Source organism: Toxotes jaculatrix, chromosome 10 (genome assembly GCF_017976425.1).
Source record: "Toxotes jaculatrix isolate fToxJac2 chromosome 10, fToxJac2.pri, whole genome shotgun sequence".
In the NCBI taxonomy this organism is placed as follows: Eukaryota; Metazoa; Chordata; class Actinopteri; family Toxotidae; genus Toxotes; species Toxotes jaculatrix.
Window position 1 is genome coordinate 16,773,130 of NC_054403.1, and position 264,618 is coordinate 17,037,747.

The 264,618-nt window shown below is 40.6% G+C and overlaps 5 protein-coding genes across 14 annotated transcripts; 4 read left to right on the plus strand and 1 right to left on the minus strand.

The window, feature by feature from the left end:
- Positions 1–3,793: 3,793 nt before the first annotated feature.
- Positions 3,794–38,657, minus strand: tsc22d3 (TSC22 domain family, member 3). Of its 2 annotated transcripts, none has more exons than XM_041047962.1 (3): positions 37,856–38,657; positions 6,229–6,280; positions 3,794–5,517 (listed from the first exon to the last, which is right to left on the minus strand). In XM_041047962.1, exons 1-3 carry the CDS (start codon positions 38,194–38,196, stop codon positions 5,236–5,238), a joined length of 675 nt encoding a protein of 224 aa, XP_040903896.1. In that variant the 5' UTR covers positions 38,197–38,657; the 3' UTR covers positions 3,794–5,235. The 2 variants fall into 2 exon arrangements, with proteins under 2 accessions (XP_040903896.1, XP_040903897.1); XM_041047963.1 differs by lacking the exon at positions 37,856–38,657 and adding an exon at positions 6,848–7,163.
- Positions 38,658–58,780: 20,123 nt separating this feature from the next.
- mid2 (midline 2) lies at positions 58,781–193,906 on the plus strand. 5 transcript variants are annotated; one of them, XM_041047940.1, is made up of 12 exons: positions 58,781–59,147; positions 90,046–90,104; positions 126,331–127,208; positions 152,065–152,130; positions 154,123–154,218; positions 163,838–163,945; positions 168,062–168,210; positions 169,622–169,749; positions 170,195–170,338; positions 176,390–176,551; positions 189,763–189,970; positions 190,312–193,906. In XM_041047940.1, exons 3-12 carry the CDS (start codon positions 126,387–126,389, stop codon positions 190,733–190,735), a joined length of 2,307 nt encoding a protein of 768 aa, XP_040903874.1. In that variant the 5' UTR covers positions 58,781–59,147; positions 90,046–90,104; positions 126,331–126,386; the 3' UTR covers positions 190,736–193,906. The 5 variants fall into 5 exon arrangements, with proteins under 5 accessions (XP_040903874.1, XP_040903876.1, XP_040903879.1 ...); XM_041047942.1 differs by lacking the exon at positions 90,046–90,104; XM_041047945.1 differs by lacking the exon at positions 152,065–152,130 and having other exon boundaries at positions 58,782–59,147.
- A 27,461-nt stretch (positions 193,907–221,367) lies between these two features.
- Positions 221,368–227,422, plus strand: pmt (phosphoethanolamine methyltransferase). 3 transcript variants are annotated; one of them, XM_041048209.1, is made up of 12 exons: positions 221,368–221,452; positions 223,314–223,485; positions 224,081–224,236; positions 224,476–224,612; positions 224,926–225,077; positions 225,261–225,449; positions 225,700–225,789; positions 225,872–225,961; positions 226,071–226,193; positions 226,295–226,426; positions 227,021–227,137; positions 227,266–227,422. In XM_041048209.1, the coding sequence occupies exons 2-12, from the start codon at positions 223,325–223,327 to the stop codon at positions 227,374–227,376; spliced, it is 1,458 nt and encodes a 485-aa protein (XP_040904143.1). In that variant the 5' UTR covers positions 221,368–221,452; positions 223,314–223,324; the 3' UTR covers positions 227,377–227,422. The 3 variants fall into 3 exon arrangements, with proteins under 3 accessions (XP_040904143.1, XP_040904141.1, XP_040904142.1); XM_041048207.1 differs by lacking the exon at positions 221,368–221,452 and adding an exon at positions 221,718–221,842; XM_041048208.1 differs by lacking the exon at positions 221,368–221,452 and adding an exon at positions 222,031–222,203.
- Positions 227,423–228,693: 1,271 nt separating this feature from the next.
- On the plus strand, positions 228,694–241,285 carry zgc:152774 (uncharacterized protein LOC553526 homolog). Its single transcript, XM_041048042.1, has 17 exons — positions 228,694–228,756; positions 228,913–228,985; positions 231,875–232,007; positions 232,414–232,634; positions 232,931–233,078; positions 233,827–233,980; positions 235,166–235,294; positions 235,862–235,981; positions 236,103–236,206; positions 236,562–236,690; positions 237,209–237,325; positions 237,546–237,623; positions 238,356–238,395; positions 238,522–238,934; positions 239,396–239,906; positions 240,027–240,190; positions 240,912–241,285. Exons 1-17 carry the CDS (start codon positions 228,718–228,720, stop codon positions 241,066–241,068), a joined length of 2,730 nt encoding a protein of 909 aa, XP_040903976.1. The 5' UTR covers positions 228,694–228,717; the 3' UTR covers positions 241,069–241,285.
- A 1,467-nt stretch (positions 241,286–242,752) lies between these two features.
- On the plus strand, positions 242,753–258,313 carry f8 (coagulation factor VIII, procoagulant component). 3 transcript variants are annotated; one of them, XM_041048039.1, is made up of 27 exons: positions 242,753–242,952; positions 243,235–243,335; positions 243,429–243,551; positions 244,830–245,042; positions 245,773–245,955; positions 246,181–246,284; positions 246,775–246,895; positions 246,998–247,304; positions 247,424–247,595; positions 247,771–247,858; positions 248,102–248,319; positions 248,461–248,605; positions 248,730–248,939; positions 249,075–249,937; positions 250,075–250,217; positions 250,814–250,979; positions 251,236–251,475; positions 251,879–252,107; positions 252,228–252,410; positions 252,728–252,844; positions 253,712–253,783; positions 254,023–254,108; positions 254,266–254,433; positions 255,159–255,303; positions 255,418–255,566; positions 256,941–257,123; positions 257,573–258,313. In XM_041048039.1, the coding sequence occupies exons 1-27, from the start codon at positions 242,798–242,800 to the stop codon at positions 257,726–257,728; spliced, it is 5,040 nt and encodes a 1,679-aa protein (XP_040903973.1). In that variant the 5' UTR covers positions 242,753–242,797; the 3' UTR covers positions 257,729–258,313. The 3 variants fall into 3 exon arrangements, with proteins under 3 accessions (XP_040903973.1, XP_040903974.1, XP_040903975.1); XM_041048040.1 differs by having other exon boundaries at positions 243,238–243,335; XM_041048041.1 differs by having other exon boundaries at positions 243,241–243,335.
- Positions 258,314–264,618: the final 6,305 nt, after the last annotated feature.

Below are 264,618 nucleotides of genomic sequence, written 5' to 3' on the forward strand. Positions count from 1 at the left end.
TTGTTTCCATAAACAAGACAAACTCCAGACACTTGAATCACAGACTCCCTTGTGTATACTTAAAATCCACATGGGTTCATTAGGTTCATCCTCCAAACAGCATTAGTTATGCTGCTTATGTGGTGTCCAGGCAGGATGTCTCAAAATATTCATCATTTGAGACCTTTGAATGTATTTCAACAGCTAATTCCCTGCCATTTTAGCATGCAAGTTAGCTAATTTTGTCAACAAACAATGGCAGAGGGATTGTTGTGTCAGAAAAGAATGATTTTTTTTTGTTTTGTTTGTTTGTTTTTTTACAGAGAGACACAGAGAGTCATGGGTGCTGGTAAAAAAGCAGAGAAAACTCTGAGCCAAAAACCCACTCACGTCAGTCCTCTGACCTCATTGTTTGCAATTTAGAGACTTTTTTTTGGTCATTACTTCAAGTGTGGACAAAAATAGAATAGTGCGTGTATGAGGACAAACATAGCTTCATCAGATATACAAAGGCTTAGTCAAGGATTGACTTGATTATACACAATACAACTACAACATAACCAGGGTCTGTGTGTGGTGCAACAACTCAGTCTGTGTTGTTAGACTTTGTACAGTTGAGAAGGACAGTTCAAGAGCTAAGACTACTGTTGCCTTTACAGTTGCCATAAAGACAAGACTCTTTATCATAAAGTGTCCAGTCTAGACCTGCTCTATATGGAACATCGCCTGAGATAACGTCTGTCATCATTTGTTGCTGTGTAAATATAACTGATTTGAAGAATTATGTCCACTCAGCATCATTTGGGTGAAGCATACTGACACGCAGTCACATGCAGACAGCAAATAAAAAACTAGATTAATCCGGTCATGTGTTTTGTATAATAGTTCTGCAAATGGAATAAAATGGAATAAAATGCACACATTCTGCAACCCCCTGTTCTTTGGCCCACCCAATTTTAAAGAGGTCACATTACACTGTCAACAAAATAAGTGAAAAACAAGTGGTGTAAAGGAACATATCAATGAAGTCATGTTTTTTAAGCTGGGTAAAGTGTGGTGTCTCTGAAGCTAGTAAACAGTTTTCTTCTATTTGAGAGAAATAATAGCACGTTTTTTATATTACATAACCATCCGTCATCAACTATTTGCAACTCTTTTGAACTGCTTTTTTGGAAAAAAAAAAAAAAAAGAGTGACGCCTTATTCATATTACAGGAAATATGCAGTGAATGAGATGGCATAACAGAATGACATGAAGCAAAAGTCTGACATGTTTTTCATTCGGCTTTGACTTTAATGTTGACATGATGAATAAGCTGGCATTTAGAGGTTGTAAAGAAGTTGTATATGTCTGCATGAAAAACAGTCAGACCAAATTATTCCCCTGCATGCGAACCCAACCACACTGAGGCAGGGCTCGCTTATCCCAGCACAACCCCTGAATTTCCATCTGAAACAGATGTTCTTTTTTTTCATTGCATAACACTGGTAATCCAACACAAACTCTCCTCTTGTCTGCCTGGTTTCAAGCAAGCTCCAATCTAAAGTTTAATTCCACACCTAAGACTCTTCCCACGCTATTAATATTTAACTGTACTTTAAGGGAAGTGAGGTTGAATCACTGGAGCTTTGACTCAGATTTTCTGTGTTTTTTCCTTTTTTGAAAGCCTGGTTGAACCCAAAATTGGGTACAAGTCTTTAGTCACTAACAAATGAATGAATGTGAACACGTCCTACACATAGGCTAGTGAGATTTTAACTGGGGTGAGATCAATGTTTGATATATGATTCCAACACAGACAACAAGCTCAGAATTGAGTTTTGTCATTTAGAGCGTCATGGTTAAAAGTGTTGCAATGGATGACATATTTTATGCTTTAATTCATACACTTTTTACATCCACACAGATATTTTACCATGATGTAACAACAATATAACCAAATCATGTACACTATATGACCAGCCACAGTGCAATGGAGTCCCAGCTTCACATTTTAGTTCACCAATAGTACAAAAACTCAACCTTCATTTTGTGATTTTTTTTTTTCCGGCGGTAACTGGAAGGAACAAATAAACAAAAAGCAAATGGAAAAAGCCTAAACAGCAAACATTATGTTGGCAAAGAGACAAATATGTCCTCAGGAGGTATTTTCCTGATTTGGCTTCATTTATGACCTGTAGATTTATGGTGAATCATTTTCAAATAAAGAGCCACATGCACCAAAGTAATTCTAGAACATAGTGTTACTAAACCAGTCCCAAAATAGAATGACAGAAAGAGTCTTAAATGAAAATAGTAAATCAAGTCAAAGCCCTAATTGTCTTCAGACATTTTGTGTGCCTCTAGAATCTTTGGCATGCTAGCTGTACTGCCAGATGTTTTTTGTTCTTTTTCCACTGTGTTTGAGGCTGCATTAGCCATTAGCACAAGTATAATTAAACTACAGTAGCCGACCCTGTAGCCTCTTTTCATTGACATGCACGGCATGCATGTTCAGGTATCTGGATAGGAAGTATAAAGACTGTCTCTAATTATCTTGTGCAAAAGACCCAATAAACACCTGTCCCACTCCTCTTTGCTACATCAAACAAATGTCCTCTTCAGTCAATACACTGCACATCACTCCCACCACTAATTAAATGCAGAATGCCTCTCAGAGAAGCAGTATTGATCAGGACTGTCAGTTGTTTTGACAAAAAAAAAGAAAAAAAAACACCATGAGAGACCATAGTGTCATGTGTAAAAGAGAGCAATGGAGAAGACACTGTGTTTACTCTAGTGCTATTTGATCTGTGGTGGTGGTGGTTTTGGGCCTGTGCTGAGTCTCTCTCCTCTTAACGATAGATGGATGTGAGCCTGGTCTACGCACCAGGGAAGCCACAACATATCTAGTTACACACAGGCTGCACTGACTGGCTGCCAATCTGTCTGAAGGGAAATGCTACTAGGACAAACTGTTTTTTTCTCTGGCAGATTCCAATTCTTTTGCAACCATTATTACTTCACTATCATTAGTGGTCACCCTGTTTTTTGACTTTGGGAAAAAACCTTCTAATATTGAACTTTTTTTCATAAAAGTCTCAATGAGTAAGACAATTATATTTGTTTTCCCTAAGTCTGAGGAGCCAGAATGCTAAATTAAAGGCACCTTTGTCTGAAGTAGGAATCTTGTGGCTTCACTGCAGCATTGTGCTGACTTTTACAAATCACATGCTCATCACACTGACCTTGTAAACATAAACAAGGCTTCCCTAAGCTAAATAGAAATCAGCATACATTCAAAGATGTAGTGGTGGAGTTGTTCCAGCTTCTAAGAATGCACGGTTACTTTCTTCAACAGACACTATGTTGTTTTCTCTGAAATTCATATGAGAGAATTTTCACAGTAATTCTCTTATTTCATCTTCCTGGGTGTTGTCACAGATGTCTCATCTGTCTGTTCTGAGTTGGCAGTGAAAAAAAATAGTAGAAAAAGAAAGTAAATGGTAACTTTGGCCTGCTCTGATGTCTGTGGTATTCTCTTTTAACTCCAGTGTATTAGAGTATTAGGCACTGGGAAAATTAAGCTGCAACAGTTTGTAATAGTGACACATTACATATGGTTGTTTTGAATGAACTCAAATGCTTCTAAGTGTCCATAAAAGTAAATGTAACTACATTCTCATTCTAGAATAAACTGTAGGTTTATTGTTTAGTTCAGTTTTTCAGTTCTTGCAGTAGTTTGTCTCTGATGGATGTCCATAGTGTAGTGTTTTTTTATGTATATCTGAGTTGTGCATAGAATGAACAAAAAAAAGCATGTCAGCCTATTGTATTATGTAAACATAAGGTTTATTGCAAATGTGCAGTCGTATCCAAACACCATAGTGAACAACCATTTCAAGGATACTGTACAGCAACAATACCGTTATCTTTACAAAACATATAGAAACTTTAGCACTAGCTACAAACAAGACTTCTCCCTGTGAAGTTTTACACATGGTCCTGGTTTGCTCAGCTTCTGTTGTTGTTGGAAAAAAAAAGGCAAACAAGTCTTTGGTAGCTAGAAAACAACAACAACAACAGAGTTCAACGTGGAAAAGTGTTCCACTCTTACAACGGACAGGCACTGTTGTCATGCCATCGTTTTCAAGTTGGCATCTGAGCTTTGAATGGACCACATACTGGACGACGCTGCTAAAATCAGGAGTGCATCTGCAGCGAGAAATGCAGGGGTCTGCTTGCTCACCGTTTGCCTCTGGACGTTTCAACTTTATGTACACTGTAGTTATCCTTTACTGTGAAGAGCTAGGCAAACAAGGTGGGCAGATATGCCTATCGCCCTAGTATACCAAAAAAAAAAAAAAAACTTTTAAGACCACTGAACAATGCTCCTATTTTACAACAACTGATTTTTGTTCAGAATCACAAACAAAAACAGAAGATATAGCAGGATTAATTTCCCCCATAAGCAGCAAGCCCCAACTGCAGACAATACAAGATTACATTATCTGACTCATTACAGTATACTGATCAGTCTACTGCAGCAGTCCACCAGCTCTATTAGGCTATACTGCATTAACCTCCACCTCTCTTGCCTTAGCTTATCCTGTTGATTATTCTTGTTAGGCATGAACAAATGTACATGAACACGTGAGTAATACATCGTAGGTACAGGAAAAGTCCTTGTCATGTGGCTGAAATGTGTGGCTGGGAGTCCTTGAAACTTGTATTTTGAGACCGGACAAATCTGCATGATGGGGCTCTTCTCGTCGAGACTTGGAGGACCGTCTCAGATGGGTCTCCTCTGGGTGATCAGGTGGCAAACTCCCCTCACACTTTCCAAGTTTGCACCTGCAGGGCCAGCCCGATCAACACCTCCTCACCCCTTCCCTCTCCAGAGCAAAGGGTGTTTGTTGGAAGGGTTCAGTTAGGCAGGGAAAGCCCCCCCCCCTCTGTCTGAAAGCAAGCGCTCGTCAGTGACTAGTCAGCCCTCTCTCTATTTTAGCGCTTTTGTCTACAAAGAGAGACTACGACAAAGAGTTGGACGGTATCAGAGGACGGGCCGGACACCGCACCAGTCAGAGCATCTTAAGTTCTGTTTTGTGCTTATCAGTGTCAGCAGTTCTTTTGTGTCCCATCGATCATTTTCAGCCCTGATGCTTCACCTTCACTGTTTCGAAGGGTTCTCAGTGGCGATTCTGTAATACTTTCATTCAAATGGAGGTCCATTACTGTAAGGAGACAGTGGCTCTGCCCGCCCCAAGGCAGAGCCACTTATACAGCAGAGCCAGAACTGTGGTTGCAGGTCTGCTGTTGCTGCTGCTGCTGTTGCTGCTGGTCCTGGGTCACCTGGACACTCTGATTATCCAGGGGTAAGAGCACATCTGTAGGGATGCGAGACTGGAACTTCTCCAGCTGTTCTGGACTGGCCAAGTTCTTCAGCAGGTAGTTCTCCCTCTCGAGCTGGTTGTTCTTCTCTGCCAGCTCTTTAATCTGCTCTTTGAGGATCTCCACCTCCTCACGCACGGCATACATCAGGTGGTTCTTGACAAGATCCTGTCATAACAAAGAAGAAGCGATGGATCAGTTTAGATATAAAAACAGAGCAAGCTTAAGGCTCATAAGGATTATCTGCTTGATTTCACATCTGATACATGTGCTGAAACAAAGCTTTATCTAGGATATCTAGAGCATATCTACTATTTTGTCTCTTTACTTGCATGGATCTCTTGTGAGTTGACACAAGGGCGTTCTCGATAATTTGGAACTGCAAAATTTTATCAGTCTCTGTTTTTTTGGACTTCCTGCCGCCAACTCTTGCAGTTGTTTTCTACTTTGTCACGTGGATAAAGCACACAGTAGCCTGTGCTCTGCCTTCACATAACAGGGACTTCCCAGTGCATTCATGGAAAGCTGGTTTTGTGCAGAGTGCATTGGGGAAATTGTGTTTTGGGGAGGTCAGCTGGTTATAACTGTTCTATAGATGCGGATGCACCAACCACTTCCTGTCAGGACAAAATCTAGTGGTCAAAGAGACTAGTAGTTGCTAGTAGATCCTCAGTGTTCATTACAAGCATTCATTCTAGATAATAACATATTATAAATCTATTTGAATACAAGCATCATCAGCTCATTGTTAAACACTGTGCATTGTGTAGTTGTAGTCGGTGGGGATTTGAGAACACTTTGTCTCAAAAGATATGTACTGTACAGCGTAACCTATATTCATGTGTTTGTCTAGTGTTTGTGCGTGTCATCTCAGCTTACCATTGCCTGTTCAATCTTGTTGTCGATGGCCACAACGCTAGCACCAGAGGCACTGCAGAAGACAAGAAAAGGAAGCCATAAATGAACAGTTCATTGCCACAACTTATGCCAACTCATTTCCACACTATTATCAAAATGAACATGTTGGTGCTTCCCGAATTCACCTGTATACCACAGTGAAACAGAAAGCTTGAAAAACTGAAAGGGAAACTGTTTTCCCCGCTTACTTTCTATAAAGTATAAACTGCATGTCGAAGGTTAGATTAGGCTTTTATTTAGGTGACAGTTCAAAGAGCCTTGCGTGCATGCAAGTGCTGGCCAAGTGATAGCCTATACTGAGCTGCGCAAATATCTGTCCAAAGTCCAAGTAAACAGCAACACAAAGACGCACAGATGGGCAGAAAGCATATCGGGGCATCTGGTAATTGCAAACAATGCCAGACATTGCACACGCATTGCACGCATTTATTTCGAACCGCTATTATGAAACTACAGTGTCTGAAGGCCTGCAGTAGAACGACAATAGGCCCGATTGGACTGATCCGATTTCTTAACAAATCAAACAGATTTGTAATAACCTACAGCATTCAGGCATGCGGTGACTGTATCGCATAATTACCTGTTGTCAAGTTTGACCGATACAACGTCTCCTCCGAGTAGCGAGGAGAAGAAGGAGATGGAGAAGTTATGCAACTGGTAGACGGCCACCTCCATTGGTGTTTTAGCGAACATCTCCGTGCTCATGTTGAGTACCAGACTCGTTTGGATTATACTTCTCGCCACGTTTGCGACTGGTTGGTCACCTAACTGTATATATCCGGATTTGTTTTCGTCTTTAGTAGCGATGCACTAACTCGCTGCCGTCGGCTGAGCTCAGTGCTGTGTCGGTGTGTAAAGCTTCGCCGGTTTTTACAAGCGACTGTCTGATGCTATTTCTGCCACCGGCCTGTATTTGTATGTCTGGCTTGCTGACGTCAGCTGACGCGCGCATATATTAGTCAAACGACTTGGCGGGTCGGGTTTTATGGTGCCTTCCCGTGCCATAGGAAAAACCTGTAGTTAGCAACTGGACCCTTGGAGGAGTGTGCAAAGTACACCCCCACATCAACTTAACATAGTCAGCCCAGGGGGGGAAAAACAAGGTACGTTTGGTCACGTACTAATATTAGTATTTACGATGCCCACTTGCTGTTTTGGGAAACTTTTATCTGTTACTCTGGGGGATGTTTTTTTTTCTCCCTCTGGCTTGATGCTAATGTACAGAATCAAATATGAGTCACTCAAGTGTACAAAGTAGATGCATTAATGCATTATTTTCATAAAAGCTGATCTCTTTTGCATAAAGAATAATAGTTACTTGATCATTACATTTTTATTTTACTTTCATTTTAAATCAAACTTTTGTCAGTTATGATATTATAATAAACATGAATTGCATGAGAATGCCCACCTCTAAACAAACAGATTATAAATACAAAAGTGGTGTAGGTGTTGGATGGGCTCTGAAAGTAATCCATGCGTGTTTGATGATATACATTTTTTTTTAATTCTGATTTTTGGTTGTTATTCTATGATTATTACAATATGAGGGATACTCTCAGCAACCAAACAAACTGAAAACAACTCTGTGTCATCAGTCAACCAAAACAATTAATTTGTCATCTTTATTCTCCAATACTGTGCAAAGTACACCTCACAACCAGCTGAAACACAAATGTCATTACATCAATTCATTTTAGGTTACATTTTAGCTTATTGTTAGTAAACAAAACAGCTACTCAAAATACCGAGCCTAAGAGGAGCACTTGAATGCAGCATTACATGCGCCCTGCTTGTGAACTTCTCGTCCCCTGCTGCTGTTGCAGCAGTAAACCCACAGACCCCACAGAAAAATCGTCTTTCGTAGTCATTGTAACAAACAGTATCATAACAACCTACAGGCCGCACGAGGTCTACACAAATAAGTCACTCGTGTTGCTAATAAATAAAATTTGGTCATCCAAAAATGTCGCTTACAAGCACGAGGTTTTGTCTCATCTGATTTTCACATGAATCACTGAATTTATTTAGCCTGACAAACCATTATAGAGTATGATGTTTTAAACGTTTTTATTATTTATTGAGTTTTGATTTTTCCAGATGAAAACTTTTGTAACCTAAAATCAGTTTGCACGCTGTCCCATATTTCGCACACTGTTAATGACAACAATCACATTTCGTTCCCATTGTTATATTGTTGTTTGTTACAGTACAAGCTATAACGGAACGTCCTGCACCATCCGCACATATGCATAGGCTGCATAGGTACTTTTCCATCTGCTCTCCCGGTAAATTTCCTCTCACTGTCTATCTGAACTCTATCGGCCTCTAGTGGTGAAACAGTATAATACACCAGCCTGCAATGGACAATATTCAGTTCTGTTCCTGGACACTGTTTACCGAGGAATTTTCCATAAACCTTTTCCTGGCTGTGTAATTTCACAGTTCCGGCAATTTCAGGTATTTTTCCCTGCTTAGAAAACATATGGAAAATTCTCAAAGGACACTCAAGGGTATTTATTTATACAATATTGTTCATTGCCATTCTTTTTTTTTCTTTGAGTTATGGCACTGCAGTTCACTCTAATGTGTGGAGTAAACAACAGTGTGACTAAGGATAGTTTAAGGTAACATAGATATGTATTTGTTGTCTATACAGCACCACAGCTATATTTAGTATCAATATCCTTTCACTGAACGTTCATTCAGGAACCAGTCTGGCTCCAAAACTGAGGTTTCAGAACTGTTCTCTGTTGACCTCTTGCACTTCAGATGGTCTTTTGAATTTACATGTTACCACCTGTGCCACAATGCAAGTGCGCTGAGCCTCATGCAAAGTGTAATAAACAATCTGTAGCAGAAGTCGACCAGAGAAGACAAAGAGGAAAAACATACCCGCTGTCATCTGTTTTTTTTTCCACAGCATTTTCTACTGAGTACTGACAGCGGCTGTTATTGAGCAAGAGACCTTGTTTACACTGAAGCATCGGTGCAGGTTTTAATAGCTTGAATGTAATTGCCCAGCGCCTCTCGGCTGTCACATTATGTTCCCATTTGTTGTTACAATTATCTGATCCAATACTGATAATACTGATAATAAACCACTTAAATTTCTATTAGAGAACCTCTGTTGCAAAATAATTTTTCTTCGAAAACACCAGTGCCCTACAGAACATTATCAGTCGAAAAAAAAGTAGTCGAAAAAAAAACTTATTTTATGGTACTTCCCTGCTGAGTGGTATGAATAAAAAGTTCAAACATTTTTAACTCTAACATAGAGGGAAATTTGTATTCCATACAAATTTTCTGTAAGATGTCACCACATAGTTTAAGTAGACGTGCATTTAAAATGAGAACAAATGACCCAAGGCCCTTTCTGATCTCTGAGTAGCAAACTAAATTCCTTGGTGCACGGACAAGGTCTGTCACATCTTTCAGGAGAAAAAGGAGTTCTGTTGCGTAACAAAACAATTAGAGCCGAAAGGCTGACTTTTGGTAGGCCTAACAAGGCTAAGCAGAAAGCACATTGACTGGGTATTAGGGCCCATAGTGCTTGTCGTCTCAGATTTCGTGCTGTGACAGTACAGCTGCCAGGTTTAATATCAGGCCCTGTTCTGGTGATGAGGGGCTGAGTTACCTTGCCCCGCTGTGATAGTCCCATTTAGGAGGGGGGTAGTCACAGCGATTACCTGCGGCTCAGCTGAGGTGCACACATAGAAACTGCAGACGGTGGGGGGCCTTTCTGCACTGTTCAAGTAAAATACACCTCATGAGCCGCAGGCAGTAAGATGATGGCAGTGTAAACTAGGATGCTCATAACCTTCCTGCTTTGCCTGCTGTATTCAGAGTTTATCAACGGCTTCAACACAAATCCTAACAAGTGAAAGACATTTACGCACTACATTTTAGTTTAAATTGTGTCTGCATGTTTGTAAATATTTAAATGCCGCAGATATTGACCTAATCTACTGTTTCAAGAAATGAAGTCCACCACATTTCTGTGGAACACTTACTGCATGACCATGTTTGGCGTGTGCCAAATCCAGTGAGTCACTCTAAAGCTAGGCGATGGGCCACGGTTTCCATCAGATGTCCCCTGCGTAAGAGCCAACCGCATTATATAATACCGTGATTCATCTGCACCAAAGGCTGAAGAAGAATAAGGCTGAGACATGCCGCCAGCCTCCCAGCTTTTGTTATGAGCAGCCTTCTGGGGTTTTGACGCACCAAATTTAAGATGTAAACAACACAGACCAATAAGACACAGTGGAAAAGAAAAACAATTATGCTGGTTTGAGATCACTTCTTGGTAAAAATTGTGCTTTTTCTCATCTTTTTTTGTGTGCTTCCCATCTGCATCTCAGGGTTAGGAATGCATGGTGTGTATAAGAGCGTGGCCCTAAAAGACAGACCTGCCATAGGCTGCAGCCATAGGGTGTCTCAGAGGACGCTGTCAGGGCAACAGGACTGGTTACAGGAAATGAATACTGAGCACTCTACATACATTAGGACAACCAATGGTCAGTCATTATCACATCATGTGTGAGATGTGTTACTATGGCATAAAAACATACAAACAAACACTAAAATATCGGATAAGTTGCAGCTTCACCTTTTGTTCTGTTTTGCTCTCTATTTGGCAAAATTGAACGTTATGAAAACTATAACAGTTCACTGCTTCAGAGCAAATACTCCATTTGAATGGAATCGTAGTACAAGCCATTTCATGACAAATACTGCACCCACAGTCCTACATCATTCAGACACTGACACACAGCCGTTATCATCCGTCTTTTCCTGAATTATCTTTAATGTGCACATAAGTCACTGTCACGTGTCACTGTCATGCCAAACATCCACTAACGCGCAAGATAAACTGTCTGACTACCCTCTTCCTGCTCCCCACTTACCGCCGATCTGGCCTCTTGAACAGACTCGGTGAGTAAGGGGGCGAGTAGCTCATAGCTCTCTCGGGATAGCTGAAGTGCTGGTAATGACAGCAGAACCTCTGGGACGGTTCGGCCAGGCGCAGGGCACATACTGTCCTGGGAGAAGGCGGCTTAGCCCCAGCAGAGAAGACTTCAGTGGGACGCGTTTGAGATTGTCCCATCTTGGCTTCCAAATGAAAGGGCTGTTCGAGAGGCAGGAGCCCTTTGACTGTTTGCTCACTGGTCTGCTGTTGTTTGTTCTCAACAACTGTGTTCTCACAGCACAAAGGGACAATTGAGCACTAGCGATACCTCTGGATACGCAGCCATAACTGTGAGTGCCATGCTCAGACTGGCACTTGTATGATGTGTCTCCAATTCAGTGGAACACAATGGCCCCAGAGTCACAGTGAAAATGACAGTTTTCTGCAATGGCGCCAAATGTTTCATCTCTCTGCTGCTGGAGTGTCTGTTTCAGGCAGACAAAGAAAAAACATCTTTCTCTCACTTAACCTGAAGGGACCAGTCATCATGCTCATCTGTACACCTTATTTAATCAGTGGTAATATGTGTAATAAAATCTTATCCAGCACCAGAGAAACTGTCACACAGCTACTCATCATTCGTATGTAAGGTCAAGCAGGTAAATTAGTTTTGTGGTATCTTACGAAACATTTCAGATTAAGCATGTGGCATTCACAATCCTCTTAACACTTTTAAATTCTGATTAAGTGGGTTTATCAGTTTCAGTAAGTCTCCTTTGTCATAATAGGTGTAATTAATGTACTAATGATGGGAGTGCTGTTGTTGCTGGTAAAGGTGTAACAGCAACAGAAAGCCTCTCTTGAAACGAATAATTACATGCTGTGTTTTAGATTGACAGTTCTGTGTGAATGTCTCACAGTTCTGTCTCCACTTAAATCCATTTGGTTGGCAAGTGGAAGATTCTGATATTTGATACAGATTCTCATGCACAAATGTGGTATTACTTGGCAGTCACGTAAAAACCAGTTTCTACATGTTGCCTTTGGTTTGTAACATTTGCATATGGGTGTTTATCGCTAGATAGGACTTAATGTTGTAATCATTTTTTTCATTATGGTATAAATTCAGAAGACAAAAGTATAATGAAATGCACGCAAGTATCTGTCTGAAATATTAGTCCATTGTACACTTTAGAAAATGCAATCAATAGCGATGTACAATTTAACAGTTGTAATTTGGTCAGGTGAGTTCTTACAACACTGCTTCTCAACAAAAAAAGTCAACAAAACGTCATTTGCATGCTCATGTATTTAGCTCTGGAATTTCAGGTTCACTCAGTTCAGTTTCTAACAATCACTGATCACAATCAGGGTTGTTTGCATGGGACAACAGTTCAGCCGCCTCCAAATGTTCTTGCACAGAATCAGCAGAGGGAATAGAGGACTTGTAATGGGCATGTTTATACCCATCAGGTCAGGAGCAATTCATTTAAAATCAAGAACATTTAATCCTTTTGTGTTCAGCTTAGTCAGTCAAACACAGATGTTTTTTCTTTTTCACTGTCTACAATTTCATGTGGTGTCACATTGCCAAAAACACTAAAAGACATCAAGCCATTTATTCTTATTAAAGTACTGCTTAGCTTTAGTTATCCATTGTATGCATGTATTTTCACAATTTTTTGAATCCAGCAAGGGATAAAATAGAAGTGAGCTGAAACCTTCTCTCTGATGAAACCACTGGGTAACATCATAGATGCTGTATATCAACCTTTCCTTATGGTCTATTTCACACCATAGAGAGCAACTTGTTTTTGTTTTTCTGCCACACAGGTGGTGCCATATAATTACATGTCTCCTGACAAAGATCTTCTCGCACACATGACCAATACTGTCTGTACAAATATGGGTAGACACGTACAGAAGAGCAGTAAGACTGATTGACACGGTGATTCATCATGTTATCATGTGATTTTTAGTAACACCAATTTATTTCCCTGAATCTCTGAAGAACAGGAACCAACGAATGAGGGTTAAAGAGAAAAAAAAAAACCCTCACCGTTACATAATAGCATGGGGGGGGGGGGGGGGGTTGAAGGAGAGAAGACACACTGTGATTGTGTTTTTGATTTATTGAAATTTAATTTAAATTGTGTTCACCTGTGTCCTTTGTTGGGCTGGAGTGGTCCATTTGGTTAAATAGGGGGTTCACAGGGGAAGAAACCAAGTGTGATAGACTGGGAGGGGTGTTTTGTCTTTTGTGGTGAAATAACCAGTATAAGTATCTTGTTTAAAAAGAAATATGTGTTTATAAAGTAAGTTTAAGTGGACTTCTCTTTGATAACATGTTATTTTATATTGTTATTATTGTAAGTGTGCTGGAAGAGATAATTGATATTGATTTCTTGACAAGGTGCAGTCCACCAGTATAAAAGTGAGGAGGCTGGGGTAGTCGCGGGCTAGAGAGGAAAGAGACACAGCTGCAGATCGTAGCTCCAGATTGCAGCTCCTGCTTTGGGCCCAAACTCCAGCGGCACAGCCAGAAGGGCAGTTTAGAGTGAAATTCTTTTGTTCTGTGTTATTTTGATTTTTCTTGAGAAGCAAGGTTGTTTTTGTCAAATAAAAAGGAATTGCTCCAGACTGCCACAACTCATTGCTGGATACCGGGTTTCTCGGCCACCCTCACACACTTGCCTTGATTTTGTTTCTTAAGACAACACAACAGCCACTTTAATGCTTTGATAACCAGGAATGACTGTACTTAATTTGAGTTAATATAAAACAATATACAGTTCATTTACAATAGCCTTCACTGGAACTAATAGCAGTTTAAAACAGGATGAGCAGTATTGAAGCAAACGGTGCTGTGACGTATATTGCAGTTAACAAGCTTGAGGACTTCGCAGCATCTGGCACAAGCCTGTGATTCAGCAGAAGTCAGACAGCTTCCGGCCATAATGTAAAGATTTACCTTATGTTCTAACGTGGAGAATGTTCTGGCTTAATTTACTGTGAAAATACTCAAATAGAGCAGCGTCCCAGAGGAGTGTGTAGAGGGAGTATCGCAGTATGGTGAACTCTTGTCAGGCCAAATTCAACCCCCCCAAAAATAACAGCATGTTCTAGTCCATAGCCCACAGGATTCCCATCTGTGTTTTAGTACAAACATGTGTACACACACATATACAACTGTCTGCTCTAAAAGATAAGGGATTAAACTCTCAGGGTTTGGATGCAGTTAAGTGATCTCACTAATAGCTCTGTGGATGCTCTGCAAAAGGTCAAAGGTTGTGGACTCAATTGGCCATGCAGCGTTAAATAGCAGTGAACTTTGATATTAGCTATGCCAAAGCCCTTTGACTTATCACGGGTCACCTAGTTTACCACAAACTTTTATGAGGGAGTTGTTGGGCTGTTCATTATTTTCTGTTCTGGTTTCTGCTCTTAAGCATACACCACTAAAAATCAATTTTAGTTTCTAATCTACAACATCTATGAGAGTATATTTCTGAAATAAAAACATAAGATGAAGCTAATTTTACTAATACAAGGTGCTGCCCTTACTTAATACAAAGCATGAATACTCAAAGAGTAGATCCAAAACACACTGCCACCTTGCATGGTATCTACGCTGCTGAGTGGATCATATCCCGGAGCAAACGGTCACAGAGTTCACTGCCATCTGTCTATATTCATCTGCCTATGTTACTTAAGTGTACTGTATACCTCAGCTGTCTGAGATGGTGTGGTTGTGTGTATCTATGTCTAATGTGAGTTTAGCCATGGAATGCAGACATTGAACTAATGGGTACACGCTGCACTGAAAACCATCACAAGACTGCTGTGACACTGAGACACTGAAATCGTTCCAAGGTAAAGCAATGCCTCCACCACACTGCTCTAAATTAGTAGTTTTTATTTTTGTTGCAAACTGCGTCATCTGTTGGACCAAAATGTGCTACATGTGGAATTTTAACATCAAGAAGTCATTATAAAAATTGTTTTGAAACTGTATGTTTATCATAAGCAAAAATGCTACCACCGAGAAGATAGGCAGCATCTGTTGGATCTGCTAAATGATGGCTGCGAATCTTTAGGCATGCCCACTTAATTGCTGCTACATTGCTAAAGTTTTTCAAAAGGGCAAATGTCAGAGGAAATCAAAAACGTATGAAAAAGTGACTTTGAGAATATCTTTCAGTGAAAAACAGCAGAGTGAGGGATGACAAGGAGCAACAGCATCTTCATGTCAAATATTAAATAATTCCACTGATTTGTTTAACCTTGAAAAATATAGTAAAATCAGCTGGCACAGCTTATGTGAGAGAAAACAGGATGATTAAATTCTTGTCCTCTCCTTTCTTAGGTGCACATAAAATATCTTCATTCCACTTTTCATTTTCGTTAAAGCATCCCACACTCTAATTTTCTCCCTGCCATCTCCCTCTTCCCATCTCCCCACTTTCCTCTTCTTTTTCCAGTCATGTATCTGGCTGAGCTTGCAGCTGTGTGACCCAAGTCACCATCATCTGGGACAACACTGGAGGGAGCTAGGTCCTCGATGAGCCATCCCCTGGTGTGTGTTTGCGTGTGTTTTTGTTTGCCTGTGTGTATGTTGATGCGTGTGGTTGGCCACACGCTTGCATACGTGCGTGCTCATGCACGTCTGGCCTCGTCAGCACGGTCTGGATTTAACTGGATGACAGGCACCCTGCTAACTCTCGCTGTCAGTGTCATCCAAACACTGAATCGTTCCCACAGTCTCCAGCAGGCTTCTCCGCTGAGCATTAAAGCTAATCCTCTGTCACCTGCGAGATGACGATGGAGCAATGACTAAGTTCCCAGGGATAATTTGAGACAAGTCATCAGCGGTCATTGCTGAAGGAAAGTGCAACAGCTTAAATATATCAGCAGAGCTTTTTTGTTTTACTGATATATTGTGATTGTGATTACAATAGCTATTGTTTGATAAATCATCACAATGGACTTTCTTGTGCAATCACTTGCAAAATCCTAGCATTTTTTTTTCTTTTTTTTTTTTAGCTAACAGTGTCTATGGCCTCCAAGTCATAGATAGAAGTGACCAAGGCTGTATTTCTACCACGTTACTCAGATTAGCCTGAGGAAGTTTCATCAGCCTGCCTTCCACCGATCCCTTCAAGCCAAATAAATCACATTATTTTTCTCCAACAAGACCACAGGGATGACTCAGATAATAATTCAATCAGCTTTCCTCTTTCCACACAGCACGTTCTGACTGTGCTGTAAGGCTAAATGGTGATGATAGAATAACCTGCCATTGATCTGCTGGGGTTACAGACACACACACACACACACACACACACACACACACATATATATATATATCAATTACATTCATAAAACAAGGCTGAAATATCTGCAGATACTGAGCTGGTGAGACCATGTAAGATTTATATGTTATCTTCCTTTAATCAAAATGGAAACCGTACCATTTATACACAGCACATGGTAAAGTATCTATGGGTGCACATACAGGCTACTTATGTGCGCCTGTAGATGCTCAAATGTTCAAAGAATGAGTAGGATTATGAATAGAAACAGGATACAGACCACTTCTCCTTGGTATTGAATGTACCCTCCAACTCTTTAAGGTTCACTCCAGGGATCTTACCCCGTTTGTGTTTTAACTCGAGGCAGCACTATTGAAAACTTGGATTGATTGCTACAGACTCAGCATCTGCAGTCGGCCATTAAGCTATGCTGTGTTCATATGTAAATATGCACATAAATTTAACCAAGCCTTACAGTTGTATTAAAACCATTCACAGGCCACTTTTACTTTCTTTCAAAGGGGAAGCTGATATAACTCAAAGTGCAGCTGTGAAGTGGTGCAACAGGGATCTCATGTATATTCAGCACCTCCCATAACTCTCCCTTCTAAATAACATCACGTATTAAAACCATTAAACTTTGGAGTCTGAAAAAGTGCAGGGGCAAGAGGTCTGTGCAGTCCCACAGAGGTGTAGTGTGGATCACATGCAAACAGAGAGGAGGGCTGAAGCCTGAGAGAACACAGTGTACACAATGTTTCCTCCGCCTGTCAGCGTGATGAGGATCCCCTACCGACAGAGGACAGGCCGAGACAGACCAGGACAGGGCCAGATGTGTGGGCCCCGTTCAACTGAGTCTTAAAAGGAAACACGTTGCAGTTTAATAGAAGAAAGCTTCAAGAAACACTAATGAGAAAGTGCAATTAAAGCAGCCACATCTCCTTCAGGAGAAAAACTGAAATGTATATCCAGATGTCGGCCACCCGCATGAAAACTGTAAAACAAATACGTTCAGGCTATAAACACACATATTACATCACTGTTCTAGTTGCTGAATTCTGGAAAGTTAATGAGGACTTATTAGTGTTAATTACAATGCACTTTAAAAAAAAAAGTAAGAGCAGTAATTGCAGCCTTGAGGATGCTTTATCTGTTTTGTTAAATCCCTGATAAGGTCTTGAACTGTCTAAGTATTTAAAGTATTAAATGGTTGAATAATGTAATACCATTACATTACATTACATCACTTGGTTGATATATTAACTGATGGAATGACTATCAGAAAGTTTTTATAATCTCCTTATACTTTACCTACATCGAAAAGTATTACTACACTATGCCCCACTATGTGGTAATCAGTGGTGCTCATGTTTGTATGGATGCATGTATGTACGTCATCGTCAGCAATATTTTACACTGCATGGCTGTTCATTCCTCACATGGTACATTTTCTGTTTTTATATGGCTTATTCCCACATCTGTTCTGGATCTATGTATTTTACACATGTCTAAAAAAATCAACTGTTCAATTGATTCAACTGTAGAGATGTCTACATGGTTATTGATTAACTGAAAATCATTCACTCGCCTCCTCTCTGCTGTGCTGTTGAACTGTAGTTGTAGAAAGTACATCTTGTACAGGCCTTTTGAAAAGCAGGTGATCAAACTGGGCTCAGCCTGTATCCTAAGGCTCAAGCTTGTTGTACACCACACTGTATGTTACATTTATTAGGTCAGGTTAGAATTATGTCTCCACCAGTGCAACAATTTTTTTTAGCATGATTCAAGCTTTTCCTACATTTTGAAGTTAATTCTTCAGCTCATTTTTTTTAAATGACTGATGTCAGTCCAACAGGATTTGTAGTGTAACACAAGAGCACTATTTCAGGATGTGACTCAGCCAGGGGAAGGATCAGCATCAAATGCTGCTGTGTGATCCAAATAAACTGGGAACACAGTGATATCCAGCACTGCGCAGTGCTGGGAGAGGTTGTTTGGGAGCGTACAGGAACCCCAGCCTATCCTGCCTTCAAAAAGCTAAAAAGCCCGTCCTTCAGACAAAGACGCAAGTCTTGTAAGCTTCACTGATTGGTCATTTAAAGGCTTTTTTTTTTTCTTTTGGTCACACTCCATTTATAGATATGCAGCAGGGTAGAGCAGAAAGGAACAGGTTACTTGACCTGCGATACTTTGTGATATGCTGAATTCAGAAAATCTGGCAAATGCATGTGGGGTGACACCTTCCCTTGCAGAGACAATAAAATAATGTGAATAACCTACACTTACAATATCACAGTCACACATTGCATTCACTGGGTTTGGGGGTGTCATTTCCTCCAGTGCGGTTTTCAGACTATTTTGAGCCGTGAGTGTTACTGTGACAAAACAAATGAGGGGAGCTTGTCATTTTCTGATGGGATCCTTCTGGAGAACACCTCTCAGCAACAGCTCATTGAGCTTTGTAATGAATGCAAATGTTTGAACAACTATGTCACACTGTAGTTGCTGAAAATCACACTAATGGTGCGACTACCTTGCATTTTTCAAACTCAAAACGATTTTGAGTAACTGCAAAATTGTTATGAGGCTGGGGCAGGTTTGTTTGTCATTGAAAATAAGCTTAAATCCAGCGTCTATTTCACCTCAATTTGATTTTAGAGCAGATGATTGTCTGACAGCAGAGTTAAGGTTCAAGCTCTCCTCGCAGAAACAAACAGGAAATACTTCCATTTGAAGTGCCTCTTGAACTTGGAGTTGGTCAGAGTATACAACACAAACTGTCTTTTCGAGATGTCATTTTCCTGGTCTCGAAGCAGCACAGAAGAGTGAGTAAACACGCTCTGCCATACCAGTCATTGTATAAAGGCTAGGGTAAACAATGTCGGATAAAATGGCTTGCTTCCAGCATGTACCCAAGGGGTCCAAAGTTCACTTATGAAACCAAAGAACACTCCCGTATCTGTTTTGCACGCACGCACCACACAGGTACACAATCACACTCCCATGCAAGCAAAGGTGTGCATTCAAGCATGGATACTAACAACACTGAAAGATTCATACCGATGTATGCATGCAAAAAGGACAAATGCGCAAGACACGTAGATACTCACTTGCAGAAATGGACTGGGGCGTGCACCTAAATTTGAGCTCAGACACACACAAATGAATACAAGCAAGCACACACAAGTACTACACACTTTGTTTTTGTCTGTCTGGACGTGTAGATTTACAGTGTTTGGCAGGCGACCGCTCACGTTCTTAACACACTGAAATGGAGAGATTCTTTACCAACTTGACACCTTTTGTAGGAGTGGGCTACAAAAAAAAAGTGTTAAATACACTTTAAAAAGAAATGCTCTAGGAGATTTGAGGATTAAGACTCCTGAGAAGCTGAGATCTAGGAAAAATGGCAAACCCAATTCTGAACTTGTCATCCTAAGGCATCAATCAAAATGAATAACATTTTCAAAGTGCATGACAAAAGAACAAGAAGATAATGATGGCAATGTTTGAGATCTGCTGGAATGAAATCTGAGGCTGACGTAAAATCTCTAATCAGATCTGGCCTCTCCGCAAGGAGAAGTGCGTAAGAGCCCTTTATTGTTTTGAAGATGGACAGATTCGCCCACGTAAGCACTGTTTGGGAGCCAGTAAGCTGTCACCTTATCTTCGTGCCCAAATCATAGAGTTCAGGCATTGATTGACGAGGTTCCCACCAGCACCGCAGTGTCTCAGCTTTATATCAGCACAGCAAGGTAATGAGGGAGAAAGTGAAAAGTGAAAGTTTAAAATGCAGTTACTTGTTAATAAGGATGGTTTTCTATACTGTACAGCACAAAGTATTCAGATGTGTTGCTTCGAAAGCAATAGCAATTATCCAGAAAAGAAGAGAGAGGAAGAGACTGGGAGAGGTCAGGGAGGTCAAAAGCTCAGGCACTGCTCTCCAGAGCGGCGCACTGATCCAGGGTTGTCTTTGGCTTCAACCCTGTAATAACACAAGAGCAGGCTGCAGCGCATCATGAAATAGGAGAAATATGCCAGGGTTCGCCTTGTTGTTGCAGTATTTTTGCACAGAAGAGCAGGTATGTTCCAGCACGTTTATCAGAGACAGCGATATCTCAGTCTATTTTCTGCAGTTAAAACATATATCTATCATTCAGACCATCCAACAGTGTCGCAACAATGTGTTTAAAGAATGTGGCCAATTAAATTTTTACTGTCACATCCCTGGAATGACCATTGCTCCATGCCAAGTAAATACTGCACAGATCTTGTGGCTTTTCATTGTATTGGTTTGACATTTCTTGTAGTTTCGATGGATTTTCTTGAAGTGAAAACTTTATTATTTCAGCATCTGGCCTCCTCTGTTAGTATGGTAAATTAACATAAGACTTGTAAATGAAACTAATGTCAGTTAAGCTAGACACAATATTTTGAGGAACTATTTCAGCTTTTGCAGAACTGAAACAAAATCGGGTATTTCACAGTTTCCCACACCCACTGGATAACACCTGACCTGTACGCACATACACCAAGTACATGCATGCAGTCAAAAACAGCAAGTCATTATCTTTGTTTTTCAGCCTATGAGACTGATTGTCTTCTTCACACCAGTTTAATGACTGCGGTGTTCTCTCTTGGTAAGACTATAATTATAGTCCAACCGCAAAGGAAGAAGCACAGTGTGGCGCCTGCAAGTTAGCTGCCAACCTTTTCAACCATGGACACCCCCTCATAAAAATCACAATAGCAGTATGTGCCCCTTGATTTTACTGGAAATATTGTTTATTAGAATGGCCTAAATTTCTGGCCAGTGATGTTGATTTGGATGTGTAACTTTTGTGTCTTGTCTGCCACCTTGTGCACAGTCGCTTGTCCTGCTGTCTGGGACATCTAGCTGTTTTGTTTGGATTCTCTCGCTCTCTCTCTCTATTCATCTTCTCTGTCTGCTCTGCACGCCTCCTTTTCAAACATCTATTGTTATTCATGTCCTTTCACACTCTCTCTGAGCTGTAAATCCTATCTGACTGGTATGCTTCAGGACAGCCTAACCCTGACTCTTCCCTAGGGTAATTATCCTGTCTCTGACCTGTCTTGTCATAGTTCGAGTTGTTGTCTGGTACATGCTCACCTATTTTTGGCACAGGTGTTGATATGGCGCCATGCATGTCCATATGACAGGGGCAATAGAGTATGAGACTGCACTCTGCTCATGTAATTGTGAACTGGGTCTGGATGCATGGTAGGAGAGGTCAAAGTGAATAACAGCCTTGCGCACAATGAACTTAGATACTTGTGTTTACTCTGGAAGTGTACTATGTCTGGGCTGTGTTCCCGTGTAAAGGTGAACATACAGCGATGCTGCCTGGTCATGCCCTTCCTGTTCTTAAAAGCACAAAGCAAAAAAAAAAAAAAAAAACATTTAGAAACCAATCACTGCAACTATCTGTTGCAGTGCTGAAAGCAAAACACAAATTAGTCAGTCACACACACATCATGCAGCAACTTGCAGGTGTTTTGTTATTTAGATTACTTAGAAGAAACTGTAGAGGATGGCCTATTGTGTGACACAGCCCATGTACAGTATGTCAAATTATACATATACATGCGTGTTTGTGTGTCAGTATATATCATGAATGACCTCTGTTCAGAAAGATTAAACTCTTTTTGACACCTTGGGAGTGAAGGAGGTGATGCAAGATATGCACATTTCCTTTAACACTGACATACAGCAAACCACATTCTGACGCAATGTTCCTTCTGTTAAGCTAAAAGGACACTGTGTAATTGTCTAACTACAAAACATTACCCACAATTTTTCTTGTTGTTTGAATTTCTACTCCTCTATCAACGCGGTCTGCCTGTATGAAAAAGAAAACTAACAATCAAGACAATGTTGCAGATCCATCAAGCAGACAGACGCAAATTAGCACAATAACAAGAATCCGTAGTATCGTCTATCATCAGAGCACAGTTCACCAGATACTCTGTCTGCGCTCTACAGCCCGAGGACAGCCCCTTGTTTTGTATCAGAGACTGAGCAGAGAGCTACCAAACACCAAAACAGGAAAATGCAAAAATGAGGAAGAGAAAAGGAGAGGAGGAGAAAGAGGGAGGGAGGGAGGAGAGGGCTTTCACAGCTGTTGTTAGGCAGCGTTTCCTCTGATAGGAAGCTTTGGCTGTACTCCCAGTTCTTTAGGTAAACTGTCAAAAAACATGATTACCTTGAGATATGGGGGGGGGGGGGGGGGCGGGGCATGCTGATGTGTTTGCGAAAGAGAAGGTAAGATAAAGTCTTAATATGAGAAAAACGCAAAATCTAAATGCTAAAATGATGCACTTTTTGCTTCATGCATGTTTCGGCAATCGGCAAAAAATGTTACCTAAAACTTTGGATGAAACCACAGAGACGTGCAACTTTAAAGGTACAAAATATTATTTCATAACAACAATATACAGAACACCAACAACTCATTACACATTGTATTATAACTCTATAAAAGATAAATAATAGCCACGCACGCCAGATCACACCACCTGTGTTTATAAGATGACACACACTAAAACTTGTTCAGTAGGATGTTGTGCAGACGTAACTGTGCAGACATCTGCAAAACTTCTTAGCCTCTTATCATGGGATCAAGATGATAAGCAGAATCTAAGTCTTTAATCTGTTCTACAGCACGTCTCATTGTGTTTGTGACAGCAGGTGCCACGGACTGTTTAGACTATCACTGCAGGCCAAGAGTTTTCACAATTGATATACATTACTGTTTTTACCATTTTTGGCCACTTGGACAATATGGAAATTTGTTATGAGTTTGGTTCCAGACTCACAGGGACAATTTTAAAGAAAAGCAGAACAATCATTGCTGTTGCAAATTAGTAAATTAATTTATCTGCCACAGCATATTGGAGCTGCTCTTTTCACAATCTTAAAATGGGAATTCCCAAAGCATATCCTTGGATAAATTCTAAATGCTTGCCGCTTATTGACCACCAAACCGAACCATTACATTTGTTTCCATCTGTTTCAATAAAACGCAACTGCCAGTTTAAATGCCAACATGAGAAGGAAAATGAGAGACTCTCCCAAATAGACAGGCCCTGGCAGAGGTGCTTAGCGATGCTGTTTTCACTGCGATGGCCTAGATTTTATTGCCAGTTAATATTGCAGCAAAAAGAAAACACTCACGGGACAAGTACTGCTGTGCCTGAATCTGATATCTCCTTCTAGAAAGCTTATTTGAATATGAAAAGGAGGAAGTATCATGCTTGTCTTTCAGTTTTTTTTTTGTTTTTTTTTATATCCACCCCTTGCTGGCTGTCACAGAATAACATCGAGGGACTTTGTTTTTTATCAGGGTGTTTCCTTGAATTTCCCACTGATATGAGCTACAATAGCATCCTTTCCCCCCAGAGAGTTAGGAAGTGGACCTATGAATAAAAAGAAATAAACCACTCACTCAAACCACTAAATGGATCATGTAGCAACACATACATTCCAATCCCAACAGATGATTCTATTGACAAAATCCTGGAAAAAGGCATGGACGGATTGCCACTATTTTGCCAACATTTCCACACTGTTGTGTCTGTCTGTTTGTTATGTAACCTCTGGTGAGAACAGGACACTGTCTTGGAATCGGGAGGAGCATTCGGCCATTGTAAACCTACAGATTATGCATGGTTGGGGTGTCTAGCGTTCCAACCAAAAGGCAACCCACATCCCAATATGTAAACTGCAAACTGGATTTACCCTCATGCACATATGTGCGATATGGTGGCATGGTTTGTTCCATTTTTAGCTTTCATTTCATGTCAAATCAAAAATACTGTGATGGAAATAACTGGGTAACATTGTCTTAGTCGCTGTGTGTTTCATGTATGTAAGAAAGTCCACTTTAGAAATTGAAAACGAAGCCCTGAATTTGTTGTAAATTGGCTTAATTGGATAGATTTCTTGTGTGCAGTTTTACAATTTTTTTTCAGATGCCTATACTGAATCTCAGTATAGGCATCTGTATGCTAAATAAGCTACAACAGTTGTTTTAACTTCACATTCTGGCCCTAGAAACCTGTCAACTCATAAATATTCTAAAGAAAAAACAAAGTTTTTTGACAGCTTTACTCTGAGCACTGTTTCCCTCCCACACATCATGACCTGGCATATGAGGATAGCCTACAGCAAAGCAAAGTCATGCACCTCACAGATGACTATGATTTCCTGTCGAATTCCTGTAGATGTGAGCCTCTACTTTGGCAGCAAGGAAAAAGGATTTATAAGTAAACTGTTCCGTAAAAGCACTCAAAATTAAAAAGGTCGTTTTTAATTTATTTTTTTAATGGCTCCAACATATGACCAGTATATCCATGTTTTTTTGTTTTTTTTTCTCCCTTAGGAATCCGTTAAATTTGTCCAGCTAGAAACTGTATTGACCTTTGTTGAGCACTGAGCTGTGACTTTATAGGTGAAGAACGGGTCAACTATCAGTCTTCCTGCTCAGCTCAAGCTCTTCCCCAGCAAAAGATGTTCCTACAAAGAAACAAACAAAAAAAACAAAAACCTCCTGACCCCAAGTAACTTCCTCACCGTTGGCTCACAAGTACTGAAAGGTTGTGACCTCCATATGTTACATAAATCCCCCTCTTTTTTCTCTCTCTGCCAGAGCAGTGCAGGCTCCACTTCCCCTTATATGATACCTTGCATTCAGGCTAGCAATAAATAGGTCTTTGTGTGCATTGCAGCCCTCTGAAAGCCTTGTGTCAGAGACTTGGATGGCAGTCTGGATGGAATCTGTGTGTGTCCGTGGTGTGCACAAGAGAGAGATGAGAGATAGTTCTGGAGGAACAGATGAAGAATGGGAGGGAAAAGTTTCAGCATTCCTCCCAGAGTCCCACACTCTCTTGGCAATGGCCTCACTGATTCCTCAGCCCAGCATCAGCGCTGTGTTACTTTGTTGCAGAGACATCTATGTTTTCACATGGCTGTTGTTTAGCCTAATCCCAGACTGTGTAAACACCACAGCGTGCAAACATAATGATGAATCTGTGACTCGCTCCTCTCCATGACACCATACTGGAAGGAATGCAAAAAGAGGTCATTTAATGTCACTGCTGCTAATTGCTCCTCATGATGGCACAGTAAGATGGCTGGGGAGAGAGGCATAATGCCCCATCAGTTACAACCAGCTCAGGCTTCCCCATGGTACGACTGCCTCTTTCAAACAGAGTGACACAAAGACAGAAGTGAGGTCTTGGACAGGATAGATCTTGTTATTTTCGCTCATTTGTGTCTGCTGGCGCCTCCATCTCTTTCTCTCTCTCTGTTTCTCTGAACAGCCAGCAAGAATCACAGACTCAATGAAACTTGGCACATATGTTCATTTTTCTCCTTTCTCGCTCGCAGGGTCTTGTCTGCCAGAGAGAAAAAGAGCCTGGTAGAACAGGTCCACCTTTTTATTCCACTACTGCCGCCTGCCAGTGGACCCAAACATGTCCTCAGCCTGGAATGCCTCTCCTTTCTTTTGTTGAAGTTAAAGTTAAGAGAACTGGCTTCAATTTAAGAGCCACCGTCGTATGCAATAAAATGCTGATATAATCAGCTTTTTCTTTTCATGGTACGTGATTTGCTGTAATAACTGCATTGTCATCACTGAAGAAATATTGCACATTTGGAGGTTTCTCCTGAATCACATTTCTGTGTTTTCCTCTTTCTTTTTTGGTTTGTTTGGTTCTATCTTTCAGTTTCCTCTTTTTTTTCTTTGTCCAGTTTCTTCCAGTCTTTCTCTGCTTCTCGTAGATCCCCTCTCCAATAGTGCAGGAACACTTGAGGCCAATGAGAGTTTGGAAATTTGGAAGCACCAGTAACAAACAGGAAACCATATTCATTATACTAGAGTCAGAGTTTGATTATGGTTCATGGGGATTTGCCAGTCATTTGGCCTTTTTAGAGCATGTATACTGTAAACTGTAATTCAGAGTGGCAGTTATATTACATTCAGTTTCTGCCAGGCTCTGCTTGTGCCTTCGGAAAAAAAAAATAAATAAAATGTTTTCTTGATTTAGTAATGAAGTTTATTGCACATCCCAATTCATCTGGTGAAACAAATGCATTGCATCAAAGCATGAGCAGGTTGCCCAACATGTTTCCCTGCTTGACAGTTCTCTGAAGTCTCTCGCTTGTTTATTTTTTCTTATCCTCTCACTGTTGTGCAAAGGCCCAATTTAATGATGCAATTACAGATGACAGCAGAACACAGGAGTTCCCAGACAAGGGGTGGGTGCTACTGGGGTGACACATCTTTCAAAATGCGGTAAACACTTTGGAAAACTTTAATTGAACTAAATGTTAAAAAGCCACTTAGATACTGTAGCTTAATTTAAGGATATGATTGTGTGATGGTAAGCAGATGTCACTCACTCCAGTATAAATCCACTCATACATTTACTTTTAAACACCCACATTACATAATTTTTTAATGGGCCAAAACAACAGAATGGTGCTTAACTGAGTTTGACATAAGCTCTCTGACCAAAATTGTGTTCTTTTATGCTTCTTAATACCAAACCCATAACCATTTTCCCATTGCATGGCAGGAAAGTCATGTTTGGGAAACTCTGGGCTCTTAAATTACACATCCACCCCAAGAGTTCAAAATTGTTTACAAGTGAACACAGAAGTTCAGTCAGAAAAGAAAAACACAGCATGTTGCCAAACTCCAGATGTCCATTTACTTCAAAAATAGTGTGTGATTGGTCCTGGTGTTGCCACCTTTCCTGTGTTCTGGAAAGAGCGATTTCATGACCTGCAGAAGTTTGGTGAAGTAATTGTTTTCTTTCCCAGACACTCTAGGAACACTTCTCAGTAATGGGCTGTGGCAACACCGTTGCTAAAGTATGCCTAATATAAGTGCCATGCCCTGCAGGGTAAAAGACATCTTAAGAGTGTTTGTGTAAGTGTGTGTGTGGCTGTGTGAGTACACTAGGATTTTTGATTAGGCTTTACACATTCATGTCTGTTTTGAGCTGAGGAAAGGTGAGTTCTGATGTGCTTCCTCATTTCCGTGCATTTTAGTTTTTCCTCCCTTCTCTGTGCGTGTGTGTGCGTGTATGTGCACTCAGGGTACATCATGTACCCAACCTGCGTGCGAATAGTGCCCATGGAGAATAAGATAGGCTAATGATAGGCCTTGCTCAGGCCCCACTCCACAAAAGCTCTGTCTGGCTGCATTGTGTAGCAGACTATTGTGGTAAGAAAAAACTGACTCACTGTGGGATAACAGCACTTGGGATTATGAAACAGGCGTCCAGAGAGAAACAGATGCAGCAGAAGCAGCAGAGAACCAGCAGAATGAATGTGAAATGAAGTCTGGATATGCCAGGCCTTTTAAGAGATGCTGCCAGGCAGAAAAGTGAAATTTCTCACAGAATTTCATCTGAGTTTTTTATACAAACTCTTTCAATTTGGATACATGAAGAGGCAGTCAAGCTTCTACATATTCAGTCAGCAGAATCCCTGGTTCCCCAAGGATCTGGAGGAAGATACAGAAAGCTCACAAAAAGAGTTTGTTTCCACTCCAGATCTACTGTTCCTCACCTCAGCCAAACTTTAACTTGGCCCTCAGTATGCAGGGTGGGTTACCACATTCTCACTTCTCATGCAGAGTTAGAAAAAGAGTAGGAATCCCATGGTAATGAAAATAGGACAGAATGAAATTTTTACTGCCCTCCAGCCAGCAGCCTCTGCCGCTCTGCCTGGGTGGTGCAAGTCTAATAACTCCATCATTTCAGCTTCCCTCCATCTACAGTATGAACTCGACTCTAGACAATACACATATTTTCCATTGCCTGACCTGAACAATGGTACAGCAGGTTGTGAGCAGGTTGCGAGCTGCAGTCTGATGAAAAGAGCAAACCAGAGTAGACTAACCCCTAATATCAAGTGTTATGCAAGCTGTATTAGTGTCTAATGCCTCTTTAAAGAGTGTAATTATAATATATTAACTGTTTGTGATATGATTACTCACTGTCAAGTACAAGGCTGCGTGTGTGTGTGGGGAGGAGAATGTGTGTGATGGCAAGTGTTGACAGGCTGCCTTATTATCTAAATAGGCGCCACAGCCGTGGTCCAAACAGATAAGGCAGTGAGCGCAAGCCATGGTCACTCCAACCCCCCGCCTTCCCTCAGACTTACATAAGTCCAACGGCTGCCAACTAGAACAAATGAGATGGAGAGATGGAGAAAGTGAGAATGAAGAAAGAAAAAGGGAGGAAAAAACAAGGATAGAGAGAGGGGGAAGAGATGTGGCAAATAGCAGAGGGAAGGACAACAACAATTGCAAAAACATGAAGCATGAAAGGATTTTAATGGATGGGTGGTACTACTTCCCTCTTTTGAAGTATTTGTGGACTCATTTTTCTTTTTTAAGAACGCTTCCTTCTTTTCGTAGTTGTACAAGTAGGAGTTCCACAACCATTTTACAGGTGTCTGCACTCAGCTGTGATGTGGTGGGGTGGAAATCCATGTTATTTTGACTTCAAATTTATTTTTCATGGCCTTGTTTCAGGAATACTTCACCATTTTTTTTAAAAGTCATGTTTATGTGGCAACGCTGAGCCTCATGAGCCTCAGTACAAAGAGTTTTCAACAGAAACCACAACATTATCCTCTGCACATTTTGCTCCATGATCATGACACAAAAAAATCCCAGTATTTCCTTGACACTTTGATTCTGGATATTTATGATTTATGACCATAGCATAATAATAGCCTTGACACTTTAAGCATTAAGCAACAAGAAAATTGCCCTTCGATGCTTCACTAAATGTGGGTTTCGTTTTTCACTTTCGGTTAATTAGTTTGTTTCAAGTTTGTTTTGTTTTTTTTAACTCACAAATAAATTCTATTTTCACGGTCTATTAAGCATAAATTTAGTGCAAAGCAGATTCATACAGATAGTAACTGTAAAATTAGTAGCTGTTGGTGCTTTCAAAGCCCTTTAACAAACACGTTTCTTTTTCATGTGTTTAATATAATTTACAGTATAAAGTCAGTCCCTTGTCATTTTCCAGCACACTCTGATCTTGAGGATTTGATTTAGATTGCAAACCTGATGCGTTACTTATAGATGTCTAATCCACCTCTGGTACATACTGTATCACCACTCTCAGTCACTCAGGACAAAAGAGCTTAGGTGGATTCTGCTGTGGTGATATGTCAACAACAGCATAATGCTGTGGGTCACCTTTGTGTACTATGTACTGCAAACGTGTTGTGTGTGAGTGTTTGTGATGCCAAGGTCTGAGTCTTATGTCTTCCAGACTGACAGATAGACTAATCCCTGACCCTTGCAGCTGTCACTGAAGAATACAATACTGACTGATTAAAAGATTACAAGAATTATTTAGAAAAACAAAACAGAAAAAAATTACATTTGCGCAAGATCATCCTGGAGTCTGGGCTGTATTCATTACTGTCAGCAATTCTCATGAAAAGACCAAAACCAACAATCCATTAGTCCATCTTTCAGTGTGTTCAGACTTCCCAAACCTGTCTGTGCTGTCAGCCTTGTTGCCCTTCGTTGCTCTTGAAGACATAAATCTATAAAAACAGGCCATGAATATACAATTACATTTTCAAGAAAGGTTAAAAAATTTCTTAAAACAGGTGCACACGGAAACAAAGTTTCTCAAACTCGGGTAAATAGAATATGTTTGGGGACTTTTTTTTTCAAAATAAGTATTTGTGTCATTAGGATGGGGTATATGATCATCTCAAAATAAACCGCGGATGCCCACGTTCATCATTAAGTCAGTCGGTGGTGTGGTGTCATTGTTGAGTTTCAACAGTTTAGTGGAAAATGTCAGAATTTCTGAGTCATAGAAACATCGAAGGTTCTCTGTATGGAGAGAAACTTTTGCAGCCATCGAAACAAAACGCACAGTAATTGAGACACTGTAACAGCGGTCTGATTAGCATGTTATGTTTATCATGTTGCTAGGGGCAACTAAACATGGAACCACAGCGGTGTTGGTAAAGACGGGGCTGTACACAGGAGGTTGCACCAACCTATGGTACAGGGCGTGTCTACAGATTTCAGTGTTGATACACACTGTCTGCAGAAGAGAATGGTAATGAAGGCCTTCATTGTGTGTGTGTCTCTGAGTGTTTTTGTGGTACATGCATGCATTCTCCTCGAGGATCACTGACAACCTGATCACCGCTTAGACAGCAGACAGTGTCTTGCCAATAGAAAAGCACTGAAAGGTACCACATACATTTCATACACGCAAACAAACTCATGTACATACACAAATATACATACACTGGCACACAAAACATTCAGCAGTGGTTCCACTGCTGGCACAGCACTAAGGACGACCTATTCACACAGTCACAACACAGCAAGGCAGTAACTCAAGAGGTCCATTAAAAAGCCATTATTGTTCATCCCTCTTTAAATTGGTCCCTCAGTGATAAAATCAGGCACAGGGCTACTTGTGGTGCCAACACACCAAATAAATGCCAACGTGTGTTAGAAAATCCAATGTTTTCCAATACCTGTTGATCAGTTTCTTGCTCTCTGAATGTCTATTTTCAACACAGAAGTGGTCAAAGTCTGTGTTATTGAGGAAACTCATAAAAACAGCCGTAAAACAAACTCTTTTCATGGCTTTTTTACTTCCTCCCGCCACAAAAGAATGACTTCCTTTAGCTTTAGAAAGCGGTTGTGACTTTTATCACAAATGTCTGCAGTCCACCTATATCTTAGAGTTCGACTAAGTGTCAACAACCCACTATTTTTAGCAGGTCCTGTCTATGTTTTGTCTTTGCGCCGGCCTCCTGTCTGGCTGTTTGTCTACCTCTGACTTTTTCTCTGGCTGTCTCTCCCTCTAGTTCTCCCTCTCTCTCCCCTGACATTGCTCAGACCTCGCCTTCATGGCCTTTGTTTGTTAGGGATTGGCTCCAACAACTTGCCCGGCCATGAATCCATTCTTCCACCCCGACATCCTTCCCTTTGCCTTCTAGCTAATCCCCAAGTTTTGTTTACATCCGTCTCCCCTGCCACCTGCAACCCATGAGATTATGTAACTCTCTTTAAACTTCTGTAGGACACGTAGTTTCTTTCTTTTTTACAGAAGACACAAAATTACTCTGTTTAGTTTTGTGGCAAAATAAGAGCTTAGATATAACAAAAAAAAAAAAAAAAGAAACTGGATACAGGTTCTGTCGTCAGCAAGGATGTGTCAGCCTTTTATGTGGCCAAATCTGGGAGAAACAACAACAGCGAGTAGAAGAAGTTTCAAACTCAGCATATTTCTCCTCCCTGATAATGTATTGTGTTGCATCTATGCAGGACTTGAAATTACACTGCTTTCTCCCAGGACATTTCTTTGTAGCAGTGGAAGGGAGGTGAATTTGAATTTCAGCACTGATGCAGCAGTTAGTTTCACTCTAATCCCTCTGCCAGTTACAGCTTGTAGCCGCTTACACATGATAATTCTCAGACAATGATGTTTTAATTGCGCTGTATGTTTGTGTTGAGTGTGCCCTCTGCATAGCATAGGGCATATGTAGCACTGGTCTGGAAAATGGGATCTATTTACAGAAGCAGGGGCCACAGAGGAAGTACTGTTTTGTTTACCTTCTCCTGCATCTTTACATTCCTGACTGATTTGTGTACTTCTATAAAGACACACTGTTATCTGCAGAACAAGCCTTTTCAATAGTAAGACATAAAGCCCATAAACCATTCATACATAACACAAACATCCAGAGGTATCCAGAGACAAGGAGCACTATGAACCCTGTGTGGGATCCTCCAAAAGTGTGTATCGCCGTTTTAACGAGTCTTCTATGCAAATCATAAGTCCTCAAAGTCTAAACAGGCAGAACTGCCCTGTGTTCAGCTCTGCTTTGACTGATAGCAGATCATTTTTCAGATGTGACCTACATGTAAATTAACAAAACAGGTCAATCTCTGGGCATGTCCAATATAAAGAAAGTGTTTACTGTAAAGAATTGAGCCACTGTCATGTACTAAAACTATAACACTGACTTAATAAGTAATGATGCAGACCGACATGGAAACCTTCCCTGGGTTACAAAAGCCCTTCCAATAGTTTGATAGACACGCCTTGGAATGTTAAAGGATGCCTAAATATACATTTGTATGGATTTCTGGATGGCTTACACATGGCAAAGACACTTTCCATAACCTTTCCACTAAATATACTGTAGGTCTCCACTCCGAAAACATTGACGTCTTGTAGCAAAGCTATTTTGTGGTTTATATTTGGATCCCAGAGTGGAGTTTTAAAACCCAGCAGGGTCTCTGACACAGCTGGATGCTGTCTCCACTCCATTGTAGGGGGGCTTGGTCATGTACAGTAGTCAGCTGGACCAAAGCCAATGACCAGTGGTCATCTCAGGCCAAAGTGAGGAACTTTTACCACTGTAATGAGGCCTATGACTAAAGCCTAGTTTCCCAGGGAACAAAGTGTCACAAGGATAAACAGCTATGTCAAAGCAGAAAATCCAACCAATCAGAGGTGTAACTCTTCTGTTGGAAACCTTTTACTGCCAGTTTTTGGACAGTTGTTCATGCAAAGCACAGACTCACCTCCAGTCCCGTCTTACACACACGGACACATTCAGTCGTATTCAGACGTAGCAATCACTGTGTTTCCCAACCAGGCTGGAGAATTCCTTCACCTTTTTTTAGTCAACAGACCTGAACCAAGAGATGGAGTTTATTCTGTCCTTACGCATGCCATGAAACTTCTTGCATACACTGGTCTGGCAGCTTCTTGTCATTTTAAACACTTTAAACAGCTGTGGGCTACAGACAGGTACATGAAAGAATGCACACATTTGAATTACTTAAAACAAACATTTTCTCTCCTCAAAGTTTTAACAGATGACTGGCCTTGTCTATAAAAATGGAATGAAGTTCTGCAGGCTGAAGGGTGTAAACTCCTCTTTGGCCCTGGCCCTCGGTTACATTAGTGGCTGCGGCAGAGAGAACCTCTTTTATGAGGTCTTTGACACTTTGAGACATCTTTTGTGCCATCGCTGGTTTTTATGTTCTTCTTCCTTTGTGTTTTGACTGCTTACTGACTGACTGACTGGTCACAGACCAGAAGTCCTGTGATAAATGTTTGTGTCATCGCTGCAGGCTCTTCACCCCTCTTAACCCTGGCATATGATGGTGTTTAGTGGCTGCTAAGTACTGACTGACTGCCTGGGGTGAAGGTGTGCAAGAGTACCTCGCTCACTCCAGCCAAGTGTAGCTCTCTAAGCCTCAAAGTAAATCAGCACATTTCCTCTGGTTTTATCCAGTGGAAATCACAGATCCTGTCCCCCTCAGGGCTCTCTGGCTCTGCCTCAAACACCAGACAGGACTTATGAGTTCAAATTCTCCTCTCAGCACATTTCTGTGACCCTTGAATCATTTACATAACACGTTTGCTGGCCACTGCCACTGCCTCATACTGATATTCAACAAGTCCAAAAGAGTGTCTTGGCATGCCTCCACGAGCTATGCTGAACATTTTATTCTGTTAACAAGTGGCAAATGAGAATGATGACTGCTTGGCTGATTGACCACCCAGGGTGAGGTCACAGTAAAATCTTCAGCCAGGCTTTCATCAGAAGCCTGGCCCTCCCGAAGCGAGCACTTGAAAAATGCATGAACTTCTGCAAACCTCAGCTCAGCAAGGCAGCTTTCTTGTTTCAACTGACAGGATTAGACCATGTGTGTGTACATGTGTGAATGAAAGAGTGCATTTGTCTTTCTGCGTGAAAAACCATAAGGGTCGATGTTTTAATCCTGCAAGAAAGCCTGTCCGTGAAAGCCACATGATCTGTGTCTACGATTCCCACTTGAGAAGGGAAGGTTCAGGAACAAAGTGTTCTGGCTAAAGACTGTTTGTCAGGCAAACAGTTGAGCTGGCACAGACAGCTGCACAGTCACACTGGCCAATGGCACGAGGAAACACACTGCTTCTGAGCCAGAAACGTCAAATATATTGACACTTATAACCTGATTTTTCTCTCCTCCTGGGACATGCCAGTCCTGTATGTAATTCAATCATCTACACTGTAGATACATTTTTCACATAAATGGACAAGAAGATCAAAATTATAAAACCATAAGGCATTATATGAATATCTTAGAAATTTCACAACCATCAAAGTTTAACCCCTTGCTTAGTGAACAAATGCACGAACCAGAGCAGAAAAACTTTTGTATAAAACTTTCAAGACATGGTACAGTAAACACTGAATACAGTGAATAATAACTCATCTGAGCATATCCAAGAAGTCTAAGAACAAATTGAATGTACTGTCCTGAAATTAAAAAAAAGTTTTGTTTGAAAAGCACTGATTGTTCACTGATTTCGTTAGCTCTCGTTGCCAGAAGGGAGTACCAGCTGGAGATGATGCTGCAGTCCTCAACCCAAACTTTCTTCACCCACTGCTCTTCCTACAGTATCATGATGACACACCCTTGCTATCATAAATAAATCAAGAGCAGATTATTCCTTCATTGAATAATGCAGCTCCACAGCATGAACAATATCACCTAAATGGTGTCAAATTAATGAGCATTGAAACAGCTGTTATGTAACTTAACAGATGGAAAAATAAAGTGAGTGTATGGAGGTTCTCCAAATAGCCTATAAGAGATGTTTTAGTCAGGGAGAAGTCAGCCCTGCTGTATAGTGTGTCAGGTATTAACCCAAGTAATAAAAAAAATGTTACTCTTTCAAACAGCCTGAGAGTTGGGCACTGATAAGCTTTCACAGCCAAAAGCGACAAAATTAAGTTAAACCTAGTTACGGTCTAATCGTCGCTGCCATCAGCCACATCACTTGCAGTGCGCTATAAATGGGTTTACTTCTAATGTGCTATCTGTAGTCATGCAATATCTATCAATGCCACTGGAGATAAGAACAGTCTTTAACAGCTGTAGCATATAGCAAAGTTAATACAAGTTAAATTTTAACTTATTTTGGTATGTTGTGGCAGCTTGGCTTCTGGAAAAGTTTGATAAAATACTGATAATACTTCTTGGCCAGAGAACATTACTGATATCATATCATCTGCAAACAACTAAATCTATGATAACAATTACCATACTATGTTCATTCCAGGCAACTTTTTTATCAGGATAGACAATATTACAGATTTTTTATCTGGCTAGGAAGGAGGAAAAACTGGTTTTACCTGAAATTAATTAATTCATGTATCTCAAAGTAAGGATTATTTTTAAGGATTCACATGCCCGGAGTTGTATATGTGCTGCTTGAAGTTTCACTTTAAGTTTTATGTTTTTTTCTTTATTTTTAGTTTGGAAAACCACAGCAACCACATACATTTGAACATACTGTGACTTGAAGAAACCAGCCCATAGACAAAAAGGCAAAGAAGTAGTAAAATTGGGGGCAAAGGTCAATTTTGAAAAAGATTCCTTTCTTACGCAACCACAAACAAGATAGAAAAACCCTCTTTAGTTGCCTGATTATCAGATTAGTGTTATCATATTTCATACATATGTCTGACAAATATGTCATGATCCTGTAACACATAACTCTGTTTTACAGACACAAATGACGGCAACTTCACAGTATGTGGCATCCAAAGCTGGCTTTTGCGATGATAATACTTTTGTGTTGTTTTAGTGCTTACTGTCATATACCCATAGATCTCCACATTTTACTGCTCCGATAACCACACGGACCATATGCAATGACAGCTTTTCTAAGGAAGCCCTGTACAGTAACTGCTGGCTCAGGTTCAGGAGTTCAGTGATGGTCAAAACTGTAGCCGACGACAACGATGGTAACTGTTAATTTGAGGCTGAAGTCATCCGACAGTAGCTGCCAAACAAACTATCCAACTGGCAACAACTTTATAGCAGGACATTTTCTTCCTCACAAACACTGCGAGGTGAGCTGCCAAACACCGTTTTATAGTAGCGCTGGTAGAGACAGAGAAGGAGTCAGGCCAGTTTTAATTGACCTTTCGCAATAAAAGATCATTTTAATTGAATCAATATGACAATAAACTGATGTTTTCGAGTAACCTTGTGTTTCAAAAGATGTGCTTTCTAGGTTAGATTTTGTTTACCTCCGTCTCCATATAGTGTTTTGTTGTTTTGAAGTAAAGATCTCTCAATTACAAGCATGACTTTGTCTTTGACTCTAAGTCTAGGAAAAACTTTTTTTTCAGAGATAAAGATGTTTTACAAATATTAAGGGGGGATTTGCAAGTACTTTAGTTTAAAACATTCAAAAAAATAACTAAAAATATCAACAGAATATGAAAGAAATCACAGTTTTGTTTAAGTTGTTAGCGTGCTAACTAGCTAACCCCAACATATTCCATCTCGTAATACCATTTTGTACTGCAAGAGGCGATAGTGAGTCCAACGTCCCAACGTCCTAACTCGCATTCCTCAACCTCACTATATCTTCCCTGTGTCTCTGACTGGACAGACTGGGTGTGAACTCATTATGAGTCCAACAATAACTGAAGAAAACAGCCTACCAGTTACATAATCAGACAGCAAGGTAAACCTGTGCGGAATATGTTCCCCAGTTCATACATGCCAACAACTATTGCCCTATGCTAAAGTTAAGGCTAAGGTTTTTGATGCCAACCAATGTGGCAGCCAACCAAGGTTAGCTGGACACCCCCATCTTTCTGGTAATATGCTGCCTCCATTTGTTTGGATTATGACTTAGCCAATTCTTACACATTGCCCCTTTAATGAGTGCCTTAAACTGAATAGCCTCATTCAAGGAAAACACATTATATTGTTAATTCTTTTCAGCGCATGCACAAATCATTGTCAATGTCATGTTATGCAACATGTCAAATATGCTGCATGAAAGACACGGACGGTGTAGATATAAATAAACACGATGAGTAACAAAGCAATGCTGAACGTTTTGGATCTATGTCCCAATTACTTTAGATGTCAAAGAAAGACAGAAAAACACAAAGCACTTCATTTATCAGACACAGTCTTTTCTGAGATTAATTTCTTAAACAGAATCAAAATGAATGTCCTCTTCCTAGTCTATACTTAATCCATAACAGTAAATACTTGTGTCAGCCTTTTTAGAAGAAGTGCTGATCCAAGAAACCTGATTAGTCTCCAAAACCATCTGGTTCATTTAAGTAAAATATGATTCCTAAGCAGCACTGTTATTACGGATTACGGAAAGGTATACTGAATGTCTCTAGCAGGAGTAAAGACTGACTTTCAGCTGAAGTTCAAAATTTGTTTACTAATGAAAACCCTTTTACATTCAGATGTTCCCTAACCAGATAAGCAAATAAGAGACATACCTGTGAAAGAAGAGCAGTATAGACAGCATGGTTTGGTCAATGTTGCTGTTGCAGATTCCTTCATTTAGAAGGAAGCAGGGGTCCCTCACCACTGACTCCAGGGAGTCCTGCCTCATGATGTTGTTCAGCTTGTCCGTGTTCAGGTTCTGGTACATCAGCTGGTTGCGGAGCTGGCGAAAGTGATTGACACTGGGGCTGGTGGGGCTCCCTGGGAGGCCCCCTGTGGTACTGAGGCCCTGAGCTGGACTGCTGGACATGGAGTCATCACAGCCATTGGCCAGGTCCAGGCAGCAACTGCAACAGTCCAGGCCGATAGGCGAGCGGCAGTCATCGTCTGACATCTCGGAGAACAGGTGGATGACAAGGAAGGAAGCCCAGGTGAAGAAGGGCAGGTGCAGGAGTCTCAGTAAAGGATGACAGAGACTGAGGTGTGTGAATGAAAGACAAGTGAAAGACAAAACTGTCAGTAACAGGGTGTGTTCCTCAGTTCTTCTAGAGAGACAGACAGGCAGCCTGGGCTGGTCTAGTGTACCGTCCTGTCTCCACTCCAGGGCCAGGAGGGCTAAATGGCAGGTTGAGTTCCTCCCTGAGAAGTGCAGTCACGCTGGGCCACTCTACCCGCTTCTATCCCTGAGTTTCCCCTCCTGTGGCTCTGCTGCGTTTAGCCTTTTGTTCGGGGCCGACGCTGCTGCAAATGTGTTGCTACTGTGGCAGGAGAAAGAGTGAACGCCCCACACACACACACACACACACACATACACACTCACTCACACCGATTCAGCAGGAGTGCGCTTGAAAGCAAAACCCAGAAGCTGCTTGCTGCTTATCACTTTTTTTCCCTGCACTTTTTTTTCTTTGGTTGGCGTGCCTAGAGACAGAGGGAGGGAGCAAAAAAAGGAGGGAGGGAGGGAGAGTGTCAGAGAGGGTGGGGAAACCCACATGATTGGTAAACAACATAGCTGGTTACACGTATTGGACCCTCCTCTTTACTTTTTCAGCTTAGCTGTGCAGGCACTAGGGGAAGGGAAATAGAAAGGGAAGGAGAGAAGCATCAGAGCATGCTTGAAACATGTGCAGTTCCGTCAGCTCCACCCTGCCGTTCTGACAGCACAAGGAGTGGCTGAGCGAGGGAGGCTGCAGGAACACACACAAAGCAGCGATAGCATGTCTGTCTTGCTAATTAGTGAAAAGAAGAAAAAACGCAACTGTTTCCTTGCAGTAGATGTGAGGTACCGGTGCAACATTTTACATGCTTTTCAAATTAAAGCAAATGTTTATTTTGTTGAGCTTGTGCGCTTTTATCCATTTTGCCTGACTCTGTTTATATTGGTCCACTGAATAGCAATGCAACCTTATAGCAAGAAAGTCATGGGAGTGAATTCACTGGCTGGCAGGGACCTTTCTTTATGTTACTTGAATGCTCTCTCCATGTCTGTGCGGGCTTCTTCTGGGTGCTCTTGTTCCCTACCACAGTCCAAACATAAGTGAAACAGACACTCTAAAAGCCTGTATGTAAGTATGTGAAAGGAAATGGCTGTCTCTATGTGTTAGTCCTGTAATAGACTGACCACCTGTCCTGGGTGTACACTCACTTCTCGCCCAGTGAGAGCTGAGGTACACCTCAGCCACAAGTAAGCATGTACAGACTGGCTAATTATGGTTTTTATTTACCAAGTAAAACTTTTTAATGAATTTCATGAAATAACTCACAATGGTGTCATTTGTGTCATTGTGAATGTGCATGTGTGAGAGTGCGTTTGTGTGTGAGTGAGAGCAAGAGAGACTGTGCTGTTGATTTGTGTAGTAAACATAAACATTATCTTATCAGGCCTCCCCTGCATTTGTTTACGATTTTATCGATTTCCATATCTGTTCCCAAACAGTTTTGGATTGGGCAAGAGTGGCCCGTGTTCTTGTCCTCCAGATGAGTGTTTCACAAGCTCTGGTTAATACAAGGACAATGTCATTACAGCCATACAGACGGCTCCAGGAGGAACGCACTGCCGAGCACCTGACCTCGGCTGCTGACCAACAAGTGTACTGCATGTTGTACGCAGATGGTCGGTCACGCAAGAGCACGACAACAAGATAATTACAAATAGCATGTCTTACTCTGAGGCATGCTGCTGTTTCTGCTGCAGTAAAAAATGTCACACCACGCATTGTTGGGTAGCAGTGGGATCAATTAAGCAGAGAAAATGACTGACTATTGCTTTATTGAGTGTGTAATGATGTCCTCAGGCAGCGGGGATTCTCCACTTTCGTTGGTGGAAGGATGGGATTGCAGACTGATTCGGGTAGAGGCTGCCCTCTAGTGGGGAAATGTTAGTACAGTCAGTTCATGTAGATGTTTTAAGTCACACTGAACCACCTTTAAAAAACAAATGCTTTCTACAAAAAAAAAAACCCCAAAATTACTGAAACTTGTGTATTTATGTGTGTGTTAATATATCTAAGGTTAAAAGTTTCTGGTGGAGATGAAGGGGGAATCTCTGCAATCAGAAAGTAAGAGGAAAATTAAGCAGTGGAATACTTTAACATGGTTGCTGACTGTATTCAAATGTTGAAATTCTGAATTCAAGACATTTTATTCACTCTGAATCTTTTGTAGCTTTGATAATCATTCCTATTGATTAATGTGGCACTGTGGGACTGGCTGTATAACTATGCAGCCAGCCAAACACACTTCCAGTAAAGGTTGAAGATAGGCGCTGGCTTTTCCCTGGAAGCAATTGTGAAACTATAAAACAATACATTCCGTGATAGGGATTACAAATCAGAAAAACCAAGATACCACAAACAAGAGTCAGACCAAAGAAATGAAATACTACAGCAGAAACGGAAATTCAGTTTATTCATTAAAGTTTATACTGTCAAATTAGCTTTCAGTTGTTTCTCATGCAAGGAAGAAAACAAAGTATTACCAGTGAAAGTATAGATCGGAAATACACTGGGATAAACTGGGTAGAATTCTGCTACTTGCACTGCTCTCTATCAGCTGAGACTTTCATTGACATCTCAGCAGGTGTTTTGACAACTGATGGAAAACACCTGCTTTAACATCACTGATTGAGGTGTGACCTCGGTTGGGGGGGGGGGGGGGGGGGGGGGGGAGCTAAATGCTTGGAGTTTTCACAGTAGAGAACTGTCTAGCAGCATAACTGTGTAGATTTCTAATTGTAATTCTAAAAGATATAAAAACTAAGTTGAGCGGATTTCACGAATACATATTTGCATTCAGACTTAATGGCAGAAGTAAATGTGTTTATGTCTTGGCTCTCTGGTAGCTTGTTTTGGGTGAAAATTTCGCTTCCAGTGTGGACTGCAGTGAGCTAAATGATGTGGACACACTATATAAATTATTAATTTCAGGAGAACTGCCTTTTACAGACTGACTCCCACAGCTGTCTAAACTAGGTCAGTGAAACTAGGATAGTGGAAGCTTATTGCTATCAGTGGCTATCGGTTCAATCAGGCCACAAGGCACATGAGCACCTTTTGTTCTCGCCTTCAGTTTGCAGGCGGGCAAGTGATAAGGGGCATGTGTTGTTGATACTGCAATAATTAGCATTTTATTTTTACATCTGAATGATCATTCTGAAGAAAAAGAAAAATAATGAACAATTGCAGCACAAAGTCATACAAGTAGCATGAGCAGTAAAAATGTGCAGTCTCTGAAGAATTCTCACTGAAGCCCAACTAAAGCATTGTGAAGGCTAACATGGAAATAAAGATCTGGGGTTAGTTTGCTGTCAGGCATCTTGGTTTCATTTTTATGAACACTGAAATTAATCTTGTCAATTGGTGAATCAAGATTAATTACTTTGCCACCTTTTTACAGTATTTAAATCTTACTTATTCTTGCATAAGTAAGGTTAAAATGACATTTAAACACAAGGCTATATTAACAACAATACTCACCAGAAAAACAACAGCATGGTTCTTAGAATTAGCCATGAAACATAACCGCAGTTTCAGATAGTCATTTTGGAATGCATTGAAAATTCCCTATTTGGAAAGTTTGAGTATTTGTTATATTAAAGTCTTTTTACGCATCCATGCAAAACATGCTTCTTTAGTGAGTGTGTACGGGTTGGCACTAAAGTAATACAGGTGAACTCACACCTTCAGTCTGCAGCACCACTGAGGCAGAGTTGTATTTATTTCATTTCTTGATGCCCAATAACTCATGAGAAGTGGAGTTGTTGGTGGCTTGTTTATTTTAATGAGTTTTTATAGGCTGCCAAGTCCGGCATCAGCCTGAGTAAAAGCAAATCTGATTTCTGTCCATCCCCATAACTTTAGCTTGACATAATGGATTTCTCTGTGCCTCTTTTTTTTTGCTTGTGTCCCTACATGTGCTGTAAGAACACATTATACAACAGTGATAAGGGCATCGGTCCAGATTTCACTGTTTTATGTAAGGCTTTCCTGGCATTAGAATTGTTGTCTTGTCACTATGTCAAGATAAAGATTTCATTCTCATTTCTAACCAGAAGAAAAGGAAGTTCTAAACTGCAATAGCTCATATGTCGGGTTCTAGTTTGAGAATGAGATATACTGAGATCTGCAAAGAAAACACTGGTTTTCAGGCAAAAAAAAAAAGTGCCGCTTACTGGCTGATAATAACATACTCATTCTAGAATTGCAGATTTCAGAGGATTCAGCCATATATAAAATGACTGGCCAAAGGTAGTAGAACAGCAGGTTATCAAATCCAGCAGCAGATATACCCTGCTATGAGCAGTATGGGAGTTCAAATTCTCTCACATTGTTGTGACATGGTTGTGTGGACTAATGACATCCATCTGTCACTGAAAGAACACTAGATAAAGAGGATGTGTGAGTAGGAGTAGGTGGAAATGTCTTGAGGACAGCGCTAAGTGGGTCATCTGCCTTAAATGGTCCCACAAGGTTCAGCTTAAAAATCTAAGACTTTGTATCCTGGACTGGGTCATTCACGTTCTGCAGCTGAAGCAAAGCTGTACTTCAAAATAGAAATAAGAATGTTTTTTTTAAAGATTCCTTTCTCCTGTTGGAAATTTTCAACCCAACTTATCTGGATTTAAGATCTTTCAGTTGTCTGTGCACAGCCCTGATTTCTAAGATTCTATCTCAAAACAAGCGCCCTTTAAAGAAAAACCTCTCTGCTAACCAGTGAAAAACATGCCAAGTTTAAAATATATAAATTCATAAAAGTTTGCTCTGCTGGAAATCAAAAAAGGTGACCCAGGTAACAGCTGAGTCCACCTGAGGCCATGGTGCACAGAACAGAGTATTCCCAATGAAATGAAATGAACTTCGATTTGTTTGCATTAGTGTTATCTTATCACAAGTACTGCAAACAAACTGATATGATTTCCTTTATCAGTTCAGCTTTAGAGTAATTATGATTGTACACAAATCTTCCAGCCAAAGTTGCAAGGCATCTCTCTTATACTGCCCCTTTTTGGCAAGCCACTGAAACAACATTAATATTCCCTGTGGGTATACATCATGGTGTGCTCCGGACATGTAGGTTATATAGGTAAAACTGCTGCATTTTGGAAAGTATTAGACATAAACATTAATATTGCCACACAAAGTATAAAGCAGGAGAATAGGGTTCTTAGTCTATGAATGGACTCAGAAAGGTTTCCATTAGTGTATGCACAATACACATAATTTTTTCTTACTGGGTCATCATATGGCATTCAGTCAGAGCAGCACACAGCTAACAAAACTTGTAATTAAGTGATAATAATCTATGTTCAGTGAACTTTTTTGTTTGAGCAACACCAATGTCCTGACACTAGAGAGCAGCAAAAGCAAACAGAAGATTCTTACACCTCAGTATAGTCTGGGGTAAGTGGGGGTTCCTCAGTACTGTTGTTTGTACCATATACTGTTGTGTTTGTGGTGTAAGTATGGGTGAGGATGCTACAACTTGATTACAACTGGTAATGGAGCAATGTTTGCACAACGATTGCAGTCAATGAAGATACACTGCAAAATGAGAAACTGAAATAAAAAGGAAAGGAAGAGAAACAATAAAAAGACTGAGAAAAATATTTTTGAGGTTTTCATAGCTTCCTGAAATATGTATTTTATTTATTTAATTGATATTTGTCTTTCAAGTGTTAGAACAAGCCTAACAGATGAAAGCCATTATGCATTCATGCCCAGCATTGATTTGACAGACGCTGACATGCTGGGGAAATAAATCCAAACAAGCACAAAATGTTCTCAATAAGGCATAAATATTTGATCAAAATTCATGTCAACAGCTTTGAAAACTGACATTTGAACAGCTGAACAGGTTGTTGTATAAATATCTACGTCAAAATCATTGCAGGGTGTTTCAATAAAACAGAAGTACACCTATCATTTAACAATGAGTCAGCCAAATAACATAATTAACATTTTCTCCTCAGCCACATTTTGTAATTCAGTATTCTGTAGTTGAGTAAAGAGCCACTCCTTTACACTATGGCTATCATAGTGCATCATTTTTTCACTGCTGCCTTTTTTCCTTTGTGCATTTGATCCTCTGCCTCAGGCTGTGATTGGCCAAGACATCAGGGCCAGACAGTCTCAAATCCTCTCATTGGTTGGTGAGATAGGGCATATAATCCTAAGCTCCTCTCACCCTCTGAGGATTAAATTTGCTGTCCAGTCATCTTTAAGAAATGTGCCCCACTGGTTAGGCTTGGATTGAAGAAAAGTAAAGCACAAACTCTTTACAGGCAATCTCTCATCACAGGGACATACAGCACCGAACCCAAGTGATGAGCATTAGTTGGCTGTGAAGGAGATTCAGGCCATGAGTTAAGCCAGGGAAGTAATTACCGTTGTCAGGAAACTGAGGTCCGAACTCTCTTCCCTCCAACTGTCAGGGCTCGATCTCACACACTCCAGTCCTCTTCCCTGCCATCTCTCGCGCTGTTCAGCTTTAATTGTATGCTTTCACCCTTTTCTTTTTTTTCACCTTGAACACATCTTCCGTCTTCTTGGCTAAGGAAACCTGTATTGACTCAGTGTCAGTCCCTACCACCATTGACCTTCAGCTTTATTTTAGCTTGCTTTCTATCAGAACCCAGGATTTACTCATGACATATCTCTCATTTGTTTCCATTGAGAAGACAATATTCTTCTATCACTTCAGTTTTCATGGAAATTCAGAGGAATTGCCTCAGAAAAAAAAATTATCTGCCGCAGTCCCCTAATTAGACTTGGGGTGATTAAAGTTGGATAAAATAACTGCACTACTTGATGCTTTCTGACAAGCTCTAGATCTGGATAAAGTTTTGTACTCCTTTCAGTTATAGATGCCTAGAGAAATGTTTGAGCTCAGGCTATTCTAGCGTTAAGACCAGGCGGACATGTAGAGAATTGCTGACGAAACAGACTGATTGTTGCGAGCGAACCATGATCTTCATTAATCCATAATGTAGATGTCAAATATATTTCATATTCAGGCCTCAGCATGAATAAAGTATGATAGGATGTGATAAATGGGAACAAAGGAAATAGAGAATCTGATATTTAAAAAACAACAACACTGCTATAGCATGTAAGTATTTAAGTGTTCTCATTTGTGACTGACTTGTCCCTGCAGTCAGTGTTTGAAGTGCTGCTGCTTTGATTTATATGCTTGATCTCTCCACTACGTTTGTCTCCAGCTTATTTGAAGTTCAAACGGATATCTGCTTAGCAGCTGACGCACTTTCAAGAGCAGCGTTTAGATATTGCCTCTAACAATCTCAGTGAGTTTTTTAATAATGGTCTTGCTGTCTTTCGGGAAGCATTACAACTAAATGGAAATTTGGGTTGCAGCCTACATAATGGTAATTGGTAATTGGTAACATGTACAGCATCAGCTGTAGCTGCAGACAGATATTTTTGTTTGGAAAGTGGAAAAGAGCTCAGAAGCATTCTGAAATTGCAATATGCGTGGGAGGAAAGAAATTACCAAAGAATCTTGAAGCCGCTGATGCTTCTAAACTTCTAATTCTGTGCCAGTGGAGCTTCTTAAAATCAAGCCTACACACTCAAAGCACTGCTCTCACCTTGTCCCTATAAATAACATTCCTGTTATTTAAAACGGCCTGTAATTCCAATTATGAAATTATATTTTCATGCCTCACCATGTTTTGCATAAAAACATTGGAAGGCACACCGTGATCGTATGGGGCTTCTAGGCATTTCTGAAAATAAAATCTGAGGTGTTGATTAATGTGAAAATGGTTTAACCGCAGTCATTTTGACATATGCTCATCATCGCCCAGCTGTGCCTGTGCTTCCACTACGATCGTGTGCGTGTGCAGGAACATGTCACGAAATGGAGCAAAATGGTAATAGCAATCAATAAAGTATTGATTATCTTTAATGGAGGGAGGGTAAATGAAACAGCCGCAGCTAAAAGCATGTAATAAAAAGAAATCTGCCACATTTTAAATCTGTCTAATCTCATACAGTTTAGAGAGCTGTGCTCTAAACCATGGGTAAGGCATTTTAGACCTGGCATCTAATCCCCTTTGTTGTCTGGTGCTTACCCATGCACGCAGACACACAAGAAACACAGATACACACAAAATTCAAAGTGTGGTCTGAAATACAGTTGTGGATATAAATCATGTATGTACCTGTATTACGTTTCCTCTGTATGAAAGGGATGACAAGACACTAGCATAAATTAGACAAGCTGTTTTGGAGTTTGTTGTCAGATGGAAAGGTCATCAGTCAGATGGAAGTTTAAGCATAGGAAGAAAGACGTGATCATGAGGTAAGATTAGTTTTAGGCAGCTCAATCTTTGGTTGAGGTTAGATTACACTGGGAAATGTATGAGACTCAGAATGAAAGTTTTTCATGGTTAGATAAGAGAATTTTTACCAAAAAAACACCCACTCGCAGAAGAAAATATCTGTGACGAGCTGGGGATTTAGAACTTGGCGCCTAGAATTAAGGAGAAATGTATCCTCCCCCATCCACTCCAACCTTTTTAAGCTCAACTGAATATAAACTGGAAATGGCAGGAGCACTCTCCCTGATTGACCAGCCTCAGTGCCCTGTGTTTAAGAGTACTCTGTTGCTCACTGTCCTGTGGATCAGCAATGATTGGCCTTGTCTGGCTTTTTAAAGCCCACCTCCCCTTGGTTAATTACAGCACAGCCCTCAGTAGAGCATTAGAACAATGGATATGTTTATTTACAACTTTCCAATTTCATTTGTTCCCTACACGAGTGATGAGGGAGATGTGGGTAAAAATGGATTTAAAAACAATCTGGACTAGGGTGAAACGGCCGCTCGTGCGTCTGAAAGCTGCCGTGTTGTGAGAGTTTAGTGACTGATTGACCCTGCTGATGAATGCATGTTTGTTTGCTCCTGAGGCTCGTTGTAGCACTCAGCATTTGTTTGGCCAGTCAGAGAGGATGTGTGTCCTCAGTGGCAGGTTGAGGGTAAACACGCCAGCAATCCATGTCCGAAGCTCAGACAAACCCAAGATGACTCTTACTTTATAGGTCATTAAGATGCCGACACATCCACTTTTGAGAGTAATTAAGGCACAAAGTATTTGGTGTCACTGATTAAGCCCCTCACAGTGGAAGTACTAATCCAGGGTTGGAGGCAATGTCTACTTGGCCACATTCTCTGACCCAATAACACTTAGAACACTGTTTTTTGTGTCTTATTCTTTATATTTGTATTTTGCACAACAGAATTTTTTAAAAAAAAAGAAAAGAATAGCTGGAGAACATAACGCTGCAGCTACCGGGTCCTGTCACTCACTGTTAATTAAATCCCATCTGTTGTTCTTTGAAAAGGTCCTTATCTTTTTTGGACAAATACAAGTAGACCAAGCGCACAGGCAACAGTAGGTGGCCTGAAGTCAATCCACTTGCGTAGTCACTCTGTATTGTAGGAAATCTTCACAGTTTCACATTTTCTCTCATGTGCTTTGTTTTCTGTAACGAATTCTCAGGCCATTGAAAGAAGAGAAACAACCTGCCTACAGCTGTTTTTAATAAAAGGTTTTGTACAATTTCTCTGCATTTTAAACAGTATTGGAAGAATGCAATTAATTGCAATGTGCTTTTGTACTGTGTGTGTGTGTGTGTGTGTTGCATGTGTGGGTTCATGTGTGATAATAGACAAATGAGTTTTAATATTACAAAGAAGCTTCTTTACAACACTATCAGAGCACCTTAGTTTTTAGGAATGATCAGACATTAAAACTTGGAAGTAAATAGCCAGTTACTGGAAGGGTTTCTGTAATGAAATGCTAAATGAGTATCAGTCTGTTTGGTCTCTTTTGTGTCTGTAGGACTCCCTTGAGTCTAACTGCCAAAATGATTGGCTTTCCTAATCAAATCCAGTCCTGGATAATTCGCTTCAATTTGGAATTCAGTGAGTGAATTTGGAGAAAAAAGACCAGTCTTAGCAGTATCTCTAGGGTAATTCAGTTTGTAGTAGCTATTGGTTTTAGTGTCTCAAGTGCAACACACTTTGACTTTTTAAGTCAAGGTTATTCATCAAACGTGCAATCAAACTGTCTTAGTTTTAGATTTTCAGTGTGAGTTTTTCAGTAAAGTCGTGCATCATATCAGAGTATGATGCATCCTGATAGGTGTCAGAAACAAATTACACACTTCACTGGAATAAGGTTTGAATTTAAATGCATTGAAGGCATTATGAGCTTTTTCTATTTTTTTTCTTCTCAGCTTTCAATTTCTTATGGGTTGATGCAAGGACATCTGACATTTTTAGCTATGATTATCAGCCAATTTTAAAGCAGCTCTGTCTACTTTGTTTTTTACTCCACACATAATGCAGAATTAGCTGCGATTTCCATATGCTGTAAGTTAGACCCAGCACTGAAATATTATATGTCCTCAGAGAGGCCGAAGTCCCTTTGAAAGACAGAGAACAGCATCCCAAGACTCTAAAAGTGTGAAAACACCCTCACGTCTCACCTCTCTCCCTGTGTGGCTCAGCTTCTACCACGCTAACTTTAGCAACAAACACACTGGTGTGCATTACCACAGATGTCACACAGGGGGGGGCGGTGGTGCCGGTGGGATAGAGTGACCAGGTTTCAAAGACTTAGAGATCAAAGGTCAAGACAACTGTGACAGATTCCCAACTGTGATACTATGTCTCAGTGCAAGGTTAGTTGACTTGTGAAGCAAATAAAATGCCACTTCTTAGAAAGCAGGACAATACTACATAGTTTAGGTAGTGAAGGAGTGTGCATGCTTAGTGCACAGAGTGTGCAATGTGTATGTGTTTGTGTGTGAGTGTGTGGCTTAGTGCGCATGGGTTTTATGGTTATCGACTTGTCTTCGTACATATGGAGGAAGTGAAGTACTGCTGGGTTACCCAGTGTGACCGAGAAACTATCTGAGGCCTCTGCCTTTGATGCCTGTCCAACAACACAGCATGATCTTCGTCTGTGAGCTGCCGGGTTGCTGGTGGTGGTGGTAGCAAACAACATTTCTGTGCAGCATCTCATTTCCCATCACATTCAAAACGAAGCTAGCTGTGAATTCCTGCTCTTTTTGCTTCATTTTCTCTGCCAGTGACTAACTGGCACTCAAGATGAATGCTCATTTAAGTCACACTTCATTTACTGTAAATTGATGAGAAACCTACAAAAGCAGAACATTTATAAATATGTAACTGACTCCACTTTTACTTTTTTCTTATGAGCCAAATGAGCTTTTCAGAAGTTTGAAGGTCGTCTTCCATAAAATGCTAAATAGACATGTCTGCAGAACATTTTCATTATGTCTGCTTGCAGGATTGTGGATTCTTTTATTTGTTTATGTGTTTTACAGTACGTTTATCTACTTGTCTCTTATGATAATGATGTAAATCTTCTCCCTTCCCTTTTCCCTCCATCTCTCCCTGAGTTATGTTTTCCAGTCATGCCCCAAACCAGCAGATTCTGTGACCAGCTGAAGGCCAGCAGTCCTTCCTCCTGGTGGACTGACATTTTGGGACATTGTTTGGGAACCATGACAACAAGTGGTCATAACCCTTGGGTTTGGACAGAGATGGACAGTCTCCTCCGGAGGGCGACATCAAGAGTCCATGGGTCTGCAAAGTGGGAACAGCACAAAGGAGAGTGGGGACAGTGCAGAGCTGTGGGGGCAAGCCGCCAGAGAGTTCAAGTTAATGTGCTGTCACTTTGTACCTGCCACTCTGATGTCTCACAATCAGACCACTAAAAGCCAGGGCCCTTTTCCAGCACCCTGCTGCAGCTGCGACTGCTTTAGTCCATGTACACTGCATCTTTTTCATCTTTCTGGATGTATTGATATCCTATAAACTCTAGGCTTCACCGAATAGAGGTGTAGCACAACTGAGTACATGCTGCTCTTTCTCCACTCTGTATACTCAGTCGGCACGACACACAAAAGCACTGATGACACACTGGCCAATGCTTTCTCTCCCCTGATGTCCACTCCATTGTGCAGCGCCTGCAGAGCTGCCATGCACTCAGAAAACTGACACGGCTTTGACATGGCATTTTTGAACTAAATCAAATTGTTTTTCCAGCTTTTTCTCAGGCATATATAGCATTTTTGGAGAATAGACTGGGTTTGATTCAGAACAAAGAGCAGGATCAAACAGACACATACCGCTGATGTCAAAGCTGATTATGAATCAAGCAGCCAAATACTGTCACTCATGCTTTTCTTTTCAGATTAAGTTGGAAGAAGTGGCAAGTGGGCCATCTAAAATGCAAACACAATTTGAAGTCAATACTATGGAGTCACAGGGAACCTGACGTGAGTTTTTTTTGTTTGCTTCTTGCTGCTTTGTTTCAAAACTGATGCATTACATTTCCGAGGCTGGGACTCCTTTTCCTCCTAAATTTGAAGACAGTGCTTCGTCACACTTACCCTTAAAGTAATTTCCCTTAAAGCACCATAATCATTTCACATATTAGCAGTCACTCATTTTCCTTTCCCCTGTGAGTCAGACGTGCAGCAGAATAGCAAAACTGCTTATTCAATGGTTGAAATGTTAATGTTTCTTTGGACAAAAAAAAAAAGTGTTATAATATTAATGGACCCTCATGTTGAAATTCAGCATAAAAAATTGAATTCCATTCACATGTTAACAGAATAATAGGATAAAAAAAATTCCTATTCACGGTCTTTGGCGTCACTGGAGCTTCTTACATTCTCATTGTCTGCTATAATGGAAGCAGTGTGAATAGTTTCAGGCTCTTCTATCTGCTGTGTAACAGTATGTCCTATCATCAGTTCGGCAGATGTTTTATTATCAGTTTATATGGTTAATGAATGTAATCGTTGTTTACATAATTACCTCCTGACGGCAATAATATGTTATGTGAGGCATTTCAAATAAATGAGAGATGAAGCCACAGAGACGCTAACCTAAAACGACCTTTACTTAGTCAAGAAAATCACTTCCTTTCCATCAGTTCGCCTTGAGTGTGTCCAGTTCTTTATCTCTTTCTCCCTCCCTCTCTTTCAATCTGTGTTCCACTGTCAAGCCGTCTGTCCGTCACAACTTCCTGGCATTTTCACCCCTATCTGATACCATCACACTGAGAGCCAAAGCCTTTAAACCCATTAAATCCTTCCCAATTCAATTTCAGGATGGCAACACTGCCTTGTGGGCTGCTGCCAACCAAGACTCTGTCATAGACAAGACCCCAAGACAATCAGATACCCCTCCAGGTACTCTAATCTGGCGATGCTTCCTGGGTAAGCAGGAGCAGATGCTTGGACATTCTGTGCAACTCTGCTGTGACATGACGCAGCCCCCTCAGGCCTCTGCGGTTGGGCAAAGTTTTGTCCTGCCCATATGAGGCTGTCGTCAGGTGTCTTCATGAATCAGTTTGAGAATTAAATGGGACCACAGAAGCCTGGTTACAACTACTGCTACACCCAGCTGGCCTTCATTTGTCAGATGTGAACAAAACACTCAGTGCTTACTTTTGGAATCTGGTAAAGAGAGATTTAGCACCCTGCAACCCTGAAAAAGCCACTCAACCACTTTAACTTTAGTCACTGTATGTCTCCTATATGTCATATAGTTGAAAATAAAATAAAAAACTGGCCACTCTAAACACTCTCATGTTTTAACAGCTTTTGAAGAAAGCACTTAAAACTGTTTATTTATTAAGAACTGAGTTCATTTTTTTGTTTTATATGTTTGCTTCCAAGTTCAGAGAAATAAATGCCAAAGCTACCACAAGCCAGTGGGTTGATCAACTCTTTCACCAGCTTGTTTCATCCACACCCACACTTGCATGCCAAGCTGGCTCTCCTTCTCTAATTCTTTCTTTTTGTCTTCATCTTTCAACGGTGAGAAGACTTGACAGATTACTTCGCCCCCCTGAGCTGTGCTAAGTATGCCAAAGTGTGCACAGGTTTTAGAGCTCAGTGCCCCCTGCTGAACACTACCTTTATCTTTACCTTACTATCTCCATCTAAATTGTCAGACACATCCATATTCCTGTCTGTGTCTTCACTGTGGTGTATCAGTTTGCAGTGGAAAAGTGGTAAAAAGCAAGATAACCTTTTTCCCAGCTGACGAGCCCCTGGGCTAATCCGATTGCAATCAGTTACCAAACAGTCCATTTTTCTAACTTCACTGTTTTTTCTGATTTTGAGATTGAGGATTCCCTCCAGTAACATGCATGATAAGGCAGTTACAGCCCATCTGACCCAAATCTGAATCAATTATACAAGAAATTTTATAAATAACTTGTATACCTACTGGCAGAGTAGACAATTTCATGCTGAAAAAACTCTCTGACAAGGTTTAAGGTAGGCAAGGTCAAACATTTGTCCACCTGAGCTTTTCACTCAGAACAACATTTTTTCAGCTGCTACAGCAGCGTGATTTCTTAAATGCAATGTACTTTGTGAGACTAATATGTTTAATTTAGCATTTTATTTGAAAGGTTGAAATCCAAACAGTACAGATACAAAGTACAGGTACACACTACAGCTCTGCAGTTCCTGCAGGCTCAAAGATTATTTTTTAGAATAAAACTCTTCTGGACTTCAATCTTTTTCTCACTGGCTTTGTGTTTTTGAGGCACTTTTCTGAGCACACTTGCCACTTATATGAATGAGTATGGAACTTACACCTGAAACTTTTTCATTAAATGCGCTTGATCATGGACATAAAAGTGAAAACTCGTTGAAACAGTATTGGGAGGCTGGGCTTGCAAAACCTTAGCAGAGTGTACAATGATTGAAATTTGGGATTTTATAAAATTCCAGAAAGTATTGTGCATTGAAACCGTGTGAAGGTGTGAACAATGTATTTGATGGATTACACACGGATTTCATCGGCAAGCTATAGAGGCCTCCTGATCACCCGAGGTGGTATTCAATTGTTCCTGCTTTTCAGTGACCTGCAGAGTTTCACAGCTGAGGTGTCGAAACAGATAAAAACAGTCCCTGCAGTGTGATAGCTCAGCCTACAACCACCTGCAAGCAGACGTCTTCTTGTTCAGGCATTTATGAGCCAGCGTGATTGCAGGATTTTATTTGTGGCTGGCTCACAGACTGAGAGACCCGACTGGACAGTGAGCGGAAGGACAGCAGCTGGCAGCTACTTACATCAACACTGATCCTCAGAAACCCAAGACATACAGACAGACGGACAACAAACACAGCCAAATCCTCAGAGCTGCTTAACAAAGGAATGTTTTTAAAACTTCGAATGTTGGAACATGCACAGTTGGAGAGCAGAGATTCATCCGTCTGAGATATTTACATTATGTATAATGTACAGTAAGATTGTGCATGATGATGTTTCTTTGGCCTCCAGGCATGCAGCTGAGCACCTATCAGAAGCTGATTTTTAAGTGTATTTGTTTCATTACAGTTACTTTTTAAAACCGTAGCTAACAGCTGTTCTAATTTCATGGCAAACATGTTAACAATTCCCAAGATTAAAAATATCAGCTAGAAATACATACAAATTTTGTTTTACACACACAAAAAAGGAAAGAAAAAAAATGATTTGAAGGAGTCAAATTTGAATTTTGAAAGTTAGATTTCTTTGAGCTGACTTTAAATTTACTCCCATGCTCCAAAAAACTTCAAAAATGGGTCACATCTCAGTGCCAAAATTTAATTAGATATCCCATACTGTCCCATCTGCACCCAGCCTCATTAATTATTACTTTTCCCCAGCCTCAGTTATCCCTCTCCAATTAACTATTCATAAGTCCTGTAATGATTAACAATTTGTTTTGGGATAATCTCTATGTAAATTATTGAAGCTTTGTAAGAGATAATGAAATTTGCCACTTATCTGCACACATTACTAAATACTCTTTATTGACCACCAAGGGGTCAAGATTGGTGGGGGTTGATGTTTCATGATACCAAGGTCCAGATTTACAAATGCATCGGCATTTCTCTAACTTTGTCTTTTCTTCATTGCATGATTTACCTGGTGGTAAAGCTCCTCTGGAATAAGGTCAAGAAGTCTCAAAACAAACAACCTGAATATCTGATCCTGTAGTCACAACAGCAATAACCTAAATAGAAATAGAAAGGTATTTTGTGTATCCTTGAGCTCTGATAAAAGTGTTTGCAGTGTTTCTGAATATTTTAAATCCTGCATTGTTCACATCCATGTTTACTGGCCAGCAGTCTTCTTCTATGCCTTTGCAGGCTAATTGCTGCTCTCCTTACCACCACCAACTGTCAGTAAACACAATAGCTGAAAATGGCGACAGGAAGCTCAAGCTCATGAGCATGTGTGGGCAAACAAGAGGGGGACCAACTCAAAGAAGCATTGCTCCATTTTTCTACTTGTGGTCAAAAACCCCATGGGGTACCTTTAAAGCCTTTTCTGTATGTATGTATGTATGTATAGATTTTAACATTTCCTGACCTTGGCAGTGTCAAAAAGACCCTTTGGCTGTGGGCCCAATTGCTTGTTAAAAACCTTGGGCATTGTCAGTTTGGTGCTGTTACCTAAGATAATGTTGTTGAATGTTGTTGATGATTTTGACAACCATGAGCTGCAGGAGATGGCTGATCTTGCATGAGAAGAAAAGCAGGAGGCTGACAGCTGTGCCACACTATGTGATGGCCATGGGTTTGTCAGCATGGGGGAAAAAAAAGGAGCACTGCATTTTCCATCACTGGGGCCTTGAGAATAATAAGATGTTCAGTGTTCAGCCAGGTATAGAAATATTAATTTGATTTTATTCAATTTTCTGTAATCAAATCAGATGGTATGGTATATTTATATATTGATATAAAAGAGCCATCCTCCCATCGTATGATACAAGGTGAGTGAACCTGTGGAGAACCGTATGTAAGAGAGAGTAAATAATCCAAGTTTAGGTTTTAATTAGGCTTTACTCATTGTTTTTACTGTTTTGTATCAGCAAGAGAAACTGTCTCAATTCTTTGTTTAGGCCAGAAGACATGAATTATAAAATAGTATTCATTTCTACATTCACACAAGCAAAGATAAAGAAGGAGAGTCTTACAAATGTAGACAATGTGTCATTGAACGATCCAGAGATACCCCTGCAACTCATAGTTAAAAAAGAGTAAAGTGACATTGTAAGTCAATGTGACATAAAAAAATTTAAAATGTGTACTCTGGAAAGCGCACATTTAACTTACATATGATTTGTGTATAGAAATACCGGTACATGGATTGTTTTGAAATTTAGTAACAATATCACAAAACTCCACAACAGCTATGTTTGGAAAATGCCATCATTAGGTCAGTTGTGGTTTCTGGATTTGTGAGTGTGTTCTAACATGACTCCTGAAACCTGCCTAGCTAGAAATGACATGTCCTCGATGGAACAACCAGTTTTGCAGTCTTCTCACACCACCGCAAAGTCCCACCTGCCAACTGTGATATTCAGTCCTGTGGACACACTGAACCCCAAGGATCCAGTTTATCAACCTCCTGCATAAACATAAATGCAAGGGTGGAAAGAGTCACAATACCCCTATGCCCTCATCATCTGCCTTACCACACCTAAACAGTACTATTTCACAGATTATGTGTAAATATTCACATTTGCTCTCCAGGCAAGCTGCGAGGAATATTTCTGAGTTTCCTTTCAGCCCTGTTTAAATGCTGTTTCCCAGTATGGATCTACTGATCATGTCCTTTGTATGCCACCTTTCCTCTAGGGTGTGCATTTACAGGCCAAATGGATACTGATCTTTGAAGGCTGAATTGAAAAGGCATGTTGGGAAACACTGTGATTGGCACTGCACATTCGCTGTGTAACAAAACACAATCAATACTGATCTGTGTTAGGGAAATGGCGAGTGGCAGCATGTGTGGGAGGGGAGTGAGTGAATGTGACAGAGAGAGAGAGAGAGACAGACAGAGACAAAGACCACCTATCAGTTTCCCCTCCAGCATTAAGCTGTCCTTCTTGTCTCTACTGAAGGAGCAGCTTGTCACAGAGGAACTAATTAAGATGGCAACTGGTACGACTGTACGGCTCTGCCACTATTCGACATCTGTCCCATTTGTATTTTCGAGCTGTTTGAAGGCAGTAATTCAGCAGACGAATCCAGCAGCACACCCACGTAAGCTCACATGGCACCAGGGGTGGATTGAGACAATACTTCAGGCTGGGAATCTGACTCCATCCCATGCTTCCCTGTTCAGGCAAACCACCAGACCACAAATTTTCATGGTTGCATTACTGTAGTCTGTTTCACTGTACAGCATGTGCGCTTTCTTTCTCATGTTGCATGACAGAGTACTGGCAAGTCCATAGTCTAGGATTAAAGTTTTTTTTACTCCTTGAAACACATTGCCTTCAGCGTCATTTTATTGCTATCTCTCTCATTACTATGATATAATTCCTCCATGGAGACATAAGACCTGCAAACTGTGTAACCTTCAAGCAACTATATCACACTGTTATTAGCTACTTAGCTAGCCATGCAGGGTATGCTGTGTGTGTGTTTTAGCTAATGTTTTTCACTGACCTGGTCCCTTACCGGTGAATATGTTGCTTTATTCTCCAGCATTTAGCTGCATCTGTGTTCTTAGTCATTTGTGTAGAAGCAGGTATACGATTGCTACGTGCGTCTCCCTAGAGATGTGATGACATCATTTTTTACCCTGCGGCGAGGGTGAGAGTCGAGCCCGATGAGTGGACTCTGAGAGGACTGTCAACTCATTCCTGCTTTGCTATATTATTGCTGGTTGAGTTGACTGCTCACGGCAGGTGAAAATGACCCTCAGGCCACTGGGAAATGTCCCGATGCTCCTGACGGGCTGTATGCATGTGCATCCCACTTAACCATAGGTCTGTCTGATCGTTTCTGCCTGAAAAACTAATCACTTAATCCCCATGCAAACACCATAATGTTCTGGAAGGAAACACCAAAAATGCAAGCATCCAGTCCAGACCTATTCCAGGATAATCTTTGTCTTATTAGACCACAAATCCAAGGTTTCCATTGCAGCAGCAACTTGTTTCCATTGTGCATGCAGAGCAGACAGACAGACAGAAGTAATGATGTGACATTCCCCCGCCTGAATGAGCACAGCAGGCTAATGATCGTAGAGGCAAAGTTGTTTCCATTCGCCCACCTTTAAAACATGACCACAGGGAGCTGAAGAGGTGGGTTTAGCCTGAAAGGCCTTGAGTTGTTGCTCTACTTCATTTGCATTAACTTGCATCTTGTTTGATAAATGGGTGTGAAAATTGGGTGCATTTCATGCACTGTCAAGCATGGACAAAATTCTAAGTTGATTAGAGATTAACACTGATAATGCTAAAAAAAAAAAATGTACAACAAAGTGACAATATGTTTTGTTTTGTTTTGTTTGCTGGTGGGACTAAAGCTGGCTCAACACATCAGCTCATCTTTTCATAGATGTATAAAGTTGACTTGGTGACTTTGCTGTCAAAATCACATTTTTGAGTCATTAATTTTTTTTGATGCTCCAGTTTAACGCAGGTCTTGACTAAAGCTGGGAACCTTCTTCAGTGTATGAGTGTGTGAACATGCACACATGTATTCTGCACAGAGGTTCAGAAAAAAAGAAAATTATTTCTTTGTTTGGTGTCAGCCCAACTGCAGCACAGCCAGTATCCTGCCTTTCTCTCAACCAATCAGGATTTGTGTGACTCTAGTTTTTTTTTTCTTGCATTTCTAGCGTTCTCCCTCTTCCCTGAATTTCCTGTCCTCCCCTGTCTGTCTTTTCTCTGGTACATGAGATCAGAATGTGGACAGTTTTTTTTGTTAATAGTTACTCTAAAAAATAAAATAACATTAGAAGAAAAAAATAACAAACAGACTGCAGGTTCAGTCGGTATTACTATGGTCATATTAGTATGATCTTGAAATGCTGACAATCTCTTGTTTTACAGCGTGAGCCCGTTAGGTTAAGAGTGTTGCATTATGGGTTGTTTGTAGCCATAATATTGCTAGACTAGCAAGTTTCTCCCTGTGAGTTGGTCTTCAGAGTTAGTCAACCCCAAATATGTCTAGTCAGCCCACTTTAACCTACAGAATGTGCTCCATATTTTCAGAGGAAACCTCCGTCTGCCTACCAGAGCTCTCCTGTTCCAGTAGGACATGAATGAATGAAAGGGTGTGTCCTTGATACAAAAACAGGTGTTTCAAATGCTCTTTAATGATCATTGTGACAGGGTCAAAATGAGCTCAGTTTTAACGCTACAAACTATCTGGGCAAATTTTCTAAATCACTGACAGATTAAGACGGAGACAGGTGTATTTTCAAATTAAGATGTTTCCTACGATGCTTTTCAAGATAAAGACAAATGACAGCGACACCCTGAGGCCACAGGGGGATGGAGGGGCGGGGGGAGGAGGAGTATGGGTGCGCACAGCCCGGGTTTGGTGCACGGGCAGTGGAGCAGAGGTGTAACCGATCCCAGCTGCTGCCGTGAGGAAATGAGAGCTATTCCCGTCCCCCCCACCCCCCCTCCAGTGGGTTGGTCACGTGTCCTTGGGGAGCCTTTAGTTTGGGGACCACGTCGGTAGGGAGAGGGAGCGCGCCGCTGAGCACAGCCGAGTTGGACAGCAACATCCTTAACAAGCGTTAATGATCCGGCGGCGGCGGATCAACCAGATCAGTTTTGTTCCGGGGCGTTGTCATATACACTCCACAGCGGTGTGTGATACACAGATCCGTAAGGCGCTGACACAGTGTATGTGATCCCTCAGTCACTCGTCAAAACTTCTGCGCTTACCAACTGTGATCTTTACTGCGAGCGTCACGTTGTTGCCATCCACTGCTACAAGTCGACACAAGGAGCTGTCAAGGCGGACCGAGGTAGGCTGAGCTTCTTTCCTGTGGTTTTAAAGGGAATGCACAGAGTAAGGCGCACACGCTGGCTAAATAATCACGCTGTTAGTTTGGGCAATGTGCGAGGCAAACGCTGTGCAGTGAAGTGCCCGGGATACTGGGCTGCTGTAATTTAATGATCCATATCAGCTGTTTGACAGTGTAGAAAGCTTTTTTTTTTTCTCCGTGCACAGAAACGTGCAAGATGAAAACAAATAGTGTGACTGATCTGGTGTTTTCAAGAGCACATCGAGGGAGCGAAGGTTCCCTCGATGTGGTGCGTCAACATCACATAATTGACTTGATGTTCATACATTTATCTTTATTTAAAAAGCGCCTGAAAACACGGTAAAAACTGTTAGAGAATGCTGAAAGTACAGTACACTCTCATTGAAATCACTGTTATAATGATTTGCTGAATGAGATTGTGTTACGGCTGTTTAAGCGCACTGGATCTGGATGATTTTAAGGTTTGTTGCATCCATTGCTTCCGTCATAGTATTCTACTATAGGATCCCAGAGACTGACCTCAGGTGACTCTCAGCCACGCCCCTGGTAGGCTACCCACCAGAGCAACAGTCAGATATAAAGTTGATAATGATGTAGGTGTCAAGAATTTTTCTGAAGCATGACCAGAAACTTACTAGAAATAGTCTTTTATTTTTGTCTTTGTCACAGTCGTCAGATCATTGGTGTTATCAAAGTTGTGAATGCATGCTGAATGCAGAAGTCTGAAGAAAGTGGTCTCAGACCTTTGGACCTCACTTTACATAATAAAAAATATTAGAGAAACAGATTATGAATGCTATAGTAGTACGATTGTAGACACAATAGAGTGAGGTAAACTCATTAACAGCAGGAATCCTTCAGTCCCCATTGGGCTGTGGCAGTATGTCAGTATAGTGATTGTGGAGACAGTTCTGCAGGTAACAGTGGAGACACTGTGGCTTTGGCTTCAGAAAAGCAGAGTGTAAAATGTCAGCTCTACATCAATAATGCAGGATACCAAAACAATGAGGAGCAAGAAATTGGGGTCCAGTGTTGGGAAGTGCTGACCCCTGCCTGTTTCTTCCCCTAAATTTATATTTAGAGACTATTAAGTGATATATTATTTATCTGAATTTTCTTAAAGTAATTACTAAAATCCAAATAATTATATTCTAATGCTGCTGGAGCCCGACAACCGAACTCATATGACAATACATGGTGTGCAGTATGATATGATGTGAGAGTCATGCTGAGTAGCAGTGATACCGTGTTTAATCCACTGAGACGGTCATTATACTTTCAAAAGCGGGTGGTACACCCTCTTATAGAAAATGATTTATTTTCCTTCTCTCACTTTCTGTCTTGTTAATGCATGATCACTGTGGTTAATGAGACAGGTCTCAGCTCATGGGGCCCGACCCTCTCAGAGACAGCGCTGCTAGTTGGGTGAATACAGCTGACACCCTCATTCATCATGTATCTACAGGGTGCTGCCTGCTCTCTCAGTCTATCTATGCCTGCCTCTCTCTCTCTCTCTGTCTTTCCCTCACTCTCTCCCTCTCTCTCTTTCTCCCCCCAGTTGTACCCTTAGATGATAATTATTAAGACATTATAATGATGACAAGAGCAGTGCCTTTTTCTTTGGGAAAGACAGGGCGTCAGCTTCTACATGCTGGGATGATTATAGCTGTGACAGAAGGTTGGCATTCTGTGTTGATGCTGCAGCTGCAATGATTTCCAGGAATAGATGTAAACACCTACAGTACAATGGCGTGCTGTACCTGGTTCACTCTTTGCTGCCTTGAAATCAATTTTACGTCTCTGCTCCCTGATTGTGAAACGACCTGCCCTTGCCAACCAAAAACTGGCCAGCTAAATGTTTTTTTATATAAAAGAAGTGAAGTTGGAGCTATTTGCAGAGTGGCCGGTCTGTTAAATGCATTCATAGTTTGTTATTGGGCTCGCCATAGCAAAGCCACCATGCAATATTAAAATGTTAGAGATGTAACTGACCCACATATAGTGAAACGTAACACCCGTACATAATTAGTTCACTCTTCTCTTGGTTCAGATTTGTTAGCTCAGTCATAATATTACTGTATCGCTCACTCTCCTTTTAGCTTTACTCTATTAAACATTGATGAGTAGGAGAGATTCTAAAAGTTGCAGAGATCATTTACTCTGTGATGAAAACAGGAAACATCTCAATTCCAGTTTTGTTGTTCCTGCCTGTCACAACAGTTCATCTTTGAAAGCTATTGGTCACGTTTTTTGTTTGCTCAGGGAGGTTCTATGCACGATTTAATCGCTTTATCCCCATAGATCAGTTAGCCAGAGAGGACACACATCATGAGGATGTTTTTATTCTGGGCTGTCTGTCAGCAGCTGATGCTAGTTTGAGTTTGAATGAGGCATTTCTCTAAGAGTCAGCCTCTTGGCCAGGCTTTTCACAGGGAGCCTCTCAAAACAGCAGGGGGCCTGGCATGTTGTTTTGGTGGAAGTTTTTTAGAGGACAGAACTCCAGCTTCCTGTGAAAAAAAAAAAAAAAACAACAACTTTGTTGTGCAACTTGGATGTGGTGCTCTGCTTGGTTTTCCTTGCATATTTTTAAAACTCATTTAACAGAGTACTTAGGTAGTGCATTGATGCATCAGCAGTTAATGGTAACTTTGAAAAACAGCATAAAGATTGTGTCAGATCATTAGGGAAACGTGATAAAAGTTATTGTTCTAAGCAAAAAAAAAAAAAAAAAAAAAAAGGATTTCACTGTTCTGCCATATCAGTATGCACAGATATGAAAACCCAGTTTGCATCTCCAGGAACACTGTGGTTTCATCTCAGTTGCTGAACGTGTTTTTGCTTTTGAAGAATCCAAATTTGTAACAGTACACAAAGCCTCCTTTGAACTTTTGAAAAGTACCTCCCCATGTCATGTTCTGCTGCGACATCCATTTCTTACATCAGATTGTGTGGGCATGACACCAGAAAAATAGAATGTCCTTGTGTCTCAACTGCTTACAACATCCTTCATTATTTTCGCTTTTAAAATCCTATGAGAAATACAATCATATTTCTGTTGCAGAGTCACAGGTTTCTCCTTAATCTTTAGCCTGATCTTTTGCTGTGTACTGATTCCTCCCTCCCTGTTTTCCTCCAGCATGCTGCATTAAACAGGGAGCAAAACAAAAATACCAAAAGCCAAATTCATTTCTTGAACAAAGGGCAATTTTTACAGCGCTCCTGCTTTGCCACCATGCATTTAAAGCCGGCTGTGTTAATGTATATGCGTGCCAAGTACATTCATGCCAGCTTACATCTGTGGACCCCTGTGTGAGTGTGTGACTGCAGATACGTTTCTCACCGTTTCAGTAGATTGAAATTATGACAGTGTGACAGATTAACCTGAGGGTAGGCAGGATGTGACCGACACTGCACTGAACAGCACCGCATGTATCTCTACCATCACAACGACAGCAACACATAATAGCCTCCAGTCAGCATCACAGTAGTTCGCCTTGCCACTCGTCAGGGGTTTAATATTCAATTATGAGGGTCCTCTGGTTCAAGCTGAGTTGGATGGCTTGTGGAACAGCCCCACTGATTGATGAGTGGGCATTTTAGCTCCTGAAGGAGGAAGAAACAAGGCAGATGGCTTGTGGGGGTGTTTTTACTGACGTGGCAGGACTTTCTGGTAGTTTTGCTTTACTAGTGATGTGCATAGTAACAGGAGCATGACAGAGAATCAGTGTTCAGTCAGATCAAGCTTGAAGAGAAATTATGAACTTGTTTCCCTTGAAACATGGGTTTTAGTTCACCCTTTCTTAAGAGCAAAGGATGTGCAACAACACAGAGGAAATGCAAAAAAGACAAGTATTTCAGTGTGTATCTACAAGAATGAAGCATGAAGGGTGAAAGTTTAAAGGTGCTCTTTCAAAATGCCTGCAGAAAGGTACTGTGACAGTGTCATCCCACTGCCTTTTAGTTTGCTGCTGTTACAGTCTGTCAAACTGTCACATCCGTGAGTGTAGGTCTCACAGTGTTGTGCTGACAAACAGCAAGTAGACAGATAAAGAGGCAGAGAGTGAGACAGGCGGTTCAGCATTTGCTCGGGCACAGTGTGTGTGTGGGGGGGGAGAGCAGCTTCTCCTCTGTCATCTCATGGCAGATAAGATTCTTCAGCAGTCAGGTATTTGGACCTTGCTGGTGGGCTGTTTCTTTGCTGAAAGCTGCACCAAGCTGTCAGTCAGATTAGCGCTATGAGCCATTGGTGGGAGTGCAGTCCTGTCTTCAGGGGCACAGCCGTTAGAAAGATGGGCGTGCACACACACACACACACACACACACACATGCATACACATGCATACACAACCCCCACTGAAGAATGAAGGGACGAGATCAAGCCAGGTCATGGGAGGCTCTTCTCAAATAAATTCCTCCTTCGGGAGACTGCTGCCTCCTCCATGCCCTTCATGCACATGTGCATGCGTTTACCCTCAAACACACACACACACACACACACACATTCAGACATCCTGTCCCCTCCTCCAAAGAGGGACAGCAAAAACTCTTGGTTGGTTAGTCAGTGTTTATGGGTGACTGATTCTAACCGCAGTTGGTGTGTACTGTACTAGTCAGTATGTTATTTCCTCTATAGAAAAATATATGAAATTGTAATGCGAGCTGTCAAAGATTCTGCCATGCTTCATATCTTAAGGAACAATCTCTGACCCCAGCACAGAAATTTACAAAACAAGTGAGACATGGGTCTTCCCATCCCAACTCACCCAGAATTCAGAACTTTTACCCAGGTTGTGAATTATCTTGAAGAAATGAAAAACTTCTATTATATTCACGGGACTTTGCAAAATCCCATAGCTCGAGCTAAATGTGATCATTTTTGTGATTCTTTGTATTTGTATTCTTTGACTCACCACCTGCTTATTTTTCTCTGGATTGGGTTGAAATTTGTCCTGAACATCTAATTTAGACCCGGGAAACCCACTGTTTAAGATATGTTTTCCCAATGAGGATTATTTTTTAACTTTTTTTAACAAGAAAGTTCTAATATTCAATGCAGATTTTTAAAAAATGTTATTTCCCTCCATCATCATTTAACAACCTTTCAAAAATAGCTACTTTTTTGTACTGTGTTGACGTCAAGGTTTTCTGTATGTGTGTGACACCTACTGAGTCTGTTTTTCATTGGGTTTTTCGAGTCACAGCTGGTAATGGTTTGTTGCACACTAGATTATGTCATCTTGTTCCTCGTGTCTGGACAAAACATTAATCTTAGTTCCTTAGCTCGATGACATAAACTCTGAGGTCCTAGGTGAGTTGGTATGGAACGCCCCCCATACTTTGACTACAACTAATAATTATTTTCATAAGTGATTAATAGGCCAGTTATTTTCTCAAGTGCAGTCACAACCAAAGGGGCATCATCAACAGTACAAACACCAAAGATTTTCAATTTACTGTAATGTTAAGACAAGGAAAAGCAGCAAATGTGACAACATCTCAACATCTGATGCTGAATTTTTAAGATTTTTGCTTGGAACATGACTTAGATTAATAAGTTATTCAAATAGATGCTGATTAATTTTTGTTGAATAATTGTGGCAGCTCTGGATCATACTACTAGTTGCAAACTGATTGATAGTCTTTACATATAACAAAGAAGGTCATTTATAGTTTCTGAAGGTTGTTTATACTTCTAGCTTTTGTAAACACAGCAGTAAGAAAGGTCTTTATTTTCAATTATCACCCAATATATTAAGAAAAGAAAAGTCAGAGAAAGAAAGAAATGTCATTGCATAATTTTATAGAAATATTAAAAAGTCCTGTATGTGAAATGCTTGTATGATGTATTTCACTAGGGTACTTTTCTCATTGTCTTGATTATTATTGTCTCTGCCCTCACTGAGCTAGCTGAATGACACAAAATCAAGCCCCATGATGTTATCGCCCACCTCCCCTGGGGTAATTTTATGAGAGGCAGATTGTATGACTGAGGCGACATGTCCTGCATTTAGAACAGGGAGGGTGAAGCTGTGCATAACTGAGTGATCCAGCACAAGGGGCAGCGATGTTGACTAATGTTGTGATTCTCAGCGGGGACCTGCTTGAAATAATCCTAAACTATCCAAATTGTGTTTACCCACGGGAGGAAAACAGCTGCCAGCCAGTCTAACCATAAATTCTCTGTGGCCTTTAGCTGTATATTAAGAAATGAAAAGGTTTCACCCTCGACTGCTTCTGTGCCTGATGATTGCTTTATTTATTTCTACAATAATGCAGCTTATCCCTTCCTGAGAGACACCAGGGGTTTTATGGGCAAATGTGCTTTCATAGCTTTAGATTGATGTTCTATAGAGAGTTTAGACATTATTTTGCGCTAGGTGTTTTTCTTCTGACAGTGCACAGATTTGGAACAAACCTCCAATACATCCAGGTTGGATTAAGCTTAATCCAATTTTTTACAGCCTTGCCTTTTCTTAAACCTGTCTTCAGTGCAAGTTGAATCTGTTTGGGAAATCATCACCTATGTCGGGCATGATGTGTCTGCAGATATGTGAAAGGCTGGCTCTGGTTCTTAATCCATGCTGCTGATCATGGTACATAAAATCTGTTTATTTAAACCTGTCCTTGATCTGAGTAGTCCTCTCATCCTTTTGTTAGGCAATGATATATAAACACCCAGTGATTGCATACTGTATTAATGGCTTTCAGTAGAGGGTTTAGAGGCAATAAGGGTTCTGAGTGGAAGTTGAATCGACGATGACGCCGACCTCTGGTTGTCCTCTGACCGGTAATATAGTTATTATACTTGTTCAATGTATAATCACAGCAGGGGAGGAGGCAGTGCCACAGTGACATCTCCTTTACTTAATTCACCATGATAAATTACTTCTAACCTCTCACTGTCTTCTTGACCTCCGCTGCCAAACTGGAATGTAAGGATTTCCAAATACATGTATGCATGAGCATACTCAACTCTCTTTCCTGCTCCTCTCTCTTTCTCTCTCTCTCTCTCTCTCTCTCTCTCTCTCTCTCTCTCTCTCTCTCTCTCCCTCAAATCTCCTCCTCCTCCTCTCTGCCTTTCCTGCTTATTGTGTATCCCTCTTTCTCATTCAGATTCATTCGACACACATACACACACCCCGCCTACAAACATGATCTAAATCTTTCCTTTGTAGTTTCTAATCATCTCCCTAGCAGGCCCTATCCCTTCTCCGCGCACTACTGCCAGTTTCCGGCCAGATTATCCGTTACGTGTCCTCTGCTGTGTTGACAGGAATGTTAATTATTAGGTTTATAGAGAGGAGAGACTATTTGTCGCAAGCATACGGCGCTAAATTAAAAAGTCACGTACATGTTTTTTTCAGTGACCCCTCACTAATTGCTTAACCTCCTAGTCAGCCAATTCAGCTGCCAGAGCAGCAAACCGCCCAATCATTCTCATTTAACCGAGACTCCTCTGAATCTTCAGAGGCTGGGGTGGCTCTAATCAACATGTCACATGAATTTACATTAATGAATAATGGCCTGTGTTGTATGGTTTCGGAGAATATTGAGCCATAAGTACAGTGATAACCCGGGCTGTTATGTGCCATGTAATTGCAATCTGCCCTCTGAGTTCTCTGTATGATCTGCATTCCACGTAATCAAATGATTATACTTGCATAATTATAGTTGCATAAATGTAGTTGGAGGGAGTCTAATTTGACATTCCATGTTCACCGCTTTGTAATTTCCCTCCTCATTTTGAGACAAAAAGATCCTTGGTTAGTGAATTTGGTTCATCAACATCATAAATCAGTGAGTTATATTCTTACATGGATGATTTGCTGGACCAAAGACAGACAGAAAGACATTTTGTGCCTAATCTCAGTGGAATATTACCTCACATGGACTTTGAATGGGGAGTGATTTGGCGTCACTTGGTGACAAAAATAGAACTTTTACTTTAAAATACAGGGCGAGAGAGTCTCCCTCCCTGAAATGATGTGACACAGTGATTGCCAGGCTAAACCTAAGAGTGCTGAAAGCTTTAATGCTAAGCTGTGGGATCATATGATCAAGTCAGATACAGTAACTCCATAAAACTCAATAGGACTCGAGGGATGTTCCAGTGAGATTATCACTTGTATTTTAGGAATTCTCTGACCTTGGAATAAAGAAGTTGACCTCTTGAGTGAGACTAAGGCAGGTGAAAAAAGTAAATGGAAAAATGTTGTTTCTTTCATGTTACGGAATATAAAACTTTGATCCGGGCTTAAAACTTTAAATCTGTGATTGAATGTTATAAATCAAAGATGACGGTAGTTCATGATAAGAAGCTTTGGAGGATCTAGTGGATTCACTGTCCATTTCATAGGACAGGTCAGGTCAGGTCAGGTCTGATCATACAAGCAGGCTTAAAAAATGATCTCGAATCAGCCCTCCTGCTCTGAGAGGCTGGACAAGCTCCAGCATTCTGGCCCCTCTGCCTCCTCCTCCACCACCGCTGGGTTTTTCACACAGAAAATAAAGGCTCTTACTGTAGCATCATGGCATTTTCAGATCCCATGGTTAAATTCCTCGACCAGTGAGAGAGGAAACCTATCCTCAAAAAACCCCAACAAAAGCAAACTCACAGAACTCGTCCTGGGAAAATGCCAGCAGCCCACTCCCCCCGACCCATTACCACCACCAACCCCCCCGGCATTCTGCAGCTGTGTTGAGGATGTGATCTAAGATTTACAAAAAAAAAAAACACTTTCATTCTAGCAGTATGTTTGTGTGTTTGCTTATCAGAAAAATGCCATACAACACTCTGAATGCAGCTGGGTGTTGTCTTCATATGTGCTGAGATATAAAACTATGGGCATGGTGATTGTGTTTGAATGGGTTGAGATAATGAAGTGAAGCCTTTATGTAAAAATTTTTATCACTGGACTGCTGACTGTGTGACTACATAATCTCACCCTTTAGACATTCACTTCTTAGAAGGCGATTTTCCTTGTGATATTCTTTGATATTCCAGTAGATTTTAAGCATTCCTGTTCATCTCATCTCCTGCGGGCAACAGGATGAAAAAGGTTCCCTCTGCCCCCCCCCCCCGCCCCCCCCGGATCTTAAATATTTTTTACTGTTCAAAAAGACATTTGTGATGGAAAACAGCACGAGCACTCATTCACTTACTCGTCGTAGTGAGTTTGTAGGGACTGTCCTCATAAATTTGTCTTGGTTTGTCTCTGACAGTTTAATTGAATCCCTGAATTACTTTTTCATTGAATGGTTTAGCCAATACAATGTCATAAAATGAAGGAAATTGCCCATCACATTTATTCAGAGCCCAAGATGATGTCTTCAAATTGCTTGTGTTGTCCAATCAATTGTCCAACACTCCAAAATATTCAATGTACAATCTAAAAAATACAAAAAGCAGTAAATTGTAATGTCTGAGTAGCTGGAACTAGCATATGTTTTTGCTTGATAAATGACTTCAGTGATTAATCAAACATCAAATTTGTTTTGGCAGTTGAAAAATCAATCAAGTATTTCAGCTCAGAAAGAACAGAACCTATTACTACTGCTGCTTTGAGAAAAGGACAACTATAAAGCATGGCGGCATTCTTTCCCATATGAACAGCTTTTTTTCTCAATAATGTGTAGAACAAATACTACTAATACTGCACTACTTTTGTATTGATAGCATAATTCTTCTCAATTGTTTTTGATTTTCTGTTCCTTTCATGAGGAAATGAAAATGACTCTTTGTGTTGTATTTTCTCTTCTGGATCACCACAAATAAGAAAACCCAAATGTGCCAAACAATATTCAAGTTCCAAATAGAAATTAAGCAGAAGAGCATCAGCAAGATTGCAAGCAGCTCCTCTCACGTTGTATCAAGCCATCAGTTCTTCTGAACAGGGAGTCTCTTCAGAGTGACAGCCGTTGAAAGAGAAGTGGACAGTGTATCGAGGCTGAGTTTCTCTTGTCTTTCCCTGGGGATCTTGTCTGTGCCTCCAAATGGAGCCTGGCATACAGTATCAGGCCCCTGCTCTGCCTTGTAATTAGATCCTTACTGCTTTGCATGTAAACTGTGGGCCAGAGGCAGTATGATGTCTCTGCCCCTCAAAGACTGATGGTGGTACATTTCTCACAGAATGATGAAGCTTCACTTGTGAGCCTCGTCTTCAAAGACGTGTGCCCAGTCTTTTATCACTGCTCGTGGTGTGGTGTTGTGTATGCAGTTTGCTTACACTTGCTCTGTGGGAGCATTTTAAAGACTTTCTTTGTCCAGTATTTCTAACACTCAAGCTGCTGTCACCATCCCAAGAGCAGAACAGTGTGAAAACATTGGTTGAGAACATGCGATGACTGCCTCAGCATGACATTCTGACATTCTGACCAGTAAATATGATGCTACCAGCAGCAGGTATTTAGCGTAGCTTTGCACAAAGGCTGGAAATAGATGGAAACAGCCCTGCTCTGACTAAAGGTAACAAGAGTGGTATCAGTCCAAGAAAACAAATAACCATGGATCCCTCATTGTTGAATTACTACTTTAAGAGACCATATATAGTGAATCTGATTTTCTCTGGACAAGAGATATTTTTGGATTTTGATCATAAGCCTAATCTAATCAGTGACTAAGGAGGATTTTGTATCAGTAACCACATCTGGCACTGAAATTTGCCTAAATGAAATAATTATGAAAAAATAATCATCTAAAGAGTTAATCATTAAGAGAGCAGGATCTCAAATGGTGAACGAGTGTTAATTCCCTTTGCTAGGCAGCTATCCAGTGGTTTTAGCTAGCTGACCTTAGGAAACAATTTGGGATAATGCTGCTGAAAAAAAAAATTAGCTGAAGAGTACCAGCAGCTGCTCTACCAGATGATGAGTAAGTGTGACCTTGACAGTCCTGAGTATGTGTATTTGTGTGGTTTTATTTTGAAATTCAGCATATCTTTCTTGGGAACAAAGTGGTGAAATGGGTCCCCTTATTTAAAAGGACTTAATGGACTTTGAAGTTTTGATACTTATCAAATTGAATCAACCTGAATGGATCAAAACAGATAGCTTGCAGTTGTTCACAGGCTCCCATGGCATATGAAATTTAGCTGTGACACATTTCCTCACCAGCCTCATTTTGAAGCATGTTTTTGCTTCAGTTTTTTATTTTTTTTTTTTTTTTGCAATGACAGAAAAATCCTCTAGTGTGCTGAGTTACTTTTATTCTTGAATTAGGGTAGCGTTTTTATGTTTACCAATCACTGGCATCCCACAAGAGATGCAGGCCTATTCTCTGTCTCTCACGCTGAACTCCGCTGACAAGGGAGATGCTAATAATTAATGACATTTTTGAAATCTCTTTCAAGATGCTCTACGAAAACTGCGCAAGGGGAAAAGGGAAGAACATAAAATGGCTTGAAGCTTGCGGCAAAAAACAAAAATTCAGCCAGAGAATCAGATGGGAGTTTTTTTAGCTAGAGAATCAAAGTGGAGCATTTTTTTTTTCTCTCACTGATATCCACCAAAAACATTTCTGTGTCCCATTTTGTGATCCAGCTCATGATTGAAGAGACACCAGTATAAAGAGGGGCTTTGTCTCCAAAAAAACATCATGAAGGATGTTATTAAGTGAAAAGGTAGTGATCCAAAATAATTTAAATATCTCACTCAAAGCAAAAACAGACAAATTCACCAAACCTTGTATCTAACCCTAACCCTAACCCTGTCAATTACCTCTCCGTGACCTTTTTCCACATCTTTATGTAGATATTTAAAGCCAAATATTATAATTCATTGTGATCAAAGTTAATTCTGCCGGATAAAGAAGTGAGAGGTTTTATACCGGAAAAGATCAAGATAACTAACCATAGACAGTATGTGCAAGAAGCGTTTAATTTTGCTGAAAACAATCCAGCCATTAAAGTCATTTAAATCCTGAAGGGACTGATGAAGTAGAGTGGAGTAGACACAAGAGAGTGATCCTGCCTGGAGGACAGCAGAGAGGTGAAACAGATGGAGGGAGAAGTAAACGAGCAGGGACGGCACAGATAGGAAGGCAGAGGGTGAGGGGAGGGGAGGGGGACTCAGGAGTAGGGAAAGTTTAATACTCAGTGGGTACCCCCATAAGCCCAGTGTCCTCAGCAGCAATTACACTGAACACACACACAGAGGCATGCAGAGCTGTGGCCTTTGTACTCTTAAGAAGAGGCCTGTTTGATGATGGATTTCGAAGGACATGGTTTGCCAGCCCGAGTATATTGAATTTCACCGGCAACAGCAACAACAGTTCCTATACCCCTGCTATTCAATACTGCAGTGGAACAGAGCAGAAAGTGGCCCACTTCAGCCCTTTCCCTGCTCTATCAGGACTATGCATTTTCTTTTACTGCCATAGGTGACATGTTTATGTTAAGCTTCTGTTTAGGTTGTACTGTAGTTTGTAACAAGCCCTCCTTTTTTAAACCTGTGTGGGCAAGTATGCATGCATTTGTGTGTGTTTGCTCAGAGTGTGCGAGCGCGGCACCAGAGGAAGTGTTGTATTTTGATGCATGACTCTAAAATGTAGGTTGACAGGAATATTCCTGTCATGGTGAGAAAAATATTTAAAGGATTAGGTATATTTGACAGTACCATGTCCAAATGTAATTGGAAATGAATTTTTCATGGACTCTCGTGTAGCTAGAAACCTCTCCTCGGGCTCAAAATGTTTTAATTAATGTGTAACAGTGAGTGATTTGAATTTATTTCTGTACACGTGTGGATAGTTAATTCTCTGTAATGACTACACAGTCACCAGAAGAAAACACATTAACCTGCAAAAGATCACGCAACAACTTACACATACAAAATATAGAAAATGCTTTTGCAATTTAATGCCACCATCTAACCTTAAACTAGGTAATGAAATCGTTTACATTTACAGGTCCTATTGATGTATCTGTCTTTCATGGGACCAATTTATTTTCATTCAATGTTTAATGTGATTATACATTTTTATCTACTTTTGCTAGGATTCCATGTAAAGGCAGACAGCTGTAAAATATTTAAACAATACCCATAACTAATCATAATACATTATCAGTATAATCATCATTACTAGGCACAGATCAATTAATAAGACATAATTACTGATGTAATGAGTCAGTTTATGATTTGATTCATAAGCTATTAGGTTTTGAATGGTTTTACTAATATGTTGTTGTTAATTATTTATGTTAATACGTAGTTAATCTGTTAGGAGAACTGTCCATGCTCTCCCACTTTTAAGTCATTATAGCTGCTCTCTACAGAACCTAGATTCTGGTCTTTCTCCACTCCTTTCATTTGAACCTTGAATTTATTCAATTTGTTCACATTTTAGTGGAATTTTAGCATATAATGTGTACACTTGTTCCATAATTTAAAAGTTGTCAGCCATCATAAAGCCTTAGTACAGTTCTTGTGTAGGAATAGGGAAATATGAAAGAACACCGTATATGAAGACTTTAAAAGGAAATAGGTACTATTAAAATGATTTTATGTCAACTTCTGTAATGACGCATGAAAACGCTTTACTTTAGAAACACAGCAGGAATCTCATGTGTGTTTGTGTGTATTTTTCCTAGAAACACTAGATGGCACTATGGATATATAATCCCTGAAAAATCTTTCTACCTCTCTCACCCTCTCTCTCTCTCTCTCTTTCTCACTCTCACTCTCACTCATACACAAAAAATCACAAACATGATTTTGTTGTTTCATATAAAGAGGACAATTAGAAAGCATTTTTATATGTTGTATATAGGGAGATTACAGTGTAATCTGTAACCATCTGTCTGTGTCCATCTGTCTGTGTTTGTTTGTGTAGTCATATGTGTGCATGTCCATGTTTTTGGTTCCAGTAGCACCTGATTTCTGTATTTGCTTTGGGAAAACAAAAGTCATCATGTAGTAATTTTGTAGTTGTTTTATACACTCTCTGTGAAATGTCGACACTTTTATTAAATGTTTCATTTCAGCAGTGCCAACAAGAGCTGTGGACTTTTTATGAATGCTTTGCATGTTTTACCTGGGTATGATATAAAAAAAGGTAGGGTTGTTTGTGTGCGTGTGCATGTGTGTGTTTGCTCTCGATCCCTATAAGCAGATTGTTACTCAGCTAAAGGCTCTGCTTCATAAACATGCATTTTATATCATGCACTTAATCTGCTCCATGTTTGGGATTAGCCTCCCTGTCGACAGAACTCTCTCCTCTCCTCTCCTCTTACATATAAATCTCACTTTCATCCCTAGTGCTCTCCTCATCGGTTTCCCCTTCTCCTCCTCTATTTTCTCTTTCTTCTTTCACAGTCTCTACTCCTCTCTCCCCTATGGTTCCCAGTTGTAATCAATGCAATCTACCAGGCTTTGCTTAGATGCAGTTGTAACCATTTTGAGCCTGGCCAAAAAAAGGTGCCTGGCCAAATTGTTGAATGCACTGAAGAATCTTTTCTCTCTCAAATCACATCTTGGTCCAGCGTAACTTGCCTGCAGTGTATTTCAGTCACATCTCATACAGTATAGCTTTTACATACTGGTAGTGGTAGAGCAATCAGACAGCAAAGACCAAGCAGGCACACTTTAAAGGAAGCTTCGATCAAGGCCGCAACACAAGGGAAAGCATTGGATCCTTTTGCTAAAGATCCAATAGCTATCCTCTTTCTTATCCACTTGTGATGTATGCAGGGAATGTATGTTTTCATTCTCACAGCACAGAAAACCATGTGGCTTAGTGGACTTGATGAGGTACACGGGTAATGGTGTATAGTCTATCTCAACCACAGTAATTCTGTTTTGGCAGGATCTTATTTGTTTTTGCACCCCAAGAGATCATTACAATACCTATAACTAGGGACGCGCCAGGCTGATAATCAGTATCTGCATCTGTCTTGCCAGAAAAAATGGGATATCAGAAAAAAAAGTACAATTTGATATGAACTGTTTGCAAATACTGAAATGTGGTGTGGCGGGATTTTATGTTAAATAAGTAATAAAGCAGAATTGCTATTTTGGATTGTTGGAATTTAGGAGCATTGGAAGCTCCAACACCACAAACTTGATAAAAGACTTGCAGAAATATCATGCCAAGGACTATGACAAACTTGTTTCAGCAACAAGCGTAATGTTTATGCAGAAGCAGCAAACATTGTTGGAGCCATTGAAGAAGTGAGAGAAATTCCTCCCAAACAAAACTGATAACAGAGAAAACTGTGAAATTTATTAGAGATAACAAACTCTTTTCTGCAGTTGAAAATGTTGTGTTTCAACTGAACATCTCAAGCTTCGCTACATGCTGCCAAACCACCAGGAAACGGCTGGCCCACATCTGTACACTGTAGCTAATGACTGCCTCTAAAAAACACTTGGAAGATGTTGGAATTTATCAGTTAGCATTTGGATCTCAGACACATTACTGGTGACATTACTACATCTGACAGCACGCTGCCTGTGAATTGCAAAAAGTAGCTCCACAGTCTGAAGATGTTTTGAATTTAACAACAGAGTAAGTTTTAGCCAGCAGTGAGGCTGTAGGCAGTGTGGGTCAGCTGATTTGTCAGTGCACCACTTTGATCCACACTCAATTTAACTTTTGGATATATTACCGTGAAAGTTTGTACAGACATCCATTGCAAATTTGTTGGTTCCCCTGACCTTTTCTTTAGCAACATGAAGATGGCATTTTTGTCTTTTAGTGAAATGTCTTGACATCTGTTGAATGGTTTGCCATGTTTGTATTTCCTTCCAGCTGTACAATTTACCAGGGCTATTAGCTGTGTACTATGCACAATACAACTGATTAGAAATGACAACATGTAGTTCTATTGTCTGGAGGAACATGCTCAAGCAGTTAGTTGCTGTAGTGTTTGGATGCAATGAATGCCAAAACTGTTCTCGCCCTCTATCACACACAGCTGGGAACTGCAGCCAAAAAGTTGCCTAATATTATGTCGTGCACACTTTGTGATTGACCTGTTGCTGCTTTGTATAGATATCATCGTGTCATTTCACATCTTGCCAAAGCTGTTGGGTTTCGCCTCTGTGACCTTTTCTCAAACAAAACTAACAGATCAATCGCGGAGGAAGCTCTATTGGCTTTAAACAAGTACACTGTTATCAACTCCAGTGTTTATCCGCACTAATTAGAACACTTCATAGTCAAGAGAGTTGTCTGGCAGCGTGTGTGTGTCTGCATGTTTGTGTAGACTGATGATGCTCGGAAATTCCACAAAAAGGCCACTAAAACTGGCACGACAACAACAGGACAGCTTATCCACTCTCCACAGGAAGAAGAAAATCTAAAATCTAATAGATTGTATTTCAGTCAGTGATGTCCCGCAACAAGAAACTTTATAGTGAAATATTACTAACTTTATTAGTGATAGAGCGAGCTGTTGGTTAAGTGGTTTATAAAATCTCATACAGATGGCTATTAGAAGACTGCCTAAGGCAGCTGCACTCTTCAAGGTGTTGGAGTAAAGTTGCCAGCTCAGCGATATTGTAAAGATGAGAGTATTGGGAAAAGACCTTGGAGGAAAACTATGACATGGCAATTTCTCCCCTTTTAACAAGGAATGAAAATAGCACCTAGTGTAATGCTTCACCAGGAGTGATTTTTAATACAAACATGAAATTCAATTCCCCCAACAGAAAAGCAGCAGATTATATGTGGTTAGCTGAAACTTAAAAGTGAATTTAAAAAAGCAGAGAATGTTCTGCGCTAACAGTGGCTAAACCTTTTCACCACATTCACCCTCTCCAGAGAGCGAAGCGAGTAAATGTAGGTGCAAGAAGTGTGCTGTTAAATGATGTTACACAACATGGTTTTCTGTGATAGAAAGTCCTTCAAACTTTACAGCTGGAAATAATTCAAATGTTTACTCAGCTTTTAGAATCCACATCGTTCCTCTGATGGTTGAAGGCAGTCTGATCAATGCTGGTGATCATGAACAAATCTCTCTAAAATCCAGACACTAGAGAACCAAGATTATAGATCATGTGATTCAGTTCTTCTGTCTTTGAGATAGACAAATGGAATACAAATGGAATTAGACCGGACTAGAAAAATCGAAAAAGGAATGAAATCACACTTCAGGTATTCCTAACTGATATCATTTTGTATATTCATAGTCACAGAAGTTTTTTTTTTTTTTGGGGGGGGGGGGTAATTTTAAGCAAAGTGAATGAGGTTCTAATTTTAATTTACTTTTAACTCACTTAAAGATGTATTTGAGTGCTGTTTCTTTGCAAAGTTCAGCCAGTTAGCACCGGTGGGATTTAGTGTAGTACCCTTGATTAAAGTAGCTTAATCACAGTTTCGTGGCACCCAAGAGGCACTATTTCGGCGACATCCCTCCTAAGATGGTTGTAACTTGAAGAAAGCCAGAACTGTTGTACCTGCAGAAGAGCTCTGCTGTCCCATTGCGTGATGTGGATTGCCTGGACACATCAGTAGTAATGGGGATTAATGGCTTCAGCATTTCAGACATGTTAGTCTGCGACATTGGCATGTTAAGATTAACAGCCCACTTCAAGTCACTGCTGTGGAAAAAGCAGGTCGTCTCCGGAAATGAATGAGGACATGTTCTTATATTCTTTCATCTTTTTTGTAGCCTATACACAACTTAGTCTTTCACTTTAAGCATTTATCTTTAAGAGGGCAGATGGTTCTAGTGATATATTCATTTCTAGGCATACAAGACAGCACTCTCTAAAAAGCAGCAGTATTTGAATCAAATATTAATTTCCTGCTCTGAAAACCCTGTTTTCAATAAACTGTATCTCTATGGCCTGTGTCTTTGCTACTGTCCAGTTGGTTTGCTGTAACTTGGATGGAGGGAAGAGACTTTTTTGTTGGATCTGACACATAGAGGAATGTGAATTTGTGTGAATGTTTAATAGTGGACGATGCATTTCTGTGCATGCATTCAAAGCATGATTGCTGCAAATACGTGTGCGTTGACATGCGTGTGTGTAACTCTTCACTTCAAACTTGTCGTAGTTGTAGCTACAGCTTTTTCAAAAGACCCTTTGATAATGGATGTAAGGTCTCCTGCTTGGGGTGTTTGGCTGCTCTCCTCATTGCTGCTATGAAGGACAGTCCATTTATTCATGTCCGTTCCCAGAGCCCCAGAAACCTGGCTCCCCAACGCTCCCTCAAAGAACATGAACAAAGAGCATATTCTGTCACAAGGGAGTGGAGGGGAAGAGGAAAAAGTGTGTGTGTGTGTGTGTGCGTGCATGTGTGTGAGTGAGAGTACATTAAACTTGCAATGTAGAGAATCTCTGTGCGTGCATCCGTTTGAATGGTCCTTGTGTGAGACTGTCTTTTTGTCCATCTGTATGTGTGTGCGTCCTGTGCATATGTGACATCGTCTGACTCAAGGGGAATACCCACCAGATATTATGCCACTGTTCTCTGTAAAACTTTGTTCTGCACAAAGGGCCCGTTTCATGCCCGGCTCTTTAGAAGCTTATACATCAAAAATGCGCCTGGGTGGGTAATGGGTTACATTGTGACAGATTCGCTTGGGGCTTTTTGTCCTTGGTTTGACTCATGGGAACCAGGTACTGTTGTGACTTGTGAGTGTCATGTTTCTGGTTTCAGTCATATCATGGTGTTAACTCCCACATTATGAACTATGTGTGAAGTCATTGCAGGTCATTTTAGCATCAGTTTTTTGATTGTTGCATGTCCCAAAGGGGAGATTTCTTTACGCCTCAGTACTGACACTTCAGCTGAAACTATAGCCATTCCCCTCACATTCAGTAGATACTCTGACATAATCCCAGGCCACTTTGATGCCTTTTTGAAATCGTACCTTCAAGTTTTCAAGTAGTCCTAAGAACAATAACCTCCCTCTATAAGAGCATCAGTAGTATGAATTTTCCCAAATGTAGTAAGCAATGTTATTTTTAGTGGCTTCCCAATCTCTGTGTATTCCATTCTTTTAAGATTACTGGAACAAAAGTTACCAATGCAAGACTCCAACCTTGACTGAAGTCATTGCAAAAGCCACCATCTTTGATCATATGAAACACTAAGAAATGTCTAACACTCTGACTTTCATCTCTGTAGCTACACCCCGGGCTACACCAAAGGTGGTGTGCACCTCCTCAACAATGACTGATGAAAAAAACTACACATCTGGGCTAACTCGGCTACAAAGTGCATGAACTTTGATCGATCAGCTTAGGCTTACATGCCTTCTCCAAAGATTGTTAATATAAAAACACAAAGCCAAAAAAGGGTCAATAATCAGTGAGTAAGGCTCAGTAAGTAACACAGTTATATTCTGGGATTTTGCAAAGCACTGTCTGCTGTAAACCTCTGGCTCACTGCGGTCGATATCACAAAGTGAATAAAATAATGCAAACATGAGTATTTCAGCTGCAGTATTAATGATTATGCAGCGTAGATTTTTTTTTTTCAGAAGCTATGTAGATCAGGCAAACTTTGATGTCATTGTTCTGCGTCAAAAAAATGTTATGATTACTTTGCGGTGTGTAATATGTCTGATCATTTACAATACGGTGTTGCTTTTGTTCTAAGATAATCAACATGTGAAATCCTACACTGAGCTTTAAATCAGTTTTTATGCTGCAGACATCTTCAGTAGAACCTATTAAACACCTTGACGCAGAAGCAAAAATCCAAATTTAATCCCTGCAGAATCAGCCTCAGTAATACCACATCACCCTAAAAGTTGGTCTCCATCTATTATTAATAGAACAACTCTGGGTTTTACCTCTTGAGGACGCCAAAGAAGAGAGGCTAAGCGCTGCTTGTGGCCTCTTGAGAGACTTGTTCATGTTCAGAAATCTAGACTTGAACTTCAGAATTGCAGTGAAAACATGAAATCTGTTTAAAAGCAGGGGATTGTATCCTTAAATTTCTGTCTAACCTCGTACTACCCTGCCGGGATCTCAAATCTCCTGGGCCAATTTCAAATGCACATTTGTTAACACGTTTGAAGAAATGGAGCACTAGTTAAAAATAGTATGTCCCCACAATTTATGCCCGTTTTGAAGGCAACGTTACACTAACACTTTCCCATTTCTCAGTCCATTTAATTTTTAAAAATATAATTTTAGTATGCGCTTTGCTTTTTGGCACACCAGAATCCTCTCTGTCTGCGCCATGGCCGGATTTTAAATTTAAGCTTGTACTAGGTTCATGTAAGAAATCCTGAAACTATTACTCATTACAGCTGATGTAAGAGTACAATGCTTGTCAATCTAGTAGAGAAGTTTTGCTTGTATTCACAGTTGAGATGAAATTATCCAAAGCATAGTGGTGTGCATCACTGTCTGTGCAGGCATGCATGCTCCAGCAAACTCTCTCTCTCTCTCTCTCTCTCTCTCTCTCTCTCTCTCTCTCTCTCTCTCTCTCTCTCGCTCTCTCTTCCCCTTTGTGCCAGGGATTAGCAGTAGCCTTTCCAGAACCCCATCACGTCTCCTTTCTGCCTACATGTCCGCACTGCTTGGCCTTTCTCTCTAAACGAGGCTCCATGCCTCATTCTGACCCTTCACAGGCTGCGTGCCCATGGATAAAGGGAAAAAATTACACTGAAATGAGCCTGAAAACATGCTCAAGCACCCCTCCACAAAGCCAGCCATCTGTAATCTTCTACTTGGCATTGTTAGACACTGTAGCACCCACTCTATTCATCTCTCTCTCTTTTTTTTTTTGTCTCCCTCGTGTTGTTTTCACAACACCACACTGAGTGCATTTAAATGCATTCCACTCGTGGCTCGGTTTCACACTGGTCTTTTTGCTGGAGGTTGGAGTAAGTTGTTTGAATAGCTGTCATCCTCCAAGAGAAGTGCAGAAAATGTTCACATCAGTCTCTCTCTACACCAGCGAGTGTCTGTAAGTTGGGGGATTTTTCAAGGACACGCAGAGCAGTATTCATATTCATGCGTGGTGATCAAATGTAAACGATTACCCATAGGATTATGGCAGCAGCAACATTTCCTCTCACTCCCAGATTTTAGGTCCCGTTTTTAGAACACTTTTTTCCTGGCTGTGCAGGACCACAGTTTGAACATCAAAGCCAGAGCGTCAGTGGGTTTTGGCTCAGTAATGCAGCAAGAGCCGTTATGATTTTGTAGAATACAGCTCATCTTCCCTGACTCAGAACTGTCCTTCTGTAATTACTGCTGCATTTGCTATTTGATTTTTAGCATTTCCGAAGAATGCCTTCAAGTGTACAATATAGGACACTGAACTTGACTGTAAAAGCAACATACAATGATATTTTTGCTATATTGTAGACATATAGTACACATCTTCCAAGGAACATAAAAAAAGCTATTTAGAGCAACACAACTTCCAAGCTGCTTTGACCCTGGAACACAAATGCATATACACACAGACTGGAACAACATTCATGTCACTGGTGGCAGGAATATATAATGATGGGACTGCACTGTATTTGGGGCTTTAATGATTGATAAAACAGCTGAATACAAGCTGACGATTCATTATTTATTGATTTGTCCTTGTTCAGTGAGCCTGTCTTGATTGCCTCTTCCTCTGTGACAAAACAGTCAATGCCTTACTCTGCTCCAGCAACAAATCAATGACAATCTCCCTGATCAAAGAGTGGGACACATCCCTAAAACAACATCAGGCTACGTATAAAATATTTAGATGGCGCAGAGGAAGACAGTAGAGCAAGAACAGAGCAAAACGAGAGCTGCAGGAAGCACTGCAGGAAGAACATAGAGGGAGAGGAACGAGATGACTCCCACTCAGCAACCTTCTCTTCTTGGTGGTGTTTGATGTGGGCTCCTATATGCTTTTTTAAATAGGTTTCTCTTACTGTCTGTTACGCTCTACTTTTTCTCCACTGTTCCATTTGATCATATTTCCCTCCTCCTCATCTCTCTCACAAATGTTAGACATCTGTCCATCCCATAAGTCATCCTGGCCCAAATATGACTCTCATGCTCAGTGTCTGGTGTGATGGCTCACAAAACTCAACGTTCTTTTTCTTTTTTTTCCTCTTTTAGATTTAGTCCTGTGCTTTTTTTTTTTAATAGCACACTCAAATTAGAGTTTTCAGAGGATGATAAGCTGGTGATTTATTTTTCTGCACAAAGTCTGGTTTGCACATCAAAAAAGGAATGCTATTAGATGTTCTTTACAAATAAGAAGCTTATTAATAATGTAGCAGAGCTGAGCCAGTGTTAGCATGTTGCATTCAGGCTATGCTTTCATCTGTGATGAGACACTGTTACACTAGAGCTGTTTGCTCCCTGACTGTGGAAAACAATGAATCATTTCAAACACATATGTAATTAACATGAAATTAATTCCATTGTGAAAAAGAACGAGTTAGAAGTGTTAATCCTGAGTATTATCTACTTTAACTTCAACACAGTGACATGTGGAAACTTGATTGTGAGAAAAATAGCATCTCACATATTTGAACTGCACTAGAAGAAGCGAAACTTAAACCATTTTGTTTAAAAGATAATCCAGCAGTTGAAGGTAAGCCAGTGGCATGCCTTTTGAGAAAGATGCCATTTAAAATAAAGCTTAGCCCAGTGGCTAACAAAGGCTGTTATTCAGCTCCGACACAGCGGTAGAGGAAGAACAGCCAGTGACTCAAAGATGCCGATCCAGCTGGGTTACCTGCTAAATAAAACATCGGCTGACCCAGCAAGATTATCTGCTAAACACTTGTTGCACTGCCATTTTAACTATACTTATTCAGTCTACCCCAGAACTGGTGCTGTGTTTCCAGAATACCACTGACCCAATTATTAAAGTTTAGTTTGGTAAGAGAGCATGAAGATGAATTGTCTGAGGTTTTTATTTTTCCAATGTGCAGTGGAGCCATAAAATGCCATTTTTGAGGAGACTACATTCTCCCCACAACCTCCCAAAATGACAGCGCTGGTTTTGGAAACAGGACGAGAGAAATGCTGGGCTTGGAGTCATGAGGACTGTACGGTTAAAAGCATTGTGGTTATTAAAGTGAATGGGTTTTTTGCAAGTTATGTAAGGAAATGTTAACTTACTGAAGCAGGCTGCAGACAAAAAGTGACTTAGCAACCAAATTGTTACCAGAGTAGATATACTTTTTATGTTGTTTATGCTGGAATCAGTTAGACTTAGGGAAAGTAAACTACAACATAGTTAAATTACGCAGAAATAAATATTAAAGACCATCAGCTACTGCCAACATGTACCACCATGAGTAACTGTTAGCAGCTGGTATGCTAGGTATTGGCACAGGAATTGTCTTGTTAGTGTTTGCATTCATCTTAATTTCAGTGATTGTCAACTTGAATGTTGTACTGGAATTGTGAAACCCACCTCAGACAATGGAAAATAAAACACAGAGCAGCACTTACAGCACATGAATACACTGAACAGTTGTTGCTAGAAAAAGAGGGATCAAATAATGTATTTTATGATATTCTTAACGATTAACAATCTGAATTTATAATTGTTTACAAACGTATTTAAACAAGATGTAAAATGTAGCGTGACAGTTGAAATGAATCTCATTTGAGAAGCACTTCTATGAACCGATGCATCACTCAGAAGCTGATGAATGAAAATGTGCTCCACAATAATGATGTCCCAGTGAGAGTTTCAGCGGGGAGAGAGAAACAGCTGCTTGGTTGAAAGCCATTGTTGCTGCCTCTGACTGTCTGGGTGAACCACAGAAATAGGCGAGATGTGCACATTCTGCAGCGTGGGTAAATACAGCAACACTCTGTTTGTGCAGCCTGATTAGGCTGCTGTTTGTTTCAAGGAAGTCCTCAGCACATGACTGACACATCAGATTGTCGAAAGGAACATAGTAGGACAGAGGAACTTTATGCTTTCAGGGTGTGTTTTTAGAAGTTCCCATGCAGTACGTGCTAAATTCCAAAGTGTGGATACATAGTATTTGAGTGGGTGATGCTGAAATGATTTGTGATTTTAAAAGCCAGTTTAGCTTTAAATCTGCTCTCCCACCCGACTCCTCAAGGTCATCCTGTTCTATGACAGACTAACAAATAAGGCAGTGGATTTTTTCAGCACTATTAAAAATGTTGATACTGAAAGCTAAAGTCGGAATAATTCTCCACATATCTAGATCAATGCTGTCACTGCTTGTTGTATGTCATAGTTGTTTGCTTTGTCAGTACACTGACAAAAAATGAAGGCCAGCTCGGCAGCAGAGTGGGTTATTAGTGTAGCAGCCAGGCCAAAGATGACACTATCATGAAAGGGTTACCGCAGTTCTGCTGCTGTGTGGCTGAATTCAGCAGAGTTAACAGATTTTGAGCCTGACTTTGAGCCAACTCTCTAAAGTTGGAGGTTCTTAGTTAAAAGGCGAGCCCTGTCCTCTGAGTACAGATGCTACAGAGAGCCTTGGAGCTGATAATTAAAAGTGCATCAGACTGAGGAAAAAAAAGTCGACAGTCATTAAGGTGAGAGGTTTGGCCTTATTGAGCAGTCTACATAGGGACTGAGACCCGGCCGTAGCTGGCGCCGCATTACAGAGACAGTTGGTTATGAGCCACAAGTGCACAGCACAGTCCAAGTTCATTAAATCACTGAGTCCCTCTCATTAATTTCACAATGCTAAACTTGTAATGTAATTTAGTGCAAATGTCAAATTTAAGTGCCATGTGCGGCCACAGCTCACTCATACATATGGTGCAGGTTGATTCACCTACTACTCTAAGACAGCTCTGTTTTTCCTTTTTTCTCTTACATTTTCTGTTTCTTATGATTTGTATCATTTTGTTACTGTTTTTATGTACAGTTTTTTTCAAAAACTCTCATAAACTAATCTTCATTTCCAATGAAAAGAAAGCTGTGGGGGTCTTGTGATTTAGTCCCTAAAGGTTATTCATCATGTGAAGTAGTACCAAAAAAACTGATGTCACAACATTGCATCCTGTAAATATATGCCCATAAATTTGGTCACTATTTCTCTCATTTCTTACTGTGTATTAGAACCCACAGTTATTTTCAAGACAAGACTGGGGGAAAGGCATGTATCTCCTTTTTCTTCCTCTTGGATTTCAGCATTTTCTCTACAAATAAAACCTTAAACAAACCGTTCTCTGTGATTAAATTGGGACCCACCTAATGTCAGTCTTAATCCTGTCAGACCAGCTCAACAGCACAGGATGATTCAACCTGCTAAATGAAGTCTGCTATAGTCTCCGTTCCTGGAATGAGATAATAGCACAGAAAATAAATGTTGTAAAAGAGAAAAGGGAATGCAGGAAATTAATGAAATTTCTAATCAAGAGAAAATTGCCCTCTTAGAATGAATGGAAACAACATACATTTAGTGCAGGTCCTTTCTTTTAAAAACAGTGTGCCTTGTGTTGCAGGCATGCTGAAGTACAAAATATAGTGGTGTTTAGAAAAAAAAAAAAGAAGACCTGGTGCTTGCCTCATGCTGGGAAAAATGCTGATGGTTGACGTACAATGTTTGTATTCTGTTGCAAGTGAGGTCATACCAGGAAACGGGGCGAGGATGTGTGAGAGTTTCCCTGGGAATACAAAGTGGCTCCTGTGTGTTGTGGCGTAGCTGATAATAAGCTAAGATGTATGTGTGCTGAGCTAATTGTGGAAGAGGCAACGCCCTTTCCCATAAAACGGTCGCCTCAAGACTTAAAAAGTTTTGTTTCCCAAGAACTTCTCTCCTAAATAAATTCTAGCTGAACTCTTCTGACACTCTGACATCCAAAACAAAGATGGAGAATATTTATTATCTGATATCAACCATATTTTATGTCGGTGGTGAAGAAAATAATTCACAAAAGTGCTTATCTTGAGGAATATTGATAATGCTTGTAGCTTTTGGTCTGTGCTGTTCCATCAAAGCCCTGACAGTTAATTTACTCTCTTTATTTGTGAAATGCAAGATACCCCACCGGCAGCTGAGTTGACCGAGCACAGCGACAGCCTCTGTTCAGGCAGGATAATTGAATATAGTGAACCAGTCATCACTCTTGTCCTTTGTGTTTTATTTGAGCCAAACAGTGTCAGCGGTGTTCAAAACTCATTAGCCTGTGTACATTGCACTGCTGACATTTATCTGTGCGTGATACTCCCCATTTGGCATATTAATAGTTGATTCATGACGGCCAAGAAATGGGAGCCATTTTGAGTTGATCAAGGCAGATAAGGTGTTGGTGGAATATTTAATAGCATTTGTCATGTATTAAGTGGGTTTGTAACCAGAAAGCAGTCACCTGCAGCCCCTAGGCCAGTGAAAACACTGTGGTAGGGCAAAGTGAAGGACAGCTAATGTCAACATGCATTTGAGCAATTTGTTCTGTTGTTCTGTAGCCAACAGTAGAGGACTGTGTCTGTTCTGCACGGATCCCATTGACCACCTGCAGGAAACTGTGGTTGGGAGTATACTGTCAAAGAAACAGGGGGCTCAGCTGACTTTTCTTGAACATGTTAAGGTAAAAATGAAAATATATCACAGATCTGGGGTTATAAATCAATAAAAATGACACTGGGTTGGTTTGTTAACTAGTTTCTCCTGATTGAGCTGGGCTTCTCTGTGCTTAGTCCTTTAAAACAAGACTAGGTCAAAACCTCATAAATGGCTGCACCACATATGGTCAGTGGGAGAAATTGAGGATGTAGTTCAAATACTGAAAATCACCATAAACTTAAAGACAACGGCTATGCTCAGATTTTAGCTATATTTACTTGTAAAATGATCACTCGGAGAGAAAGTTAGAAGCTCATTCATGTCTACGTCAGCTGCTGTGTGGTCAGTTGAATGAGATGTGAGATTAAGAGAGAGGTGTGTCTGCAGAGGGAAAGCCCGACTTTGCACTCATGGGGCAATATTGGCAACTCTCTTCAACGGAAAGTAGCTAAGGTTTGTACAAAATGTTGCTAGATGTCGCTAGGTGCTTTCATGAAAGTTGCTAAAGGGGTCTGAAATGGCATCACTGTCTGTTAGTACTCCCTGATGATGTAGTAGAAACAATTTTCTCCAATTCGTTCTGAAAGAGCAGTGGCCAATGGGGAAACTCCAAGATTCAGCCAGCCAACCAGTGATATAACCTCATCATTCAGTCAGTCATTCAGTCAGGGGCTGGCCCCTCTGTTGCAGTCCAGCCAAAAATACTTTAATCATGAACTGTATAAATAAACTTGACTTGATGTGATAAAAATGTTGACATGCACACTTATCAGGGACATAGAGAGACACACTCTTGAAATTTTATGGTAACGTCTGATCTATTTGCCAAACCAATTTGTGGACAGAAAGGCCCTTCATCAAAGGCTTGTTGCTGCTCAACACATGTTGCTCACACAAGGTTAGCTTTATCTCCTCGCAATAATAACCTGCATCCAACATCCATCTTCTGACACTAGTTTTATTTTTGAAGCAGTATCTCTGCCAGACTGCAAGTGAAGTTGGAGAAATTCAGATATAACCTGTGAGCAAATGACAGGAAACACAAAATGTGTTATTTTTATCAGCTCACTTATTGCATTTAGTACCATTTGTATTACTGTTCTGTATATCTGCTCTTTTAACCTCATGAATCCCTTCACTTTTTGTCTCATGCTACGTTCCCAATTATCCCAATCATCTACTTTTTTCTGTTAGATTTTTCTCAGCAGGAAAATGACAGAAGTAAATAAATCAACAAGCCGAGCTGGGTGTTCTCATCAAAGCAAAATCACTGTCTGTCTCTTACCAGAGTACATTTCCTCCCTGCAAGGGAGCAACAAAATTCCTGAGTTATTTTTATTCACAGGTTGGGGTATTTTTTTTTTTCCTCTGGGTGTCCTCCTGATTATCTTCCTTTTCTGGCTCCCACAGGAAAAAATGGTGGGTTGATTCCATATTTTTTCTCAGCAGCAGTTGAAAACTAAAGTGAAAGGGGAAGTGAAAAGAAAGAAGGAAAAGGGAGAGGTGAGCAAGCGAGGAAGGCATTTTGTTATGCTGTTCACAGGTGGATGACAAACCTGTTTCCAAGTTACACACAGTATTTTCCTATGAAGTGAGAGGGACCTCTGTGGCATTATCCGGCCCTATCGATGGATGAATGTGCTGACCTCTGCTTTTCACTGCCACACCTGTTTCTATTCAGAGAAGCCAAATGTTCCACTCAGAGTAAAGAGTTTCCTCTAGTAAAAACATTGTGAAGATTAAAGGATAGTAAACCCAACACTGAAATTGTTAGTTAAATGTCATTAATCCACCCAGACAATATGTTTTGTGGCTAACGTCTTTGTGTCCCCCAGTTGTTTGTGGGGGAAAAAATGTATCTAGGAATTCAAGGTGCATTACCAGAATCTGTTAATAAGAGTGTCCAGTGTTTGAATGTCAGTTGACCCCAGGGCTTTATTTTGACATCAGACCCTTTTATGGGTTTCTTATTAGAGATGAAGCTGTGTACTATAATTTGTAATTTAGTTGTAAAAAAGGTTCAGTCATAATACTCAGAAGCAAAACTAAAGCTATGAACTGTTTGATTTGTAGGAAAACATGTTCTTCTAGTCCATGTTGTCTGTTGTAACATATCTTGTACATTACTGAGTTGTCACATTTTCTGTTTACGACAGAAAATTACAATAATCAAATAGACCATTCTCAGTTGTCATTATGTAGCAGTAGCAGATGGTTAATATCTCCTGGTACAGACACTAATCTCACATTTACATTTAGAAATGAGGCATTAACTGACACAAACATCCAAAGCGAGTGAAAATGAGTGCGGTGCCAGTGATTACTTTTTATCAGAAGAATGTTTATCTGAAATCTAGAGCTCTGGATAGAAAATCAATGAAAAAAACATTATTAATAAAAGCCAGTAATTGTGTACAGTTTGAATACTTAAAACCATCATATCTTTCATATCCATTAGTAGAAGTATTGAAAAATGTGCATTTTTCATGGTTTCTACATACCGAGTATTTGAATAAGGGGCTTGAGTATCCTGCATTACTACAATATTCAGATTGGCTTGGTTTCACAATAAGAGTGTTTCTGTAGATGGTTAAGAAAACTAAAAGTGCTTGAAATGGATTTGAATGAAAATGTTTTGGCTCTCTTTCTACTTCTCTCTTTTGTATGTGATAAGGTGACTACTTACTTACTTGGCATTCAGAGGAGATGAAACTGGTTGCAGTCCATTGACAGGCCTGTTCTCCTTTTATTGTCTCTTATTAGACAATCATTATGGTGAGTCATGGCACATTGATGTGCATCAGTGATTAAGAGACAGTGATGGTGGACGACAGAGAGAGGAGAGAGTGGTAGCAAGCAACAACTTTGTTCATAATTAACCACGGTTTTGTCAACGCACCTCATGTTAATTAGTTAATATGCTAAATAATGAGCTGTATTGAAAATTAATGAATGCTTTCAGAGTGATTGATGTTTAACCATAATTCATTATTCAATGTGCAGCAAATAAACCTAATTGAAAAACGTGAATGAAGTGATCACGCAAATGTACCCTGTTTATTGTCAGAAAAACCTCCGGCTCTGACTCTCATTGTTTTAGTGCCACAAAGACCATGAAACGAATTCAAAACGCAGCATAACATTTAAATCACAATCTTTAAAATCATAAATAACAGTAAATCGTATAATTTACCAAAGCAGACGTATTTTAATAAAGCCAACTGTTTTTGGTTTTATCATGTTAACTTTGTGTGTTTTACTGAATTCAGTCCATTGAGGGTTTTTTTTTTCCCATTCCAAGCAACATTAAAGCACAGCATGCACAAGCATTAAAAAGCACAAGCGAAGCAAACATTTTCTTAGTTTTTCCTAAATACTACAAAATCCACAGTATCCAGGCACTAAGCTTTGAAGTCTGGAGGTATTTTCAATACAGCTGCTCGGCACAGTCTTTCTTGCCAAGTCTTCGTCTCTGTCAGTTGTGGATGACTCACTGGAATCCCTCCTGAACCGGCTGGGAACAATAGCTTATTAGGAACCAAATGATGGGCCATGTGTTCTGTTTTCTCAGATTACTTCACACTGACAAAAAAGTAACACTGCACCTGGCTGGCCCTCAAGTAAACAATGCACTGATTGTCCATAGTGGCACTTCTCCTGTCGACTGCCTCCTGTTGCCTCTGTTTGGCTGCCTTCGTTATTTAACTTTAGGCTCTCTGAGGCCTGATCTCACTTGAGATGCTGTTATTCCTAATATAAAATTTGAGACATTCTGTGAAGAGTGACGTACCAGAACTGGTGAATAATCAGTTCAGGGTTGTTAATAAATTTCTCATAAAGTTGCGTCAAGTGCACACATTATTAAAACTAAGACCACAGCAGAAAAGAACCTATGGATATGGAAGTGACTGGCTGTGACATCACATTTTTCAGGATCACGGTTTTATCCCAAATTAAGTTGAACAAAACTATAGTTTTTTAAATGTATTTTTAATTATGAATGACTTGTTCTTAGATCGTAAGCAACATGACAGTTATTATACGTTACTCCATATGGCTGTATTGGCTTAGCTGTTGGAGGGATTATTTATGGAATCCCGACTTCACCTACAATGTAACACCCGGTGTGTGCGTGTGAGTGTATGCGTGCATGTGCCATCACGTGCATGTTCATCATGTGCATCTGTCTCGGACTATTACTAGTCATTGCGGCCATCTGCAGCCTGCTGTGAAATTATTGTTTTGACTCAAACACGGAGTTTCATGCTAATCTGACTTGTTTTCTCATTGTCTTCTCTCCACCCCCTCCCCTTCTCTCCTCTTTTTGCTGATTTGCCCCTTACTTCATCCTCATCTTCTTCTTTCAGATCCCTCCCTTTCTCTCATCACCTCTCTCGGCCTCCTCTTCTCTCTCTCTCTCTCTCTCTCTCTCTCTCTCTCTCTCTCACTGTCTCCCTCTCCAGTCCATCAACGTCCACAGTGGTGCTGCTCTTTGCTAACTAGGCTGCCTCCAAGCCCACAGGTACGTCCCCTCCCCCTCCTCCACTTCATGCTCTATTTTTAACTCCACTCTGCAGGATCCTTCCCCATGATTCTCCCTCTCCAACCCCATCTCGCATCTCTGTCAGCACCTCTTTGCCATTCCAGCCAAGTGGTAGGAGACTGTAGACCAATACCTGTTCATTAATTTATGCCCATGCTTGCTTTTTTCCTTTTTTTTTTGTTGATGCTTCCTCGACTTCATTTTGAACATCTACAAGAAGTGAGGCAGCACACTCTTAGTATCCTTAACTGCATTAGATGCTTCTGTGCGCTGGAGACCTATCATACACTTCTTTTTTTTTTTTTTTACATCATATTAAATCTATGAAATAAGTGTATTAGATAGGAATCGTGTAAAATGACACGAGGAATTAGTGGGGTGAGAGGAGGTAGAGAACAAGAAGGACATGATCAAGCTCTTGATCAGGACTCAAACGCCCAATATTACAAGTACATGTAGTGAAGCAAACCCTGCTGAGAGCCGCATTGACTTAAAATACTGGTTAACACGTGTTTTATCAGCGGATACGTTCATTCATGTCTAAAATGGTTTGCTTTGTTAAGCTGCCACCTTGCCTTGCATGGAGCCTGGCAGCCATCTAAGCCCTCCTGCTGAGTGGGAACATAATGCACTTGTTGGATTGTATAGCTGAAGTCCAGGGCCTCATCAGCTCCCCTCCTCAACCTCTTGTCTTTTAGGACCACGAGATTGGCTTTTCCCATTGCATATCCTCCTGACAAGAGCTTACAGCACGTAACCTCTCACGGATGAGTACCACGCTGTAGAAGCTCTGTGTATGTGTGTGTGTGTGTGTGGAAGAAGCATGTTGACTTTATTATATACAGGTTGAGTGGGTTTGCAGGTCTCTCATGTAAACAGTTGCTGGAGTTCTCTACTCTCCTGTTGTGGTAAAGAATAGCCTTAAATGGATTGATCTGTTTGCACTGATAGCCAGGCATTTGTCTTGTGACTTTTTCTCTCTTCCTGTAGAGACTGTTTAAAACCATTTATTTTAAGAAAATTTGATTTTTTTTTTTGCAAAAATGTCTCAAAATATCTTTATTATAGAGGATCTCTTTATTCTCATTGCAAACAAAATGTCTCATTTGCATAACGGAGCTAATAGTTGCACAGCTCTATCTGTAATAAGAAGGCTTCCAGATTTTTTTAATCTTATCCCGTCAGAGGGTAATAGACATAGTGTTCGTTATGCTTTGCAATACTGATTCTCAGTGATATACTGTCTGTTTATTAGTTTATACCTTAAGGCTTGTAAGGCTTAATGGAGGACTACAAAAACAATATATTATTCTTATGAACTAGTGGTTTGGTTCCCATGGCTACACTGTTTGTCTTTGATGTGAAGCATTTACGTTTAATTTGTACTTGATCAGGCTTGTTTTTGATACAAAAGGGAGGAGGGACACACAGGAAAAAAAAAGAGTATAAAAAAGGCCAGATTGAGGATCATTTAAAAATCGTTGAAGCCAGCCTTTTGCCTATTGGTATGCATTGTTTGGTTTTAATGATGGCCTCTTAAGTAGAGATTACACTTTAAATACCCGCTGACTTAAAAGACGAATCTCCACCAGACAATTGAGAGGGCCGGCCTTTTCTGAGGTAAACAACATTTTGTCAGTCTTAACCACACAGTCTGACTCGTTAATGATCCTTGTCTGTAGTCCCAGACATGGCATTAAGGACTAAGGACAGACCTGCCTTGCAGCATTCCTGCCTGATTTTCCCATGCAGAACCTGCACAGGTAGACAGCTGTGAGAGAATCCATTTGTCAAACTCACAGTCCTTCACGGCTATAGACAGCCGCTGTCAATGAGAGGCTTTTTGAGTTATTGCATGCCTTACGAAAAAAGCATGCAGCCTGTTTTTAGCGAGAGGTTTTCAGAAGGCTTTAATGCACATAGGCACTCAAAAAATACATACATGCAAACACAAACACACACACTTCTCCCTGCCTGCCTCCTGTAGAGGCACATCACACACTCCAAGTACTCAGTCTTTGCCTGTCAAGGCAGCGCACTCTACAGCAGATGCAATAGGCCAAGCAGAGGCAAGCTGAGATAATGTAGACACTAATGCTGCCAAAGTTGTGATGTTCCATGCAGCACTGAGTCTAGGCTTTGAATGAACAGCAGTCATTTCAGTTCACTCCTATTCTTTGGCATAGTGTTTACAGTCATTTCAAACAGAAAGTTGAAATGACTGCTCCTTTCTCAGTTGGCTAAGAAAGGAGCATGTCACATCACCAAGTCCTTACCTAATAATCTGGTGCAGGATGTTTGTACTACCAATCAGGTAGAAATGTCACTCTTAAACAGATTTAAGCATTTTTTAATGATGTTTGACCAAAATGGTCTTGAACAGTGATATTTTTGGCAAAGCCGGAGACCCAAGTAGTTGTATTAGCAGGAGCTTTGTAAATTGGCTCTCTCCTATGAGCCACAAGGGTCTCTCTGTGTGTCTCATCATTCTGCTCTAATTTAGCTTCCCCCTTCCCTGCTCTCCCTCTTTTTCCTCTGATGTCGGTTTTCTCACTCATCTTCATTTCCTCCTTCTTTTCTGGGCCTGGCAAAAGCATAAATAGATTATCAATACTAGATAGGCATTTTTTTTTTTGCCCCTTTGTCTTTCCCGCTCTTTGCATTTCATTTCCATTCCTCTCTTGTTGTTTCATCCATCCTCCCTCCTCTGGTGTATGCCTTCTGACAGCCGAGGTACCCTGCAGCCTGCCTTGGCCAGGTATAGCACTAGATGAAAGGTTTGCAGCCAGAGCTCTCTTTCAAAGATGCCTTCTGCTGCATCTCTGCTCTCCATGGGCACTCTGTTGTCCCTGCCAGGCAGATGGAGAGAAAGAGGGAAAGGGAGGAAATGGGGGGGGGGGAGTGAAGGAAGGGTAACCAGAGACAAACAGCAACAGGAAGTAGAGACAGAGTGAGATCTATAAACTTGCCCTTACTCCAGATGCAAAAGTTGCACCTGGCCTCTGTAGATGATCAAAGAAGCTTGGCATCCAGGTGAGTGCAGCGAGGGGAAGCAATGTGCCCGTTCTTTCACTCTGCCTCCAGCTTGAAGCTCCGCTTATATATCCTTACTCAGTCTGGAGGCCGCCACGGGACATGAAGAAGTTTTTTGAATGTGTTCCTGACATGTTTTCATCATCCGATGTCTTGGAGTCACACTAAGGTCTGAGTGTAGCTAAAGAAGTAACATCTTGTGCCCTCAACAAAATCCATTGGACTTTATCCCTAAAGGTGAAATTTAAATGTCGTGTTCAGCTTCAGCCTCCAATCAAGTCAGGTTTGATGTACTCATATTTTCAGTCTGGATTTTTTTTATCAGTTTGCTGTAATGTGAGCAAGCACTGAAACATATGGATCAAAGAGCAGAATAAGTAACATCTTTGTCTGTTTAAAAAAAAAAAATTCTGATCTTGAGGACACTTTCTCTCAAAATACCATGTGGAGACAACATTCACTTGTTACAGCATTTTGTTTTGGGATAAAACTAATTAATTAGATGTGCCGAAGTGTCTCTAGTAAAAAATAAAGAGACTGGTTTGCTGCACAGGAAATATGTCTTGCCCGTCCTCCATAATGTAACAGAGTATGTCATTCTACTCTAGATAGTCTCAGGCCTCAGCTTCCAAACTGTTTTACAAACCGTTAGCAGACCATATCAAAACAGCAAATCCAAACAGACATTTATTAGCTTCTGTCAGAAAACTCATTGCCTGGGAATAATTGAAAACTTTAAGCGTAAAAGAGATATTGCATTTGCCATCAGAATGCAAACGAACTGTTTCTTTAAAATAACTATCCCTGAAAACCTTCTCCTTTGTGATTGCAGGAAAGACAGGCTGGCTATATGGTTTACTCACATAAATCCTATCTGAAGACAAGCTAGATAATGCACTGTAGGTCTGAGCTCAGAGATTTAGCCTCTGGATGCTGCAGTGACAGAGGGGAGGCAGTGCAGGCAGTAAAAAAATTGACAGTTGGTCATTACGAAAGACGCAGGTGGGCCAAAAATCAATCACGCCGAGACTGGCCTGGACTCTGACAGATGCCTGACATCTGCTTGATGAAGAGCTCTGCTGTTCCTCTGAGTGAGGAGGAGGAGGAGGTGGAGGAGGAGGAGAGGGGGGGGTGATTGGGGAAAGAGGAGCGAGGGAATTAGGATGAGCCGAGCGATAAGCAAGAGGCATGGGGGAAGAGCTGCAGAGGAGGAGGTGTGAGGACCATAATGAACAAATGAATCGGAGAATCAGCAGGAAAGAACCCAATGGTTGAGATACTGTATAAATAGATATTGGATAAAAGTTAGGGAGGAGAACATTATTTCGCGGAGTAGAGGGAGAAAAGGAGATCAAGACAAAAGGGGAAGAAAAGATAAAGGAGGGCAGGCCAGGAGAACAAGGCTTGAGAAATCTTTGCCAACACCTGAAGTCATTTGATGTGGCTACAGCTACCTTAACAGCACCTTAACATCACTGCGTGTGCTTTTTAGGGCAGGTCAGAGTCTGTGTTTTGACAACACCTTTACTTTATAGACTATTTCATGGTGTCTGCTCTAACAGTATGAGAAAGTATTTCAAGTGTGAAATGCCACTGCATTATTGGCCCACACTCAATAACTGGGGGGCACTTGATTTCATTTTTTTTTTTTTGGTCAATTTTGTACTTATTTAAAAAATGTATATATCGAGGGAAATTCTCTACTCCTGAATCACGTCTGGGTTGTAAATGCAGTCTTAAAGGTCGGCCAAAGTCCAATGAGATTCATTTCAAACACGCTCTGCTGCTGTAACAGTTTCTAGTGAATTTACTGAGAAATAAAAGGCATTTTGTTTTGTCCTAGCTTTGTCTGCTGTGGCTTATGTGTGAAATTAAGGCTCTGCAATTGGTAGCATACGCATGTATTTGTAGTCTTTCTGTCATTTTAACTAGTACCTGTGTCTGGAGTCTTGGTAGCACAGTACAAAACATGTCCCTGCAGATGCTAATATCCTCTGTTGCACTCTGTATCTCAGCAGATTGAGAATCAGATTGCATTGTTGAGCTTGTGTCTGTGTGGCGCCCCTTTCTTTTCTGTACTACAATGAAATGAAATTGCAGCCAAAGACAGAAATGGAGGGGAACGAAGTGTCACAACAAGCAACAATCCTGTGGCAAATGAGTAAACATGTTTATGGCGCATTAGGAGTTCTTATCCATTGCAGCAATGTCAGATGGAATATAGCACAGGAAGGCCGTCAAACAACATATGAGCAAACAACGAGAGGTGTTAAATTAGTGTTTGGGCTATCAGAGTAGAACAGAAAAGGATTTACCTACTGTAGCCTTGCTACTTCTGCACAGTCATGGTGCCTGTGTCCTGGCACAACATCATACCAAACAGCTTCTTCTTCTGTGCTTTCTCAGGGATCTCTGATTAGCAGTTAAAGTGCAAAATTTTTAATTCTGACAGTCATCTAAATGACTTGTCTGCACACATTCCGTACTGTCTTCCAAAGAGCCCCCAGTCATTTCAGCACACCCTCCTCTCAAAGCTCCTTATGCTCAAATGATAGAAACCACACCCTTACCTGGTAGATACTCAGTATAGCCAAAAACGAGGTGTTCGGGTCAAGCTGAATTATTTTTGGCTTCACACATACAGCTTAATGTGCATGTCAAGAGAAGAATGTCTCAAACCCAAAGTTGCCTGACATCTCTTTAAAAAGTCGTGAGGTCATTTGCTGCTGAACCAAGAATTATGCAATTTAAAGAAGGCGAGTAGAACATGCAATCAGTGCTGAATATGAATAATAAATTGAGTGAAAGATTGTGCAGATTTTCAGTTGCTTATCCCTGTGGTCTAACATATGCATAAATCATGCTTCCACGACTACTACTGCTACTACTACTATATGTTGCTGTAGATACTTTCTTGTTGGCTCTTCTCTTCTCAAATCCACTCGACGTGAGCATCACTTTGATTTTTACGATGTGTATTAATGGTCATCATGTACTAGATAGTTCTTCGCTGAATGAAGGACAGGAAAGGCCAGAGAGAAGAGGGTATTGATCAAATACAGTTTCCACTGTGATCAGGATACAACCATTGTGTTGTGGGCACATGTTCTATAGCCAATGATGATAAATATGTTTAAGAAGTATAAGTTGCTCTTTCACAGAAATCCATCAGATGATATGATATCATCTTCATGTGCCATACGGTGTAACATAAGTTGTTGCTGTTTGTTGTAATATGCTGCTACTTTTTCATTTTGCCATCCCCCTGTGTATGTTATTGCACAATGTGTGTGAGTGCTGCATACCTAGTGCACAGTACACTGTAGGGTCTTTACTACACATGTTGCTTGTTCCATACTGTCTCTTAATCTCTATTTCTCCTCTATAGGATACTTAGTTTATCTTTTGAGGCATTCTGTATCTCCTGTTCTTCCTTCTACCAACATCTCTGTCCTCTACCTCTCTCCTTTCATCTCCTGCTTTAATCAAGCATCTGATCATAGGCCCAGGAGAGCGAGGGATAATGAGATTAGGCCTGTACATGTTTACACATTCTGATTTACATTGAGCTTTCCCTGTCTTTCTCTGTCTGACCCATATTTCTCCATATCCCTCCTCCGTATTTTTGCTTTTTATGTCTCCGGTCTCCCTCTCAGGCTCTCTACCTTTCCCACTTCTATTTCCTGCCTTTTGCTGCAGTTTGCAGCATGGATGCACACACATTGTTAACCAATATCCAGTAACGTTATCCACTCTACGCTAGTGAGGCTTTAATTCGAAGACTGTGGTGCCAGATCTAATTCTTTCAGTTCAGCTGATGTCAGTCTCATTGTTTGGCCTGTTTTGCATGGGACTGCAGTTGTATTGTGGGTTATGTAATAAACATTCACTGTGAGACTACGTGGTAAAAGCAGTGCCATTAGGAAAGTGTGCGTGTGACTGTAGGTGCATGTGATCCTGTGTGAACACTTGCTCTATGTACAGTGACTGATCGCCACATAGAGTGCTTCTCCTCCAGTCATCCGTCATTGAAACTGGCCTCGGTGCAGCCTCCCTTCATGTCACCTGATAGTCTGAGAATCAGAGAACCGCTCAGTTTCAACGTAGCAGAGCAATGTGTTATTGAGGCTACTAATACAATGTGCAGAATCCCAGGTTTTAAGCGGCCAAGCCTTGAGAGAAAGCATAAGGTCTTTGCCATAGGGGAAATGAAATTAAGTGCTTAGCAGGAGGGTCCTATTGATCCACTGTGACAGAGATAAGGTGAGTGAGCCAATTCCAAACATCTGTAATCCTAAACGACATCCGTGGTACCCAGGGGATGTGAGATACTCATTTTACATAATTGACCATATCTGCATAATTGACCAATACTAAGTACCACTCTAATTTGGAATGTCTTTTAAAGGCCCGATCCGTGATTCAAATGTAATCGCAAATGTAGTACCAATACCACAAACCAAAACACTAAAATCTGATATCACTCTCAATTCGACTAGACTTTTACATGTTTTTTTCTCATTTGGTTTTCTCATACAAGTTTCAATATACTAGTAATTGTAAACATAGAAGTTAAGTTAAAATTATGATCAGCTGAATAATAAAAATATGTTTTGATATCTGTTAAATGTCAATCATTTCTATTTCAATCTCCTTTTTTCTTTGCCAGTTCTGTTTTCTTATAGATAACAAGTCTGTGCTTGTAGTCTGGTTTGAATTTTTGTATGTTAGATCAAGGAATGGATGTAAGTAATTTGTGGGCTGCCATCAGATAATGTATCCTTGTACTAATTAACTCCCACATCTTGCCCTCTGCCTCTTCTGTGAAGTCTGGCTCAGACAAGCAAATGCATTGTTTTCTGTATATCTCTTGCCTCTTGCTACTCTTTTAGTGAGCCTTTTTAAATCCACCTACGCAGTTCACTAGGTCACTATAAAATAAAATACAGATATTAATGACTTTGTCACAGACATCAGCACCAAAGTAAATTAAGAGCAGGGTGGAACAGTTAAGAACTAATGTCTGTGTGTCCCCATTAGGCTATAATTGAAACTAACTGCAACACATTCACACAAGTCATCACCACGCATGTGGAAACAAACCACTCCACTAAACTGTGATACAGTCTGGTGCCAGCAGGCCACCAGTACTATGGAAAACCAAAACTCAACTTGTTGCATCTTTAGAGGAAAAAAAATAAAGCAGCTCCCGTGATCCTACAGATTGTGACAGCTGACAACGAGCTGCGTGTTCCCAAGCCAGGCAGCTACTCAAGCAGAAAACATGAACGTGGCGTTATGGAAACAAGTTTTTAAAGCTGGATTTCACTCCAGATTCCTTTTAAAGGTTTCAGACGGCCATGTTAATATCAAAGCTTGTCAGATGAAGTCACGAAAGTGTTACAGAGCTGTCATGAAACATTGGTCAGAGGTTGCTTGTTGTTGGGTAGCGCTGCTGCTGTGTTATTTTCATTTTTTAAATTTCTCTTTTATGGCTCTGTTGATCACTTCTTTCTTTGGCTGTTTCTCTTGATAAGGCAAGATCATTGCAATAACTCAAAGTTCTATGTCATGTCAGTGACACATTATAGCCTATTTCAGCAGTTTACCATAAAATATATGTACTGTACAATAAGATCCTCCCAAAATGAACAAAATGACTTTATGGTCTAAGCTTTAGTCTCTGTCAGACATCGAGCTTGTTGTGACAAATTGGTTGTGCTTGCTTTTAGTCTGCTAATCCTAATGAGCAGCCCCAAAGCCCCTAAATGCATCTAAATTCTATAATGTCATAGTATTATCTAATATAAATTATGGTGTAGACACGTTGCTGAATAGATAAGCACTGTAATTATGGCAAATAGTGTTATTTTTTTTTTAAATTATCACTATTAAAATCTCTATTTATACCTGTTAAGGTATATTCTAAAGTTAATACAGTTAGAATGATCATGCTGAATATGTTTTAGTGGAAAATGGAAAATGCATATTTTTTTTTTTTTTGTTGTTTTTTTTTTTTTTCTTACTCTCATTGGGAACAAATAAACACAGTAGTAGTCACTCCTTGGATTTGGCTCTGTGTCCATGGACAGCCTGTGCTCGGCTCCATCCTGTCTTGGTGTAGAGCCAGAGGGTGAAGAAGGCGAATGTGACTATGATAAGAAAGTGTGGGCATTTCCCCTGCTGAACACACATTCACACTCACACATACATGCGTGTGCCCACACACACACACACACAAAGAACACAGTGTTATTTCATCAGACAGGGGTCACCATGTCTTCAGTTTGATTAACACTGCCAGCTCCAATCTAGTTTTCTCATACCAGCTATAGATCAGATCCTGCCACCAATGTGACACTGAACTGACCTGTTCACTGTCTAAATACATGCACCACTACACAGCATCCGTTCTATATCTATGTCCAACTAAGTCCTGGAGGACTCCGAAATTTATGGATTCAGCCTTTTTACTCAAAGCAATATGTCTACAGTAACATAGCTGACACTTTGGACACTTAGCTCTACACACTAATGTCCAGATAACTGTTCAGTTAGAATTGTACAGAGTTTAACTGGGACTTTATGACCTTCAGAAGTTCAGGCTCACCCTCTCAGATCTATAAAGGTTAAAATGCCAGCATTCAACAGCCCACAGTGGCCACAATTCTCCACACGAAGAAGTTTTGGAGATCTGAACCAGTCTGTTTTAAAATTCGAAATACAGAACATATGAATTGTTTGTCTATGTAGGTGAATGTGAAAAAAAAACTGTCTGTCAGCCTGACTCTCTTGGCAAGAAAATATCAGATTTGAGGTGGCGAGACTAATGGAAAGCTGATGGAGCGATGTCACAGCCAACAACTTGCTTGTTTATGCCTTCTGAGTGTTTTATTGATCTGTTTGTGATGATCAATTTTAAGAGGATGCCTTTAAACTAAATTAAAAATGTTTGTTACTATGGTCCTGTGGCATTTTATCACACTGATATAATGGAGACACATACATAAGTTATTTCAGTTACAAAGCTATTATTGTTCTGCTCTGTGAAGCACTGTTAGATTACTCGTACATTTGTTGCCAAATGAAAGCGAGATAGCTCAAACTGTTCACAGTACCGTATTACATTTCCCAGCTATCTCGCTAGGTTAACAATGGGTGATTGTAATCAAAGAAATAATGATTACAGTTCAGTAAAACTGGGGTGAAATAAAATGGTCGCCACGGCTACTGAGCAGTGTATATATTAACGCACCACAATAATACGAAACGCATGCAGGCGCAGAATACTAACAACACCGGATTACTCTCTTGAGGGTTATGCACTCAGCCAAAAAAAAATGTCCTATGTTCTGAAGGGAACAAAGGTTTTTGTTGTTGTTGTTGTTGTTTTTTGTGCAGTGAGTGTTCCCAGTCACTTCATGTTGCTGCGGCACACAGACAGACTGGTGCTGTACAATAAGTCCCTGATGAGCTGTGGGCTGAGGGCTGGGAGAGGAAAGAGGAAAAGAGGAGCTGATGCATTTCCTCTGGACACATACTGTTTGGTGGTGTTGGTGATTTGTCATGCAAGTGTGCACTTCTAAGTGTGTGAGTGTGTCTGTGTTAGACACACACACATACACAGAGAAACATTGTTAAGCGCCGGCGCTGATGGTAATTTGATATGTAATATGCCCCATGCCTGGGCCACACTAGCACAATAGAGAGGCCAAGTCTCGAGTGACCAGTGTGTTTACTGTCCACAGCAGACTCAGTCCTCCAGCCTGTCCTCATTCTGTCACTGGCCCTTTGTCTTTCAGTATTCATCAAACTTTTCATCATGTCTGTTGTCTTCCAAAGCAATTCTTTTTAATTAAATAAATAAGTAAATAAAATGAATGCTGCATTAGTATAGTTTTACAGTACAAATACAGTAATATTTGTGTAATATCTTAACCAACGCTGAATTCACTCCAACTGTGAAATAATGTATTAGTCAATATGATATTAGGCGTCTAGGCTCTGACCTTGTCCCTTCCCACAAAGAAGCGGCAAACTCAGCACAGCAGGGAGCGGGGAGTAATGATAACAACTTCCCTCAAGTAGAGCATGGATTAAAAGCCTACAGGTGGTGAGCCTTTAAAATACCATATGAAAAGGAGAAGCAGCCCTGGCAGGAAGTGACAGCAAGTAGCAAAGCTCTCAGGTGAGCGACAGCAGGCATAGAAGCCAAAAGAGCTGGGAAAGCACTGACTTAATAAGCACACATCCAAAATCAAAAGGGTGCATTGTATGCAGTAAAGAGACTATGTCATGTGAATGTAACAGCAGACTTAAGTTGACTGTCTGAAGTAGTTCACAAACTTTGCTTTATCAGTGAAATTCTAAGACTGTAATCCATTTTTATCAGTCATATATTTGCTCTTTTAGTTGCTGTAATCACATGGGAGTATGATATAATAACCAGCTAGCGCCACAATAGAAAGTGAGTCTCAAAGCTAGACTAGAGAAACTATAGTGTCTGAAAAAACGTGAAATGGGCTTCCATCCAAATGTCAGTAGCACACACTCTGAGTAAACATACATTAGTACTGCCCTGCCCACAAATTGCTGAGTTCATTTAGAGTTCTGGACACTGAAGCTGACTTCAGAGGAGATGACAGCTAGTCACAAAAATCAAATGTCCACGTGGTCGGTGAGTAGAATGTGAGTGAAGACGGCACTGATGGATGCCTGGGGGTGGATCTAGGCTATGTATGTGTAGTCAATAAACCAACCATTCTGTCAGGCTCAAAAGGCAAAATACCTGTTATTCAAAATACCTCCGCTGGGAATTACAACTAGTGACATGCAGAAAATATGCAAGAAAATATGCAAGAATTCACTTTAGAGAGTGTAGTTGAGAAAAAATCTATACTATAGTCTACAGCATATAAAAATAATCTTCTGATCGACTGATCCTATGTATTTATGACCAGATCTAACCATACCAAATTACCGCTATTTGTAAAATCCAGTCTTTTTTTCCCAGAGTAAAGTGTACTGTTTGAAAGCTGCAGTTAAAATCCATGCTTTTTGACTTGGCACACAATTTATGATGAGTGTTATTTCTGTGATTAGACTGAAAAAAAAAAATGTTCTACCCGTTTGTCTGGTAGAACCACCTTGGCGTCAGAGAAACAAGATTTTTCCAGTATCTCCGTGGAAAAATAAACGCGGCAGATAGACAGATGACAAATAGACTCCACCTTACGGGGCAGAACAGATCAGTAGAACGATTTGCACACTGGGAGGCTGACACTGCTGCAGACAGGAAGACGGGGTTTGGAAAAGAGGGGGCCCACAATCAGTTATCAGGACAAGAAAAGGCATTACATCTTCGTTTGTAGATATAGTCACCGTAAACATACAGGTAAATATAGTAAACAGGAAGCTTAAATAAACAGGCAGGCTCTCGGGTGATTTGTGGTGCCTCTTGTTGACAGTTTTAGAGCACACCTGCTTGTCAGGCCACACCTTGTCTGGCGCTGTTTACCCACAGAAGCCTACCTGCTGTGTTATACCTTCATGCTGCTGATTGTGTCTACACTGTAGGTTCATGTTTTTCATATTTCACAAATCTGAATGTATGACCTCAGTGTCAGCCAATAATCCTAACTACTTTCGATCTCTTAAAACTATCAGTGATGCCTCAAAACTGACCTCAGTGAACACTGGTTTATTGGAACCTTTCTAAACCCTGTAGCAACCTAAAGGAGTATATGACCAGTTCTGAGTAACATTTCCATCAATATTACATTATGTTTTGCAACTGTCTTTTATTATGAGGCACCCACAGCACATGTGGCTCTAATGCAGAGAGCAGAGCTCTGGGAAGAAATGGTATTACAAACAGTGTTGGGTCAAGCAGGTGTGGGACAGGCTGGCAGAGAGCAGCAACAACACGCTAGAGCAGTCTGCTGGAAATCTCTGCTAAACCTCTTAACCTCTGTACTGCTTCCAAGAACACACACACACTAAAGCAGCAGAACTCACACCTGCAGACACAGGCAGTAGGCTACCTCCTCAGGACAAAGTTACAGTCTTTTTTGTATTTATCTACTTTATGTCTTCAGTATGTGCAATATCCTGTAGATATATGAGTGGTATATTAAACCACACTTAGCCTAAGTGACAGACAGACTGTGTCACATAGGAGTGTTACACACACAGTAAAAACACACAAGCATTACTTGGCTCACACACACACATAAAATCGTGTAATTAATCCAAGAAATTAAAGTGTGATATCACCATTATTATAAACCACTTTTGCTCAAGTTTAAATCTATGAATATTCTAATCGCCGCCTTTGGGCCTTTTTGCAGTTGAACATGGTATTACCTCCCTGTTTTACTTATTGATACTAATGAACTTTTAATATCTGAAGCCAGTCTTATTACCCAGGGTTGCATCAGTTTCCAGAATAGGAAAATGAAGAGCGATTATGGTCATTAATTCATTCATCATCCAGGCTGGAAAACTGCTGTCATCTACTCTAACAGTCACTGTCAAAGGTGAATTAAACCGTTTGTGACCTCAGCTTCTGACCCTTGTTACTGGGCAGTGGCTCTGGTTGCTACGGTGAAGAGTTCACTTCCTTAAAGATGGGTGATGGTTGTTGTCACCCAGTTTGCCCAAAGATTGAACAGTGGGCACTGCAAATGTTTTTGTACAAGTAAAATATGGGAAGGAGTGTGTTTCCTCCTCTCATCTGGGTACTTCCAGATCAGCCAACAAGCCATGAGCGCACAAGGCCTTGTCCCGTGCGCGGTGCTCCTCTGAGAAACACTTCATGTGCACTCATACATTAGAAATTAAGGACAAGTGGGTGCCGACTCGGAAGGAACATTCTGGCTCCTGTTGATACAGACCCTTGTGTTTTTCACTCTGAGAACTAATCAACCAACCAGTAAATGAGGGGGTTCAAAATAGAATCAAAGTTCATTAGTCAAATCATCATGGCAGCAGCAGTGTCAGGTTTAGCCCCATATAGGTTTATCTGTGTCCAATTCATCAGTCAGGTCGTTGTGGGTGTGCAGGAAAAGGAGGTAGTTCAGCCTTCTCTCTGTCACTGTAGATAAAACGAGCGAGACTTGAGAAACTGAGCTGTGACACTGGACATGGGCACAGTGAGACGCGGGAGGTTTACCGCTTTATTACCATAAAGCCTGAAATTGGGAAGATGGGGGCAAAAAGTGTCGTTGTATCCCCTTTTCCGCGGCGCCAGTGGGATTGTCCAATAAACTGTATGAAGTGCTGTGGCCTGTAGTCTTGCCGCTAAACGTTAATTGAGTTATTGGACTACAATAACACTGCGTTACAATTTGGAGTAACGTGCCCAGCTCTGTTCAGTTGGACGCACTGAAGCCTCTCCATCTGCTGGTCTTTGCTTTTTTGTATTGTATGGGTAGGAGGAGCCGCTTTCCTGTGATTGTCTGGCTGCGCTCTCTCTCTCTCCCTCTCCCTCGCTCTCAGTGTGTCTCTTCCCTCTCTCATTTTTCCAAAGTTGAATATTCCGCTTGCCTGGGAGCCGTCGCCAGCGGAGCGGTGCAGCCCACTAACTGAACGCACCGGGCTGGTATTTCGCGTTGCGCCGCGCTGCGCCGTGTGGAACACACTTAGGGAGAAGGAGTCCTCTACAGTATCCCGGCTCAGTTCAACCCACACTCTGTCCACCCCGCTTGTGTTTCTTCCAACTTCCTCTCGGGCTACTTTCAAGATGACAGAAGAAAAGAGTGTTCGGCATGTAAAGCTGGTAGGTGTCTGAAACCCCTCCCCTCCGCGCTGAGAGGTGTCTGGCTCGGTCTGGCTGTGTGGGGTTCAGGTCTGTGGCAGCGCTCTGACACGCCGGGGGTGAGAGAAACACCCGGGAATAGAAACGGGAACCGGTGGTTGTTTGATTTTTTTTTCTTTTCCCACAGTCAGTTTGGGATTTTCTTGACGTGTTTGCCTTTAGCTTTCACTTGAATGGACCCGAGTCAAACGCGCATGAACATGTCTGAGGTAGGCTGCTGGTACAATGCTTAAACTTACACACTTGGGTCCTTTATGGGCAGCGTTTGTCATGTGTTTTTATGTCTGTGAAAACAACGAGGACACGCGGACCCTATCTGACGTTATGCCATATATGGACAGACTTTTGTTGTTGTTGTATTAGACTACCAAATTTGATCACAGCCTCATGCGGAGATACTCGTTTTGGGAGTGAAATATTACGTTAAAACTGTATGATTAAATTACCGGGATCATTTCCAGTGAAAAGCCAGAGATATTAAACGTCTTCTGTATTTTGCTTCTAAGACCCCTCCAACTCCTATAAGAGCACAGATTGGCCATGGACCCTAGTCTGGGAACCCCTGCTGCGCAGAGGATCGCTGATTCTTATTAGAATGATTCAGCAGAGAGATTCATGTGTTGCTGTGTTGCACATGCAAAACATGTGGAACAGTTTTAACATGCACGTCTATCCCTCTGCTAATTATTGTTTTTTTTACAGGCTCAGATGTGGATCTGTGGCTCTTTTTGTCTGTGCCATGAAACACAGACACTGTGTTCATTACATTTTATCTCGTTTTTGATAGGTCTCTGTGGCATCTTCATACTGATCGGTCAGATTCTAACAAAAAAAAAAAACAGCAGTTAATTTGAGGTCTGTCTTTGTTGATATATAGTGAACTTGTGACCGTCTTTATTTTCTGCTAAAGTATCACGATAACATTCCTGTAAAGCTCTTTTAACATGATTGTTGCACAATATCTTTTTAACATTAATTCAGTGTTCATTTCTTTTTCAAATTTAACATTTTAGGACTTATGAAGAAATGACAGTCTCAATGAATAATTTATACATTGATAAAAATGCATATTTCATTTTCATATGGATGAAGCCAGAGTCTTTCCTCTCTAATTTCAGCTCATCGGAAGCAATAAACACTGACTTCAAAATCAAAGTCAAATCTGCCACTGTGTAAGTCAGTGCCCCAGAATTAATACCCTGTCAAATTGTGATGAGATGCACAAAGTTGTCAGGAGAGTGTTGAAGTGTCACCACACATAATTCATCTCATGCGGTGCTGAATGCCAAACGTTGAACTCAACCGAGTTCTGATGATCCTGCTGAGCTCAGCTGACAGTATGAGGGAGCATGCTTGCTGAATAGCTCTGCATGCTGGAGGGTTTGGGTAGCATAAACAGGGAAGATCAACACTTTTGTTAAGAGAAAAACGTCTGCCAGGCTTAAGTAAATCTTGAGGTGCGTTCTGCTTTTCATTTGGCTCTAACCTTTACTTAAATTATTGGTTCTTTGCTGAATCTTAAGTCCTGTTCCCAGACGGATACTCTCTGCCTCTCTATTTCTTGTGCCAGCCTGTGCCAGTTGTTGGAGTGAAGCAAAACCACGATAAGGTGGACTAAAAGCGTACAACTCCAATCAGCCCCTGTGCATGTCCTATAAGTGCACTGTAGCAGTAGTTTACCTGCAGCTGCCCTGTCTCATACCATTACACAACATGGCTCATCAGGCCGATTACACTCATGTATGCTTCCATCTCAAACAGACAGAGTCGAAGCTCTAGGCTGCCACTGAACTTATACCTTCAAAAGCCATACGTCCTCTTCCCTGACTGTCGCCTTCTATCTTTAGGGTTGTTTTCCTGTGGTCTCCCTCTCTCTCATCCTCCTTCATTCCCTCCTTCCCTCTCATTCCTAGTGCCTCTCGTTTTTCTCTTACTTGGTTTATCCATGCATCAATCATTTGTCTCTTTCCTCTCCTCCTTCTGAGGAATGGTGGGCGCTGTGCCCTGTGCTTCAAGGTACAATACATAGCTCACTGTTTTGTGTCTGCTTTACCTGCTATTAACCTATTTTGTTTGACCTTTTGTGGCTTAAAGTGCTTTCTATTCACCGAGGACAGCAAGGGAATCAAGAGAAAGTGGTAGCTTTAAAGAACCATTGTTTGTCTGATGATGTATGGTGTAAGACTGAATGGATCAAGGGAGCTCAGGTATAATTGTCCATCAAAACAAGGTTTTGATGTATGATGTCTTTTAAAAGTTAGTGTTTGGACTGCAAAAGGATTGACGTTGTTGGTGTCACGTAATGCAGCTTAGTGGAAAAGAGTTGCTACTAAAGTCTTTCCCCTTAATTCAGAATTGTTAAAAGGGAACTGGAAAATAATTATTACTTTTAATCCTCTGACATTTTTTTGCAGTGAGTGCAACGATCTGACCATAAGAAGTTGTTAATAACGCAGCACAGCAGGTCACTAAATAGCAAGAAAACAGCAGCAGACATTTAATTGGTCTCATTTTGTCCTTACACACCACAGTGCTGATTGTCTAAAAATATCTGTGATTGCCCACTGGACATTTTTTTCATTAAGTGACTTGTGACATTTATCTGATTTATCGAGGTGTCTGCGAGAACTTATCAGATCACAAATTATATTGTTTTCCCTGCCCGTATTCAAAGTCCTCAAAAGTCCTTGAAGACTTAAATAAAGCCCAATGTTCAGCAGCTTAGACAAAAGCCTAGTCAGGCAGATCTGTAATCTGAGTGGACTTTCTTTCATTTTCATTTCAGAGGTGAAATAAGTCGTACACTTAATTCCAAGCGGCATTAAAAGTTCTTGAAAGTCTTCCATTTACCTCGATGAAAATTTAAAACAGACAAGCTGACAATCTGAAGTTGGTGCCACAGCCAGTAATGTACTTATTAGCACATAACTTCATCTGACCCTGATGAAAGGGGGAGCCGCCAAAGACCATAGTGTGTGTGTGTGTGTGTGTGTGCACTGAGCTGGTCAGTTTCATGCAGCTGAAGCACATACCAAGAGAAGCCATGAATCTACACCCCTGATGTTTTAAAATCCCTGCCCTCTGCTTCCAGCCTTTACCATTCGTCACAGTGTTCCAGCTTCCTGCAACAAATCTAGACCACAGCAATTCCACTCAACAGTTCAACGGTTAGCAGAAACGGTCCCTTTAATAAACCGCCTGCTCCCTAGGTTTTTTTTTACCCTCGGCCATATTGTTTGTGCACATATGGATGGTAAATGAGCTGAGAAAACTGGTCTGAATTGGCAAATGTTGGGTCTGAGTCAGTGGAAGAGGACTTGACTTTAAATATGCTGTTTTCTGTGTTTGTGCTATTGTGATAGGATGATATGCAATTATTTTTCTTTTTTCTTTCTTTTTTTTGTTTTATAATAGAAATAATACCCAAGAGGTAATGCCTTTTTGGTGGGTACACAGATATGTTGTAAGCAGTGAAGTGAGTATACTCAAAGTATCAGTATTAAATACTCTTCAGGGTGGCGTGAGCTATGTAGAGCAGCTGCCAGTGTGCATGCACTGACATAAATCTGCATATCAAAGTATAAAAAGTGAAGCAAAACCACAGGGATCTGTAACAATCATTAACCACAAGACTTGGCACAGCAAAGACAAAGGTATGGCTAGTAGCTATGTTAAATGGGAAGTGTCAAAACAGGTGGAACAGCATTTGCATTCTTGAGCCCCAACCAGCCTCTGCTTTAGACACATCCTGTTGACAGTCATATATTAAGAATGAAACCCCAGCCCAGCCCACACGCCCCCAAGATTTACACTTAAATCATCTAATAGATTCATGTGCATCACAAATTAAATGGAAATAATTAGCAACCCAGTCCAGCCTGAATGGCAGACAACAGTATGTCGGTAAATGTCTCTAAATTTGATTTTTATTGGTCAAAGAAAGATCAGAAACATTTTCTCTGCAGCGAAAAAATCTTTTATAACTACAGTTATGATGACTGCAATGTATGTGAAATTATTAATGAAATTTGTGTGGAAACAGTGGAAGTCAGTTGTGGAATACACAGAAACTGAATGAAACTAACAGATTGCCAAGTCCTGCTGGGGATCTTTCATTAGAGGAAATGGTTTTCTGTGTGGTATAGAACTGATCAAGGGAATGATTGTAGGAGTTGAGGTAGACATGGCATGGATAAATGCATGGTGTGAAAGATTGCCTCCTGTTTTTTGTCTCCAGAGTCCTTTGATCTCTTCATTGCACTGAGTGCAATGAAGATCCCTGCCAAGAGAGGAATAGCTTGTCTCCCAGATACATTCACGCTGCATGTAGATCAGTAAAAAATAGTCGCAGTCGTAGGCATGGCACCACATTGCTTAACCGTCTCCTTCTGGCCAAAAAAAATATTAATGTGATTTTATGCTTATGCTGAGTTGGTGTTAAACATCTGTTAGTGCCATGGTGAGACATACAGAAGGCCTTACTGCTGTTTGAACTTGGTTTCAGACTGGGGCTGAGCAGTTGTACCCTGCTGGTCCACTGGCACGCAACGCTATCTGAGCAGAACAGAGCATACAGAAATAAGGAATGGTGAATACATTTTGAGGAAACGCTGAAGAAAAGCTTATGCTCTCTGCTCTTAAACCAAAGACTGGCTGTATGTTTTTATATTAAGCTTTTATAGCTGTCCTCAATTGTAAAGGCTCATGTACCAAACTATTAGTCTTCCAAAGCCAGCCTGAAGTTCAGTTTGCTTACTGTGGTCTGGCAAGGATCAAGAGACATTTGCTTTAGCTAAATGCATCGTAGTCCAAAATTACTTTGCATCCAGTTTGGTCAGTATTTAACCAGTCAGGGCTGCAAACCAAATGCTGCTCTCATCATCATCTAAATCCACTTCCCATAGTTTGCTTATTGATCTGGCTTCCAGCTGTTTCTCTCAATTGATCGTCAGCGGATGTTTTCCAGACTAATACCTTAGGGCAAAAACTGAGCTGGCAAGATTTTGGCTGGCTTCTGCAAGGTAACAAAGCCTTATGTATGTGGGAGTACTGGGAGCAAAATGGACTTCGGGCCTATATTAAAAAGAACCTGGGACCAGAGGTTAACAGAACCACTGCAGTACACTAAAAGGACATAGACCTCATGTTGCTTACTAATGAGAAATATATTTTAGGCCAAATTCTATATGTTGTCTGCTGTAATGTGGATTGCTAGGAATGGACTGCATGATATGAACCACTGCTTATTAGGTTATAATTTTTAAATATGTGGAGGCCAGGGTGGATCGAATGAAAAACTGGGGGTGGCAGACTACATGTCTTGGTCCCTAAAAAGTGAACCAGTGGAAGCCAGTAAGTTGAAAGCAGAACTCTGGGCTTCAGTTTCAAGCTCCAGTTCCCACTGAGTCCAGATTCAGCAACCCACTGACCTAAGAAAGATAAATAGAGTTGGGAAACCGGTGATCTGAAACACATGATGACAGGAATACTAAAAAAAATGAAGGAGGACAAGTGTGGCTATAACTTATTGCAGTCCCGTCTTTGCATCTCTCCATCTGCTGGCAGTCCCTGTCCTTGTCTCGCTTTTTTTTTCCCATCTCACTGTCTCATCTCAGTGTCATCTAACAGAAGTGCAAACCTTCACAGTTGACATTAATGACAGTGTGATGTACACAAGTGATGTATACATGGATAACAGATTACATACTCAGCTCCAGTTCCATAAATAAACGATCGTGTGGAGCACACATGCGACCGATTACAAACATCCAAAAATCTGTCACAACAACAGGTGAAATGTTTACACTTTTTTACTTCATTAAAGCTTTGTTGGCTGCACCCCTGTGAGGTAAAAGCTATAACACTACAGAGCATCAGTTTGCATTTGAATCTCGTGAGGCAAAAACCTAATACCCTGCCATTGCCTCTTCTGCAGCCTAAATCTATTGGCTTGAGAGTATAGTTGCCATTTGAAACTTAATTAACCAGTGGCCTCTCCAGATTGAACCTTATTAAACAGATATACTGTTCACATGAATAATCTTTTATTTTAAAGCAATTTTCACACCAAGGAGATTAGAAGATGTTGATTCAAATTGTGAGGCCTTTCCTCCATTGTGTCAGTTTGTTGTGAGGAAATTGGTATTAGTATTTACAATGTATTAGAATAATACAGATGTGATTGTGGTCTTAGCTCGTCCTGTTCGTGTGAAGTGTGCAAAACACAAAAACTCCAAACACTGTCACGGGTCTAAATCCAAAGAATCCACCAAGGAAGAAAGAAAGGGAGAGTTGTGGCTTTTCCATTCCAGCCCAAGAGCAGCAGCTGAGCTGTGGAGGCAGCCAGCCTCCCACCACGCTAGTTAACAGCCAGCTGCCTGCGTATACTCCTACAGCGACGCACGTGTTTCCCATGATCTCACCTGATGGCACCAGGAGCCTGGGATCAGGCCCAGCTCTGCCGTCATGCTGCTCACCCCAGAAGCCTCTCTGTTGTTTAGAGTGAACCGCACCTCCTCTCTCAGGGATGCAGGAGGTTGGGGGGGGGGGGGGGGGGGGTTCTGGGAGTGATGTGATCCAGAGGCAAATACTTTACATTTATAGTTAAACATAATGGCACGTGAGTGTGGTGTTGTAGTTTGTTTTTCAACATTTAATGGATTATCTGTGGATGCAATGGAAGATTCTGCAAAATACATAACGTATATTATACAAGAATAAAATTCCCAACTTGTTTCACACATTGCTGCATTAGAAGATTGTTTCATAAAGATTTCTGTTGTAGAGACCTGTTAGTAACTCTCATTCTCTTTATTTCTTGTCCATTTAACTTAGGCACTTACTTTTATGAACATCACTTCTTGCCATACTAATGCCAGCACAGGCCAGGATGCAGTTGTGATGAAAATAAACGAATTGGGCATGGAAAATGGAGGCAGTGTGAGAGAAATAAGTATAAAGAGACAGATCGAGAGGGTAGGTGTAAACAGGAGGAGGCGTGAAAAAAGATTTTTGAGCTTCAAGGATGTTTGTCGGATTCTGGGGAGGGTTAATAGCTACGCAGAGCAGAGAGCAAAGACAAAAAGTCATGGGGGTAGAGGAGGAAAAAAAAAAGGTTTATTCCTCGACTGACTCATGCACAGACACACTTTTCATCATACACACTCATCTGCTCAGCAGGTATATTTAAGGAACACCTCTCTAAAAGCAGCTCTTTTCCTCTCTTGCAAGTTGATAGTGAGTTACATCTAATATCTCTGATATTCTCCCAAGACCCTCAGCTAAACATAGCTCATCTGTCAGTGCCTGCTGGAGGTTATATTGTATGACTATTGATTCCTTAAAATATGAAATTGCTCTACTGAAGTTGACCATTTTATTCAGACGTGCCATTAATACGAGTAGGAGTTCTTGTGAACCTGCTTCTAGCCCTTTTGCTGAGCTCTTTTTTGCAGTCTCCAGGCCATCGGCTCAGTTCAATATTGATATAGCAGTAGGCATTGTTAACCTTCACAATTATTCTCTTTCGTTTTGCAGGGCCCTGGGGACTGGCTATTTTTAAAATGCCGGCAATGCTGGGCAGCTATTGTTTAACTAACAACCTATTGATTTGTGTCGGCTTCAGTTGCAGGGCTGCAGCGGGGGGGGTTATGTTTTTGTTTTCTCAATTCACATCACTTTTTTTTGTGTCCCCTGGAAACACCTCCGTTGTCATCTGTGCTACTTATAGTGCGTTCGTCTGTTTGTTTGTGTTGGGTGTATTTGCTGTGCATGTGTCAAGTGGATGAAGATGCTTTCTTAATTTGCTCGTGTTTTGTCTATTTGCATGTGTTTTCTTAAGGTGCAGCACATTGAGCTCTTTCAGCCACAGTACATTGTTCCTAATGAAACGCTAGCCAGTTGATCAGTCTTTGTGATAGCCATCCATGACCCAACAATGAACCCTCTTTCAAAGTCACTTAGATCTTTTCCTCTTGTCAACTTGATACAGAATCAAAATCAGCTGGGCCTGCTCAGCATTTTTAAACACGCCACAGAGCATGACTGGATGCTAATTGCTTAACAGTACCATGCAGTGCACCTGTATGGAGGTATCTACAGTCATTATGTTTCTCTGTTCATTTATTCAGGTTTTTCCTTTAATTTGACACCTGTTAAAATATACAATATATATTTCTCTAATATAGAGAAATATATTATATATATTATTATATATATATATTATATAATATATATATTAACATCACAAAATTCATCCATGGAAGTATGTTTCATTTTCTGTGATTTCAGAAAAGAATCCCGTTATTACACTACATTGCCTGTGTTTTCCTCTTTGTCAGTGCAGTCGCCTGCTTCTTAAGTTTAGAGTGACTCCCAAATGACTGCGTTTGCAATGATTATGTGTTGCGTATCATTGCAACATCATCGTTGCTGCAGCAGCAAACAGCAAGCTCGGGTCTGCCTTTAGACCGTTGTGTTGTTCTGCGGTGGCCTCTCCCAGAATGCACACACCAGCAACTTACTACATGTCTCATATCAATATTTCACAGGATAAAGGAAAAAAAAAAAACTCCATCCATCAAATCTCTATATGTCTCATGATAATAAGATTTCCCATCTCGAGAAGGGACAAATGATTGTTTATCAGTGATACATAAAGCAAATCGAACAAATGGAGCTACAAACTGCTGACATTTCGACGCACAGAGCCTGCTGAGCCAATCGAACAGCAGCCAAGAAAAACAATAGCTCATAGTCTCCCCCCTCGAAGGAAATGCCAAACATTACAGTGCTGTATAAATAGAAGGCTTTGACTTTGTAGAGCGAGGGAACGAGATAGAGGACAGGAACCCCCTCCCTGGGGTCACAGCGATGGCAAGGTCTCCAACTTCTCCTCCCCCTCCACTCTCTTTCTCTGTCTTTATTGCTGTCTTTGTTTTTCTGTCTGGGTGTGTGATCTATTTTTGAGCGGATTTCTCTTGACCTCTCTGTGTTTTTTTCATCTCCTTTGGTTTACCTTTGTGTTTTTTATATAGATAAATCTCTCTCTCTCTGTCTGTCTCCCTGACACTGGGTCATCATGAATAACTGAACAGCCTAGTAACACATCACAAACACCTCCTGCTTTATTAATGGCACCATCTACTACAGCTAAAGTAGAAAATGACCCTCCTGGATGCATTTAGTTGGGGAGGTGGGTGCAGACTTTGACCCACATTGAATTCAGTACTTATAGCAAGTTATCTGGTATTTAATAGCTTTTGGTCAAGCAGCCTCCTTGCACTGCTGACAGCTCGTTGAAGTTCAGTATAATTTAATGGTAATTGCATCTGGATAAATGCAACCTGAGTATGTCTGGGCACACGTGGTCCTACAACATGCAGCATGAGGAGTGGAAGGAAGGCCTTTTACACTGAGGGCACCAGCGCCGGATTGAAGAATCCATCTGGGGTTCAAAATATTAAATCATCGATTTCATTTGATCATTTCACGCCGTTTTTTTTTTCTCCCTCCACCTCTGCTGAGAAAAGGAGGGAGGGAGACAGAGTGGTCCCCAAAACGAGGTTGTTTGCTCTGACTGTGTAATGGGGTTACTGATGATTCGGCCGAGACAACTCCAACAAGTCTTTCATCTGTGCTATCTTTTGTACCAGTCGTATAAATGTAGTTCCCTCGGCTGGCAGGCTGTGCTGACAGTTTGGAAGATTGAACCCCAGCTGCCATGTAGGCAGATTTCGGAAACAGCATGCACATGGGTTAGTATGCACGCTGGTACACAAGGACACCCGCATTTGCCACCGAGAGATTCTCTCTTTGACTCTTTGTCTTCCTTTTTCTCAATCTTATCGCCACATACATTTCTAAAACCTGTAGCTGCAAGAGTGGAGTTTTTCTCCTCCTGAAACATTTTGGTTTTTATCTCACGAAATGATCTCACATTGAGGAGGAAAAATGTTCAAACTCCTGTCATTTTCAAGTTGACAAATCCGTTGTAGTTGAGTAGCACAGTGGGCTATTTTTTCTCGGAGATGTTTCTTAATAAGGACAGCTGTCATAGGATCAGTCAGACCTTAGTATTGTCCTGGGTATCTGCTTCCTCTAGAATCAATAACACCAGCTTGGACAACATTATCTGCTTATGCAGTTTGGCAAGCTATTGATGAAGTGGCTGGCACCTCATGGATCAGTTAGCCTGCTTGTTTAGAGCACAAATATGATGCATGTAAAGTTGTCAGCTGTTTTTTTGCAATAGGCATACTTTTCAGGAATATATCATCAATCTATTGTTTTCTTGACAGTCCTTTCAGTCTAATATAGATGTACAGGGGGCAAGACTGCAATTTCCCGCTGAAAAGATCCTTCCTTCCTCTTTCGGAAGCTGCAAGTGCTGTTTAGGTGGTGCGTAGATTGCTTTTTCACACGATGTGGAGTAAATTTACATATTTATAGAAAATTCCAGTAAAAGGTAAGCCATTAACTTGGCTCTGTGCTTTTACACACAGATAGATATGCACATATACAGATGAAAATATAGAAAAATTGAAGCTGAATTGGTGTCAACTGTCAACACAACCAATTTTTTTTTCTGCAGGCAAGACAATAGATTTCTTACATTTAACAGTGTTCACTTTTTCATTCTATCATCTTATTTTATGTCATTTTAGTTTTGTCAGTGCAACTATGGGGATCGTTTTGTTCCAAAATAATAGTTATTGCAGAGTTCTGTGGAGCTTAGTCATAGAACATAAAACAGAGTCAATGTTGTAGTTCTTGGACAATGTTCAAGGTGAGCCAGCTTTAAAAATGTCAATATTCTTGGTGTGTGCGAGTCTTAATACACTTGAAAACTCTAACTGAGGCTTAAGAAAGTATCTCTCACTGGAATCTTACATTATGGGGGAAAACATATATATATACTTGCTCTCAAACTAGTCTAAGTCCTGTACTTGTGCTACAGAAAAGAAAGGAATGGCATGGTGCTGCCTACTTGACTAGCTAGATTTCCAGGTTCAGCAGTTTACAACCTTAACACTAGCCACTGGGCTTGAACCCACTTATCGATTTATATTTTTGCCTTTGTTGACAGCGGTACCTCTGTTCTCCTTCTCTCTTCATCCTTTCCTCCCTCCAGCATGCTCAGCCGCGTCTAAATATCTAATAAGCTGTTCTGCCAACTTCTGATCCTGGGTTTGTTCTCACCTGGGCAAATGCACATGAATAATGGAAGCGGCTTGAAGTGAGACAGGGGCATCGTTGCTACACAGTGTTGTGTTGAGGCCTGATAAGGCTCTCCACCGCTCCTATAGAGCCTCAGAGAGCTGATGAGACGACGTCTGACAGTATTAACTTTATTACCCACTGGCTGCCAAGCTGTAACAGGCAGAAGTATTAAGTGGAGGGTAACGGAGAGGAGGTGTACTCTCTGTCGCAACAATGTGAAAATCTCATTTCATTTTGCTTTCATGTATAAATGTATTAAATCAATTGGCAGGTCTGGCTTGGTCTTACGCTTGACAAGGACTGATTGTTTTTTTTTCTGTTATTTGCATCATCATCAGAGCCCTCATCAGAACAGCTGACAGTCAGCAGAAAGAATACAGGAAACAAATATGGCCTTTGAAAGTGAAGAGCGTGGGTGTGTGCAACTGTACACACAGCTATATCCACAGTGACAAGTCAGGGGAGTTGTAGTGGTCTGACACCACCTGCATTTTAACATATAGGCAAAACAAACATGGAAAGTCATGTGAAGAAGAAAAAAAAACACATACCCAGTAGCACACAGCACTGCACATACCAATACTTGCTTTTTTTAAAATGCACTATGTATAAGTGACGGAGAGATGTAAGCCAAGCGAACACATTATCCCAAATGCACCAGCACAGCTAATTTTATGTAGAATTGGGGCATGGTGGCAGCGCTCAAAATCCCATTTAAATATATGTAGGCAGAAGAATATGCGAGTCCGCATACAGATAAGATTCGAGCAATGCACATACACCCACACTTTCCTCTCTTTCATAGTTGAGTGATAATTTTCAAATCCTGATAAAATGCAAGCATTTTTTTCCTATTCATGTATAATGACAAAGTGTAAGACACATTTGAAAAACAAGGGTTAAATCAATTAACAGTATGTCAGTGCCAAGCCTTAGTTTGTATGAAATCCAATATGTCAATAGCTAGACCTGCTGTGTCAGTATCATTCAGAATTTCTTGTGCTGTTACATGTTACATAATAATCCGTTAGATCAACTAAGGCATAGTGAAGTGAACTGAGATAACTTGTCCCCAGAGAACCGGCCCATGTTTTCCCCATCAAGATTTAACACTGGTGACCAGGGAATGGGAAAGTTAACTGTTACAGTGAGTCAGGCTCTGCCGGCTGCCTTTTTCATACTCCACTGATGTGTTAGAAGAGAGCAGGCTGACCTTGAAGCTTGTCAGATGCTTGCAAGGCAGTTGAAAAAGTGGATTTTGTTTAAAATCTTTGAAAAATGTGAAATGTTTCCCAAATGCAGATAGCTTGTGTCTAAATAATTTGAAACAGATATATAAATTGATTGCAGAATCAATATGCAGTACAGTGTTAGCAGATGGACATTTTTAATGAAAACATTTTCCTTAAAAATACCAATCCGAAATCGATAAGACGAGCATGACATAGGTTGTAAGCAATATAATATCTCGAGACGGGTCAAAATGCAACATATTCCAGATTGATTTTGTAATAGGAACTGTCTCCAGTGTGGCAGTGAGAGGGTTAAGCGTAAACCAGCCTGCTCAACTGCACCAAATGTGAAATGGAAACACCAGCTTGGCTGCATTACTGTTTACATTCTATGAATAGGAATCACATGTTTGATGAAACCAGCCTGCACTGAGGTCTGCTGCAGAGAGAGAGAGAGAGAGGGAAAAAGACTGGAAAAGACAGAGTGAGAGTGGGAGAGAGAGAGAGAGAGAGAGAGAGAGAGAGGAAAAACTGGGCAAGTGGAGGTGGGAGGAAGAGTGAGAGTAGAGGAAGAAGAGAGGAAAAAAAGATGAAGGGAAGCAGCGAGAGCGAAGGGGGTGGCCAAAGGAGCCTTGACCAGTTCCTCATATGCTAAAGCATTCCCTTTTATCCCATGAACCAGCTGCATTAAGAGCCATGGCTCCTGTCAAAGACTGAACGGAAATGTAACACAACAAGTTTAATGTGCTGCTTGATCCCACTTGTATAATCACATGTACAGTTTTGGTGTGTTCTGGTCAACCGGAGGGCTGTCTTTTTTGGAGCTGCCCAATTTTCTTTTTCCAAAACCATAGCGGTGAATAACTGTAGCTTCTTGATGTCTGGCAAAACTCAGCAGTGCCTGGTCCTGACATGTGTGTTATGCTTGTGGGTATTTTTAACCCCAAATGCTAAAATGAATTGCCTTCCAAAGAATGTCAGCATTTCACTACACTAATGCAGCTGAATTCCACTGAATCCACTCAAACAATGTCCTGTTTCTTTTTGGTTTAAATGATCAGCTGAGGTGATTAGGGTAAATGCCATGTTTAGGAGCAGGGCATTAGAGTTTGCCAGCACGGTCACTAATGAAAGTACTCATACAGCAGGGCTATGTTAGGCTGTGTTTGTTTGTTGTTGTTGTTTTACATTTTAATGTATGCACCTTTGATTAGAACCTGGGCCACGCCAAAATGTGTGAAAGTCTGTGATTTACCAGCATCTCACAGACAGACCTTCCATTCTCTGTGGAAAGACGTGTTGGGTCCAGGTGTGGTGTTTGGTTACCTCATAAAGTAATGAATGAAAGGGTCTTTTTTTTTTCAGAAAGACAGAGTTCAAGGCAGAGAGAGAAATCAAACCACCAGCCTGTGGTGCCATGTTTAAACATCTTCTCTGCTAAATTTCAAGCTTCATTTTTCTGTTTTCTTCCAGGCAGCTTTTTAATTAGTAATGTGTTACTGTTTCACATGAACAAGCTGGGGAAGAAATACTCTAATTTGTTATTAACATCTTTAAGCTTTTGCCTATTTGGAGATATTTGTGAAATGCTCACCGCATAAAAACAGGTCCACAGTAGATTGAGGTCACAGACTAAAGACTGGGCTTGTCAGTTGAATAGCATCTGTCTCTGTTTAGCCCCAAACCACTGTGGAGAATCAACCTGATGTCTACCACGAATGCAGCTGGTCTCTAACAGACCCCCAGGAAGCAACTAGTGTAGTGCATCAGAGTTTAAAACATTAAAGCAGCTATTTAACCCAAACATTTTATGTTATCACTCGTATATATGTTGAAACGCCAATGAAGTTTAACTAGCTTTCTCCAGAAAAAGTGGTTGGCAGATGGGTTGTTGGAATTCTATTACTTTAAAGAAGTAGTGAGATATTTGGGGGAAAACACTTGCCTTCTTGTCAAGTGTTAAATTAGAGGCAACCATTTGAAGCTACCCACTGCGGCCAACTAGCCTAACTTAACATTAAGACTGGAAAAGGGAAAACAACTACTATGGCTCTGTCCAGAGGAAACAAAATCCTCCTGCCAGTACCTTTGAAGCAAACTAATTAACTCTTTATATAAGAATAAAAACAATTAATTTTGGAGTCTTGTTGTCACCTTGTTGTCATTCTTTCTGCTAAGCTAACTGTCTCCAAGAACTTATTCATTTATTCATCTTTTAATAAAGTACTCCAAATATCCATTGTTAAAGCCGAGACATTGTGTGTCAATGTGACGTGCAGTACAAGCATGGAGTTAGCTAGCACTGCTTTATTTCAGCTTTCTCCACATCAGTGTAAATGTTTGGGAAATGGGGTGTTTGAGTTCTTACTATTCCTTCAATCTGCAGGGACGTTTTGTACTCTTCCATCACCTACAGGATATTAAAGACAATGAGAATTGTAAATTTACCTCACTGCCAGTGGCTTCAATTAACTATGCTTGAAACTCTTTAAACTATTAGCTTGGCAAATAATGTCTCAATTATTTTTAACCTGCTCCCATTCACCAAGAAGCACTTTGCTACAAAAAAAAAACAAAGTTCAGTCATGACAAGTGATAGCATTTTTCCATAATGAGGGTATAAATGTTTTTTTCCCCAGCTTCAGGGTGTGTTTTCCAAAGCCCCTGTGAAAAAGGAAGACCGGCAACCCCCTGCTGCTGTTGTTTACTGTCGTCTTACTCTCTGGAGCCTTTAAACCTCAACTATGTGATTTTCTGCTCCTCTTCCTTTACTGTGATAAGCCTTTGATTGACAGCCTCCAGTCAGATAGATTCCAGGTGCACTAAGGGTTGTGAGAGTAGTGGGAGTGCAGATGGAGGGATTGGATCCGGGTCTGGTAGGCTGAGCGGTGGGAGATACAGTGTCAGCCTATAAAAAAGTGGTGATTCACTGCGGATTGCCACACTGTTGAGATTGAGTCCGTTGCCACTGATGAAGTCTGGTACTGGAGTAGTGACTACGGGCTCAAGGTCTATTTCATTGTGTGTACTTGTGTGTCTGTTTGGATGCATCTGTCATTAGCTGGCACCATGTCAGAGTGTTTTTAAGCATTAGAAATACACATATGGATGTGGATGCACAGATGCACGTATGCTCCTTGTTAATACCCGTATAATCTACCTTGCACTGAAGCATTGCTTTTCCTGGAAGTAATCTTTTATTCTGCTCTCCTCTTAGGGAACGAGTGTCTTTGATAGATGTCTAACACCTGGCTCTGGTTACACCTCAGCACGTCATTCGTATCTTTGAAGTAAAAAGCTTTTGGGCGAACAAAAGGGAATTTATTGCTTCTGTCCACTCAGTTTTAGCACATTATTTTCAACTTCTCAAGGTTTGAAGTAGAAATGTTTTGTTTTGTTTTTTTGTATTTGTGTTGTTTGAATTAGATTAGATGTAGTAGTGAGTGTTAATGAAATTCATTACCAAAGTTCATGTAAATGATATGGTTTATTCAATAAATGTAATCCAAAATTTTAAATACTTTTGACATATGAAACACGTAAAATATAGGTTTCTGTTACTTACCAGAATTGTGTGAATTGGAGCTTTCCTGCATTTGACAGTACTTCTGTAAAAGGCAAATATAACTGCTGCACAATGCACTTATGTCTTTAGTTCAGAGGTCTAGGTGTGGTGATTTGTTTTGACTGTCGCCCCTTCATCTCAGCATCATCAAGTGTCCATTAAGTTCCCGTTTTGGCTCTGCAGCTGTGCGAGTACAACTCAGGAGGGAGCAATTTAATTTTTACAAGTGGATTGTTTATACAAGGATAATCATCTTTGTTCCACAAATGCCTTTTCTCTAGACTGATGCATGCGTCAGCATAGTGAATTCATACACATGCAATCACACACCCAGGGGACCGTGACTGTGCTTTTAAAAACAAACAGCCTCTTTTATTGTTTCTGTGTTTGCAAAATTATGAAATGACAGAAACTGTGACATCAGTGTTTTCTATTTTTGGGGCACTCCTTAAGATTGTGTCGTTTACAGTACCAGTGGAATTCATTACTACTGCCACATTTATTGAATCTAACTGAAGCATGAAAATGTGTCTGTACACATCCTGAGTAGATACAAATGCAGACACACGCAAATACAGCTGCAAAGTACACACTCCTTGCACTGGAATTGAATTGTATTTGTAAAATTCAACAATTTGGAAATTCTATAAATTTAGTTTATTAATTGTGCTTTGTTATTTATAGAAAACACTTTAACTATAGATATTTACAACTTATAAAATGTTTTTTGTGGACAACAGTTTATCAACATCCTTAATGAGCTTTAAACTTTTAACCTCCACAGTGCCAAGGGAACTGCTTAAATGCTATTAAACTCTCCTATCGAACCACTCCTCTAGTTGATGTGATGACGACCTAGGCGTCAAAAGCATTATTGTTCAGTACACTACTACATAAAGCTCATACAGGTCTCTGTTTGTTCCCTGTTGGCAGGATTTAGACTATTCAGACAATCAAGTTTCTTTTATGAGATAAACCATAGCATCTCTATGCTTTACTTTTTGGGTGTAACCCATGTTTCACTTGCTTAGAGTGGAATGAATTATTGTCTGAGTCATCAAAGTAATGATGCCCTGCACCTGACAGCTGTCTTAGTTTTCTTATGGCTACTGGTCCACATCCCCACACTGCATTCTGAAGAGAGCAACAAGGCCTAAATGGCTTTCTCTTTATGAATGTGGCCTTGCATGTGTTTGTAAGGATGTCAGAAGTATAAGCAAATTAGAATTCAGAGTCTGAGTGTGTGTATGTGTGCTGAAGAAAATTATTTATGTAGCCTTGCCTCTTCAGAAAAAAATAATGAATCATCAGTGATGTCCCTGTTTTTTTTTTTTTTTCTTCTTCTTCTTCTTTTTTTCATCTGTTCCACTAAAAGCTCGGTGTGAGACCGAAAACTCTTGCTACGGTAATCAGTACAACAAAAGATGAGAGTTAGTGCCTTACAGCTTTATATCTGCATGTATGTGTGTGTCCGCCTCGGTTGGTGTGTGATTGTGTGCCTGTGATGTGTGTGTCTTTCCTCAAGCACCAGCTCAAGCTGTTCTCCTTCCAGATGGGACACTTCACCTTAACAAGAATGGCAGATGAAGAGAGACGACAAGACAGAAAGAGTTTGTGCTTGTAAATGTGCAGCTCTGGCTGTGCGTGGGTATGCTTTTGTGGATAACTGTGTGTGTGTGTGCCAGCCTGTGTGCACAACAAACACCTTTACCATGAAGCTAGAGATTCGCTCCCTAAGTGGCTCCCATCATAGCCGACACAGTTTCCCCAGAGTGACATAGCTAAAGTGTAATGGGCCTGTTGATGGTGAGTTAAAGCTTGGTGTTAATTATAACACTATGCTCCATTAAACACAGTCACATTAACATCAGCATAAGCAGCACTGTTGAGCTCTGTCCTGGGGAATAAAATGAGAATGCTGATTCAGTCAGCACTTGAATTAGACAATTGTAAAAATCCAGGATAACAGTTGTGGACTCTCTATTGGTGTAATGAGCTTAATAATTTAGGGTTCAGATTCTGTTTCCTTGTTGTGATACAGCTTTCTTGACAGTTGTACAGTCCCTCAGCATATTTGTTGTGATGTGATATGGTTTATTTCTGTGAGTGAAAAGGAAGCTGCAGGATTTGTGTGACTTTTCATCAGTTTTATTTGTCAAATACTGATTATACAGAGAAAGAGGATTTGTAGAGAATCATTTTCTGATTGAAGTATTGATTGACTTTTCTTCTTGGTGACTGTGTGTGGTATTGCAGTGAAAATACATTGCTGTTCTTTGTTGCATCAGTTTAACCTGATTCCAGAGTAATACTCACATGGTCATGCAATGACCTGGTGATCTTGACCATGTATCCTGAGCAGCTTAATGAATGTGTGCTTTGTTTCGCGTTGCTCACATATTTTACCCCAGACAGCAGGCATATGAAGCTGAAGTGTTTCTCTCAGTCATTTCATTCCTTGTAAAAATACTTATCTCATTGACTTTGAATATTTTAACATCATTCGTTTGTTTAATTGTTTTAGGAAGTAGTTGTAGAAGGTAATAAAATATGTATATTTTAAAGTAGAAAACAAATGTTTCTTGTCATGGAATCTGCCTTACTGAACAAATTAATTTTTTTTTTTTTTTTCAGATAAGAAGAGAAATATCCCCTGAACATACTGAACATAGATTGAATCAAATGTAAATTATAGGCTAACGTTTACAGATAGTGTAAAGGCTAGAGGTTTATGTGGAGAATTATATCACACTTGTACCTTGAGCCCACAAACTGAGGGGCCAGTGACCTTGCTCATCATCATAAGGCCTTGAAGGTTGCCCTTACCTCCCTTCATCACCTCCCCCTACATCCTGTTTCTCTGGTTATTTCCATTCGTCTGCCCCTGGTTATCAACTCTCTGATACAGTGGAGATAAATTAAACCTATTGTTGGTGTGATGAAGCAGAACCTCGTGTTTGCTCGCTCTGTGCTTGCTTGCCACTAAACTCTCTCTCTCTCTCTCTCTCTCTCTCTCTCTCTCTCTCTATCCCTCTATCCCTCTATCCCTCTATCCCTAACACTGCCAGGCTCTGTGATAACAACCACATAAAGCATCTGATAAATAGCAGCCAAGGTGAATATTGGAGGAGGATATTATGTGCTTGTGCACACGTACGCATAACTTTCTCATCGGCAGATAGCTAAAACGTGTACATGTATATAGCCTCACACACACCAGACACACATGCTTACACAGACGCACAATACCCATTTGCTTCTATCAGTGTAATATCTGCATGATTGGCTACGAGAAGTTATTTATTTTTTTCTTTTCAGGATAATGAATTTGTAACGAAGCCGCTGCATGCATATAACTACTTTCTACAGTTGAGTGCCTTTCCCAAGCACTTAGCTGCTGCTCAAATCGTGTTTGCTTTGAACACAGCTGAGTGTCGAGGCATGGTTTCTGGTGCAGCAGAAGGGAGGAGACTTTTGTTAGTGCAAATAAGTTTGATCCTTTGAGCTCTGTTTCTGTCTTTATATAGGCCTGTCTTCATCCGGTCTTTTAGCTGGTTCCTGAGATCATGCCTGGCTGTGTAATGCTAATCTCACAATGCAACTGAATGCACATTACCAAGTTAGGATGGTGTCACAGCACAGTCGAGTCATTACTAATAGGCTGTGGTTGACACTGTTTGTTCAATATTCACTAATATAAGCAATTAGATGCATGAGGAGGACAACGTTGTCTTGTCACTTGAGCATGATGTTTTGACAACTTGAGAATTTTGTTTTCCATCTGGAGTCATGCTTATCTGATTAAGACAGCATTACATTTCAGTTGCACAATACATGTTACTAGTTTCATATAGTTGCATTTATAGATCATTTTTGGGGAGAATACTCTCAACACAATCTCAGGTGCCAGTTTGGACAGACTGTGTTTACAGCTGCTTTATTTTCAGTAATAGGTGTTAAGCCTGGAGCTTAAATGGAAAAACAGGAGGCTGAATGATTTGTTACTTAATAAACTAACACAAGCACTCATAAGCACTCATTTCATGCTCAGCACTTCCTCACTTTAAAATTTTGCTTTTAAACCTTGGGGGAAGCTTAAGCGATAGTTTTTACATCTACAGTCTGTCTTAATAATGTTAGTGTCCTAAGTTTTTACCTGTATGTTTTTTTAATCTCTGAACTTCAGAGAGGTCTCCCAGAAGTTTAACCCCAGTCCCAAGGTGAAAAGTACTTTTTGATAAGTCATGAACACTAAAACCCAGTCAGTCATCAGTAAATTCTGCATGATAGGCGCAACCTGTCAGGAACAACCTCCACTAATGAAATTGTCACTATCACCGTCAGCTATCTGGGGTCATCTGGTTTAATGCTGTAGTTTCATGGTGCCTGCTTTGTTTCTTTAAAAGGATAGAGAGCCACCGCAAGCTGCGCTCCTGTGCCAATGAATCAGTGCGTGTGGCTGGGGGGTTATTGGTGATTTCTCATGTCAGTGGTTTTAAGGCCACCCAGGGGACACAGCTTGATGTGCAGGCTGTAAGGTACTGAGATTTGTTGGTCTCGGAGAAAAAGGGGGAGAATCGCAGATCAATTCTCCTGGTTAGCTGAGGCCTTGTTTTCACTGCCCCAACTTGAAATTGTTGTTGGGATTGTTCTAAGTTAAAATGTTATTTGAGTTAAGTGTTTATCGCTTGATAAGTTGAGCTGATCTTACCAAAGAAGGCACAAAAATGTCAGTGGTGACTATGAGCAGAAGAAAGAAAGATGGAAGTAGAAACAAAGTAATGCTAGGAGTCTGTCAGGGTGCTGAGAACGCAGAGGCCCTCTGTTTTCTACAAGTTTCTTTTTCTCTGTCCTCCTGCGCTTCTGTGCATCTGTCTCGCCTTTTATATGCTTTTCTCTTTACTCCATTGATTTTTACCTCTTCCCTACCAATCAGCCAACATCTATCTTTTTCCTCCTTGTTCGTTCAGTCATTCCTCTCCTTCTCACACGCCTCTGCAAGAAGAATCATGTGTTAAAGGCCGCAGCAAGGGAGCTCAATCTACAGTTGTGCAAGCTTAGCAGCTATAACAGTATAAGAAATATGTGAGTTAGTGATGCTTCTGCTGAATCTGCACAGGCCAGTCTGTCTTGGAGCCAACACTTCAGGATGGATTCAGTTCAAATCAGAAATGGGTGAATGGGCAGACTGATGAGTTGTGTACACTTTGCGCTGTTCTGTTCAATAAAAAAATAGCCCAAGCACAAAAGTACAGTAAAGCAAAAGTTCCTAATTAGAGGCCTATTTGTAATTTGTGACTGCAGTAGTCATCCATATCTTTTTTCTTTTTCTTGCAGGTAATTGGCCAGCTTCCGTGGGATTTGATGTCACCTTTAGATTGGTTCAACTGAAGATGGAAACACTGGAGTCTGAGCTGACCTGCCCTATCTGCCTGGAGTTGTTTGAAGATCCCCTGCTCTTGCCCTGTGCCCACAGTCTGTGCTTTAACTGTGCTCACCGCATCTTGGTATCTCACTGCTCCACCAGCAAGCCCCTTGAGTCTATCTCGGCCTTTCAGTGCCCCACCTGTCGTTACGTCATCACGCTGAATCACCGCGGTCTGGAGGGCCTTAAGCGCAATGTGACGCTGCAGAACATTATTGACCGCTTCCAAAAGGCCTCCCTTAGCGGCCCCAATTCCCCCACCGAGAGCCGGCGCCTGCAGCCGCAGCGGCCCTACACCGCCACCATTAGCGGTACAATAGCTGGAACGATTGGCGGCGGAGGTGGCACAAGTGGAAGTAGTGCCCGCGGCAGCCCGGCCACTTCCAGCCACTCCCACCCGCACGCCAACCACACCAATCACGTCAACCACACCAACGCTAACCACAGCCCAGCTGTTGTTGCTAAAATGGATCCGCGCATCAGCTGCCAGTTCTGTGAGCAGGATCCGCCACGCGAGGCTGTCAAGACATGCGTCACTTGTGAGGTGTCGTACTGTGACCGCTGTCTGCGTGCAACACACCCTAACAAGAAGCCGTTCACCAGCCACCGCCTGGTGGAGCCGGTGCCAGACACTCACATTCGGGGCCTGACTTGTCTGGAGCATGAGAATGAGAAGGTTAACATGTACTGCTTGGTGGATGACCAGCTCATTTGTGCCCTCTGCAAGCTGGTGGGACGCCACCGAGAGCACCAGGTCTCCTCACTCACTGAACGTTTTGACAAGCTCAAGGTTAGTGCTTCATGTCCTTTCCAGTTTGCAAAGCATGCAATAAGGCCATATCATATCAACTATTTCTGTGTTCTGCCCCCATTTATTTATTGTTAGATGTCTGTGTTAGTGAAGCAAGGTAAGTCACAACCAGCACAACCGAATTTGATTGAAAGAGAGAGATTTACTACTGAGCATTGAAGATATTCTCATCCCAATGGAGAGGTTCTCATACATAGCCTCCAACATTCATTGTGATATCTTTGTCTACAGTTTGCCAAACAGCAAAATCTAATCCATCCTTTTCTGCCTTGGGGATGTTCATTCTGTGCATTTTCTGTTGACTATGAACTTTCAGTGCCGCTACAATTGCATCATACATACTCACACCAGCTTTTGTTCAGCAAGAAGGACAGAAATACAGATCGCAAACAGAGAGAGGGAGACAATTGGGAGGGTGTACTGGCTAGAAGGGCAGAGAGAGACGGAGAGCAATAGGGAGGCCATCATTATAATAGTCGATGAGCTGGCATTCCCTGTGGCCACTGAGCTTTCAGAGGCTCTGCGTAAAGACCAGGACTGCTGAATCAGGGTGAAAAACAACAGAGAGAAGCACGAGCTGGAGCTAATTCCACCACTAAAGACCTAAAGCAGCCAGCCGCATCAGCTGGCCTAAAATGTTTACCACTAGTGTGTGTTGAACATATGTACGTATAAAATATGTTTGTTTTGTTTTGTGTATTTATATACTTCTTATGCGGCCTTTTTACAACTTTAAAATTAAACATCATCACAGACATTTGCAGTCTGATTGTACACTAAGTTATGTAAACTTGATTGAATATTTAAATTGAATTATCATTTTTGAATTACTTCTGTGAGTAATATTGAACTCTAATAGCTCATATGAAGTCATATGAAGGGTATTTTCTTTTGTTTACTGGCACAGCTCTGGTTAAGGTCTTATGACAGTTAAACTGCTTTCATGCACCCTTGATACCCTACAAATGAGAATCCTTATTGCTACAATAAACAAATTAACAGAATAATTCGGAGGTACCGGAGGTGTTCCCTCCTCTAACACAATGCTTGAGCTACATTGGTATACTAGGGGATAATATAACAGTGATAATAGCAAAGGCTTCTTGATTCTCTTTGTTTTCTATAATGCTATGTAAATGTGTCTGCACTCTGCACAAATGGGAAAACCAAAAGTAAAGGCAGTAAAATCTCCTGCAGCGTGCATGTTAATGTAGGCACTGAAATTCATATATTGCCCAGACATGAATTTTTGATGTAGAGATCCAGGCTCAGGTATTTGCCCTGTTGTCTGATAGAGATAATTTTAGTGGTTCTACCATGAAAGGCTGAAGGGTAGAAGTTACAGACGCTCTGTGTTTTCACAGACACTGTTTTTTGTAAATGCAAAGCAAAGCAATACATAGTCTATTTATTGTATTGTTATGTAGATTATCTTCTTTTTAAAAAGCTAATCTCCCACTTGAAGACATGATCCCTTGTATTTCATACTGAAAATCTCTGAAGTCTGGTAGATTAAGGAAATTCCATTGATGTTGTCTGTCCCCAGGGTGTGAGGGTGTTTCCATAGCTTGATTGTGTCAAATGAATGGCATTGTGTAGCACAGAGGGAAACGGACATCTGAGAAAGTGCTACATTGGCAGTTTCAGGGCCTTATCTGTGGGGAGGTGTACTGTACAGCATGTGTAACTTTGTTGGTGGATGTTCTGTTTCACAAAGAAAAATAGGGATGCAGTTTAATGGTCTCACATTTTTTTTTGTCACTTTACAGTATAAAAGTGTGGGTGTAAGAACTTGTTGGCCCTGTTTCAAGAGACATTGTTAACATTCCATGTGCAGCTAAAATCCATGTCACTGGTTCTCCGAGGTTGAACGCAACAACAGCAGTGATGTGTTCAGTGGCAGAAAGCATTGGTCTTATTGTTCCACATTCTGCATTATTGATGACCGGCTCTACCAAAACTCTCACTTTCAGTTTAGCACCAACATGTCAGCAAAATTCCACCTGCTCAACGCCTCTCATCGACTTAAGTCACAAGGGCACTGAGTTTATTTCACTGACATGTTTTCTTTGTTTTGTTTTTGTTTTTTTGCACCCCCCCATCCAACCCCACCCCTTTCAGCCACCTCATTCTCTACAGACTGTGGGAGAGTTTACTGTAAGCAGCTAGCTCTCCCCCTCGTTTCCTCTCCACTTCATGGCTGGCTGTGGTTCTTTTGAACGTTCCCCATCCAAGGCTTTGAACTTTCTTGACTTTGAAATCCCCAATCTACCCAAAATCTGGGAGGAGAGAAACTCCAGTCCAAGCTCCAGCTCAGCTCACCAGTGGCAGTGGCAGCTAACTTATAATCTTCTTCTCTCTCATGGCAAAGCGGAGGAGAGGAAGTCCTACTTGTGCATAGTAAATCATGAAAGATGAAGGTCAAAGGCGGTGTGTGTCTTTCACTGTGTTCTCTTTTTCCTTTCTTTTCCTGTCCAAGACTGAAGCACATATAAATATTGTTTTTGACTAGTCTGCTGCAATTCCCTAATCAGACCCTTTTAATTGGCCAATAACGCTAAATAACTGCACTCAGTTGCCTCAGTTTGACCCCTGCCTCATTCCGTTTGATCTCTGACCTCTGGATTACTCTTCACATCATTTCCTCTGTGTGCTGTGTACGCTGGGAGCTACACTGTCACGAAATGATTTCTCACACGTTATGGGAAAGCTAAGCTTCCTTTGGGCAAGGCATGCGAATATTTCAGGAGAGAAAATGCCAACAAGTGCCAGCACTGTAAAAGACAGAATGTGGCACAGCTGAAACTGCAGAGAAGTGAGTTAATTCCCTAGGCGGCTGTTAGGCAGAGCTCTCTGCTCAGAAGCAAAGACATTTTGTGTCTTATAATTGGCAGACTTTGGTAATAGTGTTTTACTTTGATATGCTTAAAAGACTGCAGCTTAAAGGTACTGCACTTTAGATTTTTATTTGTTTTCACACAATCAGATTCACAGAAACCACTTCCAGCTAAGATACATTCTGTCGTAGCAGTGAATATCTCATCACCTGCTGCTTTGGAAGTGTATACTGCAGCCTCATTACAGTGTAATTTAGCTAAATTTTGTGGCATCGTAACATCCTGTTTCATAGGCCAGGTAGACAAAATTAAAGAGCTAAAGTGTGTGTTGTGAGCTCTCAGCACAGGACTTAAGTCTCACAACTCTGATGTAACACTGAAAAATGTAACAGCACAGGTAAAATTGCAACACTACAGGCTAATGTCTACCACATGGTTTGTGACCAGTCACAATTTAAGAGCTGTACATTCATTTAAATGTGCATTGATGAACTCAAAGATGCAAAATAGATGTTGCAAGTACTGAACATGTTATTTTAGAAACACCTCACCAGACATTTACCAATCCTGCAAGATTGTAACTACTTTTGTGTTTACACGTATGTCAGTATCTATATGTTTATGGCATAGTTCATCATTTTGGGAAATATGCCTGTTCTTGCCAAGAGTTAGATAAGAAGATTGCTCTCACATCTGTTCTGTAAATGAAAATTAGTGAGCTTCAGAGGTGAAGTTAAGTAGATTTTGTTGGCTTTAGACATAGCCAGGTTAGCCATTTCCAGGCTTTATGCTATGCTAAGGTAACTGTCTGCTGGCTCCAGTCTCATATTTACTGTACGGACGCGAGAGTAGTATCTCATCTAACGCTCGACAAGAAAGCAGATAATGCAACAAAATGTCAAACAATTCCTTTAACAATGAAAGTGTGCTTAGCCAGAATTATAAGGTCTAGTCTGTTATCCCAGGCTTTCAGTGGTTTGTTCACTCATTCATTATTTTGTTCATTCACTCCTATGGCCACTAAGGGCATATATACCTTTTAGTGACCATCAGGAAGCATGACAGTGTCGTCACACTATACTAAAGATTTGCACTCCTTTTGCCCACGTGTTTGTGTGGCTGTGTGCACATCTGTGCTTAACTCACTTGCTCCCTAGCACCTAAATTGCGCACAGTAGTTTGATGAGCACAGGTGCCTGAATTAAAATAAGTGGTAAAGAAGAAGAAAGAGACAGAAGAGATTAGCTGATGAGGAAACAGGACAAAGACAGACATTGAGAAATAGTGATAAATGGATCACATCACAAGGATAAGAAGTCTTCTCTCAATTCTCGTCTGTATTAGTGGCAGTTTGTTTATGGACTCTCAGGCTTAAGAGTTTGAAGTGTGTGTGCTTTAGCATCAAGTGCTAATGAGCTGACATGGCGGCAAAGCTTATTGCAGAGCTGCTGACATTCGTGACACTCAGACCGACACTCGACATAAGCAGCAGAGAAACTTAGAGACTCTGGTTCTTCAGCTCTCGGTAGCATCACATGTGTGCTAACCCTACCACAGTGGGATTTGTCATTGCGTGTGTGTGTGTGTGTGGGGGGGGGGGGGGGGTGGGGGGGGGGGGGTGCGTGTGCATGTCTCCATGGTCTTGACAGGTCTCACGCATACTTGTAGTACCAGATGATAGTCTGTGATGTACGTGAGAAGAATGACGAAATATGCAAAACATTTCCAAGCGATTATTGGATTAATTCCTGTTTTGGAAGAAGCAAGTCATAGCATACTGACACCACCACCTCTTCCCCTCCGCCCTTTTGCTTTCTTTGCATTCGTGAACCCCCTCACCCCCTCATACCTTCTGCTTTCCCTCCATCTAAGCTCCTTAAAGCACTGTCTAACTCTTTTCTTTGCATCACGTTTGTTCCTGCTGCTGACTCCTCTCCTGCCGTATTTAAACCCATTTTGCTTTGCTTAATGCAGATGCAGGTTTGTACACGTGTGCATGAGTGCACACACGCAACACAAATTCATGTGCATTTAATCTCATCCACACCCATAAACTCGCTTCTGATTCTCTTTTCACACAGACAGATACGTGCCAATACACAAAATGGAGTTCCGCTTACCTAATCTGATTGCACGCCAGACTATGACAGTAATGAGTTTAAGAGGAAATTAAAAGGCTGCAATGTCAAGTACTCAAACAAGCTGGATTCTTCTTGCACTCCCAGCTCTTTCTTTCTCATGCACTGACAACTTTCTTATTATTTTCCCTCATACACAGACTCCCACTCCCTCTGTCACTGTCCTCTCCCACTGTCACTATATTTCTCTCATTTCTGTTGTTTTGCATGCAGGCACACAAACATCATCCTTCCCACCTGCTTTCTGTCACTTTGTTGCTCTCTCTCTTCTCCCTCTGCCTCATTTGGCCTCTGGCCAGTCTGTCTTGTTTTAGGTAACCCCACTCCCCACTGCCCTTAGTCGCACCCACAAGCCCACATACACTGCAGCAGCATATTTCTGGTGAGAGGGAGACTCACAGCCCTCCAGTGTGTTTGTGTGTAGGAGGATATATGATTGCCTTCAAATATGTGTGCAGTATTTACAGGTGTGTGTGTGTGTATATGCCTGCGAGCACGTGTGGGTGTGTATGTGTGCCAAAGCAGATGCTATTAAGTCTGACATGTGTGGAGTGATTTGGAGCTGAGTGTGTGATGCCAGGGGAAATCATGGCTCTACCTGCAGAACAGTGTGAGATGGAGCACACTTAGTCATGCTGACGGAACCACCAAGGATGTAGCAGAAAGCTTTTAGTGTCTGTGTGAGCCACTTCTCTGCCTGCGTGCGTTAACATGCGTATCAGGAAGTGTGCGCAAATGTGTGTGTGTTTGTCTATGAGCCGGAGCTATTTCACAACGCACACAAGCGCGCCCTGTCAATGCATCATGCATGTGTTGTAAAAATATGTCACACCAGACCATCATAAAATTTAGTGGGTCACGAAAAGCTTATCAAATCACTCCCAGCCTCTGCATCATGCATATGCACAATTTATGCAGAAAGAAAATGGAAAGCTCCTAAGAGCTTTGGTGTCGGCAGTGATACAATTCAGTGCAGAAAGAGGGATATAACCGACATTACTCATCTCTGACTTTTGTGTGTATGTTTGAGAACGATGTACAGATTTATTTATCCACTATCCCTTGGTGCCTCCCGTCACTTTCCTTCCGTAAAATGAGAGCAGGGTTCACTTCAGTTCATGCAGCTGATATTATATTATAACATAATACTGATATTCACTGCTATAGGATGGCCCATGTGACCCAATGAAATGGATCAACCGTAGTACATTGTGAGGTGTATATCTGCAGTGCTGTCTGTGTTGTTCATCATCTCAAAACTGACGTTCATGACTCAGTAAAGCCAGCTAACAACCGTCAGTAAAGTCTGCATTTAAACTTTTTCATTTAAACGTCCAGTTTATCCTCTGGTCTTTTGAATTATGAATATATGTTTTTGGTCTGCAAGCCTTAAAGAATTTCCAGATTTTGAGTGTTTTACTGTGGATTTTTCATGCTCCCAAGGATAAAATTCCTGAGTACACTCTGCTCAGAACGGTCCACTTCAAAAACACTGTATATCAGCACAAACATTTAGGAGCATCAACCTCAGCTTGTGTCCCAGTATCTGCCTTCTAAATCCATGCTGGTTGAAACCTTTTTTCCCTTTTTTGCAAGGCTTAAAGCCCGAAGAAAACCTAAACTTGAAGGCTTGTGCTGTGTGTATTTTAGCGTAAAGCTGTAAGAAGCTGACAACATAGCAAAGCTTAGCTGAGCCTCTGACACTTTTGGCTCTCAAGGAAAATCATTTTAACTTAGCAGCTGATAACTACAACTTTCGGATCTCTGTGGCATCTACGATAGAAGCATATATACTTACAATGCATGCCAGATTGAGTTTTGTGTAGGTTGTGTCTATTTTGTTACAGTAGCTGTATTTGTGTGTATATACAACATGGTGTGTCATAATGCATGGCAGATCATAAACTCATGACTATTTATGTATTTCAGTCAGATGGCTGGCAGCAACACACCACAACGTAAGAGGATTTGCACATTAATCAGCAATGGAAAACTCATCTTTCTATGCTGATGTTATTTTCCACTGACTTCCAAGCATTTAGATTCCATCCTTTCAGACAGTGCCACTTTATTTTCCTGCAGAATCTGAGTAAGCACTTCCTGGTATTAATCTGCAACAATCTGTGGCACAGATCACATTTATATGAGGAGAAGGGAGGGGCTCTGAGAAAACTGATGACACACGCAGTCTACGAACATTACGGTGAGGCTTGATTTAGAAATTATATTTCAGTGTCTCTGGAGAATTTGTAAGATTGTGAAAGCCTGATGAAATCAGCTAATTTTAATCACACATGAGCTTTTTCAGTCAGAATGGTGCCTGGATCTTCCGGAAGCTATCTTGTCGCCGGGACAGTGGACAAAGCAACAAAGCATAACAGGAATATTTATACTGAGCATGGAATGTCTTCATCCAACATCCAAATATCTTCAGCCCATACACACACACGTACACTGAAATATTTGTCTGAAAACACGTCGAGAGACTGTCTGTCCTCTCCTTTGTAGTGTATTTTTGTGTCTGTGCACACGCTTCACTTTTGTGTGTGCCGTGTGCATGATGAACTCTGCATCCTGTTGTGAGGCTGCCAAGCACAAATAGTGTGTGCGCTACTGGAAAAGATGCTTAGATTGAACTAATGACACCGGTGTGAGATGAACAGCACGTCTTCACTGGCCTGGGGACAAGAGGGACCTCTGATTCATCCCCAAATTTAAAATAGCCCTGTGGTTAGTATCCTCTGAGCTGCACCTAGGGAACAATAATCATGGTTAATAATAGTTTTCATTACTGAATCATCTGTATTATCTGAATGTTGAAGAGTGAATTTCAAGTAGTTTTATTGAATATTCAACCATTTAACTGCTATTATTTTTTTGATTTTTATATTTTGTGCCTAGCTTTTTTGCCAGTCCTAAAGTTAAAAATACACCCCTTGACTTTTAAAGTGGACCTTTTAAGCGGCATTAATCCATATTTTTGTATCAGCAGTGGGTATAGTATGAAAGGTGTTGAAATAGTGTTAAATCAAACTCTTCCTTCAGCTCTATGGAGCTTTTTTGGCATCTTTCAGGTCATTGTTTTGGATTTATGGCCCACACACTCTCATCCATTTCATTTTTGACCATAGCAGGCAGCTGTCTTAACTGAAAAATCTCGGATAAACCCATTGTACATTTCCCACTGGGCAACAAACAGCAGACATGCAAGGTTAGTGACTAGCTGGGGAATATAGTGGAGCATGAAGCACCTAAAGAGCCAGTTACATTGCCAGGTTTCCAAAAATATGATTCAGAATGAATGCTATTGTTGCTCCATCCTGTTGGATGCGTAAAAAGGCAACTGGACAACTGTTTGCCAACATGGTTGCCATAGAAACTTTTTAAGGTTTGTCAGTGTTGTGTTTACAGTATCAGTTAATGCAGCTTTAAGGATTTTGTCTCACCAGAAAAAGGTTGCACGAGAAGCTCAACATTACTAGTTATACCTGCCAAAATCTGCTCCTCTGATGGAAGTGTACAGTACTGACTCAACTATGTCGACTGTGGTTGGTAAATGGTAGCAAAACAAGCCATACTTGCATCATTCTCACTGATCCTGGAAAGATTTTTGACCCAGAAATATGGCGTTTTACTTGGTGTTAGTCACTCCTCCTCATACATTTTCATTATGGAGTTCTTTTCATTTTTGCAAATCTGCGGCTCAGTCCACTTCAGTTTTGGCTCCAAGACAGCTGGTTTCCTTTTTAGCAGCTTCACTGTTGCAACTGCTTGAAATGTAAAACGCATCATTTCCCTTTCAGCTGAGAGTTGAAGAGCTCAATGACACTGTGTGTTTAGAGCAGCAAATGACCCAAACTGGATTTAGGCCATAATACACACAGCTACTTAAGTTAGTGAGAAACCAGTCTTGCCTATCTGGTACAATCACACTTGGTCGAACATCATCTCATACACTGTGTTCAGTTTTTTGCTTTCATGACACTGAAACAGCATTTCTTATCCTTCCACAAGGCGACAATTTTTCAACCAGCTTAAGCAATCCCATTACAGTGACAGAGAAAAATTACTTCTCTGTGAAGGTCAGTCAGTCAGGAATCAGTTGGTTTAGTTCAAAATCATGAGAGTTAGGAGAGACAAAAATAAGTGAAATAAGAGAGAAGGGTTGATCAAAAAGGAAGATGATGATTTTCTTTTGAAAAGCACCAGCTGTTTTCTTTGTTTACTAGCGATCTCTGCATAGGCAGTCATTATTTCAAAATTTGATTTTCTTCCAGTTCTACCACAGCAGCAGACAAGTGGATGAAAAGCTGTAAAGGGAGAGACGGTGGAGAAAGTGGTCAACAAAGTTTTCCCATAGTTTAAAAAGTTCAGCATGTTCACATTCCAATTTTATTGAGAATCATTTCTGTATTACAGCATTGCCTGTAGCATTGTCAGATAGAAGATATATAAGAAAACCTAATTCATTGTTTCGTATAAACTTTATCCAATAATGTTTTTTGAAAGGAATGAGACGATTGAGATATGATTCACTGAAAATGTAAGTGTCAATTTCATATGAGGTGCCTTGACCCATCTAAGTATCTAGTTAACTAGAGAATATCTCTAACATGGATTATGTTTATTTTTACATAATTATTTCTCCATGCTAATCATGAAAAATCATATTTTCTATGAGTAAGAGTAGCAGCACCTTTGGTCATCTTGAGGGGAAAGCAAAGGCCTAGAAATGGATTTCTAAGTATGTGTGTGTTGTTTTGACAAGCTTAGGAGAATTTCAGTCTCCCACACTGTTCTCAAGCATCTCACCCAGTCTCAGACACAGCTGCCTTGGACAGAAATGCTCTTCACTGCATTCCATTCCCATGAATCTGTTGCTTCCTGAAACATGCACTCTCAAAACATTCGCACACACACAATGGTGAGCATCATTATCTGCTACAGTCACACTGACAAATGTGTAGGTTAGGAGGCAGACGCGTGCTGCCTGTTAGCAGTATGTGTAAATCTCTCCGTAAATTAGGAAAGTTTTTAATACATTGTGAAATGATGTGTATTTTCAGCAGTTTCATTTGTATTGCTTGTCATTAAGTATTAATTTAAGAAACAAGAGAAAAGTTGGGAAGTTTATCTTCTGACTGTCTTACCAATTCTCATTGCACGTTTACCATAATTATTATGTTCCAAAAATGTCCATATTGGATCTGAACCAGAAAATAAAAGTCAATCAGTCTAGAAAATACAGCCATTGTTTTTTGGCACAAAATACAAAATGACTGTGTTTAGATTATATATTTGAAAAAATAGTATATTTGCTTCCCTGTATTCAGCAATTGGGATTGTGGTTCTCCGCTGCATGAAGTCGAGACCACAAGTCTCTCGTCTCCTGTGAGGGCCACCAGACATCTAGCAGTCAGCCAGAGATGGAGGTTTAGTCCAAGATGTACAAGTTAGTAAGGTTTACAAGATTTTAGACAGGTTTTGGACAGGAGCAGAGGGACAATAAGACTGTGAATTGACTTTGCAAACTTGAGTTTGCGCTTTGAGCTTGTTCATTTCATGTGACAGAGGGATTGAGAACACAGGTTAGCGGCCCTGTGCTCCGATGCCCTGCTCTTAAAGCCGATGCAGGGCGCTGATGCATGCTTAATAGCATGCAGGGCTTCTTTTATGGGTTCTAAAAAAGGACACATCACCTATCCTCTCTGGCCAGCGTAGTGATGACAGCAGCAGCCAGCACCCTGTCCGCTAAAGCTCCACTGTGAAAAACACCATAGCCACGTGTTCATGTGAGGTCATGCATACAGTACAGACATGGAGACACTATCTGTATATTCATATAGAGATTATGGTTTAAAGATGACTTTCACAGGTTGTTTTAACTTACATGAGGTAGCCCCAAACAGAGACGTACACACATCAGAGATGAGGCCATTCCTCGAAAATGGTCTTCTCCTGTCAGTGTAAATTGCATATATTTTCAGCTTAAATAAGTGTTAAAAATGACAGGAGAGGTTTTTCCACATACAGTTCATCCACATACAGTATATATACACACACACAGAGACACAAGCCTTTTCTGTATTTGATAGCACAGGGTATTTTCCAGGCAGCTCTGTACAACTTTTTTAGAGATTTTCCTTCGGGATACTGCAGCCTCCAGTGCTTGTAATAGCCATCAAGTTAATGCCATTACTTTTTTTTTTATTATTGAGTCATTAATTGTCCTAATACTCTACCTCAGTGAGGGGAGAAAATATCTGTTGTGTGGTTTGATGTCTTCATTTCTATAGGTGGCTGCAATTCTGACAAAACTGAGGTTCAGTTCACTAAGATGTAGAAGTGGTATCAGTTTCCAATATAAAACCGTCAAATTCTGGTTCACTGTTTGTATAAACACCTTCATCCTCCCAATTCTGACATCACTGATCTGCAAGAACATCCCTGGAAGTTTGTGTGCTGCTCGGGTTATGCAGAGGAAGTTCAGCTCCCCAGGGAATCATACAGAGAGGAATGTTTGTTCCAGATATTGACGCCAGAAAGCCAACCACACAGGATTGCAGGAATGCAGGGAATGTGTCTTTCCTATATTCAGATACTGTCCAGAGTGGTTCCCTTTACTATGACTCTGGTGTCTGGTCAAATCAGGAATGCAGAGCAGTGAAGCTGAGCCACAGCTAGGGTTATGTGATTTTGCACTTAGGCTGTCATCCCTGAAGATTTTTCATTTCCATAAGTCTTCTGGAGCTGGGATTCCCATCATGTGAATCCACAGTGCTGTAACATGTCACAGTCAGTCTCAAAGCAGATCGTCAGAGGATGTCATAATCTTCACGTGTTAAATGATAAGCACAAGTTTTCTTACAGCTGCCTCCCTCCTTCTCATACTACTCTTGCAGGAGTGTCCATCTCAGTTTTTGGGCAGCCTGCCAGCAGCTGGCATGGTAACAGGTGTCATATATAGATGTTATGTAGCTGCCATCAGCTCTAGAGTTACATGACCTCATCTATAAATACATGATAGTGACATGATTTACTGGCCTGCTTCCTGGGCACGGTCGGTCCAATTAGATAAGGCAGAATACAGTAGAGAGAGAATAAATCACTTCGCCCACCTTGGAGGAAGCAAACCCATCTGTTAGAGTGGACAGAGCCACTTTGATACTAATGGCGACACTCTGTCTTGTTGCTGACCACTGCCGCTGCGTGTAAGAGTGTTATTGTGCATTTTGTGTGTTTGCATATGTCTGATTTGCCGGTTGTGGCCTGGGCAGATGAGACTCAGGGCCTTTTTCTGTTCTGTATCTGAATGTCTGCAAGGCCAAGTAGGGGGTCACACTGTGGTGGGCAAAATAAAACGCTTCAAAGAGGAAAATCTTGGTATTTCTCTCAAACGGGTCTCTAGATGGTGTTTTCTACTATCACATTCAATATTGCTGAAACAGCAGCAAACATAAAACTGCTGTTTCCCTTTATAACTCCAATTCCGCTGTTTTTTTTTTTTTTTCCACTTGAACTTTATGTACTACAAGTAAAGTAAAAACATTTTTCCCTCAGGTACAGCTCAGGGAACCTATTCAATAAGTTACAAGGATATCAAATCACACTATTAACTGCTGAAAAAACCGGGTGTGCGCAAAAGCAAGGTTTTTAATCTGAAAGGCAAGGAAATGGAGAAGTATATTTGTGTCAGACTGAGTCAAAACTAAGTTGAGATCTGTTGAGATAAGCAAAAGGGAAGTTTGTTTGGAAGCTAAATTGGAGACTGCAGTTAAAGTAGCCTTGGAATCACAGATGCTTACGTCAGAGCCTTCTGTGCATCCTTCTTCCCACAAATCATGAGTCAGTAATGATACATTATTTTGCATTAAGATGCCCTTAAGTAGGCGGCAGCACCTCAAGTTAAATTTTGACACACGCCATGACATGTGCCTCTCTGTGTGTTTTCAAGTAAAAGTGCGTATGTTTGTGTGTGTTTACTCTCCTGCTGGTAGCACCAGTCTCGGTTGCTTGCAGAGACGAGGCGTTCGCAGCTCTCAGCCCTCTCGCCCAAAAAGAAATCAGCTAACTGTGTTGCTCATAACCTTATCACACTCTGACAGAACCAGCCCCTATTTCTGTAGTCCATGAGCTCAGATGAACTTCTCTGGAGGTTTTGCTAGAAGCTGACAAGTGTAAACCTTTTAGGCCGGAAAGTGTCAATCACACCAGATTATTGTTCCTGTTATGTGTCTGTAGGTTTAAAAAGATGACGTGTACAGCAGCATCATGTTCTGAGATGACAAACAGATTCCGAAGAGAGAGTTCACTGATCAGCCACAACATTTAAACCACCTGCCTTATATTTTGCCACCAAAACACCTGTGACCCATTGAGGCATGGACTCCACAAGACCTCTGACGGTGTCCTGTGGTGTCAGGCACCAAATCCTTTAAATCCTGTAAGTTGCAAGGTGGGTTGTTGTAAGGTCGCTAAAAAGGGGTGTCCTTGGTCTGCAGCAGTGTTTAGATAGGTGGTGCATGTCAAAGTAACATCCACATGAATGCCAGGACCCAATGTTTCTCAGCAGAACGTTCACTGGTTGCCCTTCTTTGGATCACTTTTGGCAGGTACTGACGACTGCATACCAGGAACACCCCACAAGACCTGCCATTTCAGAAGTGCCCTGATCCTGTTGAGTAGCCATCATAATCTGGCTTTGGTCAAAGACACCCAGATCCTCACACTTGCCTATTTTTCCTGCTTCAAACATATCAACCTCAAGAACGGACTGTTCACCTGCTCCTTAATATATCCCACCTCTTGGCTGGTGCCACTGTAATAAGATAACCCTGTTATTGACTTCACCTGTCATTGGTTTTAATGTTGTGGCTGATTGGTATAGATTTAAATTTCAGTTGTTGAAAATCTGGTAAAACATGAAAAGTAAAGATAACATTGAGTCTGAGAAGGGATTCTTCTTGTCACAGTTACTTAGTTTTTACAGCAATAAATGCAGAGTGAAGAAGTGAAGCACAAGAATATGAGGGTCAGGGTTGAGGAAGAAATGAGAGGCTGACATTGTAGAAGAGCGAGGATGAGAGATCACAAGTGGCAGGGAAGAAAACGCAAATAGTGGGGGAGGAAAAGAGAAAGTGAAGCTGTACAGATTCCATGATGTCGACAGTCAGGGTGATTCATTCATCATCACTCAAGATTTAAATGACAAGCTCTCGCTTCTACCTAACCTGCCTCCAGCAAACCCACAGGTGAGGCTTCAGCTGTCAACACTGTCAATTTAATAGGAAATAGTAAAGCGATGAACTTCAGATTGTTTTTTTTTTCCATCTGAATTGTAAAACAGTTTTCAAAGTGAAGAAAAAACATAATCATGCACAGTCTACATTTTAGGAATTTACTTGATACTCCTGTCTTGAGTGACTACAAGGAAATCGATGGCAAGATTGAAAGGGGGACAAAACGGGGACCATAAATCCAAATAAAAGCAGAGATTTAAGTTATTTTACATTGAGCAGTGGAGGCATAATATACTATGATTCATTTACAAAGAGATGATGCAAGGTAATTCTTAAATTCTTTTCTATATTTGATAGAAAAAGGCCTGGCTGGAGTTTAGAGGCCATTTCACCATGTGGTTTCTCTTCTTAAGGGAATAATTCAACATTTTGTGAAATACGCTTACTCATTCTTTTCAGTGAGACCTGCACCAGAGGATTGTATTGCATCTGGATCTTATTTATATTTTTCATCTTATCTTATTTAATTTGTAACAAAAAAAAGCTATTTCTTGGCCAGAACCAATTTGCCAGGCAGCTGGGGGATGTTAGTATCCTGGCCAAGAAATAGTTTGGCACATAACCCCACTATAATGTTTTTTGTACAAATAAATAAATCTGATTCAATGTATTAATTATTCAGGTGCTGTTAGGTAAATCTGGACAGAGCTATGCTCGCTATTTCCCCGTTTCCAGTCTGTATTCTAAGCTAAGCTAACCGGCTACTGGCTCAACTACAAATTTGTCATACAGATGTGAGAGTGGTATAACTCACTCAAATTATTGCGCTAAACAGCAGTAGGTCAATAGAAACTGAATTAGCTGTTATTTTGAACATTTGTGTTTTTGAGCTCAATACTTATTTTTTAGTTTAGCCACATGTGTCGAGATCTATGTTCACATGATTTCAGACAGGCATTTGGTGCAGCTAATTTACTTAAGAAGAGCAATAACAAGTAAAATTCATTCTAGTTAAAATGCAAGAAAAGAGAGGAAAACTGAAACAGCTAACAGTCCCAGTGTATGTGTTAATGCATGTGTGTATGCATGTATGTGTTTGAAAGAGAGATTGATGAATGAGAGGAAGAGCATGATGTTGATGATGGTGAGGAGGACGAGAGTGATACCATCCCTAAAAAATAATTTCTGCATCCAGCCTGATTCATTTGCCTCTTTGAGGCAGCCGTGTCTCAGGAGGGAAAAATGGCTTTGAGGTGCATGAACCAGTTCAGCCACAAAGCCCTGCATATCTAGTGTTTGTGAAGTGTGCATGAATTTTCCACAAGCGCAAAATGTGCTGCGGTCCATGTGTCGGAAGTGAGATTATCCGGTGTGTCACTTTGCCACGAGTGATATAAAACACCGTCAAGGACTCTCAAAGCTGTGGGGCCGTGATGAGAACTTCACAACTGTCATGTCAGTTATTCATTGCGTTTTCACAGTTAAAGTGTACACAGCTCTGTAGCTCTGTATCATGGAGGAATAAAACGCCAGCTGCCAAAACCAACTCTGTCAGTGACTTTCACTAACTTGCTATGTTTTCCTTGGAGATAAAATCTAATGAGAGACAGCAATCATACTGTGACCAACCAGAGAGGATTAAGCTAGATGCTAAACCCAAGACAAAACAAAATGTTCACAGTATGTGAAAAATGTTATAGTAGTTTGATATATTTGCCGCTTTATATATGTTGTTAATATTTTTAGGCTCTCATATGTTTGAAGTATTGATTGTGGCGTCATATCATCATATGTACAATGTAAAATGGTCAACATAGAGAGGGTTAACAGTGATGTTTTAAACTAAAATCATCATAAAACCCAGTAAAAGCTTCATCAGTGGAAAAGTTTAATAAGTAGAAAAACAAGTCCCCAATAAACATTTGTCACCTCCACACAAATGTGACTTCTGTCAGCTCTGTATCTCGTCCTCACTTTGGGTGGATGCCTTTGTACTAAAAGGCTTAAGGGAGGTTTAGTGAGAACAACACCTTGGTTTTAACACAGCATTTTTTTTGGATCTGCTAACCAGGCACCATTGACAGCTGTGCTTATCTCATTTCTGCTGTAACACTTGGTGCAGTTGAAATCAATCAGGATTATATTACTTAATTAGAAGCACATCCTGATTGTAGTTATTCAAGTGAAAGGTGTGGGTATGAGATTCATGCAGCCAGTGCAGAGTTGTAAACTGATGTGAAATTGCCTCTGAAATCACTGGCTGCAGTGAGCAAAAACCCACATGAGGTAGCCGCATCATTTATGAATACAAATCGTACAAAACCTTCATACCTCATCTGGGGATTTTATTCCCTCTCAGCACCCAGATAACCAATCAGATTGCCTGTTTTTTCTAGTGCCAAACATCTTCTGCGGCAGCCACTTGTCTCTGTGTGTCAGCTGCAGTTCTCATTATGCTGTTATATTTGCGAGGGTGTATACGGCACGTCTCTGTGACCCCTGTGGGTGCTAAGGACCTGGCTTTGCAGCTCTGCATTTCCACTGACATCTACATTTTTTTCTAAATTAATGTCACAAATAAAATAGATTCATCTTCTTTATTTCATTACATTTTCCTGGTTTGTTTTACTGTTTATTAATTAACCGGCTCTGTTTTGTCAATCACACATTTCATTTAGTTTTAGTTAGTACAGTGTTTGTTCAATTTAACATGTGTCTATGAGACGTGCAACACTTAGTAATAATTGTCTACAAGAACCTTGGACTAAACTAAAGAATGAAGTCATTCTTTACACTTCCACGCTTTGGGGGACAAAATTGGTGGGAATTCATCGCAGTACTTTGCTGAGAACGTGTTGGTATTTTGTTGAACATTTTTCACTGTAGCAATGAGTCAGAGGGTTTGAGAAACACAAAGCCAAGAAACGGCCTCTGGGTTCCCATCAGTCAGAATGACTCAGACCCAACACACTGCTCTCTCTGTTATTGCATTTTAGAAAATAAGACAAAATGAATAACTGTGTCATATGAATATACCAACGAGCCAGCAGCTAGATAATTGTATTACAGCCAGTGAAACGTGGCTGCGTGCTTCCTGTCTGTCTGTCTGTCAGTCTGTCTGTCTGTCTGTCTATCTGCCTGACTCTCTCTTGCTGTTAGGCGCTCTTTCTCGTTGTCTCTCTCTCTGTAACTCCTACCTGGTTTTTCGTGCAGTAGCTAAGCAGGCATTTTGGCTAAATAAATTTGTGAGAGTAAAATCTATATGCAATGGAAACCAATCAGGAGGAAAGGACAGTGAAGCTCATCATGCTGCAGGCAGCCACTTGGAGCTGGTGCTGTGGGAGGTGAACGCAGAGGACAGGTGGTTAGTAATAAGCCACGGAAATCATATCTAATGAGTTAGGCTGTGTCCTTACTGTCACACATGGCATCTTTTCCAAATATTGTATTTCTAAAATATTTGCAGTACATGACTTTATTTATTTATATGTATTAGTTCAGTAATGTGCCGAAGTTTGGCAAAAGGCTTGATTGTATGTAATGCCTGGCCAGATGTTGCACATGCACCCTAAAAAAGTAAAGACAAGAAAAGCTGAGGAAATATCAAAAGCATAGCATAGTTCTGTTGTATACTGTCAGACCAATTTGCCTGACACTGCAAAAATAACAAGCCAGCTTTTTGTAGATAATGTCATGGGAGCTGAACTGTTTCCTCTCCTCAAATGGTGCCAAGAATTTAAAAAGAGAGAGAGAGAGAGAGACCGCAAGAAAGAAAAGAAAAAAAATCTCCACAGGAAGTTCACTCCTCCAGTTTCACAAAGAGGTCAGAGGTAAAGGTCAGCTACAAGACATTATCTTTAGAGTCAGCAAGGGCTCACTGCATTGCTGAAGGACACTTCATTGGAGATACTCATTGACTCAAGAGATTGAACCTGGACTATCTGGTCAGAGGGTTTCCTCCCTGTTGATTTAGCCATCTGCTGCCAATCAAAACATACATTTTAAGATGTAAAACAGGCACATTGTAACCCTTTAGGACCCATAAAAGAATTTCACAAAATTGTGTAAATGTAGAGGAGTAGATCAATATCAATTTCATATCTGTGCGTTCAGCAGCATCGTAATGGTTACAGAAATCTGCTGCTTATGTTTCTCTTCTTCTCCTCCTTGTTTGCCATGTGCTTTGTGTACATCTGTCACATTCTCCTGCCACAATTCCCAATGGTATCTCTTCTGGAAATATCTTGATTTCATTCAACATTATCATTGTTTGGACAGTTATCTGTGGGCAAAGCATACCAAGCAACAAATCAAGCATACCAGGCCCAGACATGCAACAAAGCTGAGCAGTTGTTTGTGGCCGTATTCATTTTTCTTGTATCTTGCGATCTAGGCCCCTTTCAGGGTTACCGGCTGTGTACATCAGATTGTACCCACACACGAGACGACCTTACCATAGCTGACAGAGTTATAACTATCAGGATCGGTACAGAGCTATACGCTGTTTCTCTGCACTTTTTTACTATCAGTATTGCACATAAGAGGACTTTTACCTAAATGTTGACATTTTATTAGCAACCCTGTTGCTACTCGATCAAAGCTCTGCTACATCTTCTATCTCCACAAGGCATCCAGGCCGAGCCCCCATGACGATAATGTCTTTAGTCAGGAGTCACAGTGGTTGGCTACAGCTGGAGTCTTGAGGCCAGGAATATTCCTTATCTAGCCCACTGCTAGCAGCGTCAGCCTAATGATATCATCTACTGTGGATAAGGCTGGACATGGATAACAAGGGTTTGTTATGAGCTGCACAGCGTACTACTCAGATGATGAAACTATTTTGATCCACTCATACCTGCTGATTTATAATCTAAATCTGGTGTCTGTAGGATGGAAGTAGTTCACAAATCAATGAACATATGAGGAGTGCACACACACACACACACACACACACAGGCACATGGAGCTCACACAAAAATTGGAACAGCTTCAAACAGAAAAGAAAGAGACAGTATCTGTTGCATCAGACAGATTTCAGTAAATTCCATACTTATCAAAGATAAAAGTCAAGTCATTACATCTCTGACAAGCCAGTGATATACGTTGTAAATTCCATTTTCAGTCGTGATCCATAAATACATATTCAGTAAAATACCACTCACCATCTTTGGCATTAACACATAGGTCTGATTTATCACTTCATTTATATCAAAGTTAAATGGCATTTCCCACAAGTTAAAAGATTTTAATTCAAAATTCTAATTTGATTTAAATGCCAATTAATTCAAAGCAGATTAACAACGATGGTAACAATTTCACAATCGGTATCAATAGGTTGTGCATGACTTTCACAGTCTTATTTTTGAAAGTGTCTTGCCATCCAAAATCTGATAACAGCATTCTGAAGACAAGTGGTTGGAAGCAGGAGGTTGCAGTCTTGCATTTTTAGAGGATTTAATTTGTTCTTTGGATTGTGTGAACTTACATAGTAGCTGTTGTTATGTTGTTGTTGTTTAGTGATTGGCAACTCATTATATGGTATGGTAGGAGCAGCATCTGTTGAGTTTGCCCCCGAGGTTTAATGAAAAGAAAACCAAAACAAAGCTATCTGGTTCCAAAGCATGGCCTCATTCATCAGCTCCTTATGAGTAATATACAAAACTAATGATTGTAGTGTTGCATATTAATATTAACACAAGTGACATTTGCTGCGCTGATTTTTCTTAGAGTGCGGCAAATTAATTAGTTTGTTTTAAGGAACTGTATTTTTTTTGTCCTAATTTTGTTTATTGGTTTATTGGTGTGTTATTTCCATGCTCAGTTAATACACAACACAAAAAACACTGTTGCTCTCTCTCCTAAGCAGAAATATTGATCATACTGAACACCAGCCAAGCTACTCGTATATGTGTTATTTTCCTTTCTCACCATTAATCCATGAAACTGAATTGCACTGTTCCAACAAAAATCCAGTGAAGGCCGATTGAAATGAAACAGAAAGATCCTTAAAGCCCATTCAACCATATCACTGTTTTGTTCTAACCCCACTTCATCTCAGTCCATCCCCCTCTAATCCACAGCTTTAAATTCCTATCTCTTTTCATTCAAATATCACACTATCCTCAGCCTGTAATCTGATATGAAATTATCTAATAAAGGCCTCTGGAAGGTTGGGAAATGGTCAGGGATATGGCTTCGCTTCATGTAACATCTATTTCTGTGTTTGCGTTTTCTTTTTTATTCTTATTCTCTCTGTTCTTTTTTTCTTGTTTTTAGTAGTCCTGGGTCATTTTCTCCCTAGCCCAAACAGATAATTGGGAAGCTAAAAGCACACACAGGCCCATGGGATATCCAAGAGTTTTATAAACAAAATCAAATGCCAGCTTGTGTCTGGCCTCCTCGCTGCTGTTCAGTAGTCATGATGGTTCATTATTCCCTTTCAAACCTACAGAGAAATTTCTTGATCCTAATCCCCTCATGTGGCTAAAAACTTGAATTACTATTGGATTTGTGTCCATTTAAGATGGATTTTTCTTATAATAAGCCTTGAGGGAAAAAGGCAATTGGGATCCATAAAGTAGAATCCTAAGAGAGGTTGACTGTGACAGTAGACTTGCCCTTCCATACCCTTCCCTGGTTTCCTCCCCCTGCTTTTTCTGAGCAATTTTATTTAAATTTCCCCAGAAGACTTATGAATGAAAGTAAGCATCTTCTAGCTGTCTGCTCCCATTTATTCTCGCACTCCGGCTGTTCTGAGATTGAACATTCATACAGTCGCTTATGGCTTGAGGTCATGGGAGTTCACTCATCTGTAGCTTCTTATTCAGAGCTACACAGTAACACTATGAAAGTTAATATCTTACATTCACCATTAAACACTATACAATGTTTTGTTGTACAGACATATATATTTATTTTATGCTGCATTCACAGTAGTCTTGCCGTTGACCCAGTTCAGTCCACAACAACCAAAGACAAAATTCATAAAGGGACTACTTTTGGTGGTGAGATACAAACTTAAATGCTAATATTTTAGCCCATATTAAGCATCCCTGTTGGTCTCATTAATTGGGCCCCAGCCAGCAGGTTATGATACAAGCGTGACTTCCCGTTTGTTATACTCCGCTACAGTATGTTGGTCTCAAGAGTTCTGCCCTATGGAATATTATCCTCAGACAAAAACCCTGTTTCCCAGAAGGCTTGTGTTACTGACACATCCGCACTCTGAAAAGCCTCTTGTTAACAACAGCTGTAAAGTGAGCTTGTTCTATTCTATTGCCCTTACTGGGGTTTAATCTCTCCCTCTGTCTCTTGCTTTCATTTCAGTCTCGTTGTTTCTCTTGTGCATGGGGGAGGATCCCGAATTAATTAAAAGAAAAAGACTTTGAAGTTGGATAGTTAGCCTCAGGGCATTCTGTTCCATTTTTGTTGTGGCAGTGGTTGCATTTTTGTTGTTGCGTTGTCGTAACGACCCAGAGATTCAGCTACTGGACAATGTCATCTTATTAGGCAAGAGATGCAATGCAGCATAGAAGCTTTTAAATTTTTTTTTCCTCAAAGCCAAACACTTCTTAATATTTAGGAGACAGTCTTCTCCAGACTGATATGTGGGATTTTGGGACACTTGTTTCCTCCTCTCTTACTGCTTCTTACTTCTTTTTGTGATTACATTCCTGAACTTGAATTTGACTTCAGGTAAAAGTCCTTTAATGTTCCCGTAGCAAAGTAACAATGAGCTCAACCCAGGCCTCAGGTTGAGGAGTAAGACATTACACTGTAATTGGATTATCTTAATGTGTTTTCTAAAGTTGCCCACTGTTAATTTGTGACATTTACTGTCACAGCTACTGCAGAATAGAAATGCTGGCCCTTTTGCAGAAATGAATTGTTGACTTGTTGGATTGCTCAAAAAAGTATTTTGACTGTGACCTTTTCAGACACAAATTATTTTATTTATTCTTTTTTTTGCTACTTTGTGATGTAATTCTGTACAATTTATAGTTAAGCAGTGAATGAAACTACAGTTGCGGACTCTGTGAACAGTGATGACAAGAGGTTAAACTATGACAGCAGTCTTAAACTTGAGTTGGGTGTGTGTTCAATAAACCCCTCATCATACGCAAGTCTCCTGTAAGAACGAAGGATCTTTTTTTTTTCTCCCACAATCCCTCTCGCCGGTCTCGCTAAATATGAAATATAAAAAGGGATATGTCCTTTTTTGTTTCAAAGAGAAATGGGATCATCTGTAAAGGAATGAGACCCAGGAGCCCCTCAACACAATGAAGTTATATGAGGGGGTGGTGATCTAACCCAGGATGATGGGCTGTCAGCAGCTGCAGTTGTAAATGTGCCAAGAAGGACAGAATAAGGACTGAAGTAGCGAGATACAGAGCGAGGGAGGAGACAGAAAGTCAGGTCAGAGGGAGAGGAGACGTACTATAGAAAGGACAAAAAGGTAGAGAATGACAGAAAGACATAACAAGGGAAAAGATTGTCACAGAAGAGACAGAAGGCTGAATTCGAAGGCCGGCCAGACTGGAGCTACTCTGCCAAGCGGCCCATCTCAGCACGAGACTCATGCCTATTTCCATCCCACCAACCCCCTCCATCTCTGTCGCTCTCTCTCTGTTCACTCTCATGACATGCCACATACAAAGCTGAATCAGTGAATGAATGATATTACCTTATGCTGATATCCCTGCCAATCCCAGCAAGCCCCATCATGTGCCTCAAGCAACTGAAATGCAATTCGTCACTCATTTCTGCTTGGCTTTTACTTCCTCCTCCCCCCATTATGACATGTCTTCCTCTTCTTTCCCATCTCTTACTCCATCCTTCTTACACTCATCCATGGCCTTGTCAAGACTGCCCGCCCAAATCCATTTTTTGGCATATCCAGATTGTATCCAGATTGATATTAGAAAGTCTGGACAGCAAAAAACCACATGAAATGTGAATTTTGCTAATTGGATCCAAACCACATTTGGAGGTGGTTTGAAATGCAATTCCAATCAGATCAGATGCATCTCAGTCTGCACCGCCTGGCTGCTCAAATCAGAGTTCAAATTGTCTTTTGAGTCACTTGCAACGCAGAGTGACAGTAGCTACAGAGCTCAGTACACCTTACTATAGCAAACCATGCAGATAGGTTCATGATGTCCATACAAATGTACATACAAATCCGATGTGGTTGAGAAGTGGCGAAGAATGATGTTGTATATAATCTATATGCGTTATATTTGTATATTACTATAATATATTGCAATGATAATATTGATTGAGTATTGATACATACGACCCAACACAAAAGTAACTACTTATCTCCAATTACATCACAAAAAACATAACAATTTTGGTTAGGTTAGGATAATCAGAATTTTTCCACTCATTCGAAACTGCATGAATACTACTAACACTGTAACACAAATATTTATCCATGTGTTTATATAGTAATACCTACAGTTACAAGGGATTTGAAGATAAGTTAAATGTATCCTTTGGCCCCCAGAAAATGTAGTGATGGATTTACAAATAGCTGCTGAAACCCAATATTGATGTCTTTTCACATTAAAAATAATTAATGACTGTATAATCTATCATATCATATTACAAAGATACTTTCATGGTTTGGGTTGACATTTAATTTTTCCACCTCCTGCCTGTCACCACCCATCCAACACGTGCCGGCACCTTCTCCCACCCATTGCTCCCTCTTCTGCCTCCATTCCTCCCTGTATCTATGTTTTTCTCCGCTCCCTCTCTCTATCTCTGAGTGGTTCTAGCTGTCTTTGATGTCTGTTGTGTGTTTTAATGAGTCTGTTGTTGACTGTTGCTCTGCTACCCAGCCATCCCCCACCCCCCACCTCTCTCTCTGCCACTCGTCCTGCCTGCTGGGCCGAAGCCACAGGAGTGCCAACACAAGTCAGGCAGAACCCTATCTGCACACACACACACACAGCAGAGTTTGTTTGGTCACTTATAGAGGGGGCACCCACATCCGCACACAAAGGTTGAGTGTCTTTATTCACCTTGAAATACAAGTATTAGCAGATGCAATCTACATGTATAGAGACATACAAACATCTCTGATAATATGCATGCTCATGTGTGTCATGAAGGTATATATGCAGATACACCTACTGAGTTAAACACTGGCAGAAACACACATGCATGCATGAATGCAGAGGACAGAGAAGTTTGTTTCACTGCAGTCTCATGGGAGACAGCTGTGTTCTGATGTATTAATCATCTTCGTCTCCAGCTTGCTAATTAATGACCCATCTGTCCCCTCTCACTGATGTTCCACTTCAAACTCCCTCGTACACAAACACAAACACACACACACACAGTGGTACGACACAACGACCAAATGCTCGTTCCAGTGATGTAACTCCAGAACCAGTTTCAGGGAAACAAATATTAACGGGCACGGGGAGTCACACACTGTCTCATCTGCATTCAAGACCATGTATGAGACCATAAGAAGAGTGTTTGTGGCAACTTTATCAGGGAGTTCTCCTCTTCAGTTGCTGTGAGTTTAGGTGGCAGAAGTTGTGCGATCAGGGTTGTCTGTGTGTGTGTTTATGTGTGCACTTATGAGGGTGTATGTGTGTGTTCGTAGGCTTATCAGGTGAGCCCGGGCAGAGTGTCAGATGCGGTAATGGAGGCTTCAAAGACAAGCGCTGCGGTGAGTTCCCTGGCTGCCTTTTACCAACCCCCACCCCCACCCCTCCTCCCCCCTCCTCCTCCCCTATCCCTGCTGCTGGGACGCAGAGAGGCAGACAGTCACACAGGTAGACACCTGGATGGATAAGGACGGGATGCAGGGAGAGAGATAAGCAGGCAGATAAATAATTAATTGGGTGCAAAGTCAAACAGACAACAGGCAGACAGAGTAAATCAGGGTGAGTGACAGGCAGAGGAGACAGTGGAAAGCAAGCTGCCTGACAGACAGAACAGACACACAGAGGTACAGTTAGACAGTCAGGGTCGTGGCCAGGTGCTTGTCCAGCCCACCTCCCTTTCACTTGCATGAGCAGAGCTACTTCAAACACCCGCCACTTGTCTGCTGCTTTGTTCTGATGTTCTCTTTGCAGCTGTGGTTGTTGTTGTTGTTTTGATGCCCATCGCCGTCGCCGCCATCGTTGATTTGCCTCCTTTGAGCGGCTCTATTTCTGGCTCACTATTTGCTTGTTCCCATTTCCATCTTTTGTACTGTATATGTATTTGAGTGAGTTTGTTTATGTGCGTGTGTGCCTTTTGTTTTGCATTTGACAATCACAGCTAAAGGATAGTAATTGAGTGTTTGATCATTGAAATCTCAAGAGGAGGTTCATTGGTGTAATTTTTCAGGGATAATATGGTTGTTCTTGTGGCTTTAAAATAAAGTATGACAAGGTCAAGGAGTTAAACAATTCTATTATAGGATGATATGTCATCAAATAAAACTGCCATACAAACATTTTTAGCCGTTAGAAAGCAATCAGTTACATTAAGGAAGTGATTCTTTCATTTGTTTTCTTTCTAAATTTAAATTTTGTATTTTGTTTCAAAAGCTGAATCCAGTGTATTGACAAGTCGCTGTAAAGCTGATATTTACTATTGTATCTGCCTTCAGCTAGAAATGATTGTAAAATTAAAGCCAAAATGTAAATAGATTCTTGTGAGAATTTTTTTTTTTTTTTTGGTCAATACAGAAAACTTTTGAAAAAAAGTGGTCTTTGTTTTGTTCAAATAAACGGTCAGTGAGACTTTTTCTTTGCTTTTGATTTTTGTTAAATTTGTATAGCATATGTACAAGAAGTCTCATTTAGTATTTTAGCATGTTTTATGTCAGCAATTTTATGAACCACATAAAATTGCTTCATGACCACATTGTTTCATGACCACTGAGGTAGATGCTCTCCATCTTCAATGCCCCCCCTTTATTATTTTTTACTAATAATATTACCCTAACCTATTCTGTCTCACAGGCCTTTGTTGCATTTGGACCCATTTACTGAACTATTTTAAATGACTGATTGTGGAACATTTGCAGCTATACATTTCTAAAGAGATATTTTTTGCATGGATTTTTGTGTGTTGTAAAGCAACCCCCAGGCAATAATCACAAGAAGAATGAACAGAGTAGAGCAGCAATATGGAACAACAGAAGGCAAAGCAGTAACATTTCCTGTTGCTGTCCCAGAAAGCATTGTCACCATTCTCTTAGTATCATACACACTTTATATCATTTCTGTTTTGTGACTGACTCAAAAATATGTATGTAATCTAATGAAAAGACCTTCATCAGTAAAAATGTAAGCCTGTGTAGCTGTTTGTTCCTTTTAATGTCATTTGATATGGCACTAGGATTAGTATATAACTATATTCCAGTTTTAACAGAATAATTGCAAATATCTGAAAAATATAAGTCAATAGGATGTACTTGAACTAGTCCTTATTAGGTTTTAGTTGTTAGTGATGACAGGGCAGCATCATCATGTATGCCTGAAAAAAAGACCAAGCAAAATCTTGTTTTTTCATGGCGAGGTTCCCAGACTGATGTAACTGAGAAGAATTGTGTGTTCTGACCTTGATAGGTATGGTGCTGATGTATCCACAATCTAACCTGTATTGTCCATGCACACTCCAACAACTTTACTAATATTCTCTACCTTTTTGTCCTCCCTCCAAACAGCAAACCCTGGAGAACAACCTGACCAACCTGGTGAAGAGGAACAGTGAACTCGAAAACCAAATGGCAAAACTCATCCAGATCTGCCAACAGGTTGAGGTATGCAACATGTCTGTGTGTTTGTGTGGAAATGATAAAAATGATGTTGGGCTTCTCACTTATGACACTTCAGACAGTGTCATAAGAAGCCAGGGTTTCACTTTTTGGTTCTTGGCTCATGAATAACTCACACAGACACACAAGTTAGTCTTTAGCCTGGATGAATTCTCTCTCTCACGCACACTCCACCATTAACACCCAATCTTGTCAATGTTATTGATTGTATACAGTTTACTGCCTTTGCTGTTGGGGCGACTACTCCAATACCCTGCTCTTTACACTTCATCTGTGCAATTCTTCTGATTGAGGAAGTTTGAAACTTTTAAACTAGAATACTTACATATTTTCAGGGACAGTGGTGTCGCAATCAGTCATTTGACACTCAGTGAAGTGACTGACGCAAAGCAGTGAAAATGAAAACACCAGGTCTCAGTGACCTGTGTGTACATTGCCAATTGCAGGTCTCCTGACAATCTGACGTAAACCATGACTCAAGGACAAAGAATCAACTGGAGTAGCTCTCAGCAACCATCCACTCTCAAACTGTTTAAAGGGGTAGTTATGTAATTCAGACAACTTCAAAAATCGGAATGGCCACTTTACTGTGGGCAAATCTACAACCAAAAGGTCTTGTGGAAGTATTCCCTACTTTCAAGGTGCTAACAGCTTAATATAATGCTTTTACTGTGTCATAAGTTCAGACTTTGTGACTCTTCAAGGTCAAGGTCATTGTCTGAAATATACCTTGTTATACAGTGTGATTTGGCCCTCATACATTTCACTGTGCTGAATATTATTTTTAGGATAAATTACTATTTCAACACTCAGCAGTTTAATTTCCACTGGCGCCACCCACACAAGAAATTTATGCTCCCCAGTCAAAACCAATAAGATTATCTGTCAAATGGCATATATCTTCGAAGTTGAAATTTTATTTGACTTGTCACAGGCTAGTAATGTTTCACAGCTCACCAAGTTCAATTTAGTGACAACCTTGAAGAAGTGTTTGCACTCTGGTGTCCTAGCATGAACCCGTACCTGTCTGCAGAAAATTATACCTCACCCAGTCTTGTCACTGTTGACCTCTTGGACTCGTGCTGTGATTTAATGGAGGTGCTGTGCAAGGCCAGCTTGAGAGTACTGATGCTTAACCATCAAGCGTTGTATGCACTGCATCACTAACATGAGCATGCACAAATACACACCAGCACATACTTTCTGTCTTTAATGCACCCACTGTTAATAAACACCATCATTTCTCTGTGAGATTTGACATTAATGGCCATAGAGGACAAATGCACCTTGGTGCCGCCATCACTCTGTGCGCAGTTCATTTCTTGTTAGCGAGGCCTGACTCCATTTTATCGGAGTCACTCTGAGGTCCATGAAACACAACTCATGCAGCCTCTCACCCAATCAAAATGAAATGATCAGTATGTGATTCATTAAGTACAGACAAACTGTTTGTCAGCAGCGCAAGAAAAGAAAAAAAACTATCTTCTTTTGTTTTTGTCTGCATACCAATGTTGCACCATACGCCAAGAACAAGGGCAGAATCTTATCACTTTTTCATCAAAAAGGAGCGATAGCATGATGGGGGACACGTTTCATTGACTCTTAAGCAAATTAATAAAAAAACTGAGGGAGCGTAATATTTTTAGGTGAGTTCACATAGGAGGACAGGACGAGAGGAGGACAAACGAGCAAAAGAAAATGGAGAAAGATGGCAGTGTTAAGAAAGTAGAGGAGGAGTTGAACAGCAAAGGAAAGAGGAAAAGGAAAGGGAAGACAGAAGGAACAAGGTTGAGAGGGCAAGCAGAGGAAGAGAAAAAGAGGATGTGAGTGCTAGCGTGACTACCAATGATGTTTTGGCCAAAACAGATATATTCACTGTGTGGACGACAACACTCAGCAATAATGCACCACAATACAGAGAGGGAATTTAAAAAGCAAAAAATAGAGAGAGAGAGAGATATGGTGAAGTGCGAGAAGTCTGTGCAAAGTCGGAATTCTCAGAAGGGCTTTGAGCGTGACCTGGATTCCTCTCCTCCTTGTTTGCATCATACTGTATTGGTGCCAAAGATATGATCAAACACTGTGTGAATCAGCTTCCAGTGTGTCAGCACACACAGCAGCGATGCAGCCCTGTTCTCCTAGGGTTCTCTACGGGGAGTTATCTTTTCCTCGGTCTCAGAAAAGATACGTTGACTGATGATGTGTAGGATGTTTCTTTCTTGAGAGGTCTCTCTCCTTATCGCAATATTTGGTGAAGGGTTTTTAAATCTTTTGCTGTACTTAATGACTTTCAGAATAATGCTCAGGATCCTTGAAAAAATCGGGTGAATGGCACCATTCTTGAGCATTTGCAATGATGGTTGTTGAGCTAAAACATTCATGCATCCATTCAATGCCACTTAGCTGTCATGATGTTAATAGGCTGCAGAGAAGCGAAACTCTGAGACTGTTTGGTAAAGAGCATTTCATCAAATACCACTTCAACAGACATTGACACAGAGCCAAAGTGAAACCTGAGATGATACTCAGTCATGAAAATATGTTCCCTGATATCTGCACATTGTTAATCTCAATCACAAATATATTTTGAGTTTGTTTTTAATGTTGTTCAAATCATTTCTGCTGAACTGATTAAAATTTGGCACCTTCTGCAAATCGCTGTCTGTTCTCTCAGTTTTTTCCTTAATAGTAAGTTTCCGTTTCACTCTGACCACCGTTTTGTAGCTGCAAAAATTTTCCCCTCTTCTTCAAATGGACATCTCAAAGGACCCACATTGATTTTTCCATTGTACAAGTTTTGAGCAGATTTCCATTTTAATTCCCAGGGAGCCTCCTCTTTCATGCTGACGTAAAATCTCCTTAAAGGCTTTTGCACTTGAGATTCGGAGCATTGTCAGTGTACTGAAGTACTTGATTTTGTGTTTGACATCTCTCTCCTGAATTCATCCTTGACAGTTAATCAAACCTGATGTCTTTCTGTCTCACTGTGTCTCACTCTTGCTCTCTATATTTTTGTTGGTAGTTATGTTGAGACTGTGTTGTGATGAGACGTATTCACTAGTGGCTTTCTAATGAGGGCACTCCCTAATAAGGTGTAGCTTACCCAACTTACATAGTTTATCTCATGGTAGGGAACACATCGTCCAAACACAGCTTTGAGGAAGCGGCCAGAGTCGCAGTTTTTCCAACCGCTCAGAACTGCATGGTTAGGTGGGAGAAAGCTAAATTAGCTCACTGTTAGCCAATTGACTTTGTTTTTCACTGCTGGAGACAGCTTGTGGCGTGTAAAGAAATGAAGATTAATACCAAACTCGCAACGTGTCTTCTAGACTGGTAAGTGAACAGCTGTTAATGGCAACACTGGCTATGTAGCAATAACAAAAAACTTATACACAGCACCTTTAAGGTTGTGTGTGTGCACCAGGGCTGATGGAAAAAGGAGAGAATTACATCAGACAGCAGCCTAGTGGGTTTTAATGCTCAGACATGTACTGTATGTCTACTGATTAAACAAAGAGCTGTAAGTCATTACCCAGTACCTGTCTATGTTTATGTACACTGACCCTGATCCCACTGTGTGAAGAATATGAATCAGTTGTGTGGAAATGGCTATAATGCAGCCTAATCCTTTGTATCAGCTCTCATCTTGCCCGTCTTTGCCTTTCTACTGGAGCATCAGTGATATTGAACAGTCCGCTGATGTTGTTTGTCTTTGCTATATTTCCAATGCCATTTGCAGTTCCACTTTCAGCTGTACATGGAGCCATCACTGCGGTGGGATAATGGCTTATAATGAAAATATAGTCTTGCCTTTATACAGTTGCTATTGTATTGTGCTTTTAACGTGGCCCCACCATGTTTTCATTTGTAAATCTATATATTTCTCAGTTTCTGTGAGTCTTTAATGGCAGCGTGCCTCCTTTCATCTGTAAAGCCCACTCCTTTCTGTTCACAACATTTTAGCAAAAGGGCAGAAGCAGATGATATTATAGGGATCAAGAATCATCAACAAGACTAAGAGTCTGCATTCAAGTTAGTAGCTCTGTGAGCCTGCTAGCATGGCTTAAAACTAGACTAAAAATTTTACCCCTTCAGCAGGACTGTGTAGGTGTATCTACAGACACAAAGGCGTGAACTAGCGCAAAATCTATGATTAATGTTATTACCTATGGTAATATCTACAATGATTGATTAGTGTTAATCACTGATTAATCATTGTAGATATTACCATAGGTGATAAGTCATGTCAAGTTACTGTGCTAAAAGAAGACAAAACGTTAAAAGTTGGTAACTACCGAAAAAAAAAGCAAATGTTGCTAGCATATAAAAGCTCAAATGAACACTATATCATTTTATAAGGCCAACCTTCAAAATCATTGCCAGTAAAGTACTTCCAATTATCACCTCTTTTTGATATAACATCCATGATCTATGTCTCGCAGTTGCATTTTCTTCTACTCTGCTGCATCCATAAAGCCATTCTTCCCTGTTTTAGAGCCAGGTGCCTTCCGGGTGTTATAAATCTGCGGGAAGTGTCCCAGAATCTGTGGACAGGATCAGAGATAAAGCTGTCAGACTGAATCCTTGCATCTGTTTGAGGGCACCATGTCTGAGAGACGCCAGTGAGGGGGGAGCAGTGAGAAAGGAAATGAATTGGTCAGTGAGAAACAAAGAGAAAGGAGGCCAGTCAGACAAAGGTAGAACAGAAAGAAGAGAGGAAAAAAATAAAGAAGGCAAGAGAGGCTGATGGGAGTGGAATGAGCACACAATTGATATCAGATGTGAGGGTCTTGGTGTAAGCAAGGTTAACAGCTGTTCTGAACCCGGACCAGTCCTCACTAAGTTTGGAATGGGAGCCACTTTGGCGAGAGTAGTTCATTTTGGGAGCCACATTGTTCAATTATATATTGTTCAATTCTCTGTGCTTGTTGTCTGTAGTTGTTACTCCAGATGTCCACATTTTGAAATTGGTGGGTGCGACTAAGACATAGGCAACATGGCTGAGCTGAATGTTATATTATTTGTCAGGATATCTCCAATATGAGTGTATATCACAGTGTCGAAAATGTCTGCATGATCATTTATACAATAATCAAACTCAGCTCCAATGCAATTAAATCTCTGTTAAAACTCCTTTTCTTAAAGTTTTTAAGTACAGTTTGCTTGGAATCATTAATTAATATTGCGTGATCAATTCATCATGAAGCAATTCTACTGAAAGTCACCAGAAGCTAATCATGAAATATCTCCCAGCCCCAGCGTGACTGTAGATTGTGTCTTTAAGATAGTTTTCTTCTTAGACTTACATAGAACAATAGGCAGCCATTAACCTCTTAAACTTTCACTTATTTCAACTCCTCAACTTTAGAAAAACTTTTCATATCATATCAAAGTGTTATATACATGCATATGGCACGTCCTTGGGCCTATGTAATGCATTCACTGAATGAATTTTTTTTTTAGTGCACCATTATTTCAAAGTTAAGTCTGCAAGATGTCTTAGACACCTTGTAAATCATTTTATTCACCTGATATAGTTGGAGACTTTAAGATCTCAAAAGTAAAATAAAGTTGCGTGGGTTTAAATAATGTTTGTTAATACGAGTTTGTAAAGATTCACAGTTTAAGAAAATAATTTGGGATTTGTTCTGGCAGGGTGGGCGGGTAATTTAGCAGCATTTGCCAGGGTCTGTGATGTTATTATGGTGTTTCAGCTGTGAGAGTTTGTGTGACAAATGCACACAGCATTATCAAGACTGAATGAGCATTGCAACATCATTAAAACACACACATAATTCACTTCATTTATTTGGAGTCAGAGATTCTCAAAATCACAACAGAGTGAGAGATTGCAATGTCAAATCACAGTTTTGGGGCGGGGGGGGGGGGGGGGGGGGGTATGAAGCAGAGACGTGCCTCATTTGGAGTTTAGCTTTCCTCTGCGTGATTGACAACATTTGAATGGCTGGCACTCTGCTTGGCCACATGCATCAGTCACGTCATTATTCACTGAAACAGCACACAGTGGGTGGTGCATGGTGACTGTCACCTGAAGCCCAGAAAAAAATTTAGCTGCATACTGTAGCTGTTCATTTTATTTCATTTTAACTTATAAGTAATACAGCACTCATGTCCACTGTATAAAAATATGGGTGAATAAATGTGACCATAACACCACCATCGCATAATTCCAGAGCTGAACTCATTCTAATGATGTATGGGTTATGCTGTACGTGCTCAGTGTAACCATCCGATAAGAGAACCATAGCTGGAGCATCTAGTGAAGTTATCCTTTCAGTTTTAGGCTTGTACATTAATGCACACCTGTTCTGGTATAATGATTCTACTGTCCCATTGTGCTCTGTTGTCTGCTTTTAATCATAATGATCTAGATTGGCTTCTCAACCTCTAACTACTATTTAGTTGCTAATTATGTCTGCATTTCGTCGTACCTAATAGAGAGTAATTGTCACTTCTGATGCCAACACATGGCTGTGATATTCTTTTTTTTCTTGAATATGGTGTGCAGTGCACTTAAATATTAGCTGTATAATAGCAAGATGAATGTGCAGTCAGCTGAGACTAGGTACGCATGACCAGAATGAATGAATAAGATATGTTAGATCTTGTTTGCAAATTTGTTTGCAACAATCCTAATGTGAAATCCCAATTAATTTGCTTAACGTTTTAATAATATAATCAATCATGTCTTCAGAAATTTGGACATAAGATCCCTTTATTATTTTTCTGTCATCTTAAATTTGCACACAGACTGTGCCCAGCATTTTTTTTTTTTTTTTTTTTTTTTTTTGTCCCTCCTCTCAGACAATGTTTTCACTGATTATCACAAGCATTTTCATAGCGGGAGCAGCTGTGAAGTCCTTAACATTGAAAGTTTTCAGTCTTGCAGTGGTTGTTCTTCACATATTCCAATAATAGACCTACACTTTAATGTGGAGTTGGCACTGTGATTTTAGTGCACCTGCAGAGGAGCCTGATGAATAGGGTGATGCGCAGTAGGTGACAGTGTTTGTGTAGCACGGAGTGGATAATATTGTCAGGAGCTGGCAGAAAAGGGGGAGGACGAGGCTTTGTGTGAGGTGAAAGAGGAGGAGGACGGAGATGAAGATTGTTTCCATAACTGTACGCCGCCGAGTAGCTCAGTTGTAATTCACAGTGATCCTGGCCGTCTGCATTTATCCTGCTTAATTACTAACCTGCAGTCATAAGATGGCTCTTTGCAGAATTAATTGTGTGTTGACGTGCATGCGTGTGCGTGTGTATGTGTGTGAATAATGAGGCTTAAGTGGATCGCCGTGTTGTAATGAGCTTTGTGGAGTGATGAGTGGAACTTGGTTGTTGGGGTAAGTAGATGGATAATCTGCAGCACGACAGAGAGTCACAACCCTGTAAAATTTATGGATGGGGAACTAATCAAAAGGAGATGAATCACTCTGTGGATGTATATCGCCAGACTTTAACCACTATGAGAATTCATACTGTAATATTGTTATCACACTACTGTAACATTTTGAAGATATTAAATGACCTTATTTTACATGTAAAAGTGCAGAACAAATGGTAAAACTATTTAAAAACCCAAAAGCCAATAAATTCTGTTAATGTTCAGCAGATGATAGAACAGTGTTTAAAATGGTATGAACAAAAATCATTGTAGACAATCAAGGAGATACTGTAACAGCTGAAGATTGGCAATAAAATGGAAATCAACACTTTTAATCAATCAAGTTCACAGCAAACTTTTTGAATTTAATTTCAACTTGTTCACAGTATCTTAAAATCCAAAATAATAATAATAATCTGCCTCGGTTTTACAGTCCCTTTCAGTGTCCTGTATTTGTGAGCATTTAAAGTGATTCAAATATCCAGTGAACAAACAGGTGTGTGTTTGCGCTTGAAGAATTTCTGTTATATTAGTGTCGCAAGGCCATTGTGATATTTGACTTGAGTGTGATCTTTGCATCACCTAAAGATTGCCACACCCAATCAGAGCAGTTAAAGGGTCACTCCTCATAATGCATTCTCTGCTGTATTACTGTATGAGGGTTGCCAGCTCAGCAGCATTCTTGCTACAGTCAGTGCTCTGCAGAAAACACTCACCAGTGCCTTTGTGACAACAAACACTATAGCATCTAGTCAAGCGTGTAAAGCAGCAGTGTTGTTTGTGAATTTCTGTGGCCCTTTAAGGCCTCTTTTTGAAGTGAAATTCCTCCTCTCCATCATGCTTTTTCTGGATAGTTGCCTGTTTGAGTGAAAGCTTCTCACAGCCATCGCGTGGAGAGCATTCTGGAGAAAATCTGTAATTTCTCAGATGTTCTGAACTGACTCCCGCAGGCAAGGTAGTAGTGACTTCTGTCATCGCTGCGGAGGAGTTGCACTTACAGTACAACTCTGTGGTAGCTTTACCTTACATCGGTACATGGGAACTTTTTAACATCCTGACATCAGTGGACAGCAACATAGTGTACAGTTTGATAAAGTAAAACTCTTGGAGCAGTAGTCTGAGCAGTGAAGTTGGAGAAGTACATCAGAACTTTTTCATTTGAACCCCTGCATTGGCTGTTTCGGAAGCTTTTTGGTGTAACTGTAATTGTATTTTACAGTTGGCAGACCTGTTAGTCGAGGTTCAGCACTGCAATTTAGCAAACACCCTCAATGTTTCAGTAACACCCCATCCACCCACACGACTTTGGAGTTGGCTGTTCATTTAGTGTTGGCCTGAGATGATGAACTGATGATGAGTTGCCTTGGCAACTTTGGTCCTAAAATAATCACAGAATCTATTAAATTGGCACGGCGTAACCAAATTCTCTCAGTGAATTAATGAATGTCTACACCGGCCCTTTTTTGAGCTTTTTTTAATGAAGAGTTGAATATTCCAACAATCTTCAACCTATTTCTTGTTCATAATGAGTGAAATAAACATGTTTTAGGGGAAAAAAAGTGTAACTGTGAATTTCATGCAGCTTTTTCTCAACATATTATGGTCCTTCCTGTATAATAAGATGTTATTGTTACATACAAGAACAATTGGTGGTTTAAAACCAGCAGCAATGTATCCATTTTTAGGAGCTGTGATAGACTTTCCCTCCAGCAAGAAGCATCTACATTCTACATTGATCCTCACTATCTACAATATATGCGAAATGAGTGGCTATGGACCAATCAGTTTGTCAGCTGTATGTATCATATGGATCAATGTGTGCTTTGTAATATAAAATAATTTATGGTCTTTCCAGCGATGTAATTAAAGAGCTGGAAATCACTTATCTCTGTTTTGTTCATCACATCTTGATGGAGGGTGGCTTTTCCAGGTGTGCAGAATCCAAAAACAAAAGATATGATGATATGACTCATCCTGTGTGCCAATCCAGAAATCTTACAAAGCTCCTTTCACATAGAGAGAGGAAGAAAAAAAGTGTATGACAGTAATTTTGTTTTCACAAAGACAAAATGTAAGATACGTTATGGAGTGCTCTTGATAAAGATGCCCATTTATGTGTGAGTGTCCTTGTGTTCAAAAGGAAGACTGTGAAGGTTTCTTAATTTTCTTTTTCACATGAGTGTCTGTTTCTCTCTCCAGGTGAACACAGCCATGCATGAAGCTAAGCTAGTGGAGGAGTGTGATGAGCTAGTGGAGATCATTCGCCAGAGAAAACAGGTCATCGCTGTGAAGATCAAAGAGTCCAAGGTAAAGTATATTCCAGGGCACCTTTTCAATCTTTCAGTTTCAGGTCTTGTTCAAGAGATATTTGACGACTAGAATATTTAGATTTGATTGAAATTAGGAAGATAGGTGGTTTCAGCAAGTTAAAAATCCCCCTTGTTGATGGAAGCAGTAAAAGAGAATCAGACATTCTGTACACGTGCCCTAAAATGAAAACAATGAGCTGAGAGTGGCTAAATGGCTCTGTAAAGTTCCAGAGTTGAAGAATAACTCTCTGTGGCTTTTACAAGCCAGTTTGACAAAACGCATAATCATTTGATTCAGTGTTCATATAAACAATAGTGATTAATGCAGACAGAGGGATCTGCAGTTTGTTGCATTCACATTCCACTGGTTCATTCATAATACATCAGTTCAAACAGTTACGTCTCTCTGTCATTTGAAGCAGCCAAACTGCCAAATCTCAGCTCTGTGTCAGTCCACTGGTAGAGAGGCAGTGGTTTTGGAGAATGAATGAACGGCAGAATGAATATGAGAGCAGCAGTGCCCTAGACAGAACATATTCATCCAGGTCTCTCAATTTTTTCTTTTGTATATATTATCTCTGTAGTTACCTGCTTGTCTATTCATACTTCAGGAGACAAGTGACGTAAAAGGAAGAGAGAGTAGCAATGGCCTTTCACACATGTAGCACACATGTCCCACATACAGATGTGTGTTTGTGTGTGAGTACACGTGCCCCCCCCCCCCCACCCTCCCCCGGAGGTGAAGTTCTAAGCTCATGTGGAGGATGCTCTGAGGCAGCAAAAGAGCTTTGTCGAGAGATGAAAGATTTCTAAACACTGAGCATGAGGACTTAAGTAGGTGTGTGCTGGTGTGTGTGTGAGAGAGAGAGTGAGAGAGGAAGTGTGTCAGAGTGTGTCCGCAGTGATTGCAGACAAAGAGCAAGGCTTGTACTCCAGAGAGTCTGGGTCTGTAAAAAGCTGTCTAGGAGAGGGTAAAGAGGGTAGAGGAGTGAAATCCAGGCGACAGAGGTAAGAGGGGAAAAACACATAAAAAACCAGAGCAGTGCTTGATTGATGTCAGCTTGCAGATGATGTGTTAATATTTGAGGCTGTTTAAGGGTCAAGGAGGATGAATCAAATGCACCTTGAATAGTTATTAATAAAAAATAGAGGAGTGGAGAGGAGCGGAGAGGAGAGGTCATTTGAAGCATTTGAACAAACTACTAATGCTGTCGTTTTTCTGTTAAGGACAGTGTCGGAAAGGAAAGTGTTCAGAGGTGACTCTGCAACAGAATAACAGGATTATGCAGGCTTGATCATGGTGTGCAGCGCTGTGCAAGGTGCTCCCATTCTCTGTCTCACCTCCTCTTAGCAAGCTTTGTCCCTCTCTATGGAGACTCAGCAGTCATGCCTAATCTCTCCCTGCCCAAACAAAACACACTATTCCCTTAGCCTGATGTCTGCATGTTTCTTTATTTTATTTTATTTATTTTTTTATCATCATATGACTACCTGTCTTCCAAGCGTCTTCTTTGCCTCTCTGTCTGTCTTTCATTGTCATTTTGAAAACTATTTTAACCGCTCCTCTAGAGCCTTGAGGATTAACAACTCAAATCCCTTCTTGGGTTTTAAAATATATTCACCTTATGTATAAAAACAGCTTTGTCTTTGACAATCCATTACGTGATTTTTACCTTCATTTTACAAGGTCATGACTGGAAGAGACAGAAAAACAACAGCATTAGGCATTTGCTGAAATGCCTTAAACAACCTATGTTTACATTTACCTGACAAGGACCTCTCGTGGCTGTGTGAATTATGATTGTTGTATCTCAGAGGTAATGCCGAAAGTAGTGTGGCATTGTTAACCGCTCGTTGAAACATCGTAGGGCTGGAAGATAAGGTTGGACATGCAAAGCGGCTGTAATTTTTTAACAGATTTTCTCCCTGCTTCATTCTTGTTTTCTGTTCAGAAAAGAGACATTATGAACTCTTTAGTCACATTACACCATTCTAGCTAACAGCCTTTTTTACCTAACAACTACCTTTTTTTTTTTAAAATCTTGTTCTGTACTCAAAATATCCCATTGTATGCTAACAAATAATACATTATAATCTCATAAGTCGGTCAAATATAGCTTTGGTTTAATTGTTCTTAATTATCTTCAGATGAGGTCATACACACACACACAGACACACACACATTCACAGACTGCGCCATATTGTCTATTATACTGAGAAAGAGGGAGTAATCATCTCTAAAATTGTTGTTTGCGGCATATGTTGCCAAATAATAACCCATCCATTAAACCTGTCTCTCTTCTCCTCTCTGTGTGGTCAACAACCTGCTCAAATGTTGTTTAATATGACAACAGATTATGGTGGACTTAGTGGAAGAGCAGCTAAGACGCCAATTGAAGGCACCATTAAGTCGCCAGCTAGGAGAATTTTCTAAGCAGGAGCAGCAGCAGAAAGCGACCACACATTACTGTTTAAACTCTTTTTCACCCAGCGAGTTGCTGAAAATATATATCACCAATCCTTTAAGGGCACTCAAAATTGTAGATGTTGTTTTGTCTCTTTTAAATTTTGTTTTGTGTTCAGAGATTTGGGTTGTTGTTTCTGAAAGTATGCTGTTTTCAGACACTGAACCAACTTTACTGTTTGCCATTAAAACGTTCATTAAGGTTTGTTTCATCACCATTGCTGAGATGCACTCCATAGCAAAGTTGATATTTTATCTTATAGCTCACCTTTCCTTGACTGTCTCTGAGCTCAAAAGCAGCCTGAGTTTCATCAAACTAAATTCGTTTGGGGATCATATGAGTCGTAATGAAGATAAATAGATTACTTTAATTTCAAATTAGCATAGAATGGCTTCCTTATGCTCAGTCGGAAATTATATTACGGTACAGCCATTGCAGTTGTCTGTGCTGGTACAGTGGTTTGGTTGACAGGGGTGAGAGCAAATAGCAGTTTCTTCTTTGTTTTGCAAATCATTTTTTCAGTATTTGGATCCTAAATGGACAAATATAAATTTATGACAGTGTAGCACTCTATACATTTTTTTTTCTGCTATTGTGTCAGGTAACAATGCATCGTGCTATTCGCCTCTGCTCTTCTATTATGCAACATGGTCATAAGGTCAGTGATAGAATAAAGAGCCAATTGGTTTCCTTCAACTCTGACCCCATAACTAGGACTCTGTCCTCTCTGCTGCATTCTTTGTGTCTTCCTGTCTCTGTGTTTTCCTGCCTGTCTGCTTTCCATGTGTCTATATCACTGTGAGTACATGAAATCTAAGAGGTTTATTATTGAGTGTTTTACAGCCGTCCGACACAAGGTTGACAGAGTAGTTACATCTGTGAGAAGATTTATGGCAGCAAGGGTTAAATGTTTGGCTAGGCTGAGTATGAAATAACATCCCAGTGCAGACTGTTTTCTCTCCTTTCATCAACTCCACACATTGGCTGTGGTAATGTCATCTGCCCACTGCTCATGCCAGTTAAATTAATCATACATACTTAAAAAATTCTTTATAATATTTGATCCTCGTCCAACACGTTCAGTATCTGTCATTCTTGAAGAGGGTTTGTGTTTGTTTTCGTGTTGTTTTTCTCTTACAGTGATAAAACTGTAGCTGTCTGTAGTCGGCTATTTCAAGACTTGTTGGTTTCACCTAGCAGGAACCATCATGGGGGTGCTACTAATGCTGACTTTGTATCACTAATTTGGAGTAATTTGGCAGCAACGCTTAATCATATTTTCTGGAAGTGTTGCACATATTTGTGGGTTAGTGACTGTCAGTATGATGAATACCTCATAACTGAAATCTTTGGACTAAAACTGTGATGCTTTCGGGAGGCATAAGAAGCTCTGAGGCTCATATTCCTGAGTTTGTGCAGTAGAGCGAATGGGAGTTGCCATGAGCAAATAGAAAGTTATTTTCAGCCGGAGATGAGCATAAAAGATCAATAACACCAGAGAACTACCTTTGTCTGAGTTTTGGAAGTGGTGATGAAAGACAGCGCATGGCTGTTTATGGATGCATTCCTGCAAGGCTCAGGTTGAGCGAATGAATATGAATCAGTATGTCGCAACGTAGCAACATGTTCTGTATCTGTGTGTGTTCCAGGTGATGAAATTGCGCAAGCTGGCTCAACAGATTGCAAACTGTCGCCAGTGTCTGGAGCGCTCCAGCGCCCTCATCACACAAGCCGAGCAGAGCCTGAAGGAGAATGACCACGCCCGCTTCCTCCAGACCGCCCGAAATGTAGCAGAAAGGTGGGTGCTGTAGTACACATCCCATACACACACCCGGTGAAGCAGAGAAGGCTTTTATCAGCGGCAGTTTGATTGTCATACTGTATATTCCTGGTTAGAGACCTGCACATATGTATATCTGACAGGTGTTTATGGCAGATTGATTGACACTATTTCACAAGCTTCTCAGAAATAACTGCAAAAAGACTCAAAACAGGTGATACACGTAAACAAATGCACTCACAGAGAAGAGCTCTTCCCTCATTTCTGCCCACTGTGGCATTCTTCATTATAGCATCCCTCTGCCTTTATGCTTCACTGGTTCTTTCTATTAAAACTGTAACATGTACTAAGAACCAGCCCATCTCCCAAAGAAGAGACTGATTCCACATTATTTCGTCAGACTGGTCATTCTGACTACATTTTCTCTTGCTTCCTCTCTGTATAATCAGTTGTGTCATCTTGTTACAGGCCACACAAGAATACTTTTTTAATACACCTGACAAAGCAAATTTGTTTTTGTTTTTTTTTTATCAAATGCCTACAATGAGTTTTCTGTATTTTGCTATTCCTTCTATGAAATCCAATCTTAGAGAAAAAAGAATATCAAACCACTCTAGCTCCTGCGATCAATGTCAGGCCTCCGTTGAAAATCATCTATCATTTAAGGGCCCAGCTCTGCAGTTTCTGTTTCCACCTTCATACTTCTGTAACTCCTTCATCGCTTCCTGTGCTCCTGCTGGCCAGCAGGTTTCTTGCTCTGTCTCTTGCAGAGACAAAGACCTGTCCACAATCTTCCGCAAGTGCAGTGTCTTTTCTTAGGCCCGGATGCTACTTTTGTTCAAGCACCTGACTGAGAACTTTATTGATCGACTGGTTTCTCCTCTCCAGTGAAGAACAAAAGTCTTAAGGACTAGCGTTGGTCTGTGTTCTGCTCTGCACTGCTCTGTAACCTTGCCAGCCCTGTGGTTCAGGCTGGCTCCTGCCACAGACAGATCACTCATGCTCAAAGCGGGAGACGCACAACTTTCCACAAGGCTGTGCACACTACAGAGTCAGTGTGTCAGCGTGTGTCTGGTTTGTCTATTTTGATGACACCAAAGTAAGGATGTGGGGCAGAATGTAGACAGTTCTGATTTATATTGTGAATTTATTGTGAGTTGTCTATAGCTTTGGTTTTCTTTCCTTGGGTATTTCCTTTCTCTCTCACCTTTTCGTGTGTCACTGATTGTCTACCACCTCTCCCCTCTTGTCACCTCTCCTCTTTCATTTCTCTCCCCACATTTTTCCACCTTTTCACCACCTTGCTCCTTCCCTCTTTTCTCCTCATCACCTCGTCTGACCTCTTGGCCATCCTCCGCTGCCTCACCTCCCCTCCCCTCTTGTGACATTTCCTTTCCTCACTCCCATGTCCTGACCGCAACTCTAAAAGGGTTGCCATGGCGACGGCCTCCTCCCAGGTACTCATCCCTGACGTCAACCTGAATGAGGCATTTGACAACTTTGCCCTGGATTTCTCCCGAGAGAAGAAGATTTTAGAAGGACTAGATTACCTAACAGGTAAGAGTTAAGTCTGTTTCTTGCAGTAGATACTGTAGCCAGCATGAGGCATGAACCTTGGCACTATGCTTTGAGTGATTTAATGTTGATGAAATTTTCAGACAGAATGGCTTATGAAAAACTTTCCTTCACTGTCATTGTCACTGTGAACATACTGCACAAGGTTTTCCGTACAGTGGCATTATAAACTAGAGAATGTGAACCATTTATATTGCCAGGATGAAAAATGTCTCCCTGCCACCAACTGGTATAAGTACCATGTAACCCTTAGGGAGATATTTTATTCCATCCCTGTAATTAAAGATGTAGTTTATTTTATGCTAATGTTGAAGTGACACACTATGTTTCTAAGAATTTCTTCTGTATTAAATCAAACACTTTAATTATGACCATTTATAGGTTTTGTTCTGACTATGAATCATGTTGCCGCTTCCTCAACATTTAGCTCCCAACGCGCCATCCATAAGAGACGAGCTGTGCACCGCCTCCCATGACACCATCACTGTTCACTGGACGTCCGAGGACGAGTTCAGTGTCACCTCCTATGAGCTGCAGTACACCATCTACACCGGCCAGACAAATTTCATCAGTGAGTCATGTGCACACACACACACACGCACATGCGCACAGGTATAGTAATACAGAAAATGGTTGTACTGTAGATCGTAAGCAATCATTATCTGAACAAATGTCATAGGTAGAGTGAATGACCCTGTAAGTCAGTTCACACAGACATACTCACACACACACACACATGCACAAGTCCAAAAGAAGCACAAAGAAACACACCATTCTCACTGACCTTTCTGCAGTTACATAGAGAAATAAACTGGAACACCGCAATACTTCCAGTATTATACTCTTATTTTCATATGTTAAAAATTTTATACAAACTCTGTTGCATAACCTAGATTTTCTGTCCAGCCTTAGCTGTTGTTGTCTTCCATGCTTGTATTTATAGAGCAAAAGAGCTGCGTTATCAAGACTACTTGTTATAAAAATAGGACGTACAGATATCATGAGGATATGCTTCAAATAGATTCACTGTTTAATATCTGGTTTTTGTTTAAGTAATATGAAAACTCTGCAGACACAAGAGATGAGAATGTAAAATCACTGCTGCCCTGTTTCAACCTCCTAGATTTCTCCTTACACAATAGCTATTTAATCAAAGTCTGTCGAAATTTTTCTTATATTCCCTAATTTGTGTCATTAATTTGTCTCAAACTTGCCATTGTGAACGTGTTTCATTCAGGTCCTCTCTTGTTGCATATTTTATAGGTTTTGAAAAGCTAAAACATATGTTGCAGTTTTTTGGAGTGAGTAGTAAATTTATGGTGCAGATTTAGAGTCAATATCACCACCATGTGGCAATATTGTCTCTGTGGTCCTTAATGTTTTGACTCATAAAATGAGGCTTAACCTTCATGTCCTAAATTCCTTGCTTACAGTCAAACCTGCCAACATGGTCACGGACAGTTGTGCCTAGGTAGATTTTTGTTGAATTATTTTTCAATCATTCTATGAAAATTAAATCTAATCTTTCCCACATTTTGAGTGTTATACCACAGTGAGTTACATTTGTTTTCCCGTAATTGGATAAGAATTTCACACTGTCCAACTGTAATCAAATTTAAGTTACACATTTTATTTCTGAACGATCCTTTAAGATCTTACCCACAGTTTGGGCTACGGTGTTATGATATTGTGCATGTAGATGACCTTGGTTGTCATGGGTCTTACTCTCGTAAAACTTTGCAAAATTCATGCTTATTCAAAGTTATTATATTCCTGACAAGGGTTTACCATTTGCCAAAAATGTGGTCCCCATTAGCTAATCAGCGTTATAGCTGATTGTCTATCATGACATAAGTGAAGAAAAAGAAAGACCACTGTGGAGGAAGAGAGGAACAGGAGAACAGGTGGGAATCTGAGTGGATAATGGTTACATAGGGGAGGTGAAAATTACCACTTACTGATATGAGGAGGATATGATTAATGTACATAGTCGTGCACCTTCAAGCACGTGCACACACACCTGTGCCTCTCCACTCTTTTCCTCCCCTCTTTAAGCCTTTCATCATCTCCTCTCCTCCCCTCTGTGTAACCTGACATTTCTCCATCTAACCATGCAACTCAAGTGCCCGAGCCATTTGAAACATCAGGATACATTTCAGCTGTGATAGACTGAGTGGCTCAGATATTCAGCAGTGTGCTGCCACAGAGTCCTCAGAGATTCACAGGAGAAACTGAGAAAGAGAGAAACCCATTTAGCTTGCCATGCCACTTGAGTTTTTACCATAGCATTTTTCTCAAACCTTCCAAGTGGCTAAATGCTCCCACTTGAACGCTATCCCGGCTCTCTCCTCTTCTCCCGCCTGGTCTCATCCTCAGCCTTGGCCCTCCCATGAGTAGGCGAATGGGGGTTGTGGGGTCTTGTGAACCCTGCCTCTGCAGGAGCATCCAAGCACAGCAGCAGAAAATAGAATCAGCAAGTGAAACCAAATACTATGGAGAAATGTAAGCAGTGTCAAAAAGCGAAATATGACTGCAAGTAAAGATGTCTGAACTGTAATTGTGTAGCTGCCACCTGTGGCCCTGTGCAAGCTGCAAGTGTCTAGTGTCCTTGACCCATTTGTTTCTCTACCAACCGACATCCCAACTATCCACTTATATGGTATGTTCACTCTTCAGGGAACATTTGTGAGACTAACCCTATTGATCTAGAAAGGAAATAGTGGGCGCTCTCCATTTAAGCTGTCAGTGTTGATTTACACTCCCTTTAGGTTGTGCTTTTGTGTCAGACAGTAACGCTGATGTAAACACTGTTTATGTAACCTCAATAATTAAATGCTATATGCTAATGGTTTCATCAATACAACACTAAGAGGTAATGACGGCCATAAATGATATGCCACTTTTTGCTGATTCAGATTTAACCGAGTGCTCAGATTGATCTAAGGGTTACTTTTCAGTATGTGCTTGTCCGCTGTAATGGTGTTAATGTGCTATAATATGCATTCAAAATATGGAAATTTTAAAAGAATAGTTCTTACTCGAAGCAGTCTGCACTGGTTGCCTGGCAGGCTCACAGTGATGACAATACTGCACCCAGAAATAGTCCTGCACATTACTCCCTATATATCTTGTTGTTTTTGACACATCATTTTGTTTGTTTGTTTGTTTTGTACAGATTAAACATCAGCAAAAAGCATTTTCCCCATTTCCCGTCTTTATGCTAAGATAAGCTTACCATCCTCTTCATAGCTTCATGTTTAGCATACACACAAGAGTGGTATGGATCATCTCAACTATTGATAAGACAGAACATAACTGTATTTCCAAGAATTTTGAACTTTCAATTATTAATACTTAAGCCAAAAATAAATGGAATTTTAAACATTCTGACTTCCTTAAGATGAAATGCTACATATGTTTTACATGGAAAAACAAGAGAGTAATTTAAACTGGCCCAGCATCCTAATGGCCTTTCGTTAACTTTCCCCTGGCTGTAACCACAGAGCACCGGTGACTGTTCTGTTGCCATTTTGTTTCCTTTACTGAATCTCTTGGAGGCCCTTGGCTATCATCTTGATAACTTTTAACACCAACCGCCAACTGCAACGTTGAGAAGCCAAATATCCTCAATAGTTCTATGTCTAATTCTGTCTTGACTAATAGAAGACTATACCCATGCTCCGACCTCATCCACCTATACCCATTTTTTATTGCCAATTTGTCAATTTTTTGGTGGTGGGGGGGGCTGCATATTAACCACACCAGCAATATCTACCTGCTGACTCCAGCCGCTGTCTGTCTTTCATGTGTATTCATAAGCACTGGCCTGTGGTGAAGTATTAACATGATTATCACAAGAGAAAAGCGGTATCGCAGTGGGTATTTGGACGGCCCTGAGTTTGGTGAAATCTGTCTCATTCTGTATTTCAACAGGGCATCTGTCTGTGTCTGCAGGATCAATCTTTGTGGCAATGTTTGAAGAAAGGATGATGAGTTTTCAGTCATTGCAGAAAACCATGCAGACAAACAGTGTACTCATTAAAGTTATGTAGAGACAATAAGAGACAGATGTAAGTGCACAGCTTCTCATACACGTCTCATACATAAGAAATGAATGGAGTAGCACAAACACACATAACCCATGCAGGCACACATACACACACTGTCACCATTAACTCTAGATTGCATCATCAAAAACAAACCCTCTTCCATTGCCAGGATACTTTGTGTGTCTGTTCCCTCATCATCTGTCCACTTCTGAGTCTGAGCAAGACGCACACAAATGTACACAATGTACATACATGAACACATACACACTTGTCTGGATGCAAGACATCATCTGATCCATTTCCTCTCTGTTTTGCTTTTCTTTCTCTTTTTGCGCTGGCACACTTGCTTACTACTCCACCAGACTTTGAAGTCGCAATGCTCTCCAAAGCAGCACAGCTAGCATCAGAAAATCCCTTTTCGGTGGCAAAAGTAGTGATAGAGTATTTCTGTGTACTGACCTAATTTGATTTAGCAAAAATGGAGAGGTGCTATGGAGATCAAAAGCTTTAAAAATGGAAAGCAGTGTGAAGTCCCTCTCTCTCGTCTTTCCTTGTATCTCTTTTTGAAAGCCCACAGAACATTGTACACTCCCTAATTTTAACGGGATGTAGCAAAAGCGATAGGTGGGAGGCATAATTTTCTCAGCAACAAGGGACAGCTGTCACAGTTGAACAACAATCTTTTTTTTTTGTGAGGGAAACAGCAATCGGATTTCATTGTTGACAGTGGTTGCATATTTAGTAAGACCAGGCTGAAATAAAATGCAGATGAACGTGCAGGCCATCTCTGTATTACAAGACGGATCATGCACATGAAAGGTGTAAAGAAGGAGCTCTTAAACTCCTTCACTTTTTCTCTCTCTCTCATCTTAACAGAATATGAAAGCCTTCTCCCGTGTTTTCTTTGTCTGAGGAAAGCTCGTGGAAGTTGTCAGATATGTAAAGACGCAGCCCTCACTTTAACTTTAAGAGTCCCTTCCCCTCATTCATTCTTAAAGCTGCCTCACTTTTAAAGGCCTTATTTGCGTCCTGTGAAGTATTTATATTTACAAGCAGACTCTCGGCTATTACTTATGCATGCTGTTGCCATCTTGCTCAATAATTCACTACGCATCCTTACCAGAAATGACACGGCAGGCATGGCCCTGAGAGGTCTCTCCCTTTCAGGATTTTTATTTCCCTGCAACTCTGCACTGGGGAGGAAAGATGAGACAATGAAAAGTGTTGTTGTTCTACTTTCAGCTTCACAAACAGTAACCTCAGCTGTAGTGCTACTTAACAAGATGCTTTGTTTTGTTTGGCAAGGGTTCATTTGAATACACTGACAATTTGTTTAGGTGGGTGAAAGAGATTTTAAGCCTGGCGGTCAGTGGCTCTTTGTGTGAACTGCCTCGCCAGTGTTTGCTCATAAAACTTAATTTCTGTCTGCTCTCCTGTTTGCACATCATGGCGGTATTACTCATATTGTGGGTGAAGTTCAAGATCCAACAAGAAGTGTAATTAATAAGTATTTTAAATTCATCTGTGTTGTTACGCACACTACTATTTATTTACCATGGTTAGAGATGCTAGGTATTATGCTGTTAAGAGAGGTTTATCAGTTCTCTTCACCTGTCCTATTTGACAGTTACAGTAAAGTCTGTGCAAAACACAGCCAATGTGCCGGAAGTGGCAAAAATGTTCACACCATATTTGTTTTTCACACATTTGCAATATCTGATTCACATAAACAGCAGGCCTTCACACAACCTTTCGCAACATCTGTGCCATCTTTAATGCACATTTCTCACCTTGTATTGAAAGTCATGCTTTTCAGCTTTAAAAATAGGCAAACACTGTTTCATTTCTTAAAAAAAAGGGGTTGTGGTAATGTGGTGGGTCAGTTAAGGTGAAAAGTGCACTCCATTTTAGACAGTCCTCTCCTCTGCCTTGAGCTGAATTTTCCTTTTTATCCTTCACTATTTTCTGCAGTTGAGAGACTGAAAAGACTGTGTTTAGATGCAGGTGACTGCAGAGCTAACCCAGCTATTACTAACCCTGTACTGCAAGTCGCTTTGAATCAAAGTGCCCACCAACTGGGGTCATGTTGGTATTGCCCACGTTTCCATACATTTGAACATTAAAGGCTATCACAGTCTTTCGCCCCCAGGCGCTTACTACAGAAGTGCACTTGCCTTATTGTGTGAGTGCCTTGTTCTTAATGGGTAATAGATTCAGCTTAGTCAAGACACGATATGGCCTCAGGAGAGTATGCCACAATAAACCTGATGGAAAGGTAATGGGATGGATCAGTATGTACACATAAATGTTTCGTACCATCAAGGGCCGTATGGTGTCTGTGCTCCTTATTGTGTGATAACCCAGTTGAGATTTGGAGAAAAAAATAAGACACTGCTCTGGCAAGACTTTGGGGTGAGAGTTTTTACACTGTTGAACATCACTGAAAAGATTTTCAGGAGGATTCTCTGTGGCTCTGCTTACCCAGAAAGTATCAGCAGAACTTGGTTACTCATGCTATGTGTGTCTGTGTGTGTGTTTCTGTTTGTCTGTGTGTGTTTCTGTGGATCCGCCAGGTTTGTACAACTCGGCAGACAGCTGGATGATCGTACCTAACATCAAGCAGAACCACTACACGGTGCACGGCTTGCAGAGTGGCACCCGTTATATCTTCTTTGTCAAGGCTATCAACCAGGCAGGAAGCCGCAACAGTGAGCCAGCCCGCCTGAAAACCAACAGTAAGTGAAGGCACATGTGACACCTCTCCCTGCTTTTCTATGAATATTTACAAGCCTTGTTAATTTTGTTTGTGATATTTAATACAATTCAAAGTCTGTCATTTGTGCAGTAGAACTTGCAGGCTTAAGCTTTTCCCAGGGGGTTATCTTTGATTTATAAATGAGTGGAGGATAAGCAGCAGATTTAGAACTAATTTAGATTACATTTTGATTAGTAACAGAATATTTATTGCTTTTGGTTTCCAGCCTGATTGTTACATTTTCTGTCGAGAGGGCAACAAAGTGAACATGAAAGGAAACAGCACCTGCGGTGCTGGACAGACTTACGTCATAACCACTTAAAGCATTTTATTACATGCTCCATTAGAGCTTCCCTGAATGACTTTAGTCTAAAAGAAAGGAATGAATGTACGTATGTATTTCTTAAAAAAATAAATCATATTGAACCATTTCTTTTTAATCATATTCTCAGGAAGATAGATGTCGTCATCCTTTGACTGATGTATTGAATCAGTTTCACAGTTGCATCATCTCGAACAAAGAGTCTGGATAGAAACACTGTTTCTTGTCAAAGACCTGAACAGTTCCCAAGCAGTCATCGTGCACTACTATGGTCACAGCATAAGACGCCATTATGACTGTGATTTCATAGGCATAGAGTTTCATTCACTGTTTTTGCATGTTTCTCCCAAGCAGTAGAACAAAATAGTCTGATGTGCACAAGACTGACAAGGGTGAATGTCCTGTTCATTTTTAAAGCCTATAATTAGCAGTCAGTTTGTTTAAGGTATCAGACAGAGCATGTAGCAGAAGAAATCCCCTATCATTTATTTAGTTTTGCCCCTCAGGCTGCCCGGAATACTTCTGAATTTAAAACTAAGCATTAAGTATTGTAGGACTATTTAGGTCGGTTCACAGTACATCGAAGCATTACAGCTATTTTTATTATAAATATATATTTTTCAGGCCAGATTTTTTGCAGCATTAGCTTACTGTGGACATTGAGCTTTGTTATAACCCAGACAAAAATCCCCCCAACAGTATGCTTAAGGCCTCATGTCAGCTTTACTTCCCAAAAGTAGGGCCTTCATCGAGTTGTCTGCGGTTTGGCTTAAATCACAAGAAATGAAGAAGGTGTCAGAACCAAAATTCTGCTCCTAATTTAAGACGCGCTAGGAGCAGAATTCAGTAAACAGCCCATATGACAGCTTCTTCTTTCTTTATTTTTCCTCTCCTACACACCTGTCAGCTTGTATTGAGTTATGCAAAAGCTTCACTTTTAGACTCACTTGTACCACTGCAGATGTTTCAGGGATTAAACCTGCAACACTCCAAACACCAGCACCTCTGTTCCAAGCTGTTAGTTTCCATGATATGTTGCACAGGAACAGCAAGTGGAGAATGTTAATAGGCAGCATGACATCTCCCTTTTGTCACTAAGTTCTCTTTCTCTGTTTTGTTTTTTTGGTTTTTTTTTTTTGGTTGACTATGCCTCTCTATCTGTTACTCAGCTAAGTTGCTCGTTTTCTTGTTTAGCAGTGAGTTTCTACACACTGAGGAAGCTGTCTTTTTCTTCAATAGTCATAGCCTCCTTGCTCCTGGCACATATACAATAGGTGTTTCTCTAACTAGGTGAATACAGTTTTTTTGCAGAAAAGATTTTGTTTAATTGACAGTTTCTCTGCCTGCTTCAGTCTCTCTTTCTTTCGAGTTGTATTTTCCACTTTAGAATCTTGTCCTGGCCTTGAACTCTGTTTTCCTTTTATATGCCTCCCTGTCTCTATAACAGTACACAGTAAATAAAATGAATGGATAAACTAAAAATAAAGCCACAGTGAACAAAATGTGAGCAAATGAACAGAGAAAATGAATAAAATCCTTGATGCCGATTGGAACATGTTAGGTTACAGTGAACCCAACACACATAGCTTGCTAACATAGAAAACATACTCAAAAAAGTGCTACACAAAGGTAGGGGTATACAAGGTAGAGGCATATAGCATAACAAACAGATCCCAGTTCAAGTAAAAAGTTTTAATGTGGCTTTTTAAATGAATGAAGAAGGGAAAATATACAATATAATATAATGGCCGAATATAGAAAGCCAGATCACCCACAGTCTATTCTATGGAACTACTTAAATATTCCTCAAGCTCATCTGTGGCATATTAAGAGTTAAAACCTCAGCAATATAGCTACTTTAGGATGTGCCTCAAGGGTGCTCAATAAAATTTTAAATCAGTCTTAAATTGCAGCAGTAGTGCAGCGAAGCTAAAATGGAGTTGATATGCCAACTCCTCATAGCTGCTGTCAGGAGTCTGGCTGTGGTATTTAGGATTAACTATAATCTGGATACACTCTGCTGGGTAAAATAGGTGTGTGGGAAACTGCAGTAGTCAGGGGATGATCTCTCTCCCGTTCAGTCACTGCACACACACAGTAAATGGGCCTGTGAGAAGAGGGAGGTCCAGCAGTGGCACCGGATTCTGAATGGGGAAAAAAGAAAAAAGAAGAAGCGTACTTGTTAGCAAATGTGGGACAAGGAGATCGACAAACCGAGGCCATCACACACCAGGGTGTCCAAGTGCATAACTATTTTAGCGTAGATTTCCTTTTAAAAGCCTATTGTGTTGCTCTTTGTAATTAAATGTCCTCATCTAAACAATAATAATCTAAGCCTGTCAGCTCCAGCTTCAAGACTACAGACCAAGCACAGACAAAAAGAAACACAGCTGTAAACTAACAAAAACAGCAGGCCTGAACACATACTAAGTGAATGAAATACCGGTATATGATTAGGATTTTTTTTTTACCAGTGTTGTTTTTTTTTAAGTGTGAGAGAGATGAAAGAGACAAGATTTTTGACTCTGATTCTGATCCTGATTATGTCTCAGCTGCCCATTTGTGACTGTAAAACTGTTCAGTGTTGCTTAAAGTGGCTATAAATCAACAGTTTTAGCTGCTGATGTAGTTAATGCTCTATGGGACAAAATTTGATTAGACCCTAGAACCTGTTGGTGTAATGGAGTTGATACTATACGACTAAAGATCTAACGTGAGTTAAAAGGTAAAAGGCATGTTAATGCAATCACAACTTGTATTTCTTTACCGATGTTCTCTCCTTGGATAACTTAAAGCAGAATGTTGGTTCCAAGCTAACAGGACACGAAGGTATACTTTGCATTTTGTGCCGTTTTATGTTCATATTACCAGTTAAATATAGTTTTGGAATTATGAGTGAAGAGGGGCCCCTTAAAGAGAGCTCTGCTCCTTCTCCACCAGTACACCTGTCCTGCATGTGAAGCTGCCATCTGCTACTTTTAAACACAACAGGTTTTAGCTTCTGCCGTCATCCATCACATCACAGACACTCTCGTCTGAATCTGTGCGCCCTCCTGCCCCCGTTCACTCAAAATCTTCTAGACACGCCCTGCCTGTGGGACATGGAGCATGTCAGCACTCCAGCTCTTTTCTTGTGGCATCAGAGTGGATTACAGCCTCAGTGTAATGTGGGCACAACATGTAGCCGAGGAGCATTTAGAGGTGAAGTGCGGGGCATCTGGAGCTGGAAGTCCAGCTCACTGTCACAGATGCTCAGGGCTCGCCATCTTACTGGGTATAATATAAATAACACTCATGTCCTCCCTTGATACAGATAAATGATGAGTTGGTATAGGTATTATTTTTCGTCATCAGTCTCACTCCTGTTATGTTGCTCTCTCTCTCTCTCTTTTTCTCACCCTCTCACAATTTAGCTCAGTTAGGTGAAATTTTATCGGCGTAAAATTTAAATTAAAACACTGAAACTAGTAAGTGGACCATGAGTGGAGAATAATTGATTACTGTTCCCCCAAAAAAATATCATCAAAAATGATCATCTATGCCTATCCTCCACTCATCACCATCCGTATTTTCAGCTTCAGTATAGTACACTATTTTAGCACAGTATATAGCACAGTATAGTGGACGGTTTAATGTCCAGTACTAGTCTTGTATAATGTTGATATATAATATTGTATAATTTCTCTCATGCCACTCCTACTCACTGTCAGTCCTCCTCTTCTCTGGCAGCCAGTGCTATCAGGGGGAAAAGCTTGTCCACCCACAGCCAAGTTTGGTTGAGATTTTGAGCCTCTGATTGGCAACCAGCGTTCCTCTCTGCTGCAGCGGTTTAGACAAGCCGTCAAAATAACAAAAAACATTCGGTATTTTTATCCATGATTGAGGTTTTTTGGTTTTCATTATGGCACCTGCGCCATGTGTGTTAGTGCATGCATCTGTCAGTCTGTTTCGCGTGTCTTTGTCCCTCATTCTTTCTCTTATCTCCCACTCTCTCCTCCCTCTTTCTCTCTGAGGAATTGGTATTCAGATTAAAGTGCTTCACTCATCTGTTCTGGCAAAGCCGAGCAGTGTTTTTGGATTAAAATGGGTCACAACAAAACTGATCACGAATATCTCACTTTGACAGGCTTATTAGGTTTCTCTATAGACTCCGCTGCAGTACAAGCTCTAGTAGCAAGCTTTTTGAGCTGAGAACCACAAGTTCTTTCCTCGCACTTGAAGTCTCTCTTTCTGTCTGTGGCTAGATTGGAAGGTTTAGCTGTCACATTTTTTAAGATGAGAGGCTCTGGAGGCTTTTAGCCTAAGCTCATCATATTTCAGGCAGAGGCTTGCAAAGCAAAGAACGCAGCGGCAAGTCACTCAGATACTGGAAAGTCATGCATCACAACTGTCTGCTCAAAAGAGTAACTCTTTAGTACACCCAAAATGCAGTACAGGATATGTGTAAAACAAATGAGGTAAACTATGTAAATATTGCACCAAAAAAGTCAGCACAAGTGTGCATTGTCAATCATTTTCCAGCTCTATAATGTAAATTGCTGCAAAAAAAGCAAATTAATTAAATAGTAAAATTACAAGTGAATAATTGTGTCTAGTTTGCAATTGAAAACCATGGTGACAATGTTCAAGACATTGTTAAAGACTGTTCTCTTATGCAGTGTCTTCTCTTGGCCTCAAATTCTCCATGTTCCTCCATTGTGTCCTTCTCTAACCTCTCTCTTGGCACGCTGTCCTCTGATACCCCTGGCTATGGCATGCTATCTCTTCTTCTGGTGCCCTTTCTTCAATCTTTATGCCATCTGTCAGTTCATCCCAGAGGTAAAACTTTTCATCTCAAGATGCCACAACTTTCGGCCTCATGCTGAGCACAGGCCAGACATGCTTATTGTAAATGTGGGCATGTTTTTCTGATAGAGAAGCAGAGAGGGAGGGAAAGGAGTGTTCTGCTGCTGTAGCGTCTGCCTTAAATGAGGACACCTCCAATAACTTGTGTTTGAAGCTGCTTGTGCAAATGTATGAGCAAGGTCAAATGCAGCAACGTCTGTATAGTTGATTAAATGTAACAGCAGCAGAGAGGCAAATAGTGTGGAGTTGGAAAAAAGTGAGCTTACCAGACCTCTCTAGCCAGCTCCTCATTTGTGCTTGAGGCCAGCAGCTCGAGGTACCATTAGCCACTATTAGCATAACACACTCGAATCTCCAGCTTCACTGCTGGCAGTCAAGTTGAATTGTAGGTAATGTAGGTGTCAGGTTTTGACAAGGAAGAAGAATGTGTGGAATAAAAATCTTGGTTATGCTATTCATTTTTATCTTTTTTTTTTTTTTTTTTTAAACTGTGCATCCTCAGTCCGACAGTGTTGTAGGACCATAAAGCTAAATTGGCGGAGTGCTCTTTTTAATAGCTTCACACATCTGCTGCAGCCCTGTCTGGTGCAATTCAGATGGCTTCATTGAGACAACATTTAAAATCATGTTGTGAGGTCTTACAGCTTTCACAGGCTTTTTAGGTCACTCCAGTGAAACCACTCATTGAGGCTTGAGTGGCTGAGAGTGAACAGTGGTGCTAATGCTGTAGCATATAGAGGTATCAGTGTGCTCTTAGGTGCTTGCAGCTAACACGTGAAGTAACTCACAGCTTCTTGAAACATGTATGAATTAAGTACGATGAAGAGGGCAGTTAAGAAGAGAGCGTGTGTGTATGCATTTGTGTGTGACCTTTTATTGCTTTGACCATATTTCTGCATTTACCTCAGAACGAACTGCAAAGTTCCCACATGACTGTCTTCTAAAGTGAAGGGAAGAACCTACAAAGAGACAGAGAGTATGAAAGTGGATAAAAAGTGACAGATTGAAAGTGAGAGAGGGAAAGTGTTGAGCGAATAAAAGACACCAAATAGCTCTTTGCAGGCGTGAGTGTCTGCAGACATGAGTGCCCTCAATCCACTGCATTTTACCCATTAATACAGTCCAGGCCTCTGCGATGTAGACAGATGGACAAAATAACATTGAGCCAGTCTAGTTTATACACTTTATAAATCTTAAATCCATAGGTGAGATGTTGCCTTTATACAAAGAAGACACACATTGTTGTCTCATTTACTTTAGAGCTTCAGCCCTTTTTAATATTTAAAATGATGATAGATTAATTCTTAATTCTTTTTTTATGAAAAACAAAAACGCTGAAGGTTATCCAATTAATTCAAAGTCAAGCATGCATCTAGTCATTTTAACATTAAAAGGTCACAGCCACATCCTCTGACTATCAACATAATAATCATTGTATTTATTTTTATTTTTATTTTTAAGTACTATATTTTTAGGAATTCAAAAGCATGAAATTGAATTTTGGTCACAACTTATTAGAGAGGTGGCTGACAGAACAAGAAACCACATTAATCTGGATAGCTTTTATTAGATTGTGCCCTGTTTTATGCTTTTTAATTGGCTGTCTGTCTCAGTAATGAATTCACACCAACAAGAAACAGAGTAGAAGAAGTAGAAGAGGAAAGCACTTTTTTAATTTAGGACAGAGGAAAGGGTTCAAATTTAGACTGAGATGTATCAGCAGCTTATATAGGCCGTAGATTGGTACAGTATTATCATGCAGTATGTTTCTCTATCTGTGTTGTCTCTTCTCTAAGTTTAGTATTCCATCCAGCAAGTCAGTAACTATCAGGTCCAGTCAGTTCAAGTAGTCTGTACTGTTCAGAGTGTCTGATTTGATTGCGTGTGCAGTCAACTTTAAGATATGATTTCCTCAGCTAAAAATTCAGCACATGTATCCAGACTAAGAACAACCTTTTTCTCAGATGTATTTAAGTCTCGGTGAAGGCTGTTGAGTGGAATATTCTTTCACTCGTTGCATTTACATGTGCTTTCCTCACGTGTCATTTCATAGGAAGGTAAATGATTAATCTACCTGATTTTCTAAATATAAGAGGGCACATTTGGAAAAAAAGCTCTGACTCTGGTTAAACCCGTATATTTTCCCAAATTCTCCTCACACCCTGACAAGTGATAAGCTGCTCAGCTGAAGTACAATAGTGTGCTTCCACTATGACTGGCTCCATTTAGATTCCAGCCTCCTAGTTTGACATTTGCACCTGTCCCACAGTGTAAAGCCTTCAAACATCAGCATCCACTTTTGTCATTTTGTAGTACAAAGCTGCAAGATGGTGTGCCGCAGGAGCACCAACAGCATGAATCCAGGCTTAGATATGTCTCCATATAACAGCTTTATTCTTTGCAAGTGAAGACCAGGCTCTTATTTTGAGCGAGCATAGTGTTTGTGTCAAAACAAAAGCTTATCCGAATGCATACTGGCCTTCCTCTAGGCAGGTACTGTGCTGTCAGTGGACTGTTGACTTTATAATGTCCATCATTCTGTTAAACTATTCTCGGTGTCCATATTGTGAGTTCAAAGCAGGGAGTCTGCAACCACCCCAGAGAGTGTGTGCATTTACGTGTGTGAGTGTATGTACAGCATGTGTGTATTTCTCAGATCCCAGTCCCTACAGTGAGTAAGCAGCTAAAATACAGGCTGAAAATATCACATGTCAAGGTGTCCCAGGGGTACATGTACCTCTTTACTTCCTTTTAAAGGACCTGCAATAATATTTACCCAGCATGCATCTCTGATGACAGGCCTCAAGCTACCACACAGCCCCTAAAGTAAACAGTAGGAGCTGGAGAGGAGACAAGAGGAAGCAGGAATGAGAGGAGAAATTTAGTGTTGGGAGTAGAGGAAGAAAAAAAGGTGAAAGGGAGGATAGAAGAGGAGAGGGATGTCCCTGTGGAATAATGGTATATGATGCATAACCTTGTAATTACAATGTCTCTGGTTCGCTTATGGTGGGAGACCTTTGTTGCATGTCAGCCTCTTTGCTCTTTTCTTTTATTTCCAGCATATCTCTAGTGTGAATTCTCACATGAAGGTGAAAAACGCCACAAAAATAAATAAATAAATAAATAAAATTTACCAAAAAAGGAAAGGAATGAGCAAAGACAAAGTGGATCTGAAATGTTCCCTGCTTTCAGATGGGTTCCCAACAAATACACTATTTCTAATAGCTACATTTGCCAGCTGTCTTAGAAAATTACGGAGCCTTTTTTAAAAATAAATCAGCATGTTACCTGTTTTTGAAGCTTTGCATTTTTTTAGGAACAAATTTGGATGGGGCTTAGTGCTGTTGGTAGAGAAGAAGGAGAGTATTGTGAGACAGACTAAAACATATGTGGTTTTGGTCTTTTAGTGGGATTTGTTTGCAAAAAGAAAATTACAGAGTGAAACCTGCCTTGTCCTTTCAATTTTAAATCTGTAATTTTCCACACGTCCCCCTCCAAGCACAGCAAAGGGGCCTGAGTATCCAGTATTGCATTTATGATGTTGTCTCAGCTCTTTCTTTCTAATATCTAGCTATCACAGAGAGTTAATGGCATTGACCTTCAAGGTGGCCTGGCTGTGCTATAAATATATTTTCTTTATTAGAACAGTCAACAAAGACATGCACCTTAATCAGCTTTTCTCATTAGCAGACTATACAGCAGCAACAACGAGTTTTGAAGTTTTACCTCACTGCATCATAGTGACAAGGATACAGGACAGTTAATTTTACAACATTACATGCAGTATTTCAGCTTTTTGGTGCAAAATGAGCTATATATCAGCACTTTTCGCCTTTTTACCTCTTTGGCCTTGACAGCAAAGATTTTTCTGCTATCTTTATCATGGTGAAAATGCCAGCAGGTAGAAGGAGAGATGGGGGTTGTGTTAAAATGCCAGTTGGCTGGGAGTTTGGGGGGTTTTTGTTGTTGTTTTTTCTTTTCTCCAAGACAGACAACAGACTGGATGTGAGCTGTGAAAGCCAGAGTGATCGCCTCACCAAGCTTTGTTATTGATCGATGATCTTTTCATTCCCTTTTTGATACTTTTTTCTTGTTTATTTCTTTAATGTATTAAATGTATTTGCATTGATACCAGAGTAAAGAAGAGGTGAGGAGAGGTGAGTTTTAATGAATAACACAGACAATGGTACTAACAGTGACTCTCGTTGGAGAAAAAAAGTCTTTCTCACGATGTTACTTAAACCATCACAGACGCTTTGTTTCCAAAAATGGCTCCTTGATCATAGTGAAATTCTAAGCAGACCCAGAAGCTTTATTTTTCTATCAGTGGCCTCTGAAGACTCTGCCGAGTTCATTAAAGGGTGAAGTTGGAGAAGATCAGGGACAACTGTTTGTCTTTGCTCTTAACTACACAAAGGCGTTTTCAGCCTTTTGTAAAAGTTCAGTAGAAAGAGCCAAAAATTGCCCAGCGAAAGGTGGGAATACAAGATGTGATGTACATGAACTCACCTTGCCAGGAATTCATGCTCTGTACCTCATACTCCTCCTGTGCAGTTGGGTATCCCCTGCTGTGTTATGTATGACAGATGCATTTTTAATCTCACCAGTGTAGATCTGTGTCTTAGCCAGTCCATGAAAGTAGTCAGCACTGTTGGCTGACATACCACATTACATATAGATCAGTCAATTAGAAGTCAAATGGCATGCAGCCATGCATTTTAATGGCATAGAATGATTTGCAAGTTCAACAGGGACGTAGAAACCTGTGAAGAGATATAAGGTTGTGTTAGACCACTGATGTGCCAAGAGAACGCTCTGTGTCCCTGATGCTGCTGTTTCTACTGCAGTAATTGTTTAGTTATGCAGTAAAATGGATCTTTTTTTTCTATCTCCTTCATTACGGAGGCAGCTCAATCTATTCCTCAGCAAAAATGTGAGCCAGGAAAAGGCAGTAGCGTGAGTGAAATTGACTGAATTGAAATAAAGTCAATTACCAAGATGCTATCCCACTGCAAGTATTTCAACAAGGACCCAACGGAATGGAGCTGGAATGAAACTGCTTTTTATAAATGCTCCCTCAACAGTTTCTCTCCTCTGTTTTTCCTTGACACTGTTTCTTTTTGTGTTTCCATTAAAGAAACAATGTACAGCTTCAATGCACTCAAACCGAGAGCGGTTATCACCTCTGCGGACAGTTGGAAGCATCTCTAATTACTCGTGTATTACAGCAGAGTGGAAACAGACTAATCACAGAGACTGCTAATAAATCCAGCCTGTGGGATTTACTGTTCCATTGTCCTGTACTGTCTCTATTTTTGGTGATATAGAATCTGACAGCACAGGAGTGTATGTGGCAGCACATATACATGTGTGTGTAACAAGATGATAACTCATCACTGTTTTTAATTTAATGTGTGTGTTGCAACAGTCAGCTAATGGAAAAAACTTCTAAAGTTCTAAACTTCCTTAGATGGAAACATATAATTTTTTTTGGATTAGGTTCTCAGCTCCTTTAATAACGGCGGAAATACTACAATGTAGAATATACTTCATCACAAAAAAGTAAGTAAATCCTGCATTTGGCCTTAAGTAGAAGAACAGAAGTACTTGCAGAAAAATGTACTGAATTACCATAAGTAATGCAGAATTTGTTTTATTGTTACTGAAGTCTTTAAATGGAAGCAGCAATTTAATATATGCAGCTGATAACTAGTAATGAGTGACCACAGCTGTCAGATAAATGTAGTGGAGGGTAAGGTACAATATGTCCCTCTGAAGTGTAGTGAAGTAAAAGTGTAAAGTAGCATAAAATAAAACAGGTAAAATACAAGCATCTAAAAATTAGTATACTTGACTAAATGTACTGGGCTGCTTTCCACCACCCATTGTCATGGCTTGCAAGTTCCTCGAAACAGAAAATAAGAATGATACTTAACAATACAAATAAATGGTTCGCAACATCACAAAAAAGTGTTGACCTGTTGACCATTTGCAGACGATGATGCATGGGAGGTTGTGCAAAAATCTGGAACAGTTTGGTTTGCCTGCCCGACAGCACAATGGCAACTAAAGCCAAATGTGGCAGTTCTTTTAGTGTTACACCTGCCATTTTGCCCGTGAAAAACCTTTAGTTACATTTGGAGTATCCTGCTAGCCTTATGCTAATACACATTTACTCTCACATACAAAGAATTCTCCATTTGAACCCAAGCTGATTATGCATGACTTTTTCCATTTAGAAGAATCCTGCTGGCGTGGGTTCAAAACATTTCTCGGCCACTCACTGTATGTCTGCTTGTGTGTAGGCCGGAGTCGATGCTATGTGTGTGTGTCCGCTTGTCCTCTACTGTCACGTGTGTCTCCCCTTCCCTAACCTCGGGCCCAGCCCGGCCTCTCAGGAGTCATCCCCTGGAAAGGCATGACAGAGCCCCAGTGTTTGGAAATGGCTGTGCTGGCAGCGATAAGCAGTTCAAAGAAGAGAGCGCATTAATGTAATTGGCTGCCAGCAGCACATTGGCCTCGTCGTCTCATATCCACATGCGGTAACACACACTCGCCACACGGATTATTGGAGGAGAGTGTATGAGAGAGGCGAGAGGATAGAGAGGATGAGAATGAGAGAATGGGGGAAGAGAGATGAAGGGAAAGGACAGATAGAGAGAGGGGCGGAGGAGGAGTAGGGGTCCTCATTGTGTCGCTCATTAAGCCTTGGGAGGCTCAGGGAGGCTGAGAGATGAGATGAGAGGTGTCAGAGTTAAATGTCAGGTCTGGAAGGGACGTGGCTGACCTCCATGAAGCCTACACACACACACACACTGACACAAATAGGTAGAGAGAAGATCTTCTCTCGAATCTTCAGCCTCAAATTATCCCCTCAACTTCTCCTTTCCTCCTCGCTCCTTAACTCCTCTCTCTCTCTGCCACTCACCTAGTTTTGCCCTTTCAATTTTCCACCCATTACACCCAAATTACTGGTGTCATTGCAAATTGAATTGTTGCGACCGGATAGCAGCATTTCCTCTGAACAGCCCCAACCACTACCGAGTGCGGTGGAAGTGAAGGCTATTTCCTTCAGCTAATTTCCGAGTCTGTGTGATGGGAGGCACTGAGGAGAATGCTGGGTGGCTTCCTCCACTGTTATGAAATGTTTTCACCAAAGGCTGTGAGCAGCTTTGAAGTTTAGACTCTCGCCCTTGTATTTCAAACATTCTCCTCTTCTGTCTCTCCCTGTGAGTTCTCTGCTAGCACTTCTCACCCCACTTTCTATTTATTTTTTTCTTTTGCTGCTGCTCCGACTTTAAATCATGCTCTAATTTTCATTCTTACTCACAGCTCTTTCGCTTTCTGATCTTGTGGTATATGCTGCCTTTTTCATATTGACAATATTGAGTGATCAGAAACAAACAAAAAGAAATCTTTTTTTAAACAAATAACTTGAAATTGAGAATTGTTCAAAATAATGTTATTACCTAGGTGAATAAAAAGTAAATGTCAGAAAAAGAGGCTGTGGTTGAGGTGTCATACAAGTTTTAGTTCTTCACCCACTAATCAGTATATTTATACTGACACATAAGGCATAACAGCTATGTGAGTCATTGTTATTTTAAATATTTTGTAAAATACACTTTAGTTCTTCTTCACGAGGATTCTCGTGATGGCAGATTTCAGATTTTTCTTTCTGCCCTCTTCTCTAATGGAAGTTTCTCATATTCAGACATAAATATAGGAAAAAATCAAATATCTCATAACGTGATGAATGCTGAAAATTTTATTATGCTTTATACAACTGGTTTCAATTTGATATTTTATCTATAGTTTAGTTATTTTTAATATTTTTCTTCTCCTCCATGTGTGATACATCATGTTACAGTTTTTATGCATTTCAGGAATACACTCTGGAAAAAAAAAAAGATGATAATGATATTATTGATAATGATGATGTATGTGATCATTATCATTAGCAACATTAGATGCCAAAACACAGTAACAGATCCTTAAAAGCACAAAATTGTGTCTGTTTCCAGGTCAGCCCTTCAAGTTGGACCCAAAAACGGCTCACAAGAAGCTTCGTCTGTCCAACGACTGCCTGACCATGGAGAAGGATGAGAGCTCGCTGAAGAAGAGCCACACCCCAGAGCGTTTCAGCGGCACGGGCTCCTATGGAGCAGCTGGTAATGTCTTCATTGATAGTGGGTGCCACTACTGGGAGGTGCTGCTGGGAGCATCCACATGGTAAGAAACACACACGCGCACGAGTGCATTATATAAAAAGGAAAGGAGGTTTGGTAAACTGAAAGATTTTTCTTTAGGGAGTTTAAATCTAGGCTGTTATGCAACACGCAGAGACACATAACAGACACACACTCCCCACACACAGTGTATACTCTTATCCTAATTATATTCTTTTCACTAATTAGCTCTGAAGTAGACCTCTTCAAGCAGGAAAGACCCAAAGGGGCCCTACCTATCTTGTGTGTCCTCAGCATGAGGTAGCTTGACTGTGCAAGTAAAGTCATTAAGGAGAGCACTAGTTTCAGATCACTAATGCATTCCAAAATGTTCCCTCCCTGCAGGTATGCCATTGGCGTTGCTTACAAATCAGCCCCAAAAAACGAATGGAGCGGCAAGAACTCATCCTCATGGGTGTTCTCACGCTGCAATAACAACTTTATGGTGCGCCATGACGGCAAGGAGATGCTGGTGGAGGCAAGCCTGCAGCTGAGGCGGCTGGGTGTCCTGCTGGACTATGACAACAACTCACTGTCCTTCTATGACGCCATGAACTCCCAGCACATTCACACCTTTGAAATCTCCTTCCTCCTGCCCGTTGTACCTACTTTCATGATCTGGAACAAGTCAGTCATGATACTCTCAGGGCTACCCGTCCCCGACTTTGTCGATGGTGTGGCCTCAGATCTTCAAGAGCAGCAACAGCAGCAGATGGGCCTATGCCGACAAGAGTCTCCGTACTTGACCGGGATGAAGACCTGCCACTGAGAAAGGTCCGCCGATGGGTTAGGGTTAGGGTTAGAGTTACAGAGTCCACTCAGGCCCGGTGACTGAAAGGTTGACTGGGAGACATTGACGGTGTGGCTGAGTTCTGCTCTAATATTCATTACGAGTGGGCTAGTTGCTTTTTTATGGCTTTAGAAAGTGATGGAAATATGCACATAAATCTGGAAAAATGTCAGTCCTGATAGTTTGTAGCCATCCAATGCTTTTCAAATCCATCACTGAATGGGAACAAGGTCTCTTGACTGTAAACGTCAGTGGCCATAAAACTCATCTGATGCCCTGGAGGAGTCACTGGCGGAGAGAGCTTTCCTCTGTCATGGGGCAGGGCAGGATTCCTTGTTTTCTTGACCATGTAAGGTCTTCCTTTTTGATTTATTTTCCTCTTGATTTGACGCAAGGCAGAAGACCAAGGAGGGAATATTCTCATTATTTAGAGTTTGAAGTACAACATGTGAACAGTGACATTACTAAATGTGTCAAACAACTGTAAAAGCAGAGGCTGCAAAAAAAAAAAAGAATCTGTTGATAAAATTTTAGATATGATGCAATGAGCTGAATTAACAGTTAAAGGAATAGCATAACATTTTTGGGCAATACACTTACTGAAAACATTTATTCTGTTAAATGTGAATGAGTTTTTACTGGGTGACCTAAATACTACCATCTTGCTAACACAAATACATGCTATCTGTGGACCTTTTGTTTTGCATCAAAATCTTCTGGTGTCACTGTTCATGTGTTGCACACTCAGTCGCTGCAAGTGGTCATTGCTGAAGTCTTTTCCTTGGTCTTCCTCCTAGATTTGACCCAGCAGCTTCCAAGTTTCAGGAAGTGTTAACGTTGCTCCCAGATATTAACAAGGTCGCAGGGGGTTAGATTTGCATCATGTGACTACTCGACTTGTATAATAAGAGATTTATTGAATACTAGAGGAAAAAGTGTTATTTATGACAAAAACAGATGGTTTACTTTTATTATTAATCTCAACATATTCTTGCACTTTTTAATTAACACTATTTCCCCTCTGTGAGTATTTGAATAGATGGAGCTGAGTGGCAGGGTTGTATTGGGGAGAGAAAGTGACAACTGGCACTACTGTTGGTTGTGTTCAGTCATATTTACAAAATAATTTATGATCAGTAATTAATGATGGTTACCAGATTAACCATAAAAATGTTTATTGAAGTAAAATACTTTTTTTCCACCTAATTTGGTCACTCAAAGCACTTTGCAATAAAACAGAAGTCTCTGCTGTAAAGTTAAAAAGGTTTTTTCTCTGTGCTTTGAACATAACCAGCGACTTTCCCTCCCTATTGGTCTTTTCAATAGCATATAGTAAATTCATCTTCTTTAGAAAAGGGATATGATTATGATGATGTTTGTGCGATTTTTATCACAATGAAATGATGCTAAACTAATAGCTGTTTTAAAAAAAAAAATCACTGTTTTCGACGATTTCAGGGAAGGAGGGGTTAACACTTTAACTTGCTGTCTGTCGCAATGTCATGGCATGATTGTGTTTTCCTCTGTGATTTGTTAACACGCGCGTGCAGACACACACACACACGCACACACACACATACACACACACCAACACGTCATGTTTCGTTTAGGTTGGCCTTGTCGTGGTAATGCATGATACATTGTAGGATCTCACAACGGTTCACTTGCGTAATTTACGTCGCGCTTTCAAGTTCACCAGATCTTGTTTTCATCAGATACACACTCACCTGAACAGTTGCTTAAAACAGACTTGACCTCAGACTCTTCACTGTCACCCATCACTATTCAAATAACAGCTGTAGCTGGATCCATTGCTTGCTTATTATTTGGATTTGAAGGCCCAGTGTGGGTGGCAGTTTCTCTCTGGTTTGATATTCAGGTAGTGGCGCTGATTCAGACAATCAAATATGTAACATAGTTTATGCAGATTCAAGAGGTTATAGCAGGAAAAGTGGGAAGGGATTGTGATAAAGTGACACTTGAGGTTTTGTTGAAAAAAGCAGGTGATTTGCATACCATCTTGTTAGATTTGACATGAAAAACTTGACACCTCATAACCATTTTTTACTCTCTTTACACATCACCAGGTATGTACTTGATGTTGGATGTCATGTAACATTTGTATTGACGGGCTATGATTTGCGTGACTTGAAAAAACAGGCATACCCTGCAACATACACTGATTTCAGTCATTTGCTCGTAACCTAGGTTACGTACTGATGCTTTAAAGCAAAGATCCAGTGATGTAAAACTCTCAGCTACAGGAAGGTAGTGAAAATCTGACATGTCATGGCCTCCCAGTGTACCTTTCAACCTGTAGTGTTCATTTAGGGCAATTGTGTGACGCATCCGTCATGATTATTTGATTGAGGTTTGACCAGGTGATCCACTGGTCAAAGGTAACACAGTGGGAGCTCCAGTATGAGAGGAAGGTTATTTTTTATGTCAGGGAGATTAGTGAATGTTAGCTGACTTCCAGATATCCACCCATCTTGTTGAATAATGTCGGTCACAGGCTCGGCCATGTGTTGATTTGTGATCCGGACTGACAAGCTCAACTCATCTGTGCAAGTGTGCTTGGCTGGGTCACTGCATGATTATGTGACCTTGCTGCAGGTTCATAACTCTTTCCTTATCTTCATGATGAGGTTTCTTATCTCGAGTCGAGCATATTCTCTCTTTTTTTCCCAGAAAAGAAAAAAAAACATGACAAGAAACGTTCGTTACCATGCATATCAGATCGTTTGCAGTGCTCTTTCTTTCTTTGTGTCACAAATCAGTACAGTAAAATATATACAGTGAATGATTTTCAATAGCTACCCACTCCTTGTAGTGCAGTGTAATACCCTAGAGACAATGCAATAGATTCTCCTTTTTGCTTTTCTGTTTGTGTAACTTGGGAAATTATTTTTTACGACTCAAGAGAAACACGCTCCTCTCCTTTTGGCATTTGGACCTTGATAAACAGCACAAAAAGAGTAGCTTTGCTTTCATGCAAGGCTTTCTGTTTCCATAGATATAATTTTAGCCAGAGAGGAATGTAAATCATAGGGGAAAATATATATTATATAAAGTTGTATAATATACAAAATATATATGAACCAATGTTATTTATGTGAATTTAAGTCCAATTAAAAGTCTGATCCCAGATGTGGTGGAGTCAAGATTCTTTTCCAGTTGTGTTGCCTCCGACTTGCAGAGGACGTGGTCAAAGAATAATCCAGATAAGCTCGTACTTGACTCGCAATAACTGAATATAGAAGGAATCCAAAAGATGCCATTCTTTAAGGAACAGTTCAAGACTTTGGAAAATAGATTTATTCTCTTTCTTGTTGAGAGTGAGATGAGAAGGTCAATGCTAAATTAAACTAACTGGCTGTGGCTTCACATTTACTGTACAGACATGGGAGTGGTGTTGGTCTTCTCATTTACCTCTCAGCAAGAAAGCAAATAAGTTTATTTCCCAAAATGCTGAGCTATTCCTTTAAGATGTTGACATTTTAATGTGTCAAAACTTGTAACCTGGTTCATGAATATATAAAGTTGTGTAATAAATCTTCTTTTGATAGACATGTCACACGCAAACGCCAGAACCTCTCACAGTGCATTTGAACTCTGCTGCGTAGTTTTGGGCACCAATTTAAAATTCAACCCAAAGCTTCCAAAGGGGCTGAGCCTTGGAACGGTTAAAGGCAGAGTAAGGCTGGCAGGTCATCCAGAGCTCAGGGTGGGGTTATTGGGGCTATACCCTCTTAGCCCTCATCTGTCATCGCTGGCACGAGTGCCTCATTGCTACAACATAGTACTGTAGTGTCCCAACACTGCCTGCGAGCATGGCACACACACACACACACACTGACCCCGAAACGATGAACAATATGCTCACTTATTTTGCAGCTTGTTTCCTGTGAGGCAGGACTGTTCTCAAAATGTCACCCGGGGAAGCTTCTAAAAGCGTTGAAAGTTCATATTGACCATCATATAAAATGATATGGTAAAAGTGTGTGAGTATAGAAACATACAAATGTAATGTATGATGTATCATACTGTTTAGCCCTGTGAACCAGTGTGTATGCGCCGCAATATCCTTAAGCAAGGCAGTGAAAATATGTCTGCTTCAAGGTCACTGTTGTGCACCTGACCCTACACTGCTTCCCCTGTTGGAAAGATGAATTATATCCCTCAGGGATCAATATGGTATCACACACATGCATCATACCCATGACCTTGGATAGTTTGGACCAAATCTGTGCAAATATCTAACCTAAAGCTAGAAAATGTGCTAATACAAAAAAAAGACCAGTTATTGAGTTCAACTGCTTGATGCATTTTACCCAAGGTCTGCTAACAACCATCCTCAAAGGAGCATTGCAGCCTAAATAGACCCTTTAACATTTTTCTCCTAAGGAGTATGGAAACTTTGATGTCGCCTTCAGCAGCAACATCGCTGCTGAAGAGGCGGGTGTTGCTGTGACTGGAGCAAATTCTGTCTTTTATCACTGGCATCTTTGAGCTAGATTAATGTCAAGAAGCTACCAAACTTTAGAATAGATGGCACATACAGCATGTAAAGAATTTTTTTAAGTGAGAACTCATTACAGTTGATGATGACTGTGCACTGTATCTATAGTAAGTGGCCCATACAGTGGACCACTTGGAAAAGATGGTAATCTTTTATTTTATGGATATTAATTCCTAATAATTACAGAGTTATCACTCGAAAAGAACTATGTAATTTTGCTCCAATTATAGGTAAAATAGAGGCAGAGTTCAGTTGATACACTTCCAGTTCTTTAATTCTGATAAATGAAAAGATAACATAACTTTCGGTCATTTATGAAATGTGAAAATTGTCAACAGGCAAATATAGAATTCAATGTATATAAAAAAAAGAATCAGTTAATGATGCACTGTTATTTGCTTGAGGATAAATTACAGTGTATCCTTTAGATCAGGGGTGTCCAAACCAACAAAGGGCCGTGTGGCTGCAGGTTTTTGTTCCAACCAAGCAGCAGCACACCAGACTTGACTCATTTAATCAACTGATCTCAGTCTTCAGACAGTTGATTGGTCACACTGTGTGCTCTTCATTGGTTGGAACAAAAACCTGCAGCCACACCAGCCCTTTGTGGAACAGTCTGCTTTAGATGAAATTCCCTTGGGAATCAACAACTGTTTAAAAAAAACAGCAACTTTGAAGTAGTACCAAATTCATATTGTGGTTTTCCATTAAATCTTAAAGAACTTATTAGTAAATAATAGACAAAAACAAAAATGCATCATCAGTTATTTTATTGATGGTGTTTTTACACATTTAGCTTGTATTGAATGACAAATACAATGTACAATGGATAAACATCACCAGACTTTGACCTCAGCTCTGACATGATAAAATTGGTTTGAGGTATAATAACAGGCAATGGTATCTGCATCATTTCCACCAAATCTCTTGTTCTCAACTTTCTCCAGACCTCCGTGAGCTCCATTAACACAGTCTGACTACACAAGATTAACATTTAGCAGACTGATGCTCATCACGTAGTGCCTACGGTAAATTTACTCAACACTGAAAGGCTGAGGGGAATCCAATTACAATCCATTACCTCTGCCTCTGGTCTCCAGATCATGACTTTACAAGTCCAGGTTAGGATAGCAGTAGTTTGATCATTGAGTATACTGTAATTGGGCCTGTTTTAGCTATCCAAGGGAGTATTTTGTGCTTTTTTATCCACTTTGGGTTTTTGCTGATGGGTTACAGGCCTCGGTGCCTTAACTTTGTCCAGTTCAGCCCACAAGTTTTAAATAGCGGGGTTGTGATTGGAGGCCCATCTACCTTTCCATGTGTGACAGATTAGCTGGCGGTTAAATGTAATGCTCACTCTGTCTCTGTTCCCTCACACTGCTAGCTAGCAAGAAAGCTGTTGGAGCAACCCATAATTACATTTCTAATTGCAGAATAATTAGGACTCCCTGTGTAGCTTGTTAAGTCATTTGTCACCAAAGCCTCTAATGTGGCATACAACAACTCTCTAATTATACCGAATGAAAAGTCTACATGGTGGGGAGCATTTCACAACTGTGGCCTGAGTTTTGCCTAATATACCTTATTCCATCAATTCATTGTTGTTGTTGTTGTTGTTGTCATGATTTTGGCCACTGGGGATGCCCAAAGCTACAAATGCTGTTGTGAGTTTTTGCAGTACATAAAAAAAAAATGTCCTCATTGTCCTATGTTCAGAATATGCTTCATAGGCACATCCCAGACAGAGCCCTGAGGTCTTTGAAACAAAATTGTGTCCCCTGGGCCATCACAAGCTACCCTTGGCAGTGCTGATTTATGAGACAATGGAGACCAGAATCCAAAAGGTAGGAAGTTGTTGGCTGTGTCCTAACATCTACTTTTATAATGCCTAATTTTGACTTTATTTAATTGGGAAGCACAGTGAATTGTATAAAATTGTTGGTGTTGTTGCTGTTGCTGCTACTGCTGCTGCTGCCTTAGGTTCTCAGGCAGAAGTGGTACAAAATCATGGACTTTTTTGATGGTTCATTCAAAGCAGAGAATTTGACGGCTCTATAAATAGTGTAGATGTGCATGAATCACTAAATGTTCGCAGACTGCTGCCCTCCCCAGTGGAGTTAGTTTCCCATTTCCAGGGCATTAAGCCTAATAGCATTTTCTCTGAACTCATCAATAACCTAATAAATTGTGTAAACAATTATTGGCAAGGCAATACACAACCACTGTCAACTGGTTTCTGTTAGCATATTTCATTACTTCCCCAGATTTTCGACACACAACACACAGAAGTTGGACCGAAAGCAAATGTGGGGCCAGTCATTGCAGTATTTGTATGTACAGTAAGCCAGGGTTTTCTTCCCAACATTAAAATGTGTCATTACTATTCACTTCACAGTAATATTACCCCCTTCAATCCGGCCAAATTTGTCATCAGCTGTAGACGGCCATCTGTGTGTGTGTCAGCGAGGTGTCACTGCAGTTCAGGTCTGTCAGAGCTGCAAATGCACAGCTGGATATAATGAACTGCAAATCTGCATCAAGCCCCTGGCCTGTTTTACTAACACACACCTGCTCCAGCTGCACCTACCTGAGTAGAGTGGGGTGATTCCCCCCCCCCCCCCAAAAAAAAAAACTCATTTATTACCATCTGCTTTGGAGAAAGACAGACACTTTATTTAAATCTGGCTGAATTAGAGGCTGAACTGCTTTCAGACAGGGGAGTTTGACAGTGTATGAGCAGGCACGACTGTGTGTGCTTGGACGTGGGTGGTTGCGCGTGTCCTGTATTAAGGTTGCTTTGGTTTCATTTTTGCCTTTTTAGCCTTTGCTTATGGAAATTCGTCAGAGTAAGGCCCCCTTGTCCTTTTCTGCTGAGTGCATGAAGCACACACGCAAAAAAAACATCACACAATCCATACAATAAATCAAAGATAAGGAAAAAGAGCACAGATCAAAGTGAAGTGATAAAAATGAGTTGCCTTTGGACCTGTTGAGGCAGACAGAGGCAGCCTTTACCTTTCCTAAGTGAGGATGAATTAGAACACCGTAGAAGAGAGAGCAAAGGCTTGGCTCGCTGCCTGCGGGTTGATGGAAGAGAGCTATGAACCCTGGGAAATGAGGATCTAAACAGGCAGTAGATCACCAAGCCCACTGGCTCTGTCTCTATCAGACACCGTCTCTCTCCCTCAGACACACACTAACGCTCACACCGCACACAGTCAATATCTAGATTAATCTGTGAGGGTGGAATCAATCAACCGGCCCGGTGGTGTCTCAAAGAGCCCTGGAGGCTCCATGGTCCTGCTGAAAGAGAGTGATACATTCAGGTGCTTTAGCGAAATCTCAGCTGAAATCTCAACCCTTCCATCTTTCCCTATAGAGATGACAAAGTGTTAGTTTCATAGAGATATTGTTACCGTCACAGACATGGTTTTGAGAGAAAACCTTGGCATTAGCTAAACCCCCTTCCCTGAATCATAGCTTAACACCATACTTGACAGTTTGAAGGATGGTGTCTTCTTTAAGTCTTTCCAAAACCAAAAACACAACAGAGAAGTGTAACGTGAATTAAACTGCATTTCTACATCCTGTAATGTATTGTAGCCTCAGTCTTTTAGCTTGATATAGCTGTCAAGTGAATGTTTCAGACCTGTTTTACAAAGCCCAAAGAAACATTAAAAAGTCACCATTTCAAAACAACTCATAGAACTGATGTTAGGTCAGGGTTAGGGTTTGTTAGCTACTGCTGAATCAGCCAGTAACAAAATCAGCGTCTTTGAGTTCCCAGAAAAGCGCTATAGCCTATAAATCTGATGTATTATTATTATTAAAATCAGTAACAATGGCTGCTGGCTAAATGAGAAGGCTACTTTTATTTCAAAGGTCTATGATAAAGGACCCCTTCTTTAAAAAATGACTCAGAATTCCAACGGTACATCTGGCTGATATGACTGTAAACCACATGAAATGATGTGATGATGGAAAGTTTATTTTTGTAAATATTCCTTTTTCATCTTCTTTTCTCTCTCCATTTCTCTGCTGCAATTTTCTCTGAGTATCAAAACATCAAATTTCTAGAGATGTCATACACCTCACTGATATCTTTTATGGGCTCTATGGGTTTATATGAGATGTCTGGACAGGATAAAATGATTCGGGTATCAGTTCCACATCATTTTGACAGCTCTGTTCCATAAAAGTGTATCTATAGCACTTACTGGTGACCCGGGCTTGCAGTCAGTGTGCTGCATCGCTTTTGACCAAGCTGTCCTTAAGATTGAGAGCTTTTATTTGGATGAAACAATCCAGAAGAGGTTTTGGTTAAGCCATAGGGGAGAGAGTCTCAGAGGAGCTCTTCATCATCCCCTACAGCCAATTTCACAGGTTAATGGATTAAGAAAATACACTCAGGACTTTCTTACTGAGGAGTTGGAGGTTGCAGTTTACAGTGCTTTTTAAAAATTGATGGTTGGTGATAAAAACATCGGCGAAGTCAGTATTTTGTGCATATGTTCCCATACATCATTGCACACAGACAGTGACAGATAATGGAATAACCCTTGGTGAAAAAGCTTATACAGAGCACCAAATGAAAATGTCAAAACTTCAGACAGTTGTGAACAATCTCCTTCTGAAGAATAAATTCCTGTTGAGGCTCCGTGCATAGGCTTAAAAAGCCTGTAGTGAGTAAATGTAGACTGACATCAGAGGCTTAGTACAGAAGAAATGAGGTTTGCTGAAGTGGTTTTTGCAGCAGTATAACTGTGAGCAACAACTAGCAGACCTCTTTTTCTGCCCCTGTGAGGTTGCAATATGACTGATTACCCAAACTCTCGACATAACTCATTCTCTGGGGAGAGATCATAATCAAAAATAAATGCAGTTTGATATTTTTTTGTGTGCCTGTGTGCGTACCATGTTGACTCTTTGATCCACTCATATCTGATCCATGCACCAAAACATCTCAATCTAAATGATCCTCTGTATTATCATTAATATCAAGCTGTCTCCTCTCTTGTCTGTCCTCGCCTTTGATATTTATCAAGCCATCGTTTGTACTGATGGGAGCCCATTAGCGGCAGACGGTTTCAGGTTGACATGTTGACTTAATTGGATATGCTCACAATATAAATAACTGTCCTTGACCTACGTGTCTGCCTCGTCTGGGTTAGAGATGCTCGCTAACAAGGTTGTGCTGTGAGGGCAGGGAAAGGAAAAGCACAATGGGCATGCAGTGATGCTACCAGAATAAAATGTTTATAATAATAACTCCTCGTGGTTTCGTTAAACAGAGTTTGGTAATATATCCACATTGTGGACAGCTTGTTCCCGCTGCTACCCTGTCTTTGTCTTTGACAAACCTTAAATTTTTCAAATGTTTGTGTAGCAGGTTTATCTTCTACCTACAATACAGTGACTTGTAGTGGCATTTCATATGTATTTTTTTTATACTTCTTTTAATTTTACACCCGCAACCACCTTCTACTTGGAACAGGATTGAATCAATGGAAGGAGGTTTTCACACAGCCTAAATTCAACTGTGGATAAATTACTGAATAAATCATGGAACAGAAACAGTTTAGATAAATGATGATGTGATGTTAATGTTTTTTGCACTATAGTTTCCCAAAGAAATTTTGTTTGAAATCTCAGTTTGTAAATGTAATATTTTATCATATACTGCATATATTGAAGGGAGAAATCTAATAGGACACCATGAACATGCACACCACCGAACATTTCAACATTCTTTGTTTTATCATTTCTGATTATGTAACTAAAATATGCCATGGGTTTAGAAGGGATTCTGACCACATTTAGGCATTGCAGCAGTGTGTGTGTGTGTGTGTCTAGGCCTGGGTGTGGTTAACCTAGTTTCTGCTTCCCTCCAGATCTCCTGCTCACCTGTTGCCAATCATCTCATCAACCACACCTGCAGCCAGCAGCATAAGTATATAACACCGGCCTTTCACTCTTTTTTCCTTTTTTTTTTTGCCACATTGGCAGTTGGTTTCTGTGGTAGTTGCTTCTCCCTCTCAGCAGCCTGGTCTGCACCCTTCACTGCAGAGTCATGTTCCTCCTTTTTGGCAGTTCAACACATGCACATTTCTCAGCCATCAGGGCAACATTGGAGTCTCCACCCTTGATTTTATTTTTCCTAGTCTTCTCAGCTTTTCATTTTTTTTGTCTGCTAGAAACAACCTGTCAGAAGCTTTCTGGACCTGAAACCAGTCCAGGTTGCTCTTTTGCTCTGTATTCTCATTTTTATTTTACTCCTGTATCTTTGCCTCACTGTGAGCAGAAATAGACTTGAGTATCGCAACCCTTTTCTCCTCCTTTTCCCTCAGCTGCTTTGCCTCCTTGCTCAGAGCTGCAGTGGCAGCCTGCTCCTTCATTCTGACTACCAATTTGTCCATCACAATTTCTCAGGCACTTCCTACTCTTCTGCTTCATAATTTTTTTCTTTGCTGGAGCATTCGTTCTACATCAGACTGAATATAGTTTCCTTCTTTCTCCACCATATTCAGTTTCTGTGCCTGCCTTTCTTTGTGAAGGTTTCTAAGGGAGATGTCCCTCAGTCAATATTTTTTTCTTAGCTCATGTACATGCAGTTCATGAAGTTACTTGAGTCTGTCTCTGTCTTCCTTTACCTGCTCTTTCTTTCTCTCTCTCAACCTTTTCTTCTCTTTTATTGTTTGCTCAATCTGAAAATCAGCCACTCTGGTGCCCTGATGAGCTTTTTTCGCTCTTGAGCAATGTTCTGACGTTCTTGGTTAAATTCCATTTGCCTCGTTCTCCTTCTGCACATGTCCCAATTACAGAGTATGGTTGAATTTTCTGACGCAGCCATTCTGGAGAAACCTCTTACCTTTGTCAACTGCTTGCTGCCAGCCCTGTTTCAATTCTACCTCCTCTGCAGCCATTATTTGCATATGTTCCTCCTTTGCCTCCTTCTGAAGTAATCTTGCTGCTTGAAGCTTTTTCAGTTCAGCTTTCAGGAGTTTATAATATGGATGTATTATAAAAACTGGATACTGGACATCAAAGATGGAGCATGAGCGAAAGAGCTCATGTATATGTTTTTAAAAATGAGGCTGAAAAAGTATAGAATTAGCTATTTTGTACTCAACAGTGTAGATTTAACCTTTGCTACTGATTCATTCATGAAAAGATGATTGAAAGGTTGTTTTGCATGTATTTATTGCCGGCACTGGTCTGCATCTCGCTGAGTGTGTGCATTTTGCATCTCAAAATTAGAAATTGATGCAAAGATTAAACCAACACACTGAGTAGCTTTGCTTCATCCCTGACAGCGAGGGATTAGCAGAACTATTGTTTGCAAATTTGTCTGAGAAGTGGAGAAAGACTTGTACAATGCTGCAACAATCAAACGTAACTTTTTAAGCTGAGATGTTTTGACAGGTTTTTATTTACATCTGTTTCCTACAGACAAAAGGCATTTTAGTTGAAGAAATCTTTGACCAGCTGCCTCTGTCCACACAGTTGTGGATTTTTCTCCAGGGTTTGGCTGCATTTGGACTTAACAAATGCAAACATGACTAACATTCAAACATACATAGTCTGCAGTCCTGGCAACATTGTGGTAGAATGCGATCACATGAATGGACAAGTGTGGTTATGAGGCTGTTGCCCTCCCTTTGTAATATTAGGCTGCCCTCACTGCTTTTTTTTCCTCTCTATGTATTCCAAGACATGAACAGTAGGATCCCTGGGAGAGGAGTCAATGTTGTTCTCCTCAGGCTGCAGTGCCCCACACAGTTTCACATCAATACCTTCCCTCATCTACCTTTTGATGTCCCATAAATAGCGAAGCCTTTCACTCTGATCATAATGAACCTGGTCTTGAGGATTCTTCCTGCCCGCTGCATTTCTGACTCTATTGACTCTGACTGAAATAGAGCTGAATAGAGATTTCTCAGCAGTGTACAGTAGCTTGTGGACAGTTTCTCTCACTTCTCCAGCTCCACACAAAGGACCACAACGATGATATAATATCACAGTGTATGAGCACTAGGTGTGGAGAAAAGGCCAATGGGTCACGTATGGTTCAGTTGGCTTTGAATCCAGTTCTAAATCTGCTGTCCTCCTCACTTGCAAATGCATCCACAGGGTAGAGAACTTGCCTCTTTCATCAGCAAGCTGACATTTCACCACAGCCAACATTAAAATGTCGCCATATGAGGCATTCAAGTGTGTTATGTATATAATATAGCTCATGGTCTGGCAAAAGTGTATACACAGCCTCCTGTTAAATACTAAATAACATAACTCTTTTTGATAAAACCACAGTGACTGAGTACGTCCAATATCAAAGGATTAGAGCATGTGACATAGTGCAGTGTGTGAGTCAGTAAAGGTGCAATTGTTTTAATACTGGGAAGCCAAACTAAACAAGAAACAAGGGATGCTGAGTGATTTTATCACTCTTTTTCCAAAGTACACAGATACTTTGAGATCTCAAAATGAATAGAGTAGCAAAAACGTTCTTTCTTTCTTTCTTAACCTAATTGGGGGTTTTTTTCTTTTTCTTTTTTTTTCAAATACCAGTTCCAGTAGTATCCCTGGCTGAATACTAAGTCACTTTGACCATGTGACCTCTGTATCTGCACTCTTCATCACTGTAAAATGGGGTCGTGCCTCTCCACTGTTAAGGTCATTCTTTCTCTGATTCTCACTTTCTTGCTTGTCTTGGGAGGCCCCAAGGTTTAGCAGAGCATTTGGTTTTGTCCTACCAACTCTGGGCTGTTAATCCCAGCTGCCTCCCATCAGTTTGCCACACTGTTTACTTGTCTTGTCAGACCTTCTCCCCCTTTGCTCAGTACTCTGGAGCTCTTACATCCTCCTTTGCTCCAACTATACTGCAGATGGTTGATTGAGCATTCTGTAGCTGGTTCTGTCTGATTGTCCACAGCAGCTGGCAGAGGAGGTGCTATACTAAGTGTGCAGTATTACTGCGAGCACAGCATGCAGCACTGCCAACAGCTGAAACAAAGACTCACTTCCTTTTTTTAAACTGGAGACATGGAAGCATCCACATCAGATATGCACACTGGAGATGCACGATCAAAACAAAAGAACTAATTACAGTCCCTCAGATAACTGATCAAAGTAACCAAAGTTTGATCTCTCGCCATGGGCACAGTAAATCTCTAACTGTATTTCATACAGTTTGCCATTATGTTCATCTGTTATTGCTTTACGTGTGTTTTCATTGGAATCATGTAATACATGTTGTTCCTGTACCTCAGGCATCGACCTCTGTGAATGATCATTGATTCATTTGACAAGTAAACCTATAAAAGGTGCAGGACCAGCACAATGAAATCTGAATCGTTATATCTCAGTTTTTAATCTAATTGGTTTGGTATAGTTTTCATTTTTTTCAGAATGGTGCAGATTAATGCAGATATTCATACCTGACAGATGTAGGAAAAAAACAAGAGAACTAACCCACCAATGGTACACAAAACAATGCCCTCCCACCCCACCACCATTACACCAACAGTATAAACAGTAATACTTGGGATTTATTTACCTTGGTCCCTAATAAGAGACTGATACTGATTGGTAGTCTTGGTGGGATTTTCACATTGCTGCATTTATGGATGCTTTGTTTCAAGCAGCCCATTTGCAAAGTGTTGGTCTGTAATTTGAACATCACTTGTTTTTTGTTTGTTTGGGGCCAAGATTCATAAATCTGCGTCTATTTCAGTCCATTTTACATAAACATGGTACAAACTGACTGTTAGTGAGTGAGTCAGGGGATGATGAGTGAGTGACTAAGCTTGTCAGTATGCCTATCTGCGCTCATGGTCTTTAGATTTATTCATGTGTGCACGAGTACAACTTTCTGTGTCACTTTCATGTACGCATTCCTTAAGGAAAAGTGACAGTAATATAATACAGAGGCCGCTTCCTTGCTAAAGCAGCCTTCAATTTCACGAATTTACACAATGCATAATGCAAACTGTATATTTTTCCATACAGCTTCCACACAGCCGAGCAAAACTCATCTTCCATGACGATTGCTGGATGGCGTGCGCATCAGTCAATTCCCACGAGATGCAAAGGCTATTTCGAGAGAGAGGTCAGGTCAAAAGCGAGTCCCCAAGGACACAAATTTCATGTAGGGATATGTGAGGATCATGCATACATGAAAGCTGAAGAGAGGGGAAATATCTACTGTATGAAAAAAAGAAGCTTCCAGAACATGAGATGAAGAAAAGTGACTGTTCAGTTTTGAGTTTATTTGTTATCCCTTAGAAACGATCCATGAAATGAGGTATGAAATTGTCAGTGTGCTCCAGACTCTTTAACCTACATTTTGACTTTTTTTCCCAGTAACTTAACAGCAGACATTACGCTAATGTCTGGAAATTCTTCCTAATCCTACTCACTGAAACCATATTGCATTTTAATTTCTCAAAAAGAAGAAACAGAAGTAATGCCAATCGCACAGCATCCAAACTAGTAACAGAAGGAAAATGGTTATTTTGACTGCTTAACAGCAGAGTCTCTAAAGATAAACGGAAAAATAACCCAAAATTTTGGTAGAAATCCTCTTTGCAGCGTATCATTCACATTAACGTATGTGCATACATAATGTAATTCCTGGCCAGTCGAGGAATTCATATTCGCATTCATGAGGGCAACATGTGCTGTTAGCTCCACAGAGAAAGCAGCTTGGGTTGAGGTTATATTTATTTATATTAATGCTCAGATTCCCAGAACATTATAAGAGTATTGTAAACCTCAACAGTTGTTGAGGTTTACAATAAACAATCTCTGCAGGAAAAGACAGGAAATTGAAATAAATGAGAAAAATGAATGAAAACTGTCAAAGAGCTGCTGGGCAGGCTGCAGTTATTATCAAAAACAAATAATTTTTTTTAACAAAAATTAAAACCCTGCAAACGTGTTTTAATCACTTTTAACCTGTTTTTTAAGCACAGTTCCCAAATTAAGAACATTATGATAGCTACTTAGCTGGACACAACCTGCAAAAATGTTAAGCAGTTCAAGATGAGCAACATGAAGGCAAACTTCTACTTTTACAGGTAGGCTGCCAATCGAACCCCGTTTAATGGCTGTACACAAAAAAATCACGAAATGTAAAGTATCGATTCATACACATTGTTTGTGACAGTAAAACATCAACTCGTAGTAACTACAACATTATTATACTTATTTACTGTTACGGCTGTCACAGCACTTGGTTAAGGTTAGTGAAAGATTGTGGTCTGGTCTAACGCAGAAAAAGTTCACAATGACAGGAAAATTTGTCTCCACGTACACGAATCAATAGAATGAATATTCTATTTCATAAACTGCCATGGGGCTGGGTTGGCTGATCACAAACTAAAACGAAGAAGCTACGCCTCTCCAAGTGTGTGTCAGTCAACATTCACATGTTACGGATGACGAGTAACTTCACTAATACAGAACAAACTTTGTCCCAAAACTTTGACTCTGACCCATCTGGAGGCAAAATAAAAAATGATGCGACTGATAAATGAGTCTGGCAAACACAGACACCACGCAACATTAGCCTGGAGTATTACTGTTTACTTTGCTCCAAAAGCTTCAAATAATGATTTATTGAAATAATCTGTGGACGTCTGCGAGCACGGCTGAAGATCCGGGATAGTGCTGGTTCATTTATATGATTCAGAAGAAATTATTTTCTTTCATTTTAATGGGGATTCTTTGTCATGCAGTCAAGCAATTACCATGCCTCGTAATAAGCTGCAAATACTTCACATTGTTCTGAGTATTTACTGATGTCATTTGTATAATTTATGAAATAATTTCTAAAGTATTCCCTCCACAAACCATGTAATAGCGTGTGTGTTTATGTGTGCGCAGGATACGTTGTGTGTCCATGCCTTGGGTCTGTCTGTACTCCTTCTTCCCTCCGACCAGCACGTGTCAGCTGGGAAGAGTCTGTTTTTAACCACTGCTGCTGGACCATGGAATCTGCCACAGGCCAGAGGATGCATGCGGCATCACCAATGAACCAACACTGATGATTAATGCAGTTCAAGACATGTTATGGCATAATATGGAAAAGTGTGCCACAAAGAGAGGTTACAAAGAAGATGATGACTGCAAATGTCAGTATGGAATATATAAGAGAAGAGCAAGGAAATATTAATAATTTTTTAAAAATCACTTTTAAGTGTTTCCAGGGTGTAAAGGCAGAAAAATAAGGAACATTTGTGTTTTGAGTCTGGCCCTCTGGTCCTTGTTATTATATTGTGCCTCAAGAAGCAAAGATTGCAAAATTAAAATGACAAGACTGTTTAGTTTTAGCAAAAGTTGTGTACAGGCACCAGTTACATTTCGTCTAAAACATATTTGGCAAAACCACTGAGAAGTATATAAATGTAATTTCCAAATGACAGGGTTGGAAAAGGAGGCAGGTGACAGTAAGTGTGGGTTCATGAAAACCTTAACTGAAATAAATATCAACACAATTCCAGAAAAATAAGTAAAAAAAATAAATACATGCAGAACACAAAATGCTCTTCTCTGGAGTTGTGTTTGACTGAATGCTCAGATGATAAACTGAATGCTTTCAAAGGAGATAAGTGTTTCTTCTTTGAATCATGCCCTGACCTCAGATTGTGTCCATCTAGCCCCGCTGTCCTTCTCAAACTGAAGGTTGTCTACATGCAAAGTTCACATTTTACAAAGAAAAGATTATAGAGATTGATAGGTCAGAAGTTTTTTTTCCTCAGACTGGTGGCAGTGGCAGTTTCCCCTACATTTTCATTTTATGCATTTCGTTCTCATCTTCACCTGCGTCTGCCTCTACCCATTCTCTTCCATATTAAGCTGAGATACGTTTACTCTGTTATGGATAGAAAAAGCTTTAAAGGTCATGTTGTTTGCTTCATCTTTCACGTAATGTAGCTCTAAGGTTGCTCAAATGTTCCCATTTTAAAACCCTCCGAGTAGGCAGACAGTATGACTCATTGGGGTTTATAAACAGAGTCCACCTTTTAGTTGTGGTGCACGGGAGAGAACGCCCTCAGAGACAAATATTGTTGTTCAGTACAACAAGAAAAGTTTCAGTGTGTCAAGCGTTTAGGGGACGGAATTGATGGTGCCCCGCCACCTCCCACCCCCACCACCAAATTCATTTTGGCATCATGCTAAATTAAGGACGTTAAAATAACAAGAACCTTAACACCAGACTGAAGTGCTCCAATGCCCGCTCTGCCTTTTTAAGTCTGTTTTATCTCTTGAGTGCAGCCTGGATTAGAGGGATGCTGGTTGTTGTACTTCTAGCCACACCCAACAGTGATGTCAAAGTGTACTCACCACACCCAGGAGTACACATCTACATACGTGCACCAAAGTGAGAATCACCAGAGGATCCACAAAATCAAGATATTTAGGAGCTGTTAAATGGAGTAACTGCATCAACATGAGTTCTTGTTGCACTTAAATTCCTTCATCATCTGCTTGTGTTTGATATTTGATTCAATGTGCAGCAGTGCCAGTTGAGGCATGTAAAGGTTTTGTTGTCAACACTTTTTTTTTTTTTTTTTGGCTTTCCACCATCACCCTACGTTGAGAACAAAGTAAATCACACATATATTCTTTGCTACTTTTTCACTAAAAAGTTTCACTGTCACTAAACTTTTTTTTCATGATTTGTGTATCTGTTTCACTTTTATTCATTCTTTAACAAGTAGACACATTTCACAGTTTGCACAGCTCTATTCCAGTGATGGCAGAACTGTCACTCAAGCAGAAAAGATTAATGTCATATTCCTACCGGCATCACTCTCCTGTTCAATTATAGATCCACTGATGTTAGGGTTGCCGGGGTATAGATTAAGGTTTATAAACTGGAAAGGAAATAGCTTTATCATGAAAGACTTCACATGCGATGTATTTAGATGCATTGTTTGTGGCCAAGTGATGATAAGTGCTTTTTACAACGCTGTCCAATTAAGGTTGATCACATCTTAACAGAGGCCAAAGTGATTCAGACAGACCTCGCAGCGATGTTGCTGCACTGTGCACAGAGGTCTTACTGTATGTGCCTCAAGTTGGGCTTTAGATAGAATGGATATCTTTAGAGCCAGAGAGTAAGTTTATCACCTGGGCAGCAGCCATGAAAGCTTGTGAAACAACCTCTATACAGACCACAGAATGCCTTTCTATCCATCCTGTTTATTGGAATGCTGTTGCTTGGAGAGCTGCTACTCTGAGCCAATGGGAACATCCTTGACAGACTAAATAGACTTTACATTGCTTTATCTCTTTATCCCGTTACTTTGGGTTTGGTCAAATGCTCTGAAAAGGCTTTGTAGGTTCTGCATCCTCAGAAATGCACAAACATAGTATACTGCACATGCTCTAGGAAAGATGAATCCATCACACACAGCCACTCAAATCCACATAAAGACAAACATGGATACTCACAAGAGCACCCACATGCGCTCACATACTGCTGGCTCATGCAGACACACACAGCACTGTGCAGCTGTTTTCCTAAAATTTCCAAGATGGCTTAAGATCACCAGGCTATCCAGCTCAAATTCTGCTTAGTTTATTTAATGACCTTAGTAAGAATAGGAGTTTGATCCTAGTGGAGGCTTTTTCCCTGATTTGTTTTGACGTGATTTTGTTTTCTTCCTTTTCTTTCTTCCTCATTTACTATCTTTTATCTCGGTCTGTTTCTCTCCTGCACCCTCAGTCTTATTTTCGCCTCTCGCTGCTCTCACACAGTGTTTTTCTGATTTACAGAAAACTGTCATCTCTACCAACCTTGGGGGGGGGGGGGGGCTTCGATGGGATTATTGAACTGTCAGGGTTAGAAGGATGCTGGATGTTGGGAGTGTTCAAGATGGGGCGGGGGGGGGGGGGCAGGAAACCACCTCAAGGGTACTGATTCCAGAGCTGATGGAGAAATAAAAATAATTACCTGGGGTTTCTGATTTATGCTGTGATGCAGGCTCAGAGCTATGCCTTTACTCTGCTTCGCTGTCTGATTCACTGCGCCTTTATCCCCAGCCTGAGTCTGCAGGTGTCAGTTTCAGCTTGAGGAAAAGCTCTGCCTTGTGCTGTTAGAGAGGAGAAGCAGGAGGGGCAGCTGCCTTCCAGGCCCTGGAAATCGGCAACAGCTTTTAAATGTCAGACCTCCATGCCCCAGCTTTGCTTTTTAATCGAAAATGAATCATAAAAAGGTTACGCAGAAATATCACCGAGTTCAGAACTGCTGAACTAGTGTGTTAGCCAAAACAAGATTACTTTGCTTTAGCAGTTTGTGATGGAGCACACAGGCTTTTTTCAGCATCTCTGTTTTTACAGCAGAACTGTAATTCCCCCATCGTTTTAGCAGTAAGATGCATGGAAATTGAGTTTGACCCAAAACTGCCTCTTGAGTCCAAGCTTAATGAGGCATCGCAGTCCAGTGGCTCTGGCCATGAAAAGGTCTTTGATTTGTGATCTCAAGATGTTTGTGGCTTCTGTTATCCTGCTTACTGTTCTGAGATTAAGATGGGATCTCAGTCCCATATTAAATTTTGGTCCAATGATCCCTTTATGCACTGTCACAATACACATACCTACCACGCTGCTGTCTACTTCTATTAAAGTTATGGCAGTAGCCATTCAGTTGTGTAAGTTCTGTGTCAGGGAGTAGGAGAGAGAGCAAGTGTTTAATTTTTCAATCCACCACTTGCTGTTTGTAATTATTGTAAAGTTTTGGATCGATGGGAACGCTGAAGTCAGTGCCACTGAGTGAGTCTGTGGCAGCTACAGTTCGTTGGAACAGAAGTTTCTCAGCAGCTATATATTGTCATAAAAACCCAGTACTTCATAAGCCTGATGGGAGAAAATGTGATTAAAAAATTGCATTCTAATAAATCACGAAAAGATTTCATACTCTCACTCTAAAAATTGATTTTCACATAAAAGAAGAGATTGCTTGTGGCCCGCTGCTGGTCCAAAGGTGGGAAATCAATCAAATCCTTCACCACTATATTTTTTGAGCACTACAGCTTTTTGAGTTTGTGCTTGTACTTGTTCAAATTTATGTGTTGCTTTTACACTGGTAAATTTGGTTTCCAGATATGAGCGAAATTCATCATTCCTGACATGATCGATGTCACATACTTCATACAACTGTGGGTTCACGCCTCAGAAGGCTAAAACTGGTACGACAGTAATCAGTCATATTATTATTAATAGTTACATTAAAGCAGAGCTATACATTTTTATCATCCTTATGCACACAGATTCATCTTGATGTGACTAATTTTCCAGGCAAATACTCCTAATTATAACATTTTGGGGCTGGGCCAAAGTAGAAAAACTGCAAGATTGTAGCTGTAGTAGAGATTTAGAGAGTTTAGGTTCAGCTCTGATTCTAACTTTTTCCATATGTAGTGACTTCTTCTGTTCATAAGAAAATCTTTAGTAAATTCCCATCACTCATTTTGTCCGCCATCATTTTCTCCCGTAAAGATTGTTGTTGACTCTGATTGTTTGCAAGGACATCTAAAATCGATATCAGTTGGAACACCATCTCTTATTACTTATTACATTTCCACACCTTGACAGCAGCTCACCAAACCTGATGAGAAACACACACATACACACACAGACGGATACACACACACAAACACACAAATAAGCACCTCAAGGTCTCCTTCATGTTTGAGCGACCACAGAAATTATGTGCTGATGACACCTAAACAGATTGTGTAATTACTTTTGCCCTGGTGGCCCCGGCCTGTAAACAGAGCTTTCCCAAGTCCTAAACCAGGTTATTATTACCAATCTATATTTTTTGTGTTTAGTGTGTGTTTGGATGCAGCTGGCATTTATGATGTGGGGCAATTTAAAAAATAAAAATAAAAATTTCATGTTCAGTTTCCAGGATAACAAAAAAACAACATGTCCAGAGGAGAGGCTCTAGGGTTAAGGTTGAGAGGGTTAAGGATCACAGGTATCACTGGAGAGGGGGTGATAAAAGTCTGAGAAGAAGGACTGTGTAGAGAAGTGTAAGAAGTGTAACCTGCGCGCACGCTGTGACCCCCTCTGTGCTCAAACTCGTATGTTTTATTGAAAGCCGGCAGGCAAAGGTCATCCTTGTTTTCTCTGGGGACTTTTGTTCCCTAAAGCTTTGAGTTCATGCTAAGCATTGTACACTGTTATATAAACTGCAGAGCACTGACAAAGCAGTAAATTCAGCCTATAAATGGACCATCAGGGAGGTGTTGGACACTAAGGGGGCTGGTGGTCTAAATTCATCCTGACATAATTAAATAACACATTCTTTTCTAATATGCTCATTTATTGTTCCTTCAGGCAGCTTCTACCTTCAGGCAGGACAAAAATACCATGTTTTGCTCTCATCTACTAAATAGAAGAAGAGAGAAAGGACACAACTCAAGGACTGACTTGGTACAATTTTTAACAACAGTTAAAAATTGTATTTCATTGTGAGGTAAAAGGTTGTTCTACACAACTCAGTTGGGCTCTTTTTAATTAGTGATTAGCTTTAGTTACTGTACAGAGCAGATTAACAGTCACTCCTCTGGGACAGAGTCTTTTCTCTGTTACTGACTGGACTATCGGGTCTTCAGAGGAGCTGAGTTAGAGCAGTGACACCATGAGAGCTGAGCAGAAACTGTGGGAAAGCTGTATCCTCAGTATTATATTTACAATGTGCTGGTTTATGTGAAAGCTTCATAATATCCTCAGCCTGTGTTTGGGTTATTTTCGATCATATTTCCGACTTGCACCTTTAATGGGCATCTAGATGTCACACTGGCCTTCACAACGATGATGATAAATGTCACTTGTACAAAACAAATTTGGCTCCAAGTCAATGATCTGAAATCTGATTTCAACAACAGGAATTTAATTTCAGTGTGAAACTCCCTGGTGGAAGCAAAGATGAACCTTGTTTCAGAGGTTGTTAATAAAGAAAAATTGGTCCACTGGTCTCTAAAGACTGAGCATCAGGAACTGGCAGCAAGATGAGAGCTCAGGAGGGGGAACAACAAACAGAAAGATCACAACCTCAAACAGGTTTCTGTCAGACAACAGTTTACACGGTTGGAAATCGATTTATCAGAAGCATTAAATAACCACTGCAATTAGTCGACAGATGTAATAAAGCAGCAGTTACTCTCCTCTCCAGACAGTTTGCATGCAGTGGCCACACCAAGGACCACACTGCCACCTACTGTTCTGGAATGTGCATGTGCAGATGGGCTTAAATATTAGAGATGGATAAGTATTTAAAACTTTAAGTTAAAGGATCAGTAACGCAGTTTAATATTTCATTAATAGCACAAGTCCTTGATTGACAACTGTACTTAACATAAAATACATAAAAATTATTTAGCAATAGTTATTTTGACAGCCTGTAATACTTCATCTAGCCCTTGTGATGCTGAAGTCAAATTGCATGTCCGTGCTGTTCATCATATTAACAACAGCTGTCATGGAGTTAAAAAGTGTAATTTCTGAAATGTAGTTGAGTATAAAAATGAAAATGTTCACATACAAATACTATGCAGATTGTGCAGTGTTTTCAGCTAAATCTGGTACCATACTGTAAAAATGATGAGTAAGTGGGTAAACAGAAAGATATATGACAGTAAATCTGACAATAAAACTACATTCTGAAATGTTTTCAGTTTGGATTGCTAAGGTTTTCACAAAAAAAAACTTCAAATACATGAACAGGTTATTAAATAGTGTTGACACGTAATATGAAGTTGTTTAAACTGAGTTGCCTGAGTAAGATTTATAGTTTATGGGCCTTGCAGAGCAACATCTACAGACAGAGCAATATTGCCACATTTTACAGTGTGTGAAGTGGGGGAAGAATAAGTTTGAGGTTTTTATTCATGAAAAACCTTTTTTTCTCCAGTTGCATTAGGAAGCAACGGATGCTTCAGTTACTCCCTACTGTTTCATGCAGCATTCCTTGCCTCATTTGTTTTTGTTTTTTTTTTGTTTTGTTTTGTTTTTTTTAATCCTTAATTATCAAGGCAGGGATTTTGCTGAGTGGACATCCTCAGCACACAAACTATTTTCCCTCCCTTACATCCGTGCAGATTTGACATGTTAAGACTTAAAAGTTACCAGGTATCACTTTAATATGCAAACGCTTGCTGTGAATCTCAACGAGAATATTTTGTGGTAAGCTTTTTTTCAAGGTGACCTTGTTATTGAGGGACAACTAAGCATTACTCGCTGTTCCCCTCCACTGTTCCTCATCATTTTCCCCAACAATGTTCCGGTCACAGCCCCCACACTGTCCCTCAGCGAAGGATTAGTCAAGTGAGGATTCGCCACAACAGGTAGACTCATTCCACGCATCAGATCATGCTCACAAAACATGCCGGCCTCCTGAGGGATGTTACACAGTCTTGACAGTCTATTCAGCCAAGAAATACACTCCTCCTGTCTCTTTAATTCCTTTCAAACATCACACTCAGATGAGACCTTCACCGCAGTCATACTTCAGGTGTCACCAGCACAAACAAATGCACAGGTAAAAGCTGCACACAGAGAAAAAAACTTTCTTTTTTTTTTTTTTAAATTCTGTCTTACCACTATACTCATGCACCCATATATACACTGAGAGAGTTAATGATTGGTCATAGTGGTGGTGAAGTGATCCCTTCCCAGGGCGACTTCAGTGCTAGAGAAGGGTGGACAAAATCACTTTCTTTGTTCTGCGGGAAAGTGCATTCTCAAGTTCATCTGAGGCTAATATAATAATCCTCAGCAGTCTGAGACAGCCAATTAAGTGGGAACCTTCCAGCGTTATGGTCCTTTTAGTGAAAAATTCACTCTTTGTCTTAAATGTGAGTGTGTGAAAATCTGAACCTGTCCCTTCAGTCTGAAATGCTGTGGTCAGAACATCAGCACTTATATTTAAACTTCATTTGCCCTGTTTTCTGGCACTAATTAAGATTCTGTATTAGATGATCCCTCAATTGTTTTTTTTTTTTTGCTTTTTTTTGTTTGTTTTTGTTTTGTTTTGTTTTGTTTGTTTTTTATAAATATAAGTAGCCCTGGTGAAATCAAATTCTCCTCCTACATACTGGCTGAGAATAACCCTACTGATTGTCACCCCAGCTGTGACCAACAGCAGCAACATGTACGGTGGAAACCCTTTCATTCTGAGATAAAAACCATTGGTTCAGAGTTGAGTCCAAAGACACAACTGCACTTCTAATCAATTTGCCCCGAGCCAGGAGTCTTTGCCATGTTCTGCCTGTTGTTTCGTGGTGTCCACTTCAAGAGGAATCAGCTCCTGTGTGGAAGGAGAGTTCGAGCCAGTGGCACAAATATCTGGTCTGTATTTCTCTCTGTGTGATCTACACAGAGAAATGGCCCAAAGTGAGTCTAAAATTAACCTAAAAATCAGCTCCTTCATTTTTACTTTCAAGATCTTGAACAGTATCTTGAAGTGAACTGCATGAGCTGTCGTGATTTTCTGCTTTCTACTGAGAGGGCATTCTCCTGGAAGCATAAAAGGAAACTGACAACTTCTTTGTGTCTCCATTTGCCCTTGACATTTGTGAGAAACAGGGGGTTTAAAGAAAGATGGATGGCACAGAGTGTTCACACTGAGCTCAGTCAATATCACAGGGAACCTAGCCCTGAGTGGGATTCATACAGAAAGTGGTGGAGAGGACGGATGGAAGGACAGGATGATGGATGAAGACAGACCTGTACATACATGTATGTGGATGCAGCACAGCAAACACGATACAGAGTAAAATGTTATTTTTAAGAGCAGTGCTGTGTCTGTGGTATTCTATTATTCAGAAATGCAGCCCCAGTAGAAAAATCAATAAATAAATACATTTTACATACAACAGGATCACTCTCTCTGCTGATGTTTCACTCCACCTTCTACTTTCTCTCATGGGAATAAGGAAACCTGGAAGAACTGAGATGTGGTATGTGGTTTGAGAAATTTGTGATTAATCTTTGATGTGCAAAGACGTTTTTTTTTCCTCCAGTGACAATTCATCTGCACTCAAGTTCAAGCGAAGTGCAATTACTTTATTTTCTCCTTGGGACCAAGCACATCTAATGTCTTTCCTTTTATTTCCCATATCATATTGACACAAACACATTCTCTTTTTTTCTCCATTCACTGTATTACAGTAGCAGCACTTTAGCAGTAAAAGATTCTCCTTGTCTTCTTCAGTTAGGAGAACCTGTTTGTAAAATGCACAAAGATACACTTCTGTCCCTGGGGACGTTGCTAATTTTGGAGCAAAGCACACAAAACAAAACAAACCGTCTCCACATGAAAGGCCTCATGAATATTTACAAGTGATGATCACAGTGGACTATTATTATCATTATACCTCTCTTCATGCAGGAAATGTAAAGCCAGCACACATGCGTGGCTCCAAATGAAAGATGTCTCAAACCTCGTCCTTGATGTTTAATTTCATTCACTGATTTCATTTTTTATTTTTTAGGTCAACAAGCATGAAATGAGTCTTTTCTTTCTCGATATATAATAAACTGTTAATACGTGGCCTGTTTTGCAGCATATTTCATCATCACTTTGGCACTTTTGAATGAGATTTTTGAAAAATGTCCTGAATACAGAGGTTTTAATGTGATGTTGTTGGCTACAAAACACTTCAAACCATTTCAAACACTAGTAGAAGTCATTGTTAAATCATGTGACAGCCATGCAGTACACAAAAAAGTGCAGATACAGCTCAAAAGTATCAGTCAATGTTCACATCAAACATCAGAATGGGGCAAAAAAAATGTGATCTCAGTGACTTTGACTGTGACATGATTGTTGGTGTCTGACAGGTTGGTTTGAGTATTTGTGAAAATGTTGATCTCCTGGCATTTTCACATTAAACAGTCTCTAGAATTTTCTCAGAATTGTGCGTAAAACAAAACTGTGGATGGAAACACCTTGTTGATGAGAGAGGTCAGAGGTGAATGGCCAGCCTGGTTGGAGCTGACAGAAAAGCAACAGTAACTCAGACAACTACTCTTTGCAAATGTGGGGAGCAGAGGGAGATCTGAGAATATACAACACATCAAACCTTGGCTTCAGCTGCAGAAGACCATATCAGCTTCCACTCCTGTCAGCCAAGAACAGAAATCAGAGGCTGCAGTGGACACAGATTCACCAAAACTGGACAGATGAAGACTGGGGGAAAAAAAAACTTAGCCTGGTCTGATGAATCTTGATTTCTGCTGTGGCACATAGATGTTAGGGTCAGAATTTGGCCTCAGCAGCATGAATCCATGGACCCAACTTGCCTTGTGTCAGCAGCCCAGGCTGGTGGTGGTGGAGTAATGGTGCAGGGAACATTTTCTTGGTCCACTTCAGGTTCCTAATAGCAATCAATCACGGTTTGAATGCCACAACCTATCTGAGTACTGTTGCTCAATCAGCTGCACAAACATTTCTAAGTGTACCTCAGTTTTCCCATGTACTGTACACAGGCCTAAAGTGAACACCAGGTAGCATATACAGGGTGAGCTTCCTGTGAGTATTACATAATCTCTGATTAATCTTTTTTCTAAGCTGCTTTAATGAGTGTCCTGCTTTGTTGCTGCTTGCCAAACTTTGAACCTGTCTTGACTGTCTGTCCTCTTTTGCTATGAAATGTTTTGTAACGAAAAAAAAATTGCAGAAGTTAATAGCTTTCACTTTGATGAGAAGGCTCTGCAGTGCATGAACTTCCCATACCTCCTGACAACCCTCAACCACTGTCTGTCTCTAACTGCTGTAATTCAATCAGACTTTTTGTGGGTCTTTCCTGACATCTGAGAGACAAGTGTGAAAGTGTGTTACTTTGATATTCTCAAGTGGAGAATTACAACTCAGTCTTGTCTTGCAATGAATATGTTTCACTGCTGGAAGCACTGTCACCACGGAGGCATAATTTTTAGGATCAGAAACTACTAACATGTTGGTAATGATGGATTCTAAAGGCAACAGAAAATGTATTAATGTGAACTGAAACAGAATCTGATATGTTAAATTTAAGACTGACAGATTTGTTTTGGACAGACACTATACTGCACCACTGCATGCAAACATTTTAACAGGAACTGCCTGGACTGCACATACAGTATCAATATAGGTCAGTCACAAATGAACACGCAGTATGTTGACATTTTAAAGATGTAAAGATGTACCACCTCATCAACAACTTGTATCTTCACAAGTACAAAGTGCATTTTGGCGAGAAAATTTTTTTGTTGTTATTGTTTTTTTGTTTGTTTGTTTTGTTTTTTTACAAATCAGTTTATGAAAATAGTTTTTATTTGTTTACTTTTTGGTGAAAGCCTTTAGTCTTAAGACACTGAAATTTTCTAAATCATTTAATAAATCATTCATGATAAAATCCTCCTGAGCAGAGGGAGTTCCTGTCAGGGAACTCTGGACAGTTTTGCTGTTTTCAACATCAAGAATTAATTCTCAGTCTCAACATAGTAAACTTAATGATACTTAATTATCACTGTCTAAATCACACATCTCCACACTGGGCTCTGATGCACTTCTGAACAGAGAGTCTCATCAGATGGACAGTGAGTATAAATCACCACTTCATAAAATAACAAAAGTTGAAGCTAACTTGAACCATCAATCATTGCACAACTTAGTCACCAATTCACCTTCAGCTACATGAAGCACTCGGTTTAACGTATAAGACTTGGTGACACCTTCCTTTGGTCAGTTAATTTGTCCTTTATCCAAATTCTCATTACCATTCCTTAAACGTGTCCTTTTAAATGATGTTTATATTATATGACCATGTTTAGGGACTTTCTGAATCCTTATCTGTACCTAAAAACCCCCTCTGTCTCATTCTGTCTCATCTAGTTCAGTCTGGTTGCAGTGAACTTTGGATGTGACTACGCTGGAATTGTGCAAAAAGTCAAACCAACAATAAACCACGCGTACTCACAAACACAAGCACACTCATGCACAAAAGGACACACAGATTACATACTGGCACTGCAACCCCCTGCTTTAACACCAAAAGCCTTGTCTCTCTCTCTTTCAGTCTAATCCATTGTTTGGTCTGTGGTAATGTATATGCATGCTAAACAGCTTCTGGAATATAGACCACACAGATATATCAGTATGTCAATAATTAATGAAATATTATATTTAAAATCCATATCTGGCTCATCTGTCCTGAAAAAATAATGTTTTTGTTATTCATTCAATGGCCATGTTGTAAATACAACAGATATCCATTGATCTTTTTAGGGTTTTTTTTTTTTTTCATTCTAGAGTTTGACAAAAGTATTATATCCCTCTGTATATAATGTGGAGGCAGTAGAGCACCAAAATTAAAAATTTATCTTGGAATCAAATTAACAGTAACTGTCAAAGACATTTTCATGCAACACAACAGACATCAGCCTCATCCAAGTTGGACGAAAGTTTGAACAGCTCACTCGGCAGTTGACCCTGCTGCAATCAACCTGAAGCTGAGTACACTCAAAACTGTGGAGATCATGGACTTAATGATTCTAATTGGTTGGCAAGTGTCCATTAATTTCTTGTGATGGACAAGATAACACCTCCGATGCAGGTGTTTGTTTGTTCGTTGCTCTAAATTAATGAACCAGGTCTCTAGAGTGTGTGGGAGAGAGTGTGAGTGAGTGTTGCCTGGTAATGCATCAGTCAGCCATTCTAAGGTACAGGGAGTCTATTTATGTATATCTATTTGCAAAAATGTGCTGTTACTAAAAGAAAGAAAGATATTTTTGATTCAATTAGCCTACATATGGTGGTTTGCTGACGAATGTCCCTGGATGATTGGATGGTTCTTTGCCTCCACATCATCCACTACTATTACGAAACATATGACTCAGAGAGGATTATCCCTGACTTAATACAGCTTTAACTTAACTCCACCAATCTGGCATCAGCTATACAACAGTGTCTCCTCCTGGCATCAAGGTGGTACAGGCATTTAAAATCATAGCACAACCACAGCTGTTGAGTCTCTGCACAACAATCACAGTCTGGTTTGGATCAACCACAAAGAAGGTCAATAAAACACCACGGAGGAGAGTCGGCCTGCTGAAAAGATCATTGGTGCTGACCTGCCAACTCTCCCTGAACTGTACACCTCCTGAGTCAGTAAACAGTCACACAGGGAAAATCAGCACAGACCGGTCACGCCCTGGACATAACTTATTTGACACCCCCCCCCCCGTCCACACTTCTTATGGTCCACTTGTGGAGAGTGAAAATGGACACCAATAAGGATTCATAAGATGTAAATAAATCTGTTATTAATGGGTAATGAATAACCACTTGTTTTTTTTTTTTTTATCCTTAGCTGCAGGGCATCTTGACCTCAATCCAATTCACTAACTTTGATTAATGACTTATTAACTTTTTTATTTCAGACTGAAGCGCTTAGACTCAGGTATTAGAGATATTTTTCACAACTTGACAGCAGCTTATAACAAATCTATGAAGAATTATTATTATCATTATTATTATTATTATTATTATTATTATGTATTAAATAATGATAAAGCCCTTAGTTACAACTTATAAAGCCTTAAAGGGTACCTTATGAGAAAGTGAAGCTTTATTTTAACCCCCTGGTTAGCATTCATACACACTCTAACAACAATTGGTTTATAACACGCCATAGCACAATATAGTGTTTCTGTAAACAGATGTACCACCACAGATGCCCAAGAAAAATGAAAATTACAAACTAGTTCTGTAGCTTTCAAGTCAAGATCTAACTGCACCTACAGCCACCTGTGATCTTATCACTAGTCTGTTTAATTATGGGTCTAAGACATGAATCGTTTCATTATCAATGAAAAGGATCGATTTCAAAAAGTCGCACTGATACCTGCACAGCCCCGCAGGGCCTCTTGCAAACAACATGAACGTTTCTATAGTTTAACATTTATAATTAAACCCAGCAGCCCCTGCTCTCCACCTTAACCGCACTGAGGTTTTCAGCTGCACCATGAGGCAATGATGCAATCGGCGCATGCCACAGGACATTTCCTACGTGTCAGCACAAATGAGGCGAGGTGAGCCCGGGAGCCGGTGAGGGAGACTATACGGAACACGCCACTTCCAAAATTCAACATAAACAGATGTCGTGCAGAAAGATGTGAGTCTAACCTACTTTACTGATACGCTAACTGATCTGTGGCTGCCACTCTCTGAGGTGTCTTACGGAGGTGTGTGCACACTGTCAGGGGAATCCCGGCCATAAATGTGCAGCTGATAGCCTACAGACCCTTGCCCCCGTATGATTATTCATGTACTCGCCCCCCGGCTTATCCTAATGGTCAGTTTCGTACCTGGCGACCACCTCCTCCAAGCGCCACGCTGACCTGTTATTTAAAGGGCACCCACACTAACCTGAACACTGTCTGACTGAGGTTACTCATAGTAACCTACATATAGGCGATAGTTAATTGCTAGACTTAATAGGCATAGTAGATTATTATTATTTTTACAATGAGTTCAAACCAACCCAAGAACACCATGGAGAAAGGTATGAGCAAAGTAACATAGGATTGTTTTACTGGTGAGAAGAAATAATTGAGCGACTTTCTTGAAATGTGGGTTTAAGCCAGCTGATGCAACAGCATTTCACCAAAGTTTGGACTTTGTTGGAGCTGCCACGTGTTGTTGTTGTGTGCTAATTGTTCACTCAGCTGGTGGAAGTAATCCTTCTGTGTACACTGTGCTGGAATGTGTCAGTGATTTGACTGAAGCTGTCAACCGATCCCAGCAGCGTTGTCCGCTTTAATTTTCACCCGCACTTATCCTGGTGCTCAGTGTGTGACCAGGTGGCGGACTGTGAAGACGTTTACCTTACTGCAGTTATCACGGTTTTACAGGAGGTTTTAGAAGTTAGTGCCCACTTTGCTGTGCTGCTGGCAGCTGAGCAGAGCCTGGTGTATGGGGTGTCTGTGGATGTAAAGCAGCAGAAGATCAGGGGAGTTTAAGAGACGTTTTTATTAACCAGGAGCCCATCATTGCATTATTGCATTATGTCCTGAAGCCTATTGCATTATCTGCTGGTACACATTACAAACCAATGGCTTCCTTGGCTTTCTGAAAAATTGATGAATGGCTTTAATAAAACAGGTTCCAACCGTAAATGTGGGGTATTTTTTCCCCCACATTTACAGTGACCAGGCTAAGCATTAATCTTCCTTTTGACAATGTAAGTAAAACCTGTTGTGTCATGGAAGTAGAAAATATTGCATGCCCTGTTGCCAAAAGCAAGAAACCTTGTACATTATCACAGAGAACAAGTGCCACAGCTTCTGGGCAAATGTTCACTGCACAGAATCTGTGGATGTGCCACATCAGTGTATTGTTTTAAGATTGCTTAACAAGTTTTTACTAATGGTTAATCCGTGTGCCAGAGATGGTCTCTGCAGGGTTTTATCTTTGAACAATTTCAGCTCAAAAGTTATGAATTAACTTGAATGTTAGTGAAATGTCACGTTTAAATTGAATGAAAGAAAGATGAGTTGTGTACTTCTTGTTTGGATGCACCTTTTATTGAAGATTGACATGACAAACACTTGTTTTTGTTTTCTGAACTGCTTGATAGATGATTCATTGGCAGGGGTCCTTGAACTTTGCCACAGATTCCATTGGAAATATGAGCAGAAAAACTACTTGTGGTTCCTCTTGTGCATTTAAGATACTATTATGAAAAAATAATTCAAGCTAAATTGATAATTGATTGTAGAGATTTGCTAAGCATGCATTCATGCTTCAGCAATGTCACTTCTTAACTCCTAACTGAACGATGAGAAGCCGACAGCACTGTTATTTATATCTATTTGATTATTTATATGCCATTATCGCTGCATAGTCTTCCAGGCAGCAAGAAGGTTCCTCCTCTTGGGAATCATCTTTTTGTTCTTGTAAATATGAATATTGTTAGTGTCCACACAAAGGCATCTTTTTGCCCTGCCTCATCTGAGCTCTTCTCCTCTTCACAGTTCGTAGCAAGATGACAGAGTTTTGGAAAGAGCACTCCCAGGACGCCACAGTGGAGGAGATGATGCTGGACTCCCGTGCCAGAGAGCTGACTCAGCATGAGCTGCCCGAGATCCTCTCCATGCTGCCTTGCCTGACCGGGCACAGAGTCCTGGAGCTGGGAGCTGGCATCGGGTGAGCACACAGCTGCAATAGTCCAAGTGTAGTAGTGGATGTGTGTGAGCGGGATTTTCACTCTCTTTATTTAATGTAGGGGCCTGTAGCAGAAGACATGAGAGCGTGTCCGATAAGCTCCAGATTTCCATGCAAAAAGTGAAAGGTTCTTTAGAAAAGCTTGGTAAACAAGAGCCAGTGATGCTCTTACAAAGAGATAAAGCCAGCACAGGTTTTTTTCAGTGATAGTGGCAGCCACCAGTTATGAATCTAAAGCAGGGCGACAGTCAACATCAAGCGGTTTCACACACACATCATTATTTTACTCACAATCTAAGACTGCAATAAATCTTGCCAAGGCTATATCTGGGAATTTGGGAAGAAGAAGAAGAAGAAGAAGAAGAAGAATTCAAGCTAGTTAATCAGTTAGTGCATTCATTAAAGAGTGGCAACTTTCAAATTCAGGTGATCATGTAATGTTTTAGATGCTGATATTGTGTTGAAACATTAAAAAGCTTCAAGTTTGCTTCTGCCTTTAACACCTTTTGTTTTTTATTAATTGAAGAGCATTTTATGAATACAGCTGCATAAATATAACACTGACTTGTCTCTACAGTCGTTACACCAGTCACCTTCTGACCAAGGCTGCCCATGTAACAGCTGTGGACTTCATGGAGAGCTTTGTGGAGAGGAACAGACAGGTCAATGGTCACCATGACAACGCTACCTTCATCCAGGCTGACGTCACAAAGCTTGATGTCCCCCAAAACAGGTTCAGATACCTGATATGTTTCATTATATCTTTTATGGGGGGCTTTACTGCTTTCAATCACATAAATACTTGACATTCTCCACTGTTGTGCACATGGCCTCAATCCAGTTGATCAGTTTTTCACAGCTAGAGGTACACTAGCAAAATAATACACTGAAAGTAACACTAAATGCAAAACAGATATATTAAAATAAAACAAATACGGTTAACGTTCCTGGTGCATTCAATGTTCTCCTCAGCATTGACTTCATCTTCTCCAACTGGCTGCTGATGTACCTGAGTGACGAGGAGCTGAGGACCTTCATAGAGAAGGTGCTCGGCTGGCTGCAGCCCGGTGGCTTTCTTTTCTTCAGAGAATCGTGCAACCATCGATCAGGTACCGAGCTAATATTTAAATTTCTGCATCCCTCTCACATGATATTCAGTATTTTAACATTCTCAGTGACTCAGTCTCATTTAAGAAACTTAAAAAGATTCATGGTCTCTTCCATAAATTTGAGATTGAAATAGAGCCATGACAAATTGAAGTTTTGCAGTCCAGGTTCAGTGTCTGATTTCCATATATACCATAATTTGCGGTTTCTTTCTCAGATGATTATAACTGTTCTGCAACAGTAATCAGGTTATCTTTTTGATCAACAAATAAAATAAGGAGAAGCATTTGTTTTAATGCATCACTTTCTACCAAGGTGACAGCAAGAGGGACTTCAACCCCACCTGCTACCGCACTGAGGCACAATACAGCCACCTGGTATCATCAATACAAGTGGAGGGGCCTGAGGAGGGCCAAAAGTTTGGTTTCGACATTGTGTTGAAAAAGAAAGTTCAGACCTATGTTGAGGTAGAGTCATTTAAGTCTTACCAAATGTTAAAGACTTAAATTAAAAAAAGAAGGACAGAGCAGTGTGTGATGTGGGTGTGATGATGTGGAGTTAACCCCTTTCACTTCCTCATCTCTGTCCCCCTCTCACTTCTCTCCCCCATCACCACTCCCCACCTCCCATCTCACTTCCTCCTATTCCAGATGAAAAATAATCCCAATCAAATCTGTTGGCTGCTGGAGAAAGTTCCCCGCTCCTCTAACACAGAGAGCGGGTTCAGCACCTTCCAGCAGTTCCTGGACAACCAGCAGTACACCAACCGCGGTATCCTGCGCTACGAGAAGATGTTTGGGGCTGGATACGTCAGCACAGGCGGGCCCAGCACCACCAAGGTAGGAACAGAGTCCGGACAACACCAAAGAAATTGGCTGGAAGAAATCAATAGCTGCTTCTAGGAAAAGATACAACCTCAGAGAATGAATCCTGACTTTGTCTTTTCTGCTCAAGATGATTTTGAGTCAAAGTTTCAATATCTTTTTGTCCTGTCATCCTTGGAGACACAGGATGCTTCAAGGCAGAATTACATGGCTTAATCTTTAAGGACTTTGATTAAATTAAAACTTTTGCGACTTCTTCTAACAGGAGTTTGTGGACCTGCTGAACCTGAAGCCAGGACAGAAGGTTCTGGATGTTGGCTGTGGCATCGGTGGAGGAGACTTCTATATGGCAAAGGTAGAGGAAAGGAAAAGACAGAGGAATCTGGCATAGTTAGGTTGATACTAATAATGATGGCAATGATACTGTCACGTTTCAGACCTTTGGAGTGGAAGTGCTTGGCCTGGACCTGTCAAACAACATGGTGGACATTGCCATGGAGAGGGCGATCACTGAGAGGCTACCATCAGTACGTTTAAATGTTCCCTTATGCTATTGGTTTAAATGCCACAGATAATGGTTTGATCAATGTGCCAAGTAAAAAAACAAAATCATTAATGGAATATCCTCCACATTAGGTCCAGTTCGAGGTGGCTGATGCCACCAGGAGGACGTTCCCGGAAGGTTCCTTTGACGTGATCTACAGCAGAGACACAATCCTGCACATAGATGACAAACTTGCTCTCTTCAAACGCTTCCATGTGAGCATTTTGCCATCCTTTAGACCATAGCATTAAGTCAAATATTTTCATTTCAATGATTTCCAAAACCTATTCTTTAACTTTAACTTTTTTCTGTCCAGTCATGGTTAAAGCCAGGTGGCCAGTTGCTTATCAGTGACTACTGCTGTGGGGAGAAGCCCTGGACACCAGTGTTCGAGGCCTACGTCAAACAGAGGGGCTACGTCCTTTATACACCCTCACAGTATGGCAAGGTAAACATACAGTACAACCTATTTATGTAATAGTTTGTGAAAAGAGCTCACTGACCTATGGGGAGTTCAGGCCTTTAGCTTATCACAGATAAATCAGTATTAGTGTATATGATGGCTGGTATAGCGGCTAATATGGACTGGGCTATATTCCTGGCAGCCATTTGTTTCCATTCAGGATTAAAACAAATTTGCAGAGACTTGAGAAATTATCCATCACATCATGTCTGGTTTTATATATTCCAAAATGGTAATGTTCTTTTTAAACTTTTTAAATCCTTCTGTATCACATCTGTTTTACCACACTGTAAGGAAACAAGCAAACAGAAGGGAAACACTGCAAAAGAACTGTTAACTCTGATGGACTGCTTAAATGTTTTTCATGCAGTGATGAACTCTAAAAGAGACATGTCTCTTTTAGAGTGGCCAAAGGTGGATATTTTGCAAAACAATCAGTTACAAATATTAGGCAACTCTTACAAAGTCAAAGTCTACTCCTGTACAGAAAGCCCATGTGTTGCTGATGTGTTACTACTGTCCATCAGCTGGTGGTGCTGTTCCCACTCCGCTTCACCCCTTCTGTCTCTCCTGCTGTAGTTCATTCAGGAAGCTGGTTTCTGCAATGTTCGGGAAGAAGACCGAACAGCCCAGTTCATCCAGGTGATTAAGACAGAGCTGCAGAGAGCAGAGGCCATCAAGGATGAATTCATTGAGGTCAGCATGCACTCTTATACACTCCATTCATTCAAATTAAAGAAAAAAAAGAAAAAACAATAGAAGCTGAATTCCTTCCTAAATTCTTTGGATGACTTGCTCACTGTTCCTGCCTCTGTTCCCTGCAGGAATTCTCTGAAGAGGACTATTTTGCAATAGTGAATGGGTGGAGAGAGAAACTGGAACGTTCCAATAGTGGAGACCAAAGATGGGGACTCTTTTATGCAACAAGGGACTGAGTTATTGTGCCAAGACTGAAGATGATAATAAAAGGAAAAAAATGAATGCTTTTCTCTTTCTTTATTGTCTATGCGTTTGTCTTTGATAAATTCCTTGTTTTTTATTAATTAATTAATTAATTAATAAAAAAGAGGATCTGATGTGTGCCTTAAACCTGCAAGTTTAAGCAACACTTTAAGTGAGGAACTGTCCATGTGCTGAGTGAGCAATTCAAAGAAGTAGTATTATAATACATTAAAATACTGACATGCTACTGACAGGACAAAAAATTTTCACAAACTCAGAATAATTAAAAAATGATTTAAAAAACTTTAATAAACTGAACAAAATAATAATGTCTAGACCTACACTGTGTGAGAAATTCTAGGATCTATTTCTCCTCCTTTGAGCCCATCTCAAATATACTGCAAATTTACTGTAAGTTGCACATCTCATTAAAAAAAATTATTTAACACACTGTACTGGTTTTGTTAGTTTGAGCAAAGGTGTTGCTTGACCCTGTCCAAACACTTCGCACCCCCCCCCCCCCACACACACACACACATACATGCAAATGTTCACACATATACCTAAATAAACTGCCAACCCTTTGTAATACAATGAGTTCATGAAGTGTGAGCTTATCATCATAAATCTCCTCTGCGCCAGCCAAATTTAAACCCCCTCTATTCACAATCTCCCCCTGTACAGACGTCTTCAGGCTGTCCGCTGTTTAAAAGTGATCACCATGACTGACAAGTGTGGTTGGGGTGTGATGTGTTCCTCTGAGAGGGTGGTGGACAGGCACGATCCGCAGCTCCTGCCTCAGGGCAAACAGCGGCTGAAGCATTACAAGACTTCTCATGTGTTCTGAAATGTTAAACTAATTGCCAAGTGTGTGTTTTTAATTGTCACACAATGATCCATTTCACAATGATATAGGTACATTATTGATGTTTTATCACTTTAGCATTACAGCTGATAAAGGCTGGGGGACAATTTTAATTACTTAATCGTAATTTATAACATTACATCATAGTTTATTTGTTGAACACATATTTACATTTTTAACATGAACCTGCAAAGTAACAAGTAAAGTTATCGAAAACATGTAACAAGTACAGTATTTCCCTTTGAACTGCTGTGGAGTAGAAGAGTAAAGTAGCAGAAAAGGGAAATTCTCAGGTAAAGGCGCCTCTTCATATCTAAGTATTTAGTATTGGTTCCTGGGGGGATGCTCTGACAACACTTCCTTTGACAGCGTAGCCCACACCACGCTACGCCCATTCTGTTGTCTGGTTACGTGCATGCGCGCAGAAAACTTACTGACAGACAGGAGGGTAAACACTTGGTGGCAAAACATGGCGAGGTTAAGCGAGCATGGGATCCGTCTGAGTTCCGTACGTATTTCAAATATATCACTATCCCAGCAGGATGTAGATTATCGCAGTGTTGAGTTGCAGAATGTATGTTGCTGCACGGACAAAAGACTTGACAGTGACAACTGACACAAACTCACAGACTTGGTTTTGTTTTGTTTTTTATTTCTCTTCAAGATGAGTCCTTCCTTCCTGAACAGCAACTCTACAAGTCATACCTGGCCTTTCAGCGCGGTGGCTGAATTAATAGGTAGGCTAGAACATGAAGTGCTACGCTGAAACCTTATATACATGGTTCCTTGCACCTGCAGCCGTGTTGCACTCTACTTGCTGCTTTTGCAACTTTTCCTGGTTTCATTTTATGCTGTCTTCCGCTGTCGCACCCGAAGTGGACTGTGTTTTAACTGACGTTTGTGCTGGTGCTAAAACGGACCGTATGGACTTCCTCTTTCGCAGTCTTTTATTACTTGCACACGCCTGACACAGTGTCTGTCAGTGTGTGTTGACATTATAAAAGACTGTCATGGATATAAGTATGTGAAGTGATGACGAGTGAGCTTTATTGTACTTTATCTATTAAAACACAATAAAGCTCAGCTCGCAGTGGCAGCACTATTCCTACAACTCAAACAGCCTGTAAACTGTGATCAGGTTTTATAGTATTTACATACGGAATCACCGTCGCTCTCTGTCGAGTAGATCTCTGTGTTAAAGAGACTGTCAGCACTGTCATTCCTCCACTCTGCTCTGTCCTGATGTTGAGACGTGCTGACCGTCTGTTGGCTGCTGGGTTTTAGCAGGAACAGCAAGGGGAGGGTTTAAATGCAGACGTATTAGGGGAACTACACCAGGAGTTTTATATACTATGGCGATCAAAATTAGAGAACAATTTATGAAAACCTGATTTTTTTTCTGAAATAATGTAATCTTCATTTCTCAAAACATGAAGGATTTTTTGTTGTGGCTTTACCATGCTACTAGAACAGTGTTTTACAAAATAACCAAGGCATGTCAACAAAAAAACATTTATTTTGAGGAAAACACAATGATCAAAATTAGAGAACAGCAATGACTGTAGCACGGAGAAAGACTACAACTCAAATTTCTGAAGGTTCCAACAGTCAACAATTAGTAGGAAGTATACAGGCCCTTGCTTTGAATGACTTCAGCACATCTGTGGCCACAGGACATCACTAGTCTCTCACAGCTCTGATGTGATTTTGGTCCACTCTTCCTCCAGTCTCTTACACAGTTCAGTGACTATAGTGGGTTTCTTAGCCATAACTTTGTCACCAAGGATTTTCCAGAGATTTTCTATTGGGTTTAGATCAGGACTCTGGGCTGGACATTTAATTATTTCAATGTTTTCAGCTTCAAAGAACTGTTTTACCCGTTTTGCTGTGTGACAGGGGACATTGTCCTGTCCTGCATGAAAATTGCTGGCTGATTGGGTGATGAACGCAGGGAAGGAACCACATGTTGCTGAAGAAGGTTCTGATAAACATTTGCATTTACTCTGCCATGCAGCTGTATAAGAGGCTCAACTCCTGCTGCAGAAAACATCCCCCAAACCATGATACTTCCTCCTCCACCTTTCACTGACTTCTTTACACACTTTGGGTTTAGTCTTTCCCCAGTTTGACGACGAACATAATTTTTCCCATCAGACCCAAATAAATTAAACTTGCTTTCATCACTAAAGTGAACTTTGGACCATTTCATTTAGTCTGGCCTTTTGATTCTTTCTGCTAATGAGAGGTTTGGTCACGGCAGAGTGGGCTTTCAGTCCTAATTGTTAAACGTTGAGACACTGTATGACGAGACAGATCCTTACCCTGTTCAGCGCTGAACTGGCGAGCAACTCCAGCTGCAGTGTTGAACCAATTACCCATTGAGATTCTCCGCATTATCCTGTCCTCTCTTGCATTTGTCTTTCGTGGACGACCACCCTTCTTGGGGGACTTGAATGAGTTTGTGATGTTGTAAAGATGCAACATTCTAGAAATCACAGATTTGGAACAACCAACTTCTCTTGCTATGGGACTGAAAGGGTCATCCCTTTGGCCCTCACCTGGACAACCTGCTGCCGGAGGGTTTCAGTCACTTTTGAACGGCTCACCATCTTGCAAAGTCAGTGAAAACTAGAAAGTTAGGCTGCCAGTTAAATAGGGTTTGTCAGATAATTAACGAGATTAGCACCAGGTGCAAGATTAACACCAATAACTGGGAGGTATCTGAAAGTGTTCTCTAATTTTGATCAGTGTTCTTTTTCAATGCAAACACAAGGTATTAACAGATGCATTGAAACCGATTAGAGAAGTAAACTAAAACCAGAATATAATGCATCTACAGTGAGGCTATGAGGCATAAAATAGCAGCACAGTTACTGTATGTACTGATGTACCATATACACATCATTCTTGTATCTCAGATGTTTCTCATATTTTGTCTCAGTACACACAGCATGGGACAAGCACTCCCAGTACTGTATGTTATCTTGGCACTCCTCTTATGGTAGTGTACAGTGTGTTTGTAGCATTCAGTGGTGAATTTACAGTCACCTTGTCATGCTTAGAGTTGTCTTCACTTCCCTGACTGTTCCTTCAGGGGTTAGCATCGTATATTTTCACAGAAGACATTTTGACATATTGACGGCTGGATTCCATTTGCTTCAGTTTCAAGGTCTACTCAAGCAGTGGGAAATTATAACTCTGTTATCACCAATTATAGATACAGAGTTGTGATTTATTGTCCTGCCTTCTCTTTTTGTTTACACTTCTGTTCAGCTTTTACATTGGTTCAATGAAGTGCGCAGCAAACAGAAATGTCTTTAGGTTTGGACAGTTATTAGTTATCAGTCATTGCATATCCAGCTGTGCCAGTTGAACTCCCTCTCAGTCTCCATCAAACTAATTGGAGGAGAAGAGGACCCAATTTACTGGCATATAAAGCCTATGAAGTCTGTCTTTTCACAGGTGGAAATCACCCAAATGGTACAAAACGTGGCCCAAAATATCACAACCCACTCAAAACAACCGCACAATATGGCAACGCTTCGCTGCATACATGCCATGCAAGATAGTAACACAAACTGTTTTAAGCATCCATTGTTAATTTGTTCCTTTCTCTCATGTTCTAGACAATGCATCAGATCCCGGTGTATCTGCTAAACAGATCTGGATAGATGTAATTGATGAAGACGGTCACCTCTGTCTAACCTTCACCGATAATGGCAGCGGCATGACCCCCAACAAACTGCACAAGATGCTCAGGTAAGACACACACACATGCACGCCCCCACACAAAGTTAACGTTGAAAGGAAAAACACAAAAAAAGTAACAGCTCGTTGCATCAAAAATGTTTTCTTGTACATGGTCAGTGATGTTGATAGTGTTCCTCTCCTCTGTATTTAAACCACAAGGACTGACTCATCAGTGTGTCTTTACCACATTTTATGTTAGGTGTCTATTTCTCACACTAAACACAGAGACACATTCTCCCACAAAGAACCTCACAATTCGCACAAGTAAGCAGGTAACTACACTTATACAGAGAGCTGAAACAATTAGTTGACTAATTAGTAACTAGAGTTGTATAAATTTCATAAGTTGTTTCTTTAATATACACACAAATACACATCCTTATTCCCTCACGCTCCCCTTCACTTTTGTGTTCAGTTTTGGTTTTACAGAAAAGGGCTCAGGTAAAGCCAGTCAGCAAGCCATCGGCGTGTACGGGAACGGTTTCAAGTCCGGCTCCATGCGTCTGGGCCGCGACGCACTCATCTTTACCAAGAACGGTGGCTGCCAGACTGTAGGAATGCTGTCTCAAACCTACCTGGAAAACATCAAGGCCCAGGCCGTCATCGTCCCCATCGTCCCTTTCAACCAACAAACCAATATCCTTCACATAAGAATGAGACACAGGGAGACAAAAGTAAAGAATACTCTGACCATTACAGCACCAGCACATCTTCATGATTCCTTGGTGTCATTACTGTAAAGTATCAAGACCATGATCATGGCAATTACCAGTAAAAAAAAAACTGATTGCAAGCAGGTAGACTGAGCCAAACAGGAAGTGAGGATTCCAGGTAAACTAAGGGGCATAAAGCAGTTTCTTCAAACTGAATGGTGGATAATATATTTGTCACCTTGTATGTTCCTTTATGTCCTAACCTTAACTCAGTGTTACAGTCTCTGGTGGTGACAGAGGACTCAGAGGCAAGCCTGGCGGCCATCCTTCAGCACTCCATCATCCGCACCCAGGAGCAGATACATGTGCACTTTGACTCCATTCTCTCAAAAAAAGGCACCAAGATATTAATTTGGAACATCCGCAGGTCAGAATCACTAGCACCTCTGTTTTCCTCTGTCATTTTTAAACTTTGGTTTTTGTAAAAAGTAAACAACTAAGACAACTGTAAAGTGTTAATTAGGGTCTTTCCATGCTAAGACACCCAGAATTTTACTTTTCCCCATTCATGTCATGGATTTTCTTGAAAAAACTCATTTAAAAACTTCGTATGACCTTGCAAAATCTTATAGCTCTATTCCAAATACTTTTTAGTTAGTTTTTTATGTTTGTCCCTCGGAGCAAAATTTCAGACTCACCAGTTGCTTATATTTCACTGGATTGGGTTGAAATGTATATTGAACATCCAAGAAACCCATTTTTTGTGTGAACATAGTTTGAATTCACACAAAAATCCTTGGTTTGGCTTTGTAAGTAGGTGTGCTAGTAGTAGTGTAGATTTAATTTACCACGTGTGAGTCTGCAAACACACAGAAAGGCAAATGGGCATGGACACATACATATGGTTTTTCTTTAAGCGGGTCTGTACACAAATTCATTCAAAACAGCACACATTCACACGCTTGTCTATAGTCAGACACACTGATAGAAGGGAAGTACTGCACCTGTCAAGATAAGCCAGCCAAAACATGCGGATGACATACCATGTAAGGCAAAACTGTGCCATCTGTGCAGCTTTAAAACTGAAAAATCTACCAGAGTTTTAGTAGTGAGCCATGATGTACAGAATGTCATTACCTGCTCTAACAACTGCTCCCTTTGATGTGATCTTGAAGGGCCAGAGATGGCAAGCCGGAGATCGACTTTGAGACCGATGGGAACGACTTTCGATTGCCCGAGATTCAGATCGAGGAGTTGAAGAAGGGACTGAGGAGCAGTGGATCTCTGAGAACCGAGCAGAACATCCCCGACATGCACTACAGTCTCAGGGTGAGTCAAGGGTAAAGTGAACCACTTCTGTAATCACTGAGTTACTGTCAGTGACAGAGAGTGCGATAGGGATGATGTCACTATTTGCATTTATATTGCCCATCCAAGGTAGTACAACACTCTCAGCTCAAGGTCTATTCAGTAGCTTTTTCTGATGCTTTCGATCATATCACAGGATCAGATGGAGTTCGGCCAGTTGTTTATAAAAGGAATTATATTTCCTTTTTTTTTTTGTCCTGGAGCTTCTAATTATGTCCCATGATATTCCTCAGCAGATGGAGATGCACAAATTGTTCAAGAGGAGATTGTCTAATGTTTTTCAAGCTTCCATTTTGTGAAACAATAAGGATAATGAGTGTGATATAGCATCTTTGAAACGTAATGCAGCTGAAAGTGTTTATTACAAATAACTGCATTTTTCAGATAATGCAGTGGATTTTACATGGTTTATGTAGTTTAAGAAAAGTAAGATTTTTTTCTCACACAACACCTCATCCTTAAATTTATTTGAAAAACTAAAAATCACCAAAATCAAAGAAATCTGGTTTTCATCGCATAGCGTCGATATTTGGTCTTGCTAGGACACTTGTATGAGTCCAGGGTTAGTGGTTAAGATTAGGTTCAGAGCAGAAGTCAGGGTGACACATGTAGTGGTTGTGGTGAAGATTTGGGCAAGTCCCTGTGAATCAACTATAAGTTGTGTGTGTATGTGTCTTCATGTCTTTCTGTGGCTGTGTGGACAAATATTATTTCAAAATCCTCTTTTTGGCCAGTCCTCACAACTTAAAAGGGCTGTTTGGGGATTAAGACTTGGTTTTAGGGTTACGGTTGGGGTTAGGCATTTAGCTGTGATGGTTAAAGGTTAGGGTAAGGGGATACGGAATCCATTATGTCAATGAGGGTCCTCACAAAGATGGTGAGACAAGAATGTGTATGTGTGAGTGGGTGGCTGGGTGTAGGGTTGTGTGTGCCAGTTTCATGTACAAACTGGAGCACCTCTTCACTATTGGAGACATACCTGTGGTTTAGTAGTAACACTGCCCTAGTTTCATTGAAAAGCCACAATCAAATAGTTATAATTAGATGTAGTTTACTCATATTTTTGAAGAGTGTTAAGAGTTGTATTAAATGTGTCTAGTGTGTGACTTTTTATATTCTCTCCATCCGTCTCTCTGTTTGTCTCAGGCCTACCTCAGTATTTTGTATCTGAAGCCAAGGACACAGATCATACTGAGAGGGAAGAAGATTCTTGCCAAGCTGGTGTCGAAGAGGCTGACACACATTGAGCATGACGTGTACAAACCCCACTTCAGTGTATCCCTTCACTGTCCATGTGTGTGTGTGTTTGCTAGCTGAGACAGAGAGAGAAGGGAAAATGAAAACATAGCTCCAATTCATGTGGGTTTTGTGTCTGTTTAGATTGTCGTTTCACTTTCATATTTATCGTTTGTTTACATCTTCTCAAGAGCTGTATAATTGCATATGAGAACTATCGTCATCGTGTAGGTGTAGTTTAGAGAGGCTTTAAAATTATTCCTCAGTTATCTAGAGGAAGATGCCATTTGAAGCAGGATGCAGATGTAAGATTAAATTTCTGCGTCACTTAAGCATTAACATGAACCTGTCCTACACCTGACTGGTCACACACACCAGCCGTTGTGTTGTCCATACCAGGGCTTCAAAATGAACGAACAAGTTTGCTGTTGTGAAAATGACACGCGATCAACCAAATTCACAAAAATGAAAATTAGGCAAGACATATGTTATGCAAATTCAGAATTACAATGCTCATGTTTATTTCATAATTTATTTGCATTAATAGTCCTGTAACCTGAAACCTGCCAATGTCCAGTACTGCTAACCTTGACTGATGTCTGTCAGAAAGAGAAGGTGAAAGTGACCTTTGGCCTGAATCCAAAAAACAAAGATCACTATGGCATCATGATGTACCACAAGAACCGACTCATTAAAGCCTACGAGAAAGTGGGTTGTCAGCTAAAGGTAATAAAAAGGATTTTACTGTAAATCATGACACCTGACAATTTCAGTGCTTTCCCCCATATTTTGTATTAATGGATACTTGCCTCCTCTTCCTCTTCTCTCACCCCCCAATTTTCTACAGGCTTCAGGTCAAAGAGCAGGAGTTGGGGTCATCGGTATCATCGAGTGTAACTTTCTCAAACCTGCTCACAACAAGCAAGACTTTGAGTACACCAAAGAATACAGGTACAACACATACAAAAGAAACAGTGTCAGACACACACAAAACGTTTTGTGCTAATATGAACTGTGGAGGTAACTAGCTGCTTAGGTTGATGCTCGGCATAGAGCAAAAAAAAGAAAATGTAGCAGAAACAGTGCTACGCACTGTATTTACAAAGTCATGATAGCACCAGTGACTCATGCAGCTCCTCCTGGAAGTCACACCAGAAGTGAGTGTTTTGCAGCAGAGAAGCTGAAATCTTCATACTGGTCAAAATTATTTCAGCCACACAACCTTGTTTTCTTCAATGAAAGGCCTATCAAGAAAAAAATGGCTATATTACTTAATTCACTGTCTTTTCCTTTTGCTTTTCTCAAGACTCACCCTCGGTGCTTTGGGCCTAAAACTCAATGACTACTGGAAGGAGGTGACCGAGAAGAAGGCCAGAGAGCGAGAGTTTCAGGCTCTTGACAGAGATGAAAATGAAGATATGCATGAAGTTGATGAGTTAGTGTCCACTGTTGTGTTTTTGGGTTTTTTTTTAAGTCCTTGCCTAAGTTTATAACAGTATTTATTATAAATATTACAAGTGTGAAAAAAGAAAAACACATGAACTTTGAGTGTTGTGCTACTGGAAGAGGATTTTGGTTGATCCGGTCTATCTGGCTCTTAAATCTGCAGCCGATACTTTTTTTTTTCACCAAAGCTTGAAACCAGAGAATGGAGACGCTGCTTCTGAAGCTGCTCTCAAGAGGAGTAAACATGCTGAAGCAGGGAACTTCAAGAGCATTGACAAATTGAACTTAATTTCTATGGTGTACTGAACTAGAAAATACACAGGAACTCAAAAGAAAATATTTTTATCTTCTATATAGCTGTAGAACAGACATGTTCATGTACCGATTATAGGTTCTCAAAAAATAATTAAGAAGTAGACCTAGTATTTCTTTTTAGTAAGTGGACTTCCCCTTTTATCTCAACTTCTGCTTAACTGGCAGCTCTCATACATATGTCTGTATTTGCAGGGGTCCCATGTGGCTACAGTGTGAGGAGTGCCTGAAGTGGCGGAGTGTACCTGCAAGTCATTACAGTGTAGTTCCGGAAAGCTGGGACTGCAGCCAGAACCCCAATCCACGTTACAGGTTTGTGTTTCTAATCACTGATTTCCTGCATTATTTTCTTGAATAATGGTCACAAGTTCAAATCCAGAATAAGGACTCAAGACATCTACATGTGCCATGTGTGTGTGTGTGTGTGTCTGTGTGTGTCTGTGTGAGTGAGTGTGTTGGCTGTAACAGGAAGGCCTTGAGCTAAACATTTAAATGTAGTTGAGCTGCTAAGCTGGCTTTCTTTGTCTTTCAGAAACTGCTCTTCACCAGAGGAAGCAGAAGAGAGCGAGGAGCTACTGACACCGAGCTACCAGAAAAACCACAAGAAACAGTAAATTCCCATTTCTCTCTGTCTCTCTCTGTCTCTGTGTATGTGTGTGTGTGTGAAGCTGTGTATGGACAGTCGTTTTTATGCTGCTAATCTTCTTGCATGCCTGTGTGTATCTGTGCGCGTGTGTGTGGGTCCACGTGTCATTTTGTGGTTTCCATCTGTCAGTTTCACACTCTTATTTCCGGTGGTTGCTCACGTGACTGAATGTGTCTTTCTGACAATTACACAAAAGTCTTTTTAGCCTGCTAATGATGAAATGAGAACAGGTCAGTTCTTAAATGCAAAGAGATTTTCAGATTGAACTGTTTTTATTTGTCACTGTATCAAGCAATTTTAACCCAAAAACATGTTTATCATTTAATATGAAAATTATTTTGTGAATTATTTTATGGAAATGATTCTTTTGGTAGATGGAATCAGCAAATTAGCTAACTAGCCTAGACATCTGCGGTTTATCAGGCAGAGGTTATCTAGATTGCTAGGCTGCGAGCTAATAAACTATAAACTAACTTTCAATAAAAATTTCATGAGGGTTCATGAGACTATAAGGCAGCGTGCACACACTTTTCATTCATTTCATCAATTCTTTATAGCAAAACTTTGAAAAATAGATGATATTCTTGTGAACTTAGAAAGGCAGGTCACAGGAAAATTGACATTCTTGAATTTAAACCTCCACATATGAATTATCTGCCCAACTCAACTCTTTAATCTGTTTGGATTTTCCTACAGAGATCATCCCAAGAGTAGGAAACGAGAAAAATCGCTGGAGGTATGTGAAAACTGTTTCTTATGCTTCTTAAGCTTTAGGCAATTTTCCCATATATAAAGGTGCCACTGTGCTGTATACCATTTTTGGACATATATTTCTAATTCTGTTTTGTTGTGTGTGTTGCAGGTGTGTGAGTTACAGAACCAAGTGACAAAACATCAAATCCTCACACGTAGTTCATCGGAGCCGAACCAGCCCTCCTTCCAGTCAGCGCACTCACCTGATCATTGCCACACAGAGGAAGATGCACTTGAACATGATCAGACAAACACAGACCACCTCGCAGATCATCACGCAGACAGACACACGACTGACGACTCAGAGACGCAAAAAAGGGTGACAGCTGAAGTCACACACACACAACAGAATCCACTTGGAAGAGGCACGGTCGTTAAAGACAAGATGCGCATCACACTAGGACACGTGCATGTGGAAAGTGAGACAAATTCTCTGACTCTTGAAGACAAAGACACTGACAAAGACAAAAACACAGACGTGGAGCCAGACGAGACAGATGAGGAGAGCACAGACACATTAAGGTGGGTTGTGTTGCATGTGTGTTGTATGCAAGCATCAAATAAGTTGTAAGTAATCAAATAACAAGTACATCTTATCTCACCCACAAATGGTGCATTTTTTAAGTTTTACAGTGGTTTTTTCCTCCTTTTAGGCATTGTTTGTTGATTCATTAAGGTTTCTAATGAAAAACTCTATGAGAGACTCTATGACAAAGCTGTTTTGTTTTTTTTAAAAGAGGTACGATCATTGCACCATTTTCAGCCAAAAAACCCTGAAGTTTGCATGGAGAATGATCAGAGCTGTCTTTGTTTTCAGCTGCATTATCACCCAATAATAACATATCTTTGACAACAAAATAAAGCCCATCAGTGTTGCGGATTACCCGTCTCAAGAATGTATACACAAAAAAGATGAGTCTTTACAAGTTAACTTTCACACAGTCCTGGTTGTCAACAAACTGACTAGCATTTGTTCTCTGTAGCCACAAAAGGAAATCGGGATTGTTATTTTACCGTGTGAAAAAGAAGCCGTGCCACTGGGAGGAGCCAGAGACTGACTCAGACAATATGGCAGAAGAGATGAATCCTGAGAAACAAACACATGTGTCCGAGACACTTTCCTTGGAGAAGACCAAGCAGGACAGTAGCAGCCAAGTAGAGAAACCAGGTGACACGGCACAGCAAACACCCACCAGCCTCACCTGGACCCACTCACTCTCCTCCACCCAGACTGTGATGGTCTCTCCACTGAGTCGAACAGAAGGGCTGCTGAGCAGACCACTGCCTCTCAGAGGGAGTGACCGGGAGGCTAAAGAACTGAAACTGGCTGGGTTGGAGAAAGAGGTTCAGGGGCTACGGAGGCTTCTATGTCTGGAAGTCACAAAGGCATCTCAAGGCACGATGACAACTGATGATAGCAGCGCTGAAAAGCCAAGAGAACTGCCAGCGTCCGCAGCAAGCAGAGAGGTCGGCTGCCAGACGGACATTGCTGAGGTTAGCTAAGCTACATTTTAGGTTCAGCTTGAAATGCTTGTCTCTCTCAAATAGATACAAGATCCTACAGCAAACTCTAAATAGATAAACCTCCCTTCTTCTGTCCTTTCTCTGCATCAGAGCTCTACTTCCTCCAGCAGCCCGACACGGGCTATGCTGGTCCAGGGTCAGAGGGCCATCTGTGGGCTGAAGGAGCAGCCTGAGCAGAATGGACCCAAGAAAGAGAAAAGTGAAACTCAGAGCAGGATGAGAGTCTGTGACAGTGAGGCCTGTGAAGACAGCAGGTTTGTATATTCTGGATAGACATACGCATGCAGCTGCGTACTCCACTTATCTTTTAAACCAATATTTACTTAATTGTACTTTTGCATTTGGCTCATTCTGGTTGACACTTTTGTTTGTTCACTGGTCAGAAATTAGGTGCTCAGTCATTTTATTTAAACAGCCTTTATTTAAAGATTTGAGTAGTGGACAGCAGTAAAAATAAATCCAGTTTCAGTCTCTGCAACTTGATTTATTTATTGATTTCTTTATCTGTGCATGTAAAGTAAGTAAACATGAACAAGGTAAGTACACATGAACAAATAGCCGAAAATGTCCTGACTGTCGCTCAGATTTAAACATCTATTTCTGTGTACTTACAGTATAAAGTCCTGGTTTTTAGATTCACTTCCTGTAGCTGGCAGGTTGATATTCATGTGCAGGTATTATTTTCACCAGGTAAATGAACCAAAGTAAAAACATAAATTCTCCTATTTAGAGTCTCAGTGTGAATGCCAGATTCTGTCTTTACCACTCTGCTGCTGTTTCTTCTTCTCTCAGTTCTCCAAAAACATTGAAGTCGTGTCCTTTATACTTATTTAGACTAGTCTTGTTCTCCATTTTTGTTGATGTGTGACTAAAAGGTAATGTTCTCCTAAACAAGAGTTTCGCCTGAGCAACGGAAAAGTGAAATGCAACCTGTTTAGTTTTCCAGCTTTGATAATGAAGCTGTTCTCCGATCAGATTGGCACAGGAGCATCTGTTTGGGATCCGTAACAATGTGGTGGTGCTCCTCACGGCTCTCCTGCCCCAGTTGGACCTGGCTGGCATCAGTCTGGAGACCACCGATGTAGATGACATCCTGCAGCAGATCATAGAGGTCAACTCACTGAAACTTTGATTAGTATTGTTTTTAAATCCTGCAGGTTTCTATTGGCAGAGATCCATGTTTTTGGGGGGAGAGGTGATAAAGCTATTTCTAACCCAAATATACAGTATATGTTAATAATTACACTTTTTAATGCTCGCTTGTTAAGTCATGTCATTCTCAAATGATTGTTCTGTTGCAGCTGGTTATAATTTAATAGTGTGCATCAAATGATATTTAAAAAGAAAAAGAAAAAAATATAAAGAAAACACAAAAAATATGAAGCACTGTTTTGCGTAGATGTTTTCCCCAAAGGGAAAGAGAAGAACAGTTTTTTGTAATTTTGATATCCCAGCTCATAAAAAATATTTTGTGCATAGTTAATTTAAAATCTTAGTGGTCAAAGATTTGAAGCCAAATCTGACAACCCGTCCCCCAGTTTTTAAACTTTTAGTGTTTGGTGCTCGTCTATTTTTAAGAAACGTTGTTGTGAACCTCTCTGCCCTAATTGTTGTACAGATATCTTAATAATTAATAATTAATGTCTTAATCTCTTAATATCTTTTAGTTTTTTGTTTTTTTGTGTGTTTTTTACTTTAAAAAGTGTCATATATTACCATTGTTTGTTCTGCCGCTGTTTTTATTGACTATTTAAATTAGTTTTATACACTTGGTCAACATATTCTATCAGAGTCATGCAGTAATACTTGTTTATAGATTTGTTCACTTATTTTATAAACAAGACTTTTTTTACATTTGCATTAAAATACAGAAACCAATTACTGTATACTGCCTCTTAATTTTCAGAGGGTTAACACTGCAGTACCTCTTATTTGCCACAAGGTGACAGTGAAGGCTCGTAATGAAAACAGGATTCTCTCGAATTTAGGAAATGAAGTTATGGCGACCTCGGAAATCCTCATATATGAAATTAATCATATGTCATTAAAACATATATAGCTAAATCAAAGCCTGCCAGTTGTTACATAATATATGTTACAGAGCAAAACACTGCACTAATGGTACCAAATATACACTGAAAATCGGACAAGCGAACTCTGCACTAGTGGACTATACCCACAAGAGTGCCACTCTTCAAACAGGACACGCTCGAGCTTATAAAGGATTTCTGAACTGTAACGAATGGCTTTAGTAATGGTTGATTAATAATCAATCATTATTTAAAAGCTCACGTGTTTGTCACTTTCAAATAATTAGGTATTATTAGGTATGCAGTCACAAGAGTTGTTAATTCATGGATTTTGGTTCAGAGACAGGAGCAGGACAAACACCAGACAGGATTTTTTTTTTTTTTTTTTTTTTTTTTTTTTTTTTTTTACAGTGGTAGCCTGCTGAAGAGGGTTAGTACTGTTTTACGTTTAGTTATATGCATATTATGTGGCATGATGGTAGGTATTATGCTTGTTTAATGTGATGATGATGATGATGATGATGATTATTATTATTACTATCGCTTGGTGTGGCACCTTGGTGTGTCCAAGACTATTTTATTTTCCCGGGGACAACAAAGTGTCATCTGATTTTATCATAGCACAGCTCATGCAATCTCACACCCACACACACACTCCAACCACCACGCAACTTCAGTTTCCTTGTTACTTGTCCTCCACCCCAACACACACACACACACACGCCCCCCACCCCACCTTCCTTTAAATATTCCAGCCCCACAGGAGGAGCACCAGAGCCGGGATAGTCTTTGACCCGGGACACGGTAGAGCTGACAGGTGCGCACACCGCGATGAGGCCGACACTTCTGCTGCTGGCGCTGCTGCCGCTGATCTGCTGCGAAACGCAGCAGTCTGCCCCCACTGTTAGAGAGTATTACATAGCAGCTGTAGAAATTGGTTGGGACTACATCTACCTGGACGATGCTGACGCATCGTCCGACCAAAGGTGAATATTTCTTTGTTTAATATAAGCAACATACTGTTTTTGGACAACCCACTATTTCTGCAAAAGTGTATTTCTAGTGCTGTTAAATTAAGTGTAAAGTGATCGAGTTATTTTTTGCCTCAAACACATGGTCGTGTTTTTTAGGAATTTATCAGAAACGGATTAAAATGTCGTCAACTGAACATAACACTTAATTAAAATCAAGATCAGTGTCTTTGAGTGTATTCTTATTGTATTTTGAATTTGGTTTCACTCATTGTTTGTATTTTTGTGTGTTTTGAGGAGAAGATCCAGAGATATTCCGCAGAAATACATCAAGGCAGTTTACAGGGAGTATACAGATTCCACATACACTGTCCCCAAGCCAAGGCCAGCATGGACAGGTAGGTCTCCTTTGACTGATGGTCATTATTATCTTCTGATTTATGTTATTACTATTATAAATTCTTAAAGAAAGTTGTGTCTGTGGGTTGCAGGTATTCAAGGCCCTGTGATTGTCGCACAGGCTGGTGAGAGGGTGGTGGTCCACTTCAAAAACCTGGCCTCTCAGCCCTATAGTATCAGCCCAGTTGGGATCACTTACTGGAAACAATCTGAAGGTACAGTGAACTCAATGTGAGGTCCTTTGAACTTTTAAACGTTTAGTTTCATGCACTACATCACAAACTGTACATTAGTCAGCAGCATTCTGTTCGTCTTGGTCAAGGAATGAGCAAGACCTTGACTCAGCTTTCTGACACATACTTAGTTTTTAATGTGAAGCTCATCTCACAGAATAGATGAGAAAATGATGAAATTTGAGTCCACACTCACATGGTTTTATTTTTGAGTTATAAACTGAGCAAAGAAACTGAAAAAGGCAAGAATGTTCATGTAAACTGAATTAAAATACTGCCAGAAACAGCCCATTTGGTAAAAGTCATGACTGGTTCGATTGAGATTTAATTCAAAAAGCAAGTGTGAGGGTACAGGACTCATCAAGAAAAAATTCTTATTACTTGCCCAAAAAGTTGCCTCCTCTTTCTTTAGAAACTGCACCAGGCAACGGTTGTCATTATCTTGTGTGTGCAGATTTAGTGCAGTGTTGGAGCCAAACAGTCGATATTTACGGCTTGAGTTTCCTGCAAAAAATACATACAGAAATCTGGAGTGGTTAAAATTCCCGATTTCAGGTGCCTCTTACAATACCTGACTGCAAAGGAAGCGATTAAATATCCCTGATGTGAGAAGCTTTTGAGGATTAATCCCCTTTACAGCAGGCACTGGCATATGTCCTAATGCTGCTGTAGATCCAGAGCAGTCAGTTCCTGTAAACGGCTCATGTCTTCCCGCCACAGGGTAAATTCTTATAATGGAGTTTATCATAATCTGAAAAGCTGCTCCTGTCACGTCCAGGAATGAAGCTTCATGAGGCAGATCTAATCACATTAACATGTGATATTAAGGGTGAGGATAAGGTTGGTGCCTGTGTGTGTGTGTGTGTGTGTGTGTGTGTCTGTGTGTGTGTGTGTGTGTGTGTGTGTGTGTGTGTGTGTGTGTGTGTGTGTGTGTGTGTGTGTGTGTGTGTGTGTGCAAGTGTCTGATTTAAGTCCTTGTTGCGCATTATCCTGAGTCAGAGCTTCCCCTGGATGTGGTTTTTACAGCAGCATACACTGTGGTCTTCACAACTTGAAGTTGGGCTTGAAGTTGCAATTTTAAACATTCCCAAATGAAAAACGAGGGTTTTTCATCAGTGTCACAGGACTGATTGATTGATTGGTTTTAATTAGTTTTTTCTTTCCTGTTACAATGCTAGGATTTTTTTTAGGATATTTTGTCCTTCAGTGTTGGATCTTTTCAAAACTATAATAACTGTACTCTGTGTCATTTCTTTCCAGGAGCCGGGTATGATGACTCCACTGCAGGTCAGGAAAAGGAAGATGACGCTGTCTCTCCAGGAGGATACTATGAGTACGTGTGGGACATCAGCCCTAAAGACGGCCCCACCATCAGTGACCCAGATTGCCTCACCTACTCCTACTCATCCCAGGTGGACACAGTCCGAGACCTCAACTCAGGACTCATCGGTGCCTTGCTCATCTGCAAATCAAGTCAGTGTCGTGAGGGACAAAGGACAACTTTGATTTGTGACGGGCTTTAAATTCAACTTGCACATTACAGAAAGTATTATTAAGCCCCTGAAAACAGTTGTATAATCTCCTGTGTGGTTCTGGAATATGTTTTCCAAAGTCTTAAGAAATTATTTCAACCTGGGCTTCAAATTTTAGTAGAGCTCCTGTGTTACAAATTGGCGGTGTGGAATTTGGAAAACATTGACATTTACCAGTCAGGGATTGTATAACAAATAATGCAACTTGATACCATCTGATGAAAGATGCTAATGAGTGGTTAGAAATGTAGGATCCAGTGTTTGTAGGGTTTAAACTGCTTGTGAGACCACACACATTTTGTCCTATCATTATTGTCTTTTTATATCATTTCTTGTTATGTAACATTCTCACCTGTTGATTTTAATATTATTGATGCACAGCTTATGTTGGAGTTGTGCAAATGTTTAGAACTAGCAATACACTTGGTTTAAACCTTGTATAAGCTGCTGATTTCTGTCTGATGTCAGACCTAAGTCCATATTACTAAGCCCAGGTCTTTGCTGGAAAGTGCCATTTGGCTGTAGTTGGTTGGCCTAGCTGTTCTTTCAATCTCAAAATAGCCATAATACCTCATTACTAAGTCTTTAGCATTGCACACATACCATCACTCCTCGTTCTTTAGACCTCTCATTATATCTTATACCTGCATTATTTGTGTACATTTTCCCAGGTGCCTTCACAGACAAGGGCCAGAGGAGAAATCCAGCATTTGTCCTGCTGTTTGCAGTGTTTGACGAGACCAAGAGCTGGTATGGTGAGGTAGGAGAGAGGATGAGCAGAGAGAAGTTCAAGAGGAGCCAGGGCAGGAAGGAATACCACACCATCAATGGATATGTCAACTCTACGTTACCCGGTAATGATGCAGATTGGCGTGGTTTGTTCCATGAAGTCTTGTTGTAATGTTAAGTGCTTGTAACACCATGCTCAGAGTATCACTGGTTGCGTTGTGTGTGGTCTGCACAGGAATTTGACCTCATTCTCCCACTCTCTCTCTCTCTCTCTCTCTCTCTCTCTCTCTCTCTCTCTCTCTCTCTCTCTCTCTCTCTCTCTCTCTCTCTCTCTGTTTGCGTGTGTGTAGGTTTGACGATCTGTCAGGGCCGTAATCATGTGTTTTGGCATTTGATTGGGGTGGGCACAGCTCCAGAAATCCACTCCATTCAGTTTCAGGATCACACTCTGCAGGTAAATCAAGTCTTCACATAAAAGTCAGTCATAGTTAACAAATCTGGAAAAAAAAGAAGATTGAATATGAAATGTAAAATATGAAAAGTGAAGTGAATGAGGAAATAACAAATGAACAGATGTCATTTCTTGATTCGTTTTACTCAATTCAGTCAAAAATCAGCTCAAAATGGTCTTACCAAAAGAATGGAGTTCTGTGTTAACCCTGACCTTGACTTTAGTTAGACAGTGCAGTGCAATTGCAGGCTTCTGTAATTGCATAGTGTACAGTCTAAAATATGAAGCATAACACTGTATCTGTTAAACCTATGTGCTTTGAAAGACTCTTCTCTGTACTTAGTTTAATTCTTGTTTCACAAATAGCAGGTAGGATGATTAAACAATTGGAAATAAACTTTTACCTGCCAGAAACCAATTTATAATTTGTGTTTTGCACTAATTTATTATTGTCTTTACTACAATCAGGTTCACTGGTTTTGTTTTTCTTCAGGTGCTGACGCATCGTAAAGTCAACGTGGAAGTGACCCCTATGACCTTCACGACTGCAGAAATGAGACCTTCTAATACAGGCCGCTTCCTTATCAGCTGTCAGATATACGCTCACCGCCACGGTAAGGACAAACATCTGTTACTCTGATGAAAATTGATTTTTGTTCTCTATTCAACCTGAGTCATAACTCTTGATTGTTATGGTGCACTGCTGCTCTACCCAGATGGTATGAACGCGTTGTTCACGGTGGAGAAATGCCCTGACCCCGTCTCTCTGCCGGGACCTGACCTGCGTAACGTTAAACAGAAGGATCATGGGGACTCCAGCGAAGAGTACAATGATGATGATGATGATGATGATGATGATGATGATGATGGTGGGAATTTGTTCAACACCATTAGCTTTCTGCCTAAGAAGCCCCAAGTTCAAGCAAGGGCCAGCAGAGGACAGCAGTCTAAAACCTGGATGCATTATATCGCCGCTGAGGAGGTCACCTGGGACTACACTCCTCATCTCAAGCCCTCAGACAGGTAGGAAAGAGGGAGTAGGGGAAGGAAGAAGATCAGAAATTCAGTTGCTGAATTGATTTGAATGAAAATGATTGTTTGTGATAAAGTCATAATTTTTTTTTTTTCCTCGGCCGTCTCAGTGAGCTACAGTCCGGGTATTTGCCTGCGTCTCCCCATCACCTGGATTACAAGTACAAAAAGGTGGTGTATGTAGAATACACAGACGCATCTTTCACTCAGAGGAGGAAAAAATCCACCTCACCCAACTTGCTTGGTCCACTTTTGAAAGGAAAAGTCAACGATCAGTTCCATGTGAGTGAGTCAAATTTTCAAGCACAGAAAATATGGGAACGTGCCTTTTGTGCATGGGAGATATGAACTAAAACACATGGGAATTTTTACAATTGTACAAAAATAAAACCAAACTTATGTAGCCCTTTGTATGACTTTGTACTGATCTTCCTGTTGGTTTAAATTGTGTTTCTAGATCACTTTCAGAAACCTGGCCAGTCACCCTTTCAATATCTACCCCAATGGCCTTACCAAGATCTCTCCACTGCAGAGAACCACAAACGGTAAGTTTAAACCAACAGACACAACTGACGTATTTCTAAATGAAATGGAAATGGAATATGTGGAAAGGACGTAATTTTTCAAACTGTTCAAGGAATACAGCAATGGAACTGTAGAGGATTATTGGCCTCAAAACACAGCACCCCAGAAGGCAGAGGACAGCAAAAATTAATAAGCCATTCAGCTACTGCAACAAAGCAAAATCCCAACTACAAGATCTGATCTAATCTCATTTTATTTAACAGATGCAGAGAAGGACTTGCGCTCCATGGGAGTACCCCCCAATGGGACATTTGGCTACATTTGGAGGCTAACAACAGATGATGGACCCTTGGAGGGAGACCCCCAGTGTCTAACCCAGCTGTATCAGAGCACCGTCTCACCAGAGAGGGACTTAGCATCGGGGCTGGTGGGCACCCTGCTCATCTGCAAGTATGATGCCATCGACACCAGAGGACGCCTGGTGAGACTCTCCGTACAGCATAGCACTTGTAGACACAACAAGAATTATTTAGAGAAATTTAGTCAAAATACTAAAAGGTACATACTGCAACGTTGACTCTGCTAATGCAGTTTTGTATCTTGTGTCTATTGTTGCATGCAGCTGGGCCCAGATAAAGAGTGGAGATTGGTATTCGCTGTGTTTGATGAGAACAGAAGTTGGTACTTCAACGAGAACATGCAGAAGTCCAGCAAAAACATCCCCAACATCACAGATCCTGAATTCTATAACTCCAATATCATCTACAGTGAGTTCACTTTGGAGTTAAACTTGCATATTTACTTTTTCTCAGCAGTTGTCAGTGGAATAATGATGACTTTTAAACACAGTGACATATCAGTGTACTACTTTGAATTTCCTTCCTCCTCTAGGTGTGAACGGTATCATGTTCAGCGAACGTCAGTTTGTAATGTGTCAAACTGACGTCACCTTCTGGCATGTGGCCAATGTGGGCACCCAGAGCGACTTCCTCTCTGTTTACTTCACCGGAAACCTGTTTCAGTACCAAGGCCTCTACCACTCTGTCCTCACCCTCTTCCCCATGACTGGCATGACCGTTCCCATGGAGACTGAGCTGATGGGTAATGTCACTGAGCAATGATTTTATGAGTGGCTGGGTTTACATGAAAAACAATCGGTGTCAGTGTTTTGACATGCCATGCACCGCAAGTGCATACACTCACGCCATATTGACTTTTGCCTTCTTCTCCTTTCAGGTGAGTGGGAGATCAGTGCCTTCGATGGCAGCCTCAAAAGCCGGGGGATGAGCATCCGTTACTCAGTTCGTCCTTGCGACAATGGAGACCTCCCAATAGTCGATCGAGACAGAGACGAAGATGATATTTCTGACTATATCGATCGGCTAGATCAAATACCAAGGAGCAGAAGACCTCAGAATCGCACAGTTTTGGTTCAGGTGTGTGAGAAGTCCCTGGCTAATAACAGTTCAGGGCAAATCATCACTAATGACACAGCTGTGGGGACCGGGGCTGCTGAAGGACAGTCAATATGTCACCTGAAGAGAGTTACAGTAGCATCACAAGGAGGAGCAAGTCCGAACACGGTGCCAGAGGGAGGAATCCCACAGGATGTCTTGGAGGAGATAGAGAAAGATGGGGAATGGACAGTTTTTCAGAATGGGACTAAAGCAGGAGACAAGAGAGGTAGCAGACAGAGAAGACAGGCAGAGGGAAACTGGACAGACGGAGACATCAGCTCTGGAGCCTCAGAAGATGGAGTAACTGGGATAGAGCTTGGCAAAGAGGTTGTGGAAAATGGGACTGACACTGCTGCAGAGGTAAAGACTGAGGACAGGAGCGAAATGTCAAGCGAAATGAATGGGACAAAGGAGGAGGTTGAAATGAGCAACGAAATCATACTGGACAGCAATCCAATCCAGAAGGTCTCAACTGTAGAACCAAGCAATTCAGAGGAAATGGATGAAAACATCATACTGCGAAACCACTTCCAGTCTGAACCTGAGCGACTTACAGTAGATCTGCTGGAATTCAACTACACTGTTGATAACAACGCAACAGAAATGGATCTGTCTCTACAGTATGATGACTACAGCCTACAGGTACTGTTTTCTGTTTGTGTCATTTGTTTGTACACAAGTACACATAATTCCATCTGCCAGATACCAAGTGCCACAAACCCTAACTCTCCACCTTACCTGTTGTAGTCTAATATAAACTTTTTTTTTTTTTTTGACAGGAGAACAGCACATTGGATACATTTGCCACAGATTATGTGAACCCACGCTCCGGAGGGATCAGATATCGCACTTACTACATTGCTGCAGAGGAGATCACCTGGGACTACGGCATCAGAAAGCCACATCAGCTCATCAAACCCAAGTGGGTAGTATTACTAAGCAATATGTCATCCAAAAAAAAAAAACCTTTCATCACAAGAAGGGGACATCCTATAGCAAACAGGATACGCATGAAGATGACTTTTTCATCAAAATGAATATTCTTTTATATAAATAGGATTATTTGCGCTTAAAATGGCACATTTTATCAGAAGAAGCCAATGTGAAAAGTTAGCATGGGAAATGGAATTTGTGGTGTGAGGTCTGTCAATTGTGTGAGTATCACACTCATTGTGTAAGAGTTAGCAGGCCTGCGATTTGTGTTTTTATGCTGAGCTTAACTAATTTTCTCCTGGCTCTAGCTACACACCTAACACACACACATAATGGTAATGTTGTCATGTCAGCATTATAAAAAGCTAAACACACAAAACATGTTAAACACTGATGTTGTTGTGAATATGTAGGTTAACATGTAGGGGTATTAACGTGCTAATGTAAGTATGTAAGCAGGCTACTGTGGCTAATTAAGCGTTGTACCACCTAGACCGACAAAAGCCAAGTCTGACAATGTAGAGCTGAGCCTGACAAGATAAGTCTCAGACTCTGTTGCAGTACTGACTCAATTCCTCACTTTAGAGAGATGCGGCGAGGGATGAGGAAGTTCCTGCCAGAGTACAAGAAGGTGGTGTTTCAAGCCTACAGGGGTGAACGCTTCCAACATCCCATAAGCAGAGGAGAGCTTGAAGAGCACCTGGGACTCATGGGACCTGTCATCAGAGCTGAGATTAATGATCTTGTCAATGTGAGTGATACTATAGAAAAATGAAATGAGTCTCAGTGGATGCATCCATTTTGACGATCATCAGTTTACCTCAAATGTTTCATGAAACATGGAAAGAAATGTGAACACTATTGATGTTTCTTGAAACACCTGAATTATGAAACATGACTACTGTAGCTGATGTGGCTTTCTGTTCAAAACTGCCTCTGCCTTAGTGAAAAGTTGATTGGTTGGATTGTTTATTTTTTTTATTTTTCCCCCCTCTGTCTTATTCAAGGTGGTCTTTAAAAACAAGGCGTCCAGACCTTATTCCTTTCACCTTCAGGGAGTCTATGACCGCAGCCAGGGGGCCGGCATAGCCCAGACCCACGCAGCCTCTGCTCCACCTGGGGTCCCAGGAGAGCCTGTGGCTCCTGGGGAGGTGCGGACCTATAACTGGAGAATAACCAAGACACAAGGACCAACCGACAATGAATTTGACTGCAAGACTGGGGCTTACTATTCCACCGTGGACAAGGTCTGTATAGGTCTTCACCTGTAGCCTTCACATTTTGTGGATATACAGCTTCTGTACAGTATGTTTGTGTGTGTGCTTGCATAGCTGCGAATACCTGCCTGAATCTTTTTGTTTTGTTATTCTTGTCCCTCATAATACATGTACATACAACCTTCTCAAAAATTCTTTTGAGAAGGTTTAGATTTTTTTTTTCATTTGATGTTTCCAGTTAAGCGATGCAGTAATTCTTGTAGTTTTGTTTTTACTAGAAGCTGAGAAAACTTTCCTTGCAAGGACAGAAAGTAGCAGACATAAAACATTTCCCATAATGATCCACAAGCTTTTTTTTTTCTTTACTCATTCCTAAAAACCTTGACTATATTTAAATGACAAGGAGAAAATACATATTTCCTTCTATGTTCAGGAGAAGGACCTTCACTCAGGTCTGATCGGTCCACTGGTGATCTGTAAGACTGGCACCCTCCAGACTCGTCAGAACACGCAGCCAGACATCCAGGAGTTTTCCCTGCTTTTCCACACCTTTGATGAAACTAAAAGCTGGTACCTGGAGGAGAATCTGCAGCGGTACTGTGCCCCACCCTGTCAGGCCAACACCGAGGACCCCTGGTACCACATCAGCAATAAGTTTGCAGGTGCACATAATAAGGTTGATTGTTGGTCTCATGTTTTAATTAGCCTACTGGAGTCTTAACGATTTGTTACGATTGTTTTTATGATGCACAAGAAATAACGCCCAGTCTTTTTCCACTTAGCGATAAATGGTTATGTGGCAGAGACGCTTCCTGGGCTGTTGGTTGCCCAGCACCAGCAAGTGAGGTGGCACTTGCTGAACGTAGGAAGCAATGGAGAGTACCACGCCGTGCACTTCCATGGATTACCTTTCACCGTTCACACCGAAAAAGAACACCGTATGGGGGTCTACAACCTCTTCCCTGGTAAATACATATTTCGTATTTATATTTATACATATTTATATACATTTACACAATAAACCAGATTTTATCCCACAGAAATTATTGTACGGTTATGGTTGTGCAGTATATTCATTTCATAGCAACAAAATGTTCTGAATCCCGTTAGAGAATTTTCCAAACGATGAAACTGGAGCTAAGCAAATACTTTTAGTTAGTTTTCCTGGTTATGTAACAGAAGCAAAGCTCTGTCTTTCTTAAAATGTTCTTAATTCCTGTATTACACACTGTCTCATGCACTTTATTGCTCTCTGTTAACCATTTATTCGCCTCCTCCCCAGGAGTGTTTGGCACGGTGGAGATGAGACCTCCCACAGTTGGCACATGGCTGGTGGAGTGCACCATAGGAGACTACCAGCTGGCTGGAATGAGGGCTAAACTGTTGGTGTATAATCCACGTAGGTACAAGTGTCACATATGTGTGAAAATATTGTTTATAAGGTAATTGGAGCTAATATATTAGACATATTATAATCAAATCATCAGTCGTCAGTCTGATCTGCCTGTCTCCACCACTTTGTTCCAAAGTAAAAAATAAAATCTCACCAGCAACTGAAAGGATTGACATGAACTCAGGAAAGATTTCATGGTCTCCAGAGGATGAATCCAAATGATTTTGGTGATCCCTTGATTTTCTTTCAAGGCCACCAATAGGTTAAATTTTCCACTTCTCCAGTACCGAATCTTTCAGCCTCAGTTGTACTAAGAATCTGAGATGAGCATGCTACCATAGCATGAGCAAGTACACGTTTTTGGGAGTATGAGTAATTTGGTATGCTACCAGCAAAGTATTTTCATTTTTTTTCCAGTTCATTATTCTGCTTTGTGGTGCATAGAGAGAGTGTCAGCCTCATGGATCTGGCAGAGCTATAGACATTTGGACTTCATTACAAAATGAACAAGATTTTGCAACACTAGGAACATGATTACTGACATCACTGCTGCTGCATTTTGAAGAGTCCGAATTATTTCACAGGCTTTCCCCGCATTTTCTCCACTGAAAAGTATTTTATTTAAGTTTAATTGATGTTTTTTTTTTTTTTTTTAATGAGGATTTCCCACGGGTCACATATCTGGGCTAAACCAGTGTAGTTGCACATCATCATTTCCAGAAATGTCAAAACCCCAAAACAGACAATGTGTAGTTCTGTACTGTTCAGATGTATTAAGTCACACACAAATGGGGAATTTTTAAGTGATAATTATGTATATTTGGAAATTTGACACGCATTATTGAGCTAGGATTTTCTCGTGCTGACATGCAGAATGTTTCTTGCCTCTGGGGATGAAATCTGGAAGAATTGAGGATTCCCAGATCACAGCATCAGATCACATAGGTAAGACACTCTTTATACTTTTTTTAGTTGTTGTTGTTTATTACTTTTATTGAACAGGGCAAGCACACTAAGAAGACCCGTAATACTTGTCAACACTTGCAGAGAGATTACATGCTTACTCCTAATACCCAGTGTACTGAAAATAAAAACAACCCCAAGCACCTTTATGAAATTTTAAACCCTGGATATTGCTCACATTATGAGTTGGATTATAAACGTGTTTACATATATGTGTCCAGATAAGTGGGAGCCCAGGCTGGCAAGGCTGGATCAGTCGGGTTATATCAATGCCTGGATGGGCAAAAACAAGATGTCATGGATACAGGTTAGACATGCAGCATTTCTCCTGTGCATCTGCTACTGTATGCGATGCCAAATGCAAGACCTGAATTAAATCAATATCAGTTATATTCTCTTTGTAACGTGTTAAACGGAGACAGAGCACAGTGAAATGTAATGTCATGTAATGTGTGCATTGTTAGGTTGACCTCCAGAGGCCCACCCTGCTCCACAGTGTGCAGACACAGGGAGTCAGGTCAAAGCTGAGGGACCACTACATCACAGTCTTTGCCATATCCTACAGTCTGGACCAGGATACTTGGACCACATACAGAGGAAACAGCACACCAGGAAACACCAGACAGCACCATGTATGTCCTCTCATCTGGTACCACAGTAGGATTAGGGTTAGAATTTGTTAGTAATGAAATGTTGATTCTTCAGGAAATGAGTTCCTCATCATTGCAGAGGCTGAGCTGAAAATACAAACAGTCATGGAACATGGAGTTCCCAGATGACCAGACAGACATGCCATGTGACCACTGAAATAGATTCAAGTTATAGATATAGAATATGTAATGTGTATGTATATGTATGCATATCTCGTTCCAACAGTTTGTTTCCTGTGTCAGGAAGATGAACTCACCCAAAGAGTGAAACCACTGCAAAACGCTAATGTCCTACACAAATGGCCCTTTAATGACCTAATAAGTAGTTTTGTATTTTTAGTCCATTAACTACAAATTCTGTCTGTTTTTGCTGAGCCCTTTCCAATGCTAAGATCTGATTTCTAACCTCCAGTCATTGTTTTCAGTTATCACACTTGCAGACGTCGCCTTGAAACATACTTAAGATTGATAAATTGGTCATTTGTAAGTGAACATTTCCTATCCTTTGTCTTTTTTGTCCAAGAGGTCATGTATGGTAAATCATTTTCAAACAGGTGCCAGTTTGGAAGCTATTCTTCACTGTGCATCAGTCCAAGAAAAAGAACCAGGAAATGTTTTGTGTTAGAAATGGTTGCTGTTCAGCAGCTGACCATGAGAGTTAGAGCAGTATTAAATGTTGTTAACTGTTTTGTGTTGCTCTGTTTTAGGTGTTTCACGGAAACCTGGACAGCTCCAGGGTGAAAGAAAACCACTTTTCGCCACCGTTTGTGGCTCGCTATGTCAGGATACAGCCAATAAACTATGTGCAGAAGCCTGCTCTGCGACTGGAATTGCTGGGCTGCGATCTAAACAGTGAGTTGTACCAAACAGTAACATAATTTATGGTAGTACTAATGTTACTGTATGAACCTGCTGAGAATGACTCTGTGTATATCTTTGTGTACGTTTGCTTGTGTGTGTGACCAGGCTGTTCACTCCCTCTCGGGCTCCAGAGGAGGCAGATTCCTGACACCAACTTTAAGGCTTCCTCATTTCTTTCATCTCTACTGCGTGTCTGGAAGCCCCACCTCGCCCGGCTCCATCAGGAAGGCAGCACCAACGCCTGGAGGCCAATGGTGAACATACACACATATAAAACTACATTCACAAATCGTCTGGTTAAAAGTTGAGCTCTTTCACACCTGTAACCACACCCAAAACTCAACAATTTTTAATGTGTTAAACACAATTTTTAAAGAAAAAGTCCAACAACTCATTGAAAAATAGCTGTCCTTCTTTTTGTGCATATACTCCCTTCCTCTCTCTCTCTATCCTTATATTATTTTTGCCGTCTAGTTTGTCTCATCTCGAGCTTATCGCTTTCACACCTTGCAGCACTGAACTGTAGAGGTGTGATTTGCCCTTCTGTCAAACTGTTGAGCTGTTAATAAAAGTCACACACCAAACAGTGCATAGCACTTATGATTCATGGGCAGGGGTCAAACACTTTGGGCCAGGTTTAGGAGCATTTATCCTTTAATAGTAGCTGCTGTCAGCATACAGTTTTGCTATTGTTCTTAACAAAAGTTTAAACAGGAACAAAGCACTTCTTGCAAATGTGTTCCAGGATACAGCTTATAATGGGACAACCTTGATTTACTTGTCCTTGTTTATATAAATGTGAGGGGTTTGACATTTGGGTAGGCTTTTAAATTGTAAAATAGGAAAGTGGTGCTTGGCTCTCTTCACGCTGGGTTTCAGCTTTAAATCATTATTGTTTGGTGGGACTTTTCCTGTAGCGAGAGCAACCTTCTCCTTATCAGCTGAAAAATAAAGTTTTTGACATGAAGAATTAAAATGGGAAAAAAAAAATCCCCACACACTGACAGTTCATTTGGTTTTGCCAGATCACATCCTGCCAAAAACATGCACTGCCAGACACCTTCCCTAGTTTATTAGTGCCTTTGTTGGCTTCATGTGGGACAGGAAGTGGTGTGGTGTTCCCTTTGACCATCTCTACATATTTCTTTCCCTTTGCTTTGCCTACTACACTCAGAAGCTGGGATTCTTTTTTTCCAGAAAAATTTCCCTGATTTAATGCATTACACTTTTGCATTTCAGCTCATATTATTTCATAATGTCCCCCTGCACATAATGTCATGCATGATTCTGTGGTTGGTTTGGGAGTTACCACGATGAATAGCAGAAATTAATATAAATATAAATGAATTAAACATTTTATTTTTACCATTAAGGATTTAAGCCTTTTGTAGCAAACTGTTCTTGAACTAGGTGAGACTTCAGAACTCATGAATGAGATGCAAAATGATTTAGTGGGTTTAGTTTTAGTGCAGACACAGACTCCATGGCCCTTGCCCTATTCCCTGTTGTGATTGCCCTTCTCTGTTGTATCAGGTGCTTGGACCCTGGTACAACTACTTGTAGGTGTAGTTTTGTCTTTGTCTTTTTTATACCAATATTAAATGTTTCCTCTGTCCTCTTCACCCCAGAACAACAACCCCCACGAGTGGCTGCAGGTTGACTTGGGGAGAGTCAAACGCATCACGGGGGTCATAACCCAAGGAGCACGATCGCTGTTGACCCAGATGATGGTGACGGAGTTCTCAGTTACCATCAGTCATGATGAACACACCTGGAGCAGTGTCTTAGAGGGCAACTCCCAAAGAGAACAGGTATATTGAAGAGTGGGACATAACTCCATAGCTGACTACCACTGTCTAAAAAAAAGTCCATAAATGTGTAATGGCTTTACTCACTTCACTTATTTCTTCAGTTAATCATCACTACATAAGGCCTAATCTATTTCCTAGTTTCCCTTACTATGTGTGAGTCACTCTGTATTGTGGGAGTGACAGCCCATCAAAAGAATCCTGTTATAGTGTGTTATTATGTCTCACAGACACACAGCGTACTGAATGCTGGTATGAAGCTTGAAAATCTGAAAGTAATAAAACTTCTGGGTAAATGATCTGTTCTTGGGATCATACCTTCCAAATTCCACATCTGTTGAACTCTAATACATGGATTTGTTTTCTGTATTTAATCTGTGTCAGTTAATTCTGCTAAACTCTCTGCTTTTGTCTCTGTTTCGTTATTTCTCTCCTTCTCTTTCTGTCCTCAGATCTTCACAGGAAACAATGACCCAGACGAGGAAGTTGTCACGGTTTTCGATACTCCCCTGTTCGGACGCTACCTCCGTATCCACCCGCGGGGCTGGATCAATGACATCGCCCTGCGTCTGGAGGTCCTGGGCTGTGAGACGCAGCAGGTGCTCTGACACTACTGAACAAACTCACCAACGCGCATGCAGCACCATTTTAGTATCAATGTATGTGTGTGTGTGCGTGTAAAGTATCTTAGTTTTGTTTTTGAGTTTGACAAGAGAAGAAAAATGTTAAATTGTCATGGACAGCACTTCTTAAGCTATATATAAACTGTTTGAATTTGTATGAGAAAGGCTATTTCTTCTGTAGCTACATCTTTGTTTACATTTTCACCTTTTTGCCAGTGTGGCGTTTGATCATTTTATTACTGGTCAGAAGAGAAATCTTGTCCAAAAAGACAGGAAGTAATTATGTTTGAGGTCATAAGTTAAAATGGATATAATATGCTAATATTTTAAAGTATCAGTTTTAAGATAAACACAGCTGAGCTACACAGTATTCGCTTTACCTTTGAAGCACACAGCTGTGCTAACTACAGAGCAAACCTTTTGAATGTAAGCTTGTGTAAATATTTCAGACTCAGAAGGATGTATACAGTTTGACTGGTTGTTATATATCATTGGGAAAGTTTGTTTTAATGTGTTTTTGGTTTCCTGTTTTTTGTTTTTTGCTTGAATAGAGTTTATATAAACAATGAATCTTTGTCTCAGTGGCATTTATTCCATGCATCACGTGTGACCTACAAATTCTTGTACACACAAACACAAATATGCAATCACACATATTCGCTTTCCAGCTGAAACCAAAATTTGAACTATTGCGTGCGCTTTCAAATCTCTGTACCAAGTTCAGGTAGGTGTTTGAACATGGACAGCTTCAAACAATAGCATGGAGATAAATCAAGTGTTTCTTGATAAACCACTTCCTGTCCTTCCTGTACTTTTGTTTTCTTCCTTCTTTCCAGTACGTTACCTCTGTTCTTTCTTTGGTGTATCTGTCTTTAATCCAAAATGTTCCTGAACACTGTTTCAGCCAGGTCCTCCTGGCAGAAACAATGAACAGCTCAGCTCCAGCATTGTTCTGCCACAAGTTAAAATATGCAGTGAAGGAAAAACAAGTACATTCACAGACGAGGATGAAATTATGAGGTGATTGGAAGGGAAATGGTAAGATCAACAAGGTGTCTGCGTGCTTGTGTCTACACTGTATATTTTGGGCCTGACTGTGTGAAGCTCAAAAACATGAGCAGCGTGTTTGTAGGTCCAACCAACTTTTATCGCCTCATTATCAGCTGAGGAAGTTTCCAGGCTGGGGGGGGTTGTGTTTCGTTTGGAGGACAAAGTAATACTGGACAGGACATGTGTTGGCAGAGACATAGCAGTAGCACATTATGCCTGGCTGTCACATTTTATCTCTCTGAAAACAATAACACACCGTCTGTTATCTTAGCAACAAGACAGAGCACCTGTGTTCAGCTCCAGCTGAATAATTGTGGGATTGTGTTTGCAGTGTGTGAAAGAACCAACAACAACAAACACAGGCCAAGCACAAGCATAGAGACTGAACACGGGTGGGCCATACTGAGGCCTTCACATGATTTACTCTTTAACTCCAAATTCTGTGTATAATCTATTTTCTAGTTTTCTTAAATATATGTGACAGATATTGTAACTCCTCCCAACAAGCTATCAATCAGTACCTGATTGCTGACACCTGGCTAGCTCCTAGACAGGTGAGTCTATTTAAGATCAGTTCAGTAGCATTGAGCTGCAATTTGCAACTGCTGCTTTTTTGATTAACGCACATTTGATTAAAATCATTCTGTAGTAGAAAGTATTAAAAAATTGATTGATCACAGTGAAAGTGGTTTCACAAATATATATATATATATATATATTTTTTTTTTTTTTTTTTTTTCTCAACACTAACGAAGGTAAGCACAAACTGGACTGTTGTGAGAAACTCACACATCCAAGACATGAGCGTTGGCTGTTGAACAGTAACCTCTGTACACTTAATTCCTTTCACAAAATCCACTTTGAAGTATCTACCTGTGTCAAGTCTCATATCTGTGTAGTTTTTCAATTCTACAGAGAATATCAAAGAGAAAGACGGAGTGGTGTGAAGTTCACGCCACAGGTGTTGTGGTTAATGGGCTAAGAAATGCAATCAACCGCAAATGTCCTTTAAAGGATGCTTTTCACTAGCTTCCTCTTTTTTCTTCTTCTTCTTTCAGTTTGCAACAGTCCAGAAGCCCAAGCTTGCCACTTCTAATGAAGACAAAGTTACAATATTACAACATTTTTGTACAAATTTGTGAAGAATTAATGACTTTCGTCACACTTCTCAGCCCCATAAAATGAAACCCATCAGATTGTAAATTTCCCAACACGACAAATCTGTTATATAGAGTTTCAGATTCACACTGCCAGTTACTCCCCTGTTAAAGTGAAACCTGGTGAGCGATCGCCACGCTTTTCTTCTTAAGGAGTCCGTTTAGCTGAGTTGGCAGACCAGTAGGCAATGGTTCTCATGAAAAGGGAGGAAAAAGAACGAAAACCATGTGGCACAACAGAAACAATGACTACGCTTTTATCACCCTCTTTACATCACCTCCTGCCATGTCCTGCAGACCCTTGAGGACCCAGACGCCCCTGGATACAAGAGAAAACAAACAAGCTGAAGACCTTATCTGCTCCCTTCTTCTTTTTCTCCTTTGTGGTAAAGTTTACAACATAATTTAAAGTGACGACATCAGTGTGTGCACATGCTTTGTTCCAGTTGTGCAACAGTGGCACACACTGGAACTACAGCATACATTCGTGAAACCACTTTCACTGTGATCAATCAATTTTTTAATACTTTCTACTACAGAATGATCCAAAACCATGCAATAAATGCATAGCAGTACAATGGACTATTTCCCATTTATCATTACAGATACTCTGGATTTAACTTAACTTAAAATTAGCAACTTGACCCTTTAACCTCCACCTAGTCGCAAATGATCACAGAAGTATTTTCTATGACTAACACAAAACATGCATTTTTTTTTAAGAGGAACCACATAATTTCTCATTTTCCGTAAGCTGAATCAGCATTCTTTGAAACAGAATTTCTGGTTAAAATTTAACAATTCTCATGGACTCGTGAGAATTGTTAAATGTATTGCTCATGGACTTAGTGTTACTTATTGTTCAGCAGTGTAAGTACGCCTCTGCATGGTTAATTCCCACAAGTTTCCATTGTGACGACACTAGTTAACCTGAAAGGAAAATTTCACAACCGCAGAAAACATTAATGCTTGTCATTTGTAGAGAATCTGAAATAGGAGCATTTGATAGGAGCCCTATCAAATGCTTTAAGTGTATTATGTCATAAATATAATAAATAGATGAGCTTGTTTAGTAAATTATGAGTGATGACTTTTTTAGGTGTTCAGTGTGATATTGATAACATCAGAGGTGACATTATTATCTTTGACATGACATTGGAGGGGTGCATCATAGTATTTAAGGTTTTCAGGTTATAAATATGCTTGTATGGAGAGCATCTCAAGGTGGGGTGTTTTCAGGGGCACCTTGTAGAAGTCCAAATCCTTTATGTGAATTCAATCAAAATGAATAATTCAAAGAAATAGGGGGGGGGGGTACAACCCCTACTGGACAATCCATAGTGTTACATTGGTTATTGCATGAATGGTGGTATGGAGACACCTACTGGTCAGCATGTACATTCACAAGTTTTAGGTAAAATGGCTTTAGCCTGCATTTGTACAATCTGTACTCACCCAACTCTGTCCTGAGATAGTTAATATAATAACTACACAGTCAGCTGTGTGGTGCTTCACTGAGAGCCCTGAGTGGTGGTCTCCTGCCTTACTCCCTCAGCTTTTTGCTTTCGGATTTAGTCTCTCTGGGTTATTCTGTGAATATACAACTGAGGTTGAATTTTACATAAATAAAATCCACGTTTGCTATAGTGGTGCACTGATCTGTTGCATCCTGACTTATTTGAATACAAATTTTTATTGTTGTTATTATTTACCTATTTATTTTCTCCCGTCAGAGCTGGGCGGCCTTATACACTCAATACATAATCATGATCAACTAATTGAACACTGAAAAATCATTCAATGATCATGAAAATTCAAATTTTCAATTTTCATTCAAGCTTGCATATTGCATGCACACACAAATTATGACGCATTGCTCCGCCCCACACAAAAGTAGATAAGCTGCTTTTCTGAGTAAAAAAGTATTGATAGTGGTATTGGTATCAGCAGTACTGACCCTATATTTACGTGGTATCAGATCATACCAAATTTTGCAGTATCACACACCCCCTATTGGTTTTTATGTTTTGTTTCGTAATACATGGCCTGTGATATTCTGGTCTGGCTCAATTATCACTAGATAATCGTTAGCCAATCAGAGATGAGGACCCATCTTGTTGTTAGGGGGGTGGGACTTAAAAGGGGCAAGTACAGGCCGGGAGGACGCTAGAAACAGGTGGACACGAGGCTCTGGTTGTGAGTTCATTGAAATCTGTGAAATGCTGTTGTTCATCAGGTGAAGACCTGGGACTTTGAATCAAAGTGTAACCTGATAAAACCAGACGCTGAGCCGTGTGTTGCAGATGGCTTCAGCTCATAGTTCAGCTAAACCACGGTACCGCTGTGACCAACACGCCCTGCACCGAGTTCGCCATTACACCAGCCTTCCCACCGTGTGAGCCACAGACAACACTTCCTGCTCACGCCCGCGCACACGAGTCTCCATCGCACCGCTCACGATGGATAGACGGCTTGGAAACGGCTTTCTGGACTTTCTACGAAAACTGAGTACGCACAACATTTCAATCCATTATTTAAGACGAGCCCCAACGAGCGCGCCACCGACATGGTTCCGAAAACAGTCACAGTTTACGGTGCCACGGTGCGCTGGTGCCACCTGGGGTTATGTTTTAAGGTGGAGCCTTAAAACATAACCCCAGGCCTCATCAGCCTTCTCAGTTCGCGTTAGTAAACCCTCAGTTTACCTCCCACGTGCTCAGGTTATCAGAGGTACGTGGAGACAGACCTGTACTCCCTCAGAGTTGGACAGAGACACTGTTTTTACCCACATAAACCTTTATTAGTTATATTACAGTCCAGAGCTGACGGTAAAATACCGATGACTGTAAAATACCGTCATCAGTTTGATCAGTGTTGATTTTCCATTTTACACGGTGAGAAGAATTAAATAAATAAATAAAAAAAACATTTAAAGAATGTGACCCGCTGCTCAATAAACCACCTGCAGTCAGTCTGAAGATCATCTTTCAGCTGCACCACAGTCATCCTCACTGAAACATCACAGTCTCCAATACAATCAATAACTATGACAGGAAATGATTATTCCCTGATCAGTGTGTGTATGTATAAAGCTTCACACAGATAGATTTATATTCAGTGAACTGATGTCCACAGAGTGTGTGTTGGACAGGATCAGTCCACCCTGTGTCTTCACAGGTGAACTGGCTCTGACCTGCAGACTCAGACTGAGCTGGTTCTTCTTCTTCTTTCAGGTCCACAAACAGATCAGCATGAGAAGAAATCAACTAATAGTAAGTGAAGTTTTTATTCTGCTGCTGGGGTGTGTTTGATCGGCCGCCGTGCCAACCTGTCTCTCTCTCTCAATGCAACATACACACACAGACACACGGCCGCCGTGCCGACTTTATTCATGCTGGGATGTCTGGCTGCCACGCCATAACTTTTCCTCCTACAGAATTTGTTGCTGTCCATCCCTCTGATGTGGCTGCTGTTTGTCTGTCCATTTTTATTTTGAGTCTTCAAAAGATATGAGGCAGCTTCTTCTTTTTTTTTTTTCTTTTCTCCCTTTAATGCTGTTCTTTGCTCGGCTGCCGTGACAGTCTCTGTCTCACACACACTCACACGTCTGTCTCTCTCTCTCCTTCTAATTAGCCTGCTAGGGGTTGTTTTTGGGGCCCAGCATTGCGGCAGTTTAGGGCCTGTCTCCCTCTGTCTAATAGGGTTGATGGGGGCCCTGAATTACAGTTTTTGGGGCTCTCTCTAATATGTCTCATTTGGGGCCCTGTTTTTACTCTGATTTTGCCCCCCCAGTCCCCATTAGCTTTATGTGGCCCGATCTGGGGAGCCTCCTATGTTGATGTGAAAACCTAATAGTTTACCAGGTTTAACAATAATGATTAATTTGCTCCTACTGAGCGACGTGCTATTGACATACTTGAAATGAGACATTGTCATGGGCTGGATTGAAGAGAAGGTCTTAAGGATTGCAGGCTTTGTCTTGAAGTAGAACTGCTAATCTTTATAAACAAATCTGAACAGAGTGATAGCCATTTCAGAAGGCAAACCTGAAAAGATGTTTACAGATGGTAGAGAAACCTCTCACTATGTTTTAAAAACCATGTCAAAGACACATTTAAGGCCTCATTCCAGTGTTTGAAGGAACAGAGTGAGGAAGACATGTCGAAGTTTGGACAGACCATAAATTCTGCTTAAATTATTCTGTAGCTGCTGTAGTTCGACCATGATTTTATCCTGGGTGTGAGAGGAGAGGACAGTGCTGTTCACAGATAGGTCCGTTCTCACATACAGCCCCTCTGGGTAATGTCTAGATAAGTTCAGGACTGCAGTGCACATGTGAAAGCACTGAATGTATTTATGAGAGAGAGAGTGCAAGAGCCACTTGAGGAGGGGCTTAACAAATCAACACCCAAATAGTTAAAAAAAAAAAAAAAAGTTAACAAAAAAATAGGAAATTAATGAATGGGAAACACTGCTGTTTTAAAGGAGGGAGGGTTGTAGTGGGAGCACTGGGGTTTCATGTGTGACTGTGTGGCAATGGCAAATGATTTGCATGGCTCACAAGTAGGAGGGTCCCTCAGCAGAATTTTGCTCATGGAGGTCAGGACCGGCTCTGGTCTCAATGAAAGATCATTCTTCATTGTATTAATGCTTATTTATCAAAAAGAG

Coding starts and splice junctions, on each gene's coding strand:
- tsc22d3 (XM_041047962.1), bottom strand. CDS start 38,196: ATGTCAGACGATGACTGCCGCTCGCCTATCGGCCTGGACTGTTGCAGT. Junction 6,281..37,855: donor ATACTGCTCTTCTTTCACAG/GTATGTCTCTTA, acceptor TGTCTTCTGCAG/TGCCTCTGGTGCTAGCGTTG. Junction 5,518..6,228: donor ACAAGATTGAACAGGCAATG/GTAAGCTGAGAT, acceptor TTGTTATGACAG/GATCTTGTCAAGAACCACCT.
- mid2 (XM_041047940.1), top strand. CDS start 126,387: ATGGAAACACTGGAGTCTGAGCTGACCTGCCCTATCTGCCTGGAGTTG. Junction 127,209..152,064: donor AACGTTTTGACAAGCTCAAG/GTTAGTGCTTCA, acceptor GTGTGTTCGTAG/GCTTATCAGGTGAGCCCGGG. Junction 152,131..154,122: donor CTTCAAAGACAAGCGCTGCG/GTGAGTTCCCTG, acceptor CCCTCCAAACAG/CAAACCCTGGAGAACAACCT.
- pmt (XM_041048207.1), top strand. CDS start 221,806: ATGAGTTCAAACCAACCCAAGAACACCATGGAGAAAG. Junction 225,790..225,871: donor GAGACTTCTATATGGCAAAG/GTAGAGGAAAGG, acceptor GTCACGTTTCAG/ACCTTTGGAGTGGAAGTGCT. Junction 225,962..226,070: donor TCACTGAGAGGCTACCATCA/GTACGTTTAAAT, acceptor CCTCCACATTAG/GTCCAGTTCGAGGTGGCTGA.
- zgc:152774 (XM_041048042.1), top strand. CDS start 228,718: ATGGCGAGGTTAAGCGAGCATGGGATCCGTCTGAGTTCC. Junction 233,079..233,826: donor TTAATTTGGAACATCCGCAG/GTCAGAATCACT, acceptor GTGATCTTGAAG/GGCCAGAGATGGCAAGCCGG. Junction 235,982..236,102: donor AAGTGGGTTGTCAGCTAAAG/GTAATAAAAAGG, acceptor AATTTTCTACAG/GCTTCAGGTCAAAGAGCAGG.
- f8 (XM_041048039.1), top strand. CDS start 242,798: ATGAGGCCGACACTTCTGCTGCTGGCGCTGCTGCCGCTGATCTGCTGC. Junction 246,896..246,997: donor GATATACGCTCACCGCCACG/GTAAGGACAAAC, acceptor TGCTCTACCCAG/ATGGTATGAACGCGTTGTTC. Junction 247,859..248,101: donor ACTGCAGAGAACCACAAACG/GTAAGTTTAAAC, acceptor TTTATTTAACAG/ATGCAGAGAAGGACTTGCGC.